The sequence below is a fragment of the Thermobia domestica genome, chromosome 16 (genome assembly GCF_964235325.1).
Source record: "Thermobia domestica chromosome 16, izTheDome1.hap1.1, whole genome shotgun sequence".
In the NCBI taxonomy this organism is placed as follows: domain Eukaryota; kingdom Metazoa; phylum Arthropoda; class Insecta; order Zygentoma; family Lepismatidae; genus Thermobia; species Thermobia domestica.
In genome coordinates, this window is record NC_137469.1 from 98,009,711 (window position 1) to 98,298,068 (window position 288,358).

General features: G+C 34.4%; 1 protein-coding gene and 1 long non-coding RNA gene across 3 annotated transcripts; one reads left to right on the forward strand and one right to left on the reverse strand.

The window, feature by feature from the left end:
- Nucleotides 1-31,917: 31,917 nt before the first annotated feature.
- LOC145673263 (uncharacterized) lies at nucleotides 31,918-222,141 on the reverse strand. Of its 2 annotated transcripts, none has more exons than XM_081742795.1 (4): nucleotides 221,934-222,141; nucleotides 62,434-62,497; nucleotides 41,847-42,019; nucleotides 31,918-35,479 (listed from the first exon to the last, which is right to left on the reverse strand). In XM_081742795.1, the coding sequence occupies exons 2-4, from the start codon at nucleotides 62,456-62,458 to the stop codon at nucleotides 33,104-33,106; spliced, it is 2,574 nt and encodes an 857-aa protein (XP_081598921.1). In that variant the 5' UTR covers nucleotides 62,459-62,497; nucleotides 221,934-222,141; the 3' UTR covers nucleotides 31,918-33,103. The 2 variants fall into 2 exon arrangements, with proteins under 2 accessions (XP_081598921.1, XP_081598920.1); XM_081742794.1 differs by lacking the exon at nucleotides 221,934-222,141 and adding an exon at nucleotides 117,682-117,912.
- LOC145672789 (uncharacterized) lies at nucleotides 76,125-94,502 on the forward strand. Its single transcript, XR_014128655.1, has 2 exons — nucleotides 76,125-76,238; nucleotides 94,281-94,502. It is a non-coding gene; the product is annotated as an uncharacterized LOC145672789 (long non-coding RNA).
- Nucleotides 222,142-288,358: the final 66,217 nt, after the last annotated feature.

The following is a 288,358-nucleotide window of genomic DNA, read 5'->3' on the forward strand; positions in this document are numbered from 1 at the left end:
AATCCCCTAACAGAATCTTCATATGGTATCGCGGGAGTTGGTCAAATATCCGTTCCACTTCTTTGTAAAACCTGTCTTTTATATCGTAATCCTTATCTTCTGTTGGGGCATGTACATTTAAAGCAATAACATCACACCACTGACCCTTAAGAGTAATAAAAGAGAGCCTATCATTAAAAAATTCAATCCGCTTAATTGCTGATATTATTCGTTTGTGAATAAAAACCCCTGTTCCTAATTGGTGGTTTTTATTTCCTTCCCCGTAAAAGAACGTAAAACTTCCGGAATTCACAGTTCCATTTCCTTCCCACCTAACTTCCTGAATTCCTACTAGGTCCATCCTGTATTTCTCTAACTCATTCGTTACTGATTTTAACGCGCCTGCCCTATAAAGACTTCTAAGATTCCATGTTCCAAAACTCATATCCATTTTCTTTTGCTGAGGTCGTGGCAAGTTGTTCGAGGCTTCCGTGAATATTTCTGAACAGGTGTTTTTTTTTTTTTTTTTAAACAGTATGAGGTTGTTAGCCTCACCCAAACCCCCAAGCTGGAGGACCAATCGTTGTCTGTCCGCGACTGCTTATTCAGTATATTCGCAGCTAACCTCTATATCTAGAGGCCTTCTCCTCGATCCGCAACATGAGGACGCGCCATGCTGTGGTGACAGGAACCCACATTACACGGGAATAAAACAACAAGATATATAAATAAATAATAAACCATACATACCTTACTGGAAGGCGGAATTAACAAACTAATTATTATCTAACTACATTATTAATACAACCTGTTTTGATGAATGGTATATCTACGGATGCTGGGTATCATTATCAACGTTAACAAAGTATAGCTTATCTGTTATACTTTGCATGCTATTACCTTATCTGTTATACAACTTGTAATTTGATATCATTACGCTTATCTGTAATTTAATTTTTATTTTGTTTTAGTTGTCTCGAATTTGAATATTGTGCAACATACAATTTACGTTATTCGTCAGAATGCTTTGTAGCGTAATATCAATTAAGAGGTCACCTTCGTGAACCATTTTCGTATTGAACATAGCTCTCAGGGGCTACGTACAATACGAACCTTTCATCTTACAGCATCGGGACCTGCGTATTTATTTTAATTTTTCCCAGGGTTTAATCCTGGGTGGTGACCGAATTCGGCTAATACTAGCATTATGTATATAGGCTATTATCTATTACGTCATCTCGACGCTAGATAACTCGCTAGATAATTCAGAAGGAGAAACTGGTGATGTTACACTCTCTCGCTCGCCCTGGAAATATCGATGTCCAAGATACTCCTTGCAGTAGGCGACCAATCACGAGAGAAGTGGATGATATTCTGGCACAAGTCAAGCAAGACCAGGGTGTAAACAGTCATGACATTGTCAATAACATTAACGTCCATCGTCAAAAAGTGTTCAACTATTCGGAGAAAAATGGCAACACACAGAAGCTCGACGTTTGAGTAGCACATAATCTGACTCAGAAACATTTGCTAGAACGCATTTCTATCTGGGAATTTCTACTGAAACGTAATGAACTTCAGACATTTCTCAAGCGATTGATCATGAGTGACGAAAAGCGGATAACCTGCGACAAAAATACACCAAAAAGATCATGGTCAAAACGAGAACAAGCTCCACAATGTACGGCGAAGCTCACACTAACGCCCAAGAAAGTTATGCTGTGCGTTTGGCTGAATTAGAAGGGCTTCGAACATCACGAGCAGATGCTGACACTTGAACGATACAATTGGACCTGTACTGTCGATAACTAGCGCTTATCAATTCAAGAGAAACGACCGGAAGTAATGAACAGGAAGTGTGTCGTATGCCATGGTTGACAACTCCAACTGCATACATCTTAAACGACACGTTAGAAATTGAGAAAACTTGGCTTGGAGGTTTAATGCACCCATCGAATAACCCGGATCTTGCACCATTAGACTATAATTTGTTCTTGTCTCTGCAGAACTCCCTTAATGGTGTTAAGTTCATTTCAAAAGACGCCTTTGAAAAGCACGTGTCACAATTTTTTTGGCCTGAAACAACAGAAATTATACAGCGACGGGATTATGGTATTGCTGGGAAAATGGCAGAAGGTAATCAAACAAAATGTTACATATATGTAGCTTCCTAATGCTATTTTCAGATTACAATAAATGTATTATCAATAGTTACCTCCAGAAACGTAATATTTTTCAGACAACCTGATACTACCGTCAGTATAACACACGCTCATTATTGCAAATTACACTGTGTATTGTGCTCTGCTGCTCTTTTGTTTCTCTGGCCTTAGTAATGGTGGTTAAATTTGGAGTATAGAATGTGGAAAGGTTGATGACCTTTCTAATTAAGAGGGAAAGTATTCTCCAAGAAGAGAACGTGTAGTAAAGTGGAAATATCCTTATTTAGATAAAAAAAAAAAATGCATTGTAATCAATTCAAGATACAATAAAATAACTGACGTATTAACTACTTAATCAATCAATGGAACAGATACTCAATTATTAAATACTAGTGCAGAGAAGCCAATAATATGATAAATATGGGATATATATAAAATAACCATAATGAGAATTTTATTCAGTTAACTAATATTGATATATTTAAAAATTTACATGATTAGGATCAAATAGAACCTATCTGAGTAGAGATCTCCTGAATCACAGGCAAGGGAGGCATTATTAAATGTTTAAACAATTAAGACAATACAAGAATAGGAAAACATTATTAACTTACTGTGCTGCTCGACTCTATCGTTATTACCTGACTAACTATATTATCTCTTTAAGTAAGTCTAAGCACAAAGTAAAGTATTCAAATCTAACTATGTTCTAAGATATGCAGAATCGTGTTTCTGTATGGATTTTGCTAGCTAACGACGATAGCTGGAGTAGTCTGGAGATCCAAAAGCAGAATGCCTTTACCGTTATAGTCTTATAACTAAATCCTTAGCTCTTAACTGTTTTTCTGCTCGTGGGCAGCTATCTTTAGGATTTGACCTGTGTGTAGTACCCCACTTGTTGTTTTGAAAATAACTTTACCTTCACAAATAAAGTGAAATGTGTGTTTTCTTTTCAATATGTTAAACAATTATTGGAAATTAAATCACGTACATTCCGAAAAATACCACCTTTATACGTTGCGTGTAATACGTAAGAAACAATTATGAATTTGTTAAAAGGTTTCTCTCCAGCCCTTGCATCAGTGTTGATTATCAGTTCAACATAGTTAGAAAAAGGAACGTTATCCTGAATCATGTAGTGAACAATCTTCATCCTGGTAGTACTGACGAACAAGCATTGCTATCTGTTTTATGCTATGCAACATGAAGACTGTACTTTTCAATTACAGGTGTTTCTAAAGTGTTAACATTTGTGTTGGGTTTCGGCCAGTGAGATGTGTATAGAAAGGAGACTGTCTTCAGTGTATCAGAACGTCCCGTTAGTGTAAGAATAACCCTGATTCATTTTGCTGTATATGCGGTGGGCAGACATTGAAGAGTCAAAGAAGTAGCCATATCCCTGTTGCCGAAAAAACATATGAGTTATATTTTAGATGCCGAGTAGGGATCAAGGTAAGCTATGAGCACTACATATCTGTTGCACTTCTTATTTTAGGGACTTGCGAAATTGGATGTAAGGAAGCAAAGTGGGTTAAAATTCGCCATCCCAATGATTTGTAGGGAGCCCAGAGACCACGTAAGTGAGTACATGTATTACTTTTATTTGACAGATGTAAAGGGTTCTCTTCAAAATCAAAATATTGCATCCAATTTGGAGTCAGCAAGACGTCCAGTGTCACATAGTGAAGAGCTACCTGTACCGAAAGCTCCCGAAAACTCTACATTTGATGTAGACGAAGGAAGTTCAGGTAATGAGAACGTCGACTTCGAGCCACCATCCCCTTAATGTTCACCACATATCATCACACAAGAACAGATGTGGTGCGGGATTTAAATCTATTGAAAACAAAAGTGCAAATTTTGGACTCTCGACTTCAAGAGTGAAATCTATTGAAAAAGCTGTCAAAATTAGCCCGTTTCGAATGTGACAGAGTAACTTTTCATTTTATCTTTTTGGAGACTGGAGGTATTGTGTTTTGTAACAATGTTATTGGTATTTCAGGAGTTTGGGAACGAATACAATCCAACAGAATGACAATTTTCATTGGTTGGTGTGAGGTAAGTCTAAAGGCAGTGCTGCTCCATATTGCTAATGCTTGTCCATCCGACCCAGTGGCGAATGCTGTTCACACAAAAGAAACATATTAGGTAATGCGTGACATATTGCATGTGCCGGTGCGCATGCAGTACATTCAACTGGCGAATCTGTGGAGACGTTAAGGCTATTGGAATCCTTATAGGCATTCAATAAGAGTATATCTAATTTTGTTGCTTTCTGTGTGAATAGGACCGCCGGGACGGAGTTAACAGTTACGTGCGAAAATTATGATGATCATGACAGAAATGTGTTCCAGGAATCAAAAATATATCACGTCAAAAACTTGTGAACATTGAAAATGTTTTTCTTCCCTCATTGCACATGAAATTAGGTTTAATAAAAATATCCGTCAAAACATTAAATCGAAATAGACTAGCTTTCAAGCACCTGAACACAAAATTCCCAAGCCTAAGTGACGCAAAAATTTAACGAAGGCGTGTCTATTGGCCCACAAATAAGAACTGTCACCCAAGATGAGTCTGAATGTACACTGTTGGACATAGAAAAGACAGTATGGTTAGCATTCAAGTTAGTATGTTCTAATTTCCTTGGTAATACTAAAGCATCAAATTATGAAATTATTGTTAACCCTTTCACTGTGGAAGGCGACGGAAAGAAATTTCCCTAACCTGCGAATGTCGATTATAGTCGACGTGTTAAAATTTGTCTGTATCTTGGTTTTGTTTTAGTTAACTATAGTCGCCAAAGTTTTTCTGTGTGATTTCTATTGTTTATCGAAAACAATAGAACACAAAAAATTGAACGGTACAACTTCGGCGACTATTCTCGACAAAGCCAAGATACGGACAAACAAATTTTAACCTGTCGACTATAGTCAACATTCGCATGTTAAGGAAATTTTCTTTCTGTCGACAAAAGTCGACTTCCTCTGTGAAAGGGTTAATGATTTGGAGCACTACTTTCAAACCAGATGTTCCTGAAATTAAATTTTTGAGATTCACATTTGAATTTCTTTCCAGAAAATTTGTAGGCTGTTAGTAATAAACATGAGGAACGGTTCCACCAGAACAACGCAACATTTGAAAAGCGGTTCAGTAGACGCTTAAAAAAAAATATGCTTGCAGAATATTGCTGTATCATATTGCTACATCAGAGAGACTCTTTCAGATAAATACAAGAGAAAAAGATCACAATTGTCTTCGTAGAAATCTGTATAGACTTTTGTTTGTGTATGAAAAATACTTGTCTATGTCTGCATAACAAAATATCATATGACTGCACACTATAAATGGTACGTATTAGAAGGAAACGGACTTCACTTATCGATTTAACACTTCTAACTTATGTAAAGTCACATGTTTTCAACTAAAGGACATCTTCGTAGAAATTAATATATACTTTTGTTTGTATACGTAAAGTGTGTGTCTCATGTCTGTGTAACAAAATGTTATGTGACTGTACAATAAAAATAATGTGAAGATATCAAAGGTTATAGTTTATTAATCAGTGTTGAACTTCCAACCTATCAAACTATTAATTGATTGGTAAATGTGAAACTTTTCTCAGTGTAAGGAAACTGACATTATTTTGTGAGAATGTTCTTTTGTTTTTCAGTTACATAAAACTATTTTGCAGACATGGAAATAACCAATATTCGATGTAGACACCCATTTCGCCCGTCCGGGAGCTGTACTGTATATTATAACCTTTGCGCAAATAATTTCTACAATCTTCAGACCAGACGTTGTGCCGCCCGTCAGAGGAGCATAACTGCGCGCGAATATCACCAAAGGAAATGTAGGAAAGTGAAATTCGATGGATTCGATGTTGCAGGCAAAGAAGCTGGACAAGATATTTTTCTTTTGCAATCCAGGCCTCTTCTCACGTTTTTATAAATCCAGTTGGTCCAGAAGACTTGCGCAATATTCACCAGTTGTTGTTTTACCATTTCCAAGGTAATCAATAAGAAGAATTCTTTTTGCATTCAAAAAAATACTGGCCACAACCTTTCCGACATATGAAATCAACTTCTTCCTTTATGATGCAGGATCACCATGTTCCAGCCTCTACTTGATTGCTATTTCTTTTCTAACATACAGTGGTAAATCCACAGTAAAAAATCGGTGCACGGAGCTCCTTCGTGGCTAAGCGGTTAGCGTACGCGCCTTTGGCGTGGGAGACCCGAGTTCGATTCCCGGCGGAAGCTCATGTGGTTCGGATTCCACGTTAATCAGTAGGTCCACGTCTTATATAGCCTCGATGCTGAAAGGGACATTAAACTCAAACTCAACTCAACTCAAATCGGTGCAAGAAATCAGTTGGATTCTTTCTAAAATGGTCCAAACATTGTTGAGAAATTCGTATTCGCATTTGTTTTTGGTCAATATTCAGTAGATGTGGCACTCAATTCTTAACGTAAAATGTACCGTACTCTTTTCTCTGATATGCCTGTGGCGTCAGTTACCTCATATACTTTTAATAGCCAATTATTTAGTACCATATTGTGCACTTTCTCAATGTTCCTATATATATGAAGGACTTCGGGTGAGATAGTGCTATGCCACACGTTGGCCACACGAAAATGAACTAAAGGTTACCTGTGGGCCTCCAACTGCAGCACTTTTAACTGTCAGTAAGAAGTTTCAAGAAATGTTAAGTGATAACAATACTAGGGTATTAAATGTGTGTTGTTCCTATAAATATGATCATAAACATTTCAACATAAACAACTTATGCTACGTAACGGAGCAACATGATGGAAGAGTGTTATATATATGAAGAAAGTTATATACAAGATTTACTTCGCAGTCGTGAAGAGGAATATGCTCCTCATGCTGATGAAGACGATTTGTTGGAAGAAAATTTGAGCAAGTAGAGTATTTTTAAATATAATATGACTTAGCACTGTGATTCTCAAATTCAACGTATGTTCCTTTTTGAAGCGGTACTATGTTAAAAATTAGCTACGTTATAAATCTTTCATTGGGACTCTTTCTAAAGTTATGAGGGCTATTTGCATGACTGAACAACGACAAATTAATTATGATAGATGTTACAAGTAAGTGTAATATAATATGTGGGCTTAGAACTATGTTAGTCAAATCAATGAATGTACAAGATTTGTTTCACATTGAATTGGTGTTTGTATCCATATCAGCGGCGGAGAAAATATGATTTAGATGATATGGTATCAGATATCGTTTTCACCAACGTGATATATCATTTGTAAATGTGCTTTTATCTTAATTTGATGGGAAAATCGTTGCTTGTACACACAAGGAGCTATGTTAGCCTTTGCTCTCCATTGAACTCAATTTTGTTAACCATCAAAATCTACAAGATAATCAAAATTTGCAGATAACCCTCTTAAAAAGTATTTCCTTCAACCTAGTTTAAATTTAATATGAGAAATACTTAGATCAAACCATTAAAATTACATATTTCAGAGTTAACCATGTTTCTCTTAAACTGAGTAACAGAATATTAGTTTCTTCGGAAAACGTTAGTATATGTTGTTTAACAAATCGTTTTAACTGGTACAACAAATTTGATATTACATTAGAAAGTTTAATATGAATAGGCTAATAAAGTTTTTTTATTGTTAAGTTTATGTTAAGGATATGTGAAAAATAACTCTGTAGTGTTCAGGGAAAACATTACTTTGGTTTGAATATGTTGCTGAGCTTATGTAGAATAGACACTGTAGTTTTATTCAACTTATTAAAAAAAAGTTTAGTGTTCATGATATTTTTCTTTATATTTATATCTCTTTAAACATTCGAATTTAAGAATCACTCAAGTATATACAAAGAAAAAGCATTAAAGTAATAATTGTTGAATATTCTGGAATCTTCATTATTCTTCTCAAAATGATTCTAATGTGGCATATCACTACCTTACACCGAGTCCATCTTTTAAATACAATATAGTGCTACTTTCAATATTCAATGGTAACCTTACTTTTTTTTAACATTTATCCAGTAACTTACTTCTAAATTCACTTTAACTTGAACTTTATTGGTAGAAGAAATGTGAGACTTTAATTTATTATTATTATTATCTGCCTATTGACAGGTACTCGGACTAAGAGGGGAACCCTCCTTAGAATAGGGTGTAGGAATGTTTTTTCCACGTTTCTCGATCTTCAGCTCCCTCCTTGACCACCTAATATCTTCCATTTTTCAAATTATCGATCAGTGATGTTCTTTTTCTTCCTACTTCTCGCTTTTCTTCCATCTTACTCTGTATGGTGGTATGAAGAAGACAATTTCTTCACAAGAAGTACCCAATCCAGCTGGTCTTTCTACGAATGATGCTGGATAAGAGCGTCCTCTTCTTTCCTATTCGTTTCAAAACATCTTCGCTTGTTACTCTCTCTGTCCATTTTATCTTTTCCATCTTCCTCCTACGTATTTCTTCTCTAACTTCCATAATGTCAAAGTCTCTGAACCATAAGTCCAATATTCCATGTATTACACTAGACCAATTTCTCCCTTAGTTCAATGTTAAGCCTGTTAATGCCTATTTTGCTACAGCAATTCTTGATCTGATCTCATGAGTGTGGTAAGTGTCTCGTATAAAAAATACTTTCCAAGTATTTGAAATGATCGAATTTTTCAAGCTCTCTTTGTTCTACTCTGATCCTTAAGGGCGTGTTTCCATGGGATATTCTCATGACTTTAGTCTTTTCGATATTGATTCCATTGAATATTGTTTTCCAGTATCAACTGTTCTATTCATCATCTCCTGTAGTCTTTCCTCCGTTCTAACTGTAATAACCGTGTCGTCCGCATAATTCACCTTGTTGATAATCTATCCTCAATTCCCTGTTGATGATCTTCCTTTATAATATCATTTTCGAAGAGGAAAATAAAACTGTTATTTACGAAATTAAATAATAATAATAATAATAATAATAATAATAATAATAATAATAATAATAATAATAATAATAATAATAATAATAATAATAATAATAATTTTCATTTATCTCGAAACCATTCAAATGTAACATAGCACTATTTTGTCCCGAACCCTTCATATATTTATATTATCAAAAGGTAAAATATAATATATATATAGTCAAATAATGAAAAATTGAAAGACGGTAAGGATGGCATAAAACTTCAAGCTTTTGAACAATTTCATGCTCAGTAAACAGTCCATTATGAAAAAATAAGCCTCTTTTGGATGTTTATTTCTGATTAATAAGGAAAGATCTGTTGTTTGACGTAATAATGAGCTGAAGTTGAAGTATAGGGATCCGTCGAAACGTAAAATTCGTTACACAAACCGTTTTCAAGTACAAACTATATGATAACTTACCAGAAAATAGTGAAAACATTATCACATGATTAAAGATATGTTATAAGCAGTTTCGCTAAATACTTCATCAGTAGGGGAAGGTTAACTAGTAGGAAAAGAAAAATGCCTTCTGAAGCGTCCAGTTTGGACGCTATATAGCACGAGTGGCTAACGTGTAGACTGGCAAGTCATGAGGGGTACCACACAGAGGTCTGTGTAATACTGACTGTATCGAATTGTTATTCCACTAGTGGGCTAATGTGTCGTACTGTCTGTATCGATCATGTTTTATGATTCCCTCTAGCAGGCCAATATGTCACATACTTCGTATCGATCATTATTATTGTTTTATGATTTCCTCTAATGAGCTAATGTGTCATACTGTCTGTATCCATCATTGTTATTGTTTTATGGTTTCCTCTAGCGGGCCAATGTGTCATCCTGCCTGTATCAATCATTGTTATTGTTTTCTGATTTCTTTTAGCGGCCAATGTGTCATACTGTCTGTATCGATCATTGTTATTGTTTTATGGTTTCCTTTAACGGCCAGTGTGGTCATACTGTCTGTATCGATCATTGTTATTGTTTTATGATTTCCTTTAACTGCCAGTGTGGTCATACTGTCTGTATCGATCATTGTTGTTGTTTTATGGTTTCCTTCTAGCGGGAAAATGTGTCACACTGTCTGTATCGATCATTCTTATTGTTTTATGGTTTCCTCTAGTGGGTCAATGTGTCATACTCGCTGTATAGATCATGTTTTACGATTCCCTCTAGCGGTTCAATGTGTCATCCTGTCTGTATCGATCACGGTTATTGTTGTATGATTTCCTCTAGCGGGTCGATAAGCAGGTAAGTAGAACTCCAATGATTTCTGAAATGACAAGCAGCTCTCGGTTCTAAAAAAGGTTATCTCCCTTTATATATGTATGTAGAAATTACAATATAGTGACAATGACAGAGTGAGTTCTATCCCTGGAGGAGTAAGGTTTATTCTCCAGTTCTACATTCGATCAACTGCGGATTAGAGTTTCATCCAGCCTGTGTGAAATGGGTACCTGGCAAATGAGAGTGGTTGAAGTGTCATACCAAGACAACCACTGAAGGCATGAAAATGTAGAACCTTACCTTCAACTTTCCTGTTCCAAATACAGGGTGTATCTTTTCCTTTACCTTATCCACCTAAAATATCTAAAATGGTTATATCCTTCATGAATTAAAGTAAGACATATAAAGACTATAACAAGCTCACATTAATTGAACTGATATCCTTTTAATTTTCAAAAATTAGTTAGAAAATCACATTTCAATTGTATTTTTTAAAGTTTTAACTCCACAGTTATGCACCGAGACTAGAGGAGACGGTGTTGATTAGAGAGATGATAATGGAACGATGAAAGTGGAAGGAAAGAGAGAGCACTGTGAAAACCCATGCACACATTTGTCCACCACAAAGCCCACTTAGTCAGAGCTGGAATCAATCCAGGAATCCCATGTGATAGAGATGAGCGCTCTACCTCTAAGCCACCACGACCCCAAATTGTAATTCTAAATCAAGAATTGTACAACCTAAAAAACAATTACCACACAAAGTTAATGATTGAATTCTATCTTTAGTACAAAGTTAAGTGCTTCTTGCATGGAGCAATATTGCAATGCATTCAATTGATTATCTTCCTGAAATTGTGGATACAACATCTAAAACTTATGGTCTTCATTAGTTGGAAACTTTTTCAAGGGGGAGTGCAGATCCTTCAGATAATCATAGGATCTCATCTTTACTGTAATGAGAACAATAATTTTACATTAGTTCACACGTAACAAGAGACATTGTGAATATTTGACGGATCCAGACTCCCCTGGAACAAGTTTATGCCTTAATGAAGAGCATAGGAAAGAAAGAGTGGTCAAAAATTCAGTAAATGATGTACTCCACGCAAACTAAGGTAACAATTTTAATTTCGTTTATACATTTTTTTCCTAATTTTTCTGATGTACATAAACAAACTCCTAGTGAATATACAGGGAACTAATCGTGCAATATTCTCGATCAAAATAAACTATTCTTAACAGGAAATTGATGAATGTAGATAGTATTAGAAATGACGATGAATGCCTCGTAAGGTCTTGGAAAGAAGCATTCTGGAGAGAAAGTATTTTTAACAAACATGGTAAATTCTACATGTCTTTGCAAAATAAGTAGATAATAATTATCTCTCATAGACTGAGTAAAATTAGGGATTAAATTAAATTTTAAAGCGAGTATCATCAACTTTTTCTTAATAAAACAAAGAAGAAGAAGAAGAAAATTTAACAAACAGAAACCTCTTTCTATAAGCTTTGTAACACTCCACATTGTTCATCTTCCGGTACATCGATCCTCCATTCCGTCGACCGAAGGCTATGTTATGACAATGGAACCGTTTGGCCCTGGCATGTAGACTGAGTCGCCACCACGAATGAAAACCGTGGAAAGATATTGTATTTTAGATCCAAGTTCGGTGATGAGGATGTAAATGCAATCATGAAGATTTCTTAATCACATCGCACGGGAATAGATAACCACCGTGACTGACGATATGAATGAATACAGTTATTGGAGGAACATTCAAATTCTCTGAAATTAAGTATAAGTAAAAAAAAAAACAAAATCTTGTTTTAGTTTGTTTATAAACAAACGAGTAATTAGACATCATACATAGGATTAACTGTAGAAAGGAGAATATAGTTGAGTAACGAGTAACAATATTACATATACATGAATTTCCTTATACATATTTTATAGTATGATAAATTGGTAGATATTTATTTATTTCATGTTTCCATATGAAATCGCAGACCAGATAAATTAACCTACTTGTAGTTTAAACTGCGTAGCATGTATTTTAAATATTATGTCTATGAATAGTGTTTATTTAATGATGCAGCACATATATTGGTCATGTTCCGATATTTCCTGATATTTACATATAGATAGATTACCAAGCGGTAGAAATCAGCACCGTGTTATTTATAATGATATTAAAATTCTTCTTTCAGCTTCCGTACATGTCCTGTTTCAGTTAGCATCTCAGGTTACAACATTTCAGCAAAAGACAATATTTCCACACGGGACATATTTATTCACTATATAATAATAGCATCATTTTATTTACTCTTTAATACATATATATTTAAATTATCATTATAATCTCGCATATTAAATCAAGCCTTCTGCATATGTTGTAAATATCCTTCCTCGTTGCCAAATAGACAAGACATGACTTCAAAATTGCACAGAGAAGAAACGTTCGAGTAGTCTGAATTTACAATATTTAGAAATAAGCAGTGCTGTGTTGCTATGCGCTTTGGTTATCATCTCACTAATCAGAAATATTATGCTGATAAAGTGTCCTAGGTCTTTCTGACAGTAAATATTAATGAACCCATGAAATATGTAGTAGGTTGAATATCATCCGGAGTAGCTTCCATATTGACCAAAAGATTATTGTAAAATACTAGAATTTGGTTAATAATTATTTCTTAATTTATGATGTTACATTTTCATTTATGTGGCGGCATAGCAAGGAGTAGAAGGACTTAAGCCCCCAGAAGTAACTCTTTAGTTAGCCATACACGTTATTTTCTCGCTCTCCATGATCACAAATAATATATTGTGTATTTTAATTAATAATTATCTAGAATAACTGCTATCAGAACTAATTAATTATTTACGGATATATATATTACCAGATTAAAATATCGTAGATCCTTAATTTCGTACACCTGTAATTCCAAATAACGTATTTTAATCAAATATTTTATGAAAAGGATTAACCTTTTTTATAATTTCTTACGTTTCTGTGTGAAGTATATTATCTCTTTTTTCTTTTTCAAATTAATTATCTTTCTTCTTCTTCTTGTTCCGAGAAAGAAAGCTATTTCGCCAATTGACACTTAACAATTATAAATTAAGCCATATCTTTAGCGGTACAGTTATATAATATACGCTATCGCATTTAAATTAAATATTAACAATGTAATTCGTAATATTGCTTGGTGCAGGTCTAGAACAGGTTAACATTTTAATAAAACATATAAATCCCAACTTTGTAGAAAATTGAACTTGTACGAAATGTAATCACAAACAATAAATAGCAAACAAGTAAACAAAATATCAACAGAACTGTTATGGACAGTTGTGGGGCATAACAGCTTCATACCTGTGTCTGTAGATGAGATTGTAGCAAGCTAAGACATTATATTCATCGCTTTCTTCAAATCCTTCGTATTACCATGCATACATTATATACATTTTATTACCTTTTCAGTGAACTTTAATTATCCAAAGATGCGTGTTAAACATTGCACCACTAAATTAAAATGTGTAAAAGAAACGAATATTTCAAATTTTATAGTGTTCAAGACTATTTCAACAAGGAAATATGTATTTAGAAAGAAAATTCTACCTATTGAACTACAATCATCTTCACAAGCAGCAATATCAATTTTGATTTGAAACTTTGAAGAAAATATTAGATTGCAGCTACGTATTAGCATTAGTTTCTGAGTAAGTAGGGCAACACAATACCAATGCTTTCTGGAGGTATGCAACGGTGCGCAATGTCAGCACTTCTTCTTCTTCTTCTTCTTCTTCTTCTTCTTCTTCTTATTATTATTATTATTATTATTATTATTATTATTATTATTATTATTATTATTATTATTATTATTATTATTATTATTATTATTATATTTTGTTTTTAAATGCAATTTCACTATCCTTTTATTTTATTTACTTATAAACTGAGTTTAAGGTGAACACTGATACCTTAGAGAACGCTTTTAGGCCTTCTCACTATCTTTAGTAGGGACATCAATTGGATTAGACACATCTTGTGAAGAAATGGATAGGTGCTGATTGCCACGGGTGCTGACTGCCACAGCCAATTATTGGTGCTGACTGCCACGACGGCGTGCTGACTGCCACGAGCCTGGGAGAAACTGTATTTGGAAAGAGAGGAATTAATCCCTCATACTAAATTTATGATTCGCAGCAAATCTATGTGGCATCTTATAAGTTACAAAGTTGCTCACTAAGTAGAACGACATACACTTGAATGTTTATAAAGGGATTGTCTTTTCTGTTATATGTACAATTTGCACATTTCATTGTTTATATTAATTGTTTTATTGTACTATTTAATGGATATGATGGTCTGAAGCCAGCTGACAAGGAAAGTTTGGGAGAAGCACTCGCCTGCAGAGAAATAGGCATGTCATTTGAAGGACCAATTCATGCTGATTACAACAGGTAATAAAACTGTACGTTGAGAGCTGTTCGAGATATTCAGCTTGGAAATTTATATGAGAAAATGAGTGGATGCACGTTTCAATGCGATAAGTATTCTCACCTATGGGGAAGCCTGATGGTTTGAAATTGCTATTGCTTGATCACTGGGGTCCATTCACAGACAAATTGTCCATTACAAGTTGCACGACGGATGGCAAAGACCTAGTGGTTGAGAAGATACCAAAGAATTGCACACGATTTGTGCAACCATTTGATGTGTTTTGATTCCGATCAATCAAAGATTATAGCAGGAGATTTGTACATAGTATGAATCTTCTTCAACTGGACGTTATAATGTACCAACGAAACAATCAAATAAAGTTCGTGTCCATACGAATCACTTCCGATCACCGCGATACATAGGATTGTTTCAGTTTGCGTTCTGCAATGCAGGTTACGAACAAATTATAGGCCTATAACTTTTGAATCACTTGTTGAATTTGCTTTTTGCTTTAGTTCTGCGAACTGTTCTCTTGACGGATGCAACACAATTGCACATATAAAATGTTCATGGTGCAAGGGAGTATTTTGCCTGCGTCATTTATTCATCAAACAGAAGAACAACAGTGATCAATTTTCATCTCTAACCTATGATTATTGTGAACAATGTAATGACTAATTATATCTAACAAACCCGTTAGTTATTGCGAAACACTTTTTTTCTGTTAATTCCGATAGCTTTCAATTCGTATGTCAATATTCGTTATATTATGTTGTACTTAACGCGTATAAATGCGTATATCCTCATTTTCTCATATAAACTTCCAAGTTCAATATCTCGAACTGCTCTCAACCGTACAGGAATGTTATTAGCTTGTTATAATCAGCATAAATTGGGACTTCAAATGGCATGCTTAGTTTCTCTGCAGGCGAGTGCTTTCTCCTGGACTTCCCTTGTGAGGTACAGTCAGCAGTGCTTTTTTGATGGAACTTTCAAGAGCTGCTCGAAACAATTTGCACAGCTGTACACAGTTCATGCTGATATAGGGAGTTCAAGTGAGAATACATAAATCGTTCCAATTTTGTACGCACCGCTCCCTGACAAAACTGAAAGTACACTCATGTCCAAAATTATTGTCGCATATCTATAACTGTCTTCTTGTAAGAATATAATTTGATAATTTTGCAGAGTACTTTTAATACTTATATTATGTGTATAATCAGGAAATTTATATTTGTGATAAATTTCATAGGAAAAGAATTATAAATACGAAAATCATAATGAGTAAAATAAAATGTAACTAAATTGACAAGAAAATTTTATTTTCGTTTTATTGTTCTTATTTACTGCTCTCTTGACATGATATTTACCATATACAGTGAAACCTCTCTAAAGCGGACAGCCGTGGGGAATCAAAAATTGTCCGCTATAGAGAGGTGTCCGCTTTAGAGAGGTTTCAATATTTTCTTACATAAATGAGCAAACAAGGAAATATGCAATTAGAAAAAATATTTTTGCATGAATATGCGAATGTTGCCAAAATTTTCTGTACCTGCATTATCCTCCGCCATCCAATACTTTGTGTCCGAGGCACAATATGGAAATATGATGTTACAATTTTCTGCATTTACACTTATCACTACTTACTACGTTTTCAGTATGTCGCTTTAATTTGTGGGTTAATTGTAATCCAGTAGTGTCTTTGTTGAAACAATATGCGTACCCGTGGGCAAAAATACCAAATTTGTCTTCTGCTTGGTTAGAGATTCCAGCAAGACAGTAGAATAACGTGTCACCCCTAACGGCGGGCAACTGTCAATCACTTTTGTGTCTGGAACAGCATGGGGGCAGTGGGATGTAAACAAAGGGCATCAGAATGTTGTTAAACAGAGACGCTTCGTCTTGGTTGTTGAGCAGACACATTGAGGAGGCAAAAAGTTGTCACAATTCTTCCTTGGTGACACATGTATGAATTACAAAAAGTGTATTTTTACTATACTTTTCAACTTGTTTCTAGAGAAAGTGTTCGTAATATGGTGGTAAATAATACCTATAAAAGACAGAAAAGACTGTCCGTGTCCGTACTAGAGAGTGTCCGCTTTAGAGAGGTTTGTTAATATGTTTTTTCCTATTACAGTGTTTGGGGATTACAAAATGTGTCCGTTACGGGAGGTGTCCGCCTTATAGAGGTGTCCGTTAGTAGAGGTTTCACTGTACTTGTCTTTGCCGACTATACACATACTAACATTATAAGAAATATCGGGCGAATTCGTTATCAAATTATATTACTAGAACAACATATTTATAATCATGTGACAATAATTTTGGACATGAGTGTACATACAGAGACCTGTTTACCTTTGTTAGGTGTTGGTCTGAACAACACGATCCTAAGGATCATCTACTTTCTTTCATGCTTCTTGGCGTCCGGTAATGTTACGTCTAGCAACTTTCTCTCAGGCTCGTGGCAGTCAGCACGCCATCGTGGCAGTCATCACCTTGATATTGGCAATTAGCGCCAGTCGTGGCAATCAGCACCAATAATTGGCTGTGGCAGTCAGCACCCCACCGAAGAAATTGTGTTTTCATACCGCCATAGAGGAAAAGATGGAAGGAAAGCGAGGAGTAGGAAGAAGAAGAGCACAAGTGATAGATGATTTGGAAAACAAAAGAAAATATTGGGAATTACAAGAGGAATCTGAAGCTCGAGAAACATGTAAGAAACATTTCCATGCCCGAGCATAAGAAAGAAAGAAATTAAAGTCTCATTAGTCCCAGGACCTGTCAACAGGCAGAATACTTAATAATAATAATAATAATAATAATAATAATAATAATAATAATAATAATAATAATAATAATAATAATAATAATAATAATAATAATAATAATACACTTTGTTTTCCAAAGAGAAAAAAAGCACTGCATATAATTATACAAGAAGAAAGAGCACTTGATACAATCTGAGAATGAACTAAAACCACAAAGCTATCAAAATCCCAATACTTTATACAAAAAAACACTTAACATAGTTTAAAGTTAACATATTAAAATACTTAAATTTATAAAATTTCTTTTCATTAACTAAAATTCTTTCCTAGTTTTGAACAGTACTTTTAGAATTAACAATTTATTTGTAGTAAAAGTTTGTGCTAGGGAACGTATAGGTAAGTTTCAAACACAATCTCGTCAAACTCAACACATATGATTCTATTCACCCGTACTAGGACCCTCCAGGTGCGGATCCAGTACGGACTTCTGGGGAAGGGGCGGTGTGTTGTAATACTGCTACTTAGAGCTACTTTTAAGAGCTCTAAACTCTGGGATGGGTTTTATGTATATATAAAATAAGGAAGTTTCCTCTTCTGGGGGGAGGCGATCGCCCCCCTGGATCCGCCCCTGGGACACTCAGACCTGTAGGAGGTCTGAATGAACCTTTTTTAAAGGCCTCTCTGTGTTTTACGTCCGGAAGGATTGACGCTCTCTATTTCCTAGCAGCCTTCACCTATAATAAATTTTCAGATATAGCTACCAGACTTTTGGTATATCATTTATTACTATGATTTACTTATTAATTGATTGATTTTTGGTGTGGTAAAATACAAAGATTATTAACTTCCGATAAATTAAATATTTAGGAAAGTTCGTATTGTGTCAAATGTTTTTTCTGTACAATGTGTTGTTCTTTATACTCCAATATTCTTCTAAGAGAAGATTACATTCTAAAAATGTTTTAACAAGTAGGATGATATGTATCTCTAATTAAATATGTACGGTTCAGGAAATCCACCAGAGGATTATAAACAAATATCTTTTTATGAAAGATATAAACCTACCAATCATAAATATAAGAGTCGCAAAACTATGGCTTTTCCATAAAAACTGTACAATAATTGTAAATTCCATACTATATAAACAATTTATTGTTCTTAAGAAGAATCTTCCTATCCGCCAACTAAACTTATAAATTATATGCAGATTTAGTTTAGTATTTTCAATTTTATTATTTCTTTTATAGGAATCAAGAAAAGTGTAAGTTTGTTTTGTTTTTTATATATTAATGAACGGAGGAAACAACCAATTTAAACTTATTTTAACCGATTTAAAGATCCTCTAGGTGCGAATTCAATAACACACAAAAAGTGAAAAAGTGAATGACTGGACTGAGGATCTCTGACATACCGTGCCGATGCATTAACCATTCGTAGGTTCGAGTCCTGATCCAGTTAATCAATCTTTCACTCTTTGTGTGTATTGTTCTATTTTTCTTTGAACGTTGATTTCCAAACGATGAGTTGCTTTTCCACCTACTCCAAGGAGTATTATTATAACAACCAATAGGAACAAGTGTCCGGAAGTGTATCGTTTTGGAGATAGAGGCTACCGAAAGTTTGTCGCATGGAACAAAAATGATCATAACTCGAGAACTAAATTTCGGATTAAGATCCGGTCAAAAGGAATATATGCATTATTCGTACCTGAGATGTAATTATTGTACGAATTAATTTAAAGCAGAGGCGGAGCAAAGGTAGCTCCAGAAGAAAAATAGGATACGTATCATATATCTGAAAAAAAAAATGCGACGAGAAATCGTCCATTATAACCAAAGAGGTAATTTCGGGTAGAAAGATGTTCAATACCTGAATCAAATGAGAGGGAAACATGAGTCTACGAAACTAAGAGATATGGATGGGATGAGAATTGTGACCACGGGAAATATTGATAAGGATTGCGAGCAACTACTAAGGAACTATTCTACGTTACAGGCCATTGGCGCGAAATGTTTTGTGTCCGATTGCCTATCAAAAAGTGATAAGAATACCGGTATACATTAACTGAAAATAAAATGTCTGAATCTGGTCCGGTCAAAGGAAATACGTATGAAGTTATTGTAGTTTTCCTCAGAGACAGAAAGTACGGTTTTCTCTCCTCGTTTTGCCGCAATAGTTCTCTTCTTTTTATCTAATGTATTATTGCAGGGTTTCTCAACCCGGAGGTCGCGACCCTTAGGGGTCGCGTGAGCGTCATGGGGGTTGGGAAGATGAGCGGAAGAGATAAATATAATTAGAATCTAATTCTCGAAAATATTTTTTAAATATTATTTTGAATTTTGTTGTGATATGCATATTTTTATTTTTTATACATACTGTTAACAATAACAAAAAATAGATCTAAACATTTTTCAAATATGCAGAGTTGTTTAAAAATCAATTTAAACGAAAGAGGTACGATATGAAACAAATGAGAACTGCATATTGAAATATCAAGAAAATACAAATGCAACAAAAGCTGCATATTGAAATACAATTAAAGTTATAAGTTAATGAGATATTTGAGCATGGTGTGATTTCAGTAGTGCGGCAATGTCCAGTTCAATCTTTGTGACGCATGTTATCAAATCATTTAAAATATTCAATAAGTTTTTGTTTTCTTTAACAACTGTCCAAGTTTTTAAAACCAAAATTAGAAATCACTTTATATTTTTATCATATGACTCAGAATTAAGGAAAGTATGAAGTTTTAAAATTTTGAAACGTCCTCCATTTTGAAACAGTATGACGGAACAGATTCAATATTTGTAATATGAATGAACTGACCAAATTTGGTTTTAATCCATTCGCTTTTAGGAAAGTTACTGTATCCACTATATACAAGAAATGAATTTTATAGTTATAGAAATAGATGAATATCGTGAGATCTCCGCAATAGGTTTAAAAATACCACACAAGCTTATTCCACACCAGAAATTATACGGGTTCCCTAGCAAGAGGGTGTGATAGGAATTAGGTTGAGAACCACCGTATAATTATATATGTATAAAATTTGGTTCTATAGAAACAAGACAAAAAAAGAAAAGACACTATAAATTCTGAAGTTATCCTCTGGATTTATCACTGTTTTCAAAACACTACGCAAACTACGTAATTAAAAACACTGAAAATCAATCACTATTGCATCTACAATATGTCTTCAAATTAAAGTTCTTAAAATACACTACAACTTACCTTAATTTGTAGAGTAATGGGTATATTTATACCTGATGATTACGTCAGAAATGTATGTTTAATTTATATCAACAATATTACTTTAATATTTCTATCCAATTCTTTTCCGTGGTTAAAAGAAAAATAAGTACATTGTTAATGTTTAGCTTAATAATTGATGTTAATTTTTATTATTAACACTAAAAAAAATCAAAGAAAATCGTGACGTACTTAATAATAAGTTTCCCGATTGCAAAGAAGAAATCAAATGAAGAATAGAAGAAGAAAAGCAAACACAAAATTGATGTGAATACTTGATTTTTATTTGTTTACATATTAACTGAAGGCTATCCCTCTAGTTTTCTTTATTGTAACAATATTTATATCTTCATATGGTATATATACATTAATTGGCTCAGATCACTTCATTTTATCATTATTTTTACTTAATAAGAGTAACTAAGGACAAAATAGAGATATGCAAATAAGAAAACTAGTTTGCTCCCAACACCACGTGCTGGCTGTAAACAAACTTCAGACTGACGTCGTCGACCATCGTCAACAATGGCTCCCTAATTCTACGTATATCCGTTTGCAAAAATTTAGGACTCATATTTAATGAATTTCTCAACTGGGATGACCATTTTCAGACAATGCAGAAAGGCATTTTGAATATTACGCAACCTGTACAGATTTCGCGAAGATTTCACAGCTACTTGTAAATTACGGCTCGTTCAAACACGAGTTTGGTCACTTTTTGATTATTGCGATACTTTTTACGGTCCAGAATTACCAAAGAAACTTGCTTACAAAATTCAACTAGTTCAAAATTCTACGTTAAGATATGTTTTCTGTATTAAGAAAAGATCTCATATACTTCCTGTTTTAAATGAGCATAATATTCTTTCAATGTTTCATAACAGATGTTTGTTTATATACAGGATCTTAACAACTGAGAAACCAGATTATTTGTTCAATAAGTTGACTAAACGTTCTAATACGCAATCATTCCACACATAATAAATTCAAATTTGATTTTCCTAATTATAAAACAAATATACGTTATGCATCCTTTTCAGTGTCAGAGCCAAGAGCTTGGAATATACTTGCTGGGAAATTTGTCTCTATTTCTAGCTTTGTAAAATTCAAAAATGCAGTGTGTCGTTTACTGATGCAGAAGCGGAAGCTTCAAAACGGAACACATGACCAATAAATTGAATTGTTTAGCCTTCTTTCCTTCAACTCCCTATTTTTTGGTTTTCTTCCTTATTACTATCTTTTATAATAGCTATGTTTTTTGCTTGTATTCGTTATCATTTATTAATTTGTATTCTGTTATTATGTGTATTTTTATTATTCATAGGGTTAGGTGGTAGAGCAGCCTTGACTGAACCTCGTCTTTAATAATAAGTTGTTATTATTATTATTAACAGTCGCCAAACAGCAAAGATCAACGAAGTTAGTCTACGTTACAGGGTAAGAGAAGCTAACACACCGCAGAAGGCATCAATCTCCATCGATTGATCATCACCTTTACTTTCTAGGACGCCTGGTCTCTAAGAGCTTCTTTATCCTAACCACTACCTAGGATACCTAGTCTCTGAGAGCTCCTTTATCCTTAACACTCTCTAGGACGCCTGGTCTCTAAGACTCCTTTACCCTTAACACTCTCTAGGACGCCTGATCTCTGAGAGCTCCTTTATCCTTAACACTCTCTAGGACGCCTGGTCTCTGAGAGCTCCTTTTTATTCTTAACACTCTCTAGGACGCTTGGTCTCTGAGAGCTCCTTTATTCTTAACACTCTCTAGGACGCCTGGTCTCTGAGAGCTCCTTTATCCTTAACACTCTCTAGGACGCCTGGTCTCTGAGAGTTCCTTTATTCTTAACACTCTCTAGGACGCTTGGTCTCTGAGAGCTCCTTTATCCTTAACACTCTCTAGGACGCCTGGTCTCTGAGAGCTCCTTTATTCTTAACACTCTCTAGGACGCCTGGTCTCTGAGAGCTCCTTTATCCTTAACACTCTCTAGGACGCCTGGTCTCTGAGAGCTCCTTTATTCTTAACACTCTCCAGGACGCTTGGTCTCTGAGAGCTCCTTTATCCTTAACACTCTCTAGGACGCCTGGTCTCTGAGAGTTCCTTTATTCTTAACACTCTCTAGGACGCTTGGTCTCTGAGAGCTCCTTTATCCTTAACACTCTCTAGGACGCCTGGTCTCTGAGAGCTCCTTTATTCTTAACACTCTCTAGGATACCTAGTCTCTGAGAGCTCCTTTATCCTTAACACTCAGTAGGACGCGTGGTCTCTGAGACTCCTTTACCCTTAACACTCTCTAGGACGCCTGATCTCTGAGAGCTCCTTTATCCTTAACACTCTCTAGGACGCCTGGTCTCTGAGAGCTCCTTTATCCTTAACACTCTCTAGGACGCCTGGTCTCTGAGAGTTCCTTTATTCTTAACACTCTCTAGGACGCTTGGTCTCTGAGAGCTCCTTTATCCTTAACACTCTCTAGGACGCCTGGTCTCTGAGAGCTCTTTTATCCTTAACACTCTCTAGGACGCTTGGTCTCTGAGAGCTCCTTTATCCTTAACACTCTCTAGGACGCTTGGTCTCTGAGAGCTCCTTTATCCTTAACACTCTCTAGGACGCCTGGTCTCTGAGAGTTCCTTTATTCTTAACACTCTCTAGGACGCTTGGTCTCTGAGAGCTCCTTTATCCTTAACACTCTCTAGGACGCCTGGTCTCTGAGAGCTCCTTTATTCTTAACACTCTCTAGGATACCTAGTCTCTGAGAGCTCCTTTATCCTTAACACTCAGTAGGACGCGTGGTCTCTGAGACTCCTTTACCCTTAACACTCTCTAGGACGCCTGATCTCTGAGAGCTCCTTTATCCTTAACACTCTCTAGGACGCCTGGTCTCTGAGAGCTCCTTTATCCTTAACACTCTCTAGGACGCCTGGTCTCTGAGAGCTCTTTTATCCTTAACACTCTCTAGGACGCTTGGTCTCTGAGAGCTCCTTTATCCTTAACACTCTCTAGGACGCTTGGTCTCTGAGAGCTCCTTTATCCTTAACACTCTCTAGGACGCCTGGTCTCTGAGAGTTCCTTTATTCTTAACACTCTCTAGGACGCTTGGTCTCTGAGAGCTCCTTTATCCTTAACACTCTCTAGGACGCCTGGTCTCTGAGAGCTCCTTTATTCTTAACACTCTCTAGGATACCTAGTCTCTGAGAGCTCCTTTATCCTTAACACTCAGTAGGACGCGTGGTCTCTGAGACTCCTTTACCCTTAACACTCTCTAGGACGCCTGATCTCTGAGAGCTCCTTTATCCTTAACACTCTCTAGGACGCCTGGTCTCTGAGAGCTCCTTTATTCTTAACACTCTCTAGGACGCCTGGTCTCTGAGAGCTCCTTTATCCTTAACACTCTCTAGGACGCCTGGTCTCTGAGAGCTCCTTTATTCTTAACACTCTCTAGGACGCTTGGTCTCTGAGAGCTCCTTTATTCTTAACACTCTCTGGACGCCTGGTCTCTGAGAGCTCCTTTATTCTTAACACTCTCTAGGACGCTTGGTCTCTGGGTTTTATCGCCCTCTCTAGGACACCTGCTCTCTATAAAATACCTACTTACATCTTGGTCGCAAAAGCCTTGGTTGCTGTCGCTCTAAGACACTTGATCATTGGGTTCCTACAAATTCACCAGCAAACCACCAAGATCTAAGAGGAACTTATATTTTATAGGTAATATTTATTACTACTATATATAAGAAGAGACTTTTGTAATAAAATGTGATTGGGAAAAGTCCAAATTCCCGTGTACCATCTTTTAACTCTATCCTAAAAGACAGAATTTTACAATATAGTTCTAAACACCGAGTAAAAGTGATGTTCTTACTGAATTGAAATGACAATAGCTATTTGATCTTTACTAACGCAGGAACTGCATATGGAAATTATAAAGTAACAAATAACAAAACGCATAAACATTTTATTATCTAAGTAACGTCTGCCTAAAATCATCAAATTGAATTTATACCAGATCTATAGCTATTGTGAAATTACTGTACTATGTAACATTACCTGATGAAGGTATTGTGTCTGATCAAGGTAATAATATATTGCCGAAACTGTAATACATATTAGTAATAATATGTTTGTTTCAATCACATTTTTATTTGATTTTAAGTTATTTTACTCATTATTTATGTGCCTTTGTTTCAATTTTTTTCACAGTTAAACGTTTTGGAGCGCCAACGTTTTGGTCATCATATCAATTGTTACGATATTAATTAATAGAGTTTTATATTAACTCTAAGGAAACATACCCTAGTGGTGTTCATCTCATACTAAAGTATTTGATGAAGTAATAATTGCTTAGAAAATTGTTACACATTTATCGATATTGGGTTACTTCAAAGATGAAATCAGATGTTAGGACATCAATTAATAGCTTTTTTTACTGTATCAAAGAAATAGTTTCATTTTGAATCTGTATTTTATCTACAAAAAAATTGACGGGTTAATAATACACATACACCCTCTCTCCCTATGGCCTATGGAACCCGGAGGTTCAATGCCGCATTCACAAAAGCTCTCCACTGACTTCTATCCTTAGCCAACTGGATCCAGTTTCTACTTTGTATTCCTATTTCTGTGAGATCCATCTTAATATTCTCGTCCCATCTGTGCCTGGGTCTTCCTAATGGTCGTTTTCTGACTGATCTTCCAGTCAAAACTTTGATACTTTCTTCCATCCTGACTACATGAGCTGCCCATCTAAGCCTCTTAGACTTGACTACACTAACAATGTTTGATAAATGTGATCAATTTGATTTTTTTTTCCATCTGGTGAGGTCCAAGTGTATTTATGAACGTTGCGATGTTGGAAAGAAAATATTAGCACCGTTGTTGCTTTCGGTGTGTTTATCTATTACTCAAAAATTCATGTGGGGACAATTCTAAAATATTAGTAGTGTTTAACGAAATAAATGAATGTTCAAAGATGAAATATATACCAGTCAATAGACTTTACTGAGTTAAAGAAAATAAATGGATGAATATAAATTCTCGTGCTAGTTTGGAGCAAAATGGACAAAAAATGAATTTTGTGAACCTAAAATTTGATGCAGTACAATAACTATGCAACCTATTAAGATGAAACTCATACACTGAAGTCTAGCCTCACAAAACTTTTAATTGCGTCACTAGGAAGATGACAGAATGTACTATAGCTAATGAAGTACTATACTACTACATATAGCCAAAGTTATGATTAACCATCTTAATTTTTTTTTTTTTTTTTTTAACTATTAAGTTGTGAAAAGGGTACACCTTAGCCTAGTGGTTAAAACATTGAACTCATGTTCGCATCTTCCCCGGTTCGATTCCCAGCCTTTGCTTCCCAATTTTCGGCGTCCACCCAGTGTCATGAGGCAAACTGAGGAGTCATGTGAACAAAAGGCGTGACGGCCATTAGGTCTAGAAAGCTCCTGAGACGCTTATTAGAGACAGAGCGACGCGTAGCGCACTGACCACGTGTTCATCGATAGGCTGGACGTAGCTCAGCCGGTCGCTAACAGATAGCGTTGGAGCGGCTCAGGCCCATAAAGGCTGTCATGCCAGTGATTAGTTAGTTATTAAGTTGTCAAAAGATGAGACGTATATCAAACCATAGATGACATGAAGGTAATCAAATTAATATGTTTGAAGGTAAATTATCATGCTCACTTTTCAAGAAAATTGACAAAAAGTAATTTTTATTAGGGATGGCCAGAACGGATCCGGTTCTAGAAGATCCGGAACCGGTTTTTTGGAATTCAGGCCTGGAACTGGTTTTGGGAATTCGGGTCTGGAACCGGTTTTTCGGATCCAAGTCTAGAACTGGTTCTCAAGATCCAGTTTCGGAACCGGGTTTTCAGATCCAGGTTTGGAACCGGTTCCGGAGCTGGTTCTGAAAACCGGATCTCCAAGATCCGGTTCCTCGCGGAACCGGAACTTTGTGGACATCGCTAATTTTTATGCCGTTACAAATTATGTCGTTCATTGCCAATAATAGTTAAGAGTTTTTTTTTTATTATTCTGCTGGAATAGAGTGGTTATTTATATATTATTTATATAAAGCAAATACATTGTTAAGCAGCAGCCTAATGATGATACATATGATCCTAACAGTAATCCACACATTACTTGGAAATTTTATACGGAACTATTATTTCCATATTCGAGGTTACTTAAAAAGAGAGAGAGAGAAAACAAAGTTCTTACTTTATTAATTAACAGAGCCTTATTTCATCAAGGAAGCACAAACATCGTGATCATATTTACCTTTCTTACTCAAAGTCTGGAAAAAGGATATTAATTCCATAGGAAATTGTCATTTCAAAATTCAGAGTTGTTATAAATGACTGTCACAGGAGCTAATGAACGAATGAATAATTACGTTTTTTCAAGACTGTCAGTTGTGATAAATTGGAGCATGTTGTAAGTGATAGAGTGGAGACATTTCTACATGACTGCTTCACCCTCTTCTAATACTATTATGCTGCCTCTTGCCACTCAGTCATCCTTAAAAACCATGACTATAATTTGTTGTTGTAAACCTTCTGGATATAGAGCACCGTTTCAAAGACACATAATTTGTTCATTTGATTCTTCTAAGTGCAGTAGCCAGCAAGTTGTTCTAGGGTAGGGCCTAGCTTTTCACATAGCAAAAGCAAACCAAATGTCTACTTTGAGAATTATTTGATTCCATTTATTTGACTTTGCGTTTATACAGGTATAAAACTACTTTTTTTTTTTAATAAAAAGAGAAAAAAACTCAAAGAAATAAGATCAAATTCAGACTCTGTTATGCAATAGTATCGTCATAAATTCGAAACTATGTATATCTAGTTAGCCAAATGGAAGTAACTATCTGGGGCATAATAAGTGGAGTATCTAAAGCATCCTTTCTTGTTACTCGATATCATCCATCTAACCATTATGACATCTCTAACTTCAATCTTATTGATGTTTCTCATCTTCAGGGCTGCTATTTTGGTTAGGCACATCATTCTCTGTTTAACTTTGCCTCATATATTTTCCTGTTAGTGTAATCGACAGATATCTCTTACCATATGATACTCAAGTTTTATATACATAAACTACAAACCATTATATAAAGTTCTATTCTAAAGCTCACTTCCTTCAGAACATTACTTCTTATTTCACTATCGCGCCAAGAATACTATCCTGACGACATTTCCTCTTAGCTTCAGATTTCTTTCTTGATTCTCACAATCTTCTTAGCACATGTTTCTCCATCTTACTTCTTGTTCCTTATCACATCTCTCCTTCCCAGTGTTCACCTTCCATTTTTTTAATTTAATTATAGCCTCTTTTCTTATTTATACACAGAACAATATATAACCTATAACAAGGTGTCTCCATCCTTAATTATATCCATACTTCCGTGTCATCACAATGTTAAATATGCAATAAGTGTCATGGTTTATTATATCTATATATGTATAATAGAACCTTACGACTAGAAAAAATCTTTGAATGAAATGGTAGAATGAAGAAAGTGTGAGGAAACGGGAAAACCCCGGGAAACCCATGCACACGGTGTTTGTCCACCACAAAGTCCACACGGCGTGAGCTGGGATCGAACCAGGGACCCCAAGCACCGGAGGTGAACGCCCCTACGATTAAAGTTGTACCTTTCATTTAGTGACTCAAGTAATGAAATCTTTCGTTTTAACGTCATACAAATATGCCCTTTAGGCTAAGGGAAACGGATGATTAAGGCAAGTGAATGATGATGAAAGAATTGGTGGATGAGAATGTGCTAGGAAACGAGAGTACCCCGAGAAAACCCACGGAAACGATATTTAAACCACAAACTTACTTAGCCCGAGATTGAACCAGGGACTCCCACGCACCAGAGGTTAGCGCTTTACCACTGAACCACCGTGCCTCTCTAATGACGTAAGAGCATAAATAATAATAATGAATTATGAAGGTATTACCTAATTGATTGTTTTACTATTTTTCCCTTTAATTCTGATAAATTTAAATATTTTTTTTTTCCTTTTAGTTGTATGTCTACGTTCCTTTTTTTAGATTGTTGCTAATTATATTAGATGAGTTATGATGACTTTGTCATCTATCAGACAGATAAGCAAAATAGTCAGCTGTAAACTATAATACTTTTAATGTTCTTTGGTAAATGTCTTTTCTCATTTGAGTGTATCAGGAGAATATAACATGCTAATAGGCATGTGTAATAATTATTTCATGTCCAAGACGACAAGTTTCATAAACGTCTATAAAATTACAGTTTTCTGGAACATGGTGGATAAGGTGATGGTTTGTACACCTAAAGTTCGTATTCGAACCTTACTCATTACATTTTGTATATTATTATTATTATTATTATTATTATTATTATTATTATTATTATTATTATTACAAGAATGAAATAAATATAATCAATTACTATTTGTCAATAATTCCTGGATTACTTTAAATTATTGCGAAAAATGTTAGTATGAGTTCGTTAGGCAGTTAAAAAAAAGTTTTTACAAATTTTATATAAATAGATGATAGATAGATAATGTAAATTTATAATTAGCTTTATAAGTTTAATCGAATTTTTATTAATTTTTCTTACTTTTTAAATTTTTCTTTAGTTCAACAGAACACTGAATTGCAAGTTTTTAAACTACAATGTCTACCTTTTAATAGTTTTTTAAAGTTAATTTACGCATGTTGATGTTTATTAGTGTGACATATTTATGATTTAGTATGTATTGATACTGTCTTGTCACTTTTACCTATTTATTTATTTTATTTGGACATTTTGATTTATAAAGTTAACCTTAACCAATTTTTAAAGTTTCGATGTTCGTTATGTTACTGTTTTTCATTTTGTCTTTTTTTCTAGACAAGAAATTTCTTCCAAGTAAATGTTCTTTTCTCTTAAATATTGTACTTCATTTCAGTAAAAAAAGAAAAACAATCTTTAAGCTTTACGTCTCACGGCTATGCCGACTAGTTTAAAGGAGACAATGATAATGAGAAATTAGTCAAATGGTGGAATAAAGAAAGTGGGAGGAAACGGGAGAACCCCGGGAAAATCCATGCATACGGTGTTTGTCCACCACAAGGTTCACTTGGCGCAAGCTGGGATCGAACCAAGGACCCCATGCATCAGAGGTGAACGCTCTACCACTAAGCCATCGCGACCCTAGTAAAAAAAAGTCATTGACGATGATGGAATAACGTAATAGAAAACTACACAAGCAAGTCTTTCACTACAAGATTCGCCTAGGTCAAGGTTTTATTGCCCAGTCATTGCTATTTCAACTATTAATTAGGTTTATTATTGTTTCTTTAAAAAATAAAGTAGATATATAGTCGATAGATCCAATTTCTGATATCGTACAAGATTATATGAAAAATATTTTTTTGGAAATATATTTGTTTCAATCAGATTTTTGTTGCTTGTATAAGTATATATATATATATATATATAGATAGATAGATAGATAGATAGATATAGATAGATAGATAGATAGATAGATAGATAGATAGATAGATAGATAGATAGATAGATATAGATATAGATATAGATATAGATATAGATATATGGTTTATTATTGCACATCAAATACATACTTGGATTTTTTGGAAGTATGTTGTTTTCAAAGAAAGAAAAATCTTCAGTTGGGAGACTAAAATGGAAATACTAGATAATTTCTGAAAGTTCTTTAATAACCTCTTTCAGGTCACCGTATGTTACAGAAATTATACACAGCTTCAAATACTATCTTCGGAATTGATTTTATTAACCAGGACTAAGCTTTCTCTTTCGCTATATGCAGACAGATAATACTTAAAAAAGAAATTTTTATATCGAAAATTCGTTACTAACTCGAATACACTATTAGTAAATGGAACAAATTGTCCTCCACCTATGTTGTGTTACCCTATTCAAAATAAAGTATTATGGTCGGATTTTCTTGACCTAAAATGCTTGAATGAGCGATCTAACTTAATTTCTCTGGTAGGTATAGGGAATACATAATTAAAATGGAAGTTAAATTTCTGTGCGTCGTACAGATTTATTCTTTTAGTACAAAATGTAATTTAGTCGAAATTTTTAAAGTTTATCGTATCAGGAGAACATAATATAATTACAAGCTTAATAACCATTTCATGACTTAGAAATAAAACGTATCACATATAGAGGGTAAAGTTCATAAGTACTAAACGGCATAGGTCTAAAAACATAGGCACAAACCCTAAAGACTAGGGCTTAAGCCGTTTAGGTCTTGTGGCGTTAAAGACTTGTGCCTGATCCATTCACTTACTTTGGTTCTAAAATTTTCCACACCATACTAAACTGTGACAGTGCAGTAGTTGCTACAATACTGTTACGAACGTAGTTAATTTCAACGGTAACAGCTTAATATTAAAACTGTTATTATTATTATTATTATTCTGCAAGTACACCTGAATTATATAAAATAACCTATTTCATTAAAATATTTTTTTTTTCAAAAAATTCTACATGCAGGTTATTTTAATTTATGAATTCCTTCAATAAAATTAAAGCTGACTTCACAAAGCCTCACAAAGAGGAAATATATTTTCACAAGAGACTGTATCTTCAGAAATACGCATCTCCTTATCAGAAAAAGGAAGTTCTGTACCTCATCTATGTCTTATTAACAGTAAATATTACCGAATTACCTTTAGAGGGAATATTACTCTCTTCATTGTGGTATAAATATACATTTCAATTGGGGGCCACGGTGGATCAATAGTAGGTTTATCTCTAGTACCTGTGGTCCGTGGTTTGATCCTAGCTCACAAGTAGATTTTATGGTGAACAAACACCGTGTACGTGGGTTCTCTCGTTTCCATCGAACCCGGAGCTATGTGCCACTAGATCAGCGGTAAGGGCTAATGCAATTGCATGTTTGCTTGCTGTCTTTTAATTAGAGATTAAGAGATGTCTTTATTCGTAAAGCTTACAATCAATCCCCTCAAACACTGTATGAAATTTGGACTTTTCAGTTCTCGAGTTAAGCTTAAAGTTAATTCGTAAAAGTTTGGTTTGTTTTTCTGTATAAAAAAATTTGAATACTTAATGGAAATAAATAAGTCAGTTTTTTTTTTGGAACATAACTTTATTTACTAAATAAAAATGGTACATTATTTTTTCTTCTTTTTTATTCATAAAAAAGATATCTAACATAATGTAAAATCAGTCCATTCACACACACACTTCAATCATCTTGACTTCAAACCTAAGCCAAGTATATTAGATTTGTTTTTAAATCCGAATTTTATATATATACATGTATAAAAAGAATTTGATTGCACATATTCACAACATAATACATGTTGATATACATATATATTTTTTTTCTTATTTTCATATGTACACATACATACATTATACACAATCAGTCACAACACATACCATAAACATTCACAAGTATACACTTTAAAAACAAAGCGTTCAATTAATGTTTTTAAAAAAACGTTCTGTAACTTAATTTGTTGAAAATACTGTTGCTGAATTATGACATGGAAATCTGTTGTCATTTTAAGAAAAAAGATTCAAAAATGTTACTTTTAGCTAATAGTATATATTGGTTGTTTATATATTTATGTTCTTCTGTGTTTGATATGCAAATAATATTTTTTTAAAATTATACATATATACATGCATTTAAAATGTTTTTCTTCTAAGCAGTAGAAAATAATGCATATTAAGTGTCGCTCTTTAAGTTTCCAAAATAGCCTTGATCATCATCTAGTAATTATCGATAGTATTTAATTTAAAGTGGAAAAATGATGCATCTCACGTTAGTAAATTGGTTAATGCTATAGTACTAATTAGCTAGAGGAAATCTGAAAACTTATATTTATCAGTACAAGCAAACAAATTGACACAGAGACTGGGTGATAAAATAATCCACTAAAATTAACTTATTACGCAGCATATTAAAATAATTTGTGTCTTTGTACATAGATATATTTCAAGTAAAGTATCGAGTAGTTATCAATATCTTAATATACCATATGTGAACCACTATTAACATCACAAATTTTCTCCTCTGTGATATCAATAGTCTCCTGTTTACTATGCACAGTAATAATTATAAAGATTATTAGAGCGACACAGGAAGAAAATCACAATTGTAACTTACAATTATATCCCTTGTACTGAATCATGATTACAAATGTCATAAGTACAGTGTTTGATTATTTATAAGCAAATTTTTATTTCTTTCCTTTTTTTAACGTGGGAACAAAATGGCAAATGAAGATAAAATTTTTTATCCTTTAGTTCTTTATGTGTGATTGTGAGTCTTTTGCGTTATTAGTTTTGCTGAAAAAACTATCACTGATTGGATCTATATTGTCATATTCGTACTGTGAATCATCATAATATGCGTAATCGTAGGCAGCTTCTGTTGTACCTTCCGTGCTTACAGGTGTGGTACTTTGTGGACGAGCAGATGGTGGTAAATTAGTGGGGTTGGGTTTAATAACACCTACAGCTGAATTCTTAATCACCTTTGCCGGAACTCGTGCGTTATTGTTGTTGTTGCCTTGAGGAGCGTTGAATCGATTGTTTACACCATTGAAGTTGTTTGGACCAAAACCATTGTTAGCTTGAGCTTTATTTACGTTATTATTAGGACTGGGAGTTGTAGGGAAACCATTAGCTTTTCCTTGGAAGTTGTTATTGAAAGTTGTTGGAGAAATGCTTGATCCTGTGTTACCGAAGTTGGTATTTTTCTTTGGTGGAGCAGTGTTAAATGATTGGGGAGGGAAATTGTTAGGTCTTGGAGGTGCATTATTATTATTATTATTGTTTGGTCTTGAGGGTGCATTATTGTTGTTTAATGTGAATGGTTTAGGACTGCTGGGTGCAAAATTTGTTCGGGGCGTTACGCTGAATCCTGACGGAGATGAACTGAAGGAAGTTGTTCTCTGTTGCTGTACGTTATTCTGTGGTGGGAAGTTGTTCCTTGGAGCGATATTGGGGGAATTATTTGGCGGGAAATTATTTCTTGGGGGTGCTGGGTTGTTTTGTGGGAAATTATTACGAGGAACTGGTGCTGCTCCATGTGTAGGGAAATTATTTGAAGTAAAATTGGATTTCACTTGAGTTTGGAAATTATTTCTTGGAGGAACGTTATTATTGGGGAAATTATTTCTGGTAGGAACATTGGTGGATGGAATTGGGAAATTATTATTATTTGTCTTTGAAGGTACATTGTTGTTCGGCTGCTGGTTGAAGTTATTGATTGGGAAATTATTTTGAAGTCTGCCATCAACATTTGGAGCTTTGTTCGCATTCTGGAAGCTGTTCAAATTGCTTGCTCTAAAGTTTGTGCTAGGAGCTGTTCTCAAAAATTCTTCCTTTTCCTTCGGGAAATTGTCCCTGTTGTTTTGTTGGAACGGTCTTTGGGTCGTAGTAAAGCTTGTAGTGTGCTTATTAACTGTACTTGAAGGGAAGTTTGTGCGTGCTCCCAAGGAAGATGAAGCAAAAGGAGGTTGAGTGGTTGGGAAACCTTGATTATTGCGATTTCCTCCACCAAAGAAGTTATTTCGGTTTTGTGTTGATGCGCCGCTTGGTCCAAAACTTGCTGAGGAGCTGAGTGTTGAAGGAGTTGGGTTAGTACTTTGGAAATTATTAAAATTATTGTTGGGTTTTCTTGTGTTCTGGAAACCATTATTATTGTTGGCATTCACAGGCCGTGCTTTGGTGCTCTGGAATCCATTATCGTTGAAAGGAATGTTATTTGGGCTAGCTGTAGATGGTGTAGGGAAGTTGTTTCTCTGGAAATTATTATTGTTTCGTTGAAAATTGTTATTGTTGTTGAAGTTGTTAGGTCTGATTGTTGTTATTGGTGGTGCTGGGGTTGTAGGGAAGTTGTTTCTTTGGAATGCATTAAAGTTCGTTGGTCTTCTTGTAGTGATTGCGGGAGTCGTTGGGAAAGTGTTGCTAGTCTTTTGATTGAACGTTGAAGGTCTTGACGTAGTAGCTGGAGCAGATGGAGGGAAATTGAAGTTGTTTCTTTGAGAGTTGGCTTTCTGGAAATTGTTATTATTTTTCGTGGTTTGAGGGGCTAAAGTGGTAGAGAACGTACTGCTCGCTGGAGTTTTTGGTTGGGTTCTCTGGAAGTTGTTATTATTGCTATTTCCTCCTACTCTGTTTGAAGCTCTGTTTGCAGGCAATTTTCTTACAGCAACCTTTGCCTTCTTCCTAGCAAAGTTTCTTGTATCTTTAACTTCATCTTCTTCCTCATCACTCACGTCTGGGAAGAAAGAACCACTGTTGCTACCTTTAAGAATATCTTGATTTCTAAGCCTCTGATCTCCAGTGTTACTGCGCTCAAAGAAATCGTCATCAGCGCTGTTACTAATCAGTTCTCCTCTTCTTCCTGACGACTGGAAACGTGATTTTCCAGCTGCTCTAGCCGGTGGTGGTCCAAGAAGAAGTGGCGCTGGCGATGATCCAGGCACTGGGATTGGTTTGAAAGAATCCAGCTTCGCTGGAGATGGACCATGGCCAATTCTGTACAGATCAAATGCTCTGGTATGATAATAGGTTGCAGCTTCACAGTCAATGTCAAACCAGTTCGCACAAATCAGATTCTCCTGATCAAACATTGTGTCGTTCGGACATAAAAAGCGGAAGTCTCTTATCTGGAAAAAGAAGAAAAGATATTACACGAAGTGTGAGAGTTAAGCTTATTCTAAGAGCTAAAGATGATTCCAAAGAAAGGTCAAGACAAGATAGCAATACCCATAACAAGAGGAATAAAAATAATATGACGTTTTCGACGTAACAGGCCGTTTACAAGTGAGCAAAAAGAATACAAATGAAATAGGATCAGAAAAAAAAAACTTCGTATGCAGTCAGCTTTAGCCATGTGCTCTGAGTATATTCTGTTCTTTGTCTGATTTCCATCTTGCGTATGTTATTCTCTCTCAGTTCCTACATTTTAAAAGGGGTATTTCTTCTAAGTTCTATAAAAGTTTACGGAGAAATTGGAATATGAAGATTGTTATGAATTGCATTTATTGTCAGATTTGTAAATTTCTCGTAAAAATGCTTTTCTGTCTTTTTTCTTTCATTCTTTTATAGAATCCAACATAAGATAAACCTTAAAATTGACTTTTTAAATCATAGTTAAAGATTTATATCGTTTTTCCACTGCTGCAATTTTATATATTTATTTATTTATTTTACTACCAGATACTTATTATTGAAAAATCACATTTAAAAACGATATTAGATTCAGTCTGTATTAACTAAAAAAAAGGAAAGAAAGTATAAAATAGATATTTAAAGCTTATAGTTAACAGATTCTACTTTGTAACAAGAATTTTAGGAATGATCCAAAAAATGGATCAAAAGATTGCGCCTTGGCCAAAAGAATGGATCTTGGCCAAGAATTTTACGAATGATAAAAAAAAGAAAGAAACAAACAAACAAAAGATTGCGATCTTGGCCAATAATTAGTTTTTGGATCAGGGGCTACAAAAATTTGGAACAGCTTCTAAATCGGGTTTTCATATTTCTTTTACGGAATAAGCACATTATACTGAGTTAAGTGATAGTTTGGGTTTGGCTACACTATATGTAGTTCTCCAGATATAAGGCGTACAAGAAAATGTTTGATTGAATTAAATATATTGAATTTTGTGGATCAGGGGCCACAAAATATTTGAACGGCCCCTAAATCGAGTTTTCATATTTTTTTCGGAATAAACATATTATACTGAGTAAATTGTTAGTTTTGGTTTGCCTATACTATATGTAGTTCTCAAAATATGGGGCGTACAAGAAAATGTTTGATTCTATGAAATATATTTAATTTTGTGGATCAGGGCTACAAAATTTTTGAACGGTCCCTAAATTGAGTTTTCGTATTTTGTTTACGGAATAAACATATTATACTGAGTAAATTATTAGTTTTGGTTTGGCTACACTATATGCATTTCTCAAAATATGGGTGTACAAGAAAATGTATGATTGAATTAAATATATTGAATTTTGTGGATCAGGGGTTACAAAATATTTGAACGGCCCCTAAATCGAGTTTTCATATTTTTTCGGAATAAACATATGATACTGAGTAAATTGTTAGTTTTGGTTTGCCTATACTACATGTAGTTCTCAAAATATGGGGCGTACAAGAAAATGTTTGATTCTATGAAATATATTTAATTTTGTGGATCAGGGCTACAAAATTTTTGAACGGTCCCTAGATCGAGTTTTCATATTTTTTTGCGGAATAAACGCATCATACTAAGTAAGTTCTTAGTTTTGGTTTGGCTACAGTATAGGTAGTTCTCAAAATATGGGATCGTACAAGAAAATGTTTGATTCTATGAAATATATTGAATTTTGTGGATCAGGGACCACAAAATTTTTGAACGGTCCTTAAATCGAGGTTTCGTATTTTTTACGAAATAGGCATATCATACTGAGTAAATTGTTAATTTTGGTTTGGCTACACTATGTATATAAGGCCTATATTCTCGAGATATAAGGCCTACAAGAAAATTTTTGCCTGAAATATATTGGATCTTTTGATCTAAAAATCACAACTACAGAACATCTCTCTGAAAAATCTATGAAACATATCTATTACTAAAAATGTAGGAAAGCTACTAATTGGTCACAAAAAGCTATTACATCTATGTTTCCTCTTCGTCAAGAGTGTACAAAGAAAGCTTATATAGGAACAATAAAACTGATATTATTGTATCTGTATATTTATCCATGAAGATTTCTACTCTTCCCTTTATCTATCACGATGTAGTTAAAAAGAAATTTGTGCAAAAAACTCACATATCAAGCAAGTCAATATTATATGTACAGAAAACAGCATTGACTTCTCAGAGTCAATGCTGAATACAAGAGTAATCTGTGCATTTAATATTGACTATTTTTTTTAGATATCTGAGTTCTTGACATCAGTTTCTGGAACACTGTGAAAGATGAAAGAAACAAACAATTGAGTTCTTAAAATTATATCACTGAATAAATATACATACGTAATAATATTATTTGTATTATTAAGTTAATTATAATGTGCTAGACAATTTTCTTATTAGACTTGCAATCTATGCTATGTATAAGTGTCGGAAGTCTTATAGAAAGGCTTTGTCCTTCCGTCCGTCTGTTGACAGGTATCAGATCAAAAACGATAAGATATATCGAGTAGCGGTTTTTGCAATCGATTTAGCGTTTCAAGAATAGGTTCTAACTCGTCCATTAACCTCCTGTTCAAACCGAAAGTGCTTCAAAAATTAGACATTTCCGGTATCAGTGTTTATAGTCATAGATTAAAAAATGGTAACAGATAGCGAGAAGTACATTTGAAAACGATTCAGTATCCCAAAGTAACATACCATGACTATTCACTACACCATACCGAAAACGAAGTTCGTTAAAATGTACTACTGCTTCGGTTTCAATACTGATTTTCACAGAGCAAAATCGGTAAAAGACATCTGAAAGCGGTTTCTGCAATTAGTTCTTTATCCCAAGAATGGATTCTATCTCCTTCATCAACCCCCTATTCAAACCGGAAGTAGTTCAAATTACCATTTCCGCTTTCAACATTTATTGCCATAGAAAAAATGGTAATAAGTAACGACAAGCAGTTTTCTGCAATCGATCCAGGGTGTCAAGAGAACATGTAATCACAACTACCAACACCGAAACCGAAAATGTTTGAAATTAACCATTTCTGTTTTCAACATTTATTTTCATTGAACAAAAGCGGTAAGGGACAGCGAGTAGGTCTAATGCCTTTTCGATATGAATTCAGCATCGGGGGAACAGGTTCTATCATTGATCTTAATCTATTCCAACCAGTAGTTAGAGATGTACTACTTAAGCTTGAGTATTGAATTTGCATAGTTTGGAAGTACACTGTGAAACGAAACTTACTTGTTGCATTATAGAAACACAAAATTACAACTAGAATTAATGAACATATTAGCGAGAGAAAAATATATCAGGTCTTCCTAAATATTTGAGGACAATCATCTATAAGCGTGCACAAGTGAGGACTCTTTACATTTATTTTTCTAATTCTTAAAAAGTGAAGGAAAAGCAAGCGCGGGAAAGAAAATTTTCAAAACCAATTTTCATTAAATTCTGAATAAGAAAATTTAGGGGATAAATGGATATCTAAGTGAGATAACATAATTTACGCAATAAAAGTAATTACAATAGTTGGACATTAGCATTAGTTTCATGTGAAGAATGGAAGTATATCTTCACGAAATATATTTTCCCGCCGCATATTTTTAAACTAGTCTACTGACACTGCTTACTTGCAAACTGAATATAAATACATTAACGTTCACTTTATATTTCCTAAGAATTATAATAATAAATAGTGTCTGATGAAGCCAAAGTGAATAGTTGGTGAAACTTACACGTTAATAATTTTTACCATAAACATATTGTTTTACTCAGCAAATAGTTTAAATCGAATAATAAATCAATTCAAGTTCGTAGATATCGATGCTTTCTCACCATGGCTTTGAGTTTATCTTACACTATCTGAATAGAAATGCCAACATTTGAAAATTTCAGAAATTCAAAAGTACTGTTACCAACTGTAGGCACAAATTCACTACATGTGCTACATATACGTATTATTCTTATGTTGAAATTACTGGAAAATTATCCCTGACAATGAAGTTCTGAAATCAGATTCGGATTTACCGCTGTAAATTCCTTTAAGGTCACTAATTTTCATTCCAGAAATAGAATCTTTGTAACATAGTATTTTTATTTATTTATTTATATTTTTATTCTTATTTATTTATTTATTCATTTATTTTTTAACTTTTTAGTTTTAGGCTAACTTAGTACCTATATTGAGAAAGTTATTTGAGGTTTTCATTTAAAAAAGATTGAAGTTGTGGGTGATCAAATCACGAGAAAACGGAAGAGCCGTTTGAAATGAATTTTTGGATATAGTTAGCAACTACCTCGAACTTGATTTCTATTACGGACTTCGATTAAAATGTATATCCTAAGAAAGGAGCGTAGGATCATAATTTATGCGAAGAATTGAATATCTCATGAGTAAGTCGAGTTAGAAAGATGAAGCTTGGTACATACTCATTAAAAATAAGGAAAACATGTTCCAGCATTTTTTTTTCAAAATTCATTTTAATGGGGGGAAGAGGGCATCTTTTATAATTTTTTTCCTATACATTTTGGAATGAATTTTGGAACAGAGTTAGTGCCTTCCTCGACCAAATTTTTTATTATGGTACTTTGATTAATGGACATATTCTAAGGGGAGTAGAAAGGGTTCAAAATTTATAGCAAAAGTGCATTAAGTCAAGAACTCGTTAAGTTAGGAAGATGAAATTTTGTATATGAACTCCTCATCAAAACTAAAGAGACACGTATCTCAGTGTTCTTGAAAATTTCCATTTTAAAGGGAGGAAAGGGGGATATTTTCTACAATTTCTTTCTTCATATTGAAATTGACGTTGTCTGTTATTTGTGATCACATCACAGGAAAGTAACTAAACTATTGAAATGAATGTTGGAACATGGTAGTACCTACCTCAAGCTGGGTTTTCATTATGTCCCTTTCAGTAAAAGGAGCATCATAAGAAAATAGAAGAGTTCAAATTCTAACAATAAAGTAGAGTATTTCATTGAAATGTGTATCCAAAGAGGGAGAAGGTTCGAATGTTTTTTCCTAACCTACTTTTTCTTGTGCAAAGAACGGAAATTTCAGCTTGTATTGCACACCGTTTGAAAAGACAAATGATATAATAAAAGTTATAAATAGCTCGAAATTTTATAGCTCCTTGAGTTGAAAACATGGACAGTCAACAAATGAGGATCTAAAAATATGATTTACAATAAATGTCTAAATGGAGACCGACAGAGGGCGTGATTGTGGAACAAGAGTGCTTGTTTTGTGTACATTTTTGTAAAGATTTTTTACTAGTATTTCATAGTTCTCTATTTCTTACATCTAAACAAATGTCAACACTACATAAATACAATTAATTAAGAAAATACTTAAATTCATTATAAATAGTGGAGACATACAAATAATTCTTTGAAACAAGATGACCAGAAAAAAATTGAAGATCACTTTTCTTTACAATTATAATTAAATAGTTCTTTACTTGTTATCAATCCAATTCAAGTTTATACTATTCAAACTATGTTAATGTTTTAAGCTATGTAACAATTGGTTCAATCCAACATTTAATATAATGTATTAAAGAAAAATGACAATTACATTTCAGAACTACTATTCGTACGCAAAATGTCTGATGCAAATGGCAACGATCTTCATCTTATAAACGATATAAAGATAATACTATAAAACATAAAACAAACTTGATTTATTGCTATTATAATCATCTGGACAATTTATCAAAATGTGATTTTTACTGTCGCTATGCAACTATTGTAATTTATTTATACGTAAACAACGTATGTATAAAACAATTTCACATTAGCACACTAGGACATAATGTGAAGATGAGTAAGTACGTAAATGTGTCAAGTAAAGGCATAACTAAATTTGTTTGTTAGGCATAACAATAAGGCTGTCTGAATAAATTAAAAAGAAAACTTTTAATTCTAACAAATAATCTTTTCAGTGTATTTAAAAATTGCTAAGTATTTACTTGTCAATTCTAAACATCATTTATAATGGATCTGACTTTACGTTTACCCTTAACTATATTATACTTTGTATTTTTGTCATTGATCAAAGAAGTTTATTTAGCTTCGAAATATTATGAAGATATTTTGCATTAGTTTGGTGATAAGTTTGTAATTTTTTATTTCACCCTAAATTATGTTTTGAATAGGGCTGCGTTTTTGTAAAGTACTGATCCACCATTGCAAAAGAATAAGTCTTTTACAAAGCTTTCTATAATCATATAATAGGTTAAAAAACGAAAGTTAAAATTCGGAATCAAGGAACAATTGGGAAACCTTGAACATAAACAATAATAAAATTCAATTTTATTTTAAATTCAGGTCCTTGAAACTTACGTCATTATCCGCCATTTTGACGCAAACATGAAACATTTGACAGTCTGCTTCGGGATCAGCATAGTAACCACCGACTATCTTATCTCTGCAGGAGAAACTGGTAATGGGCATATCATCTAAACTGTAGTTTGGTGGTCGTCTCTGGGCACTCGACACAACGAGTATCGTGACACCTATGAGAATGAAATAGAATTAATACACACACATCAACAATCTTTTGTTGAACATAATTATTGATAATGTTAAAGGTCGTATAAAATTATGTAAGTTTAAAAACAAAGACTAAATTTCCAAATGTTTATCATTTTCTCAATATGTGTAAATAAGTATCAATTCTACCCAAAAATAGTCTAAGACTAGAATATCAGTCATAGATTTATCAGATTATATTATAGATGTAATTTTTTATTACATAATATCACAGATTGTGCATGGAACAAAAGAACATTACAGCGATTTTTCACCTCTTACTATTAAAACCGGAATGAACATTATATGCAGCTAATCATATTTTACTCAAAAACCTGTCATGCCCGTCCCACTTTCTTCAAATACAGATTGATTTTTTTTAAAACTCACGGATTTCATTTGGGCCTAGAATTTCTAACTGAAGTCCGATTTCATGCGATTTGTGGCAAATGGTCAAGGAAGGATAGGAAATTTATAAGACTATGTTTACTTGTTTAAATTCTTCCAGGATAATATCGATCACGCCTCAAGAAAAACAGCAAATTTTCGTCAGTGTACCTTACAATTAGAATGAGGTTTTGGATTTTTGAAGTTAAACAGCAGAAAACAAATTAAGTGTTAGTGAGAATACAAATTAAGTGTTAGTGGTAACATCCACAAATCACATGTTGAATAGCTATAGCCGGTTTCTTGCCATAAACGACGGAGATATTTCTTGGGTGACTTAAGGAGTAGATAACTGACATCTTTCACAACACCCACCAGCGGGGTCCGATGCTTCCCTATCTCACTCAGAAGCGATTCTGTTTCTTCCAATTTATTCACTAGCGACCACATTATGTTCCTGTCAGGTGAAGAATGTGAGGCAAATTTGTTTCTGAATGTCCTTTGCATAGCAACAACAAACCGTTCCGTTCTTTCCTATTTCTTATTGACCTTGGCGAGGTTGCCATTTAACGAAGAAACTCAAATCTCCACAACGCACCACATCTCATTCAAATTGTAAGGTACATTGGCGAAAATTTGCTGATTTTTTGAGGCGTAATCGATATTACCCAGATGAATTTAAACTAGTAAACATAGTCCCATAAATCTCCCATCTTTCCTTCATCGTTTGCCATAAACTGCATGAAAATCGGTCTTCAGTTAGAAATTCTAGACCCAAATGAAATCCGTGAGTTTTTTTTAAAAAATCACTCTGTACGAAAGTTTCAAATCTTTTGAAAATCTAAACTAATCTTAAAGTGGGGTAAAATGTACTGTGTGAAAATGGAATACAATTTGTTAGGCTAGGTAGCCTGTCATACATATTTCTAGATGCTACTCTATTTCAGGGGCAAAAATTGTAAAATTTACGGAAGAAATATGTTACCTAATTGCACAATAGGATTGTATAAGTAATCAAAATATATTAGGATATAACTTCTCATATGTATAATAAGGTAGGAATATGAAATGGAAAGTGTGCTCGTTACCACGTACTATAAGGAAGACACGATGAAGTAAAGTGCTATGTGAAGGCAGTATTAAAGTGATGTCACAAAGCTGTGCCACACGCTAGACATGTGTTTTTTATGCCATATGAAGTGTTTTCCCACTATCCTTGTGTATGAGTATACCCACCGACGCTAATGCGCCTGCTTTCTGTGGACACATCTTCACACTACCGCGTGGTCCCTCTGCTGCGTTTCTGCCATGACTCGTTTAAATAACATTCGTGTTTTAAGTGGCCATCTAGCACAAGTTGGTGGGTATTTTAAAATTGAGTTGAGTTATATACTCAGCCCTCCTCAAATTAATCTGCACCCATTAATACTCCTTCCTTAAGAAAAACTTTCTAAAGTAGGAAGAGTGCATTTCGTACTGAGAGAAGTTAATGTTTCACGAATGTAAGTGTGGTTTCCTAAAGTAGGACAGTACCTGGTTTTCTAATTAACGGTGAAAATTTGTGAAGTTATGTCATGCGAATATTACACCTGTCCCCATTGTTTAAACATAATATGCACCTAGTAACTGATACAAGTCGAATATATTTTCAGAGTAGACAGATAAAAGGACCTTTTCGTAGTACAGAAAACAATAACAAGTTTTTCAGTTGTGTGTCTATTGACAATACTTCCGTAAAGTTTAAATAGTTGTGTGTTAGTGCGCCAGAAGTGACTTTGCAGCCAAAAATTAGTTGAACTATTTTATCTTTATCGAGTAATAGATAGACGAAACGTTGCAGGGTATAATGCTCTGCATTTAATGAGCAAAGTTACTAGAGGAGATTGATCAAACTAGCTATATGTTCGCGGGTGTTAAACGTAAAGCGATTGGCTGGATTATAATGACAATAATTACCAATAATGTTGTACACACTAAATTGCTTTATACTTCCAAAACGTAAGTGTGGACAAAATTAATTTAGATTTTTTCCTTAAAGTAAGGCGTTTTATTTGTTGTGAGATTCAGTCAATAATGTTTTAATCCAAAAGGCAATGGATCGTAATTATTTTTGGAAGTATACTAAACTTACTAAACTTTCACATCAATCAGTCTTATTAGAAACTACAGTAGTTGAAATCCTCGTTCTTCGCATGGAAAGAATAAAAAGTATGAAAAAGAAATTAAAAAGAAAGCCAGACTCCCCTGCCTGCTCTTCTTCTTAGGATATGTACTTTAATCAAAGAGAAATGATAAAAAATACAACTTGACCAAAGTGTTAATTACGTTCAAAAATACATTTCATACGGTTTAGCGTTTTTCTGGAGCAATGACGACATACAATATCGATTTTATTTAGAAATTGCCTTCTTCTGTATCAAATATAACATGTTCAATTATTTTAAATGAAAGGTCTAAATACCAAAGTTCATTTCTTGAAATCTAAGGAATTCCGAGATATGGACTTCTCAGTAAAGTACCCCTACCTCTCTTCTTTTAGACCAAATATCAAAAAACGCTAAAACATTTGTTTAATTTCTAAAGTAATTGAGAAGTGTTGCATAATAAAATGGTAATATTTCTAAATTATATAAATTATTTTCATAAATGTCAATATGGTTTTAGGAAAAATCGAGTGTCTTGAATGCTGTCACTGATATAGTGGTAGAAATTCAAGAATGTCCGATTAACAGTAAATTTGCAACATGATTTATTGATTTGAAGAGAGCATTTGATACAATCAAGCATAACATATTGCTGCAAAAGCTAGAGAATATAGAATTCAGAAGCATATGGATCTGTCTAATAGGTTACAATATATATTAGAAAATGAAAAAGAAAGAAATAGTGTAAAAAAAAAAAAGTGTTCTACAAGGGTCCATATTGGGACTGTTACTCTTCTACTTAATCTAAGTAAATGATGTACATCTACTTCAATTAATAGATAGAATAGCTTTATTTGCTAAAGACAGTAAAGCTTTATTCATTTTATGAAGCAGACACTATAGAGCAATTGATATAGGCGCTCGTATATTATATACATTAAGGAAGATATATCTACACTATATCATTGGTTTAAACTCTTTATCTTTAAATTTAGAAAAGTCAAATCATATATTTTCTCATAAGCCGTCGTCGAAGATAATTTTCCCCAATAAAATTGGTATTAAGAATTTGGAGGTGAAAACAAATCGAATGTATAACATACTTAAGGATAGCAAGGATCAACATCTGATTTAGAAATTGCACAGAGGTTTAGAAAAGAAGATAGCTCCTATGTGTCGCAGACATAGCAAGAAAGTTTACAAAGTTGCATATACAAAGTCATCTGATGTATTTGTGTATTGTCTGAGGATACACTGAGAAACCTAAAACACAATCACTCTTAATATTAGGAAAGAAAGCCATAAGAGCTGAATATGGTCGTTCAATGTACTATTCAAGCAAGAGTTTATTTATTAAATAAAATACAGTGTCATTTGATTTACTAACAAAACTTCATTCTGGTATGTATGTGCGTAATGTACTTACACGTAATGTACATAATAATTCACTTATAATAAAGAATAAAAATATCCATAGTTATAATGCAAGAAAAAAGAAGGAAATTAAAATTGATAATGTTAATTCAACAACTTATGGTATAGATTGTGTTAAGCATGATATCATTCAAACTTAACGATACATTACTCAAATATAGAAAGGAAATAAAATCAATCCCACTATTTAAAAAGAAATAAAAAATTCCTTTGAAATAAATATATTAAATAAAGCAAAACATAAGCTGTAATGAGAAACTAATATGTAGAAATATTGATACATAAAAACAAAAAATATCACAACATAGAAATATTCAGTCCAATGCTCGTTGAGACAACGTAATTATCAGTCTGTACTTTTCATATTTTTCGATACCTGTCAATATATTATATGAAAACTCCGGATTAACCAATTCCTTTTACAAAATAAACAAATATATAGTGTGGGAAATCTGGATGCTACCGATTTGTCTTTCAATAATTATTGTCTAATACAAAATTTAGGAAATTCATGTATCCAAATTCCGTTAGATAAGTTTACATTTTTTGTTATTATGTAATTGTAACCTAATAATGTATTTAACTTATAAATTTACCATTTTTGTTATGTAATTGTAACCTAATAATGGATTTAACTTGTTTTTTTATATTACAGCATTTGTTAGTTTCCACTGGCTGTTGAATGAATTTAATGCAATTGGAAGTCCAGTGAAATTATGTAGGTTATTGCGTATTCCTATCTTTAATGAATTCTTAATGATTATTTTAAAAGAAAAGTTTAAGTACCCAATGTTACGTCTCTCAGCTTAAAGGAATTCTAAGACATAGACATCTTAAAACATTTAAACATGTGTGTAATTATTTTAAATGAATAGTCAAGATATAAAATGTCATGTCTTAAAATTTAAGGGGTTCCGAGATATGAACATCTCAATATAATAATTGCAATCCCAATCTCTTTTTTCTTCTAGTCTCTTTTCTTCCTTGTTAGGTGAAATACCGAAAGCTACAAAAATCTGCTGCTACTTTTGATTTTTGTTTTAATTCTGATCCTCTTAGAGCGAAATTGGTAACAGGAAGCTATATATATATATATATATATATATATATTTACTGGAAGTCTACCATATTTCACAACATAAAGCGTAATTCACTCGTTTAGTTGATCAATTGCACCATTGCAATACTTTTACTATTCCACAAAGATTGGATAACAGAATATAAAAGGTGTTCCAACAAAACCGACGGAACTAATATGTCTAATAGAATAACATTTTTTTAAAAAGAATAATAACAAATATTTTTACTTCGTCATAAAGGGTAAATATTTCGATTTCAGAGTGCAAAGTTTGATTTACGCAACATGTTTTATAGTTGGCTTATACACTGTACTTATAAGTTCTTTTGAGTACCTCCTCTACCTGCCACATCTCCTACGAAACTACTGTCTTGCTTCATGAGAAATTCCCAGGTCGAAACCTCTCTGTCATAATTACGACCAGAACAGGCCAGCTAGGTCACGTAATCTTATTCCTTGCGAGTATTTCCTATGAAAGTTTCAGAAATCGAAGCCCTAGCAAACAAACCCTGAACAATTTGAGAACTCATGGAGGAAATTGAACACATTATCAGCAAAATGTTGAGAATGTATGTGGAAAAGTTATTTTAAATTTCATCGAAACAGTGAAGTTCTGCAGAGCAAGTCTTGGAGGACACAAATGAGATTTCGTCTTTTATTTTTAAATGGGAACATTTACCTGTTGTAATGATGTAAAAATAGTTGTCTTTTTGTAAATATACAGCATTTTCTTAAGCATATTAAATCCGTAGCTTTCAATGGGATACCCTTTATTATGACACATGGAGGAATCATGCTGTCAGAAGGAAAAGTATGCCCCCCCCCCCGAAAAAAAAATACTACGATTGAAATATACAAACCAAATAATAGAAGATACAGGAAAGAAACACTAGAACTAAATAGGTTAGGAATTAGATTTCTCGGTTTTCGGCATTGATGGCCATGTTAGCTCGTCACGTATTAGGAATGACGTCCCTCGATGATAACACTATAGCCGAAGAAAGGGAAGGAAGAAAGGATTGGGGAAGGAAGGAAACCTATATGTTAGGTACCATCTCGGTATTTGCCTGGGGTGAATGAGAAAAACCCAGAAAACCTCAATTAGGATGGCAGGCCTGAAAAAGCTTTTACACGTTTTCGACCAAGTGCTCCCTAAAATTAAATAAAACATCTGGCTCGAAATAAACTAGAATAGAGAGATGCATCAACCCAATCAAGAAATTGTTGGCTTAAGAAAGATATCGAATTACCTGCCGAAGAATAGTGAAAAAATTAACACACAATACTAAAGAAGTACATTCTAACAAGTAAAGGGTCCAAATGAATGAATCGAGTTGCGGGATGAGACATAGTGTGCCTGATAGAGGATGTGAAAATATGTGTATGTGCAAAGTTATAGCGGCTGAACGCGATAAGAAACGGAGGGGGAGGGGGTCAAAGTTGGTGGGAGAAGGGCTATGCTATATTATAGAAATTCATCAAATAAACTGTTAAATCGTAAAAATAATGAAAGATATACAATACAAACGGTGGTAGTTTCACATAGTGTCGAAAGAAGAATTGGCGGAGTAGATCATGAACCGCCGCCGCCATCTTGAAATCCGCCATTTTGAAATATGTGATATCTTTTGAAATAGAAAGATAGTCATGTAATATATCAATTAGGGCCAGAATGTTCTCAAAAATCAATTATGAACTTTAATGATCATTATCTGTACTTATTTGGAAGATTTAAGATCATCTTTATAGTTATTTACGAAAATCTAGGAGACTGATACTCGTATGTTGAAAGTTTGGATTATCATGAAAACATAAATAAGTTAAACATACCTACAAGCCAATAAAACTAAAAGTGAAATTTGATATCCACGTTGTATATTATTGCAGTATTATTTATGATATTACTTCCAATTTGCTGCATATAGTGCCGAACAGAACTGTTCCGATCTGGAAGAACCGCTTCCGCTTAACGTTTTTGTTTTTGTTTTGTTTTGTTCTTGCGCTTTTGGTCGAAAACAATGTTGAATTTATATAGTTATATTTTGTTAAATGACATACTTACTAATATAGATCCTAACACAATAAAATCTGATAGATTGGAATGCCGTTATTACGTACTGTACGTAAACCACAATATTTTTAACCACTTGCTATATTTTTCACTCAACTTTGTTCACCTTCGTAAGCCATAGCAACTTGGGACGAGCGTAGCATGTGATATCTAAATGAAAAGGACTACTGCAGTCAAATACGGCAATGAAGTTTTAGCGGAAAATAAGTTATCGGGTGAGGTGGCTTCCTCGAGTGTCTATCGTGTCGCATTATATTTGATTGGTTTGTTTCAAATATGAAGCCTTCGATTATTGTGACAATGTTAGCACAGGACACGATTATTGTCCTCCGACGATGGATCATCATTGCAAGTTCCGAATTCGCGAACTAACATTGTCACAATAATCGAAGACGAATCAATTACGAATCAAACTTTCAACTTACAAGTATCAGTCTCCTAGATTTTCGTAAATAACTATAAAGATGATCTTAAATCTTCCAAATAAGTACAGATAATGATCATTAAAGTTCATAATTGATTTTTGAGAACATTCTGGCCCTAATTGATATATTACATGACTACCTTTCTATTAAAAAAAAAAAAAAATAACATATTTCAAAATGGCGGATTTCAAGACGGCGGCGGAGGTTTGTAATCTACTCTGCCAATTCTCAATATGTGAAAATATTACTATTTGCATTGTGTATCTTTCATTACTTTTACGATTTAACAGTTTATTTGATGTATTTCTATAACATAGCATAGCCCTTCTCCCACCAACTTTGACTCCCTCCCCCTCCGTTTCTTATGGTGCTCAGCCGCTATAACTTTGCACATACACATACTTTCACATCCTCTATCAGGGGCACTATGTCTCATCCCTCAACTCGATTCATTTATTTGGACCCATTACTTGTAAGTACTTTCGCTAGGTTTCTCATCAGATAGGAGGGAAAGAAATAGGAAAAGAAAAAGTCATTCTAGTATGGAACTGCTTAAAATTTCTAAAACTTATTTCAGTAATACTGGTGGGTAATTAAAACAACTTTCCTTACCTCCACCACTTTAGCATCGCAGAGTGGGAAAACAAGTCGCCAATCTTGACAGGGATGGAAACTTTTTCAATATACAGTATCGTGTAAAATTTAAACCTTCATTTCAATTCGCTAGCACTTCATGTCGTTGAGAAGACATTGATTATTATTCATGTACTAAAAGTTTGACTTTAGTCGTATTTTTAAAATTGAATTTCTAGAAATAAAAGCTCATTGGTTATAATGTTAACTTCCATGATTCTATCGTTTCAGAGTCGGAAGAGATTGTGAATCAAACCTATACCGTTGAAATTCTACCATTTTTGTTTTTAAAGTAAGAATATCTGTTTAAAGGTTCGGATCCAGGATTTTCTCAGGGGGGATGCACCAATAACTACCAGTACATTTGAATTGAATTGGAATTTTTTAAATGCCTTTGGGCATCTATGGGTGAATTAGGAAATGCCCTGGAAAAGCTAAATGTCTGTTCTCGGTGAATCTTTTTCTTTCAACTTTTAGAAAATTGACTTACGCTATTGATTTTGCAAAACTTGCCTTTGTTTTAAGGCCAAACGGGAACATGGCAGCAGAAATTTTCGGAAGTGTTGCTATTTTCATTTCTAGCTTCTCACTTTAGGTAGTGTATATTTACAACGAAGGGCGGGGGGGGGGGGTGCACGTGCACTTTTGCACCCCCTAAATCCGGCCCTATCTGTTTATAAGAGGACCAAACGAGACACGGATTGTTTTCCTTATCATTTAAAGTTTCGTCATTATCATGTTAGTGCTCTGATACTTTTCCCAGATAAATTATATTTGCTTTTGGCAGATGTTCGGAGGGCGTATACCAATTGGTTGGTATCATGTCATTTATACATATATGTTGTGACAGACATTTCATATTATACCTGTGATTTTAACCGTAACATTAAGGCATAAAATTGAGATAAAGAGACTTCAAACAAAAGCCTAAATGATTTTTATTTTAATTTAACATTTATAAGCATTAATATCATGAAAAATGTCTTATCTTAGAAAAAACGCAATGAATAATTTTTTCACGTATTTACAGGTAAAACCTATTCCTAAAATAATTTAAATTTGTGAAAGTCTTCTAAATTCCGTGCTCTCTTCACATACTTTGTAATGACATTGTTGTCGATTTTGACCTCTTTCTGAAGTCATCAAAATAAAGATTTCAAACATTAATTGATAATTCGTGAACAAAGCCTGGATTTTATATATTTAATTTAAGGTATTTATAAACTTTAAATAGTTCTGTGTAGAGTCTTGAGTACATATTGTACTCCAGAATCATAACGAAGACATACCTGAAACACAATTTACACTTAACTCTCACTTTGCATTTTATGGATTTTAAATCCTTGTTTTTATATTTGAGCTCAGAAGTCCGGAACGATTCTCTGAAATCATCCGTTAGTTCGTTTCTCGAATCTGAAAGAAAAGACTTTTTCATTTGTATAATCGCTAATAGTTTCTTCTTGAATCTCAAAATCTTTTTCGTAAGACTTTTCAGAAAATGATTGCCAGGAAAGTGATGGCGTCGGATTTCTGTAACGCACAAGTTGTTCTGATCGATTTTCTGCTCAAAGGACAAACCATTCATGTAGACTATTATTCAAGTCTGTTGCAGTGCCTACGACAACAGATTTAGTTGAAGCGAACTGATAAACTGGAACGTAGTGTTATTTTTCTTCATGACAACGTGTCGTGCCATACTGTCATTCATTCCAGTAACTATGTCTATGGCTTTAATTTTTTCAAACATTCCACTATTCACTCGACTTGACACTTTCGAACTGTCGTTTATTCTCTGCCATAAAAATAGCTTTGAAGGGTAAACGTTTCCTCACAGACAAGGCAGTTATGTGTTTTATAAATTACTGGTTACACACTCAGAAAGTAACTTTGTTATATATATATAACGAATTAGAGAAAATGGAGTACCGCTAGAAAATGTGCATTCAATTAGAAGGGGACTATGTAGAAATGATATAAAATTTTTACTCGCTATCAAGTCGCTTTCCCTGTCAGGCCTGCAAAAATTCCAGCCAACCCTCGTAGAAATCAATTACTTATAGCAAAGATTATAAAGCTCATTCATGACATAAAACATTTTTATTTACTATAAAATGTAAATGGTATTATAATATTAAAATAACTTTAATTTTAAATTAAACAAAATAAAATTTATTTTTATTTATTCGAAATATAAAAAGTGAAGAGAAAATATAAAAGGCAATAGTAAAGGAATATAAATCTAATTAATTTTGAGACTTCGTAAATAGGAAATGTCCCCATGCCGTAAGCGTTGGTGGACCAGCGATGGGCAACTAACGACATCTCGCAAAAAATTGGCACCCTGCGGCGACGATCCGCGGTGGCCCCACTTCCGTTTTGAAAATTATACCACCAGCGGCAGAGACGCGACGAAACGCCAACTAACCACAAAATTACTCCCTCAAAATATACTAAATCGCCTATATGCGTGATTTTTTATTTTAAGATGAGGCTGAAAAACACTATAAAAAGTATCTCGGAGTGGGCGCGAACCACCAACCTTGTGATATTAGGCGCGTGTTCTTCCAATTTCCCCACGGAGGCGATGAAAAAAATCTCACTTGTAGAGAAATAAATCCTTGAGGTATTTTTTACTGGGCCAATCAGAGTGCTCCTTTAATCGTATATATATATTTGACAATAACCGTTTGGGATCAGATAAAATCTTTCCGCCATGTAATTTTATAACAAAATGACGTGCACGTGTTTACTTTATTTCATAGTTCTCCCATATTAACTTTCTAATGGTCGGCGATTGTTGCCATCTAAATTCATAAAATTACACGCACTCATCTCAAGATTTTCCACTTCATGATGTAGAGGCAGGGGTCACTCTTGACCTCCGGATCTCACTTTAGGAACAATTCGTCAGGGAAAAATAATATATAATAATGGCCACATGCACATGACTGGCGATAGTTCGTGTTTGTTCCTTCGCAATTCTCCTCGACGAATTGAATGGGTGCGGACCAAAATGAAATCCTCGCTGCTAAGTAGTGGTAACTTCAACACAGCGACTTTAGGTATATGTTTCAACTCGACGAAATCCTGAAGCCAGTGGTACACTAGCGGCAATCCTTCGTCGCGTCTCTATATCGATGATCGACGTTTACCGGCAAGTGGGCCACTAGGTGTTGGCGACGTTTACTTGGTCTGAGTTACAATTGATCTGAGCGTCTAGAATTTGTTTTTTCTAAATGGAATGAACAATCATTTGATAATTTCAATAAGGTGTGAAAATAATTTATTTCATAAAAAAGTGAAGCAATCCATTTTGTTATTAATGAATACACTAATTAACCCTACAATGCATAGTGGGACAGATACGGGTCATAATGGTAAAAAAACTGTGCTTTCCTACCTAACGGTATGTAGTTGTAGTGTATGTTGAACCAGATTGGGAACGTTCGAAGTTAGTTGTAATTCCACAGTTTCCACATAGATGGCACTATTAAGAGTACCAGTACTTTCGTTATTCATTTTTGTTTTCTCTTGCAAAACTACTTTTTCACAAATTTTTTATATAGAAAATCATGCATTGTAGGGTTAAATTTATTTCAAAATTACAATTTTACTTCCTCATTTTATTCAAAATGAGAATATAGAACTCATGAGAATTGGACCAGTTGATGGAAACTTGTAAATATATCGATAACTAATGGATAATAATACTAAATATATTACCATGACAACAATAGATATAATTGTGTGTTATTGGCTGTCACATGAGGGAAAATGATTAGGACTCCTAGAAGACGTCTCAGTTTAACCAGGACAACCGCTAATTTACATTATCAGTCCCACCAGGAATTATTCGGGACCCAAATTCGCCGGTTTCCTTCCTAAACATATGTTATTATCATTTATGTGATATTTAAAAAAGTAGCTTTTATTAGTCATTAGTACTAAATTGATGACTAACATACCCTCTGTCACTAATTTTCCGTGACTGTTGACTTATTTTTTAATTAATTCTGATATTTCAGTAAGAAGCGAGTGCATAACTGTAAATGTTCATAGGTTGTCCCAGATTATCTGGGATTTTGTTTTTAATTACTTAATCTAAAGAAAAAATATCAAACAATAAGATCTTGGAAGGTTCGAAATTTACCGTAAAAATATATCTATAAAATAAAATAAGAAAAATAAGAAAAATGGATTTTGCTAATTGGTTTTCGACTGTCGTTATATTTTAGATATCAAATTTCGTAGCTTTTATTTCTTTGTTGTAGTAAGTTGATTACGTTGCAGTAGTGCACTGATCCCTAATTAAGATCTTTTTTTTTTCTTTCTTGTAACAACACAATTATTAATAGATTCAAATATTTTAACCTCTTCATGATAATGGTAAAATGTCGGGTTCCGAGTTTCGAAATTAAGGAATTTCCAAAAAGAACTCAATATTCTGAAATATTGTGGGATGTTTGTGTAAATATTTATAAACTGGAGAAGGAAAAGTGCTGATGTAGTTTTGGTGCACCACATTTTGAAAGATTTACAAGTAAAATTGAATACTTTGCATGAAAAGACATAAACAAACTTCTACAGGCGACAGAATTAAATGCAAAGTAATATAGCTGTATTTTAGGTTTACAAGTGTAGAGTTACTAGTGTAAAATCATTACAAGTGCTTTACGACGGATAAAATATGCTATTTTTCAACGGCGATATAGTTTTGCACAGTGTAAAGAAGCTGTATTTTATATTTAAAAATGGAGCGGTACCAATATGAAACCATGACAAGTGCTATTGAAATTCCTTTACTTTTACTTCTTTTTCGTACTGTCACTTACGCGTATACGCACCATCACTGATGCGTTTATTCCCTTCGGACACACATCTATGCTGTGTGCGTGCTCACCAGCTTCGCCCTACCTGACGCGTTTAGGTAGCATTTGTGCTTTTTAGATTTGTGCTTTTTGCACTGTAATTTTCGACAGTGCAAAAGAATCATAAAGAATTGTAACGAAAATCATAAAAGAATTGTAACTTTTCAACAATTACTTTTGGTGGGCCCCTTGAATTTTATCTATACCAAGTGAGATATTTTCATGTCGCCCACTGTAAATCTTTTATGGGACAATAGGAATATATAGTGAAAGAATTATATTTTTTTCAGCAATTATTTCGATTGTGCGCCAAAAATAAACCTGCACGAAAGGAAACGTGACAAAGGATAATGCCTTAGTAAATCAACCGAAAATGAAATGGTTTCATGTACCTCTTAATATTGGGCCCAGTAATATCAAAATTATTACCAGCGAGGCAAATGTTGAAAGGAAAAAAAATCACACAAATTAAATAATGAATTTGAAATTCATACTGATCCGGCACAGAGGAATCCATCTTTAACCGATGTCGAATCAGAGGAAATATGATAGCACATTAGAGTTCGTCGGAGAGACCAGGAAATATGATCTTGTTTCTCCATGCCATTCTTACTGGTTGATAATTTTACTGAACTTTTATACAAGTTAACTATAAAGCATTATTATTATTATTATTATTATTATTATTATTATTATTATTATTATTATTATTATTATTATTATTATTATTATTATTATTATTATTATTATTATTAACATGGGTTTATAAATGGTATATCAGTTATTACAAATTTGGCATGCTTTGTTCATAGTTTGTTCTCTGTTATTCGAAGTGAAGCTAAGTACTTTATAAATACCATAGAATCTGTTCAAAACAATTTTTTAACCTGGTTACGATGGAAGTTTAAAGATTTCAAAGATATGAGTTTGTCCTGCATATCTAAAGATATCCATCTGTTGCCTCTAACTGATAGGCGGTATATTTTTGATTTGAGTTTTTTTCATAATATTCTTCATGGCGTATTTTTTTTTTTTTTATTATTAATGGTTTATGGATCATAAGAATTCCTTATCGTAATGTCAGAAATTTAGTACCTTTTGTTTCGAATGTTTCTACCTTGAAATGTTCAATTTATAAAACTATAGATACAGCCAACAAGTATTAGTATGTTCTAGATATTTTCCAAAGTAACTTTGCTAAAGTCCGTTCACAATTAATTAATTTCTAAAAGACCTATAATGCATTCCTAATTAACTTGTCAGGTGCCATTTGAAAGATCCTTTTATTTTTTTTTTAGGTTTTTTTATTCTCTCGTCTTTTATTTTCCTATCATCTTTTCTCATCTATGCTTAATTTCTTCTTTTCTATGGATACTGCACTTTTATCTTGGTCTTGAATTCTTTATTTGTCATATGTAATCTTCTTTTTTTTTTTTTTTAATGCTCATTTGATTGTCGTCATTATAATTACTAGCCTTATGAATCAGTATATTTTACTTGATGTGTTTAACTTAGAAATATTTATTTTCAATCTGTAATAGCAGTCTGAACTTTTTTCTTTCAATATTTTGTAAACTGTTTCAACTATACGGTAAATAATCCATTTTTGTATTTTATACTATATACTTATTCTATATGGTATACCTTTTCTATATGCATATTAATTATGCTTATTCTTTTACTATTGTTATTTTTGTATTTCCCAGTTTGTAACAGATACTGCATGTTTTTATGCTATTTTTTCTGAACTAATATTTTATCCATTTCACCTATTTTTGTATGATCAGTTGCATGTTATTAATTCTATTTGCATGCGCCCTATGCTTGTAAAAACACTTTTTTTTTTCTTTGGGGCACTTGTGGTTTTATTTTATTTTATTTTATTTTATTTTTTTTGCTTCCAATAAACATATTTCAAATTATTATTATTACTATTATTATTATTATTATTATTATTATTATTATTATTATTATTATTATTATTATTATTATTATTATTATTATTATTTAGTGAACTTTGGATGTTCATTAACGTCCCTAAAATTATGATAGTGTAATATTACTTAAAGTTGTAGATTTTAAGTTGTACTCTTTCTAGATAGCAAATGATGCTATTTCACGGGGCAGCAAATTATATTGGATCAGTTCTGAGAAAATGTAGTATTGAAAACAACACTGTTGTGAAAAAATTCAATCCAAGAATGCATTTACTACATACATAACACCAACAGACAGAAACAAAGCTTACATCCCACATCGCTAACATCGAAGGATATCAAGGAGCTCTTCCAGTTTGACGTTTGGTTGATTACAAAAGATAGCCACGTCATTCGTCAACATAGTTGTAATATCAGGTTAGCTTACCTTACATGCATCTTAGAAAGCTAACAATCATTCAGAACATAAGCGAATTATTTTATGTATTTTTACAGTAAAATAATGTATATATCTATTTAAGGGAATTATTCATTACATTGCCGTTATTAAATAGAGTGTTTGAGAGCAGCATAAAGAGAGCGTTCACCGGGCATCCAGAGGCTCCAGTCTACCCCTAAGTAACCATTCAATTCCTAATCCTATCATTGTTTACAATTCCAACATCATTTCACAATCCCGACTAGTAAGAAAACGACAAGAGTTGATTTAAATTTATTATTATACTAAAAGACGTGTTCTTTATCTCACCAATACAGATGAATAACTTAAATGTTTTAAAATATTCAGAGTTATTATGAATGTTATAATAAATTTTTCTGATATATTTAGACATTCAATACCTCCGTATGCGGAGGTTTGATGGTGAAAGAAGGAACACCAAAAATCACGCTTATGAGGCCATGTGCGTGAGTGTTGGGGGAAGAGAACTTGTTTGGCCTCCTATCAGCTTATCTGGAACAAACCATAGAAAGTTCATAGCTACTTTTCTGTTCCTTTAGCTACCTTTATCTTCCCATACTTTTTCCTACCTATCTGATGAAATATTTAGCGAAAACGTTGATAGTAGTGTGCTTTTAGTGTTTTGTGCTTGATTTTCTAATTTTTTTTTCTTTCTTTCTTTCTTTTCCTGATGGTACGCAACTCTATGCAGTATTTGCACCATTTATCTGAAATTTATTTTTCAAAATGTGATTTCTTCATCCATTTTTTTTCAATGCTTATATTTATGAAATGAATGCTTCAATTAAGATCGATTTGAAAACTGGAATAAGAATATATTAAATGTATTTAATATATAATACGATCAATAGATGTCAGCACCTGCTAATATCTTCCACTTGTTTAGCTTTTAATGCTTGCCTTCGCAGCCAATCAGAACGCATAGAGAAACAAATTAGTGCTGAATAACGGCACCTTGTTTTACAGAAAAGAAAGCTGTATTTAATTTGTTTTCTATGCCCGTTTTGACATTCGTTTCTATACTAATAAGTTACTTAGAACTACATTTCTTTCTTTCTTTTTTATAATTGTTTATTTAGAGCTGAATTAATATTTATGGGAAATTCTTACTTAATTTTGTTGTAGATGGGAACCTGTCACGTTAGTAATTGCCATCTATTTTAATATTGAAACGGGCCATAAAAGTTGTTTAAATTTTAAATTGCCCCCCCCCCCGCCCCCGACATCGATGCATTAATAGTCGCATTAATAATTAATAGTCTTTAATAATAACGGAAGTTTCACATGTTTAATCCTCTAATATATTTCTCGTTGCTTAAATTTACGCACTTGTGTGTGTGTATGTAAATAACATCATCTCTCTTTTTGAGTTATTGGAAAAATATTATTAAAGAGGGATTTTTACCAGAAATCAGAAAACTAAAAAGTAAAATTAAAACCTGTTGCTTTAAGTATTTTCCTGCTAGCGAAATACATTGTATATATGTGCAGACACATTACAGCAAATAAGATTAGCATCAGGCGAGAAAAATAGCTTTTAAATTATATTTTCCGGGTTTTTGCCAATATTTCTGAACAAAGGATTTTTCTAATGGGTTCAAAATTTCTGGAAATTTTACACAGCACAAGGAAGATAGGTATTTCAATGAAATAAGTATTTGATTTTAACATATTAACTATAATAATTCTGGCTCCATTATTTTAACACTTCCTTGCCATAAAGTGAGAACTTCATAAGATTGCTTAAGATAATTTAAATGCGTTTATATTAATTAATCTAACTAGGATTACATTTTAGTATCTTTTGTAGCCGTAACTCCATTCTATCACGGTGCTAACTTTAAAGGAGTGGTGCACATATATTTGCTGCCACAAATTTTCCCCATTCTAATACAAGAAATATAAGTACCCAAGAATCTTAACTGGAAACTAGTAAATATAAAATAGTTTTCATTTTAAAAGCATAATGTAGTAAAATATTCGAAAATTCCAATTTTTTCCAAGCTTGGAAAAAAAACTGTAAAAAACTTTTTTTTTAACCCAAAATTTCCGTATTTTTTTCAGGCCTTCGCAACACTACTCTCAACTACTATTATTATCCAAATACAATAATTTAAAAATGCGGCTAAAAAAAAAAAAAAAAAAAAAAAAAAAAAAAAAAAAAAAAAAAAAAAAAAACGCAACTCTGAAGTAAATGGGAATCACTGTAATTGAGTATACTTCACCGGAATACTCATGATGCGGCAACAGAATAACTGTTTTTCTCCATATATTAATTCATTTTTTCTATATATATCAATTTAAATTATGAAATTCGACTCGCATAGGACTTGTTTCTTAGTTCTGCCGGAGAGTCAAAGCTGAGTGTGATAGCTGATCACTTAAAACCAGCCTCAGAAACATGGTAACTAAACTTTGAAACGACCCACCAAGCGATAGAGAGTTAGTTAATTTGATTGTTTGGCTATCAACTGACGTCAGTTACACGAAAATAGCAATAAGAATTCTATTGGATTAGCAAGCAGACAAGTACTCTGACAGAAGACAAGTAGTAGATCATGTTAATGGTGCTAAGTATTTACGGCATCTACGGCATCTTTATTTTCTTGTTTTTACCTCATTGATACGGAATTATTCTTGATTTTTTAAAAATGAACTCGAGTTTTAATGATGTGATTTATTGATTTTCTCTTCGAGACTAACTAAATGTATCTTGCTTTTCAAAAGACCACTATAGGTGTTACCCACGAGACGAAACGATACGAGACAATCTTATTTCGAGACAAGACGAGAAAACCTTATTTCGAGACGAGACGAGAAAATCTTATTTCGAGACGAGAAAAAACTAAAATTGAGACTAGACGAGAAATAAGGTTGTTTCGCAATAAGGTAGCATAGACTGAGTTAGGTAGTATTCGTGCTTTTCAGTGGCCCCTAGCACAGGGTGGTTGGTGTTTTGCACAAGACCTCTTAAAATAAATCTGCCCCAGGGAATGCAAATGCACATTTCACAAAGGTAAGAGTGCACTTTTGCAGAACAAGTGATTTTGGGTATCTTTTAGTTTCTTTCCCAATGTAGCAATTATAAGATCTCCAATGTTACTTACTTAACAAAACATATGTGAGCAAGCGACAGCGAGCGAAGGAAGTTAGAAGCCCCGCAGGGCTCCTTTAGGTATGTTTCCTACGAATGTTCTGCACAAAGTGCACTCTTTACCCTCAAGCAAAAATAATTGAAGAAGGTACAAAAGGTGAATGCTGAGAGAACGAAGTATGGGTAACCAGGGCAAGAGTGAACACTTTTTGTAAATCAAAGAATTGCGGTGGAATGGTGACAAAGAAAAACGTAATATGTTCTCTATGTGAAAGCCTGTTATCTCTAATAGCATATACAATTTAATTGCGGCAAATCAAGCAGAGGGTACAGAGGAATAACATAGTTTTGACGAAGGAAAAATTTTGTACTCTTGCCCCATATGGTGGGGTAAGAATTAACAACGGTTGGGGCAACGATGTACAGTCGAATCAAAACATAGAAATGTAGGCATAAACACACACACACAAATACAATGAATCATAGATATATATGTACTGGTTACATGGAACTAAGGAAGTTATAAAATACCAAACAGATTAGTGTCAAATGGAACTGCCAACAAATGTTACAGTACTGTATATTATACATGTTATAATTACAAAATATGAAAATAGGATAAATCAGTTCAACATTCATCACGAAGCACAAAAATGTTACTTGCGGTGCACAGAGTGGTCACACACGTATACAGACTTCCTTTGATTAAGATTGGAACATTATTCGTGAGACCACTCGTTGCATATGATACAGCAAATTCTCATTTCACCGTTTGGTGTATCTGAAAACAATTCCCCTGAATTGGCTGGGCGTCATCATGAGTGTGGATGACTTTGATGCGAATTTCTAGCTTCTTTTGTGTTCCCGTGCGACATGACATATGCTCAACAATTCGGGCTGCGAAATTCTAAACGATAATGCAAACGTTTTGTTACTAGTCTATAGCCGCCAACTTCTGTCTTACGTTTGCAAATGTTTTTTTACGCATGTTACATGTTGGCTCCTGCATTTTCTTTATCCAACTTTAAAACAAGCGGCAAGTGTGAACGTTAACACTTGCCCCGTACACTCTTGCCCCACTTCAGGTATCTTCCAATAATTGCCTGCCATCTCCCGCCAGAGCACTTTTTTCTTTTGCTTACTAACTTATACAGCTTTTTCAGGAAATATTTCCAATCCTGCACCTTCAGCAGAAACTACATTATAAACTGTGACACTTGCCTACGAATCTTTTATTTCTTTCCTTTTGCAACAAACTTTCTACTCTGCTGCTGTTCACACTGCACGCACAAGGCTCCTCTCCTTTTCCGTTTTGACATGTGTCATGCCAAATTAATTTTCAACATTCGCTTGTTTACCGATGTTGCCACTTCTTCGTCAATAGAATTTTCACTCTTGTCCTGGTTACCCATATATAAATTCATGAGATCCCATGAATTTATATATGAATCCATATAATCAACCTGTGCGTTATATAAAAATAAAACGTAAAGAATAGCTATATTCAAATAGATTTGAAGAAATCAGTAAAATCACATTCAATTACTTCCCAAGAAAACAGAAAAATGACTCTTTATACAATCCAATGGGCTGAAAATCAAAGATTGCGCGGCTACTGAACACTCTTAAATCATGAAAACTCTAACAATAATCTTCTCTCTTTAAATTCCACATAGGAGGTTAGAAATATTATGTGGTTATAGAATAAATGACCATCTAAAATACTCCTACATACCAGTTTGGCTAAAAAGAACCTTTTTAACTTAAGCGTAGGAAGTAATTTCCATGACTGTGATTGCTCAACAATGGGCAGAGTACGTACTATTGAGTAATGTTAAACATGAAAAAAATAATTAATTACACCTACCTAAAACCAAGGGTAAAATCCGCATAGTGCTTGATTTTTGCTAACACCTCACTGTTGGCGAATTCTAAAAAATAAACAAGGAGAATTTTTCGTTAATTTAAAGATATTTCTAAGCAGAATATAAATCTATATCTAAAATAGAGCTAACAGGTGTAACATTCAATTTTAATACATTAGTCATTACTTGTAATTTTCAATTATCGATTTATCATATTTAAAATCAGACTACACCAAGGATCTTATAAAATAGAGAATCTGCCCATATGTATCTTCATCCTATAAAATAAATGAAGCCAAAAACACCCGAACATCGGCACGTCTGATTGGCTACTCTCGTTTCCGCCATCGTCTGATTGACTACTTGCGTTTCCGCCATGATTGTTGGCTCAAAACATTGCGATCCTATTGGACGGAGTGGGCAGAGTAGGGGTGGCGAAACTGTGACATATGGCTTCAAGATTTTGTTGTAAGGGTAGATCATCTATTTTATAAGATCCTTGGACTACACGGTGCAATTAATCGTCCTAACTTTTTCGTAATGATGATAATCATAGGTATTATTTTGGCTATATGGACATCTGGAACACTGACGATGAAGTTTAAACTATCAGAGGTTCTAATTTAGTCAGGACAGACATTTCCTTTCCCATTTTTTCTGATTTAATTAAGATAAACAACTTTATTGCTCTAACTTAGATTTGTTCTTTTTCCTTATAAAAAATTAAGTAATCTATGATGTTTGTTCAGGTGCAACAGACTTGCGCACACTTGAGATCCAAGATTGCGCACACTTTTCAGTTATACAGATCAAGATCCAAAAATCCAGGTTTGCGCAGTTTTTTTTTTACAACGTTGCCAAACTTAGATGTTTACAGGGTGTCCCAAGAGTAGGTATACAGTACAGTACTGATCAGGCTCATTGCATTTTATATCATTTTTTATTGTTATCTTTCAGATAGGCTTAGTTTCTTTATTATTTGTTTTTAATGCGTTTTTACTTACATCTTAAGTTAGAAAGAGCCGAAGCAAATAAACCCATAAACTAGAATGTTATACTTGATCAATGCAGGGGTGTATACGTATTTTTGGGCTACCGTGTATTATTATGAAAATGAAAAACTAACTTTGCGCTAACTAGATCAAAACAGCATAGTCAATGGGCCAAAAATTTACTTTACTTTCTCTGGCAAGTATGAACTACTATTTGAGACTCAGCATCCACGAAAACGGACTTTTCTCCTTTCGCCGTAATAACATCCTGGATCTCTGCCATCTGCTTAATAGGTTGGAAAGTGCATATGGGTCGAGTAGGGGCTAATTTATTTCGACAATTATACATTGCTTCTCTGCAACTCCTCATATCTTTATTAGGGATGGGAATGAACGAGTTTTCTTTGAAACTCCACTCGACTCAAAAGTCGAACTCAAAACACTGACTCGGCTCGGAACTCGAGTCGAGAAAATTACCTTTGACTCGACTCGTGCCCATCTCGAATCTTTATGGATAAATTGTACACAATCGTCATCTTTGAAAGCTCCTGCCTGATAATCTTATTAAATTTCTCACTAACATATTCTATTGCTTTTCTCTTACATGCTTCGTTTAGAATATGCTTCTGAAGTTACTATTGGACTTGCACATTTTACAAAATTATTGACCTGCTGTTAGATTTTGAAAACTGAGAAAGCAGAAAAATATTACAATTGAATCATTTAGAATAATTTTGATTCCTGATATCCTGAAATTTGTCTTTACAAATAAAAGTAGGTGGTGGTGTTTCCCTTCCAAGTGCGAATAACTTGTATTTCAGATTTAGCATCCAGAAATCTCATTTTCATTTCTTCATTAGATATTGTGCACAATTCTGTTTTTATCACCTGGCAACGTCGATTCCTGATCCTGTGCGCAATCCTGGCCAAAGATACTGTCAATCAACCTCTTATCTGGCATTTGCTGATAAAGAAGATAAGTGTGCGCAAGTCTGTGACTCCCGTTTGTTCTGAAGAAAGAATGTTTATTAAAACCACAATAACCATAACTATTTTTATAATATTATTAATGTTACACTGTTCAAACTGGACGCTGAATTTTATTGAATTCGCTTTTATAATAATAAGATCTTCTTAAGAATTTAGGCCATTCTCTTTTTTCCAACCAATATTAAAAACAAAGTTTGCCACACTAATTTTAAAACTGAATAATTATGACTCGGAATCTATTAGAAATATCTTTTTTTATTTCAAATTATAAAAGAATGCTGTATTTGTATTATCTCTAACCAAAATTCACTTTTTTTTGGATGGATCGTAAATTACGTTTTTGTTCGTTTATGAAACAAACATAATCAGAAATCACCGTTAAGGCGAGTCAAATGCTCCTGCTGAGACTATGTCATCAGGATTTTTGTTAAGAAAGAAAAAAATAAAAAAGACAAAGAAAAGAAAAACAAAAGCCGATCGTGAAGACAACAGCAGCGATGAAAGAAAGGGAGATGCATTGTGAAGAAGATGCAACCGCCTATAGGCAGGTAGGTGTGTTGTAAGTTTCACTAGATTGTCTCTCATCTCTGTAAAAGGACAAATGTTAAAGGTTAACAGGTCACACATAACACACACAGTGAAGTCAGGCAGAAAATGAAAGAAAGATGAAATGGAGGTTGTATCGTTAAATACAGATGTTGACTACAGTGACCTCATCGTATGGGAAAATTATTTCAGGTAGTGAAAGTTTTTTCGGTTTTTACTTTTTAAAGAATGCAGAAGTAAAAACCGTTTGGTACTTTACTGCTGCTTGTTTGCTTTGGAGTTTAACGTTGCTTCAAACATCAAGGCTAATATATCCCTACACACGCACATGGAACGTGAACCACATGAGCTTCCATTTGTGGGGTTGCCAACGAGGCGAGACACGACAGAATTTTCGAGACGGAACAGAGTTTTTCCAATAACTTTCCTAGCTGAGACTTACATTCACGACTCTTTAAAAAAAAAAAAAAAAAAAAAAAAAAAAAAAGACGAGACAGCGTCAATTTTTGTTCATAGGCCAGCTTATAACTACAGGATGGCCATGTTCAGGACATAAGCGGTCAATAAATTTTTAAAACTTACTTCGTAACAGTCAAAAAAGAAAAAAAGTTCCGATTTGGTTGTCGGGCGAGAAAGAGAACCAAATTCAAAATATTAATATTTCTAGGCCATTGTTTCCACAAGAGAAAGTGACTGTTTTTTTAAAGAACTAGAGACCATTCTGTTATCGCAGAGGTTTGTCCCCTTATTGACTTGACAGCAATTCCTTACATCGTTCATGAAGGGATTTATTTATGTTAGTCATTGCTTCTTTCTGAAATCAAGTGTTTCGTCGGAGAATTGTAAGAAGTTGTTCAAATGATATTACGCTGTGCTAATTGTTCAATGCATTTCAAATGCATTCGTTTCTACGCTGCTTATTAAAGAACTTAATATTTCATAAAATCACAATAGCAATCATGTACTTATAAATTATGAATGTAAAGTTATACGTCCCAGAAGTCATCTCAGCCTCTGTGTCTTACTATTCTGGCCAGGGCCTGGTCGTTGACAACTCTATCCACCAGGAATTGAATCGTGGTTTCTCGTGCCGCGCTTTCTATCTAATCATAAGGAAGCTCTTGGTACTTTACCATAACAAAGTGTAAACGTAACTAGAAGTCTTTTGATACTTTTTCTTTTAGTCAAGGGAGTCTGTTACTGTAGACTAGAGAGGGCCGAATGGAGCAGAATATATATATATTTTTTAAAGTTCGATTTATTCATTTATTTTTCTGTCTTAGATGGACATCACAATATAAATGAATTGAGACCTAAGTTTTTTAACTCTCAAAATATATTCTTTAACAAGTTAGTTACCAAGTCTGATCTGCAAGATAAGGCCGTTGTTGTCGGGCCGGATTTTTTTTTTTAATGCAGAGTTGCTTCCAAATTTCGTAACTCAGACTAATTCTCCTAACATGTTAAACAATAAAAATACATGCAAAATGGGGCAAAGATTAAGAAAATGTATGACTTCTGTACATTTACCGAACCTCGCTTCAGAAGGGTGGAGAGAAGGAAAATGATCTTCAAATATGCTTCTTATCTTGTTCTGGTCCATTTTGTGTTGTAAATTAACCATCAAGGGATTCGGCTATTTCGGTGTTAGGCTGGTTCGGTGTAAAAACTCCAATCTTTACAACGAAACGTCCGCTCTTCCTAACGAAAGTTATTCATTAGAAAAAAAAAAAAAATCATCCGGCTAGGCAGAGTATATATATATATATATATATATATATATATATATATACTCTGCCTAGCCGGATGAATTTGTTTTTTTCTAATGAATAACTTTCGTTAGGAAGAGCGGACGTTTCGTTGTAAAGATTGGAGTTTTTACACCGTACCAGCATTTTATTGGTGGTATAATGGAATTTTTGATAGACCATACTTCTGAGAAACCAAGTTGCCTCTCTTGTTAACACTTTTTCCGTTATAATTTTTAATGAATGATATATGTTCCTTAGCAGAGCATCTGGTTTCCTTATTTTTCCTTTACATATTAATCCTGATGTGTTATGTCCTTGAGAATCTTGTGAGCAGCCGCTGATTCATCAATCATCATGATGATTAGCTACTCCCTTTTCATGGCCTTGTCCTGTTTCCAAATCCACGTTGAGGGAGGACGCCTTTAAAAAAAAAAAAAATAAAAAAAAAAATAAAAAAGATAATGATAAGCTTCTTATAGAACCGTACGTCTGAGAACCGTAAATCGATTCTACATTTTAAGCTACATCTGGTTATCAACGGGATATTTGTGTTATATTTTCCTCAGCAGCAGAGATATCAAGCCCGAGAGTGGACGACGGTGGGATAGCCAACCAGTGTTTCTTTCAGACATAATGTTCCGGGAGGGCACACTTAGTATTTCGGGGGGAGCACTCCTGGTACTATTCTCCTTATTATTATATTATAAACGTATTATTTTGGTCTCCCCCGGGGAGCATTCTCAGAGCTCCGGGGGGGGGAGGCGCAATGCTCCCCCCAAAACATGTCTGGAAGAGACACTGTAGCCAACTGACAACATTGTCCGTACATATTGTAATTGGTTTTTTGCCAAGCATTGTCAACCAAGTCAATTGCCAGCGGTATTCCCTACTAAGAAAGTGAAATTCCGATTAGAAGCGAGAGGTCGAAACTGATGGATAAATGACGGCAAATTGATGGATGGCCAACATATACTTTAAACCAGGGACGCAAATAACCACTCGCCCGGGGCGAGTGGTTCATCGGTGGGGGCGAGTATTTAATATCATACCGAAGTAAGTAAATATATTTCTATTGTGAGATGTGGGCTAGTAGCTTTTTTCTTGGGCTAGTAAAATTTTGTTGCTTATTTTCATCCCTGCTTTAAAGTACGTTGGGCCAACGTTTTTTTTAACTTTATTTTTGCAATTACCCAACCATGTGGACTGAATATTAGTCTGAGTAGGGCCTATCAAGTGTACTGCTAGAGTTGTCGTAATATGCCTTATGCTACCGTGTAATACAATAGGTTCTGTAGCGTTTTATACTATGGCATCAACTGTAGGATCTCGTATTTCATATTAGAACATTCTATTTTCTAACACTTTTTCTTACGATGTAATGGCTTAGACTGCAGCATAGCGTACTGCGCAAGGAAAGGGTGGTACTTTTAGGAAGAGGCAAATTTTCAGAGAATTCAAAGAATTCTTTAGTACGTAAAAATTACAAAGATTTTATTTATTATGGAATACTCAACAATACAGTCAAAACTCGTTAATCCGGACCCCGATAAGACAAACTTCGGTTAATTTGGACAGACACATAAAAAAAGAGAAAGATTTTAAATGTAACTAGAAATGAACAATCGCATTCGACACGTAACTTCGTAACGGTTGAAACTACAGTGTACATATATAATATAGTTGACAGCAGTAACGACGCTAGACGGAGGCAATAAGACAAGGGCCTTTGCTGGCTTCATCCACCCCCAAACTGCCCTCAGACATGTATTGTAATGTGGGTCAAGTAATATAAAATATTATATTCGGCATACAAAAAATAGTCCCCACAATGTCTTTGCCGTCTGTATGCCTTCCCCAAGAAATTAAAGCTGTTGTCCTCAGTCGTCACTGTTTTGCAGTATTACAGCACAGTCAATAGTACATGCATTTAAGCCTATACTATTCAAATGCACCATAATATAGAGTTTACGTGTTTCAGTGCTATTAATAGACTTTTAATGCACTTTCTTATTGTCAACTTATACCCCCAATTTGTTTGGATTAGTGACGTTCTACTGCATTACGTTGCAGTAGTAGCAATTGACAGTGCTAGTATATTTAATGTCAGTATTGAAGTCTGTTAATTTGATCAAGCCTGTTAATAAACTCTTTTCATCATATTGAACTCAAGGGTGAATTGCTCCTTTCCTCCTAAATAACGGTTTTACGCGTATAATTAGTTTTTTTTTTTAAGGTATAATTTCGGAGGACAAAGCACCGGAGATACGAAAAATTAAATTGTGATTACCGGTACTGATATTCCAAAATTGTGTTCTGGTGCAGCTTCCTCACATTTTGATTCCCAACGGATAGAATTTTCTGAAAGAAAGCTTGCCTACGAATACTGACAGTGACAAACAACCATTTTACGGCTATGGGCAGCAAAATCTCTTTAATCTGGAAAATTTAATTGTATGTATACACGGTGTTTCTGTCGATCGATATTTCTCAAATATCAAAACACCAATATATATAAAAACATATTACATAGGTTCGCAGTAGCTCAGTGCTAGAATACACACCTCTGGCTCTTGGGTTCCTTGATTCGATTCCAGCTCCCGCCAAGTGAGTCTTGTGGTGAACAAATACCATGTGCATGGGTTTTCTCGGGGCTCTCCCGTTTCCTCCCAATTTAATCATTCCACCGTTATCCATATTATCATCAACGGTGCATAATCGTGGAACATTAAACTTAAAAAAAATTGGTTTTATGGGAATCGCAGACGTCCACCCAGAAATTTTTGGTCAGGCAACGTCAAAAGATTGTAGGTGATCCGGACCCTGTGACCGAGTGCGTGAGTGCGACCTCTGGTGCAGACAAAACGAAAATACGGAATTATTAGAAAAAGAATTACGAACTTTTCAGAAAGGGGTCCAGACCCAGTGGACACTCTGGGTGCACCGCTGATGGGAAGCTACAGTCTATAGCAATCTCCCGTTTCCGCCCAGTACAGCGACTGGTCAGTAATAGCTAAGCACTTTGTGTTGATAGTAAGGACAACACAACCTCTAAATACGACCCTGCTTCAGGAATTATAGAAATATTCTGTATATACCTACTGTATGGGAAGAACCTCACGTACATTCCCGTTCCATCTCAATGCATCCAACTACATACTTAACATAGCATATACAATATATTTTCCCACATTGTCTTAGGCGTTTTTTTTTTTTTTTTTTTCAAATGTGTATATTGAGGCTGAAGATTCATTACACAACCAACATGCAATATAAGACTCTTCTTCGTCATCTCTCTGGGAGAGAAAGAAAGGTGATTGCACCATTCGTTAAAAAAAAAAGCAATAAAATCGACCAAAATTACCAGTTGTTATGTGCATTGCATGCATGTTACTCTGTATGAAATGGAAAAGGAGAGGATATAACATATATTCTTCATCGCTGACAGCTGAGAGCGCCATTATCAAAGGTCAAGGATCTCAGAATGACCCCAAAACGTTGCCTTTGCATTTGACGAACAGAACGAATAATAATAAAAAGTCATGCTCTAAATATTTTCTTCAATGCTAAAAAGAAGAAGAAGAAGACGAAAATATGATGATACTTTCGTTGGCTCTTCTATGAAACGACCTTTCGATTTTATGAATACATCTTTTTCTCTGCCATTGTGGTCGTTTCTTTTATATAAAGATATAGATTTCTATTGTTCTTTAACTGTCCTTGACTGAATCTGTTGCTTTTAAAAGGCTTACCGTAAGTACGTTCAGTTATTCAGTAAAAGAATGTTAAATTCAGACAGAATTGTTATTGGCTCCGTTTTCAAACGTTTAGTGCGAAAACACGTCATCCATCAAAGGTCAACAAAGCAAAACAATGAATGCTATTAGCTGATCTTAACTTTAAACAAAATGAACAAAGGGAACGCACTGGCTACTTTGACTCTCAAGTAAAGAATATGATTTATTGTGTTTACGTTTAGTTTTACGAGGGCTGTTCAATAAACAATAAGACAACAGGTGGAGTTAGCTGAACCGTGATGAAGATAGAGGTTTACATTTGGAAGCAGAATGGAGCTTAAATCCCTCCCTCCCAGTCCGTTCTGTCGTTAACTTGTTTTCTTGGAGGTGAGTTACTGTGGTGGGGAACGGCCTTTGCGCATTAAATTCAAGCCCCGCCCCGGTGGTGGTTCGAAGTCCACGATAACAAGTCTACCTGAGTCTAAGTCTACTAAGTCTACCTAATGGATAACAATAAGAAAGATATAAAATGAGATCAGTACGGTACTGTATACCTACTTTTGGATCATTTTGTAAAAGTGTCTCGACTCGAAAAATGTATATTTCTTTATTGGAAAAACCGTGTCTCGACTCGAATTTTGTCAGAAAAATCCTGTCTCGACTCGTCTCGTGCGCATCCTTATCCCTTAAAACAAGAATTTTCAGAAACGGTAAGGCACGTGTCCGTTTAGTTTTAATGAGAACTTGGCATGCCGAGTTTCATATTCCTTACTTGAGGGGCTCGTGACATCCTCAATTTTTCGCATAGATTATGAACCCCTTTCCCCCATTAAGATATGCATTTTGATAAAAACCCATTTCGAGATAGTTAATAACTACATCCAAAGTATTATTTCAATCGGATCACCGATTTTCCTGTGATCGATCACACACAATGTCACTTCAGTTTTTAATATAATAACTGTAGACCCATACTTGTTCTCTCTAAAATCTTAGGATTAAGTTTAGGAATAAGATTTCTGGTCTTTCGACATCTATGGTCATGTTAACTCGTCACGAATATGAAGGATGACATCTTTCGGCGATCACACTATCTGAGGAAAGGGAAGGAAGGAAGGAAGCGGCCTGGAACCTAAATGTTACGTAGATTTACCATCCCGGCACTAAATGAGAAAAACCTCACTGAGGATGAACCTCTCTAGAAAAACCTAAATCCGAAAAACCGACATTTCGGTTTTCTCCAAAACTGGTTCGGTTTTTCACCAAAACCGGTTTCAGTTTTCTCCAAAAAGCGATTCGGTTTTTCACCGAAACTGGTTTCGGTGAAAACTTGAAAAACACATAAAACAATTTTCTCGAAACAGAATTGATTTCCGGAGAACAACGAAACTATTCTGGTTAGAAATAGAACAAATTTTAGAAAAGAAACGGAACCGGTTTTGAAGAAAACCGATAATCGGTTTCGTGGAAAACCGAACCAGTTTTGGAGAAAACCGATTACAGGTTTCGGTGGAAAAACCGAACCGGTTTCGAAGAAAACCAAAACCTGTTTCGGTGAAAACCAAACCGGTTTTGGAGAAAACCGAAAAACCGGTTTTCGTGCCCACTACTAGTCCTCACCCGGGAACCGATCCCAGAACCACTCTCTAAAACCTACTACTCGTTTGCAAATTGTCAGTACGCTAGGGACATCTATTGGTGTCAAGTAGGAAGGAGCGCAGCTAACTATTGTGAACGATTAAGAATTAGCGTGTCTGACAGACTAAGACGTCTAGCGTTTATAATAAATATTAAGAATATATGTAAATATTTTCGCCTAGATATTTATGCAACCCGTATCTCTTAAATGTTCTGAGACTTGCATCTTAGCGTTACTAACAGACTGGACTGTTTTTTTTTATTATCATAATGATTAGATAATAGTATAAGACTATTGGTTTCTATATAGAATTTGAGTATTGATTCTGCCGTTGCACGTGTTGGTATAGTCAGTGATAAAGGCTCTTTCTGTTTGGGTAAATGTATTTTGGGAATAACAGTAGAATGACTGAACTTACAGAAAATTATATTCTTTTATATTTCCTGAAAACAGTACTCAAGTTATCCTTCCATTCTGAAGTTATTTACGAAGCCAATTTGATCAAACGAAAAGAACTTTTGTCATTGACTGTACAGTCTGTCTCAAAATAAGTTTTAAATTATTCTTAAGAGTCTTCATCCCGGCGAAATTAAAATACAGCTAATTTTACACTAATTATATGATATCTTCAAATAGATAAAAGATAATTGAAATATGGAACAAGAGCGCCCTAGACAATATTTTTTTGCGTGAGGTATCGTTATCACAAGTCACCTAGTGGCTTTCCGTTTTCAGCCGTTTAGAAACGCGAAAATAAATGCTGATTTTCAAAATGGCTCGAAATCGAAAGCAGATAAGTGAGTCATGATAACGGTATCTCATATGGAAAAAGTGTCGTATAAAGTCTAGACACAAAAAATTACTTTTCATTCTGAAATTTCACAACTTACCGCCTGGAAAATACTGTAAGTAGCTTATACGTTACATACAGCTAGTATTTCCGTTGGTGTTGTGAAATTCCTTCTGGGTATGACATATGAACATCCATTGCATTTACCACTATCTTCTTTTGCTTAAAAATAAGGACATCTGTTGTCCAGTTTACTAATATGAAATATAATTTATCTAACAGTCAATGAGAAAAAAGTTCCTTGTAATGTTTTGTTTGCAAGGTATGTCAAAAGGTTATATGGATACGAATGGGTGACATGGATTCTGACTATTATTACATTTATTGTATACTACAAGGAGAAAGTGACAACGTCTAACATTGTGTAATATGGCACAAACACATGGTGCTGACATGTTAAAAAAAATAAGGAAATAAACCAAATCATATTGTGGTTTATTATAGTTAAGACAGTTAAGATTTTTTTTCTGGTCATTTAATATAGTAATTTTTAACACTAGCGCAATCTTTATCTAACCCTAAGAACCAGTCGTTTTTTCAGAAAAATTGTTCTGGGGGACACACTTAGCATTCCGGGGAAGCACTGCTGGTACTATTCTATTCGTTATTACATTATAGACGTATTATTTTAGTCTCCTCCGGGGGAGGCACTCTCAGAGCTCCGGGGGGCAGTGACCCCGTCAAAAAAATCATGTCTGGAAGAATACTGCTCCAAACGCCAAGATAGGCAATTTTTGATCCATGTAAATTTCGCTTAAGAAATGAGTTTTGTTTTCCAGAATAGGAGTCGCTTACAATCAGTACCTCGAAAGACGTATAGTTTTAGGGTTGATACCCATCCCGATTTTGTCGGGACATTCTTGACTTTTGAGTAAATGTCTCGCATTCCGACGTGGCCCTGTCGGGACTTTAAAATGCCTGTATTATTATTATTATTATTATTATTATTATTATTATTATTATTATTATTATTGGAAATTATTTCCACATTATCAGACAAAGGCTTTAATATACAAGGAAAGCTCACAACAATGCCAGGCAGGCAATAATATGCCTGGCAACATAAAGTCTAAACTCACTTTGGTAATTGGTTAAGATTGACTTTTGAAGACAAGGTGACCAGAAACACATATTTAAATGTGAGAAGTAGCAGCAAGTAGTCCTGAGGGAGTACCATCTGAAGCAATAATAACAACAAATGGTTCTGTTGTTACAACAAAAATTATATTAATCTATTGGGGTAATTATGTATTTCTATTTTAGGCCTGTCCTATATATATATAGGCTATGTACTATTCACATTGGCCATAATTTTACATTATATTTTATAGAGCATATATGATTTTAAATGTCTCACTTTCCCTTTATCGATTAAATATAACATTATGATTCGCTCTTCACTATAGAAAGACTTACATTATATTATTATAGAAAAAGAAACACTGGTATCCCTCCTCCCCCGAATAATGCATAAAGTGTCCTACATTTTGCTTTGGAAAGGTGGCAAAAAGCATGAAGTGTCCCGATATTTTGCTTTGAAAAGGTGGCAAAAAAGCATGGTGTCCCGACATTTTGCTTTGGAAAGGTGGCGACCATATAAAGTATACATGTTGTGCTGTCTAAAATATTGATAGTTGTATAGTTGTTGTCTATTCTGGCTAAACAATCTTATTTTGTTACGAGAAATATGTATGGGTCAAAAATGATTTATTTTGGCGTTCCGAGGGTTAAGGCCATTAATGTATATGAGATTTTTCAGCTTCGTTTCTTTCTTTCTTTCTCTTTTTCATTTCACATCCCACGATTATACATCGAGGCTAAAGAAGATGGTGATGATGTGATAGATGACATTCGAGGAACGAAGAATATGGGAGAAAGTCGAGAAAACCCACACACATTGAGGTGTTTATACAGCTCATTTACTACAGGCTGGGATCAAATCAGGATCTCCACTCACCATAGTTGTTCACTCCACCACTAAGCCACAGCGGGCCCCCTCAGCTTTCTTTGAAACGAATTAGAATTTCAATGGTTTGACTTGACTAATTCCTCTTGAAATCTATTTAAATTTCCTTTACTTTGTAAGAATTAAAATTAGTTACAATTTAAGTAATATTAAATTTTTATATATATTATTCCCCATATAAATCGATGGTATAAAAACAATTTCCTACATAAATCAATGGTATGAAAACAATTCAGAACATAAATCAATGGTATAAATAACAATTCCTCATATGAATCAATGGTATAAATAACAATTCACCACATAAATCAATGGTAGATATAAAAACAATTTCCTACATAAATCAATGATATAAACAACAATTCCCCATATGAACAATGGTATTAAAAACAAATATGCGTAGGCAATACCGATAAGCATTAATTATTTCTCGCAGATTCTTGCTTAAATATTGTTATAAAAATGCATGAAATGTAATTTTAAACTAGTTCCCCCTGCTCCAATATATATTGGAGTATATAGTTATAATTATTATTGCTGTAAATAATAATTATAACTTGTATTAATATTTTACTCTTTGTTGTGGTACTTCTGAACAGAGAATATTGATGCATAACTAAAATTTAAAAGCTGGAATGTAGGAAATGAAGAAAATAATTTAAAATGCTAATGCAAGAATAAGATTAAAGGTTAGTAATTTCATAAGCCACCAAAATGTAGAAAGTTGTTATTATTAATTAAATATTCTGCCTGTCGGCTGGTCCTGAGACTAATAGAAGAGAACCATTTTCCCTTCTTATAAAGTTTGCGTCTGGAAATGTTTCTTCCATATTTTCTGATCGTCAGGTCCCTTTTTTTTAGCTCAAAATATTCTTTTTTCTTCTAAATCATTGATCAATTGTGTTCTTCTTCCATCTTTTTCTCTATGCGTTATGAGGAAGAAATTTCTTCGCAATATGGCTTTCCTACGAAGGATGCTAGTTAAAAGCGTTCTCTTCTGTCTAACCCAGGGATGTCAAACATGCGGCCCGCGGGCCGCATTCGACCCGGAAGCCCGTGTTTTGCGGCCCGCCGGCCTATTTCACTGCTTGAGGTTTTTCACATATCGAAGTTTCCCAGTAATCCATATTTAGTTTTACTTTCTGGAAGAGAAAGATTGATGTGCACTTTTTAAGAAGAAATAATGTTTTTTTTTTTTTAATAAACTTTTTCTTAGCATCAATGAGAAAACCGATTGTTGCTGCACTTCTGTGATATATTTCTCCACTCAGTCTCCCCCCTTAGAGAAGAAAAATAATTTCAAGGACAAGGAGTGGACTGGTCGTCACAGAGGGCCAGAGTAAGTATATAATTCTGTAATTGTTCATTTGGCTATTTAGCAAAATGTTTTTGTTTCATGACTGTATGTAATTTTTCCATCTCTATTCGAATATTTTTAAATGATCTGATTAATAAAAAAATACATGACACGTAGGATTTAACTGTTGGCAGACAGCATAATTACTACATTTGTCAAAATGTATATCAGTTCGACAAAAAATACCCGTAAGATATTTTACTACTTACAATTTTTCTTATCGATATTAAATTTTGTAACATCGAAATTTAATGTATCACTTTCCTCTGAGGTCGCGAAATACTGTTGCAGAGAGGGTTGATGATATTGCTACTAATTTACGTGAGCAGTATTTGGCAAAAGTTGAAAGTTTCATGTCATATTCCTTTGCAGTCGATGAAAGTACAGATGTTTGTGGTATGGCACATTAACTGTGTTCATTTGGGCATTTGATAATGAGTTAAATACAATGGAGGAGTTACTGGTCATAGTTTCTCTTAAAAATACAACAACCGGCGAGGACATCTTTCATGAAGTAATTAGTCTCTTGGAAAAATACAATCTTCCGTTATCAAAACTTGTGTGTGTAGCAACAGACGGGGCTCCTTCCATGACAGGAAAACAGAACGGATTTGTTGCTATGTTACTGGCCAAACAGAAAGAAGAATCTCCAAGTAATAAGTTTCATCATGTCCACTGCATTATTCATCAATGAGTTTTGTGTTCAAAAGATATAAAAATGAATCACGTTTTGAAATTTGTGAAAAACGTTGTAAACTTTATTCGTTCTCGGGGGTTGAATCAACGTCAGTTTTCATCTTTACTTCGTGACATCGGAAGTGAATTTGAGAGTCTACCATACTATGCAGAGGTTCGTTGGCTTTCATGTTACAGTGTTTTAAAGCAGTTTTGGCTTCTTCGGGAAGAAATTAAAATGTTCTTGGAAATGAAAGGCGAATCACCTGACAAACTTTGTGATGATACGTGGGTACAGGATTTGGCCTTTATAGTGGACATAACAGGACATTTAAATTATTTAAATTTGAAGTTACAAGGGAAAAATCAGGTTGTAGTTTTCTCTTATGACAATATTAAGGCCTTTAAATTAAAACTCTTTGGGAAGGACAAATGAGCAATTGCAACTTAATTCATTTTCCTACCTGCCAGGATTTCAAGAAGTCTCACAGTGATTATGATTTCACCCGTTATGGTTTCCACATAAAGACATTAATCAATGACTTTGAGAATAGGTTTGAAGATTTCGAATCGTGTGAGAGTGATGTTTAGTGCTCCATTCTTCTTCGACGTTCAGAAGGCAGATAGTAGCATCCAAATGGAACTGATTGAAATTCAGTGCAATTCTGTGTTGAAAGACAAATATAATGAAATAGGAATCCCTAAGTTATTTTCTTACTTGCCATATCAATACCTTGCAATGTGTCAGTTTGTTGCGAGAATACTAACCATGTTTGGTTCCACCTTTCTCTGTGAACAACTATTTTCTCTTATGAACACAAACAAAACTCCTCATAGATCAAGACTTACAGCAGAGCATTTGTCTTCCATCCTGAAAATAGCATCTTCATAGAGTCATGTAGCTGACATTAAAACTCTTGTTTCCCGGAAAAGATGCCAATTCTCAAGGAAAAATCAGTAATGTAAGTATAATTCTGTAATTGTTCATTTGGCTATTTAGCAAAATGTTTTTGTTTCATGACTGTATGTAATTTTTCCATCTCTATTCGAATATTTTTAAATGATCTGATTAATAAAAAATTACATGACACGTAGGATTTAACTGTTGGCAGACAGCATAATTACTACATTTGTCAAAATGTATATCAGTTCGACAAAAAATACCCGTAAGATATTTTACTACTTACAATTTTTCTTATCGATATTAAATTTTGTAACATCGAAATTTAATGTATCACTTTCCTCTGAGGTGCGGCCCGTCGTTGATTTGGCTCGGGCTGAATTGGCCCCATGCGTAACTTGAGTTTGACATACCTGGTCTAACCCGTTTCAAATCATTTTTGTTTGTTACTCTCTCGTCCATTTTATATTCTTCGTCTTCTTCCATCACCACATTTGAAAGTTCCCTAAATACTTGTTCTCTAACTTTCGTAATGTTCAAAACTCCCCCCCCCCCAAAAAAAGCCATGTCATCCGTGTACCTCACCTTGTTCAAAATTTTGAAATTGAAAAAAATGGGAAGAGGTAATGGGATCTTCCTTCACAAGATGGTACAATTAAATTATTTTTTAAACTTTATAAGCACTAGTTACTTCATATTGTGCATAGTTTTTTTTTACAATCATAAATGACATTTTTAATTTAATGTCCTACGGTCATATCCCTTAGGCTAAAGGAAACAAGTGAGTAATGGATGTGAAAGATTACGAAATAATTGGTGGAAAAAATAAAATAAAATATTTAGTTTAAAGTCCCATGATTATGCACAGAGGCTAAGGGAGACAGTGATGATGAGAAATGAGAAGGAAACGGGAGAACCCCGAGAAAACTCACGCACACGATGTTCGTCCATCACAAAATTTACTTGGCGCGAGCTGGAATCGAACCAGGGACTGCACGCACCAGAGGTGAACGCTTTTTCACTGAGCCACTGCGGTCTCGAAATAATTGGTGGAATGAGAGTGTGTGAAGAAACGGGAGAGCCCACGGATACCCACCACAAACTTACATGGCCTGGAATTGAACCAGAGACTTCTTGCAAGAGGTGAGCGCTCCACCACTTCAACTCTCCTGCTCCCAAAAAATGGAAATCAAAGACAATAACGTTACAACTTACAACTAACCGTAAAAGCTGCAGAAAAGAAAACTATAGTTCGTAAATATATGGTTATGGGGAGACTTCTTCGCCGTTAAATACCTTGATTTATCTCGACAGATTTGCGCGTGAAAAACATAAAATATGGTTATTACCGATGCATTCCTTCACGTACATGTGCTTTGTAACAAACCAACGGAACTTAATAGTCCAAAAGTATTACACAGAAGGAGCTGCTAGTTTATTGCTGGTTACGCGTCACATGTTAAGAAAATAAATACAGTATTCCATTCCATTGACAATCATGATCCATTCCTGAAAATAAGATGGAAGCCTGCTGTCATAATTACATGCAGAAACATTTAAAGAGTTATATGAACACGGTTCCTTATTGTCTTTCAAGTATTACGTCTGTAACGAAGAAACTAGTCGTAACGAAAATGACTGTGTGAGCAGCATTTTAAAATGATAAATAATAATAGTAGTAGTACGAGTAATAAAAAATGAAACCTTCACTTGAAATTTTTCTTTTGATCTCCGGGGTCACATGACTTGACTCTTCCTCTTTTGAACTTTGACATTCTCCAACAACAAGGATCCTCCCTTCAGCATGTAAACTGTCTTGTGCCATCCGCGTTTCTCTTGTTATTTACATATTTAATACTGTACATAACGTTCCTCGTCTTATATAGGCCTTCCTGCAAACACTAAGACACACGCATGGCTTCTGAAAATATCTTCTTTCCCGTTTAACATATATTTATAATTCGTGTTCAATACTGTTCACTTAGCTTCCTTCATTTCCTCTTTGCTTGGCAGATAATAATGATAAATATTCGTATACAATTATGATAATCTTTAAATACTATAATAAGCACTACTTTCACCGTTTACAACTTTTAATTACAATAATTTAAAAGTTACTTTTTCATAGTTATCTTTTTCTTTCTTTGTTTTTTTTCTCTGTTTGTATGCCATGCTATTTTCGTTTCTTTGTATGTGTCCGTGTGTGTAAATTACGACATGACTACTTAATACAAGAAAATACAGATTTTTTCCTCTTTTTAAACTGTTGATAGCTTTTTTTAAAAAATACTAAGCGACCACCAGAGCGTTGTTAGATATTCTCCATTAATGTGTTTTGAGTAGTTATGATTTCATTGCTGGCTCAGAAAGGGATGGGGTGGGAGGGGAAATTTTCTTCGGGGAATTCTTACCGCGGCAAATCTCCAATCGTGCTCAAGGGTTACCAGCATTTTCGCTGTACTCCCTGTATATTGAAATTTCCCCTGGCGAAAAATCGTCTGAAATTATGTGGTGAAACACTATAGTTATGAAACACTGCCAGTGCTACTTACCGTTAGGTTCGACTATAGATTTAATTGGCTCTCAAGACAAATTTTCTGTCAGGTTCTTCCGTCACCCCACCCCCCCTTCAACTAGTCATCAGAACTCTTCCCAACTCCAATTTTCTGAAAAGAGTTATTCAAAAGTCGCTATAGTCCTGTATTATCAATAAATTAAAGCGTAGGGGTCTATTATTGTAACCAAAGGGTATTAGAAAGATGAAAAGTGCATATTTTTTAAATCTAATTTTATTTATTTTTTATCTTTAGAAAGGTTATGATTATTTTGTCCTGTCGGAAATTTCAAACTTTAAAAGAATTTCAACTGAATGAAGAAAAAAAATTTTTTTTTTTTTTTGCACGGATCCTCTGGCATTTATTAGAATTGTCCCCCTTTTGAGAGGTCCTGGTACTACTATGATAATAATGCTGCTGCTGCTGATAATGATGATGATTACTATTATTATTATTTCTAGTTTAACGTTCCAAACTTATGTCTGTAGGCTAAAGAAGACAGATGATTAATGAGAGTGAAAGAATATGACGTCATATCAACCCCAGCTTCCAATCCTTTTCAGCGTACGCGACATTTGTCCTTACCATGCCAACCTTATATAAAAATCCTCAATACAGTATCGTTATTTGGAATAAAATAACTCGATATAGATTGGATACAATTAACATCTCACTAATATGGTATATCTATACTGTTGGTTTTCATTACATATTTAGACCTATTACTGAATGTTGTGTTATGGTAGTAACAACCCTGGAATAATGTAAAGGCAAGATAGTCTTAATAAAATGAAGTTTAGTATTGAGAAACAGCTGAGTTAAACTTTTAATGATAAAATTAAATTTAATTTAGCTCAGAAATGTTCATTATTTAATGACTACAAATATAACAACAACAGAATATTCCTAATTTTCTTTGTTGTATTTCAGTTTCACTGTACGGGGAGTTGAGGACAAAATATATCTTATTCCCAAGCACTCTGTACATATAAAATACAGTGTTCACTCATAAATCATGATAATTTTGGTTGTCTGACGTTTATCTGAAAAAAAAAAATTGAGAATATTCACCTTGTCCCTAGTGTAACATACTTTATTATCTAATTATGTTGCATATTTTTCAGGGACTCTCCCACATACATAAACCTTTTAAATGAAGGTTATATATTTCACATGAAATATGTCATTTTAATGAGAATACTTTGGTCGTACCTAAAATAAAATCTGAGCACTTCTTTCAGGATTTTACAAAGTTATTATCTATTACACTTTGCCTGACACCAGTGACGTAGATTTCTGTATATCATTTGGGAAGAAAAAAAATCTTCCAGTGTTACGTCTCACGATTATGCCGGGTAGGCTAAAGGAAACGGTGATGGTGAGAAATGAATGAAATGATGGGATGAAGAAAGTGGGAGGAAACGGGAGGACACCGAGAAAACCCACGCACACGGTGTTTGTCCATCACAAAGCTCACTTGGCACAAGCTGGAATCGAATGAAGGATCCCAATCACCAGAGTTGAACGCTCTACCACTGAGGCACAGCGGACCCTCATTTGGGAAGAGGTACATAAAGTATGTGTATTTCTTTGTCAGATATCGTCTACAAGAAACCACTGAGGATTTCTGAGAATTGGCGCCCGTGCATGGGATCAATATAATAGAAATACAAATTTGAAAACTTTTCGTGTAACTTAGTGGACTTTAATTGGTGCGCTTGTTCTAAGTTTGATATCCAGGAATGGTTCAAAATTATTTCCGGGATCACTTTGCATCAGGCCAGAAACCAGCCACAGAGATTTGGGGGGCATGAATATATTGGGGGGGGGGCAAGTCATTAAAAATTATGTTACAAATATCTAAACTGTGTTTTTTGTATTAATAATAGCATTTTGTGTTGAGGTCTTGAGGGGCCACGAAAAGTTTAGGAGGGTCAGGCCTCCCCTAGCTCCCTCTGGTTGCGGGCCTGCTGTGCATCATGAGAACAACTGAGAAACTGAATAAACATCTAAAACTTTAGATCCAGAAAACCACAAATAATGGCGTTCAAAACTATTCGTCACTCAGCTGAGTGTATGCTATTGGTTTGCTAGCAGGCCCCAGATGATGAACCGCAGCTGGTATATTTATTAAGTATGTCAGTTCGAATTTCGAAATTTATGACAATTCGCGCTCTGAGTTCCGGGTTTGTTAGTCCGGTTGCCGGGAGTCCGGTTCCGGGTCTGTTCCGAGTTCCAGCTCCACCTGAATGCCGGTGAGTTCCGGTAAACCCCCTACCTCTTATGTGAAACTTATAAGCATATGTTTGGCGGCATTTGTTGATGGAGGGAATACAACTGCCACAATTCCCGTGAGCAGTTCGTCGTTGTTAGTTTAAAATAGTAACTGGTATTGCTTTTGTCCTCCTTGCTGAGAATGTCTTGACCCTTACAAAGATGGCACTGATAGATACAGTCAAAACACAATAGAAAAGAGTTGGTTTATCCCTTCTTCGTGAGAAGAGGACACAGGACGTTCAGCCACATGACGTTTTGTCCAGTGAATTAGGATTATGATTAGAAATTAGATTTCTGGGTTTTCGGCAGCTATGGCCATGTTAGGCTGTCATGTACGAGGGATGACGTACCTCGGCGATCACACTGTCAGGGAAATTGGAGAGGAAGAAAGATACCATCCCAGAATTTGCCTGCAGTGAATGAGGAAAACTGAAGAAACTCTCACTCAAAATGGTTGGCCTGAAATACCTGTTATACTTTTTCGACTGAGTGTTCCCACCGGGGATCGAACCTAGGACTGCTTGCACCAAAAGCGAGAGCGTTAATGACTAAGCTACGTGGGGCAACGTCCATTGAATTGTTATATATAATTTGTTTGGTTGCAGTTGATGTTTTTGAGTGATGGAGTTTATATCCTTGCGTCAGTGACTTCCAAGAGTCTTGTTATGCTGCTTCTTGTTGTGGAGAGACATGGCCGAAGCAAATGGTTCTAGGTCTGATTGAGCTTCTTGGTGGAATTTCAGGGCACTGGCGTCTTTCGTGTATTTCACAGTTGGTGATGGTGAATTCGCTCTTCTTTTCCTCTTCTTCAGGTTTCTATCTGGGTTGTGCTTGTTGTGTATGTATTTCTTGGTTTGTACTAGAGACCTGCACGGGCCGGACTTGGGTGGGCCGACTCTGTTATTTCTTTGGGCCGGACCGGGCTTGGGCTGGTCGGCACTGATTTCTTTTCAGGTCGGGCCAGGCTGGGGCCTATTAATTGCAATTCTTTAATCATTATTGACTTTCGTTAAACGATAATTGGAATAAAGCCAAACGTTGAAGAAGTGTGCCCGTGAAAAATGTTACAAAATGAAACTTAAAATTTATCGGGCTTGGGCCAAGTATTTAAAAAAAACTTATCGGGCCGGGCCGGCTCGGGCCGAAAATCTCCAAAACTTTTCGGGCTCGGGCTGGGCCGGGCCTAGGTACATTCGGGCTGGATTGGGCTCGGACCGAAAAATTCGGCTCTTGCAGGTCTCTACTTTGTATTTCTTGCAGTGGTAGTAGGTAGAAAATATGTATGTATAAATGCTAATTCATGAATATTTGTAGGACATATATTTGTAGTTTCAGATATATAATTAACAGAAACGTTTTCGTTGATGTTTGTGTTGTGTCGGTAGTTATTATGTTGGGGGAGGGAGGTTGTGATTCGTAGTCTATGTTTCGTATGTGCATTCTGTTTTGTTCGAAGGATGTAGTATGAGGATTGTTTGTCAAGGATAGATGTAGGAGGTTCTGGCCATAAGTTGTGCCAGGTGTGGTTAGGTTTGGCTTGGTGTGCTTTATGAGGAAGTAGGTGAATCATTCGAGTTTCTGGTGTTATCTTCTATGGCTTCTATTTGATCACTTTTTATGCTTCCTCTTTCATCAAGTGCTGGGTTAATGCTTCTTTTGGGAAGTGGGTAGGAATCTCTTCAACTGGCTGGGGATGAATTTCCATGTAAGTAGTTCTTCCTTATGGTGGTTGTTGTGTTCTTCTTTGTGTTTGTGTGATATGGTTTGTGTTCATCTTCTTATCCTGTGTGATATTGGGGTATCAGTGTCTTGTTTGAGGCGCACATTTGTTGACCTTTTTGGTGGTCCTGGACAGGGCCGGTGGATTCGCCTCTCGGGCTGTAAAATCTTGCGGAATGAGTTACAATGTAACGTTACTCGTGTCGGTTGTCGTAGTTTCCGACGGGTCTCCTGGGGTATTTGCTGGTTCCTGTTCTATGTCTCTTTATTTTACAAGTAGCACAGTTCTTGCTTCGTGGATCAGAATATATGTTCGTGTGTGTGTTACCTGATGATGTAAATTTAACAGGGGATGATAGGAGAACAAGAGAAAGAAAAGCAGAGGTTTTATTAAACACTTGCAGGGACATGGGTTTAGAAGTAAATGCAGAAAAAACTAACTACATAGAAGTTCGTCGGGATCGTAATACGCCAAATTATGGAAACATTAAAATATCAAACAATAGTTTTGATAAAGTTGATATTTTCAAATATCTAGGACCAATATTAACAGACGAAAACCATATTCACGAAGAAATTAAATGTCGACTGAAAGCAGGGAATTCGTGCTATTATTCAGTCCAAAATCTCTTGTCGTCGCGAATTCTGTCGAGAGATTTGAAGCTTAAAAAAAATAACATGATAATCATGACTGTTGTTCTGTGTTGTTGCGAAACATGGTGGCTTATTCTGAGGGAAGAACATAGACTGAAAGTAGTTGAGAACAAGATCCTGAAACGAATATTCGGACTCAGGAGGAACGGAAATGGGGAATGGTGGAAAATTCATAACGAGGAACTACATAATTTATACGGTTTATCAAACATTATTTGGGTCACCAAGTCTAGGAGGCTCAGGTGAGCAGGTCATGCAGCCAGGATGGACGAAAGTAGGAACGCTTTCATTCTTAAATGGAATACAATTGGAAAACTACCATTAGAAAGATCTAGGCGTAGATGGGAAGACAATATTAAGATGGATCTCGCAGAAATAGAAATACAAAGTGGAAACTGGATCCAGTTGGCTAAGGATAGAAGTCAGTGGAGGGCTTTTGTGTACGCGACATTGAACCTCCAGGTTCCGTAGGCCATAGAGTTAGTTTAGTTAGTTTGCGTTACCTCGACTGTAACACATTTGTAAGTTGGTACGTTCTTCTTCTGTGTGAAAGTATTGTCAACAGTTCTTGCATGATAGTTCCCGATTCTCGATTCTTTTACTTCGTGGTCCTTGTGCTTCATTGTCTGAGAATAACCAGAGTAATTAACAGAGTGAGCACTTTTGCAATTAATGCGGTGTGATGGAACATCGCAGGTTTTCTTATCACACTGGTAAGTCCAATGAGTTACGGGACACTTAACATAATGTGCGGTTCTTGTTGTTCACGCCGTCGGGCTAATGTCAGCCTGAAAGCATCCTCAAATTGGGCTTTTGGCAAATGAGTCAGAGCTTCTCTTACGATATTTAAACGTATACAATTGACGATTTAACTCAATGTGGCAGTTTATTTATCAAGTAAATTAAAAATTTATTTATATTACTTTTTTCTCCTTGCCAAACCAATTCATTGATAAGAATACGTGAATAAAGGTTCCGAATTGTTAAACGTAGAAAACCCATCTATCTCTAGCCTATATAATTAAGAGTGAAGTTGACGTTTCTATTATACCATCACGGAGAAAAGTATTGAACCATTTGAAATAAAATTTAAACATAGCACTTGGCTCGAGTTAGGTTTGTATCATGTCACATTATTAAAAATACGCATCCTAAAGTGGGTGCAAAGGGGTCCAAAATAGTTTATCTCACGAGGTCAAGTTAGGGACATAAAACTCGGCATATGAATTTCGCATTAAAAATATGTGGATACGAGCTCCAGTCTTTTCTAAAATTACCGTTCTACTAAAGGTTGAAGGGGGCATTTTCTTTAAATTTTTTGAATTTGTATGTCGCCTTTCCACGAGACAACGGCTAAACAGTTTGCAATGAATTTTTCAAAATAGCATTTGGCTCAGACCGTTTTTTTTTTAAAAAAAAACATAATAACTTCGATTAAAAAACGCATTCTAAGGAAGAAAAGAGGTTCAAATATTTCTTTCAAATATTTCTCATTAAACTTAGTACTTGGCTCGTGCCAAAGAGGTCAGTGGGACGTGTGTCAAAATGTTTGAGTGAGTCAGTGGTTCGTGGGTCAACATGACGTGACTCACTGCACCCCACCACCCACAGTAATCCATTCTGACCCACTGACTCATCATGATCCACTCTGACTCACCGATCTGCTTTGGTCAGTGCATTGTAGAGAGCATCTTCTGAACAGTGGTGAATTTGTCTACGTTTTACTTTCAAAGCCCTCCTTTTTCATTTCTGTCTATTTACTTACCTAAAATGAGTATATCTAAATGAAAAAAGAATTTCAGGCACTTTTGGATATTGATATTTGTAATTGTAATAATAGCAATAAAACATACTACTTGGCTTTCGAGACACAATCGAATATCAATGCATTGTTTTTTTTTTTCTTCTTTCTTTACGTTGGCCTCCTTAACCTTGGTTTGAGACTTACAAATTTCATCGTATTTTCCACTGAAAAGTATTTGTAATTCAACAAGGAATATATGATAATTAAATTGAAATTCATCATAATATAGTCGATGACAAACACTTTACTATTTTATATCGCAAAGGTCAGATCATCCACCGATAATGTAACAGAGCGAGCGACTGACCATAGAAATTCAAACTTCGAATAGGAACAATTTCACAACCTTGTTTTATTATAATTATAGGTGTAAACTCTTTAATCAGTGAAGAGGAAGTCGTGGATCATAGGTCAGAGCTGATGACGATGGGTTTTGGTGGGTGGTGGATCAGAGTGGGTCACGGTTGGTGGTGTGTCGTGGGTCAAGTTTTCATGGACCTACACCACCTTTGGAGGTTCTAATAATTTTACTTTAATTGAAAAACGCGTTCTAAGAGGCGATACGTATTTTAAGGAAGGAAATTGGCTTCAAATATATATATTTCAAATATATTTATTAAACTGTTTCTTCCCGTGTACATTCAGCTAATTAGTAGCCAAAATCCAATGAATTTATGAGGCCTATCTTTCCCAGAAAAAATACCAGATACAGATTTTTAACCCGTTTAAGCTATCATGTGACTGAACTCCTAGTGTTAGTACTATAGAACAAGTGTAACACGATAAATCAGTTATTAGAATTAGGTTTTATGTCAAACATTACAACATAAAGCACGGAAAAAAAATAGCTTCGGTGTTACCTTTTCTGTTATGAACTTCGAAGACTTTTGGGACAATACCTGCTATTAGGGATCATAAATCAATTCCAGCATTCCAAGCAAGCAATTCATATGTTACGTTATCACTGTATAAAGAACTTCCGGAAATATTCCGTAAAAGAAAAAAAATTAACAGTGAGTTTAAATACTGAGAAAAGAAAGTTACTTTTGTATGATAAGCTATGCCTATAAGTCAAGGTTTGCATATTTAATGAATCATCTTTTTTCCCCCCTTTTTTAAGGTACTGTTTTGTTTTCGTACACGGATGAATCGTTTGCATATTTCTTTCGTTGCGCCTTTTTTCTTCGGTTACGTGCCCTTCGGCGCCTTTTTTGGTGTTATTGTAATTATGATGGCTTGAAATTATACCAAAGAAGCCTTGTTCGTGCTCAGAAGCTGTGAAAAAAGACCATTCTCTTCTTCGTTCATCTTAATTTCTTTTCTTTACAGGAAAGGTTAAAGGAGGAAATATCATACACAATGTTACGCAACTCTTGTTTGATTCTGTTAAGTAAGTGTGCATTCAGCGAAGAAAGAAAAGAAAGAAAATACTGATTCTGTGGAAACGATAGATTAAATTTGAATTAAATTTAAAGTAAGATTTGCAGTGATAAATAAATATCCATACCAATTTTCAGCATCATGATAATAATAATATTTTTATGAAATGCAGTACATTTATGTTATTATTGACAATTTTAGATAACATACAACAGTCCGTGTATTTGTGTCACGAACACTTGGGTATTTATCCAGTAATGATATGGCTTAACCCTTAAGAGATCCGGGGTTTTTGGGCTATTTTTGAGACTTTCAGTCAAGCAGCTACTGCATCGTCACTATTTATCCTAGGATCATGGTTCATACCTCATTCTCTTCAGAATGGAGCTGGCTTTCAAATGATACCACTTGCATGCTTATACCATATACCAGGAGCGGGAAAAATGATGTCAAAGGGAAATTTTCGGAGGGAATTTTTTTCTCTCGCACTTTGGGCCCCCCTGGAGCGACCCTGTGTGAACGTAGCCATCTAAAAAAATCTGATAAATAGTACTTGGTATACTGAATGTGCGTGCCAAATTTCAAGTTTCTATCTTGAATACCAAGGGCGGGAGAAATTTTATCAGGAATTCCCACCATGCCCCAAATTACCCTAAAACACCATGATCTCAGGTAAAAAATTTCCTGAGACATCCCTAATTACCCTAGGGTCATGTTTCGCCCATCATTCTCTTCAGAATAGAACTGCCTTTCAGGTGGTATGATTCACGTGTCTCCATCATGTATCTAAGGCGGGAAAATGAGGATAAACTGTTTTTTTGGGTCTAAATATCCTTTTTTCAACTTTTAGCCCCCCTGGACCCCCTGTTTTAACGCAGAGATCTGAAAAAATCTGGTAAATACTACTCGGTGAGCTGAATGTTTATGCACAATTCCAATTTTCCAGGTGCAAAAGTAAGCCCGCCAAAAAAAATATACCGACAATGTCCCATATTCCCGTATACAGAGGGAAATTTTTAAACATTCCCTGAGACATCCCTAATTACCCTAGGGTCATGTTTCGCCCATTATTCTCTTCAGAATAGAACTGCCTTTCAGGTGGTACCATTCACTTGTCTCCATCATGTATCTAAGGCGGGAAAATGAGGAAAAACGGGATTTTTGGGTAAAAATATCCCTTTTTCAAATTTTTGACCCTCTGGATCCCCCCCTGTTTTAACGCAGAAATCTGAAAAAAAATCTGGTAAATACTACTCGGTGGACTGCATGTCTGTGCAAACTTTCAACCTCTACGTGCAAAAATAAGCCCGCCAAAAATACTTTACATAAACCTCCCCAAAAAGTATTACACGAAAATATAAATTTTAGACTTATGACGTCATCACCTCCTATGTCTCGACACAGGAAGGTGTGAAACCATCCGTAATGTCTTCTGCAATGCCTCTGGACTTGAAAAACAAGAAAAAAAAACCGGAAGAAAAAGCTCAAATAGGAGAGTTATAACGCAATATACCATGAAACACTCCGTATGGTACAAATTGTACCATAGGATCCCCAAAGGGTTAATAAATGTATTTTCAAACAAAGGAATTAGAACTTTAGTCATAGCATTCTTTTCAACGAACTGAATTTTCTACGTTCGTTACTGAATTTTCAGTGTGTGTGTGTGTGTGTGTGTGTTACTTTATTTTATTTTATTTTATTTTTTTTTTTTTTTTCAATTTTGAACCCTCCATTCGATAGAGTATCAAAAAGAAGCGATGGAAATTTTTGCGTCACTCTTACCGTTTCCGAGATATTGGCCCAAAAAAGTTCCGATTTCGAGAGATTTAAGGAGCCATATGAAGCATTCTCAAATCTCTGGATTATGGATTATCTAAACGGTCGCCTCTTTCTTGTAATCTTTCAGTATTTTCCTCACCTGGACTTCGTTTCTAGATATGCAGATTCTTGTATAACGTTGAATATAGATGCTAATTAGTATTTATTACTTCACTATTTGATTGAAAGGTGAATAATAACTCAAATATATTATAATAATTGTTTAATATTCATTATTACTGGGTTGACAGAAAGTGAACCTGAACCATGACAACAAGACAGTTTAATACACAACTAGGCGAACAAGTGAATGTTGGTTGTGTGAATCAAGGATTTTATAAAATAGAGGATCTGCCCTTACAACAAAATCTTGAAGCCATACGTCACAGTTTCGCCATCCCTACTCTGACCACTCCACCCAATAAGATCGCAATGTTTTGAGCCAACAATCATGGCGGAAACGAAAGTAGCCAATCAGATCGTGGCGGAAACGATAGTAGCCAATCAGGCGTGCTGATGCTCGGTTGTTTTTTGGCTTCATTTATTTCATACGATGAAGATATATACGGGCAGATCCTCTATTTTATAACATCCTTGGTGTGAATAAGGTATTAATTTCCAATATTAACATATAATTGTTACCAAACAGTGAATATTTGAGAACTAGTTACTTCTAAATTTTACTGTCATGAACTGAGCAAATTCCAGAAAACACAAAACATCATTTAGACAGATGCTTTGTATTTCGACTATTAGTACGGTTAAGTTTGCCCTTGTTTTAAATTTAAGCTGTCATATTTATTGTTCTTTCATATACAAATAAATATATTTTCTGTTGAATTGAGAAAATCACTTATAAGCAGTAAATATATTCTTACCAGGAGCACTTTTCTGTAGATATTAACGTAATTATATCTCGTTGCTAAGCAACGATTTTCTTCTTTTTTTATATCTCAAGAAATCTTAAAGTATTCATAGTTGCTAACACCACTGAGAAATTGAATTTCTTTCGTAGATAAAAATAACCTGTTTATATTTCAGTATTTTAACCAAGGATGTTATAAAATAGAGGATGTACCCATTCGTATCTTCATCATATGAACTCAATGAAGCCAAAAAACAACCGAACATCGTCTGAGCCGGAACGTCTGATTGGCTACTCACGTTTCCACCATATTTGTTGGCTCGAAACATTGCGATCTTAGTGACGTATGGCTTCACGATTTTGTTGTATGGGCAGATCCTCTATTTTACATCCTTGATTTTAGCTAAATGTCTGCTCCAAAGATATTTTAAGCTTAATTACATTAATAAATATGTTGATTTTTATATTAAGACATTTTCTTTTATGCAGTAAAATATAGTTCAATTAATTATAAATGAGTAAACGTAAAAATGTAAAACAATAAAAATTTAAAATAACAAAAACTAAACATTTTGGTACCAAATAGTAACCAGTGTCCACTGGTTATATATGCATTTTCAGTATATATATGCGGTGACAACGAAGTGACAGCTCAATATAGCTAATTCAATAGATCCCCTAATGCGAAGGTTCCTAATATGTAAGTGTATTATCTATTGAATTTAATCAAATAAATTTAATATACAATTTCATATAAATTTCGAAAAAAAAATCTTTTTAAGCTCGTTCTGGCAATGCTCTTCAGCTTTCTCAACTGATTTATATTTCCTTTTTCCTAAATCGAGGCATTTGATTGATTTTAAAGTGTAAATAGTGTGTTAATGCACGTATACGATTCACTCCGAAACTTTTTAGTGCACATAAGACAATTCATTTTATTCAGACAATCTTGTTACGGAAATGTACACTAAACAAATTATATCTTACTAGAGGTATTCGATATTTCGATATATTGGTCGACCGAACGATATTTTTAAATATCGAAACAATAGTGTCGAAAATATTACTAATCGATATATATCTATATTTCGATACTTTTCATGTTTCGTTATTTTCCATATTTCGACATTTAGTATTCAGGTATTTTTCGATATTTTTGAACCTTTGTTTATAGTTTAATATTTTTATATTTCGATATTTGATGTTTTAATATTTTTCAATATTTCGATATTTTGATATTTCGATACATCGATCTAGTTCCAATAGTTTGTCGACATTGATTTTGGGATATCGCGCAGCACTATACCGTACTAAGATTGTACTGAAAATATGTATTGTTTTCACACATCCCTATTTTAGTCGTTTGATATCATGCGTTGTATATGCTGTAATTTAAGAGTTCACTTCTGTATTGTATTGTATCTGTAGCGTATCTGTATAGATTAGGAATGCAAATAAGCAACAAAATTTTACTAGCCCAAGAAATTTTACTAGCTCACATCCCACAATAGAAATCATTTACTTATCTTTGATATTTTAATAGTGATATTAACATCTCGCCCGCACCGATGAACCACTCGCCCCGAGCGACTGGGCGAGTGGTTATTTGCATCCCTGGTATAGGTTATCGATAACTAGCTAGCTCTGTGAGTTAAGGAAGTATAAGGTTCATCAGCGCAGAAACAAATCTCGCCTTAAAATTCTTTCATGTATGAATCCAACCTAATTAATATTTATTGTTAACAATCTCCCAAATATCATGCTTTACATTACCCATCACATTATTATATCTTTACTGGACTCTACTGCAGAAACAGGGACTCCAAGGTTAAAAGTTATGTTATCTTTTCATCTTCTTTTTACCTCTAGTATCATCCTCATTCTGAGCGAAAACGTGTATTATAGACTACTCAATATAAGTTAATATAAAATTAACTATTACTTAGATGTGGATACTTATGGCTATAACCGGTACCTATAAAAGCGGGGTTCAATCAAAAGAAAATTTAGATGTCAACGGACAGCCATTTGTGTATCTTGTCATGGTAAGTAGGTGGCTATTTGAAATCTGACAAGCCAGCACTACACGTGCCAGGAATACTAATTTTAAGTGATTAAAGCAGTTGTATTTAGCTCAGTGGTAGAGTGGTACATTCATGATAAAAATGTCGTGGGTTCAAATCCTGGACAGGAAAATTTTTCTTATTTAAATCTTGAAGGGGAAATCTTTCTATGCTTCCTCTACCTCGTTATCCTCGACAGAAACGTTAGGTTGCTCCAATAAATATAATAAAATAGACGAAAAGATAGGGAAGTTATATCCTTATATTGGCAATTTTAATTATATTTGTTCCCAGGACGTTATAAGAGCTCAGATTTATATATTTCTTCTTACTTGTTTTGTAAATGTAATATGGCAGTTTAGTGAATCAAATAGATCTTGTAAACGTTTCTCTTCCCCCTATGGCCAGTGCCGGATCTAGAAGAGAAAACTGTGGGGGGTGGGGGAAGCAGCCAAAATCTAGACTATGATAGATATATCATGAGTTTACTATAAACTTACAAAAATATATAAATAACAACTTAAATTATTTTTGTTACCCAAAAAACGCCTCCCGGCTCCGGGCTAGATCCACCACTGCCTATGTCATCTCTGGAGATGAATATTCCGATAAATAGATTTCAGAGGCGATTTAAAAACAAGTCTACACTGTCACCGGTGCTTAGTTTAACGTATAAAAAAAAGAAAAGAAAAAACGAGAAACTAAGAATCCAAATCTTTTTAGAGGTGATATTGCACTGATGTTAGAAATCTAGACCGAAACTACAGAGATTTGCTCCTTAATTCTCTTGCCAACGTAAAAACTCTATTACTTGTCCTTACGGAACCTACGGTACCAGTTCAATGAATACATCGTGGTCACATAATTTACAGGCACAAATTAGCTTGTATTTAATGGTAAGTTGCAACGTCGATACATTTTTGCTTACGAGAATACTTTAAAAATAAAATTTAATGTAAAAAATTCTTTAAAAATGAAACAATTTGTACTAAAAGTAAAAAATAATGTTTTGAAGAAAATTACTCTTCAGAAATATTTTTATTTATGCATAACTAAAATGAAAAATATGAGGAACACTGTCATAGATTTTAAATTCATTGTAAATGAGACCCTTCTCCATGCTTTTAATTTTACTTACGCATGAAAAGAAACATTTTTAAGAAGTAGTTTTCTCATAAACAGTATTAAGTTTTACTTTTTTGTTTGCTTTTACGATTAGCTTTGTTTTTTGTTAAAAAAAAATATGCTTTTAAAAGAGTTTTTACTTTATACCTTTTTGTAATAATTATGTTGGAAATTTGTTTCTTTAGTTGTGTACCTAGTGTTTGTATTTGAAGGCTGCCAACACTGTTATAAGAAGAGAACGAAGATAATGTGGAGTGGAAGATGATATTGGTTGGATGCGCACACATGAACATTCAGCATTTATTCATTGTTTTGTGTTTTTAGAGATTTAAGAGAGTCTGTAAAACAAATAGTTTTGTTCCAGTTCAATATAGTATGTGTGTTCAATACAGTTCATTAGTAGTGTTTTTCATAAAATCATAAAATTATTGGTATAGAACTCATTATGTTTCAATGTGGTGATAATTAAATATATTTTATAGTTACATTTTATTTTCATACGGTCCGCCTTCGTACGGTCTAATTAAAATTTATCTTGTTAAAAATATATTATACATAGAAATATATGGAAGTAACAATATAATATTGTCATCCGACTTCTGTCGCTGTGCAAAATGTTATGATTTTGTAATATCTGAAAATGGGTTAAATAACAATTGCAAGAGTTGAAGAATAGGAATGTAGTAAGAAAGATTGCTCTCGTCTTTTCGATGTTAAATGTTACGAGCACAGGATGACATTTCGTCCTGATCTACAAACTACCAAAATACTTTCAAATGATGAGGGTTGCATATTGTTGAAGGAGATGCACACAATGCTTAAAAAAAAAAAAAAAAAAATCTTACGAGCTCAAAACGACCCCTAAAACATTAAAAAGTTTTTGAACATTTGAAGGAGATCTGGAAAATTAAAACAAGATTTAGAATTTACCAGCGAAAATGGCAGGTTTCTAGAGCTTGTGGTTTTCGTGACCTGATTGTCGAAAGGAATTAACCATGAACATATAAACATAATACTGGCCACAAACATATAGACTAATGTTGGTCACAAACATATAAACGTAATGCTGGCCACAAACATAAATGTACCATTTTAATATACAGGTATTTCTATATGCTGGGACGGATTTATTTTATTTTAATATTCTACATTGTTATATGCTACAACAGAAGCTCTATTGCTATATACAATGCTGAAAGGTCTCTTTAATGTGAACTTCCCAAACATAACCTTATATATTTTAAACTCATTCCTCATAGATAGGACGTGACTTTCTCATCTTAAACGACTTGATCTTATTATGTGTATGTTACTTGCTGACGACTACATGATGTGAAGTTACACACGTAATTTTTCTACTCATCAGTTACCCTAGTACGTACTCTTTTACGCAAATAAACTATAACAGTTGCGTCCATATAATTTATCAATTTTCAATTGTTTGAAATATTAATGCCATTGTATTAGTCGATAAGGCGGCTGCTACCAAGCAACCGGATTCGGATGTCATGCCCGATGTGGACGAGATAAATTCTCGTTCTATCTTTATATACATTGCGATTCAAGGTTCATAAGACTTTTTTTTTAAATACTTAGTTCACGCGTGATACTGATTTCATCACCCCATCCTCGTATTTGGATTTTGAAAATGAGGAGGAGATGGCAAGGTGGCTCAGTGATAAAGCATTCACCTCAGGTGCGGAGAGGCTCTTTTCCATCGCAAGCTGTGTCAGTTTCTAATAGACAACATCATTTCCGTGGATTTTCTCTTGGTACTACCGTTTCCTCACATTCTCATTCCATCAAAACTTCCACAATCAGTCAGTTACAAGTTAGACAACATTCATTTTCTTCAGCTTGCAGGTCATATCTGTGGGCAGAAGATTAAAGTATCTGCTTCCATTTGAGTTCTCTGAAGCTGTAGAGATTTGCATTCACACAGCCAATGAAACTAGTGATCTGATCTAAATGAAGAGTATATCTTTTTCATCTTTACATATATGAAAATTATCGTATATTTATGTAAATATCGCCATCGTAGAGGAAGCAGATTTCATTATGTTATTACAGCTCTTAAGCAATTATCACCAGTAACTTCAAAATATGCATTATATTCGTACACGGTATGCATAGAATAAGAAAATATTAGTTGAAAAATTAGAAGAAAACATCCAGGGATTTATATTATGAAAAAATGAAATGAAATCTTTAAGTTTGACGTACCATGGTTATGCCGGCTAGGCTAAAGGAGACCGTGATGATAAGAAATGAAGGAAATTGTGGAATCAAGAAAGTGGGAGGAAACGGGAGAACCCCGAGAAAACCCACACATGTGGTGTTTGTCCATCACAAAGTTCACTTGGCGCGAGCTGAGATCGAACCAAGGACCTCATGCACTCAAGGTAGGATTATTATTATTATTATTATTGCATGGGGACTGATATCAGACAATTTTACTCAACAGATATCAGCCATACATTTCAGACTGAATTTTTGAAGAGAATCTGGACACCAGAAGGCTTACCTTCTGCTCCATATCTGCTTGGAACCATTTACTTGAAGTAGCCCAGATTCCCTCTAAAACTGATTAAGTAAGATTAAATTTACGACTGATATCTATGTGATTCACGATGTACTCAATCCTATGTAGAAGAGGCGGAACTCTTTGGCATTTAACCTTGACCTATACTATTTTCTGAACACAATACATTTGTCCTAAATATACCTATTTCACGCACCTTGCAAAACTAAAACATGTAATAGATTAACAACATAATTAGTTAAGTCCATTGATTATACTTTGCGTAAATTAATGACAAAAAGGGCGCTAATACTCTGAAAGTAGATCACTAAGGTGAGAAATATTGCGTTATTATTGAAAAGCAGTTCACCTTCAAAACTTGCCTATATCATCTGCCAATGTAATTGAAATGTGAGCTATACTCATCATGTGTATCCTATCGAGCGTGGCGTGGGTGAGTTATGTTCTTCCGTTCCCACGATCTTTTAATAGTACTTTGGCAAAAGAAAGAAATATATATAGGCGAAAAAATGTAACCTCTCAGTAACCTGACTGCAACAACCTTCAAAGTTTGCATGTAATGAAATAATTTTTGCTTAAAAAAAAAAAAAAAAGTCTTCCAAATCAAGTAATATTTTCTTCTTTACACATAATTTTTCTGTGTGCAAATAGAGTGCCTTTCACTTTCGATGCGAAGTCGTGACGAAAGAATACCTCCCCCCGTTTCTCCCGCGCACCTTATCCTTCCTCAAAAAAAGTCAAATCAATTCATAGCCCGTTTTACAGCATCTTCGTCACCGTAGTCTTAAGTTAAAAATGTTCTCTTCGCATTTAGCGGATCTTCCATACTTTCACTGTGTGCCAATGGTTACTTCACGACCAAATACCTCGCATCGTACATTACACTAAATAGTCAACTTGTTTTTCTTTCTTGTTTTTAAGAAACCGTGAGGATACAATGAAAACATGGAGATCTTACTATTATTCAATGTTTCAATTTTTTTTATAATTATTGCTTGTCACCATTTACCTCACACGCCGCTAGAGTGTAAATTGGGTAGCTTGGGCAATATCTTTCACTGTTTTTAATTTGTGCAAAAAATACGTGCAGAACGAAAAGTTGTATTCATTTAGAATGTGTCGCTCAGCTGGATTCCGTTTATTTACTTTGAGAGAAGAAACAATTTACACAGCTGAAATTTTGCTCTAAAGGTACAACTTGCTCAATATCGTAGCAGCTTAATCAAATAATATCAAACTGTATGTCATATATGATATCGCATACGACGGACATCCAATCAGTGGCGGATCTAAAGATATACCACATTGACTTGACACCTAATCTTCCGTTCCAGGCGCTGCTATCGGCTGAAAGAATTCCACTCCCTTTCTCTCGCTTAGCAACAGCTGAACCCTTATTGGCTCAACGCGTGGGTGTGTCGAGGGTTGAGCTTTAGTTCGCATTTTTGCCACGGATCAAGACATTTTGGCAGCACTATAGAAGGTAAAAATTGGGGAGAAGCAGCCACAACCTAGACTATGATAGGTATAGTACATCATGAGTGTACAATATTTCATGAATCCTGCAGAAGTTTTCAACTTAACTCTCTTCTGATGGACATTATGGCTATGTTGCACGTTGGCATCCTGGATTATAAGTATTGTTTCTACACATTGCACAACAGGAAAAACTGCACCTGAAACTATATCTAATGTTTCAAAAATTTTCTAACAAAGAATAAGAGGCAACTCTTATTATAAACTTTCAAAAATATTTAAATAATAGATTCAATTATTTTTATCTCTCAAAAAACTGAGGGGATAGGCCCTCCCAGTCCCTGGCTAGAACCGCCACTGCATCCAATCACCACATATTTTAGCCTTATAATTCCTTACTTATATATTATTATACCTTAGCCTATATTAGTGATAGTGTGCCCAATGACCTCTAATAGCGTCAGGCAGGGAAGTGATAGTGTACCCACTGATCTCTAATAGCGTCAGGCAGGGAAGTGATAGTGTACCCATTGACCTCTAATAGCGTCAGGCAGGGAAGTGATAGTGTACCCACTGACCTCTAATAGCGCCAGGCAGGGAAGTGATAGTGTACCCACTGACCTCTAATAACGTCAGGCAGGGAAGTGATAGTGTACCCACTGACCTCTAATAGCGTCAGGCAGGGAAGTGATAGTGTACCCACTGACCTCTAATAGCGTCAGGCAGGGAAGTGATAGTGTACCCACTGACCTCTAATAGCGTCAGGCAGGGAAGTGATAGTGTACCCACTGACCTCTAATAGCGTCAGGCAGGGAAGTGATAGTGTACCCACTGACCTCTAATAGCGTCAGGCAGGGAAGTGATAGTGTACCCACTGACCTCTAATAGCGTCAGGCAGGGAAGTGATAGTGTACCCACTGACCTCTAATAGCGTCAGGCAGGGAAGTGATACTGTACGCAGCGACGTGTATTAGCATGATTATTTACTATTAGGAATTAGCATGGCGCACTGATACAATTTCTGCTTGTTATAAGGAATTCTCATTGTGTCGTTTTACCTTCCTAGAACCAACATTGCTAAACTCTTAAGCAAAGTTATATAATATTTCGAAGATAGTGTGACGCACAAACTGTCTTGTTTTTCTTTTATAATTAGGATATACTGCACTTAACTTCCTCGTCTTGTAGGCGAGAAAATGTTGTGGGAAAGGGCTATAATGGGATCTCGTATAATGTTTTGTACACTTTGTCAGAAAACTGATGGTGGCAAAAATTGTTCCCAATCTTTTCTTAAGTTGATTTTAAATAACCGAGCAAATAATCCTTACAAAATCCAAAAGATTCCATGTGATCTGTTTGCGAAAAGAGGTTGAAGCCCCCCCAACAGAGGGCTACTATATTAACTGATATATCTGAGCTCAAGGCCTAATAAAGCGTGTTTTAACTTACACGCCTGTTTTACCTTGGGAGCCGCGTGATGTGATGCGTAGACAACTCACGTTGTAAAATGTGTGGTGGGTAAAACCCTCTAGTTGGTTCGTGAAAATTTTACTTGTTCATGTTTTTAGTTATTAATATTGACATGTTTTACATTGGAACTTTTTATTACATATATATTTCGTAATAAAATGCCATGACATTGAGGGAGAAAAATTCTCTAATGTGGTATTCAATGTGCTATCTTTAGAGCCAACTAGGTTACAGAAAAAGGGGGATATTCTTTAACTGGACACAAAGCCTAGATGTGGTTCGTTAATACGTTTTTTTTTTCTTTGTGATGGCTATAAGTTTCATCATTTTGGTACAGGATGCAAATTCGATTTTCACGTTTGTGTTGTATAGATTACAGAAAGCGAACAAAGTGAATGAATATAAGGGAGAAATTGGAAAATTCTAAAATATCCACCGTCACATCGTTGTCTGCTACAAGTTTATATGTCCTAGGGTTGAACAAGTACTCTTCACATTAGAAATGAGCGCAATGGCGTAACTAAAAGCTTGGGGGTCCTCTTGCAGATAATGTGGAGTGGGGCCCCCTTCTCTACGTCCTACATCACAATTTGGCGCCCCCTATTGGTTTGAGGCCCCCGCAATGCGGGGTTTGCGTGGACCTTATTTACGTCCCTGAGTGAGCGTACTCTCTCCGTAAACGCATTAATGTGGTGTTGATTCTACTTTGAACTCGTAGGTTCACCTTTTACGTAGCCTTGGAGCTAAAAATGACCGCTAAACTTCAACAAATAAACAGGAGAAAAAGAGCATCACGTCACCATGCAATTAAAAGAGAAACACTTCAGTCTGGGTTACCCTATAAAACGGGATCCCCAAGAAGGTTGAGAAGTTATGATCATATAAAGAAAGTAAAACCGACTTCAACAAAAGCACTAAAAACCAGAAAATAATAATAATAAAGCCCTTAAAACTGAAAAAAAAAAATCATTCCTATTATTTATAAAGAAAATTTTGAAGTTAGTGCCAAGCCAAACAAATTAATGCCTCATAAAATTATAATCGAAACTAATTTTATATTAGATATTAATTTGTTTGGTTTGGCATTGACTTCAAATTTATTTATTTATAATAGAAATGGATTGCCTTTAGCGCTTTCGTTAAAGACAGTTAATATATATTTCTTTAAAACTTATTTTCTGGTTTTTAGTGCGTTTTGAGATCAGTCATTTTTCTTTAAATTTATTTAATTCTTCCACTTCTTTGTTACCCCACTAGTTTAGTTAGATACTTAAAGTAAAGGTAGAGCATTAACTTCCTAGAAAGTGGGTCAGTCTAAGAAACATGCGTAAAACAAACAAACAAACAAACACACACACACACACACACACACACACATATATATATATATATATATATATATATATATATATATATATATATATATATATATATATATATATATATATATATATATATATATATATATATATATATATATATATATACAAAAGGAATAATCAAATTCGGTGCAACAATGTCGAAGTTAGGCGTAAACATACACACGATTATGGTATGAACACTGTCAGCCATTGGTAAATTTCATGGTGTAACTCTGAAGGGTATGATTAGATCCTTATGAAATTTATGTGGGACCATTGGGAAAGTATGCTTTTTCGAAAACTAAAAATTATCAAAATCAATGAACTTATATCCAGAGATGCGTGAGTCGACCCACGACCAACTGTGATAAACTCTGACCAGTTGGTGGGTCAGAGTGAGTAATGGTTGGTCACGGTGGGTGGTGGGTCGCAGTGGATTACGTCCTGTTGATCCATGACCCACTGACCCACTCCATCTGCTTAGACTCAACACTAGACACATAGACTATATATATATATATATATATATATATATATATATATATATATATATATATATATATATATATATGAATTCATCCTTATGAACTTTTGAAATATAGGATAATGTTGGGTAATGTGGTCATAAAAATTAAAATAGCAAAATTTCTTACAGATGTTAAAATATAATTTGACAACAAATGTTATAGAAACGTACACTGATACCTTATCTATAGTCTCAGAGAGTTTACTTTCAAAAATACAGTATGTATATATATATATATATATATATATATATATATATATATATATATATATATATATATATATATATATATATATATATATATATATATATAAAAGCAGTCCGAATTGATTTGATTTGATTTGATTTGATTTGATTTGATTTTGGGTTTTAGCGTTTCTTTCAGCAGCGAAGCCATATGAGACGTAGACCTACAGCTTAACGTGAGAATTCCTAATCAAATGAGCTCCTTCCGGGAATCGATCCCAGGTTTCCCATGCCGAAGACGTGTATGCTAACCGCTGAGCTACGAGGGAGCTACGAGCGGAATTGAGAATCTTATCCTTTTTTAAGTGGGTTAAATATAGAAAGATTTTGTTGTACCTTATAAAACGATATCAGAAATCTGTAACATGAATTTTTAATGAATTAAACATTTATGACATTGCTTCTTCGTGGGAAATTGACTAATGCGTGTGTTTTCTGTGTGCGTAACAGTACCAAGTTGCATCCCCGGTGACAGGAATTTATTTCGAGGGGGATCCAGAGCTTTTTGGGGGGCAGGTTTAAATTCAATATGAGGATAAATCATATTATAATTTGTAAAATCACTTCTAAAATTAGAATAAATTGACAGAAAGGTTTGGAACTTCGGGGGTGAGGAGTCCGGACCGTGAAGTCGCACCCACTGGGAACGCCCTGCCCGGTTAAGATATTTAGCTCGGAGAAACTAATGGTTTGAATGTCACTACAAAGGGTGGATGTTGTATTATACAGGGACATACGCAGGGGGAGAGTTCCGAATCTCCCTTGAAATTACGATTTTTCTGTAAATTTATTCTAATTTCAAGGGTGATTTTACAACTTTTAATATAATTTATCTTCATATTAAAATTTGGACCCCTCCCTATAGTTTTGGATCTTTCCCGAAATAAATTCCTACGTACGTGCCTGGTAATAATTATATGAGCGACTCGAGTGAACATAATGGTATGTTACATTTTCTAACTTTCATGTAAAATGGGAAAGAAACTTAATCATACCCTGCAATTCAATGTAATGACACATACAAAACAAGCTTTCCTGCCATCTGTAGGTATACTTCCGAAAATTAAACTACCTACTTACTCTTCTGTGGTCCGATCAAACCTATTCCGCCTAAGAAATCAATTTCATCGGAAGTGGTCCTTACCATCATGTTTGCCCAAGCTGCTCATATATCCTTAGTGCTGTAAAATGGTGTTTATTCCATACAATCAATTAAATAACTACACCACTGCTCTTTGAGACAACTTGAGTTGAGTTGATTTTGAGTTTATCGTCTCTTTCAGGAGCGAAGCTATATAAGACGGGACCTACTGATTAACGTGGAATCGAACCCGGGTCTCCCACGCCAAAGATGTGTACGCTAACCGCTCTTGAGACAATTTATACCACTGAAATTTTCGAAGTGATTTTACAATATATTCCTAGACTATTAGTAAGATTGAGGGATGATGTAAAATACTGCGGACATGTCGTCACTAAGTTATAAGTTTTCACTTCACTTCATTATTACTGAATTTTATTGATGTATCACTGTTTGGAGTTATTTTCAAATAACCTTCAATAAGCTTTTTTCTTCTTAAATAACAGTAATAAGAGAATTTAGTAGGAGGAAAAGAAACGAAACGGCCTTCACGGAGATCAGGAATTGAAAGGCAGTATGCGCTATGGCAGATGGTTAATGAGAACCATCTTCTCAACTACTAAAACACCCAAATTACTTCCGGGAGATCAGTTTTTTTTTTTAAAGGGAACCCATTGCTTCTACGTGACTGAATAGTCGAACCAAACAGGATTTCTCATTTCGCTTCAGCTATTGAGAATAAAATAAAATAAAAACAAATATAAACAAGAAACAATAGTGTCAATTACGAACAACAGCCGCAAAGGGCGTTTTTTTTTTCGGTCTAAGAAAAGTTGAAGAGCAAATACAAATTTTGAAGTGATAACTACCGCAAATTTATTTATAATTACGAGAAAAGTCAGGTTTCTTTATGGGAGATGAATGAGCGTTAAGAAAAGTAGCCGCGAAGTTCAATAAGACAAATTTATAATTATTAAGCAAAATGTTAGTGAAAAAATGGGTTTCATGTGCAAATCGCTAATATAATGGGTTTACGGTAATTAGTATTGTAGCATTTTCTCAGTTTAACATCCAACGATTATGTCCTTTAGGCTAAAGGGGGGGCGATAATTAAGCGAATTGAATTATAATGGAAGAATTGGGAGAATAAGAATGTGGGAGGAAAAGGAGTACGCCGAGAAAACCCACGGAGGACACGGTGTTGTCCATCACAAACTTACTTGATCGGGAATCGAACCAGGGACCCCACACACCAGAGATAAGTGCTCTGTAACTGAGCCACCGTGTCCCATTTCATATTATTGATCTGCCCACAATACCCAAAATGACCGTAAAGCTTTTCAAAATCTCAGAAGTATGCGGGGATAGAGTACATTACTGCAACATGTAATCAACTGCAATCTGCTGTGAATTAGGACAAGTCCAACGTTGCATGTTAGTACTAATAGTATACAAGTAAGTTGCTAACTCTGCAAATACTGTATATCGGTTAGATACTATAAATATGTAAAATACTATTTCTCAAAACTACTAGTCTTGTAATATGTATTTTACAAGTTGTAAAATTTTGTGACGTAGAAATACTAGAATAATATTATAAGTCAACTCTAAATATTAATGTTGATACCTCTAATTTGTCATGATTTTATGATATACAGTATACCTACAATTATAAAATACTTGATTTTGAGAAGTTTTATACTAATATTACTCAAGAATAATATTTTTGAGAATTAGATTCCAAAATGTTAGGAGATCGTTGAATGTTCAATATCAGTTTCTTTCAACTAATTATTTTCATTGGGAAAATATCATTTGGAGGAAAGTATGTCATTTTGATTGTAAGTAATAAAATTAAATACTGTATAAAACAATAAAGCACATATCCTTATTAAATTACGTATAATACTATGTTATTTAATATAAATACAAGGGGGGATCAAAAAGTACAGTGAATGTAGTTGCACAGTGCCATCTATCGATATTCCATCCATTTTAACAAGTAAGCCCGTAGCCTAAACCTTAAGCACCAAGGATCTTATATAACATCCTTGTTTAGTACAGTGTCGAGTTTGAACGAGTTGTGACATGTTAGCTGGCTTCCAGAGGCAGAAGAGTGTCTGTCGTGCGCCAACATTAAGTTTTATTCTAAGCCGCAAAAGAGTGCCAAAGAAGCTCACGAAATGTCAAGATCAGTGTATGGCAATGAGATAGTGGCATCAAAGACTGTTTACAGGTGGTATGAACGATTCAAAAGCGGCAAGGAGTAGTTTGAAAACGAACAACGATCGAGACGTCCTTTGACGTCAGAAACAGATAAAAACGTGCAAAAAGTGATACAAATTATTTGTTCAAACAGGCGAATGATTATTAGTGAGCTTTCCGAAGAACTAAACATTCCGTATAGGTTTGTAAAAAAAGCATTTTAACCGCCGATTCAATGAGCAAATGGTTCCCTTCTTCACCACAAAAACGAGCCACGCCACACCTTGCTTTTGATCTTTGAGTTTTTGGCCGAAAAATATTCCTGTCTATCCATATTCGCTGTGCTCTCCAGATATAGCACCATGTGACTTTTGGCTATTCCCAAAAATTAAAACCGTGCTTAAAGGAAAAGGTTTTGACACCATTCCTGACATTGAGAAGGCCGGACATTACAGCTAAACACCCTTCCAAAAGAAATCTTCCAGAAGTGCTTTCAGTCATAAATTCATCATTGAGATAAGTTCATCGCTAGCCAAGGACAGTACTTTGAAGGAGATTAAATCAAATTCCGTCATTAGCACTTTGTTTCTAATAAAATTATTCACCGTATTTTTAAACATATCTTCGTATATTAATATGGAAGAGCAAATTAATATGTTTTGGCATGTATTCCCAAATACTGAGCACACCTCCCAAATCCATGGAAAAACTGCGGGCGGCCATGCGTTTCAACATTCCCCCGCAGTAACTTTAATTTATAAAATAAAAAATGTTCTGACTAAATGAAGCAAAGAAATTATAAGAAAATTAACAACGTAGGACCTCATGGCACAGTTTTACGCCGCTAATTTCTTCTCCTGTGCAGGGTTTTCAAAAGGAAGTGGATTAATTGATGACGGACTAGAGGGAAAGATGTCCTATTGCAAAGAGAAGACAAAATATTGGAATTGGGAGCTTATTGTATGTACCATTGAAATGTTTACAAGTCCAAACAGAAAAGGAATAAGCTACTGAAAACACACACATATAAAATATATAATAGTTGCTTCATTAACGGATGACCAAAGGTGTAACTTTCTCAATGTGACGTAACAAAGCTGAGGAACCAAAGATGTTTACTTGGTTGAGAGTAAGACTTCGAGCGAAGTACGTACTACTATTTGTTGGTCGAGTCTCTGAATATAATTAAGCAGGCAAACTAGATCATGCAACTTCCGGCGTACCATCTCTACGTTGTTGTTTTTTTCATTTGTTTATTTGTATAGGTTTATTTTCTTAATTTTCTTTTTGTTTCCAAAGCAAACTTCTTTTTTTCCTTTCTTTTTAAACAGAGAAAGTAGTTACGAAACGAAATACACAAGCAGTGGGTGATTAAAATGAATGAACGAATGAATGGACAAAATACGGCGGACCAAGTAACAAGAGAGATAAGTTGAAACTGCATTTCTTATATTATGTAGTTCAGGAGAGCTAAGAAAAGGAAAAAACTCATGGAAGTCGTCCATATCCTGAGAAGTTTTCCTTCTGCCTCAATTAAAGATCCGTTGTGTGTTCGTCTACGTTAATTCCATGTGATTTTCTCACGCTTTTTTCTTCTTTCTTTGCGGATTATGTAATATGAAGTAAGAAAAAAGAGAAAACACATCATCTTCCGGTAATGCCTGCAAACGTAATTCAGGACAATTTTTTGTTTCTTCTTTTCTATCTCTTGCTATTGTTAAGTTAAATATAGTCCTCTTTATTCCTTTATCGTGTGAAAACCCAAAACAAATGAATAACTATATATGTATATTTTGTTAGCATTTAGTATTTGAGATGGTTCAGTGATACTTTAATTGTTCCTTTTGGTTAAAATGTCAGACGTGTATATAAAAGTACAACGAATGTTTATCACAAAACATTGGCTTGTTTCATCTCTGTGTTGTATGGTTCGTGTGTGAAAAACAAAAGAATATTACAAAACAGTTAGTATTTAAAAGATGTCTCGGTTTTTCTTTCTCTGTTAATTAAAATTGCTTACACCATCATGGTAAATGATTACTATATTACTGAAATGATAAAGGCAGTTAGTTTTTATTCCGTTCCCGGTCCTACTATGAATTGTTGTTTACAACTTTATGCTTCAATGCGTATTACATTGAAAAGAATGTGGACACAGTCTTGTGTCTGGAGTTGTATAGATATAACACAAAATATTGCGTGAGTGTGTGTGTTTATGTATGTTCGTCTGTCATCAAATTTTAGCACAGAAAGGACTCATTTAGAACCACAGGCACCGATCATGGAGGGCATGGGCCCTTCAATGCTCATGTAGGACCCCGCATTGTATTTATGAATACATAATATTTGGCATACTTTGAATTCAGTTTGTCTTAAAATACGTATATATGGCTTCTGCATCTGAATGCTAACTCCCACAAAGTTACAGAGAAATCAGCGCCCCTGTTTAGAGCTATCAAATTTTGTGCACAAATCTTCACCAAACTAATTGTATACGAAGGCGTTATTTTTTTTTTTTTTAAATTTTCGTATTGATATTTTTTTCGTAAGTACTGGATTTAGAGGTGGAGACAATGTTACCCGGTTTTGGGAACCTGAAGAAAATTAACAACCGATTCGAGTGAATCGGCTAAATGACACCACTGCACGTAGGTAGGGTGTTAACTGAGTATAGTTTGTCATGTGTAGATTAGACACAATTGATTGGTTTGTATTTATTTATTTATTTATTTATTTATTTTGTCAACAGCGTCACTAGGGTCTATATACGCAATACCGTCAATTTAAAGTGGGATTTGAACCATTATAATGCGTTCGACTTTTGCACTGGAAATCGAACCAGGGAGTCCGTGCACCAAAGGCACAGATATTAACTACTAGACCAACGAGGAGGACCCAGGTTAAGTTCACACATAAGTTTGACAATGTATAGTCTTGTCAAAAAACTGTTCATCCACATGACTTTGAAAAATTCTGTATCCTTATTCAAAGAAGGAATTAATTGGTCTATTGATATCATTACTCCAAGTATTACGATTTCCTCCCTACGATTGTAAGAATATAGAATTGAAAAAGAGGGCCAGGATTTTTTTTGAAACAAGATTGTATCTAGTAAAGTACCTGTCTTCTGCTAATGGAAAAGGAAGATGCTATCCTATGTTCTAAGAAATAAAACGAAAATCGGGGAATCGAATAAAAAATGGCCTTTCCAGACAAGAGATCCTCAGTGTGAAGCTCATCTAATAGTGCAAATAACACACGTTCCAACGCAGTGGCGGATCTAGTGCAGAGCCGGGGGTCTAGGCCCCCAGTTTTATGAGTAACAAAAATAATTTAAGCTATTATTTATATATTTTTGAAAGTTTATAGTAAACTTATGATAAACTTATCATAGTCCGGGTTCTGGCTGCCCCCCCAATTTTTATCTTCTAGATCCGCCTCTGCACCCTTCTTAACGTTTGGTCAGTTCTACTAGGTCTTCAGAAGCTACCTCTTCCTATTTTCCTTCTACTTTCCAGTACAAGAAGGTATAAGTAAGTTCACATTTCAAGGTAGCAGAACCTTCCTATAACTTCTTACATGCATTAAGACTTGCAGGCGTTAAATTTCACCAAGTCAATGCTTTCTGTTTCGTAATCCCTCGAAAGGAGGAAACAAAAATTGTTTATGTGTTCGGAAGTGTTATACCACACAAATTTTATTTACTGTATTTATCACAGAGGGATGGAGTTTAATCAAATTCATTCTTGTTTTCCGATCAAAGAGGAGCCTAGCCTAATCCTGACGAGGAACGGACATGAACGTGTCATCAGGACATTCAAATCAAACCTAGTGTATTCGATAAACGTAACAAAGATATGTTCATGTACAAAAAACAGGTGCCATGGTCAACGGAGTAGGTCCCTAGGGCCCATTAACCCTGTTAGTATAAAGAAAATAGTAGACACACAGTGAAATAGCTATTACATCAACACTCTTCATTGGAATTCCTTCAGCATGAAACAAGCTTTCCAGAAGTGCTACGTATTAGAGCCCATAACGTACTTGAAGAGGGAAAATTTTGAGAATATCGGGAAAATCCCCTTCAGAAATCCCTTCCATCAACTTTGGACCCCTTTGGAGTGGCCCCGGGTAAAAGCACACAATCCAAACGTATCTCAAAAAATGCTATAGGAGATAAGAAATGTGTGTACCAAGATTTGTATTGATAGACTTAATAGATATGAGGATAAAACTTGTATACCAATACACGCTTTCCCCTCATACCTATTCTGTCTATCAATACAAAACTCGGTTCACAAATTTCTTAACCTTTATAGTATTTTCCGAGATTATTTGGAGTGTGTGCTTTTACCTGGAACCACTACAGTGGGGTCCAAAGGGTTCCAGTTAAAACTTTGAAAGCGTACCTACTTTCTGGCTATATGATCTGCCCACCTGAGCTTCTTAGATTTAATGATCCTAACAATGTTTGCTAAATAGTATAAACTATACAGTTGCTCGTTATGAAGTTTCCGCCATTTTCTACTTCCGTTCCTCTTGGATCCGAATATTCGCCTCAAAATTTTATTTCTGAAATATAACTAGCTATTTTTAATCCTCTATAAAAATTATAGTATTATATATTCATATTGAAAACAGTATATTATAAACAGTATATTGAAAACAGTATATTATAAAGCATTTATTAAGATATTACATTGTTTGCTTCGTTTACTTCAATCGTTGAGCACTCACAATGAAAACAAAAATGGCGGCCCGCTCATCTGCTTATGAGCCAACACAAATCATCGTGCTGGATCTTACGAGCGGCCAGCAGGAACTCCAAATCTCACTTCATGTGATTTTTTCTTGCGGTGCTATACTAAGGAGAAAGTGCACAAGTTCAAACCCCGCACAGTGGATGAATTGGAGTCACGGATTCACGAAATTATTGCCAACATCCCAACTGCCTTCCTTCAAGAAGTATCAAGTGTATTCTTGGCCGTTTGAGGAAGCTGATTAACAACACAAGCGCCCTCGTTGAGATTTAACATTCTTTTATTTTATTATTTAACAAAGGACATGTGTACATGTTTTGCTGATAAATAAGAATCAATATTACAGAATTTATTACAGTTTCTTAATACCTAGTTACTTTTTACCCAAGCTGTATATCGATTCACTTTGTAATTGATTGGAGTTTAACATCCGCTTTCATTCTGAGGCTATATGAGACAGTACCCACCGTTTAAAATAGTATCAGAACCACTACTAAAAATTGTATCCCAGGAAGGTACCATCATCGGGATCTAACCCGGGACTATGTGCCTAGAAAACACGCGTGTTAACCACTTGGCCACGAAGAGATGCCCATCACTAGTGTAAATAATTATGGCAAACGGTGTTTATGTATTGTAATCCTAATTTGATTCATTTGAAGTGCAATATTTTGTTCAATAACAAAAGTTTTCCTTTCCCAATAAAACCTCCAGTGCTAATGAAACAAGAAGCAAAAGGAATACATCAGCCTATTTTATACGAACTACAAAAGGTACGGGCTACTGTACTGAACTTTCTCGCTTTCACTTCTTAAATTGAATCCCATCATGCTTTAGTTATTTACGGAAATATATATTTACGAAATATGAACAATATTATAATAATAAGCGTTTTTGGGAAACTTAAAGAAATCTTACTCTCAAGAGCTCTTTGTGGAGTGGAAAATGAAAATATAAGGAGTACACTGGAACACTATTTGCTAAAGAACATGTTGTTCAAAAGAGAGATATGCAACGCAGTTGAATGTATCTGTGCAAAATTAGATATCCAGCGGGAGCCCACGTGGTTCGGATTGCATGTTAAACTGTAAGTTTGCGTCTCATATAGCCTTGCTGCTGGAAGGAGGCTAAACTCTAATCCATCTGTTAATTTATCTTTGCGCCGGAGAGCTCTTTTGGGCAACTTCTGGAAAAAGAGGGTAAGCCACCCCGGGAGTATGCCTGGATGAAATACCGGCCGCTATTAGATAAAATTTTGTTTACTACGTACTTTATGCAGGATGGGACGAGCATAACATTCTCACCGGGAATAGAGCTAGGATCTCTCACAAAAGGCAAGAACATAAGACTGAAACAGGTTCATACAATTGTGAAAAATGTTATTCCAAAATTAAGCGTATAGTACCTTTGTTCACGATACATGTGAAATTTGAAAGTATTACTTTGTTATTTGAATAAAATGTACCACTTAGAAATGCAGCCAGGAATTCATATTGTAGAAGGAAATTTTATTTGTTCTCAAGCATAATCATATTATAAAGAACAATTGTCACACACCCGGAACAAATCCGCGTCAGATTACATGCACTTACATGTAAAGTACAGATGGTACACGAATGCATTTTTGATGTGTGAAATAGTGAAAATAAATGCATGCAACCTGCGAACTATTATGAATTAATCACAAGTATCTGGAGCATTAGAAAGAACTGTATTAACTTCCTCATATTTGGTTCTCTGCATATGTTTTGCATAAAGCAGTTCAAGTTAAAATCAAAATACTAGTTACCTATAAGAATCTGAGGTCGTGCCCCGTTTTGGTAATGAGGCGAATGATCCATTTGTGGTGGACAGAAAAGCGTAAAAAAGGGGTCTAAGGCGAAGTGTTCGGAGCAGAACACAGTTAAATAAATTTTACAAATTTTATGGTAAACAAATAGTGTTCCAATTATTGGTTATTTCACAGTAATTTTTTATATTATTCCCTTCAACTAACAGTTAACTATTTAAAAAAGTATTTTAACATTTATGGCGAAATTCTGGCAGTTGAGGCGCTAAATTTTCACCTTAAATTTTCAAGTATTCACTATAAGAATATGAACTTTATGTTTCATCAATAAATTTATGATCAATATCTTGTGTTAAGTGTTCAGTTACAAGTTACTGCTAAGACTTTTAACAGATATTATGCATAAACACAAAAGTTTACTGATCACATTTCTATGAAATTAAGATATTTTCTATGAAATATACAAACCCAGAAGATAACGGAGGAAAATTTTGACAATAACGACTCAAAATTCATATATTTTGTACGTAATATGCGATAGGGATATCGTAGGAAGTATCCCGGTGATAAGGACATAAAATTAAAGTACTTTCTTTGTAATACAAAGTTTTGCGATTACCCAGGAATAATTCCGGAGATAACAGAGGCTGCGATGGTTCGGTAATACAGCTTTCACCTCTAGTGCGTGGGGTCCTGGTTTGATAGTGGTGGACAAACACCGTGTGCGTCAGTTTACTCGGAATTTTTCCCGTTTCCACCTTCTTTCTTTGTTCAACAATTGAATTTATTCTCATCAACACCGTCTCCTTTAGCATCAACGACATTATCATGGGACGTAAAGCTGAAATGTTTCATTTCATTTTCAATTTCAGTGACAGTGCCATAAAATGTAAGTATCGTCTACGTAATATTCAAAGTTAGATCATATTACAGGAAGAATTATAATAATAACCTCATAAAATCCAAGTATTTTCTACGAAATACACAAAGATGGTAACGAAGGAAGAATTCCCTTGTTCTGCTAGTTTCTAATTTCCTTAAATATTTTCCTTTCGTTGAATAGAAAATCCCTCAAATTATGTCCTTACATTTTTCTAACATTCTTTAAAATTAAGTTGAATGTATAATGCATCTACAGTAGTCTCAGGTTCGATTCCCGGTGAGGACAGCGCTAAGCAAACATGATACAATGACAGAAGCCGGTGATCTAACCACATATTAACAAACTGATTTCCAACCTTTTCTGACCGACGAAGCATTTTGCAGAATGCTCACGTAATCGTGATACACTTCTTTGATTTACTATTAACAATAGTAATAATTAAGTAATGATAATGTAAGTCTGTAAGTTTCTCTCAAGTAATGACTTTATGTAGTGCTCAGCATTGCTGCTGCTGCTGTAAGCGTTGATTGGTATTATCTCAAAATTGATTTTTTTAAAAAAACTAATTAGGATGATTTTTAAATTCTAAAATTTCGCGATACACTGTGGGACAACATACTGTTTGCGATTTAGGCTCCTCCTTGGCGCTACAGCCAACGGTGTGTTGTTGCCGTCTAGATGACGCAGTTCATGAAATAAAAATAAAATCTTTGAGTTTATGTCTCACGATTATGCCTGTTAGACTAAGGGAGGCGATGATTAAAGCAAGTGAATGATGATGGAAGAATTTGGTGGAATGAAAAAAGTGGGAGGAAGCGGGAGTACCCCGAGAAAGTCCACGAGCATGATGTTGTCTAGCACAAACTTACTTGACAAGGGATCGAACCAGGGACCCCACGCACCAGAGTAAGCGCTCTACCACTGAGCCAATGTGCCCCCATGACGCAGTTCAATTAGGTAATCAGAGGTTAGCATTCAACTTCCACCAGCATCACTTCTGGCGTTGGAGGCTTTTGACCACGGAGACAAACTTGAGCTTATAATTGCTTCTTTTATATATATGAAGTGGCTAAGGAAAAGGGAAAACAGTACTTAAATTACAGGAAGTTGAAGGAAGAAATTTGTTTGCTTGTTTGAGGAGCACCTGTTGTGAAACTTGAACCTAAAGTTAAGATGATGTTAGAAAATGAGAGGAAAAGGTTAGAACTATGTGAAATGAAAATTTTCTAATATTATTAGCATTTAAGGAAAAAAAAATAATGTCCAAAGATGAGGCATCAGCACAAAATTATATGCGTAAGTGCAAAAACCTCATGTGTAATTTTCGAAAAAATGGAGAGAAAAAATTAATTTGTACACGTAAAATTTGATGGTGTACGACATGCGTACCACTGATTCAGGTGGAACTGATGTTGAAGTGAACTGATTTTTAATACTAGCTAAATGGCAGTGCATACAATGATTATTAAGGTATAGCCTAAAATTGTCTTTTACTTTTAAATTTTAATTTGCAATGTTGTGGAGGTAAGACATATTAATCAATAGACGATATCTAGCTGAATAAGATAACACATTTGACGGTAGATTCTTATACATAGTTTTTGAGAAAATAGTTAAAAAATACATGTTACTCGTTGTGAATTAATTATCAGTTTTTATTTCAGTGGAATAATTTCTTGTACTGTATATGTAGCAAAATGCACTGTTAACCAGCACATTATTGTTTGTGGTTTCCTGACGATAAGACACATCTCTTTACGCACATACTACTTGTAAATCTTTATTATAAAAAGAAAATATCTCAGTCTGTGAGTAACACTCATTCTTAATGGTTACCATAAAAAGACACATAAACAGATCGATAGGTGTTACTGAGTAGAACAAGTAAAATAAAATATTTTGTAAACTTAAAAATTGAAGCTGAATGAAAACAATGCCACCTTTATTAAGGTGATACTGATCTTGAAGCAATCTCATATATGAACGTTGTATGGTTAATGAAATATAACGCAAAATTATGATTTTAATCCTAAATTTTACTTTCAACTAGCTGAATATGCACATCCTTCGCATGGGAGGCTGTATTTGGAAGTCAACGCTTGTGGGAGTATCACCATTCATTTCAGCGACCGCAAAAACTATGGATTTGACAGTAATATCGGTCATTTTGGATTATTTTTACATGTCTCGGTATTCCCCGGCCCGCAGCCGAATAGGATAAATTTGGAAGTTAATGCGATTGGAGTTTCACCATTGATCTCAGCGACCATGAAAATTATGAATTCGACACTAATATCGGTCATTTTCTAGTACTTTTACATGTCTCGGCAAACGCCCCCTGAGGCCCCCCTGGTTCGAATTTCGACAAAAACGCTTCTCCTTGGTCTGGGGCCTGGACCAAGGTATCCGTGACCAAAATTTGTTAACTTTCGGTAACTTGTCTGGTTCCCAGGCCGGGCTTGGTCTAGGGCCTGAACCTTGGTACCCTTGATCAAAATTTGGTAACTCTCAGTCCACTCGTCTGGTTCCAAGGCCGCACACAGACAGACAGACAAACAAACACACAAACAAACTCTTTATTTTATTTATATTAGATTGAATTAAAATATTCTAGAAAGATTGGTAGATCATATAGAATTTAACAAAATCACAAGCTTAAAGGTAAATACGAATGCGTAGTTTACGAGAAAATCGACAAAAACGAAATTTTATCGCTCTAAAAGGCAAGTCGTTCGTGCCAATAATAATTAATGGTTCTGCTAAAACTGATGGCATACTGTATATCGAAGAAAATACGCTGTTAACTATCAGATCGTATCTTTTAACACTGACACACACACACACATACACACTTCTAGCTTGAACAAACATCTGCTAACAGTTTCGAACACAATACAGTACTTTAATATCCAGTAACATTTGATTATACTAATTCGATGTTCACCTACGTTAAGGTATATATTCCAAAAACTAGAAACCATGGATAAACATGTACGCAGTAATCACTCATAGTCAACGTCTTGCGAATAAAATCAGAAAAATAAACACACTGCTGAACAAGACTGCACGTATTTAATATAAAAACACATTTACACGTGACGTTTCGATCTTCTAGCCAAGATCCTCATATGAGTGTACGTCTGATGAGGATCTTGGCTAGAAGATCGAAACGTCACGTGTAAATGTGTTTTTATATTAAATAAGTGCAGTCTTGTTCAGCAGTGTGTTTATTTTTCAGTAATCAGAATTTCGTAATTTAAGTAGTTAGAATTCGATAATATCCACCATTTTGATTAATTCAAAAGTATATAATTTAACCCCTTAATATGCCGTGCCATATATGGCACATACCCTTTTTTCACTTTAGCTTTTTTGTGATTTATCAAAGGCATCAAATGACTGTTTTGTCTGCTGGGTGAGATATTGACGTGTATGAATAAGAGATTTTGGTGTTATCTGGCATGTTCTTTGTGAGTTGTAAGTGTGTCATATATGGCACTTACTTATTTCTTGTCGGAATTAAGTGAAAAATCTAAAATGCAAGTTTTAATTCATTTTTCAAGTTCCCATATGAGGATTTCCAATACTGATTATTTTTTTCCGCTAAAAGAAAAAATATCATGCCGAAAGAGGTTAAAATGCAATATGCATAGCCTATATTTAGAATATGAGAACATCTCGTCTCGGCCTCGATGCTGACGCCCCAATTAAAACTCAATGAAACTAATAGGACTTCTAGAAACTCTTAAACGCTCCTTTCCGCAATTTGAAATTTTCCGTTAAAAGTTTTATTTTGACTTCCGTTGTTCGTGTAACACAGTCTCCGTCTAATGAAGGGACTTTGATGTGTGTTCTATCCCTAATTTAATGAGACCATGAAATATTTAAGTTTAACATACATTTCTGTTTAATATGGGGTCCGTTGAAGGCATGTTTCATTGTAGTAGTTTTAGTATTTTGAATTTCCCTTAGTACTGCTTTGTCTATTGTATAACATCTGACCTGTTTGTACATAGCGATGTAAGTTGCAGAACTTTATAGTTGATCTTAGATTTGAAAATAAATATGTGAGATTGGATATTAGGTATTGGAATTTTGAACAAATGATAGGTGTGACTATATTTCGTATACATCATTTTAACAATCGCTTACTTAAACGAACACCCCATTAGGAAATCCCTGAAAATACATATTTTGAATATATATATATATATATATATATATATATATATATATATATATATATATATATATATATATATATATATATATATATATAAAACAGGGACTATAGGTGTACAAACTTTAAACGACATTAACAAAAAAGAATAACATATCGCCTGGGAGGTATAAATATCTTAGGAAGAAAGCTTCTGTAACGGAACAGGAATTACATATGGTATATTCAGATTTATAGGGTGATCTACTATAAAAGTAAGTAATTATAGTAGATGAATAAAAAACATTTAATGAATTCATTATTTGAATAACGAATATTTAAAGAATTTATTATTTGAATAACGATTATTTAAAAAATTCATTATTTGAATAAAAATATTTAAGGAATTCATTATTTGAATAACGAATATTTAAAGAATTCATTATTTGAATAACGATTATTTAAAGAATTCATTATTTGAATAAAAATATTTAAGGAATTCATTATTTGAATAACGAATATTTAAAGAATTCATTATTTGAATAAAAATATTTAAGGAATTCATTATTTGAATAACGAATATTTAAAAAATTCATTATTTGAATAACGAATATTTAAAGAATTCATTATTTGAATAACGAATATTTAAAGAATTCATTATTTGAATAAAGAATATTTAAAGAATTTATTATTTGAATAACGAATATTTAAAGAATTCTTTATTTGAATAACAAATATTTAAAGAATTTATTATTTGAATAAAGAATATTTGAAGAATTCATTATTTGAATAGCGAATATTCGAAGAATCTATTATTTAAATATTCGAATAATTCATTATTTGAATATTTGAATAATGAATTATTCGAATTTTAACAGCACCAGTCAACACCAAAAATTGCATTCCCCTTCGGGAATCGAACTCGGGAAGACAAGTATGAGACTTTTGCTTACTCGAGAGCACAGAAGGAAGTATCGCAGATATTTCACAAAAATTTCGTATAATTAAGAATGAATAAGTTTTGAACTAAATCCAGCCACTCAAACAAATTTCCAAAGAGAATATGTATACAACAATAACCTACTTACATGAGCATGTATTGTTTCCTCTCAAAATAAGTCCGTTACAAAGCCCAACATTAACCACTAAAAACACGCAACCTTTCGCACACGTTCAAACCAAATGTTCAATAAGTGCTTACCACACAAGCACAGGTGTTGTACAAAGTGTGATGTTTGGTAAGAACCTTTTTTCGCCTTTCTATCTTCAAAGGAGTTTCTAGCTTTACCGATACCCCTCTTTTGTGTCCCCCCACTACAACTAAAATCTCATCAACTGCCCCCACCACCACCACCAATATTAGCCCTCCCTTCCTGGTACAGTACTATTGAGAAAAACAAAGTTAGCATCCTTTCTGCATCAAAAACACTTTCACCTTCGCTGGATGGATCTTCCTTCACAAGCGACTTCTCCGATCATTGGCTACAATAGGGCAAGAGAAATGACCGACTTTGTACGTTTAAGGCACCAGGCGTTTTGTTTATGCAGACGTCCTTGGTCGAAAGAATCTTTCTTCCCTGATTGCCCTTTACTTACGGTATTAAAGAAGAAGACAGTGTCATCTGCGTGGGAAGTGGACAATGTAGGCTAATATCATTGTTTAAATAATCACTCATTTGTTTGTTCAGAGATGCGTGATTCAGCAATTGTAATCAAGATGGAATTTATTCACCTTGTATTAAACGAACTCGCCCTTCCAATTTACCATATTTAAATTTTACAATAATATTAGCGTTTGCCGAAAATAAAAAGATCCGAAGGTAAGAACCATATACCGGTACTTATCAATAGATCTCATGAAGCTGGACAAAATGATTTAGGTAAGAGGAAATACTCATGCGTACTTTTCGAGAAAAACGAACTTTTTGTGAACTTTAAAAGTGATGAAGTACAAGACTATTGAGACATTGGCTATTGACTAAATTGCTTGTTTGTTATTGGCTATATTATTGGATATATTAACCAATATTGGTTATGGGCTAAATTGCATATTGCTTATTCGTTATTGCTTATATTATTGGATATATTGGCCAATATTGGTTATTGATATATGGTTATTGAGACATATTGGTTATTTGTTATTGGCTATATTGGCTATATTATTGCATATATTGCCGAATATTAGTTATTGGCTATACGGTTAGTTGGAAAGGGATCACCATAAACCACTCTAATTATGGTACCATCCCGTCATTTAACTAAACAACTAAACAAATAATGTTGCTCACGAGCTGAAACATTACTTGTTTCATTTCGAATTCCGACTTGAATATGAGACGAGATGTATTCTTTTAAATTAGAGACGAGATGAGAAACATTACAATTTTCATTAACAACACTAGTTCACTCAAGTTTTAGTTCTCAAACAGTGTTTTGGTCTTACATAATGCATAGTATAAAACTATAAATACATAAAGTGATACTAGGAATGCCAAGAAGAACATTTACCAAGGTTTAAAGATACGCAAGTCTTTATATACAATATACTGCTATTGTTTAAATACGTATCCTCATAATCTCACCCTTTGTGTACATCTCGTTTTGTGACGAGAAAAGATTTCATAACGTGTAGATGAATTTAAGAACAATTAGGAGATGCATTTTGTGCATATATTTACAAAACCAGGCCAAGAGGAGAAAAGCTTTTTGAGAATGGATACGAAATGAAACTAAATTCTTCGAGAATCGAGGCGACACAAGACATCTATAACAATTTATGAGACAAGATAACAAAAACTTTTCTCGTTTTGTGAGCAACACTAATATATGTTACATATACGAGGCTAGTATCAAAAGTTAGATCTTCAAAGCGCTGGGAACACAGTGAAACTGTTCGTGGGTCTATTGGTAACAGTGTGGTGTTTGTTATTTCCCCCACTCCCAAACCGAATCTGCGTACATCTTGCTGGGACGCTCAGTTTTGGCTTGGCAGCCGTTTGTAATTGAGCTTCCGCTTGGCGCTACCGCCAAGTGCGAAGTTCTCGTATTAATTCGATTTTTGAACGCAATACGCATAAAACGAATTGAAATTCATCGCTAATTGACGGAAGTGTTCGGTGTGTCGTACATGGATGCCAGAAACGTCCGCAAGTGGTGTAGGGAGTTTTCAGCTTATCGTACTGAGATTCACGACGAAGAAGGGAATGGAAGACTATCAATTTCCGACAAAACAGTCGAGAAAGTTGAGCAAACCAATGACTACCTATTTCCTAAGCTGAAAAAAAAAAAACATTTTTCGGAACGCGCTTCAGCAACGACAACCAAGTGAAAGATAACAACGCTTCTTTAAACACATGGTGGTGGGTTGGCATGACATGCGCATACGAAAACTCCCACAGCGTCAACAAAAATGCATCGACCAAAATCACGACTATGAAAAAAAAAAAAAATACATAAATGTACGAGTTTTAAAATGACATAAACATTATTGAAAATAAACTTTACTTTTGGGATTATCCTCGTATGAAGTTATGATCTTTATTTTCAGCGCATTGTTCTGAGTTCAATTCCTGGCAAAAATACTTCTCCCGGATACAAATCTAAATAATATTTCGCATTTCACTTCAAACAGCAGATGTCGTTTCATATAGCACTGATGCTGAAGAGGTACCCTTAAGTCTAATCAATCAATTAAAAATAATTAATAAAAAGTCTTCAATATTGTCTCAGTGTGTGGTCAAATCACAAATAAAATTTCAACGCTAGTTCCCATATGGTAAGACTTCAATGTCTTTTGGAGAAATTCCTGATGTTCACAGGACCCCAAACTGTGCTTTGAGCTTATTAGATTTTCTCCTAAAGAGCAGACTAGTCCCATCCTCAAGTGAAAGATGAAAACGTCCTACGCCTTTCAGGTCAAGGACCAAACTAACCAACCATTGTGCAAAAGAACTTCGAGAGAAATAGTCAGAATCGTGACCAGTGATCGTCACTTTTGTCTTGGAAGGGGTCGCCGCCGAAAGCTGTATGGGTGGATGGAATGGAATGCAACCTATATTGATAACCTCTATATACTCACTCCTACTCAACCTAACGCATCTTCTTTCATTTCTTTCTTATTTTTTCGTAGATGGCAAACAAATGGCAAAGGTCGTTGCGGTCGACTAATGCAAAATATTTCTTTCCTTCTTCGGTGTGAGTTCATATTATGAAATCACCATAATTTCGTGCTAATGAAATTGGTGACACAGTTTTTATTTACTATTAATGTCCTGTATTCTTTTTCATTTGTTACCCCCCCCCCCAAAAAAAAATAGTTTCGTTTCACGTTTTGAAATTACGATATGCGAATTCAACATTGAAACCAAAGTAATATACCTATAACTTCCGATTACAATAGAACGATAAGGTCAGTGATGACCCTGTTCGTCGGACACTGAAACCATATTAAAATGATTTCTCGATGTCTCTTACAATTAGGGGTAAAAGTGGATTCGAAAAGGCACATGGACGCATGACGTCACGCATTCCTCCGGGTCTATTTTTGCTCATTGTAATTTTTAGGAAGTGGATGGACGCCATAGATATTTTTGGAAGTAGGGGAACGACGTTCTCTCGCGTTCCCTCACTTTTACCCCTGCTTACAATTATTGCTATATAGCAAGCAATATTAAAACTGAAACCTCTACTAGGTTTTACATTCACCAGTTTCAGTAGAAGATTAAGAGCGGGAATGAAATCTATTTTTGAGATCTTGGATCCATGTCAAGAAAAAAAGTTACCGAACCGGAAATGGTAATAGATTATCACCACTTTCGGTTGCAATAGAGAAATAAACTACAGTGGCTCTCAACTGATGTGTCGCGACACACTGGCGTGTCACGCAGTCCCCTAACGTCTGTGCGAAATTTTAGAGCTTAAAAATCACGAAGAATTTAATAATAATTAGCTAAAATCAAGACAGACTGTACCAGTCAACACCTCCAGCGGTAGCAATAATGCTCAGTGATATAGAGAGTCATTGTAAAAACTCATTGGTTTTACTATTATAATAGATATTATTATTATTATTATTATTATTATTATTATTATTATTATTATTATTATTATTATTATTATTATTATTATTATTATTTATAATAAAAATATCAAACAAGCGATGTCTTGGATGTCCAGTAAAGACGTCAGTTAATAAAGGTTGGGAATCACTGAACTAGAAGATGAAACCAATTCTTGTGATACTGAATCCATATTTTAAAACTGCTTCTCACTGTTTCTTACTATTCTTCTTTTTTTGTTTTATGGAGATCATATATTGAAACCGGAAGTAGTACTAAATATCTATCACTTCCGGTTTTAGTAGACAGATAAGGATAGATATTGAATCTATTCCTAGGATGCTGAATAGATTACAAAAGACGCTTCTAGTTATCTCTTCTCATTTCTGCTATTATATCTGTAGACAGAAGGACGTAACTGTTTTATAAGCCTTCCCTTCCATATCTACGCACAACATAGTCTGGCAGTCTAAAAAGAAATAAAGGAGGAAAAAGAGAGAGAGAGAGAAAGAAAGATTGGCATTTCTATATAGAATTTGATTTCCGAAGATAATTACTTTAAAATTTTTCATGTAAGGGAGAGAGAATGAATTCATCAGTTAAAATCTTTTCCTTTTTTTCTTTTCAGTTGCCCTATGACACATAGGTCTCTTTCTAAATCTAAAACAATAGCATACTATGCCTCCTTACTACCAGAGGTATTATTGTTCTAAATGGTCTCCATAATCGTTCGTGGCCAAATTGCTAACTCGCTTACTTTCTGTTAGCGTGGTCACAGGTTCGATTCCCTGTGGGAACACTTAAGTCTTCTATACATATTTCGAATTCCTCTTTAAAGAGTAGTTTCCGAACTTCAGGATAAATGAAACTTCTACCTCTAATCAAGCAATGTAAAAATTTCCGTTCAAGAGCAACACTAATACAACAAAAAGCAATAAGATAATATTCATTATTTTATTGATCAAGTGCTACCGTATGGTTTTTCTAAATGTTGCAAAATACGCCATACAGTTTTGCGTAAGAGCACATTAATATAATATTGATGATTCCCAATCACTTATTGATTTTCTATTATATTACATGAATATTTAAGATTACCCTCAAGTGAAGATTTCGTACACAGTCGTGAAAATACTTAATAAAATTTACGAAAACGTACAAGTTCGAAAACTGAACCTTGTGGAACTCCTTCAGTATTGAGCATTACATCGTTCTGAAAAAGACTAACTTTGATCTCTAAAATTCTTAATACTTACCAAACAAAAGGAAACAAAAGAAAATGAGAGAGAGAGGAAAAAAAAGTCAAATAAATCAAGGAAACGTTAACGAAAGAGCTGTCATATTGGACCAACTCCACTTATATAAATAGAAAGAGCTCAATAATTGAAAGTTGGTTCTGTTTAGTTTGTTATCAGAAACAGTCCTGTTATTGTAATTCAGAATCCGAACCTAACATAACTCAACCTAATACACTGGAAACATGTTCAATAAATATATATGCAGAAGATCCGTTTTTTTTAATTTTCTACAGAAATAATACTAACATAAGGTAATTTTCCTGTTTAGGAAAAAGTGTCAACTGCAGTAGACTTTCGACTATCTGGCTCTCACACTATTCGGCCTAGTTCCAAAAAAGGAAAAGAAAATAACTGGTAATAAAATGAGGAATGATTTTCTTGAACGATCTGCCGGACTTCTGGTGACGCCTTCATAAAAACGCTACTTTGCCAATGGAGAGAAGTCATCTATCAAGGATTTTTCTAAAATTAAAAACTGTAAGTTTTGAGTATTTTAGACCTACCTTTCCATATTCGGTCATCATTTATCGACGAATAGTAAAGCAAACTTAAATATTTTTTTTTTAAGTATTAGGCCTATGTTTTAGGTTAGTTAAATTCTATGCATGTACAGTATCAATAGTTTTGTTTCCTACAGTGAAGTTAAATATAAAATTTATCTTAAAATGTGTCCTACAATATTTTTATTTTTGGACTTCCTTTTTCTGTAATATTTTTTTAACTGACAATAAGAACATAATAAGGTCAGAAATAAAAGAAAGAGTGGGTTTTGGTATTAAAAGTATGTTTTTAATGGTATGGGTGGGTCAAGAAGTGAAAAATTTCAGAACTCTCGCCTGTCCAGTTTTCATGTTATTTGGCCTACCTAAATAATCTTGAATCTACTATATTTTGTCTGTCATAGACAAGATCGCCGATTTCTCTGTAACTTTGTGTGGCCCATTCATAAAAAATATATAAAAATACATAACAATAAAAATACATATAAAAATATATATTCATAAAAATATATGGGGGCACACACGAGCTTTTGGAGGCGGGCCCCCTCGGCCCCCAGCATCGGCGCCCATGGTCATAGAACTGTAAATATTCAAAAATTATCAATTCTACAGTAAGCGTACATTGGTACATGGAAGAAAAAAAGAAGGTATCTTCGATCACTATTACGCTTTCCAACATTTCAAAATTTAAAATTAGGTATAATTGAATGCTTTGTATGAGTAGCTCGAAAACTACAAAGAAACGTTACTGGTTTCTATGTGCTGTATCTGATAACAAAACTGCTATTCATGCAGATTTTTTTATTAAAAAATCAGAAGAACTTTCTTTCTTTCATATGTTAACTCATTAAAAATAATTTCTCTTCCATCCGTAGACCAGGAAGGATGGCTTGTTGGCATTTGCCAATGGAGGAAACGAGAATCTCCCACCCGCACCTTCACTTTCACTGCTTGCAAACGTCTTCTCTACAGCCGTCAGCTTGTATTATGTTAAAACACTCCCATAAAGTAAAGGCTTCATTTTTCAAAGATGATGAAGAAGAAGAATGATGAATAGGCAGGAGAAAAGAGAGAAAGAGATGATGCGATGAGTAATGAGAAGAAAGGAACTGCACTTCAGGAATGACAAGGTTGGCTTTGTATAGTGGAGAAAGCAAATTGGATCAGACACTGTCAAAGGCCTTTGGCAAGTCGACTAAAACAAACAAGCTGTCTACCTATCAATGTTTAGTTGCAGATTTAAATCTATTAAGCAAAATTTTTTAGAAATGATAAATTGTTGTTGTATTTAAACTTTTACTCTCCACGTGTTTGTCTATTTATTACTTCCACTTACAATATTCGTTCAGAAACAGACGCATATAGAATCAACAGTTACATGTATCTAGGTAGATATTCAAATGAAATACAGGTGTATATATATTTTATTTAAACTGAATCTATGATTAGTCATATTTTTTTTTTACATCAGATAATGGCGTTATACAGGACCGAATTAGCACACTCTTATAAAATACAAAAGTGTGTACTCTACTGAGTTATGCTTCAGAATCCCCTTCCCCCCCAAAAAAGAATGTAATGTAATTTCAAATATAATTCTACTTACTGAATTTTAACATACTGTTGTCCATTCGATTTTAACACATGAAGGAAACATTATAATTTGATCAATCTTTTAGACTTTGTTGCAAGCTACAATGATCAAATTGTCGTTGATAATGGATATAGTACTGAGTCGTACCTACAGCGTCTTCTCATATGTGCAATGCACATGTATACGACGGGCTCATTCGAAAAGGGAAAACATATTATTATCTCTAATACAGATAGCCCACATGGAAAATATCTAGCACAACTAATTAATGTTGGAGAAGGCACGGTGGTTCAGTGGTAGAGCGCCTACCTCTGGTGCATGGATCCGTGGTTCGATCCCCGACCAATTAAGTTTATAGTGGACAACATTGTGTCTGAGGGTTTTCTCGGACTACTCCCGTTTCCTTCCACTTTCCACCAATTCTTCCATCATTATTCAATTGCTTTAATCATCGCCTCCCTTAACCTAAAGGGCATAATTGTGGGACGTTAAACTGAAATATTTCATTTTTCATTTTATAATTGAATAGAAAATAAAGTACGAAAGAGAACAGCCAAAAGAAGAAACGTCCTGTTTACTCAACTAAATATGGAGCTGTGTGCTTGATGTTTTGTTTCTCGATTACTTTAATTGCACCAATTTAATCTTCCGAGAGAGACTATATAAAAGTTTGAGCAATACTTTTGCGTTAGGCGCCTATTATTACTACAGCAATATCCCTGAGATCAATGTTACGTAAGGAAGATTGGGTGATTGTTTTATCATTAAATTGCTGGATATAAATGCAGAAAGAATCTCAAGAGTCCTGACTGTAACAATCTCTCTGCAGTTGATTGTCAGCATTTGAAAAGAACTTTTGAATAGATCCATCGAAGAAAGAGATGATATTATCAAAACATTATTCAGTCTGTGAAGGAGTATTTTTTTATTGACGTTCCAATGATGGGAGTGCTTCTGTCTATATAGATAGAAGAACGATTGCATGTTTTTTTTTTTTTTTTTTTTTAAGTTGCGCCGCCGTGGTGTTTTGTGATGAGAAAATGCGAACACCTTTTGACCTCTTCGGCAAAAGTTGTTGAAGAGGTCGTCTTCCATTCAAGCGTGGGATCTTGGCATTTTCGTTTCAACTTCAAGAGAACAAAATTTGCAATGTTCTTTTGTTTTTATTAATCCTTCTTCTTCACATGATAACTCTATACTTGTTATTATTGCTCTTTGGATTACTTTGTTTGTTTTGATTTTGCTAAAAAAATCTTTATTATTTTGCAATTATAATTTATCTCGAGAAGGTATTGGTAGATGCTGATGCTGATGCTGATATAGATACTGAAAGGTAATTCTACTGAATAACTTCTTTGCAGACTGTGGTAACACAACTTTCCTCCTATTACTTAACGGCGTGCTGAATACACGTCTCACCGTTCCGTTGCTTTTAAGCCCATTGATTTATATGAGGAATCATTTATCTGTTTTCTTGGCAATATGATGTGGAATTTTAGTAGTTCGATTTTAATTATTTCTTCTTCAAATCTATTTAAACATCTCATAAATTCACTAATCACTCTATCTTACCTTTTCTTTCCAAAATATTATTCGAACACTTCTTTTTATTTGTTTAAAGCATCGTTTCCGATAGTCTTTCATTTGATACGTTATCATCCATTAAATTTTCAACGTCCTTCTAAGCATCACACATCCAAAGATTCCTTTCTCCAGTTTTCCTCTTCTGCTAGAATTTATGCCTTACGCCCAATTTCCAAATCAGAAGTACCAAGATTTGTGGAGATGTAGATATGTAGGGGCCACGGCTCAGTGGTAGAGCGTTTACCTCTGGTACATGGGTCTTTGGTTCGATCCCAGTTCACGCCAATGGTAAACAAAGGCAATGTGCGTGGGTTTTCTTGGAGTACTCCCGTTTCCTCTCATCTCACCATCTCCTTCATTTCTTATCATCTTCGCTCTCTTTAGCCTAGCCAGCATAATCGTAGAACGTAAAACTTAAAGATTTCATTTCATTTCATGTAAATATGTAACCTAATGCGCGATTCGTGCAACATGTACTTTCATTGAGATCGAAATCCGATCTTCTACATCAAAGCCAAGAACGCTATCTATTTAGTCTTCAGCTAGTAGAGAACTGGTTAGAATTATTATATTGATCCTGCTATCAGTACGAGAGACTCAGAGTCAACTCAAGATGAAAGTGCATGTGGTCCGATTTTGACATTAAACTATAGGCTCTGTGCTTCATATAACTTGTTTGCTTTAAAACAGGTAGCAGTGTCACAGTGTACATAACGTGAAAGAGTTCGAATTGTTACAGTGTACACCACGTGAAGGAGTTCGGATTGTCACAGTATACACCACGTGAAGGAGTTTGGATTGTCACAGTATACACTACGTGAAGGAGTTCGGATTGTCACAGTGTATACCACGTGAAGGAGTTCAGATTATTACATTATATGCCACGTGAAGGAGTTCGGATTGTCACAGTATACACCACGTGCAGGAGTTCAGTTTGTCACAGTATACACTACGTGAAGGAGTTCGTATTGTCAGAACGTATACCACGTGAAGGAGTTCAGATTATTACAGTATATGCCACGTGAAGGAGTTCAGATTATTACATTATATGCCACGTGAAGGAGTTCGGATTGTAACAGTGTATACCACGTGAAGGAGTTCGTATTGTTCCAGTGTACATCATGTGAAGGAGTTCGGGTTGTCACAATGTATGCCACGTGAAGGAGTTTAGATTGTCACAGTGTACACCACTTAAGGAGTTCGGATTATCATAGTTTACGCCATGTGGAGGAGTTTAAATTATCATAGTGTATAAAATTTGGAAATTGAAGCTTGAGCTTTTGCATTTCTCCTCACCCTTCACTCTTCTCTCAAAACTTTCAGTATGAAGGAAAAAAAAACGTTTGAAAGTAGAAAAAATTAAGACTTTAGATTTGTCGAGTAGAACGTTATTTAGTTTCATTTCGACGTTGTATTCCCATGGACAATTAGTATTTTGTATCCTGGGCGTTATACTAACCCGCTAACCTAAACGACATTGTGGGTAGTCTATCAACAACAATGATATCCATAATTCCTCCCATAGCATTACATGGGGAACGAAGTTTTGATTGTCCATACCTTGGGATCAATTAGATGGATCCCATCGATAAACAAAGTCAATTTCTAACTTTTTGACTTTCTATATCCTGGCAATAATTGATGATGATTTACCAAAGTAGTTCTTGAGTTTTTGTGTCTTCCAGACGGATACACAGAGTGTAAGTATTTAAGAAGTTATTGGTAAACCAAATTTCTTAATAAAATAAAGTAAAATTTATAGATTTACGTCCCACTCTTATGCTCTGTAGGCTAAAGGTGACGGATGATTAATGAAAGCGAATGATGAAATGAATGGTGGAATAAGAAAGTAACCTCCGGCACCTCTTGTACCAGAGATCAACACTCTATCATTACTCAATGCTTAAAAGGGATACTGAACTCCAAAGAAAATAAACTTTAAGTTGGCAAAAAATTAACCCTCTTCCCACTTTTTTCCTGTACATTTTTTTTTCTGTACGTGAATGTTCATTAATGACAAACAGTCTCGAAGCTCAGGAAAGGGACAATAAACTCCCACCAGTTAATCAATCAGATATTAATATTTTCTTCTGACAAGATGATGTAAGTTTTTTCAACTACTGTATTTCAGTAATTATGCTAACCACTTGTAAATATGCTAATCTAAGCATATTAGAATATGAAGTATCTTGTTACTTATTCATTTATGTACGATATCTTTATTATGAAAGAAGATTTAATGATTCTACCAGTGTGCTGGATATTTTAAATTACTTAAAACCTATAATTATATGTTAAGATTACATCAACCAATATGTTCACACTAAGCATAAAAACATCATAGATGCTATTACATAAGAGAAATAAGAAACAGTCATAAAGACTACCATGCCTTCAGCAATATAATAGCTAATAGAATTTTAGCGTATTTCAGTGTGTGCATATACAATCTGTATATTTTGGTTTTCTATAGTGAGTGAACTTCACTGCTATTTGTAACTGGCGTATTGCATTATATTTCATTAGTAAGTTGAGCTCATTCGTGGCTAAGCGGTTAGTATACACACCTTTGGCGTGGGAGACCGGGTTCGATTCTTCGGTGGGAGCTCATGTGGTTCGAATTCCACGTTAATCAGTAGGTCCACGTCTCATATAGCCTCGCTGCTGAATGGGACATTAAAGTCAAAATCAACTCAACTCAATTCATTAGTAAGTTAACCTAATTGGTGTTCTTTCGTTAGGAATTTGGCCTATCTGCCTAACCATTAGATCTAGATGAAGAAGTCCAATTAAATAATATATTACTGCACGTTCTAAGTAGTATATTTTATGGTTATGATGTTACATTAATCGTACATGCAAGAGTTCACACTGAGAACAACTAAACCAATATAATTTAGCAGTGATAAACAATTAATCTATAGTACATACTTAGAAGAAACCTGCATTACCATTGCCCTATACGAATGAGAAGTAGCCTCTTTCCGAAACCAAGTTATAAATAATCTCGTTCCACTAACTCATTGTTATTATACGGAAGTTTCCCTAATTTGTAAAAAATTAGGAAAATGAACATCCAGAGGAGAAGGTGCGTTAGCGATGATGGGCAAATTATGATCGCTATTAGTTCTTGTATTGCAACTTTCACTTCGATATCGAAAGCCTATTTAAACTACTTTTAGGAAAGAACTTATTTCCAGAACTTACGCTGATAAAGCTATTTATTTCTAATAGTGACTACTCATTTTAATACGAACGAGTAAGCATTTGAGGCTATGTTTTACTGTTACAAACTAACGTAATAGATTTTCCATATTTTGGGACGCATCTAAATTGAAGCTTGCGAACGTGAAATAAAAGCAAGGATAGCAATTACGAAACAAACCTTTCAGAGGAAGAGAAGTCTTATTTTATCGAACCTTGAATAGAGTTGAGAAAAAGACTCATAAAATGCTTCATACTGTATGGAACAGAAACATGAACATTACGCAAAAGCGATGAAAAACGGTTGAAAGTTTTCGAAATGTGGGTGTGGAGAAGAATGGAGAGAATTACCTGGGTTGAGAGGAGAACGAATTAGAAGGGATGCGGAAGAAAATAATTTTCGATATTATTGAGAAGATGAAGAGAAACTAGTTGAGACATTAGCTAAGAAGTAACTGTATCATGAAAGACATGCTAGAGTGTATAGTGGCAGGAAAGAGAGGGGGCGATGGAGACTACATGGACGATATTAAAAGAGAATAATCGTGCGTGAAGACAAAGATGTTAAGTGGAAATAGCAGAGCATGGAAGTTTCTCAGTTACGGCAACTGTCCTCCCAATAATGACAGAATACCTATGATGATTATGATCACAGTTTTTATCACAATTCATTAGCTACTTGTATACACTTCCAAAGAAACAGAATACCCGGCATGGACATTTAATACATATAACATTACAAGAAATTTCAAGCTTATAGTCATTAATAAACGTGTCTCTCTATTCACTTAAATCAAGCAGTTGGCGAAAAGTTGTCTCCCTTCAAGCCACATTCCAAAGTATCACACGTGTCATCATGATTATGTCATTATAGCTGTATTTAGGATGTCACTAATGACCTCAATTGGTTGAATAATTGTTCTTCCGGGATGATCTAATCATCAACAAATAGAAATTATAAAGCTAGAGATATCTGGAATCTTCTTTATCACAAGAATTTCTCTTACATAATTGCATTGGGTTATATGGTATAATGAAGTTTTATAATTTGTTTTAAAAGAAAGTTTTGTGTTTATTCATATCATATGAAGCTACAATTTATTTGTCATTTTCTCCTTAATGTTTGTATGTACAGATTCCTTGAGTGGTACACAAGAAAGTATGAGAATGGGAGAAACTTCTATGTTTATTGAAAAAAGACATCTTCCATGATAATATACATTCATATAAAAATACTGCAGCAGGTGAATCTCTGTGTGTGTATGTGTGTTTCATAATTTATTTAAAAAAAAAAAAAAAAAAAAAAACAACATATTCACAAATATTGAAAACTAACATGCATTGAAAGGATAAGAACACCAGAGTTGATAATTTCGATTTGTACAAAAACGAATATATATCCAAAGCTCATTCCACATTTTTGTGGGTTAAAATACCTGGAAGTTCATTGCTTCAGAAACAACAGCAAAATCCAATCCACAAGAAATAGTTTCTAAGATCCAATTATTTTTGCATTAGCCTTTGATCCTCTGATCTGATTTTTTTCTCCACTGACTTCTCACGACATTAAAACAAGTTTGTTCAAACTTAAATTAAATCTCTGGATTTTTTCCATTTAGTCCAATTTTCAAAAATTATACGGTAAGTGAACTAACCTAACTTTAAGAAACAAGTAAATAAAATGCATTATGTTTTATTACACTTGCGCAATTTATAGTGGTACCCATCCTCCCCAAAAGAGTTCCTGCTCTGATCTGTTCATTATTGTGTATTCTAAGCTGTGACGTACGGAAGAGAGGTTTCGGTGTTTAACCGCCCTCTGGAGGAAAAATAAACATTTACTACAGTATATATATATATATATATATATATATATATATATATATATATATATATATATATATAAAATCACGCTTGTCCCAAAAGGAAATAATAAAATTGAGTGCTTGAACCCTCCCGTGACGAAATTCTGTCTACATCACTGATTCTAAGCCTACTAAATAAATATTATTGCTTAAGTACTGAAATATAGTCCTATCGTTAGCGCGTAGGTTGTCCCACACCCACCCGTATGGTTCCGGTTTCGATTCCCGACAAGGGAATAATTCTTTTTCGGTATTGAAGCTTCGGAAGTAGAGAACTGGTATGGAAGAGTATAATGGGAGTGCAGGGATGTCCACATACTCATGATCCATGTCGAACCTTTCTAATTCCTTCTTCTGTATTCGGGTTACCTACCAGATAAGAGTTGATTAAGTCCCGTGAAAGTGATGTGCCGTTTCGAAAAGTACATCTGTTTCTACCGGAAGAGCTCTATCTTGTCCGGTATCTTGTCACGACAATCCTTGTTCGTCTGGTGTCATGGTCAACCTAATTCTGTACCCTCCTCCCATAAACAAACCTACAACTTTTAAATTACTTAATGGTTTTTATTTGCAATACATCCTCCCTAAATGCACCCTTGGTTAGGACATCTTTTTCTTCCATTATTACCTACAATTTCCCTTGGATCGCAGAAAATGGATAGGGCAATAATGAACGAATCGTGAAGATTTACTTCTGACGAAACTGACAAATTTGAGTAATAAACTCATATTATTGTTAGTAGATAGCATAAAAGAACATAATAAAATATTGCTTCCACATCGAAACACATGCGACCTTGTAGCAAATTTCTTACTTGGACACTGCCTTGCAATTCAAGTACAGTTCTCATTCAGACTTTTGTTTAAAAATGTACGGATGAATTCGTCCACAAGATCGATTGTAAGACTATTCAGTTATTATATAAGTGTTTATTTGCTAGCTGATTTAAGTGTTGCAGCTATTTTTCTCAACTTTGTAAAACTTTAATGATACAAGTGCGTCAGACTCTCCTCTTTGTGGACATCTCTATTAAAATAAGAGCTAGTGTGCTGACCACATATCGTGCAACTAAAAGTATTTGGGAGTACATTGCCCTTTGTCAGTTGTAAAGCTGAATCATTGTTACTCATGTGGTTGATTTCAAGGAAGAAGTAGGATTTAGCCGGTAAATTCGATATATATATATATATATATATATATATATATATATATATATATATATATATATATATATATATATATATATATATATATATATGGTATCGGCAACCGCCCTCTTGAAACAAATATAATACTACATTTCGGCACAGGACTAGCTTTTTACAGACTCGATACATAAAAACGTATTTGGATATAAAATTATTATATTCAAGTAATTGTAAATTCTTATGATATAAATACAATAAAACTCCTTATTATATCATGTACACTCATGTCCAAAATTATTGTCGCATGTCTATAAATATGTTGTTATAATAATATAATTTGATAATGAATCAACCCGGTACTTCTTATAATGTTAGTATGTATATAATCGACAAAGACATGTATGTGGCAAATTTCATGTCAAAAGAGCAGTAAATAAGAAAAATAAAACGAAACTAAAACTTTCTTGTTCATTTAGCAACATTTTGTTTTACTCATTACAATTTTTGTATTTATAATTCTTTTCCTATGAAATTTCCCTCAAACATTCATTCCCCGATTATACACATAGTATCAGTACTAAAAGTACCCTGCAAAATCATTATCAAATAATATTCTTACAAGAAGACAGTTATAGATATGCGACAATCATTTTGGACATGAGTGTACATATGAAATACAAATAAAAAGAAAATGTGTTAAAACGTACATTGCAATTAATTTCAGACTTTTTTCATGTCGTTTTTCATACTTGGGATAAAGATAGTCTAAACTATTGTAGATTTTACATATAAACACAGGAATTCCTCTCGATATAGACGCCCACGTATTTAATAGATGAACAAAGTGAAAATCAAAAGAAACATAGATCATAAGTCAAAAATAGGGAATTGGATTAAACATCAAAATTTTAAGTGGGTATTTTGATGTATTTTTTTGTTTCTTCTTTACTCATGCAGACTATTTATTTACTTTTTAAAGCTATAATTTATGCATCTATTTTTTTCTGAACTATTGTTCTGAAACAAATTTCCACTGTTCTACTTTCGCGAATACTTTTCCCGTTTCTTTTCATAGCAAGGAATTGAATACAACTCTTCTTACTCACATTTTTTTCAAACTTAAAAAAGAAATATTCTTCTTAGCTCAAGGATATGTGATGGACATATAGAGAAAAGAAGATCGAAGCAACATATATATTGTTCATTGAATATTCAAAACATGTAGCAAAAATAAATACAATTCTTTATTTCTTTTTGTCTATGTTAAGTTCCAACTACGGAAATATTTTACACTTCTTTTACAGTGAAAGGGATCCAAGTGTAAATCATTCTACAGGTTGTAAAAGACTCACATTTATGCTTTACTTTTTTTTGGTAAACTCCCTCTGTATATATTTACACTTTCTTTGATTTCAAGACCATCATTTTCAAACCATATCTATCCTTTCTTTCTCGAATGCTATTGTTGAGGTGAAAAAAGAGGAAGTAATTGCATCTTCAAACAAACTGTATAGATTGTTCATTGTTGCAATTTATTTTTAGAAAGTGAAAAGATGGCCCTTTCTATATACATTACATAAATATTACTACCTTTTATGAAATGTAACAACAATTCTTTGTATGTTTCATGCGGTATTGGGATTAGTTTTACAATGCATTAAAAAAAAGAGCATGAATTGAACTATATTTTCCCTCATAGACAATTCTATCCACTATCCATTACAATATGTGTCTCTACAACAAAAACACGACAAACGCATATACAACTCGCCCTATATGTTCAAGAAATTGATCAATAATTAAATAGGGTTTTGGTTATGTTTTAGAAAATGACATTGTTTCTTTTTAAGTAAAGGGAAAATTATACAGTAGAGTGACAATTATTCGTATCTCAATAATCCTATGTTTTGTGCAACCAGATTTAGGCCAAAAGATCTGAGTGCTAACAAACGGTAATTCCTTTCCCATTGATACTTATGCACGTTTACTTATTTATTTACATATACATAACTCTCCTTGACTAGTTCCGTCGAGTTCTTAATGTTTCTACGATATTTGTTCCATTTTTATATTTTAAGACTACTGTACAGGGGGAAAAGAAGGCAAGTGAGTTTTTTAATAATTTTACGCAATTGTCCTGTTCTCCACTGACTTACCTCCTTCTTCTCCTCTACACGAAATCTTCAGCATTAAATTTCTTAGTGACTAACCTTTTTATTATGGGATTTAGTCCATGCAAACTACACCTTTCAGGCTACATAATTCTGCTGTTAACTTATTTTCGATAATTTCTTGACTTACCTTCTTTTTCCCCTGTGGTCTTCATTTTATATTACAGTAAAGTTTTAGTCTGTATGTTTGATTGAAATAATGAGTGTCAAAAATAAAAGAGAAACAAAATTAATACGTAGGCACTCCGTAGAGTATATTAAAAGAATCATTACGAAAAAAATAATCCTTCTGAATATGGTATGAGTTAGATAGGTGTAGAAAGCTGGTGTAGGAATAAGGACAAAATAGAGCAGTTTTAACGTAAACAATCTCTGGGAAATTAAGTACTCAGTTTGAAAACAGCGCACAGTTAAACATAGTACTAGTACTACTAATAACGTCATGTTATGAATCCGTCGAAAGAATAAGATGATTTAAAAATAAATACATTATAGCTTATTTGTACTGTATATTGTACACAATTTGTAAAATTGAAAATGTTTGGTGATATCATATGAAAATAACAAAAAGTAATATTATGTGAAAATGTAACAACAACAAAGTTGTGTCAATTACGAATCAACGAGAAGAGAAAGAGAGAGAGAACTCGCGGTTTTGATAATCGGTTTTCAATTTATCGTGGTTTATAATGTAAATGTAAATGTTTTTCATATTTTTGATAATGTAAATGTTTTTCATATTTTTTATAATGTAAATGTTTCTCACATTTTTATAATATGAATGTTTTTTCATATTTTTCTTATAATGTGGACATTTTTTTTACATTTTTAATAATGTGAATGTTTTTCCACATTTGTAATAAATATAATATTAACACTCAAAAGAAATTAAATCTATTCTCATTTTAAATTTCTCCTCGCATGCTAAAATTTTAAGCATAAAATCATCTAAATGTTATGGACAATTTGAAATAAGGAAACACGAAAAAACATATTGAATAATGAACAAGAAGAATTTTTGTATTACGTTAATATTATAGCATCTTTATATTTAAATTTAGCATGCAAAATACACAGAATAAACATGTATTACTTGGGAATAAATTTTAAAATATAAAAGTAGTTGAATTAAACATGAACTTGATGTATATGAATAGTTAAGTATTTTAAAATCTTCATTGTGGGTAAAATTTTAAATGTCCTTTCTATTAGAACTATTAAAAAGAAAGAAACTTTGTTTCACAAAACAAAACAATCTTTTACATCAGCACTTATAAACCTTCAGAAGAATCAACATGTAATTGTTGCTTTTGAAAATAAAGTTTAATAAAAAAATATAACAAGAATGATAACTATTTTTAAAAGATCCCGTGCATATGATAATTTCTAAATTTTTCTCACACATGTTTCACACTCAAAAGCAAAAGAAGTATTGTAGAAAGGGGAAAAATAACGTATGACATTAACAAAATGTTTTGTTTTTTTTTTAATAAAAGAAAAGTAAGCGAAAAATCTCTGAGCACTTTCAGACGCCTCTCTGCAACGCAGAAGTACTTGTGTTATTTTGTAAACAAAAAAATGTTCATTAAGAATAGATGAATTTTAGCTGTTGTGTATAATCTTATTGTCTTTTACGAACACACGTTGTGACAAGTTATTACAACAAAATGCACTTTCACTTTTTTGTTTCATTAATTATTTTTTTTTGTTTGTGTTTTCGTCATTTAATGATCACTTCAAAGATTTACCAGAAGCGACGACGAATGCATTACAACAAAATGGTGGTTGATGCTTTAACAGTATAATTATCTTGTACCTATTGTTATTTTCAAATGTATTTAGTTGTTATTCTAAGCGTAAAGAGAAGCAAAAGGCAGCTATGGCGATATTTTTAAGCAGATGGAAAACAAAAGGATTAGATTACTTCTAATTAAATTTATTAACTACCAACAAGCTGTTATGAAATGCCATTTTGTAATACTCTATTACAAGAAAGAAAGAAAGAAAGAAAAAAGATCGTCTTGTATTTGCTATGGCTTGTTAAAAATATGCCTTGTTAAATCATAGGACTCCCGTGGAAAATGTTAAGTCTTCATCGTCAACATCCAAATGACTCTTATGAGCAAACATTAAATTGGAATTTTGCAACATTAAAATTTTTCATCATAGTTTTTTTTTAAAAGTCTTGCATACCTGGTAAGAGTAATTTTCTATTTTCTTCATTTAACATGTAAAATGTAGGTAAAATGTATCTTTGTTCATCTGCTATTGTTTGCTGAAGTTATAAAACAGATTAAAATTGCTTCAAACTTTCTTAAGTTCTTGCTGAAATTGTGTTACATACAATTTTTCTTATAATTCTACTCATTAAAGGAAAACTTCATTTGAATAGCAGGTACATATGGAATACTTCTAAAACGCATTTTTAGTGTAAAGTTTGATATCCTATGCACACCTCTCTCTCTATTCTTTATTATGTTATCACCTGACTTTATGGTAGACTTCAATATAACTTCAAACTATTCAGCTACTTGACGAACGTCTTACTAATACAGTTATCGGGACTGATGTATCCAGAATTTTATATCAGATGGTGTACAAGTATGCTATAAGTTATTAAAAAATGAGTAAACTTATAAACAGTATCGTGCGTAATAGATAAGCGTACTTTGTCATATTTCGGACATTATCACACATTCCGAGGAGAGTTTGATTTTTCTGAGCAGTAGTGCTGTTAAGGCTTTATTCTCACCCAATCCTCGAAGACTGGAATTGAATACATTGATACTGATCCCTTACATAATATATATAAGTAAATATGTTTATTTGAGAGCTTCATTTCCGCTATCTCTCTCTCCCTGCATTTATGTCTCTAAGATCTTTATTTCACCTCTGCCACTTCGGTTCTCCCGATATATACCTGGGTACATTTTTGATACTTGTTAGGGAGTTTCGAGCTAATATCCATTTTACAAAACTGGAGTCCAATTGAATGGCTGAATGAACGAAAGCAGGTTTTGGCACAACAAAATACAAACTACTTCCTATTCAAGTTAGAAATTGTAATAGAGTATTTAGAATTATCGAGTAGGTAGTATATTATTATGTTTCAGTGTATCAAAGTAAAAATACAATTAATCGATTGATAGTTAAGGTCTAAAGGTTCTGGAGTATTATTGTTTATTATCATTTTTGGTCACTCCTCATATAGCCTTGGTAATTCCAATAGATTTTACAAATCAGAGATTTCATTTTACCTTTCCTTTCTTTTCTACGGGTACACAAAGGACTCACCCATGCTAGGGGTCCATCGGGTCCGAACCGTCTCCGAAAACTTCATAACTTTACACAAGGGCGCCGATCCTGGGGGCCGGGGGCCCAAAGGCTCATGTGGGCCCCTCCATGGGGGGACCAAAATGGTAAGTTAAAGTTTTCCTTTCCTATTTTTATTCCTTTCCTCCTATTTTTATATGTCATTCATTTTCCCCTCCTACTAATGCGTATCTCCCTTTAGCAAATCTATTTTATTGATAAACCCCTCCCTGACCTGAAAGTATTGTGCTACAGTACGTAAATATGAAAATTACATCACGCATAATACTCTTCCTCTCGCTAAAGGAGCTAATTCATGCATTGTTTCTGTTGTTTTTGGAGTTTCGCGCGTAAAAGAATAAAGACCATTTAAAAACCAAAGGAAAGAAAGAATGAATGAAAAGGACCATTTAAAAAGCAAAGAAAAAGGAAAGAATGAATGAATGAAAAAAGAAAAATGGAAGCATAATATTCTGTTGGTTAAGGATCATTCGTGTTTTGTTATAATTTAAGAAAAGAAAAGATATACAAGAACAATAAGCTACAAAAGAACTCACAAAAGTAGTTATTAAATATATCCGTCAAACTTTTGTTTCGATTTAAATATCTAAATTCCTATTCCAAAAATTGTAAATGAACCAAATTTTGTTGCTAAAATATTTGACGAAATCGCGCTGAATTGGCAACACTGTTTAGAAAAGAAGAAAAAACTATATTTGTTCAATAAATCGGTGACGCAGCGCAAGAGTGAGTAATTGTCGGTAGAGTAGTATTGTGATTATAAACAATAGATTCGCCTCCTGACTCGTTTGGACTACTCGAAGTCGAAGAAATCAACGATTGTGAAATGCAAGCTGTTCAATCATCATTGTAGAAGCTCAACTTCTAACAGAAAATACAGTGCTAACAGAACATACACTGTGATTGTGAATGAAGTTATAAAAATTTTCTGTAAAGCGATGGAGAAAAGGAAGCAGAAAATGTTATACAACTATTTCATTAAGAAGACAAAACATGTAAGTACATAATACTGTATATATCTGGGGAAGGGTGTTCAATTTTGGGAAGTGAAAAATTAGTCTGCTTGTCCCTACATAATCTAATGACTGTTACAAGCCGCGGCGCAAATCTGTCTTCAACTTTGGGGGGTACGGTTAAGACAGTTCCCATCACTGGCGTATTTCAAGAGGAGCTTCCGAGCTTAAGCCCCCCGAAATTTTACTTACTATTTGAAAGTAAATGAAATATCTTGCAGAATTTTCACATTTCCAGCAAAAAGTTACCAAAGTCCCCCCGAAACAAAATCGTAAATACGTTAATCTTCAACATCTGAATGGGCCCTCCCAAATATACAGAGAAATCGGCGCCCTTGACTCGACATATATTTGTATAGTTTCTTTTTGTAAAAAAAAAAAAAAAAAAAAAAAACTACGCTTGTTTAGCAGAGAAATGATTGGTGTAGCATAAAAGATTTGATCTTATATTTCATCTATACTTTTTCCTTTCTTGTAAAAACAATCTAGTTCTATATATATTATTTGTAGAATATACTCCACTTACGCAATACTTAACAATTACTTATCGTCTTTTCGGGTGCAAAATAACACCGGTTTAATATTACATAGGGGTGGTGTGTCGTAAAATTGAACCTCCCTGAACTGTGGAGCTCTTACAATAACAATTTTTGGGTTCGCACCTATGGTACACAATACTATTATTTCAAAAATTGCATTAGCATTATTTTTCATATGAAAGTGTATTATCTTCGCGTACACTAAAAGCAATAGACCGTAATAAGCTTTATGACCGTAATTAAGTTTTGTTTTGTTTTTGAAACGTTATCACTTATTATGTGTTATTAGAAACAATTTTTAACAAAACTAGAGGTTAAATGCTATAACCAGCTAGTAACTAGCTTGAATCCAAAAATCATAAAATAAATCTTGTATAAAGTTTGCCGTTTAGGATTAAAAAAAAAAAAAAAAAAAGATAATGAAATTAATGGTGAAGCATAGACGGGAGGATGTGGAAGTTGAATAGGGAGTATCTAGTACAAATTTCACGTGACATGATCTGTATTTGAACATAAGGGACATATCGTATATTCTGAAAAAAATGGTAGGCTCACATATCAGACTTTACTTATAAAGTTACAGAATATTGATTAACCTTTTGGATTTGCAAATTAAGTTATATATCTTAGCTAAGAAATAAAAGGAAAATGCTAGCTTAAGAATCTTAAAACTTATCCAAAATATTTACTATATGATGTTATGGAAAATGTAATTTCTAGTTTAATGATGACCGTTTATGCTCAGCTGATTAATGAAAGTGAATGATTATGAATTAGTGAGATAAGAATCTGGGAGGAAACAATGTTGTCTACCACAAATTCATGTGATCTAGGATCAAACCAGGGACCCCTTGAACCAGAGATGGGCACTCTACCATTCAGCCACTTGGCTTCTCCTTATGATGTTACAGAGTACCCAGTACATAATTTAAGTTTATGTGGCCTTTCTTTCAAACTACATTGGTTAAAAGTGCAAGTTGTTGCTAAAAGTACCATACCTCCATTCAGTTGAACCGACTCACGCTAAAAGAGAAGAAACACTTCAGTCAATATGACTGGTAGTAAGACTTACAACCTTCCTAATGCAAGACAAATACAGTACTACTATTCTCGTCAAACGATACAAGCTATCTTCAAGCCAACAGATCTGGAGATAATTTTTTGCTGTAATTAAACTGAAATATACATATTTTATCTGTTAGTTGCAAGTATAATTATACATTTTGATAGTTATTAGTATAGACAACCAATTATCGGATATTAAGCAACACATGATTCTTCTTAAATTGAAGTTACAAGGAAGATGTCACAAAATCATATAATACTAGAATTTTTCAATGATTTTCTGAGTTATCGTGTATTAAACGTCCTTGATAGTCATTTAAAAATGATATGATTATACTTGTAATAGGCCTATAGTTGATACATTTATTTGAAACACACAATCAAAAACTAGGAAATATTCTTATTTATTTTTAACTTTTCGTGCAGAAGTTTTGCTTATCCAATTGCATCACGGAAGACAAAAATATTCATGAATTGTGCGGCAGTCATTATTTCTGATTTCTCGAGTCACATTTTTGGTGTTTCTCTCTCCCTCGTTTTTTTTTAAAACTCCCTAATGATTATGCATTTTTGCTCCTTCTTGTATACTTTATTTGTCTATCCTATAACGAGTTACCGGTTCTGTAAATTTGCCCAGATAACAGCTGCAACAACAAACAAAACAACCTTCGAAAAAGACAACTCGCTTGGTGATGATCAAGTGTCGCGTCACGAGAATAGTGGAGATAGGAACAAACCCTGAGGGACACCAGTTGGCCTACTAACCCACCGCAACAACAAGAAGCAAATACCAGTACCTAACAATCCTTCCCACAGAAAACTATCTTCACTTTTCCGCCTTCTGGCTACTAAAATAGATAATTATTAATTCCTCCTTCCACTAAAGACTGTCTTCTGTTTTCACTCTCGTATAGTGTAATCACAAATACTTAAGAAAAGAAAAGAAAAAAGGTTGTAACAGCATTGAAATGATTGTTTAACCATTACGACGATGTTACTTAACATATATGCCATCATTTGCTCTTTGCCTTAAGGGCGCAGATTGAGGAAAGTGGTAAATATCGTTCACTCTTACTTATTATCGCTTCTAGATGCTTAATCTTTTTATGTCTATTTTTGTTCTCACAGTAAAGTGTGTGGTTTCTCTAAATATATAATTGCTGTAAATGATCAGAGTCTTGTTAATAAATCATAATCTACAGATTGTAACGGACATGTCTTACATCTTTCTTTTTTTAGTTCTTCCGTATCCAATAACGATTGGTTTTGTAATCAAATTGAAGATTATTTTGCCATCGAATCAAGATCCTTCCATTATATAGGCTGCTTCTACTTTTTAAATACTACCTTGCTTTTGCAAATTCGTTTTTTTGATGGATTACACTTTCTACTACATACTAAAACTAATTCCGTGAAATGGATAAATGACGTGATTTTGCTGCAAACCTGTGTTTCGTGATAAAATGGGTCTTGTTTTGAGATAAACTTCCGTTCTAAAAGGGTTAGCGATGGTTCATATTAGTTATTTAACGATAAACAAAGATTTCGGTTAGGTATTCAACGGTAAACAGCTCGGGTTCGATTTTTACTGAAAGCAGGTACAGTGCCAATTAAAGGTAGTGTAAAATGGATACCTGGGGAAAGCTGAGGGATAAAAAAAAAAGGATGGACCTGATGCTGATTACATCAACTTCATTACGCCGAAGTTGATGGTATATGGTGCCTTACCTCCACTCAACCCAGTCCAGCCCTTAATTTTCCTATGACTTGTCTCAAATGGAGGGCTTCCTATACTATAATAGTAGAAATGATAGTATTTTCATTATTTTGGTATTATAAATTGTTCAGATTTTGCATTGAACGTCTGGCTATACACAGAAGTTGATTCAGATCTCTCAATTTGCAGGAGTATACTGGAAAGTTAGGGAGGGATGTTTGCAACGTGTAATTAGAAAGAGTGTTTCAGAATATTTGAAGGATATTGTGGAGAATGTAGATGTGAATGTGGAGGTGAATGTGGATAAACAACTGAAACATGTACAATTTTGTTCTTTATGCATTCATAGTATAAGTTCCTCGTTACCAAGAGGGTGTTGATCAGAAGTAGAAAGATTCTGGGTGCAAATCGGCGGCCAGGTATTTAACTTGAGATTTCTTCAGTTTTTTCTCCACTTTCACCAGGGATATACCCTTCCTTCCACTTTCTTTCACGTTGTTGTTGTTTATTGATAATAATTTCAATGAAAATTAGTCTAATAAGGTAATCTTGCTATCTGGAGGTTTGGTAAATAAACAAAGGTTTTCGATAAGTTATGCGTGGTCGCAGGTTTAAATTTCAATGAGTCAAACGCCTCGAATACACTAAGTAGTGGTTTAGTACTATATCTGCTTGAACAGCATGTCTTATCCTTCATGACCTCGACTTTGCAGGACACAAAGAAAATAAGATACTCAAATCACACTCTTGAATTTCGTTGATTTTACTTCTTTTAAGTATGAAATAAAAGAATAAATTGGAATAAATTGTGCATATAAACATGAATTTGAATTGTGCATATAAATCTGATATGTATTTAGTTGACAATTAAAATACAGTTTTCTTTGTGATAATTGCAAGTTACATATACATGAGCTTCGTTGTGGTTATATGGATAAGGCACGTGTCTTGGGCACGAGAATCTGAGTTCGATTCCCGGTAGGAGCTCGTGTGATTTGGATGTCATGTTAAGCTGTAAGTTCACGTCTCATATGCTAAAATCTAATCCTACCCAAATGACATATTGCATAATGTTGAGACTCTTTAAATTTTATTTTGTTTATTTTGAAAAATTGGATTTATTTATATAAGCAAAATTGAAAAAAAAAAACACTTAAAATATCTTATGCAACGTAGTCAATAAACAGTGTTCATTGAATCTGTAAAAATACAGCAAAAAATTTTACAAAGAGAATTATTCCACACAAGTGTAACGCTGAACAAATATTACCGTAACTGAATATTTAGTATATTCAGAAGCAAGTGCATCAGAGATTTGAAAAATGAAATGAAATTCTAATTTTACGTCCCACGAGTATGCTGTGTAGGCTAAAGAGGCTAAAGAAGACGGTAATTAGTGAAAATAAATGATCATTAAATCATTGGTAGAATGATAATGTAGGAGGAACAGGAGAATCCATTGATAGAACGTTGTCCTCCGCAAACTCATTTAAGTTAAAACTCTACCCCTGAACCATTGTGCTTCCATCCAAAAATTTGAAGCACCGATAATCGTCATAACATACTCTTACTTTTTTGATACGTAAAGACCATAAAATCTAAATTTTGAATCGAATTCATTTTTAGTTGTAACATTTTCTTTATCGTGATGGGTATTCGAAAGTAAAAATTTATGTACAAAAGCATTTCACACTTGACTAACGAGGAACATGTTGTCGAAACTATGCGTAGGACTACCTACAGATGAAAGAAAGAAGTTTGTAATAAGAAAGAGGAAATGTAGGTAACAAATAAAGATCATTAGGCCTTATATTCTAAGTGAATGGATGTGTTAGCATTCTACACATTCTATCTTAATTCACATACCAACACAAATCAAAGTGTCGCACATAACACAAGAAACGCTTCAAAGAGAGATTCATTTAACACATGTCCTTGCTTCATTTCTAACGAGAACATTCGCAATTCTTTATCAGGGCGTTTATGAATGGTGTTCCAGTAAGTTACGTATTCGTTGGACATCCACACAGAACCTGCCGCTAGCGGTGATTGCATCTGGTTGTCTAATGATCTGCGGCTTCCAGTAGCGATGCGTGGCACATCTAGATCATTAAGATCAGCTGGACCAGAAGAGAACTGGTTCCCAGAGCCCTTTCACCTGTTTCTACATTCCAGGTCAATTTATTCTTGTACCTAGTGGGGGAGAGATGTAGCAACAAGCAGAACCATCCTTTTCCATGTTGGGCGTCTTCTTGAATTACAACTGTCCTAGGGGTATACAATATGTATAGTATACATTTGATACCTGCCTGCATAACTGGACATGCGTTGTTCACTTGATTTGTTGATCAATCAATTTTGACCCTCAGACTTTGTGAAAGTCGCAATTGATTTTTTCTAAAGCCATATTCACGAATTTCAATTAAATAAAGCCTTCGTAATTCAATAGTAACGCGCTGATGACTTTCAGCTCTGTAGCTTCTGGCTTCATTATTTATGTCTATTTTAAAAGCTTTTTAATCACCTTTCTTGCAATTCTGCTCTAAACTATTTAATGAGGGCATTAGGTACTTAAAAGTCCTATTGCCCTTCCTATAACTTTTCAATATTATCTTCATGTCAGTGAAAAAAAAAAACGCTTATGGAATTAATAAATGTACACTCATGACCAAAATTATTGTCGCATGTCTATAAATATGTTGTTGTACGAATATAATTTGATAACGAATTCGCTCGGTATTTCTTATAATGTTAGTATGTGTATAAATGGCAAATCCATGTATGTGGCAAATTTCATTTCAAAAGAGCAGAAAATAAGAACAATAAAACGAAAGTAAAATTTTCTTGTCCACGTAGCAACATTTTGTTTTACTCATTCTAATTTTCGTATTTATAATTCTTTTCCTATGAAATTTACCACAAATATACATTTCCCGATTATACACATAGTACCAGTATTAAAAGTACCCTGCAAAATCATTATCAATTTATATTTGCACAGTTATAGATATGCAACAATCCTTTTTGACATGAGTGTACAAGTACCACTTACATCATTTGTGCAGAATGAACATGTTTAACCGGTGACTATTTCTATTTAAGAAATCAGTTATACTCAAGCTACATTGCTTTACAATGGTAACTTTTCCTTAAGATTCGAGTTTTGTCTATTATGAAATGTCCAGTTCAATAAAATTTACTGAATGTTATTAGGAAATTCTACTTTTAAATTTTTCATTCTTCATGAATATATTTGTATATTCTGATGTTCAAAATAAAAAGAAATTAACCTAAATTCCAATTTTATTTTGCAAAGATCAATAATGGTAGCATCACATCTCATAATATAGTCCATAAATTACAATATTTGTAGTTCGATTCACGAAATCTTCAAATTAATAATCAAAATTATTTTGATTTAACTTCATTTGATTTTCAGTTTAACGAGGTTCTATGAGACGTGGACCTACAGCTTACAGCTTAACATGGAATCCGAACCACATGAGCTCCCACCGGGAATCAAACCTGGGTCTCCCACGCCAAAGACGCGTACACTAATAGCTTAGACACGAGAGAACTCCTAAATTATTAAATATATATATATATATATATATATATATATATATATATATATATATATATATATATATATATATATATATATATAAACATTCTTCTTCTGCTCCTACCTCCAATGATAACTTGAATATTAATTAACACACGTACAAAAGTTAATTATCTCCTAACGTAAGTTATTATTGTCATCCATTAGATGATAAATTAAGACGGTGACATATTAAATGTTATTAATATCTGTGAAGCAATGAGTTCAAGGTATAGGCGCTGTTTTTATCATATTGATGTAAAGTTATTATTTTTTAAAACAGTTGAATGCCATTTGTATATAGGTAATTTATCAATTGTTTTAAAAATTTTCCATTTGTTAGATGCCGCGTAGCAGGCCAAAGTCCGGATAATAACGCTAGTAACAGTAGCCATTCTAAAGTTTCTTTTTGAAATAGTTTGTGTTGTAAAATATAACTTGTAAAATTACACCAGCACTGATCGTTTTATTTTAAACTAGCAGAATTGCCTGGTTTCGCACGGGAAGAATAATATTTGTGCAAAAATCTTTCCTAATACAACTCTTTTGAAGTAACTCTATTCCTTTCTCAACAATATTAATTACATTAGAGATCATCTCACGGGCCGTAGTTTGCCCATCACTGCTATATATATATATATTCTTACTAACGACTTATTTCAAAATAACTTTTCACGAAAACTTTTCACAAAACGTGCTTCCGTGCTGCATGAATTCTGGTCTCCCATTGCTAACTGAGGTTAACACAAATCTTTAGCAAAGAAACTCTTCGTATTTTTGTTTCATTGTTGTTGTTATTTACTGTTGTTGTTGGTGTTAGATAATTAACAAGGTGATGAATACACAGGCTACTTTTTTCAAACTTTTTTTTAGATCTTTTATCTTTTTTTAAAATCTATCATCACATCTTTTTTACTGCTTCTGCTGCACATCAGTTACTTTTTATCATTACCTCAATCTCGTACGTACATTTCTCATCGAAGCACGTCCCACAAGTCTTCATATTTTCTTCAGTCAGATGCAATGTTGTGTCTTATTATTATATTTTTTTCTTTTTCATTTTTTCCACCATCATTATGCGCGAATGAGCGTGTGGCACATAATACATAACACATGGTGCATTTCCCGCTATGTAGTAGCGTGATACAAATGATTGTTTCATGTCACTTAAAATATGCAATTCTGGCACTCTTGATGCAGTATTTCTTGTCAGGGAAAAGTAGTTTTAGTGAAGATAAAATGTGAAGAAAACAGTATATATATATATATATATATATATATATATATATATATATATATATATATATATATATATATATATAGAGAGAGAGAGAGAGAGAGAGAGAGTTTTCTCCTTTTTTTTTAGAATTGTAATGAGAAGATTATGGAGAAGCTTAGTTTAGAAATGAATACTCATCTTGCGAAATACATCGTTATGTAATTAACTTATATTGTTTTCTGACACGATAGGTGTTGATTCATGATTTATAACGAGAAACGTGGTACTTGTTAACATTATTTAAAAAAAACAGTTAATGAATTCTATAATATTGTTAGAGTTTAGCGGAAATAATTTTGTCCAAACATGAGACCATATACTAAAAGATAGATCTTATTAGATGAACAAAATGATATGCTGTGAGTATAAAACCTCATGCGTTGTGTACGAGAAACTGAAGAGAAACGAATCTCTACATATAGTGCTTAAAAATTAATATTGTACAATTAATATGCTATTAACTGATACCGAAGCATACCAACATCAAGTTCTTTCTTATAACACTAGCAGAATACCCGCTCTTCGCACAGGGAAAATGAGTTTCATTTTGGACATAAAGAGGTAAATTTGGATTTAAACGGCATCGAAAGTGTCACTGTTCAATCTCAGCGACGCCGAAAACTATGGATTCGATACTAAATCGATCATTTTTAAATATCTCTCCGTCCCCATCCGTAAGTTGCACCGTCAAAGTGAAATGATATATATAAAAAAAATCCAGGCCCGAATCTCATCTACGTAGCAAATTTGATTAAGATCAAGAGTTATTAAGTCACATACATAGTGACTTTCAGTTTTATATTTGTAGATTTGCAAGACGACAGTTCATGGTATAGTTAATGAGATATAGCCTAAAATCATCATTAACTCTCACATTTTAATTTCTGTTAAACTAAAATATTGTCGATATATATATCTATATATATAAAAGAGAACGTACAAATCCTTTGTCCGCTCATCACGCTAATACGGCTGAACCAATTTCTTTTATTTTTGGGGGGTTATTAGGATTTGGACCCTAGATGGTTTTTATCATATCACTTTAATTTTCAATTACCAGTGTCTTGAGATAATTGACCATTCAGGTGTCCATTACGTACAAATCCTTTGTTAGTTCATCATAGGTATAAAAATAAACGTATTTATATGCAACCCGCATGACCGTGTCACTCGGCGGTTAACATACATGACAGGCGTTATAATGGTTTTTATCATATCACTTGAAAGCGAAAAAGTAAAAATTATCTAAGTAACAAAGTTTATTGCGTTCGGGGGTGACCGCAGCGAAGCGGGGCGGGTTAACATAAATGACAGGCGATATAATGTTAACATTTACTGCAATCTTCTATGGTTTTTATCATATCACTTGAAAGCGAAAAAGTAAAAATTATCTAAGTAACAAAGTTTATTGCGTTCCGGGGTGACCGCAGCGAAGCGGGGTGAACGCTGCTAGTATATATATAAACCGGATGTTCTAAAAATTACTCTCACGCACAACAGAGCGCTATTCTTCAGGCCAAAATAAAGCGAAAGTGCTATAGGTATAATGGTATACTCTCCGGAGCCTCCATCAGCTGCTATGGGAAATCAAAATTTCACAATGTGGCAACGTTGCATGTTGCTCTATGAATCCATTAGGCAGTTACATCGATTGTTACGCTAATAAATGCTGTTAATGTTAACATATATCAACTTTAACTGCTACTTGGAAAGAATCGATGTAACTATTTGATGGATTGGTAGATCTATGCTATGATTCTTTATCCGCAAGATTGCCACATAGAACAATTCGTGTCTATACTACATATAGTGCTCTGTACTACATGGGCGCCATTTTTAGAATACTGTACCATATATATATATATATATCTGTGTGTCGATAAATCACATCAAAACGAAGAAAATAGCATGACTGGGTATAAATTCTTATGCGTAGCTTTCGAGGAAATCGAGAAAACCAGATTTTTGTAGCGCTGGAAAATATGCCATTCTTTGTGAATAATAATTGACAGTTCTTTACTTTGCTTGAAAAAAAATTGTTTATTTATGTACTGTATAATAGCACAATACATTATTAACTAGCAGCTTGTATCTATTGTTACCATTAGGTCTTTTTCCTAATGGTTACACATGAACTATATTACGCACGTATCCATTACTAGCAAATATTGATGAAAGAACACGAATAGATTGATAAATGCACCGTAAAATTCATTTCACTAAAAATGTTAAGGGATTGCTAACTTCTAGTGTTTATCCACTGTCGGTAAATTACTGTGGTGAATGATGCGTTTAGTATTAGTTGAAATTGAAACGTACAAAATTATAGCTATTGTTGATCGTTAATATTGGGTCTTGGGATAAAGAGTTAAAGAAAGACTACTAAAATGTTCTGTGTGGTGTATTTTTGTTTAATTTACATATTTCTATGAGCATGATTTTCTTAATCCTATATTTAGATACACGTTTTAATTTTATATCCTGTTAAAAAAATATATATTCTAATTTTGAGGTTTTGCATCTCCAACCACTTTTCTTAATGAAACATTTTATATTTATGTTATTATTTTAAACGTTTCATTGATATAAGCTGTACATTTTATATTTATTTAAATATTATTTCCTAAAAGGAAATGAAGAATAATTATTAACATTAGTGAGTCCAAATAATGATATAATATTTTAATATGTATATTTACTTATCAAGTTTCTTAGCGTTTTATTTATTTACTGTATATTTACTTGACATTTATTACAAATTTACGTAGCACGATCTTACGGCACCACCTATCACGTTTCTTATTACAAATTTGCTATTCATATTTATTTTGTCGCTTCAGTATAACATATTTAACAGCACAATAATTCAAACTCTTTTGGTCTCATAGTTAAAAATTTCATACTGTCAAACTGATTATATATTACCAAAGTTCAATATATGTATATATAATGTTAGCTTTGTAACTTCCTACACATGACATTACATTTATTATTATTGTTGTTGAAAGAAAATTATTGTAATATCATAGTTTCTTTCCCATTTACTACTTCTGGAGTTGAACCATATTATTTCCAAAATGATTGTGCATATTCTATATTATTTTGCAACAAGAAAGGGGGAAAAATACGTAACTTTCTCCTCCTGTATACATATCTGGGATTTGAGTTTGTATTCTTTGTTGCATCACGCATGCACTTTTGTAGCTGTTGTTCATGAGAATGAAAAAATCAGAATAAGGTGTCGACCACGGATCACGACTGCAATATCCGGCGTAGGATGACAAGTTGTAGAAGAATGTTTTACGTTGCACAGAAGGACGGATTATTAAACGAACTTTCTCATCTATCTCACTTTCTTCTTCTTCTTCTTCTTTTGAAATGTTATTTCTCATTCAACCGAGTTGGGAAGGGCGAAAAAGAAGCTTCCAGGATTCTCAGAGAAACAGATAGCTGTGACATGTAAGAACATGACTTTCTAAGTAAATCTGTTGAATCATACAAGGAAGTTTTTTTTTTAGACAAATGTTAAGAAAAGAGAGAGAACTTACTGCGTGTAACCTATATAAATTATATACATATATACAAATAATTTAGAAAAAATCATCTTGTCAATTATTAGAATATCTTCTTCTTCTTGCCATCGTTTATTTATTACTTTAAAAAAATCCCTTACATCATTTATCAAGCTTTGCGTGCCTACCGATTTTCCTCGGAATGTCAAAGGGGGATCAAGATGTTTGTTACGCGTGAACAAAATGCCATCATGAGGATGTGCATGAGAGGAGAAATAGTAACACGCGAGTCATGACTTTAGTATTTCGTTTCAAAACAAAGACTAACCAAAAAACTTTCAACATGCTTAGTCCTGTCAAAATCTTAATCATGTTTCCTGTCGGTTAGATGATTTACTCTCATTCTTAAAGTGACGTCCTAAATTTTTGATACGCTTATAAGGTAAAAAAAATAGCCATTTTATAGACGGGGGAGACCCTTAGTGAGTATGTGATTTATTTCCCATAATAAGTTATAAGTGCTTTGGTGCTGAAAGGGACGTTAAACTCCAAACTGTTTTACCTAGGGGTAAAAGTGGATCTGAAAAGGTAGGGGGACGCATGACGACACTTTTCCCGTACTTATCTTTGCCCATTGTAATTTTTAGGAAGTGGAAGGACGCCATAGATATTTTCTGGAAACGGCATTTCTCCACGTTCCTCCTCACTTTTACCCCTGGCTCTACCAAGTAACCCGGTTAAATAGTTTCCTTCTAAATCTTTTAGACGAGCGTACTCGTCTTGTGAAAGAAATGAGATTAGTTTGTGTTTCTTCGACCTTATGTAAAGATGGGTTGCCACGTTAGAAGAACTTGTAGCTGTCATTAAAAAAATCTTGAAACCCTACCATATTTCACCGCGTACACATAGTCTTGAAAGGGTCATAAAACATTTTTTCCATCTTGCAAGGAGTCGAACAGTGTCCAACTTTCTGGGACGTCTTGCTTGCTACCTGCTATCGCCCTCCCGCTGACATAAAGGAAAAACCAGTTTCGCCGCTTCCGAAACAACGGATCCTTTTGGACAGGGAGGGGGAATGCGCCAAAATACACGTTTTTAATGAGGAGGTTAATTGTTTGTCCACTAGACTGCAGTGCTGCATGGGTGGTGATACCTTTCTTGTTTACAAGAAGTTGTAAAATCTAAACAGTAGATAAAAGATCAGGTAGCAAGGTCTTTTTTTATGGCAGCTATAAGATTCATGTAAAGTGGAAACGTGGCTTAACGCTAAAGTTAAAAAGACGGTATATCTATTATTAACAAGGACTTCAAACCATAATTGGAGCTTGGATCAGATACAGTTGGCGGGTAAACTGACCATCATCCAAAATCATTTCTTACAATATAGGTCGTTTTCCGTTACATTACGCGCAATTCTCTTAAAACCAACATTTGTTTTATGCTCAGCACGATTTTTGCCAATCAATAAGCTTCTGTATAATTATACGGGATAGTATGCTCTCTGCTGACAATATGGAGATTCCCTTAGCGTATAATCCTGACTATATGGGTAGCTCACGCACTTTCGGTGTGGGAGACCTGAGTTCGATTTTGACGTAGGAGCTCATGTAGTTCAGATCTCACGTTAAGTTATAGGTTCACGCCTCATACAGCCTTGGCACGGAACAGAAACGCTAAAGTTCAAACCAAGCAATAAACCCTTAGTAAAACTTATATAAAAACTTAACTAGTTATTGCTGAAGTGTAGGTTCAATTTTTTTTAGTACCGAGATTATATGAGACATGGGCTTCCAGTTTAAGGTAAATTTCGAACCAACGTAATGTGTTCAATGCTTTTACCCCGAAAATCGAACCCGGAACCTCGTACAGTAGAGGCACGTGCGATAGCTACGAGATCAGCTGGGAAAGAAAACAATATTTAATGTTTATAATTATTGTTACGTATATTTTTAAAGATCATACAGATTGGTTTTAGAACTTATGTATGTTTTTGATTGACAATCGTTAATTTACACTTCTCGCTAATCGCAAAGCTTGTGTATGGATACTTGTAATTATAATTATGGTTGTAATTATAATGAAATTGGCATTCTTTAACAGTGAATTTGTATATTCCTTTATATTGTATTATGAAACGTGGAAAATGAGCCTCGCATACACAAGTTAGGGCTAATAACGTCACTTTCAAGGTTAAGTCAGTAGTTTGCTACGAGTTCAATCCCTCTATTCAAATTTATTTTAGGGGATAATTTATTTGTTGTGGTTTCCGAATCTAACAAAGAAGGGGGATAGAAGTTTTGTGTTTATAAATAGTGAGTAAACATGCTTTTGTCACAGGTGATAGAAAATACATCAAACTATCGCGTTTTCTACCTGATACTTTTTGTCGTTTCTTCAGTACTTTTCCTTATGGTATAATTCTGCACTGTGTGCATTGAAATGCTTTAGAAATAAAACATAACACACAAACAGATTTACCAAAGAGACTTTCTTGATTATTATTTGTACTTTTAGTAATTATTTTTTAAAAAAATATGTTTCTTAGATAAAATTTGTACCACTTGTATCATGTACTCGATGAACAGAACTGTTCAAAGAAAGTTGTGTTGGTCTTGGTATTACTCATACTATGTCTGGAGTGATACATTATTTTTTTAAATGTTATAGTGGTTTAAGGATAACTTGAGCGCCAACACACTAAGTTATTTCCCATATCACTCATGGCGTATGTTACTCATACTTTCACGAAGGAGCTCTAACATGACTGGAGTATGTTTTATTATTATTATTATTATTATTATTATTATTATTATTATTATTATTATTATTATTATTATTATTATTATTATTCCTTTCCAGCTCAAGGATATGTGATCCTCACCCTAGTGTTTAAAGTGCGAACCGAACCATGACTTCGAGACCACTTATGTCCAAACACGGGACCACGCGTGAGAAATTACGCGGGTTAATACTTGCTAGGACTAAACGGGTGAAGGTCTATGTGAGTTATGAAATGTCTGTCTTATTGTAAAGATACTTAATTTATGAAGAAAGTCCGAGAATTTATACCGTTTAGTTACCGTTTACCTAACGTTATTAGTCTAGCCTAGTAGGTTCAAATAGGCAGTTCATGTAGCGAGTTCGGAAGAAAGTGGAAACACTTTCAAAATTTTAACTGGAAACCTAAACGAAACAAAAAAAAACCATAATGTTAAGAAGACCTAGGCGTAGATGGGAGGACAATATTAAGATAGATCTCGTAGAAATAGGAATACAAAATAGACTGGATCCAGTTGGATAAGGACAAAAGTCAGTGGAGAGCTTTTGTGAATGTCGCATTGAACCTACGGGTTCCGTAGGCCATAGAGCTAACTAGTTAGTTATCAAACTTCCACGAGAAACCTGTAGCCAAAGAGATAAATAAGGGTTGAGAAACAGAAATGGAGAACCACACGTGGCCACTTGTTGAACCACATTTGCATATGATATTATGTTCCCGAGTTTAGAGCGTTATTTATCAAAATCCTGTAATAGCCTCTAGCAGAAGTATCCACTCCCAAGGGTTTAGACGCAATCCGTCCATTACCATTCTCTCCTTTTAAAAAAGAATAGAAGAGACCGAAATTGGTCGTGCTAAATCAAGAGAGCTTATTTTATAGACTAAATTTTATTCAATTAAGGGTTATTAAAATCATCATAATGGTACAATTAAAGTTTGATAGTGCCATTTTTAATGCCCCCCCCCAAATAAAAAATCTCATGAGCGCAATCTGCACCCCACAACCCACCTGTGACCACTCCTAGCTTGTGGTTGTGTAAACGTGTGTGAACGTTATGTAACCTAGGAGTATATTGTAGATACAGAGACGGACTGTCATCCAATAATCCATTTTTCGGTATATGGAGTGTCAAGATGCATGAAAATCCGTTGAAATCTCGATTTAGAGTTTTTTTCATGATAATAAGACTCTCTTGTCTATCGTCGTTCGAATGTAAACAGATAAAACAGTATTGAGAACATGCATAGGGCATAGGGAGGTGTCGGTTTGATACAAGATACTGTCTATAACATCCCAAGTCGGAAGATATTCATATCCAAAGCGAGTGGTGTGGCAACAGTCCTTTCGGTTGATTGTGCGTGGGGAGAACTTTCTTTCGTGCAAGGTGTGAATTCAAGATTTCTTCCTATCGCTTTCAGCGACGCATCATGACTAGATAGTGAAAGTGACAAATACCTCTCCATCTTGAAGACATCACCTCTACGCCCTTCGTGTTTATATAGCTACATGTAGCCAACTTGCTAAAAAATACTGTTGTAGCTTGTCTGCTTGCATCATTTAGCATAATGAACTCAACATATATAACACCCAGTTTGGAAGATCTACGACAAAGTCGGTCGCTTTTGTCTTGTCAGAGAGAAGAATGTCCTAGGAATTTTTGTATGCGAGAGAAAGCAAAAATAATTATGGACATTTTTTCTTCTAACTGTGATTGGAAAAGAATTTTAAACAAAAGGAAGTTTGTATTTCACAACTGCTATCGACAGTTAAAATTTAAGCACTGCTTAATTTTCTAGTTCTTTCGAACAAGGAAAAGTTGAAGTATATTAGGATTAGGATCAGAAATTAGATTTTTGGACTTTCGACATCTACGACCATGTTAGCCCTTCAAATATGAGAGATGACGTCACTTGGTGATCACACCATCTGAGAAAAGGCAAGGAACAAAGATTGGGAAAGGAAGGAAGCAGCCTGGGACATGTATGTTAGGCATCATCTCGGTATTTCCCTGGTGGGAATGAGGAAAATCTCACTCAGGATGACTAGCCTGAAAAAGTTTTTACACTTTTTCGACCGACTGGGAATCGAACCCGGGACCGCTCGCATTAAAGGCGACAGCGTTAGTGATTACGTTAAAATAAGTGCAATTGGTAATTTATCACATATTCGCAAAATAGCAAACTCATTGATTCAACCATTACCGAAACTGTTTCAGTCTAGGAAGTTGAAATGCTAATTTTAAACTGTAGACAAGGCGAACAGTGCTTTTTTTTCCTTAAGGAAAATCGGTGAAGGGGTGTGTGAAGGGGAGGGAGCAAAATCAAAGTGTGAGAGGAGTGCACTAAAACATTGTTTCTTAAAGGGCACTCTGTACACAAGAGTAAATTTAATCGCAGATTAATCTTTCTTACCTCCGGAGGGAAGAGCAGTTGGCCATCTCCGTGCCCCCATAAGTATGCCTCATAGAAACAATAAAAACGTAGTTTATGTGCCATGGTGGTTAAGAAGTAATGAATTAATTTACTCTTAAAAAAAAGCGCATATAAAAATTTTTCGAGACTGAATTGTTACGTGAACCGCCTTTCCAGAGCAAGACCACGGGTTCAATTTGAAAGGAATAAATTGATTGCAGTCGACATCTACAAAATTATAAATCAATTCTATGTCAACAGATTGAACGTATAAATTATGTCGTTAATGTAAAGAAAACGTCGCTTGTATAGTTAGGTCGAAAATCTTTGTAACATTCATTAAAACCGTAACAATATGACACAGTACACCACGAAGGATTTTGGTTTATAACAGTGCACACAACGTTAACCCTTTCACTGTGGAAGGCGACGGAAAAAAAATTCCCTAACCTGCGTATGTCGATTATAGTCGACGTGTTAAAATTTGTCTGTATCTTGGGTTCGTCGATTGTAGTCGCCAAAGGTTTTCTGTGTGATTTCTATTGTTTATCGAAAACAATAGAACACAAACAAAAATGAACGGTACAACTTTGGCGACTACTCTCGACAAAGCCAAGATACGGACAAACAAAGTTTAACACGTCGACTATCGTCGACATTCGCATGTTAAGGAAATTTGGTTCTGTCGACAAAAGTCGACTTCCTCTGTGAAAGGGTTAAAATTTAATGTTTACATAAATTTTTGAGAATAGAAAATATTTATGTCCCGACAAGTAGAAAGTCATTTTAGTTTCATTTTAGCGTTGTATCCCACTGATAGGTTAATATTTTGCATCCTGAGTATTATACTAACCCTCTAGTTTCAACAGCACTGCGGATAATCTATTAGGTAAAGATGCTATCCATAATTACTCCCATAGGAATACATGAGAAACCGTTTTTTGTGATTGTCCATATCTTGAGATCAACTGGATGCATCTCGACCATCGACGAACTACTTTCCTATCTTTTGACCTTTTACACCTTGGTCAAAATTGATGATGATCCATCAAGTAATTCTTGAAATTCTGTGCTTGCCAGACGGATACAAAAATTAAATCAATATATATATAAAGAAGCTTTTAGTAAACCAAATTCTTTAAAAATCAACCATTTTCTTATTAGACTAATTTTTTGAAAAATGGTGAAGGAGTGTCACCCATTCAGGGTAAGTCGTAGGAGGTCCAAGACTACTGTTTGTGCAAGAAAAGATGGCTTCTGACAGTTGGGTAGAGCAAGCGGAGTATTGGAGGCGCTGTTGCCAGAGGCTCCGCAACAGAGACAGCAGCTCTGGCGACAAGCTTAAGACGTTTAACAAGCCGTCTCAACTACCGGCAACAACGCTGTCAGTGACCTTCGTTGCCTAGCAACAGCGTGAAAGAATACTGCTGTGATTGGCGAACAAGCCTCCCTCTCGTTTTGTTTACAGCACGTGCAGCTATCTGTCAGAGGACACCTTTCAGTAACTAGATAATATGCAGAGGTAAGGATCTATATCTTTTAGACTTCAGCGCATACTTGAGGCGACGGAGCCAACTTTGCACTCTGGCCGCCTTTACCCCATCAGGCATTTTATCCACTTATTTTACAGATGTTAGGTGAACCAATGAGCCGAATTGTAACGGAGGCAGAATGGAGGATAAAATCGCGCCGCCCACCGGGAATCGAACCCCGACTGACGATCGTTGGTGAGTAGATGCTTCAACGACTTTTTTTTTTTTTTTTTTTTTAAAGAAATTCTTACCAACTGTGACACATGTCCATTTCCATGATCTTCTGATTAATCTTGTTTAGTTTTTTGCTTAACCCAATAAACTAAGGGGTACGAATACAGAAACGTCTTAGACAGCTAGCACTTGAGAGGAACTCGATCTCCCCATGGATTTTACCTAACTATCGTCAGGTTAACGGCTCGGACCGCTCAACTACACCACACCAACACCACACCAGTTTGACTATACTTTTAAGCAGTTTGGTTTATCGAAACTCATTTATATATTTAGTCTTTCAGTCCGTAATGTCCATTCGTTCGGGAGACACAAAATCTCATTAACTACTCGATGGATCACCATCATTTTTGGCCAGGATGTAGAGGGCCCAGGAAATCTTAGGAATCCAGATCGTTGATTGAAGTGATCCATCCAGTTGATCCCAAGACATAGACAATCAAAAACAGATTTCCTGTGCATTCCTATGGGATTACATATGGATATCATCCTTGTTTTGTATACTACCCGCAGTGCTGTTAAGATTAGAGGGTTGGTATAATCCTCAGGATACCAATGGAATACAACGCTAAAACGAAACTAAGTAAGTTTCAACCAAACTCCTTTGCGTGGTATACACTGTAACATTTCTACTTCTTAAGTAGAAGTTTAAATAAATACAAAACAGATATTCAAATGACACGTTCAGTCCAACACTACGATGAATATGTAGATTTCATAAGCAATTAAGTTAATTAAGAACTAGACAAGTAACTTTAAGTTATTATCTAGGTACGAAGCATTTGACAGTAAGAGGTAACTAAGCAGCCTTGTAGGTAGAACAGTAAGACAGGATCGGTCGAGATATTACTTTTGGAGGCATTTTACATTTATACATACATACATACTAGCAACAAACTACTGAAAGTTACAGGATGGTTGGAATTGTTCATAGAAGTGGATGAGCATCCCCTGGTCCGCCCTTATCTATGGATCTGTAACTAAGGAAGAAAAAAAGTACGTATTTTAAGTTCCATATGTCATACTTTTATTTTCCACAAAATGTGGAAACACTGTAGAAAGGAAATTAGGGTAACGAACTATCGTGTTTTCTTCAGACTCGTATGCAAATGAGCAAAGAGGATTTCCTCAATGTTTTCCGTGTTTACAGAACGTGCATGCTGCTTGAGGAAAGGGGAAAAAATAAGAAATTCTTGCACAGACTGATGAAAGTTTGTTTCTATTTACTTCTCTTATGTCTTTGTTTGTTTGTTTACATTTTTTTCTGCCTCAGCTTCTTCTGCAGGAGGTAGGATAAGAAATCTTCATTTGCAAATGCAATTTAAAGTTTTTTCCACTTTCCTTCTTTAAAGAATATATTCGCTTTGCATTCGCTAGTGCGACTTGTTTTATTTATCTATTTTCAACACAATATTAACTGAAGTAAAAGTTAGTCAATTATATGGATTGATGAATGCTGTACAATTTATCGTTCCTCTCAGCAACGAGGCTATATAGACTTAAACCTACAGTTTAACGTAAGATCCGAATCACATAAGTCCAGGCCTCCTGCGCCGAAGATGCGTACGTTGACTAGTCATTTATAGTCAGCAAAAATTACTTAGGCTACACTTTAAATAGTCGCACTGAAACCTTGAAGAACCTTTGACGATAACATGGGGCCGAGTTGGCTCAGTGGTACAGCATTCGCCTAAGGCCACATCCTTTCTTCTCCACTTTTCCAGACAGTTTGTCTGGAAGAATATTATCCCTCACACGAGAAGGTCTTAATGCCATAAATACTGAGAATGCTCAGAAGTATGTATAATTAATAGACTAATAGACGTACAATATTCAAAAAATGATGCACAAATATTTCCATTATATCTTGGTAATATGGTCAGGTATGAAGTACGAATTATGGACATTTCTGGTATGTTAAAATTGAGGGGGACAACTAGAATGCTGAAAAATGCAACTAAATTTATGTCAAAATTGTGAATAAATGGGAATCTCTTTAAATTAAGAATTAGCGGAATCCTTCGTTTACCTCTAGCAATACAATTTATTATAATTTTCTGTAATCACTGATAGGACACTTGCTACGACTTCAAAAGTTTTCATTCAATATGATCCTTAGGTTATCTTCTTTGCATTGACATAAAAATTATGCCTTTACAATTCATTAATTGGATCTTTCTTTACCTTCCTTGATTTCCTCCCACCATACATACTTTCTACCACATCACTCGGTGTACAAGTTCTCCAACAGTGTTCTAATATATATTTTAATTATTTCCAACTGTATTCTTTTCTTCTTATTATTTAGAGTGCTAATCTGTGCTTTATTGTTCCAAGTTTACGTTCATATCAAAATTCAAATTTAGAAAACCCGAGTATTTTTTGTCGTCTTTTCGTAATGTTCACGTTTCTCTTTCGTACAATGCAACATTCTTCATCTGAGTCTCTTTTGTGACTCTTTACTCCCTGACTCACGTGGCGTGGTTCTCTTAAATCGTCTTAAATAATTTTCACCATTTATCCCATTTCTTTCTATTTAATCTTCACATTTCACATTTTCGTTAATAGTACTACCTAGGTGTTGAAAAATAGGCACCTACTTTCTACTTTTTCCCCCTCAGACGTCTATAATTGTCACATCTTCAATCATCCCAGCCACCATTGCTTTAATCATATTTATATTTGTTTTGATTTCATATTATTTTTAGAGACTTTCCTTATGTTTTCTAGTGTTATGTAAATTTTAGATTCAGATTCCGCAGAAACAACCGTTTTATCTTAAAATAAATATATTTGTCCTTCTACCTCTTATAATCAATGTGTTTCTTTATTCAAATTCTTTTTTATTACTCTCCCCAATAGTACATAATATATGTTACTAAGAGCGATAATTTTTGTCGAAAACTTCTTCCAGTTTCACCATCCTATATCATTTCTTGTATTCCAACTTCAAATGCTTGATTCATTTGTAAGTTTTTTTTTTCGAATCTTTTATCTTTTATCCTACGTTTCTTTAGTGTCTTTATCCAAATTACCAAGGCACAGTAGTTACAATCTCTTCAAAATCAACGAACACTACATATGCTTTCACCTATTTTACTTGATGGTGCTAATTGCATCTTTATGCTATATCTCCTCCCAAATCAAAATTGTTCAGCTTCGTTATTCTTCGTCCATACAAACTTTTTCATATTCAAATCTCAATTTTTTTTCTACGTGCGACATGAAACTAAAATACTAGCAGAAATATATTATAGCTAAATCTATACACATTGCCCAGTTCACATCAGCCACCGTAAACGACAAATTCATTGTGCATGTAGTGCCAGTAGAGTATAATGTCCTAGTAGAATTTGTACAGCAAAACCATCATATTTAAGTATAATCAATTGTGAATCTGCAACCTCAGAACGATGCCAGGGAACCTATTGCACAGCTAACGGGTCAGGCTATTCGAGAATGCGTTTCCAATGCGTTACTCCAGCAGCAGACGCGACCTAGGTGGCTACTCGTTAATTTTACTTTCGCCAGTTATAAATCATACTGTGATCCAGTCAGGGTTTCCAGGTATTTTTTGCCAGGTCCAGGTCTATAAGAGCAGAGTTCCAATACTCTGCAATAAGCATCTTCGAAGCAGCTGTTTCTTGCTAAAATCCCCTTGCCTGGCAACACGTCTTTCCTTTTCTTCTTCGTTTAGGCATCTTTTAAGCAGCAGGCGGTCTATTGTTCCGAAACGTACCTAATACGCTCGAGCTGACGTTTTCTCCGCGTTTCAATTGCTTTCGCGTTTGCAGCGCATTGTGATTAGCCATCCACATTTAAACACATGGTCAGCGTATTCCAAGCGTACGCATGAGCAATAAAAACGCGTTGCGAACGCTTGAAATAGCCGCCTACTAAGTGTCTTTGAGCGTAGGCATAGTCGTATACTGAGATTATGAGAGAGCCGGTGGTTGTTCCGTTGAACTGGCGCTAATATGAAGCATGACATCTCAATGATCTATCGGTAGTATCTATACACAATGAGAAAAGAAGGAATCTCATTGCCAACGTGCTTCCGGAAAGCTCCAGGACAAGAAAAAGATCACACGGTCTGCCATAACTGACAGAACGACGACCGCCAATGAAATCAGAGCTACCATGGTTCTCTATATGAGCAGGCAAACACTAAACAATCGATTTGAAGATTTATCAACGATCCCGAGTTCTTTTGCACGATTACTCCTGATGCTTGCTCATCACCAAGAATGTTTTCAGCTATATCAGTGGATACTGCAGTGACAACGCAATTGGTAGGTAATGGTATTTAGCGATGAGAATAGCTTTTTGTCTAATCGTTAGACACAGTGATGGCCCTGTGAGCATATGTAAACTTACGGGTAAGCAAGAAAATGCAGTGTGTTCATATTTCTCATATAGGACCTACACACAACTTTCTGGTATTTGGTAAGAGACGGGACATTAAAAAAAAAGCTACATATTCGCTTTTGTCTAAGGGAATAGCACTAATACGTACATCTTCGTGGCATTGTCAATCTTATTACCCAAGCTTATGTGGACACTTATCTTCAGCCGCGTGAAGCACGTTACATCGCAATACCGCTAGGGAGCACACCACCCTCTACCAGAACATGCCATCTACCCTGCACTGAGAAAAAAAATGTAGGTGGCGTACTTAAAAAGATAGATTGCATGCGTAATTCCTGTAGTTTTTGGACTTAACGTACAGCAGACGTATAACTGAAAACGCATCTTTTATAATACTTTCTGTATAAGTGTTCCATCTATACGTACTTTCTGTATGAAACAATGTAGGCGATCAGGATCTCACATACAAATGGACGTATATAACATATAGCTGACTGATTTCTATAGTAAGCAAGAGGATACCGTATATTTGTACAATATACCGCTGTCCGGAGAACGGATTTTTCTCTGTGTGGCTTACTAAATTTTCTGACCAAAACAACTGTGCACCAACGAGCTCGGCAGCGATCATTGCCGACAGAATGTATTTGAAGAGGTACTTGCGTGGCTATTCAAAATAGTTACACGTGCTATTAAGACGAATACTGTGTGTTTTTGAACACAACATGTTCAGGATATTCTATGTTGGGAACAGACCATCTATCATCGCCTTCTCCTTGTGTATAACTTTGGTTCTAATTAAAGCACCTAATGCTCCAGTAAAGGGCCAAGGGTTTTGGTCAACTAACCCCGTGAATTCCTACTCAGTGTTATAAAACTCATTTCTTCAAGTGTAGTCGATAATTCTCAAGTATTTTTGATTTTTTACTTAATAACCCTCTGAAAGAAGTCTCATGGTGACTTTTTTCTTTTGGTTACACATTCTGAACATTTATTTTTTTCCTTTTTCTCTCAATAAACTCAATACGTGATATATTATTTAAATTTCGTTCTTCATTTCGCTATACCTTTCAGAACTTGTCTCTCGGCATCGCAATTCATTTTGCCATTCTCATTTACTTCGTCTTCCGTTGTAATGCTTAATATACTGTTTGTTTTTGCTGGCATACAGCTTCTCCCTCAAGCTGCAACTCGCTCATTAAAGGCTCGTTTCCATCTTTAGTTTCTAGACTGTCGTAGTAATCTCCTGTGCTTCCTTCCTACCTACGTATTATCACTTTCTATTCTTTCTATTTGGAATTTACCTTTATATATATTATTCAAATATCTCTATCATTTTAAATTTCACTCATCACCTTTGCATCTATAGTATATTTCCTTATCTTTGTAGGTTTCCCTTCCTAATTCACATATCAACTTTCTATACATACTTTTCACTTCTCCAGTTCTTCTTCCTCATAGAATCGCTTCTCCAGTCGTTTGGTTGAGCGATGACAAAAGTGTGTGGCTGTACCCGAACCCCACTACAGTAACTACGAAGTGTTATTTTCTTTTTTCCTCTTTAAAAGTGGCACACATCAGTTGGACATTTTAATCACACTAACTTAATATTTAACAACAGATATAACATTAATTTCTTCTGTATTTTGTTCGCTTCTTCCATGTAGATCTAAATAGTCTCAGCATTAATCTCCTACATAAAATATTGGGAGGAGGGTCATCCTCCTATCATGCAAATAATTTTGTGCTACGAACACACGTTTATATACAACTTTAACAGTAGCACACTTTTTGCCTTTGATAACTTTCTATTCATTGTAAAGTTACTTAATTCCATATTACGTATTACGTATTGTCACGAACCGCATTTGAACATATTGTTAACTTCATTCAGCTACTGCTACTCACATCAACTGAAAACTCAGTAGGTGCTTGTGTCAAGAACCTATTATGGCGCATGTTTTATTACATCAGCGTAGGGATGATCTGTGAAAGTATCGAATAACTGGCGAATGGCATACTATAGTTTAATTGTAATTACAGATCAGTGGTAAATACATGCTGCAATGATATAGTTAATAAACTGCATAGCAGAGACCGCACAATTTATTACATAATTGGCTAAGAATCGACGATGTCACCGTTGACTGAATCGGAAGCAAAATCTTTACACCTACATTTCATAGTGTGACTGTTCTCTCTTTTAAACGTAAATGATTTCCAGGTACAGTTCAGTTATATTCCAATAGAGCTGATGACTACAGTTTAAAATATTAGCTAGGCAAGTGGAAAAAGAATTAGGAAGTGTTAGGAATAATATGAGGAAAGAAGAAGAATTTAATATACAATTAAGAAGAGAAAGACAAACTGGTTGGGATATTGGCTTAGAAGGGACTCTATTATGTGTGGCATGCTAGAAGGTAAGGTGGTAGGAAAAAAGAGATAATGGCCAAAAAGGCTACATACAAAAATGGTTGTGTTAATTCAATACAATGACTGAGTTACTCTGTATCAGCTTTTGGTACACACTTGTGCTACTTCAAACTCAATTTGATTTTGGAATAAATTGTTAAGATGGTAGTCGTTACATGATCTGACATGATCTTTAAAGGTTGAATACACCGAGAATAAGAGTAAGGACTTAGAAAACAGATGGCTGACCACTGATGATTAATATAATTATTAATGTTAGTGTTTTAGTGTGTGTATATATAAGAATATTACCGTAGCGTTATTTCTATTTCCTTGTTTCTTCCTTCATTCACCTAGCTCTGTAACATCGCCACGGTATTATTTTCACACCTCTCAACATCATATCTGTATCAAATCGGTAACACCAGGCCTGTGTTACCGGCAACACCAGACCCTTGGCATTAAAATAACACGCTAAAGTGATTATCATCACTGCCCTGTGTTAAAATTGAGTTGTTTTAACACTTTTATTTCTTGGTGTGCTTATTAATCATAATTACTTTATAAACCATATTTCTCATGCCACACAACGAAGGATTGTCAGCAATTATTTACTCATTTTTTTTAGTGACTGGTTATAACAAAGTACTGTATGTAAGAAAGTAAATATATGCTGTCAATGTTTCTATTTACTTTCAGTTTAAAGATGAATTAACTAGATGTATAAAGAGGTCATCTGACCGTTGGACTCTTCTTGCCAACACAGGTGGTACTTGTAATCTAAGTTCATTAGAAAATGGGAGATTATGACCTTTTGCCGCCCATTAAAAACGTCGTTCCGGCACGCCTCGTGTTTTTGTACAGTTTTTTCTACCTTACAGCTTAACTACCTATTATTTACCATGAATTACCTACCTACCTACTATAGTAACAAAGAGAGATGTAAATTATCTGATAATCAGCTCATTTTGAATGGAGTTAACCAACTAAGTCTTTAGATTAAGTGACACTTCTAATATGTATTGGTATGTATATACACCTTTAGTAATAATATACCGTACTATATAATCGCTCTTCATATAGACAATGTACTTAATATCATAAGATGGGCTTTGCTTTTTAGTTTGCGCTATTCAAAGACATCAATCCAGAAATAAACTAATGATAATATAATATGATTTTAATAAAAGAGTTCTTTTTAAAAGAAATAATATGTGTAAAATTACCGTACTTCTGAGTACATATATAATATGCGGAAGAATTTTCTTTCTTGGTAGAGCTCCTTCGTGGCTAAGCGGTTAGCCTACGCGCCTATGGCGTGGGAGACCCGGGTTCGATTCCCGGCGGGAGCTCATGTGGTTCGGATTCCACGTTAATCAGTAGGTCCACGTCTCATATAGCCTCGCTGCTGACCGGGACGTTAAACTCAAAATCGACTTAACTCTTTCTTGGTAGGTCGTACATTTATGCAAACTCTATTTACGTAAAGTATGCATTTTATTGCATTAATCGATTTAGAATAGTAAAGCCAGTCGACTAATATTAGTTATATTAGTCCTGGCTACCGTTTGGCTTTTATGAGAGAATTTACACTTACGTACATTCTTTATTTGATTGTTGAAAGTGGAGGACACGGTGGTTCAGTGGTAGAGCGCTTACCTCTGGTGCGTGGGGTCCCTGATTCGATCCCAGACCAAGTAAGCTTGTGGTGGACAACATCGTGTCAGTGGGTTTTCTCGGGGGTAATCCAGTTTCCTTTCACATTCTCACTTCATCATTTTTTCTATCATCATTTACTTGTCTTATTTATTTCTTCCTTAGCCTAAAGGGCATAACTATAGGACGTTAAACTGAAAGTTTTATTATTAAAGTTGAGCGTCCTTGTCCACCACCATGGTTGCCTACAGTTTATAAAGGTTGAATCACAATCACAGTAACATGTTCAATGCTCTCTCATATCAGAAAATACCAAGGTACGCGCACTAGCCATTAGATTAACGGGAAGGAATATGCAAGGTGTTGGGAAACAACGCCAAAAATCTTTGGGAAATGAATCCCCATACAATATCAAAAAATCATATAGAGCAACATGGGTGCACAAAGGTGTCCTTTCGGAGATATAGTTGGCCGAAAACTGGTCGCAACAATAAAATAAAGGGTCACCCATAATTCGAGAACGAAGGTCAGTTAAAATAATATACTGTAGTACTTATTTTTAGTCTATCATTAACGAGTTAAAGGATTTAGAAGGGGTACAGCGACAGGGCTAATCTCGAAGCATAGAAGGAAATTGATAAGCTCTTGCAGAAACGAGAAATGATAGATTAAGAACTGTGAACTGACACATGATCCACACTGACTCTTACCTTAATGGAATCTTTATGGTCATAAAATAATCATTAAAATGTTTAACCCGACCTTCAATCGACATTTTGTCTTCAACTTATGACCCTTTTAAGTCATTCAGATCAATTATTGATGGGCTATGGCTCCAAAATGACGATTTTTATACCAATGTTGCTATATATACATGACAATTGCAAAGTGTATATTTTTCGAGAAAGCATATGCACTAAACGTGTTCATATCAGTGCGGTATATTCTCACCAATACCAGTCAGTAACACCGGTCATAAATGAGTTTATATAAGCGTAATGAAAGGTTTGAAAGAAACGGAATGTTGTTAACAGAACTTGTAATGGTCGAAATTTATATTCACATGAACTTGAAAATGACCTAAGATTTCCACTAAACGGTTTTAGAAAATAGAAGTCTTCAACATGCAGCGAGCAGTCCCAAAAATATGAATAATGAATTAGACGTCAATTATCACCAATGTTTCGTATTTATTTCATTCAGTTCGGTACAATATACGTTTGATTAGTAGTGTAGGTAGTGTCAATAGTAGGGATCTAGAGTGTTAGAATTATCAGTAGTAGAAAATATCAAAGGCCTATTCAAAGGTTGTCTCTTCAATTTACACAGATGTCGTTGGTGTCTGGGCTTGCTTTGATTTCAATCTTGCAATTCTATCTATACCGTCTTCACTGTTAGAGTAATCGTAATGTAAACAAAGTGCAATTGTATCTCTCCGCTATTCTCATTGAAAAATCTGTAGATTTACAGATAAATCTGTAGATCTGCCAATGTGATCGGTCTTTCACGTAGTAATTTCTATGAAAGACTGAAGTTGGTGGCGAGATTTCATAATGGTAATACACGACTATTGGAATTTTTCATTTACCTTCTTAATGATGTAGGAAGATAATACTTTCTACCATTCCCATCTTTGGCTCTTTATATTTAGGAATGCCGGTAAATGGAAAGCGAATTTAATGGCTTATTAGATATTCTAAAATTAGATCTATTTTCTGTGGATGTATCTCTCCCATGTTGTATTTCGCCTGCTGTAATCGGACAAATACCAACCGACCACGGTATATTTTGATTCTCGCTAATTAAGGAGAAAGTAACAGTTAGTTAATTAACAATAGAGAGAGTATTCTTACATTATGCGCATCTTCCACATTTCCAGTGATATTTCCAGTATATAATTTGGATACCTTTTGAACATTATAAATCGCACTTGGATAAAAGCCGGACAGCAAAGACCACACAAGATCAATGCTAAGATATAAAATGTGTGCAGATATAAAAGAGCCTCGATGCATGCAACTCAGAAGTCCATACAGACTTCTTTATGAGTGTCATCTTCTCTCATGACATTAAACATAAAGATACACAATGCCCGTGACCTTTTCTAAACTCTCACATAGATATACTGTACTGCATAACTGCAATACGTGAAAGTAACAGCTAAAAATGTCAAAAGCCAGCGAGTTTTAAGCACGTCACGAAACAAATTTCTCTCTAGTCAACAAAGAAATAGATTGTAACTAGCAAATACTTTTATTTTTGTTTTTTACAAGTGTATTTCTTAAAAAAAAAATCACTTTATGACATTACGATTCACGAATGAGTTTAGATAACCAAATGGCATTTGTACTTGTATATAATATGGTTATTTTCCTTCGGTATTATTTTTAATTTTATAAACCAAACTTCACTATTGTTTAATTAAATTAGCGTCATGATTACTTCATATTACGTGGCTAAAGAAACGAAAATTAGATATTTTCAGTGGGAATCCATCTCTTTGACGTAACACAATTAATTTCTTTCTATTTACCTATGCAGTCCATATAAATAAAAGAAAATAAATAATTTTCGTTTCAGTCATAAGTTCTCCCCACTGTACAGTGGTCCAGACACCCTCCAAACCTGGCAAAAACCTGAAAATTCGAAATTATCACAAATATGAAAGACCTTACAGATTTAATAAGGAAAGACATAAGGTGTGAAGAAATAGGCAGATTTTCGTGTAGCTCGTAAGGGTTGGGCCTACAGTTCGTACCAATATGAAATATTAAAGTCGTGGAAGAAGGCCATGTACCCAACCAGGTAGCGGACGCAAAGTTCATGATGTGAAAACAAAATAATGTTTTGTTGTTTGGCGTCAATAATGATTGTGCAGGACATTTTTATACATTCGTCGTTCGTGACATACACGTAGAACTCTATGCTTTCATATACCAGTCAATATGTGGATAAATAAAATTAGATCGAAAACCACAATTGGTATACTTGATATTGAATTGCATGTAGAGTTTTATTGTGAGTCCAGCCGAGTCCAGTTCTATATGTTCTGGATGTGATAGTAGGGAATGTTATCTGTTAGATAAAAAGACCAAGTGTTACCCGTTTTTGCCCGATTTGGTTTGAAAGGCATATTCGTATGTGAGTAGGGTAATATTGTTGCGAGCACTATTTAGGCTAATGACAGTTTCTCTTTGTCATTCCAGAATTGTCATACGAAACAACACGAAGGAGGCTGCTACAAGTCTTGCAGAACGTGGAAGGAAACAAAGAGACAAAAAGGCAACATCTGATTAATTTCCTTGAGAAAGAAACGTCCACCAAATTGAATACTACAATACAATACATGGTGCCGTCAATTAACTTACAATAACCTCAAAATTAGGACCAATTTAAAATTATCATATGTGAGCTTCCTGGAAAATAAGCATGGTCAATGAGGCTTTTTTTTTTTTTTTAATGGTTCTTCACCTTAGCGCTAGACCGATTTAAAAGAAAAACGTACATTCCCATATTCGTATACACTCGTTCCTTAGTAAATTTAAGGAAAAATAAACACAGGACTATAAGAGTGTTGGTTAAGCATATACCATATACTCCTGTATACGCTCTATTATATTTCCTGAATAATATTATATATCCTGAATTCAACATTATCACTAGGGATAATAATCTTAAACTGCTAGAATGACATTTTTGGATTGACTTCCACTTATAATAAAAGAATACTAAGCATTTTTTAAAGAAGGAAAAAGAAAGTGAAGTTGATGACCACGATTTTTTCAACAAAACAGTACATCAAAGTGTCAGTCAACTTGGTATTTAGAGTTGTCAAAGAAGATGAATACTGTAGTTCTTTCAACTAATGCGTAATGCAACTTTTAAAAAAATCTTACTTAACTATTTTCCTCAGCATTAAGGATTGCACCTCGTATTTTTCTGTAACGTATAAGCGCAATTGCAATGTGACAATTTTTCTCTAATATTTTTAAGATACAACTAATTGTATCAAATTAATACTTGCAAACAAAACAAGGTTTATTATGAAAAAAATATTTGTTGCAGAGATAAGGAAAACAACCGGTAAATGGAAAAAGTGACATAAAGCGAATAGTTGTTATATACCTTCGAGGCCAAGTAATTAAGGAATGTGCTTCTTATGTGAGTGATTCTGGGTTCGATCGCGATAGGTGGACTAAACCCGAATGTAATAGTGCGAGTGGCATTATAAAGCAGTAGGTGCCCGTCTTATTTGCTTTAGCGGTGGAAAGAAACGTTAAATCTGACAATCAATCAATTGAAATAAAATTAAATTTTTAGTTTAACATTCTTTCTTTTTAGCTAAATGAGATTTATCCTTTCTAATAAATAAAGAATGTGGATGTGGGTTTGTCAACAGATTTTTGCATAAAAAGACTTCACCTGGAGCCACCAAATTTTAGGATTAGAATTAAAAATTAGATTTCTGTATTTTCGGCATCTATGGCCATGCTAGCCCGTCACGTATAAATGAGGAGGCGATCACACTATCCGAGGAAAGGGAAGGAAGGAAGCAGCCTGGGACCAGTATGTTAGGTACCATCCCGACATTTGCCTGGTGGGAATGAGGAAAACCTCACTCAGAATGGCTGGCCTGAAAAAGCTTTTCCACTTTTTCGACCGAGTATCACCACCGGAAATCGAACCCGGGAACGCTCGCAGCAAAAATGAGAGTGTTAGCGACTACGAAACGCTGGGTCACACCCCTAAATTTTGTATACAGATAGATCTTCACTAAATCTAATCGTTTATGAAGCCAGTTTCTCTATTTTCGACTCAAATGGGGAATTGGGAAGAGCTTAAAAAAGTATTAAATATTTCCTCTAAAAGTTAGACGAACCAAACTACTCTACTATGTTGCAGGATTGCATACTGTTCAATCAGTCCTAAGAAGGGGGATGCTTTTGCTAGAAATAAGTACAAATTGAATTGAATTGAATTAGAGTTTAGCGTCCCGTTCAGCAACGAGGCTAGAGTTGAGTGTAGTTGAGTTTGGGTTTAATGTCCCTGTCAGCAGCGAGGCTATATGAGACGGGACACGGGGCCTACTGATTAACGCGGAATCCAAACCACATGAACTCCTGCAGGGAATCGAACCCGGGTCTCCCACGCCAAAGGCGCGTACGCTAACCACTTAGCCACGAAGGAGCTAACGAGTCTATATGAGACGTGGACCCATAGCTGAACGTGAGGTCCGAACCACATGAGTTCCCAGCAGAAAATAAATACAAATTATCGGTTATGGAAAGATAATATTGTAGTTAGAATTTAAACTAGAAATAAAAATCACTGAAACAAAGCAATGTTTATTTTAAAATAATAATTGTGTAACAGTTTCGCCAACTAGCTGAACATCTTAGACTCATCAGACATTGTCTATAGTGTAAGAGACATTGTCTATAGTGTAAGAGACAGTGTCTGATGAAGCCAATAAACATTGCTTTGTTCAATGATTTTTATTTCTAGTTTAAGTTTAAGATAGCAAAGCTGATATGAACCAGTTAGTAACTAGAATTTATACTAATGCATTTAGAAAGTATGTGAAATCAAAAGTTTGCTTTCTATGCATATTAAATTTTTAATAATCCAATGTAAATCTCGGTCCCATACAACATGAAGCATCGATACTCTACTGTACTTAACAACAAAAATCTATTAGGCTTTTTGGTAGCTTTTTGGCTGATACCTCTTTAATTTGTTTTTGTGGCCGTTACATAACACTCCAATTCTAGTTTATTTTTCACTTTAATTATATCCGGTAAGAAACAATATAGAAAGGGGAGAAAAAAGGAACTTCTATGGTGGTCCTCGCTTAAGGAGAAAGAACCCAGAAATGAAGAGGAAAGCGCAGCTTCCATTAACCCTAAAAGAAAACAGTGTTCCCACGAATATTCTCTAAATGAAGAAGACATTTAAAAGAAACGCTAGAAGCACCCACTACTAGTTACGACTTTACAACACTGAATGTAAAATAAGAAGAGAAGAAAGAAGAAAGTTTGGAATTATACGAGTTTTCGTAATCACTTTTTCTTTCTTTCTTTTTTTTTTTTAAAAAAAAAGGTGAAAGTTATTAAAGATCATTAAATGACAGTGAATAACATGAATTGGTACTTGCAGAATAGGAAACACTTTTTCCTTTTGTTAATCTTGTATTACTTACGGGACGATTTCATTGCTTCCGCAGATACATCAACTTGGTGGTGAAAACATATTGATTAGTCGTTATACCTTTTTAAACATTGTGGCAGTACATTTCGTCACGTTCCTATATACCACAAAACTACATTTAAAGAACATGTTTTTAGGGTTGTGATATATTCTGTAACACCTGCACGATTATACACTGCACCGGTCGTTGATGGTAGTAAAAGAATTTCTCCAGATTACAGGAAGATGTAGCGCATAATTTGATTACCTTCCATTTTGTTGTGGTAGTACTAGTAGTGCTGCTTGAGAAGAGATAAGGTCAATAAAATTACGCGGTTTCGCTCAACAAGAGACGCCAAAGCTTCTACCATTTTTCATTTTCTCTGTGACAGTCCAGTCATGATTCTTGTTTTCATTTCTCTCTCTCTCTCTCTCGTTGCAGTTAACCACTATCACTATTTCAGTACTGTACTTTCCTTCTTTCACTCGGGGAACAGGAAATTAAATTTAAATATAATTAAAAATTTTCACACGGTTTTTAAAGGGAAGCATTAATAGTATGGTGAAATTTAAGGGAACTCTTGATTTGGGTTTAGTAGTAGTTATAGTAATTCTAATTTTAATAGTATAACTCACACAAAAAATTGAACTATCTTCTCTTAAAAAAATAACTGTAGCAAAAACAATATTAAAATTTGAAAAAGAAAATGTCCTATAAAGAATACAAGAAGTATTATTGGTACAGATTGAGAATAGGCCAGCATAAAATAAATTGAAATTTTACGGGTAAAATCTATTACCACACAAAGAAAGAGTAACATCGGAAGAACTCACTCATGCAAGCTGCAAATCTGTTTTATAATAAAGTAGAAATTTCTCATCTTGATTAGCGTATAACGAGTTATTATCCAAAGACGAGACATTTACCAATCAATATAGATTTCGAAAAAGAGCTAAACAAAAAGATATGTGTAAGGGTACAAATTCTCGTATGTAGTTTTCGAGAAAATTATCGTTTTTAGAGACTAATAAAATAAATGATGGCCCAATAGCTACGTTACCTGTTAAAATGAAATTGATACTGAAGTATACTCTTATCATTTTTTCACTATTCATCTTTGCAAAACGACAGTGCATAATAGGATTAATGAAATATAGCACAAGATTATGATTTAAGTCTTAAATTTTAATTGTACTACCGTTTTGCTAGTGTCATAATTAAAAAAAAAAACCTTCATAAGAATATACATCAATATCAGTTTGTGTGTGTGAGTTTTTATTGCACTGGTATGCATTACTGCACCAGAGTGTAATATTGCACTAGATTGTATTATTGCACTGGATTGTATTATGGTATTAAAATGTATTATTGAACTGAATTGTATTTTGCACTAGAGTGTATTACTGCACTGGAATGTATTATTGCACTAGAATGTATTATTGTACTGGATTGTATTACTGTATAATTGCACTGGAGTGTATTTTGCACTAGAGTGTATTATTGTTCCAGAATGTATTATTGTACTGGAATGTATTATTGCACTGGAGTGTATTTTGCACTAGAGTGTATTATTGTTCCAGAATGTATTATTGTACTGGAATGTATTATTGCACTGGAGTGTATTTTGCACTAGAGTGTATTATTGTTCCAGAATGTATTATTGTACTGGAATGTATTATTGCACTGGAGTCTATTTTGCACTAGAGTGTATTATTGCTTCAGAATGTATTATTGTACTGGGTTGTATTATTGCACTGGAGTGTGTTATTGTTCTAGAATGTATTATTGTACTGGAATATATTATTGTATTAGAGTGTATTATTGCTCTAGAATGTATTATTGCACTGGAATGTATTATTGCATTAGAGTGTATTATTGCACTAGAATGTATTAATGCACTGGATTGTATTATTGCATTAGAATGTATTTTTGCACTAGATTGTATTTTCCACTAGAGTGTAACATTGCTCTAGAATACTCTAGAAATCAAAAAGCCTTTTTTTTAAAAAAAATCGATTTAAGCATTCTAAGAAGTAGGTGAGCGTAACCATAATCTCTCTTAACCCCCTATTGAAACCGAAAGTGGCAGAAATCAAATGCTTCCGTTTTAACGTTGATCGCTATGAAGTTAATAAACCTCTGTACTAAAACCGGAAGTGATAAAAATCTACTGCCACTTCCGTTTTAATATTGAGAAAATAGCACAGAATTCAAAACCAAACTCCTTCTCGCTGTGTACACGTTACCCTGCTATTGCTTATATGCTCGAATTGACTATAAGTTTGAGTTCGAGTGGTTTTTTTTTTACGATTTTATGTAACATAGAGGTTATGAAGAACAAGAACGTGGGCTCAGAACAACGACCTGAGCTTGAGTTGCGGGTGCAAAGACCATCATGCAAAGACCTCACAGTAGAAGCCGCCCCTACCACGCTATGTTACCTTCATGAGAGCTGGATGAGAGGAACATGCCACCGTTCACGACTTGAACTGACTATATAGTTGCCTTCACAACAGTTATGAGCGTTAAACCCAAGTGTTTGGTTAAAATTGAATGTGTTATTATTTAAATATTAGATGCAGGTATTCTTACTAATATTTTGTGAGAGGGGCAAATTACATCACTGTTGACGTCCTGATTAAACTTTTACCAATCAATCTTATTAGCACTGCTTTTAAAGTATTGTAAGATTTTTATTTGGAAGTATCAAGTTGTAAGCTTATTGAACTTCATAAATACAATTAGTCCATAGATAATTTTGCACATGAGTGAAAAGTATTTGAATATGAATTAAATTTAAATGTGATATACAACTAAAATGGCTGTTGTTCTCATGGGAAGAATAACATTTATAAAGAATATTGGAAAGTCTCCACACTTTGGATTCCTATTTTAATTAGAGTAAAATGATAAGAAAAAAAAAGCTCAATCCATGTTCAAAAATTCATTTCAGACATTTCAAATGTTTCCTTACATTAAGCGTATTATGAATACGAAATTCGAAAATTAAAACATTATTGAAAATGTTTCCTTTCTCTCCTTAAAAACGAAATTTTCGAAAGTGTTGAGGCGCATGTATCAGTTATTTTTAATAAGAAGGTTATACATCCAATTTCATCTTCCAAACTTCAGAGTATAGTAAAATACTCTATTAAAAAAGTTCCAAACTTTCACCTCCTTGCTTACGGTAGGCATTTTAATTACAATGGTATAATAAAAGCCCAGCTAAAGATAAGCGCAAACTATGCTGAAAAGTTCATTTCAAACGGTTTAACAAGTTTTTTTTGTGATGACGTAACAGACAACGTCGATTCCATTTTTATATAGATTTTAAGAGTTAAGAGACTTATACCTAGGGTTGATTGACGGTGAAAGCATATGTGGTTCGGATCTTATGTTAAACTGTATAGGTCCTCGCCCCAAACAGCCTCGGTGTTGAACGGGACACCAATTCAACCAACCAATCAATCAAGAAGTTAGAATTTTCGTCACCGGCACCCTCTCTCTGGTAAACGAACCAAAGGCAGACGTCTAACTGTCCGATGACACGAGAGCCCTTGTATTAACAAACACTTTAATATTTTCTTTGTTTCATGAGAATCACTGCTTTCACTTCTTACATTACCCAAAAAATAACCATTTTACATGGCTTCCTGTTAACAATCCATGTATTAAGTATACACGTTATGCATAATTAGTACGATTGAGCTTCTGTACCGTGCCTCTTACAAGAATACCCGAATACGTAATATACGTCGCTGTGGTGCTGTCACACGACACATACTTCTTTCTTTTTCTTTTTTTTAATATAAAGGAAGTTAATTTGACATGTTAGAAAGTTCACTCCTCTGGGCCATCCATCGCTTTAGTCAACCAAGAGAACTGGATAAGTACCAACGACCAAGCTCGCTCACTATTTTTTTCTTTCTTCATTTTGGCTCCAAGGTGAAGATGAAACATATTGGTACCCAACTTTCATTTTTTTCCCTTCTGTATCTTCTTCCTCCTTTTGACTCTTCCTGGTTCCCTTTTCACAGTGTATTAAACTTTTTCTGTATCACAGAGACCTAAATACTATGTATACTGTTTTCTCATAACGCACATATACAAGTGGATATAGCCAGAGAACAATATACATCTACGTACAGCTCATCTCAGCACATGTCATGATGGCCGGAAGGAACGAAGACAAAGTGTGATGAAATCTCAACAAAGAAAGTTGCTTCATCATTTAGTTTAGGAACTGGTAATTTCTTCCTCATTTACACATATTTTTTATCTCATATATTGTTGTAAGTTATGCTGTTAAGACCTCCCTCAAAAAGATTTTTAGTCAAGATTAAACTACAAAATACAACTTGTTGCTTTAGGATACATATTATTAGTTTATGGTTATTTATGCATTTGAAATGCATATTGGAGCTGCATGGTATTAATTCTACGTATGTAAACTCAAAGTAACCTCATTTCCTAAGCTTGACGTCTAGATAAAAAAAAAAAAAAAAAAAAAACTTTTCGCTTCCGAAGTAGTAGAAAATCAAGTTTTTGTATAAAAATTTATAACATACTAACTAAATGTTCGTTGTTTGAACAGGATAAATATGGATTATGGAAAATATTTGAAAGATGAGTTTAAGCAAAAAAATTGAACCTACCTTTTCAGAAGAATATGTACTCTTCTTCTCCTAGAATACGCATTTCAATCAAAGCAAAATAGGGTAATAAAAATCCAGCTCAACCCAAGAATTATAGTTGAAATATTATCTGAGTAAAACCAATAGTGTAGCAGAGAAACATACATATATTCTGTTGATAATATTTAAGGAATGGCTTCTTCATTGAGTGGTCTTATAGAAAAAGTCTCTCACACACTCTCTTTCACACACCAGAAGAGAATATTTCCATTCCATAAGATCAATAAAATCAATAAGATGTTAGAAAACTTGAGGAAGGTCTGTGAAGAATATGGGATGAAAATAAATGTTAGAAAGACACAAGTCATGGTGATTGGAACCAAGAGGTCGGTACCAAATATAGAAGTAGGAGGGGAGAAAATAGAACAGGTGACTAGTTTTCGATACGTGGGTAGTATTATTAATGATGATATGAAGTGTGAACGTCAAATAAGAACAAGAATCGGAATGGCGAAAGAATCCTTTGGGAGAAAGAAAGTACTATTTTGTGGTCCCTTGAATAAAGAGTTGAGAAAAACACTCAAAAAGTCTTCGTGTGGAGTACTGTGCTGTATGGGTCAGAAACATGGACATTACACAAAGATGATGAAAAACGACTGGAAGCTTTCGAGATGTAGGTGTGAAAAGAATGGAGAGAAGAAAACGAATGAGAAGGTGTTAGAAATGGTAGGGGAGAAAAAATAATTTAAATATTATTAGAAAGAGGAAGAGAAATTGGTTGGGACATTGGCTAAGAAGGAACTGTATCAAGAGGGATGTTTAAGAATGTATGGTGGCAGGAAAGAGAGAGAAAGGGTGAAGGAGACTACAATTAATGGACAATATCGAAACAGAAATCATACGTGAAGACGAAGAGGTTAGCGGAAGACCGTGGAACATGTAAGCTTCTCACAAGTAAACCTTACGTTTGGGTGAATCGAGTTGCTGACTGACACACATATGAGAAAGTAGTACTAAATATGGTCAGTATTTCAGTGAAGTTGTAGGTGCGAAGCTCCAGGGGTTTAGGAGATACAGCTACCAGAACATCACATGGAAGTACATAATAGTCTTCATACAGTTGGAGGTAAAAGCCCTGTAAGACCTCTTGTAACGACAAAAGGCGAATAACAAATATATGGGTACATATTAGGACTAGGGGGAAGTCATATAGTAAGGGTATACCTGACGGCGGCCATCTTGAAATCCACCATTTTGAATTAAGGTTAAGTTTTTTAAATAGGAATAGGGTCACGTGATACATGATTTAAGACGCAAATTTAATCAGAAGAACAATGGTGACATTAATTTTGATTTACGCGCAATTGGTAAAAAGTTACAGGGAAATTAAATATTGTTGCAGCATATGTATTAGTCCTTTACCCCACCTAGTAAATTTTGTGTTAATGATAATAATTGAATAAAAAGCAGGTGGATAAATATTAGGTGTATGGTAAGAGTTGCCTTGACTGCGGCCATGTTCAAATCCGCCATTTTGAATCACACAAAAGTTTTTACCAAAACGCATAACAGTGACACCTTATTAATAGCAAATTTTACCATAAATTCTACGGTATAACCATTTTTGCTTTATCATTAACCAGCACAAGATTAAATGGGAATAGAGTAATGCAATAGATGACTTCGGGCTAGAAGTTAGTCAGAAATACAATGGTGGCGTTACAATGTTAGTTGTTTGATGAGCAAAAATGGTTATACCGTTGGATTTATGGTAAAATTTGCTATTAATAAGGTGTAAATATTATTCGTTTTGTTTAAAACTTTTGTCTGATTCAAAATGGCGGATTTGAACATGGCTGCCATCAAGGCAACTCTTACCATAGACCTAATATTTTTCCACCTGCTTTTTATTTAATTATTATCATTAACACAAAATTTACAAGGTGGGGTAAAGGACTAATACATATGCTGCAACAATATTTAATTTCCCTGTAACTTTTTACCAATTGCGAGTAAATCAAAACTAATGTCACCATTGTTCTCCTGATTAAATTTGCGTCTTAAATCATGTATCACATGACCCTATTCCTATTTTAAAAACTTAACCTTAATTCAAAATGGTGGATTTCAAGATGGCCGCCGTCAGGTATACCCTTACTATATGACTTCCCCTTACTATATGTACCCATATGTTTGTTATTCGCCTCTTGTCGTTACAAGAGGTCTTACAGGGCTTTTACCTCCAACTGTATGAAGACATTTCTGTACTTCCATGTGATGTTCTGGTAGCTGTATCTCCTAAACCCCTGGAGCTTCGCACCTATAACTTCACTGAAATACTGACCACATTTAGTACTACTTTCTCATATATGTCTCAGTCAGCAACTCGATTCACCCAAACGTAAGGTTTACTTGTCAGTTGCAGCAAGTGACTTACCAACAATGGTAGAAAACCTATAATGATGATGATGAAAGTTGTTAGTTAAAATCACTGGACACGTAAAAAGTTACTTTTCTTAAAGTAATATCTACCTCGCCTCTTGACTAACAAACTCTAATAGTTTCGTCATTTTGGCGGTTAGAAAGAATTGTCATAATGAATAAGTAAGTGAAAATATGATGTAAATATAACGAACAGTCTTAACGTTTATTTAATAAAGCAAACAATGCCAATATTTATGTTTCATTTTTGAAAATTTCAGCCCATTCTACAATTTCAGTTCATTTTTTTTCCTTCACATAATAGTCTTACACAAAATTGCAAAATATTTTGACCTGTACTTCGCAATTCAACGAAAAGCCCTAAGATCTACACGGAAATACAACTTCCATTCTTGCTTCACGAACTCGATCACTAATCGTTACGCCAATCGCATTTTCACATGATCTTTGACCACCTTCTTACAAGTTACCTTAAGGGTGGACATGACCAGTTGATTCCATTGCTGACAGATACAGAATTTCTCTCTATGGACATGCAACTTAAGTGGGTACAAGTGCTTGTAATAACCATGTAAAACAAACGAGCGTTGAAATATTAGGGTCGTTACACATATGTGAAAAAAAAAGAAGAGAGTAGGGTAATATAAAACTTTCATTTTTAAAAAAGATTTTGGACGCAGGGCAAATTTTACAGATAAATATCAACATAACCAGCTACTTTCCTCTTTGGTATGTGCCTAGATAATATGTCAGGAAGTGAGTTTATTTCTTAAAACTTGTACCCTTTTATCTTTCGCGTCAATGACAATTTGTGTAACCATCGTCTCGACATTTTTATGTTGAAATTAGATACAGCTCCTGGTTCGCTGAGCAAAAACACTTTTTAATTAGACCTTTAGATAATATTTGTTCATAGGGTTGTGAACATATCGATCGATTGATATTTTCAAATATTGAATTATTGATATCAAAAAAGTATCACTGATTCATGTACCGAGGTTTTTCAATATTTTGATATTCTATATGTTTTAACGTTCAATATTTTTCGATATTTCGAATTCGATGTTTTAGGTTTAATATTTAATATTTTGATATTCAATGTCTTTTGATATTCGATATTTTTCAATATTTCAATACTTTCCAATATGAGGATATATTGTTTTAATATTCTGATCTGAAGTTGAGTATTTTAATATTTTTTAGATATGTAATGTTTCAGTTGTTTAATATGTTACACTATTATAAAAATTTGACATTTCGATACATTTTTTGATATTACAAAATATTTGATATTCTAATATTTTCCAAAAACTTGCTTTCAATATCTCGATATTTTTCAATACATTTTTTTGATACTTTGATGTTGAATATTACTACATTTTGACATTAAAAATTTTAATTTTCCATAGAAATAACATCTATAGTTTGAGTTGTGTCGTCATACCAAAAATTATAAATATCTGTTTAACGGTCTTTATGAGATAGTGTCATAAACCCTCAGTTGGTTCAGTTTATCAGTTCAGTTACTATCTGTTAGGCGTTATTCGTAACTTCTTTATTTGTTAACTGACTCAGCAAGAATTATGTTATTATACTCACACGTTTTTCTTTGTTTAACGTAATACGTAAATCCCTGAGTAAGCTTTATTCTTCTTGACACATTTTTTTTTTCAAACCGACATTTACGCTCAATATTCTATACAAAAATTTAAGGAGTTATTTTTAACAATTCATTCGCGGAAAAAGTTCAGTTTTCTTTTCCCAAAATGCTTCTGTAATCGGAGACAACAATAGGGAATTGCAAATGCCTGTGCAATCACTGAAAGTGTTTCCTCAATCAATGTGTATGACATATTTGTTTAAAGTGTATCAACTACTCTGGTGCCGTGTTCATATCACACTACTACTATCAACTACACATCACACTACTACTACTACTACACCACTACTACTATATCATATTTAGGGCTCCCAGACGTCTCGATTTAGTTGGCACACTCCCAGAGTTACATCATCGGTCCCCCAAAATTGATCAAAATTCCAAATGCTCCGGTTTTACTCTAAAACATAAGTAAATGTCATTTGTGCAATATATAAAAAATATCACTTTTATTAGCCATCGATATTCAATTAGGAGTGTCTGTGACTCACTTTTTGTGAGTGTTGACTGTTGAAACGAGCGTTAGCGAGTTTTCCAACGTTCGACTCAAATGACATTACTGTGCCTGTTCATTTGTTCCACGATAATGCTCGTAAAACTTATTTAATTTTAACAGAACTTTGTGTGTGCCTTCCTTCAACATGAAGAAATAACCCTGTTGTTTGGGATTGCAATTCATCAAGTAGCGTTATAAGAATGATGGTAAAGTCATCCCATGTTGCATGTTTGCACATGCACATTCCTAAATCGAATACCTAAAAGTTATTCGATTACTACGAAACTTAGTATATATTATATTTGTGGCATTGTCAATATCTCCACAACTAACGGTTAAAACTTGAAAAGAAAGAAAGAATAAACTCACTCCTCCTCAATTTCAAAATTGTGTTTCACAACAATTTTCGTTTAAAGAATGTTCGACTTTGGTGAAATATGTCGTGAATTTTCCTTGAAGCTTCCTAATCATCGCCTTTTCAGGCAATTAAAATCAGTAAAGAATAAAGTAGCAGGTTTACTCCTATATCCCCCCGGCCACAATTTCTGTCAGACATCCACCATAAACTTTCTCAAGTTCATTCGGTTCTGATATAATGTAATGTACACTTTCTTTGCCTCTTTTTCTGCAATCTCCTCTGCTTGGGGTTAAAATCAATCAAAAATGAGCTGTGAATTTAGCCCTCCAATGTGATATAGAATTCCTCCTACGATTAAGACATATGATCCAAAATATATATATATATATATTAGGTTTCACAATCATTTTCACTACTTGTATTGAAGATCAATAGGAAACGAGAGAGTAAACCTTTCCTCTCCAGGTTTAAAATAATAAGCCCAATGACGACTTACAGCAGGGAATTCGTGTTACTATTCGGTTCAAAATCTCTTATCGCCGCGAATTCTATCGAGGAATTTGAAGCTTAAAATATACAAAACGATAATCATGCCTGTTGTTCTGTATGGTTGCGAAACATGGTCACTTACTCTGAGGGTAGAACATAGACTGAAAGTATTTGAGAACAAGGTCCTGAGACGAATATTCGGACCCAAGAGGAACGGGAATGGGGAATGGCGGAAACTTCATAACGAGGAACTACATAATTTATATGGTTTACCCAACATTGTTAGGGTCGTCAAGTCTAGGAGGCTTAGGTGGGCGGGTCATGTACTAGAATGGAAGAAAGTATAAACGCTTTCAAAGTCTTGACTGGAAGACCAATCGGAAAACGACCATTAGGAAGACCTAGGCACAGATGGGAGGACAATATTAAGATGGATCTCGCAGAGATTGGAATACAAAGTAGAAACTGGATGCAGTTAGCTAAGGATAGAAGTCAGTGGAGAGCTTTTGTGAACGCGGCATTGAACCTCCGGATTCCATAGGCCATAGAGTTAGTTAGTTTTAATGACGACTTACATGAATATTGTTAGATTTTAATACAATATGATGTATGCGTTTATTGAGGTTTTCACATAATTCCCACTCTTGAAATCAATTAAATACGAGGACTCACTTAACTCCCTCCCCACGAAGATTTAATTGAAAAATCTACGATAACTTTCATGTAGAGATGTAATTTCGTTGAATAATGATCATTTTTTTTTCTGAGGACTTCCACTCGTTTCAATTGCTTTCAGTTGAAATGGATCAACAATGAGGGAGTTCGTTCTCCTCAATATTATATATTACCTTGAATATATATTAAAAACCTTCAGAGTGTTATAGCTTATAGAACATTCTGTGTGCTTTGTCGAAGATTAGAAATTTATTCCATTACTTTAGGATTGAAATTAGTGAGAAAGAGGATTGGTCGTTTCAACAACGCATAGCATCACCTGTTTAATTGATTATTATATGTGAATAAATGCAATTCATAACTATGATTATACTGTAAATTTTCATAGTATGTTCCGGTTTTTTAGTCTAAAAATCCGTGAACACTAATCATATTAGTTTTAAAAATTCGTTGATTATAACTCAATATTCACAACCTTAGACGACTCTAATTCCTTACTTAAACATTACATATTTTCTATAATCTTCTACCCATAATCTACTTCCACATCGAATAAACATTGATACTACATAATCATCGCAGTACCTTGTAACATATTCGTTACACTCAAATCTATAATAGTATATTCTATTCATAATAAAACATCAATCGTAATTCCCTTCTTGCTCTTCTACTTCTGGCAGCTATACATACCAATAACACTGTCAACCTAGTAAACCATCTACAATTACAATCAATCACTTATCTATAACTACTTTTTCTTCTATTCCGTGCTCGTGGGTTTTCTCGGGGTTTTCCCGTTTCCTCCCACCTTCTTCATTCCACCATTTCACTCATTTCTCATTATCACCGTCTCCTTTAGCCTAACCGGCATAACCGTGGGACGTAAAACTAAAGATTTCATTTCATTTTTTTCTTCTATTATTTTCTTTTCAAAAAATTGATTTACTATCTGTCCATCTTTGTTCTTTCAGACTCTTTCATCTTCATCCTGTTTTTCTTGTTTCACGTGTCTCCTAAATCAGTCTTCTTCCGGTACTTCTACCGCCCCTTCTATGCCAACCTTACAAATTGATTCTGGTAGTTAGGTTGAATAATAATACTCCAAGTACACTTACTACCTTCTGGCTACTGAAACTATCATTCCATCCACTCGAAGCTAGATATCTTCACCATTTTCATTCTTGCTTTTGTGCTTTTGTTCACACTTCCTATATTCATTTGGTAGGAATAGTCGTATCATTCAATCTAGTTGAAACTTGCATATGCACTTTTCGCTCACAATACACTTCTAAAATCTAATAATTGCTTGGTAAAATACCGTGATGCGAATCTAACCGTGCACTCATTTCAGTTCCATGCACTCAATTTCTGAATACATAACATATAATGGTGATGATGAAGATATTATTATTATTACAGCAAAATACCACCAATTACCGAAAACAAACACTCACACTTTTGAATAAATCCTTCTTTTTAAAAAAATCATCCATCAAGCAATATGAAAGAAACAAGTGATGGTAATAAATAAATTTTTCATGATAAACAAGGAAACATATTTTAAAGTTTGAAATTTACCACTTACAAACACATTTTCCCTTTCCAGTTTCTTACAAAAAATATCATGGTTTAAAACTAAAACACATTAAAAAAAAAAAAAGATTTTACATACATAACAACATCATATAGCTATTTGAGAAAAAACTAAAGTGTAATTCTCCCGCACTATCACGCTTCTGAGGTCACTATTGGGGTCAAATTTTCTGGCATGATTTTTATTTATTTTTTTTAAAGGAAAGACAAAAGACTTCATCATAGACATCATTAGCGTGGGATTAAAGTCACGAAGCAAAAAAAAAAAACGAAAAGTGATCTATAATCCTTCTGTCGGGTCGTCTCACTTTTATCTCGAAAAATGCAAAGAATTGTATACAAACAGCATTATTAATATTGTTTTATATGCATTTTCTTTAAATGCTGTTTTAATGTATTACTTTCATAAATGAAAAGGAGTTCAATTCTAACTAAGGGTTATGATAAATGTCTGTATTAAGGGAAACCATTTTTCTTACATAAATATTCGGCAAAGTGTCAATTTTTCGTGAAAGAAAATTTAATGGTGATCTTCATCTTATGGAAATAATATAAGTCATTTATATTATTGCTGTATAATAACATTCTTTGATCTACTTTTTATCCCATGAAGAAGAACATTTTTATTATTACTGTCGATAGCAACATTATATATGTTTTCCTAATAATTCTTAATTTATTTTCGAGTTATTATATGCAAACGCATAACTTTTTTGGAGGGATGGAGAGAGAAGGAGCGAAAGAAAGCGATGAATGATAGTCAGCAGACATAATGCTAAACTTAACAATACTTCTCTCGGAGATACTTTCAATGAACACTGGTGTTATGTGCTCAAATATTTGCCAATTTCTAGGAACTAAGAGTAAAAATGAAATAAAAAGAAAACTTTGATTAAAAGGTGTATTCTAGAGAGTAGCGTGTTTCAAAATTTATGTCAAATGTAGATTATGTTATGAATTTTTTTATGATTACACTTCCCTTGAAATGCGTATCCTAAGGGGTAAAGGAACTGAAATATTTTCCATAAAATTATTCTCTCCGTGCGAAGAGCGATGTTTAAGCTAGTATTTCATAAAAGAAGCAATTATGTCTTCGCTACAACTTAAAATAATCCAGATAAAGATAAAGTGTATTTAGAGAAAAAGGATAATTTGACACAAACTTTTAGATATCCAATCCAAACTATATATAAAACTACATGAACTGACATAAAATAAAGGGGTAATTCCGGTTGAGGTGGAAAGTTGAAATTTAGCATGATCGCAGCTTTCAAGTACTAATCTACAGGAAAATTGCTAAAAGTTAATATCTTTAATTTTTAAGGGGTCTAAAGAGGGGATGAAGAAATTCTCCATGTTATTTAAATGGGCCCTTTTTTAGACTTATAATATTATATTTTAGGTACTTGGAAGTAGAACAAAAACTTGAAATTCGATATGCTTGTACGTTTCCGTTAGCGTTACCTAAGTAAATCACCAAAAATAAAAATTTTCAACCTTAGGTTTTATGGGTAACTGAAAAATCTTCCCAATGTTATTTACATCGGACATTTTCTACACCCCAAAATATTTAGACACTTCCAATAGGATTAGAATGATGAAATTTGTCACAATTGTAGACTTTCGGGACTAACCCACAAGAAAATTGCCAAAAGTGAATATTGCTGGTTCTTAAGGGGTTTAAAGGAGGATGAAGTAATTCCCATGTTATTTAAATGGGTGTTTTCTTGTGATACAAAATCTTATATTTTAGATTGTTGAAATACGAAAAGAAACTTGAAATTTGGTAGAATTGTAGGCTTTAGAGGTTCAAGGCCGTAGGCCGAGCAAACGCGGAGGTCTGGGGGCAGAGCATCCAGCTAGTCAAAGGCTAGTTTTTATATATTGCTATTAATCATGCTACCATGACTTTTTCATTAGTAAAACTTAATTCTTGGATTTTTAATGATTCAAATTACAAAATAGCTATTCTATGTTCTATCTAGAATATTGTTTAATTTTAATGTGACTCGTTAAACAAGAATACCTTTCTGTTACTGATACAAAAACAACTGATGTCATATACTTAATACTTAAATCTACGTAGTGAGCCTTTTTAGCCCTGTTTATAATTCCTACAAAGCAGTGGTTTTTCACTTTTGGATATCCATGGACTTCCAGAGGAAGTGAAAAACGCCGCCTAAGGAAGCAGGAAAGAAGTGAAGGTTCTTATGGGTATCTTTTAGTATTTACATAAATTGTATTTAATGAAAAAAAATATTCGAATAGAATACTTATAGCTAGCAGACATTAGATTTACATAATCAGCTGGATCAATCAAATAATTTTACGTAGGTTGGGATACAATGTTGTAAATCGAAAATGATATGACAGTTAGTCATCGACTTACGACCGGTTGTAGATATTAGGTTAGGTGGTTATTATTGTCAACGACCTATAATAATAATAAGTAAAATAATGAAAGTAATAACATATTATTATTATTATTATTATTATTATTATTATTATTTCACTAATATAAAAAACTACTCATATTAAGATTATAGAAATGCAAATACTTTACTGTAACGAATCTAAATCGTTGGTCGACGATTGTTCAAAAGAATATTTTATACTGTATTGGATAATAGGGTACGATCTGACCGACTTAAAGATTTATCCCTGAATGTTTTGAGGGATCATATGTTTTTCACTTCACGTTATTTTCACTGTGTACACCTATAGTATGTCATTTCCATCAATACTTCACAATCCAATACGTTATTAATAGCTTTACATGTGTCAGTATTAATTTCTCTCAATATTTCACAATTTAATATTCGTATTAATAACTCTTCAATATGTCAATATTAATTTCTCTCAATATTTTATAATCAAGTATGTTATTAATAACCTCACAATATGTCAATATTCATTTTCCAATATATCATAATCGAATACGTTATTAATAACTACAATATATCAGTATTCATCCCTTTCAATATTTCATAACCCAGTATGATATTAATAACCTCACAATACGTGAATGGTCATTTATTTCTCTCAATATTTCATAACCCAGTATGTTAATAATAACTCTACAATATGTAGATAGTCATTTCTCTCAATATTTCATAATTCAGTATGATTTTAATAACCTTACAATAGGTGAATGGTCATCTCGCTAATTATTTCATAACACAATATGTTATTAATAAGCTTACAATATGTGAAAGGTCATTTCTCTCAATATTTCAGAATCCAGTATGTTATTAATAACCTTACAATATGCAAATAGTCATTTGTCTCAATATTTCGTAATCTAGTACGTTATTAATAACCTTACAACATGTGAATGGTCATTGCTCTCAATATTTCATAACCCAGTATGTTATTAATAACCCTACAATATGAAAATAGTCGTTTGTCTCAATATTTCATAATCCAGTATGCTATTAGTAACCTTACAATATTTGTCAGTATTCATTACTCTCAATATTTTCATTACTAGCCCTATAATATGCATTTATTTTTCTCTGAAGTACGAAATTGTTTGACAATATTCATAAACATTACGACATTATCGCGAGGCTCATTTCTCTCATGACAAGCTAGCTTGTGCGGGAAGTGTTGATACAAGAAACAACCACGAGAGAAGCAAATAATACCAAACAAGGACAAAAAAACAAAACAGAGAACAAACAAGCAAACAAAATCCTTTCTCGTTCTATTCTTTTTTTCCCCTAATCTATCGTGTATTGTATCTGAGAGTTGAATAGGAAACCTACGCGATGATGTTTCCAACGAACCATAACGGCGCTCGGAAAACTATGAAAGGAACAAGTGCTGGTTGTCAAAGAAGTGAGTAAAGGGAAAAAAATGATTTGGGTTTTTTCTCATATGAGCCTCTGTGAGAAGCTTACATTTCCACATTACGCGCTACTCATGTATATAGAAAACATTCTTTTTTTTTCTTCGTATGTTGCCTTGATTGGCGCTGTTTCACTTTCAACTGTTTCTCTTCTTCTTTCAAACCACAGCGTCTGGATAATTGCTGAACTCATTCTCACAAAGGTCAAGAAGAAACGAGTCATATTTTCTTTCTTTTTCTTTCTTCTTCTGATAAACATCATCGTTTTGCCATACATCCACACAAAATATGCTCTCTAGATGGTAATATCGTTTCTTAAGTTCTCAATCTAAAGTTTTTACCCTTTGGGGCCAAGCGTCCTGTTCCTCCACTTCGTACCTTCCACCTTCTTATCAATCGTGTAAACTGGAATTCTTGTTGGAGATGTTTATACAAAGGTACCAAACTAACTCAGGAAAAAGTAAAGAAACAAAAAAAAAAAAAAAAAACGAAGAACTGAAAGCAATTATGTTGTAATTGTTTCAACGCGTTTTTTATCATTTATTTCTCTTAAAAGCCTTGTACCAACAACAATGATCAAGATAACCTTTGCTGTTCTATTGCAACACTAAATGATGTGTTCTCCATTGTCTTTGACGATGGGTTAAAAAAAAGTATGCTGTTTTAACGCCAACAGTTTTGTCATTTTTCTCATATTAATAATTTCGAAAGATACAGTGGAGCCAGGTGTAATGATTGCTGTTAGACAATTATTACGAACACTCAGGTAATCTGAAGGAGTTAATGTTTGGTGTATCAAAATGTATTAAAGCATTTTCAATTAAAGGTAAAAAAAAAAAAAAAAAACTCTTCCCTCTTCTGTTAGGAAAAAGCCCATGGTAGTGTATAGCTCTACACTTCTATGACTTCAGCACTTTGAAAGGTAATATTGTCAACACCATGTTCCAGTCGCCTTTACCCTCAAGCTTTCCCACCTACATAGCACGATGTCATTCTCGGAATGTCCACATAACGTCCATTTTTTCTAAGTGAACACCCTATGGAAATCCAGGCGCCCATTTGTACAGGAAACTTGAGTTCCTGTGAACATATCTGGGCTTTTGGGCTAGGAATCACAGGAGAATGAAACAAGAAGTACATTTTAAAATTCGAGACGAGAGGAGGAATATGACGATTCTCGTCTCAGTTTCGAGACGAGACGACAAATTTGAGGTATCTCGTTGGTAACAGTAGTTCATTCAAGTCTCAGATCTCAAACACTATCTCAAACATGATTAATAGAATATAAAACATAAATTGACAAAGTGATTGTACGAACACACGGAAGACCATTTATCAACATTTGAAGATACACAATATACTACAATTAGAAATATAGTTTAAAGGCCCAAAAAGCCAATGGTGGTGTATAGTTAAAGTTCCACACTTCTATGACCTCAGCACTTTGAAAGGTCATACTGTCAACACCATGTTTCAGTTGCCTTCATCCCCACACTTTTCCACCCAAATAACATAGATATCAGCCCCGGAATGTTGCGTAAACATTAGGTGAAAATATTAGAGATTATTAATTCTTATTATAAAATCAAAATCCCTCAGTCTGTCAGTCACGCTACCCCCTAATAGTTTACAATCAGGGCAATAGTTGTCGCCAGCTGTGATGCCTCCTACCTGGCGCCAAGAGATGTCGTTGGCATGCAGGCAATGTGCAAACGTGCTGAATGCTCGAAAGAAGACAACTAGTGTATAATTATAATCTAGGGATCGCCAAAATTTTCCGGAATCGGAAATTTCAATTTCCGGATTTCGTAAAAATTCTGAAATTCGATTTTAAATTCTGGAATTCAGAAAAATTCCGGAATTCGGAATTGATCATCCTTATGATAATCCTTGACGTGACAGCTTATGAACAGCTCTTCCCGTGTGAAATGTAGTGAAAATATTATTTCTTATCACTGTCATTATTCTGATTTTCCTAGAAAATAGTGCGTTACCTTTTACTTCAAATAACTAAGCAACTGCATCTCGATGTATATCAAAAAATCTTCACCCCATCGTCAGTTAAATCCAAAATATTTCCCCAGAAACCCAACGTGAAGATTTAGTTACTGAAGTTCTGGAGATTCCTTTTGGTGACAAATAATTCATTCAGTAGTTTTGGTTAGTTCCACATTATACTGTATCTTATTCGAATTCAAATTCTGAAAGTTTTTGGAAGAGTAAATAAAAGAAAATGATTATTTAAACACATAGGAGAAGATCAATTTACTATAAACTGTTAGGTTTCTAATTAATGACTTATAGCTTGATTAATTTGGACTACCAATGGTTGATTGGCAATCAGAGAATGAGAACCTAGCTCAAGTGGTAGAGCGTTGGCTTCGCATTCGGGAGGTCGCGGGTTCCATTCCCGCTGCCGACCATCCTGACTGAGGTTTTCCAGGGTTTCCCTCAGTCCTACCAGGCAAATGCCGAGATGGTACCTACTAAACAACATGCCCTGGTCGATACCTTCCAAATCATCTCCACTGTTTAGTTGTTAGATATCCAGTGTAAAATCGCCTCTGAGCTGTATCTGGTGATTGTTAAATAAATAAATAAAAAATAAAGTTGAATAAGATTTCGAAACCTCTGCCGAGCTAGGAAATTCATATGGGTGCAGGGACAAATCTAGAGAGAAGATTTGAAGGTTATTTATTTATTTCAGTTAGTCATCTACAACCATTTCAGTTAGTCAGTCAGTCTACTTAAGACCGATTTTGGTTCTGACCGCCCGGTCGTAAGTTGGTGGTAACCTACAATACAGTACAGTGTAAAATAAAATTTTGATCAATCATCGGTCGTTGTTAACAGTTAGTTGCTTTAATTATGCAGATACTTAATTTATTTCTAAAATCGCAATACAAACATATAATGTTGTCATGAACAAAATTGTTTACATTTCTTTAATTTCAGTGTAACAGAAGATTTTCTATATTTGTGATAGACCTGTTATATTATTATTATTATTATTATTATTATTATTATTATTATTATTATTATTATTATTATTATTATTATTATTATTATTATTATTATTATTATAGGATGCTGATAATAACCACGTAACCTAACTTTGAAGCCGATCGTTAAGCGCGGATGGATGAAATTGATGTGTATGGACTATTATATTATTTTTATATCTTAGAAATTAGCAACTGAACAATATGAATGAGACCCCACCATGGTGAAATTAAAATAACGCTAATTTTACAGTAATTATGTGATGTCTTCAAATAGATAACAGATAATCGAAAAGTGGAACAAGAGCTCTCTAGATAATATTATTTTACATCAGATACCGTTATCACAACTCACTTATTTGTTTTCGATTTCCAGCCACTCAGAAAATCGGCATTTATTTTCACGTTTCTAAATGACTGCAAACGGAAAGCTACTAGGTGACTCGTGATAACGGTACCTCATGCAAAATAATATTGTCTAGGACGCTTTTGTTCCACATTTCGATTATCTTTTATCTATTTGAAGATATCACATAATTACTGTAAAATTAGCTAATTTCGCAATGATTAGATCTCTTAATAAGCAGTTTCATCCAACTTTTATTGTATTAGTTACAATTATTCGCATTATAAAGAAATAGAAATCGACAATTGGTTCATTGATTTATCCTGTACAGATAAATTGTTCAAAGAAGCAGTCATCGTTTGATTGCAAACTGGATTTTTTTTCGTGGCTCATTAGCCTTATCAACATGTAAATCAAAGTTGGTCGCTACACGGCCCAAAATAGAGTTTGTTGCAAACTGAACTGATCACAAGCCGGACAGAATTGAAAGATGTATTTTTTAACATATTATTTTGATAAACATACTTGTATTTCCATTCTTATTGCTAAATTCAGAAAATAATATTAAACAAAATTTCAAACAAATAAAGAACCGTTAAAAACCAATTGAGAACGGAATATAAGAGTAATGAAATGGTGAAAAACTAAATATTGAAATACAATATTCAAAATGAAGGCTAGTGTGAAACTCGAGCCTAGTATGACTTCACTACGCTTCGCAAACGGTAAGCAGTAATAAATAAAAAGCTTATTAAAAGCCGGAAATAACGTATGGAGATTGCTGGTAAGAAGATGTAATAAAAGGGATTCGTGAGAAATAGACTGAAAATAAAAAATTGATATAAAAGTTTGCGAATTGCTTAAAATATTAGAAAAGCGATAACTATTATTAACGTATTTGGAACTGTTTTGGGTTGGCAACATAAGTGAATGACGGCTTGAATCATCATCATCATCATCATAGGTATTTTGCCATTATTGGTAGGTCAGTTGTCGTAGCTGAGAAGCTTCCATGCTCCACGGTCTTCCGCTAATCTCTTCGTCTTCAAGTACGACTTGTCTGTTTTGATATCGTCCATTAATTGTAGTCTCCTTGGTCCACTCCCTCTCTTTTCTTCCATCATACCCTCTAGCACGTTCCTCATGATACCAATGTTCCAACCAGTTTCTCTTCCTCTTCTTATCAATATCTAAAATTATTATTTTCTCCCCCACCATTTCTAAAACCCTCTCATTCGTTTTCCGCTCGACTCAGCTAATTCTGTCCATTCTTCTCCACACTCACATATATATCGAGTTTCCAGTAGTTTTTAATGATCTTTGGGCAATGTCCATGTTTCTGACCCATACAGTATAATACTCCACACGAAGCATTTTATGATTCTTTCTCTCAACTCGCACAAAATAGTATTTTCTTCTTTTTAAAGTCTTCTTTCGCCATTCCTATCCTTGCTTTTATTTCACGTTCACATTTCATATCACTACTAATTATACTACCCAGGTATCGAAAACAAAATCATCTGTTTATTTTCTCCCCTCCTTCTTCTATATTTGACACCAACCGCTTCGTTCCAATCACCATGGCTTTTGTCTTTCTCACATTTATTTTCATTCACATTGTTTGAAGGTACTTTAAAAAAAATCTATTGAAGTAAGAACACTATAATTATACAATACAACCTTAGCACCATTTCATTTTCTTTCAATTTATCATTGAAAGAAGGAAAAAAAAAAGTCAGATCATTTACTACGTTAGAATAACAGTGTGTGTATGTGTATGTATGTGTATAAATCCGTTAGATAGATACACGGGAATGAACGTGTTGATAAAAAGAATCCAAATTGTTGGAATGACCTCATGCGTTTTCAAGGAGAACAGACATTTTTTTTTATAACAGGATACAAACAGGGAAACCGACAGAAGAAAGTGAAGATGGCCTTCTCCCGTCGATGCGAGCGTTCTCTGGTGTCAGGGCTGTGAAAAGCGATGTTAATCGATTCAGACATCCTTTGACCTAGCCGTCGTGCAGACCCAATTAACAAGATAACTAATGCCAGGAAAAAAAGAAAGGAAAACATTCTGGAGTATACATATATGAAACACTACCGTATTCTTTCATATTATAATTTTAATGTGAAAAATGGCATAATTTCTTTCTTTATTGTCAACAAACAATAATTAAAATTTTATGTACTGTATATCTTGTTAACGATATGCAGAATACACTACACGTTACGCAAGTGGAAATTTACATGAGTTAAGCTATTAAATGAGGACAATTGTATGGAATCATCCTTGCATTGCATAAAAATTTAAGAGAAAAAATATGGAGGTGGATTTAGGGCAAAGCTTCAGTCAAAAGTTAGACCCACGTAATTGATACTATGAGCGGAGATTACGTTGCCACATAAGGTAAGAATGTGCAACATTATGACCAAATATTTGATTAGGAGGATTCGCCTAATTTTCATTTCACAGTCCTAACCTTCATCAGCTGTCACTCACAGATATAAATCATATCCATGCAGGGGTAAAAGTGGATCTGAAAAGTTAGGGGAACACATTGCATCACGCCATCCCCCATGCCTATTTTTGCCCATTGTAATCTTTTAGGAAGTGTAGGACACCATAGATATTTTTTTGGAAGTGGAGTAATGGCGTCCCCTCGCGTTCCCCCTAACTTTTAGCCCCTGTATCACAATTAGGAATTCCAGTTTGGCCTATTCCCATTTGATCTAACGATCTTATCAAGAAGGAAATACCCAGTATGTGTGTATTGTTTTATACCTGAACCACTGATTGGAAAAAGGGAATAAGTACAATTTTTTGCGATTTTAACCTGAGATAGCAGATGTGTTCCTTTGAGATAGTTACATCGTTGAGTAGAAAATAAGAATGTTTGGGCAACTCTATATGACCAATGTAGAAGACAAAATATCTCGCTGATTAGAAAAAGGGAATAACTACGTTTCTTATTTCATTCTTCCAATCACTATAGGATACCACCACAACTGTGAGACTGTGTGTATGTAGACAACCATTAGAGCCCTCTGCTGACGTTACGATACTTCGCATTGTCTTTGCATTGCACAATATATAGAGAAATATTTGGCCCAATCAGTTACAGATTTACGTGTTTTCAGTGATACAAGTGGTGATCATACAATACCAAAACTGGAATCATACAATGACATTAATGCTTTTCAGTCTGATCGTGTCATAACGCTTTACCACTGTACAGCAATATTTGCCTGTCAGAGGTCACAGTTTTTAACATGTGACCGAAATTTTGTTATAATCAAACGAGAACTCAAACGACACAATCGCATTTATTTACCAGCACAGTATAACCACATGATTACGAATGCAAGAAATACTGATACTCCATTTCAGGTTTACGAAGTTGTCAATGAAGAAATCTTAGATTTTAAACATTGGTGGTAACCGTTTTACAAGAAATCTTCAGGTAGCATTGTGGACAAAACAGTGAAATTCCAAGTAAGTAAATAGAGACACTGTTTATAAAGCAGAATCTCTAGGTTATGTGCAAGCTCATAAGTTTATCAATGAAGTAAGAACTGATATTTTTCGATTACTCAAAAGTAATGTCACAAACGTTCCACTGCCAACGTCAAAGGCATACGATTGGCAAGTCCCGATCAATCAGAAAAAGATAAACGATTCTTCACAAATCATCAAATGCATACCTGACCAATACAAAAAGTTTTATAGGGTGATTTGTTCATGGAAAACGACTGACCAAGAAACTGCAGAAGACGAAGATGCAGACGGATAGGACCCTATGTAAAGTCATTCTATTTTGACAACGTATTTTGCTACGTATTTTTTCAGCTGTCTATTGTATTACTTTTCTTGCTGTACGAATAACATGTGCTTTACAAAAAAAAAAAAAAAAAAAAAAAAAACGAACGGTGACAATAACAGTGTTAGAAGCCTAACATAGTGAAGTTCGGATACATATATCCAAGATTAACATACAACATTGTATTCAGCATGTATATTTTCATAGCTTTCTATCATAAACTGCACATTACATGCCATACACACAATTACAATTGCGTCCAACTCTAATTGATTGGAAAAAGGGAATATTTTTTCCATTTTTAAGCTTATTTAACCCATTGCAGTGCTGCAATACAAGATTCTCCTTCTTGTCTTAGTGTCTGTTAGTTCTTTTGCTACAAGTAATCAATTATACACTTTTTGCAACAAGTAAAAACAACGCCTCGGGAAGGTTTTTTAGCGTTTTTGAAAACTTAGGTCTGATGCACTTATTCCCTTTTTCCAATCAGTGATTCACCTATACACACTTATACAACAAATAACAGTGAAAGGCTTATTGACACAATAAATAAATAAATAAATAAACATGCCAATTACAACGATTAACTATGTAATATATACACGTTATTTCAAACACAAAGAATTGCATATATTTGTATTAAAGAAGTCATTATAAGGATTATTTGGTAGAATGAACAACTAAGTCGTATCTGCAAGTGAATATACAGTATGTAAGTTAACAGTGCGAATATTTGTAAGTCTAATACACACACAGCACTTCAGCAACAACCATGCCTGTAGTCACTCTTTGCCACAAACTTTGCGACATCACTGTGAAGATATAAGTTTTGTGATTTCCGCAGCTTAGATTTTGAATGTACGAGATATCCTAATCTGCCACACGTTCAGAAAAGTGTAAATTATAGGTGATAGTACATTTAATAAGTAAATGAACATAGTACAAAATTGAATATTAAAATTTGCAGAATAGCGTCATAGAACATAAAAAGTGTTATGAAATAAAGCAGGAATACAAAGTAGAAACTGGATTCAATTACCTAAGAACAGAAGTCAATGGAGAGCTTTTGTGAAAGTGGCATTGAACCTCTGGGTTCCATAGGCCATAGAGTTAGTTTGTCACGAAATAAAGAGCGGTAGGTGTTTTGAACATATTGTTTTTACCTGAGAATTTGTCGTGCGAGTGTTGTGATGTCTTAATGTTACTATATCATAGGTACTTTTGAGCAGCACATTAGAGCAGATAAAGCTTTGATTGGAAATTTTAGGTAGTTGTGGTTTGAAACGGATTCAGATATTACACAAATGGCTGTTATCTCATTGATAAGATTGTTAGGTATAAAGAGAATTAGGTTGAATGTGAATTCGCATTTTGCCTAAAATGGTAGATGTGATTTTTATCTGTGAGTGACAGCTGATTAGACGTTAGGCGAAATGGGAGGACACCGACTGGAAGAAGTCCGAAAACAAAAAAACAGTTTACTTGATAACATTTTGAAAGTAATAAATGTCCTATTTTCAAATATTCTGATATTGTTTGATTCAATTGAGTTATTTCTAAAACAAGAAAAAGTTATATAAGAAGTGTCATGAAGATCCATGATTGCATGGAAGCTTTTTAAATGAAACTTGAAATAATTTTCCAAATAATTCAGTGCAGACATATTGTACGGTTCCCAACTAACTCATCAATGGCAGATAAAATATATTACTTCCAAATTTAAAGTCCTTCCTTTCATCTTCGCCAAAATAAGAAAAAACATATTTGATAGTTTCTGATCATCACTATACGTATAGTAATTGTTACCTATAAAAACAATCAAGTTAGTTTTTTCAAAGTTGAAAAAAAAACTCTAATCGAATATTCCATGTAGAGTATTATACTCTTTAGGACAGAAATATGAAGACTAAGCAAAAGTGTTTAAAGTCACTAGAACGCTTTACAATGTGAATGTAGATATGAATGGAAAAATATATATACATCTAGAACGGAAAATCAGTATGAAAATGACAAAAATAGGGAGAAATGATAGAAATAGTAGGGAAGAAAAGAATATTCGAAGTATTCAAAAAGATAGGAAAACTGATTAGGATACTGATTGCGAAAAAAAATGTATTTTGAGGGACTCGATAGTGGGTACGGTGGGAATTCTAGTAATAGTACTGAAGAAAATAGGAATATTAGAGGAAATTAAAAAAAAGAAAGAGAAACTAGTTACGACAATATCTGAGACATGACAGTGGGTATGGTGGAAAGGTTAGGAATATTAGGGAAGAAAAGAATAGTACTAGATATAATTAAAAAGGGAGAAAAACCTGGCTAAGGGACCGTTTGAGAGGAAATTGTATTTCTAGGTGCGTGCTAATAGACATAGTGAGAGCATGGTGAATAGCATGGAAGAAAATAATATTGGAGGCAATTAAAATAAAAGAAAAGATGGCTAGGGGAATCTTTGGAAAGAAATTGTATTTTTAGGAACTTGACAGTACAGTGGAAATACTAGGAACAATAGTAGGGAAGAAATTAATTATATTAAATATAATTAAAAGAGAGAGAAACTGGTTAGGGCAATCTGAGAATAAATGTATTCTGAAGGACATGATAGAAGGTATGGTGGGAGCAAAAGAGACAGAGGGGGAAAATGCCACAATGGGAGCTGGAAACCATATGAAAAAAAATTATAGCTCTCTTATATCAATTATACTCTGAAACGTGACGACAAACAAATAGATGGTCATAGCTATACTATAAGACCTGATAATTATACATAGCATATCTTAGAAGTTTCAAAAGGAAAGAAAAACTCGAACGATTTTGCTGTCAACTCATGAATCAATATCATATTTCAACTCTTTCAGAGAAATGCTTAATTTGATTGGGTGAGTTTGATTCATAGTTCGACATATAAACGATATAGAAAATTTTTGCTGGATTTCATTTATTAGTTGTTCCCTTTACACTGTTACAGTGTTCGTCTGCTTGTTTGTTTAGAGTTTAATGTCTATCTTCAGCACCCAACTTACATAACACACACACACACACACACACACATATATATATATATATATATATATATATATATATATATATATATATATATATATATATATATATATATATATATATATATATATATACACCTACACACATACACACACATACACCTACACACACACACACACACACACATTATTTATATATATAGTTCGAACCGAACTGTTCAGATCAAATGTAGAACTTCCGTATCAAAGGCCAGAATGTTAGTAATCCAATCACAAAGAAACTCTTAACATTTGTCAGTTGTAATTTGTGGAGAATAAAAAGTTTAACCTTGGCATAACATTTGCCAGTTCTATTTTACATCTCTTAGATGGAGAGCAGAAAATTTAGATTTCACATAACGTTTATCAGTTGTATTTTATATCTCTTAGATGGTGAGCACAAAGCTTAACCTTGACATAACGTTTTCTAGTTCTATTTTACATCTCTTAGATGGAGAACATAAAGCTTAATCTTGACATAACGTTTACCAGTTCTATTTTGCACTTTTTAGATGGCGAGCAGAAAGCTTAACCTTGACATAACGTTTATCAGTTATATTTTACATTTCTTACTGTTAGATGGCGAGCAGAAAGCTTAACCTTGACATAACGTTTATCAGTTATATTTTACATTTCTTACTGTTAGATGGCGAGCAGAAAGCTTAACCTTGACATAACGTTTATCAGTTATATTTTACATTTCTTACTGTTAGATGGCGAGCAGAAAGCTTAACCTTGACATAACGTTTATCAGTTATATTTTACATTTCTTACTGTTAGATGGCGAGCAGAAAGCTTAACCTTGACATAACGTTTATCAGTTATATTTTACATTTCTTACTGTTAGATGGCGAGCAGAAAGCTTAACCTTGACATAACGTTTATCAGTTATATTTTACATTTCTTACTGTTAGATGGCGAGCAGAAAGCTTAACCTTGACATAACGTTTATCAGTTATATTTTACATTTCTTACTGTTAGATGGCGAGCAGAAAGCTTAACCTTGACAAAACTTTTAGTTTGTATATTTTGTTTTAAAAAAAACACCCATTATAAGGGGAGTTAAATAACACCATTTTAAAATGATCGGAAACACATCAAGGTTCCCTACCAGCAAATCCTTGTGGTCATTGAAATGTTAGTAGCAAGTCAATTGCCGCAAAATGAGAAGCTGCAACACGTATTACGATCTAAACTATCATATTGACCTTGAAGCTTCTTGTAACACATGATCATGGGATATTCAGGCTCGTAGTGGAAACTTCCAGGACAATAGAAATCACGGAATTTTTTTTTCATGGATTTCAATGGGAGTATCGTCACTGGTTAACATTTGCATATTCAAAACTCTTCCTGTGATTATTCCGGAATGGGAATTGTCCCTCCGCAATTGCCCAGAAAATATCATCTCCGGAGCATAAGCGAAAAACTGGTTATCCACTGTCAAAATTGTCACATTCCATGTACACCCTGAAATCCGGTACTAACCTCTTTTGGATGTCCAAGGGACATATTTGTGTTATGTAGCTGTTACCAAATTTTTATGCAATACTTTAATGTGGTCTTTTTATCCTTTTCCTTCGATTTCCTTCCATCGCACCTTCTATCCCAGCTCTTAGCATACATTTTCTTAAACACTATATTAATTATTTTATTTTCTTTCTTCCTAATAACTCAATTTTATTGTTTCCTCCTATTTATTCCTAACACTTCCTTATTTACTTTCTGTTTTACCTAGTTAACCTTCTCCATTCTTCTTTACATGTACATTTTGAAAGCCTCATCTGTTTTCATATATATATATATATATATATATATATATATATATATATATATATATATATATATATATATATATATATATATATATATTTCATCATTTCATTCACATCTTCACGAATAACACTACATACATTCCGAAAGTCGGTGCCACGGGCGCTCCATGACCTGAATGTATTTGCTTGGATCTATGCTTTTAGATTTGTGAACGAAAGACACATACCTGAACCACCCACACCCAAGTTATACAGAAATCGGTGCCACTGGTCGACGCTAGAGACCCGAATTCGATTCCAGGTGGAAACTTATCTTTTACGGATCCCGCATGAGGCTGCAAACCCATGTCTTATTTACCTTTAGTGCTGGAAAGGAACGAAAGCAAAATAAACGAAAAAATAAGTAAAATAGTCCGGAAACTAGTAATCTTTTCTAATTCCCATCCCTTAACTTTATACTTGTCATCAGTGTTTCATTCTGGTATACTGCCGAGAGGGTTTTGACCCTCTCCCTGAAGTTGGCCAATTAGCCCCCTTTCCCCCAATTAGTCTCATAGCTAACATAAATTGAGATCACACGTAATTCTTGGGCGGGGCACGTCTTATAATGGCCAAATACAGCCTCCTAATACCTTGATTTTACCCCTCCCCCGAAGAAAACTTTCTAGAAGAAACCTTGAGTGTTACTATTTGGTTTGCCCCAGCCAAGATTACTTATGTGTTTTTATGAACGTCTTAAAGAGATGAGAGCTCCATGCAGTCGGATCTCGTAAGAGTCATCGTCATTTACTTCCTTGTTAAAGCATGAGAGTTGAGAATCCAGGATACATGAAATTTAGTTTTAAGTGAGTTTTGAAAAGAATACCTATATGTGCTATGTATTGTATTTAATGCGTAATACACTGAACTTTCTGGCACTACAATATACGAAGACTATGGTCCTCCAGAAGATGTATGTTCAACTAGGCAATGCATGATTAGCGAATTAATTCCCAGTGGTCTTATTTCCAGCTTTCTTGACTGGAGTGTGGTACCTCTTAGTCTGTGGCTATTTGAGAATGCGTTTTCGAATTATTACCCCCTAGAGCGAACGCGACCAAGGTGGTTATTTGGCAATTTTACTTTCACCAGAGTTATAAATCATACTGTGAGTCAGTCAGGGTTTCCAGGTCTTTTTTTTTTTTTTTTGCCAAGTCCAGGTCTAAAATAGCAGAGTTCCAGTACACTGCACAAAGCATCTTCAAAGCAGCTGTTTCTTGCTAAAATCCCCTTGCCTGGCAACACGTCTATCCTTTTCCCCCTTCCTTTTGACATCTTTCAAACAGCAGGTGGGCTATTGTTCCGAAACGCACCAAATACGCTCGAGCTAATGTTTTCTCCACGTTTTTATTGCTTTCGCGTTTGTGATTAGCCATCCACATTTAAATACATGGACAGCGTATTACAAGCGTACGCATGAGCAATAAAAACGCTTTGCAAACGCTACAAATAGCCGCGGACTTGTTCTTGGTAGCTATTAAATTGCCTCATGTTGCTTGGTCAACCAAAAATTCTATGTCCACATCGGGAATCCAACCCGAGACCACATGTACAAAAATATGATTCTGTTATTATTCGCAGTGACATAGGGGCACTTACCATAGACAATTATAATGTTATTGTTAATAGTGGTATTATTATTATTATTATTATTATTATTATTATTATTATTATTATTATTATTATTATTATTATTATTATTATTATTGCATATAAAGTTAGTGTGCTGACTACTGAATAAAACTACTTGAAGCGTTGTATAATCAAATATTCCCGCATAAAGTTATGAGGGTATTTCCAAAAGTTTCCGACCTGACCCGGAAGTACGCGCCACTGATAAAGTGTTCATGATATACAGTGCCAGCTATGGAAGGAATATTGTGTCAGTTTCTAAGTCACTGTTAATTGAGCTCACACTCAGCATGGCAATGCTCCAGTCCACACGGCTCTTGTTATTAAGACAGCAGTGAAAAACAGTGGTTTCGAAGAGTTTCAGCACCCATCCTACAGCCCAGATCTAGCACTGTAGCTTTGGTTATAACAGTCATGTGAACGAGAGGATTGATATGTAGTATGTAAGCTCAACGCACAGTGTCCGATTCAAATGACTGCTTCCAACGAATTGTCGCAATAGGCGTAATAGCTATATAGGCGGAACTAATACATTATTTCTACCGTACATACAGGTATCACTATATGCCACGAAGGGCTTATTGTCAGAGTCAGTGGTAGTGTTTGTAGTTTGAGAGCAATTTCCCTAAAATAGGGAAATTTCGTAGGTGAATTAAGTAAAAAGGGGAAGAGGGATTTTTTTAAAAATAAAACGTGAAAATCCTGGGAAATTCTCAGGGTGAGTGATTGATCAATATAAATGCTTAATTTTTCTCCGTTCTTCAGAAATAAACCAAATCAATAGCATTAGTTCTTTGTGTGTGTGTGTGTAAGTGTTCAGAGTAGCATAATTTGCATCCATTGTTTGCTAGGTGCATTTGTGTGTATTTTTTGTTTTAAAAAAGTAAAAAAGAAGAAGAAGCAAGAAGCAAATGAGTAAACTGTGACTGACACTTCCTTTAATATAACTAAATTAATCTTATCACATAACGATTATCATAGGAATTAGATACTCAACAAACTGTCGAAAATTTGAGTAGAAAAGAGAAAATTTTGTGTCAGTTAAAAGGAAAATACTCTCTAGAAAACCTACGAACACTGGTTAGTGCTTGATATTTCACTGTCAGATAGAGAAACTATTGGAACGGTAATCCCTAGATTGGCAATGGATCCACGAGACAATGAAACGCTGACAATACTTCCGGATATGTCTAACAGTAAAACTTTTAAACAATATGTCCTCAAGATACAAATTTTGCATACTGATAACTTGAGTGCAGCACCAATGATAAAATATTCTAACATCTTATGGAGAAAGCACGTACAGTAACGAAAATAATTCTTACAAACCTTGTCGTTACTGCAGGGTCACCATTAAAAACTAATAACTGTGTTATGAAATAAAGCGACATTTTAAAAAATATCACTAATAATTTTTTATTGATGACATGCGTTTTTATTAACTTTTAACAAACTTTGTAGACCTATATGATACGATGTAATCGTTGTACTGCATCTGGCTGTTATTCTGAATACAAGTTCTTGTCAATTTACCTGGCGTAGTTAAGCGTGACTACTAAGCCAGTAGGGAACGGGTAGAATAACTAGTTTCTTTCCTGTATGGTTCAAAAGTGTGTACGGGAGACCTCGAAATTAAGTACCAGAGTAAAGAGATAGTTTGAGAATTAGGATTAGTACTACAACTGAATAAGAGTCCCCTTGCTGCTGCAATGACTAGCGCACGTGCCTTTGGTGCACCAATTACAAAGTGTGTTTTCCGGTTTGAAGAACATTGAGCGTACTACTAGAAAATCTCAGATTCTACGTTTTAAAAATATGCTTCCTCTTATATACAGGGTCTGTCCAAAAAGTATCGGGACTACATTCATGAAAAAAAAAAAAAGCTGCAGAGTATGTACAATGGGTTAAAGTTCTTCAAAGTAACATCCTTTTGCGTCCCTACAGTTACCAGTGCTTCTGCTTCTGTAAGTCTACAACCGGAATCCCATTCAGACACTGTGTCAAAAGTGCTTACACTCTTCCCACCGTTGTCTGAGGGCGCCCATTCAAGCTCCGTTTCGTCCAAGGGAAGAGGAAGAAGTCGGGCGGAGCCAAATCTGAATTGTAGAGAGACAGAAGCAGCGTTACCGTGTTGTGTTTCGTTAGCAACTCATCACTGGTTATCACATTGTTTTTAAAAAATCAGGCTTAAACTCCACACGTCCCAACAGTTCATAACAAATCGACTCATAGCTTTCCTTTTCTTGCCTAAACAAATCCTTTGAAACTGGTATGAGACACACTTTCCTAGTCTAACACCTTGAATCCTGACACCATCACTAAACAACTGGTCACACCAAGTACGAACCAGAGTCTCCGAAGGATCATAAACAACTAAGCCAGGTTGCGTCGTATACCTAATATCTATAACTAACGTTCCTACCCCTACAACCCTCCCCCACATGCACATCCATTTCTCTTAGCTGAAAAAATCAGTTCCGATACTTTTTGGACATACTCTGTAATCCCACTGCTGACAAAAGACGTAAGTAGAAATCAATCAACTAATCAACAGTACTACTGCATAACTATAAAGAGAAATTTGTACACTTCGATAAACATTCCTTTGATATAAGATACTCTTGCCTTTCTATAGTATTGACAAGAAAGTTCTTTAACAGAAGCTGTAGGCGTTCAAGATACGTGAAAATTATTCAATTCTATTCCCCTTTTGTTATTTATAGTATTTTTTTAAAATATAAAACTCGAAAACGGGATAAAAATTCGGAGCTCGGAGTAATAAGAATTTTGACAGGGCGCTTGTGAGTAATCCTTGTGGAAGGGACCAGTAAATTGGAGTTCCACCACTGTCAAAGAAACCTTTCTTTCTTAATTTAATGCCCCACGATAATGTTCTATACGCATAAGAGACAGAATATTAATAGGGCCACTGAATGAGAATAGGCGGAATGAGAATGTGGGAGGAAGCCGGAGATATCCACTACGAACTCACGTGACCGAACAAGCATCATTCGCTCCAGAAGTGACAATTCTACCACTGAACCATCGTGCTCCTAACCGAAGACGCGATTTGGATTTCTTGGTGTTATTTGCAGCCCCACATTTTGATGCTGATTCCATCCACTTATTTAGTTTCAGATGTTTTTCTTTCAATTGATTGATTGATTTTAACGTCCCTTTCAACAGCAAGGCTATAAGAGACAGGACCTAGTGATTTACGTGGAATCCGAATCACATGAGCTCCAGCCGAGAATCGAACCCGGGTCTCCCACGAGTACGCTAACCGCTTAGCCACGAAGGAGCTCTGTTTTCTTTCAGTTATTGTCGTCATCTAACTTCGAACCTGAGATCTTTCACAGAGGAAAAAAAAATAATACATTTCTATGTTAGTAGTAAAGATATACGGAACGAATCCTCCTACCATAATTATGCCTTTAGCTGTGCACATAGTTTATATTTGTAGACTCCCCTTCATTTTCTTTTTTAACCCGCATAGAAATCATTTTCCTTTCTATAGATATAAACTGTTGTCTTTTTTTGTTTTTCCCACGATAAAATATGCTAAAGAAAAGAAGATGATGAAAAAGATTTATCTGACAAAAGACAGACGTGCATCTCCTGACCGTGTGACTTTTGTGAGGCACTCAGGAGATGAAATAAGATTACATAAGCGGTGAAAGTCTTCGTTCGCACTGTTTGTGGTGACACAAAAGTACTCATTCATGAATTCCCTCTACACAAAACTCAATGAAGTTCGTCTCCCAAGTTCCTTTCCTTTTTTTCTTCTTTTATTATGTCAGTTTATTATTATTGTTTTGAATTGTGCAAGGGGTGATTGGTATAATGGATTATAAATCAAACCAAGAATATTTACTTATTCATAGTATTCCATATGGTGTTTGTATTCTGTAAGTGTTTACGAAAGTGTTTTTATTTTGATAGGTAAAAAAATATCACATAAAATATGTTTTTAGAAACATGTGGTGAAATTTAATACTCCAACACTTATATCATACTTCTTCTATGGTGCTAGTAATTATGTTTCTTTGTTTCTGCGGGAAAAAAGTACTGATATCAGTTTCTCAATAAATTAATATATATAGTAAGAATATATATATATATATATATATATATATATATATATATATATATATATATATATATATATATATATATATATATATATATATATTAATGTTTGATACGCACGTTCACTAATTACAGTTCAAAGTATTGTCTAAATTGATAATGGGGAGCCTATTGTAGTATTTCCTTTGTTCGTTTTCGTTCTTATGTATATGAAGGGCAAAAATCAATGCAAGATTTATATGGTACGTCTTACGTGTACGTAATAAATTAACTTGCAGCAGTGTAGTCTCGTCTCCGTCTCACGAGATCAAAAGAGATTACTTTAGTAAGGCCCATGGTTAGCGACTTACTTACTTACTTAATTGTTTAGTTACTTAGTTGCTTGGTTAGTTATTTAGTCACTTATTTAGTAGGTTAGTTACTTTATACTTAGTTACTTAGTTAATTATCTACTTATTTACAACTTAGCTCCTTAGTTAGCTAATTACTTAATTTCTTAACTTAGTAAGTTGTTTAGTTGCTTTATCAGTTTATTAGTCACTTTGTTGGTTAGTTATTGAGTTACGTAATTAGTTAGTTTTTTTTTACTTGGTTGTTTAGTAAGTTAGTGGTTTAGTTAGTTGCTAAGTTGGTTTCCTGGTTCTTATATTGTTATGAATTCGGTAACTTACTTAGTTACTTCGTTAGGAAATTAACGTTCCTCTTAGCACCGAGGTTATATGAGACATGGTTCTGCAGTTTAACGTGAAATTCGAATCACATGAGTCCCACCATGAATTAAAATCCGGGCTCGGTACACTAACCATACAACCACAAGGAAGCTGTTTCTTGTTTAGCAAAGAGTAGTATCTGAGAGGTGACTTTCTTCAAAAGTTATGAACACTTAAAAAAAAGCGCAGTGGAACAGGTTAAAAATTGTCTCATTGAACTTCTGGAAATAACCTTTGTATGTAAGATAATACCTCTTCAGATTGATTTTTCTACGTCAATATTTGACATCGATTTTAAAAATTAGAGAGATGAGATTCTTGTTTAAAAAATTAGCACAATATGCTACACCAGTGACTTGGGTAACACCAAATCAACATGATTAGTGGCAAGCCATTTGCCGGAGATAGAGAAGCTTTCATGTTCTGCAGCCGTCAGATAAAAGCTTCGTCTTGAGGCAGCTATTATTCCTTTTAATAACTGTTTATCAATTCTCCTTTCCTTCTTTTCCTTCCATCTATCATGCTCCTTAAGGTACAGTTCCTTCTCAGACAAAGTCTCTTCCTATGTTTAATTATATCTAATAGTTTTTTCTTCCCTACTATTCCTAATCCTCTCAACACTACAACCATTTCCGTTCTTCTCAACTAACTTTCTCTATTCTTTTCCACACCCATATTGAGAAAGTTTCTGACTGTTGTTTGTTACTTAGTCAGTGTCAGTGTTATGCCTCGAACAGTACATTATTCCATACAAAACATTTGATGATTTTTTTTGTAAACTATATTCAAAGTCCCACACAATATACTTTTTTTCCTTCAAAGTGCTTTTACATTATTAGTATCCTTGTATGATTCCCATTTTAGATTTAGATTTAATCTATAACTATAGATAAAAATCTGACCAAGATAAATATCTTATATTAATAACTTGTACATTCTTATGCAACACCGTAAGGTTGTAAAGAATCAGACTTGCTATCAACGTGCGCTCAGAACGACGACCTGGGTTTAAATCCGGTGAAGTTGGCAGATGTACAGACTAGAATGCAGTATCCACACTCAAAGATAATATATATATCATTGTGAATACATATTATCTGTGTATCCGATGAAGATTATAGTATATAGCCTAAGCTGTACAAAATCATTAATGTAAGATTTTATGATTGGTAAGATTTTGGATTTTTTTTTTTTTTTTACATATATATTATCTTTGCTTTTATTTCATGCTCGAACTTTATATCACACGAATATCATTACCTAGATGCGTCTTTGACTTTATCCTCTCCTACTTCTATCTTTTGGTATAGATCCCATTTGCAACATCTAACAAAGGAAGTATTTAAAGTTGTATGCGGGGATCTGCATGTATTATACATCGTTGGAAAAGTCACACCTCACATGTGAAATATTTCGCTTGACTGGAGCCTGTAGGGGATATGGCAACCACTTGAAGATCAGAATAAGGCACACTCCGAAGCACCAGAAAACTTAGACAAAATAGGAAGCTTTGATATAATTGTTTTGGGACGTGGTAGCAAATGTCCACACTCAGGAGTAAGGATGGTACCGACACCGAGACAAGTTTCGATCTCGTCTCTAATTTGAGACCAAAATGTGCTTTTCCAAATCGAGACGAGACCGAGATGGAGCCCAGGCTCGTCTCGATACATATATGTCCATTCTGTACTTTTGTCCGCCATATTGGATCCGTCGTATTGCATTTTGCACTTTTAACATTGGATTCTTACTCCGCGACCACAAAACCCTCTACCTACCCTTCAGATCCATTGCAGTGTTTTGCATTTTGTCCGTCATTTTGGATCTATCATTTTGAATTTTATACTTTTGTTATCTAATTTATATATAGTGACGTCGAATATCTTTATATACCTGATTTCAGATCCATAGCTTTTTTTTTTTTTTTTGAAATTGAGTCCGCCATGTTGGATCCGCCGTTTTGATTTGTAAACATTTGATGTGAGATTCATATTCAGCTACCTCTTAAATCTATATATACCACGTCTCAAAACAATACATCATAGCTTCCTATTTTGTCCAAGTTTTCTGGCGTTTCTGAGCGTGCCTTGTTCTGATCTTCAAATGGTCCTCTCGCCCCCTACAAGCCCCATTCAAGCGACATATTTCACATGTGAGGTGTACTCGGTGTGACTTTTTCAACTTATAACAAATGTATATTAAAAATCAAAATAGCCTAAGCAGAAAGATACATCGTTTTAACACCCATTCATACATGAAACCTCTTCATTATTGAGGTCTAAAAGCAACAATTGATCAACTAAGATTTTTTTATATTATTCTTGTTTATTTTTAAAACAGAAAAATTGTCTCTCCAGCCACATTTTGACATAATAAAACTGTGGATTTTGACCTAGAAATCATATCACATGACATTTGCATAAAATCTCCATTTGATAAAGAAAATCAAATCACGTAGAGAATAAACTGTGGCGTCATTTTAGGTTTCTCCAAGGGCAAAATTCTCCACTGAGATAAGAATTTTGGTTTTTTTTTTATTAATATATTTGTATTCAATTTATTAGAAAGCATGCGTTTCTCAACCTCAAGTGGAGCACTTGTCCTCTCTTGCCTTCTTCAAATGATACCCCTGGGAGTAATTATAAAGAAGTGCACTTTACATACTAAAATGTATCTGTTTTGTGCAGAATAAATTACTGTCAGAATAATTTCAAAAATTTGTACTGCAATCTGAAAGAAAAATTGTTCAGTTGTTTTTCAACTGGTTTGTGGTAAGATACCGTTAATGTTCAGCGAGTCTATCATAATATGGTAATAGGTAAAAACAGTTAAAGAGCTAATAGTATTTTCAATACATTTTCCATTAACATTACTGCCATTCAAAAACAAAACACTTGATAGCAGAAAAGTTGATTTTTAAAAAATGATTTTCTGTTTACCCAAACGCTGCAAACTTACAGGTTCGATCAGGCTTGTACCTATAATAAGGTTGCCAATATTATATGATACAGCCTTATTTCTGGACATAACTGGCGTCTATGGCCTTAAGCCTGTCACGTATGAAGGATGATATCCCTCGGAGAGTATAGTATCCGAGGATATGAGCAAGGAAGGAAAGAAGTGGCCTGGAACCTGTGAGTTAGATACGATCCCGGCATTTGCCTGGTATGAATGAGGAAAACCTGGAGAGAACCGAGTGCCTTCACCGGGAATTATACCCGAGAGCGCTCCCACCAATGCCGAAAGCATTAGCGATTACACTATGCGGCGCTACATCTTCCCCTCTCCCCCATGATACAAGAATTAGTAGATTAAATGAGCTTTTTCTTAGCTTGCAGAGATACATTTTTAACTTTTACCGACTGTGATGTCCCTCAAGAGCCACCACTGATTATTACTAACACTTTGAGATTCTGCTACAAATTTGTTTTACAGTGAAACACAAGAAGAAATTTCGGGAAGAAGTTGCTGCAGATTCTAACTGCATTGCCTGGTGGGACAGAGAGGACCAGGAAAAAGTCAGAATGGATCACAGTGGACCTCCGCTACCACATTTTTTCTCTTAAATATACTGTATATATGATGATTACATGGTAGATCGTACCCGTGAACTTCTAACTTGGTATTTTAAATTGACTTAACATATTAATGACCAGTGATGGGCAAACTATGGTCTGTGGGTCAGCTGTAGCCCTCTTAAAAGTTCTATACGGTTTGCGACATGATTCCTAGCCTGATGAATGAAAAACATAGGGTTAACACAGGTCATTTTTTTTTTTTTACCTAGACATGTTCTCGTTTTTGGGTCCTAAAAATTGTCCCAGCAAGTTTACAGGAAAATGGATAAATGTCTGTTTTTTCGAGAGGGTTCAGACAATTGCTCTAACTTGTACTAGGCATACTGTTGATTTTACTAAATGTAACATTGGCCCTCCCTATTTTTTTTTGACCCCTGCTTAAAAAGTTTGCCCATCACTGAATTAGACCTATAATTACACCGATTTGGAATTATCGAGAGGAATCACAGTACACCAATAGACAAACTAGAGTTTTCTTAAAAGCTATAATAACTGTAATGGGGTTTGTTTGGATGTATACTATAATCACAAGCTGTCTGCCTTCGCTAATAAACTATTTGTGAGACCACAATTGATTTGAGAAAGTACATTATTAAGTTTACTATAATGAGTAGAAAGGGAAACATGTACGTATATCAATAGAACAAAAGTAATATAAAAGTCAATCAATATTATTACTAGAGTCACGATTTTCTTACAATAAATGTATTGAGCTTCAATTGCAAAATTACCAATGAATGGAATGCAAATGAGAGATGAGTTTCAGATTTATTTTTCTAAAATATAAATTTACATCTCATTATATTTAGACATAATTCCATGCAGTATAAACCAAAACATCATGGCAGTTAGAAGCTACAAAATATGAGACAGACAAGATGTCTTTTAATTGAATGATCTGTGGTCAGTACATTTATAGACCAGATTTTAATTGATAAATTTAGCGTCCTTTTTAACACCCGGTGGTACATGGGATAGGATCTACTGTTTAAAGTGGGTTCCCAAATATTACTTGCGTTCATATTCGAAACAAGTACTCCCACCGGCATTGAATCCAGAACCATGAGTACAGAAATCACTTAGCTATGGCGAAATACTTTCTACTCAGGAGCTCACTACTTTTCAAGTCAAATATACCAGTAAGTGGATGGGTCAGGCATGACATATTTCAGCCAGTACTTTCTACGCCATTTGTTTCCGATGGATTCCAAAGAAATGTACTACATATAGAACTTACGATACAATTGATGAATCAACCATGGCGACTTCCAGCTTCATTTGTTTCCGATGGATTCTAAAGAAATATGCTACATATGAAAATTAGGATACAATTTATGGGTCAAGCATGCTGTAGTCGTACTTACAGCATAATTACTTTGTTGTGAATTCCAAATAAATGTGCTATATATGGAAATTACGATACAACAGATGGGTCAAGCATGACATATTTTCAACATAATTGGGTTCTGGTGAGTACCAAAGAAATGTGCTACATATAGAAATGACTTTCAGCATCATTTTCCTCCGGTGGGTATCAAAGAAATGTGCTACATGTAAAATTTGCAATACAACTGATGGGTCAAGCATGACATACTTCCAGCATAATTTGTTTTCAGTGGATTCCAAAGAAATGTGCTACATGTAGAATACAATTGATGGGTCAAGAGTGGCATTCTTTCCTCATCATTTGTTTACAATGGATTCCTAAGAAATGTCTGCACATAGAAATTACGATAAAATTGATGAGTAAAGCATACCGTACTCGTACTTCCAGCATTATTTGCTTCCGGCGAATTCCAAATAAATGCACTACATATAGAAATTACGATACAATTGATAGGTCAAGCATTATGTACTTGACCTTTAGCATTATATATTTTTGTTGGATTAGCTTTATATGGAACATAAAATGATTATGTTTTGCTTTAATCTATAAACATTATAATGAAATAGGATTTTTCTTTTTCTTTTTTTAATTTCCCAAACAATAAACTTTAAAGGATAAATGAATCGAAAGCAAGGGAAGTAGGTAATGCATTTGCATCAAAATAAATCGAAACACACACTGGCCTATCCTTAAGTTAGCGACGTATATTATGAAAACAAAGTGTGACTTTTGGGACCTTGCATTTTCCTTGACAGCGAAGTTGACTAAATTCCTTGAGTTATTCACTGCCTCGAGATCCACCAGGAAACAAACCGGAGACCAGATATTGCCCTCGCTGCAAGTCTAGTGGTTAGGACGTGTGCCTCTTGGTGCAAGTGGTCCCGGGTTCTTTTCCCGCTGGGAGAATACAAAATTCAAAGTTCACAATCATTCACCTTTATTAATGATAATTGTGGAACGTTAAACTTAGAAACCGAGTTAGATAGAAGAAAAGGACGCGCACAGTACATTTTAGGTAACATACAAAGTAAAACTCAAATCCATAAAGTAGCTTGGAGGAGTGTTTTTCTGTATAGTTAAATAGTTCCCATGCCTCCAGAAGTAAAATTTTGATTACACACACACTACTTAAGAAGACACTCAACTTACGTTAGCTCTCACAGCACCTAAAATTTAATATCTATAGCTTGGAAGACAACTTCCTTGGAGACAGGAAATCACAAATTAAACTCAAGCAATGCCCTCCAGCAATTGTGAGTTGTAATGACCTTAATGTTTTGTAAACGATATATTTGAAACAAGGAAGAACAAAATGTTAGTATATTTCTTTATGACATATAATCTAATAACTCAATCAACTGTTACATCATACTAAATACTCGACTGGAAAGGAAACTGTCACTAAGCTCAATCAACCACTATTAAGCTCATGTTACTTCGTCATATCCTGTCGTCATTTAGTTTCATCGTGAAATTCATCTCTGAATTCCATTTCATTCCAGTAATCAAAACTGGCTTAGGATTTTCAGAAAATGTCTCCAGAATAATTATGTCCATGAAGAGCAAACACAAAAGAAGGAACAAATAGTTTACCCGATCTTTCACAGTTCACAACAAATATCTAGAGCCAGCAAATATTCTACAAGTGGGTATGTATATTGCAAATAACCCTCTATTCATACACACAAATTTAATAAATCTCTAACGGGCGTTGAGTCAAAAAAAAAAAAAAAAACTTTGATAATGGTTGTTCACAGGAAATTAAAAAAACATTTTATAAAGAAAATAGTATGAAATTGATTTTACTTTCTGCTTTAATAGAAGGCTCAAAAAGGATATTGAAAGATAAATGTAACTCTCTGGTATATTTTTCCATAATTTTACAAAATAGTTTCCACTGTTTATAGTAAAAGTTTAAGAGGCAATACGTGGCAATGAAACATACTTCTTCAAGATAACCGTACATTAATATAATAAATCAATAACGGAAGTTGACTTTATTTTTAATTTCATTTAGCATGAAGACTATCAGACTGACTTTTAATGAAATATTTGCCAATATCCTTGTTGAAATCCACGAGTGGTTACAGGCTACATTTAATCACTCTTACATTCTATAGTCAATATTAGAACACAGAACTAGTCAATATTAGAACACAGAACAAGATAAGTGGAATGAAAAATTAAATAACCCCATTAGTTTAATTCTTTAGAGTTATGATTGTCTAACATTATTATGGAATGAGATGAATTAATCGGCTTTGGTATGATAGAAAGTAATTTCGTTGTATCTCGACTTTCTACACATCTATGTCTGAGAGTTCTGCCCGAATGCAGGCTCTAGTTCATTTACTTTGACGTAACTAGTTGGAATCACAAAGCCAGCACAGAATGGGCAATTATTTCCCTTGAATTTCAGCTAGAATTTAAGGGTTAGAGTAGATGCATGAGTTGATAATTACGATTTAATATACCAGTATCATTAATGCTTCATTATACAAGGTGAAACTTGCATATGTCAATATTAATATTCCTCCTACAAAAATCCTTGTAACTTCTTTTGAAGTCACCACCAATCCTACTATCTAATGCTGTTTATGCACCAGTGGTAACTCTTCAGAGAAATTGTGTTCAGGTGCTTCATTTGGAGAGGGGTACGAGGGTAATTGTCCCTGACTTTAAAAAATACATACTTTTTTAATAAATTGTATACTAATATACTAATAAAAAACGTGAAACTCCTATATCGGAGGTCAATCTTGCTCTCCTTGGGAAAATCTGAAATGACGTTACTGGTCGCGTTGGTAAAATTTTATCGGTACTAGCTGAGGCAAAAAATTATATACAGCTTCAGAATGTGTCAGAAAACTGTATACAAGAAAAAAAGTACATTACGTAAGCTTTCTTCCCTTAGTTTGAAGCAAAAATAATAATAAAAAACTTTCTCGATGCAACTTTCCTCCGCCACAGTTGTAGGCACTTCAAACCTCTCAATAACGGTAACCGATGGGACATGTCATAAATGAGAAATGTTATTATAGATAGGTTACACAAATTTTGATGACTTATAGACGTGTAGTAATAGTACGCAGTGTATACAGTAAATACATTAGTTATGAAAGTAAATATAGGCTAATATCGAAACTATACTCAGTGTTCGACTTACTGGTGGAATTCCCTTCTGTAAAGAAGTAAAAATATCGCTGGAAAGGGAGTTATATCGACATGTACTGCAAAATATAATGAACCTACTTGTGTGATACAGTTCTTTTCAAGTACAAGTAATACATGTATACAAATCCCTTAATTCGCTTACTAACTGTATTAATAAAAAAGTAATCCAGAACTAACCAATCACGGTGATTAATGAATTAAAAAGAAAAAAAAACCTACAATAGCGAACTGGCGTGAAATCTTTCGGATATTAGTTTCTGGCCAAAATTTGCTTGTAACTTCTGGATCAGTTGAATGGCTCAATTGAGGATTTATTTTGAAACTGCATAAAGCATATTTTGCGCTAAATACACCTAAATTGAGAAAAAAAAATTGTCCGTTATGATGAGGTTACTAAATCATTTGGGATAAAAGAAGACTGCCCGTGTCTGTATCTAAAAGTATCCGTAAATAAGATGGTTCTATCCCCATCAGACGTGCACCCTGAAATTTTTGTTGGGAGTGGTCCATTTAGGGGGGGAAGGAGGAGGTCCAATTACTACAAGACACTACGTAATTGTACACCCGAAAATATGGTAAGGAAATACTGCCACCTATATATTCAGAAGAAAAAAAACAGTAGAACTAGATTGTTTTTGTACGTAAAGAAAGAGTACAGATGAAGAATAAGATCAAATCTTTATGTTATGTTACATCAATAATTTCTCTGTTAAACAAGTATAGTTCTATTAAGAAAACGGATAAATGTATATCGAGTTACAAGTCTGACCCGGTGGTCTCCCCGTCCGTGCGCCCCTGTAATATATATATTTTTGCCGAGACGAAATAAAAGTTTGTCTATACTATGAAGGTATTCATTAAAGGATATATATATATATATATATATATATATATATATATAGAGAGAGAGAGAGAGAGTTTTACTGTATCTATACATTAAAAGATATTTGATCTAAAAGCCTTTAATTCAATACCAATTTAGGTCCATAGTTGCACCCTGATAGGAGATTACGATCAATAACAAAATACTACTAACAAATATATTGTTATTGCATAATCATATATTTGAAAAAAGCATTGATAATGGTTATTCACAGGAAATTAAAGGAACATTTCTTAAGGGAAATAAAATATCATTGAATTGATTTAGCTTGTTGCTTTGACAAAAGGTTCTTTAAAAAAAAAAAAGTATACTAAAAGATAAATGTAACTCTTTTTGTAGGTTGTTTCTCGAAGCCAGTTAGCAGAAATTTTAAAAGCCTACTCTGAGAAGTAAGTTATTGTTCTGTGATGTTTCACATGTCAGTAGAGTTTCTTTTTTTGTGTGCAAATTTCTCAAGGAAATACTTTCGTTTTCTTTCATTCTTTAATCATATTTCCTTCTATAAGCGTACGTATTTGTAAAGTTAAGATTCTTAGACGATTGGTTTAATAATTGGTAACCTATGGGTAATATTTGAGAACGTAAATTGTTGAAGAAGGAAAATTAGCAATATTGTTTTATTTTTCTGGTATAAGTAGTTTCCGTAATTTCCATTCAATTTCCTAATACCGATGGTTAATTTTGATTAGGATTCATTTTCTTTTAAATTAAGGTTTAGAGTTCATTTTCTTATGAATTCAAAAATTGTGATTTGGACTCATTCGTTTTAAGAGGCGTAATCACTGGGAAATTAAAATAACGCTAATTTTTACAGTAATTATGTGATATCTTCAAATAGATAAAAGATAATCGAAAGGTGGAACAAGAGCTCCCTAGACAATATTATTTTGCATGAAGTACCGTTATTATGAGTCACCTAGTAGCTTTCCGTTTACAGCCATTTAAAAAGGCGAAAATAAGTGCCGATTTTCTAAATAGCTGAAAATTGATAGCAAATAAGTGAGTCGTGATAACGGTATCACATGCAAAATAATATTGTCTACGGAGCTCTTGTTCCACTTGTCGATTATCTTTTATCTAATTGAAGATATTACATTATTACTATAAAATTAACGGTATTTTAATTTCGCTGTGATAGTGTCTGTTAATAAGAACACATTTATTTTGATTAGATTGTACTCGTTTCGATTTTTTTTTAAGTTCAGCTTATCTTTTCAGTACCGAGGCCGTACGAGACGTTGACCTACAGTTTGTGGAGGTTTAACTACTGTAATGCGTTAAACTTTTCCACTGGGAATCAAATTCCGTACAATCAAAGACGTACGCTCTAGCCACTCGACTAAACAGGGAGTGGATCATTTTATATTAGAGTTCACTGATTTTGTTTAGAATTTGGATTAGGGTTTATTCGTTTTCGGTCAGATTTCTTCACCTTAATTAGGATCTATTTGAATTAAGCTTGAATTTTTGTATTTTTCAGCTTTAATCAACATCGGCATTTGCCATGTCCGTTTGAAATCATGATTTGTATGTATATTGGATATCCAAGTATTTTGTAAGTAATTTTCTGGGATTACTATTCCAATGCTCTGCAAGACGAAATATGATTGAATTCGTCTCAGGATTAAAGTGTAACACGTTGGACCATTATTGATTTCTAAGAACTCGAGAAAATAAATAGTAATTCAGTAACATTTTAAGGTTACAAATACATAGTGAGCAAAATATATAGAATTTTGAATTATTTTATAAGTGCGAAGCATTAGATTTAATATTGTTAAAATTTTCTATATGCGTATACCAGGGCGCAAAATTTCCAGTCGCTAGATCGCCATTGGCGACTAAAAATTTAGAGCTGGTGACCAGTGTTCAGTAGGGACGGTTTCTGCCTAAACTCACAGTGCTGAGCAGTTTGTTTCACACGAAAATAATTGTCACTGACTGAGAGAAAACACGGAATGTAAAGTCTCCACAACGGACATGGAATGTATTTCTTTGTCAAACCAAAGGCTCTTGGGGGGAGGGGGGAGAGAACCTCTCATAATTTGTACGTGAGAGATACTGGCGACCATCATTTTTGAATTGACGAGTGCGTCTGACTTCGAAATTTTGCGCCTTGCCGTATACTATAGGAAATGGAATCTTTTAATTGTTGTTTCTATTATCTCATTTATTCCTTTTTATCGCATAGTACAAAAGATCAAATCAACGAAGATGTAAGTCTCCTTTGTACCCAAATGGATAACACGTATGGTCTTTGGTTCAATTCTCACTGGAGGTGCTTGACTCGGATAAAAACTTGAGTGGTGATTCAGATCCTATTTTGAAAAGTATTTCCCGTTTCATAGAACGTCGATACTGAGAAAGAGAGGTTTAGCTCCAGTCAAGAAATGAATCAATAAATTTACAAGTAAATGTTACTTTTAGATAACAATTACTTAGCTCTCCAATTCACTATTGTAAAATAAATAATGAATTTAATCCAGAGCAACATCTATGAGCAAACAATTCAGCTGAAGCGGATTTCAGTTGAGACAACAATTATTTATAAAATGAATAGATATTTTGGACTTTTAGGCACACATTTCATGCTTCTAATCTTAAATATATTTTCTAAATGAAGAATTAGCAAAATTTTATTTTTAGCTCGCAAACCGTATCTGGTATCAATTGCAACTTGCCTTTATGCAAAGAAAGCTTCACTTAACAATTTATAGTAAAATTATTCAGCGCATGACTGTCAAACGTACTGCCATAATATCAATGTTAAATAATAAAGAAACATAATATATTATCATTATTCAGATATCAATCACTACTTTTTTAATACTAATATTCTGTAATGGCAACTCATTTCCCAAGTTTTATTGTAATTTTACCGTACTTGTACTCTATTCCTAGGAAAGAATTGCAGAATACAACGATCAGAACTTTTCTTCTACTTGAAACGTCGTTCCGTCTGGTATTGAGAAACCAGGAAGAATGGCTGTCTTGCAAAGAACACGTAAGTACTTCATCTCATTCTGATTATTTGGGTATACATTCGTCAAACAATCTTGAGAACTCATTTTTAGAAGAAAATGAAACGGTAAGACTTGATGGAAAAAGGCATGATCACAATATTTGTACTTTAAGACTTGGGAAATGAACTAGAGAAATACCTCACACAGATTTATCTAAGAGAATCATGAATCTCAAAATCTCAATATAATCTATTTCGAATCATCGAACAATGGAAAAGCTTGAAGGATCAGTGGAAAAAACATGAAAATCTATAGCCTTTCATTAACGGAATAACTTATTCGATCCTGGGAAATCAAATTAAATCTTTAAGGTCCCGTGATTGTTCCTGTTTAGAAGTTAGAGGGCGAATAATTATCGTAAGTGTTCATGATAAGATAATTGAAGAAATAATTCTAAGAACACAATTCTACTAACGTAGCTAATATGATTTAGGATCGAATTTTGACATTACAGATCAACTCTCTTTCAGTGAGCCGCTCTTACTAATTTTCTCTATCGGTTCTAGACTTTGTGACAGATTATAAAAGCTTGATTCAGCATCACTAGATGAATGTCGTAATAGTACGTAAGAATATTTTCAGCTTCTACTGTAGCTTCAAATAATATACTTAATAAGGTCTATTCGAAGTAGTACAAATATGCACTCTAAGAAAGCACGGTATCTCAGTGGTTATTTCTGAAGTGAAGGGTCTCTGATTCAATCCCAGGTCATCTGAGTTTGTAACGGACAATATCGTTTCCGTGGATTTTCTCTAGGTTCCTTTGTTTAATCCCATATTCTGAATCCCATGGTCGTTCATAATATTTACGTCCATTAATCATCCGTCTGTTTTAGCCTACAGGACACAATCGTGGGACATTAAAGATTTTATTTCTATTTTCCCATTCTGATATTTATTAAAAAGTCTTATAGTATCATGCCGTATTAACTTATGATTCACATTATTGAATTTGATATAGTAAATGAAATTAATGCAAAATTATTTTGATTTTGAATCCAAATTTAATTGTATTGTATTATTTTGTAGAAAGGTATTGTACAGGTCTTGTAGAATATTTTAGTGTTTAAAAAAAATAGATAAATATGTTTAGTAGAATTGATGTATCTTCTGTGGGATTCCTTTTCATAAAGTAAGTTCCTTAATAACGTTGAAAACTGATAAACGTTTAAAATAAAGTTTACCTTAAAGTGAATCAATGTTTATTCAGTATTAGTTTATAAGAAATAGGTATACTGGAATCAAGACTGGTGTAACCTTAGGTCAATTTGAGCTCTAATGATTGGGAAAGAACTAACTTCGGACAGAACTGCGAGCAAATTGGGTTCTAAAAGAACAGGTAAGCAGTCAAACTTTTACTAAGGACAATATTGTTGGAACTTTCGCTTAGCAGCAAAATCACTGACACAAGTTTATTATGGTAATTATTCCTTCAACTTTCATGTAACTAGGACTCTATAGAATAAACCCGCCTGAAAGTGTACTAGATAGATATTGTTTTAATTTTAATACTTACTATTATTATAATTTTTAGAGTTTAACGCCCCACGAGTATGTGCTGAGGCTAAGGGAGACGGTGAGGATGAGATGAATGATGATAATGGGGGAATGAATGAAGTGGGAGGAAACGGGAGAACCCTAAGAAACCCAACGCACACGATGTTTGTCCACCACAAAGATCACCTCACTAGAGTTTGGATCGAACCACGGACTCCACGCACCAGAGGTGAACTCTCTATTACTGAGCCATCGCGACCCCAATTTGTTTTTCAACCAATAGTTATGAAAAGCGTTGGTAAGATTACAAAAATAATTATTGGTCCACTTAATTCACAAACAGTAGATTTATTCAATGTTTTTTTAGGACAAGTTTGACCCAATTTTTGTTTTACTTGGATTTTGGAGAATAGTAATTCATTCTAAAGTCTGCAAGAAGATTACAATTGGCAGATTTTTGTTAAACTTCCTTTACAAATATAGGAATCAATCCAAAAATTTAACTACGAGAATTTTGCGTTCGTACATGCTCAACATAAATTCCGGAAAATAAGAGTTTGTTAAAAAAAAATATTTAGGTAATTATTGGTCCATTCTTTGCTAAGTGTGAACTCTAGGGAATAGAGATTCACTCAAAATGTTTAGGGATAGGGATGCGCACGAGACAAGATTTGTGGCTGTCTCGTCTCGAAAATGTACTGTAAAAGTGATGTCTCGACTCGAAAAATGTATATTTCTCTATTGGAAGAGCCGTATCTCGACTCGAATTTTGACAGGAAAATCCTGTCTCGACTCGTCTCGTGTGTATCCCTATTTAGGACTAAATTTGGACAGATTTCTGTTCAAAAGTTTTCTAGGACAATTTATAGTGGTTCAATCTTCTTTGAAAGTACATTAGGGACAATATTGTTCAAATTTTGTTCAACTTGGGCTGGAGACATAATGACTCTATTAAAAAGTGTATCATGTGTAATCAAAGTCCAGATTTCGCGCAATTTGGTTCTAAATACAAGCAATCATGTTACAAATTTTGCTATTCTACCAAAAATGGGGAGCTAATCTCCTGGGTTACTTACCAAATGGATATCGCCTAACAAGATACGACTAGAACTGGAAAAGCACGTCCAATATTTGGAATAACACTGCAGCAAAATACTTGCCAAAGTCACCTAATCAATGAGCCTAGTCTTTTCCGGGTGACGGCAATCAAGCACAAAGAGAATATGAACTCAGGTATATTGTTCCCTTCGGATGTGTTGTTACGTCTGTTTGGCACTGACTGTGAAAGTGTTGTGGGAGACAGGTATAAAAAAAAGATTAAAAAGATTTGAAAATGGGGATACGTACATTTGAGGAGGAAGGGGGAGAAATTGAAGGAGTATGGAGGTGGGTGGGTGGGGAAGAAAGCGAAGGAGGACGTGTGGATAAATAACGTTCCCTTTTCTTGACGAACGAAGGAGAAATTACTGAGGATGGAGGGGGAACCGAGTGGTCTGGAAACGTGAAGAGGCTTCTCCACAACAGAGAGTCTTCTTTGTGTCTTCCTTTAGCGAGATGGCTGCAAACCTTCCTGCTGAGGACGGAATTGCAAACTGCTGATAGGAAGTTCCGGAACTAGTTCCGCCATAAGCATTCTTTTTATCCCACTATTACATCTACTATAACGTTTACAAAACAAACTTTATTACTAGTATTATATCATGCGAAAACATTTGGGAATAGGTTACGTATTTGATAAGTATATGCAGGTTACGCAAACTTCATATGGAAGTATTACACGTAAAATCATAGAGAAAAAGGGAATACAAATAGCTTTTTACCTAGCACTCAGTCTTTTGATTTAAATGTAATTAAAATTTAGTACATCTTATTAGAAATTCTTATAATGTTCTTAATATGCATGTTGCTCAGGAAAAAGAAAGTTTATTTTAGAACATAAACTAGTGGTAATAAGAATGACAAGGAATTCCTGATCGATTCATAGTACTCCTGTATAACGGATACCAATGGAATACGATTGTTTGTCCGTAAATACGAGGTATCTGCTACAGAAATTTAGATTACTCTCAGCTCATATGATAATTATCTGACGAATACAATAGCCATAATGTAAATATAGGTGAATATGGAAGAATTGTACTGTGTTCTAATTATTGAGGGGGATGAAGTGGATATCCATCTTCGTAAAGAAACAAAAGTATTGCTTGGGAATATGATTGTATGCGCCGAAAAATATATTACAGGTGTGGTAATTTTCTAAGACATGTCATCTCCCTTTTAAAAAATCCCTATATTCGCATAATTCTGACCATTTATTGTGAAAAGAAATCTCAGATAACTGATTTTGGCGTATCAATAAGATCAAATCCCGTTTGATATTCACCTAAATCGAATTATGAATGAGACTTCCAGAAATCTCTGGTCTGTAATGAGACCTGGAAGTGAATTCAAGTACACTAATATTCTTAAAATACTATATGCTGCAAATGTAGTGCCAAATTGGAATACGCGCACATAATATGGAATTCTAGTGCGCAAAAATATGCACACCAATTAGAAGCAAGTCAATCAGAATTTGTATGCAATTTAGCACATAAAGACACGGGGATATATCCTCGATATAAAAAAAAACATCTTTAACTCTTACCAAGCTATTCAATGTATTCTTTTGAAACAAGTAAAGCTAATTTCCTTCTGTTTTTTTTTTTTCATAAACTTATACATAATGAGACAGATTCGCCAGTATTATTGTCCGAAATGTCCCTTCATGTTCCGAACAGGAAAATGGGCTCACGGCTACAAACATTTTTCATGAACCACCACAGTGTACTAATGCGTAAAGTACCGTATATCGCATATTAGGAGAATGTGCACAATATATAATAGTGTTCAAATAAAATGCCCTACAATAGATATATTTGATGTACACTCATGTCCAAAATTATTATCGCATATCTATAAATATGTTGTTATAGGAATATAATTTGATAACGAATTCGCTCGCTATTTCTTAAAATGTTATTATGTGTATAATCGGCAAAGACATGTATGTGGAAAATTTCATGTCCAAAGAGCGGTAAATAAGAACAATAAAACGAAAATAAAACTGTCTTGTCCATTTAGCGACATTTTGTTTTACTCATTCTAATTTTCGTATTTATAATTCTTTTCCTATGAAATTTACCACAAATATACATTTCCCGATTATACACATAGTATCAGTGTTAAAAGTACCCTGCAAAATCAGTATCAAATTATATTCTTACAAGAAGACAGTTATAGATATGCGACCATCACACGGAGAAAAATGCATAATCCAGTCGGCATGTAAATGCTGCTTTTACCACGTTGCGCGCGCCAGCACATTAAGTAATGTTGTTTCATCAGTAGTACGATCCACACCACCGTCCAGAGAAAATTTTGTATTGTGGGACCACCATTTCAAATCTAGAATTAACGCCATACCCATTCCGACGGTGGTAACTTAGGTATATAATGTTGTTACTACCTTCCTACGAGTGTCCCCTCTTGGTTCTTTCTAAATCTGTGACTCCCTACCTTACGAGAGTAATAGTTTTTAACACGAAATCAATCATGTGAATAAAATTATCCAATCACAACGAGTCTAGTTCGACGCCGAACTCCAGACTTGGCATGGTGTTCCCACCTGCTGTACTTTTATACATGAAATTGCATTACTTAAGGAGCCCACCCGCGTAAATGCGATGTATCCACACAGAAATCCTAGTCCTTTTTTTCTCAGTGCATTTTGGACATGAGTGTACATATAGAAAATGCTTTGACTACATAGTTTAGGGTGTGGAACAAATATTGTGTAATGTAGCCATTTATACATACTGCTGAACACTTTCAATGGGTACACATCAGTTGTGTTCAATATACAATAAATACATAAATAAAGAAAGAAGCACGAAGTCCCAAAAAGATTCATTTTGGAACTATTCTTTGTGGTGGTTTAGCAGATCATTGACTTATAACAAAGGCACTTTATGAGGAAGAAGTTTTCTATCTACTGTATTGTATCATGGATTTACTTTCAAATTGCGGTAAGTATTTCCTGTGCAAAATACATAATAACTGATAATTCTCCAGAGATTACTCGAAACATTGGGAGAAAGAAGACTGAGAGTGTCCTTACTGAGAGGGTCCGTAAAAGAGAGGGTTTTTGTCGTATAGCAATACATGTATTTTGGCCGAGATAAAGGAATGTGTCCATTATTGACAAATATCCACTAAGGAATAGAAATTGACATGTTGGGAAAAAGGAGTGAATTAATTCATACAAATGGTGCGTCCGTGCATAAGGGAATCAAGTCCACTTTTTTTTTTTTTTTTTGAACATAACTTTAAGATTTCTGTCTAAAGCTTCTTTCTAAATTTAAAATTCATGTTCAAGTGCTGTAAATAGTACTTCTGACGTAAAAACGAGTATTAACTTCTTCATGTACAGTACAAAGTACTTCAGCGTACTGTACAAATTTTATTCATCTTTTTCCTCACAACTTTCGACTTGATTCTCTTATGTTCTGAATTTCCGAAATACCAGTATTGATTAGGGATCGTTTTATTACTTTTCTAATGTTGACAATTAACTGGATATTTTCTCAAAATCAAACAATTCGATAATGTACCTTGTTAATCTTATCAATAATTTTCCTCTTTAGAGTGATTTTAAGAGTAGGTTAGAAAGGTAGCAGATTCTCATGTCTTCATTTCATGTATCTGCGATATTGGTCAAAATAAGCCGCACCTTTTTTTTTTTATCTAAATTTCAACTGAAAGAAATTAAAATACGGCTTAAATTTACACCCTTAGAAGAAAAAGGTTTTTACAAGATTTCAGTATAATGTGTACCGTTTAAAATGATGCTGATTGCTAAATTAGAATCATAGTTTCTTATGCTTACCGGTATGTTTCGCACGAGTGTACATCACATTGAGATCTTGTGGGCTCCAATGATTTAATTTATTAAAAGTTACTTATATTTCCAAAGTAATAGATAGTGTTGTTTTCCTTTATGAACAATATAAAGTCTTCAAATTTATATATATATATATATATATATATATATATATATATATATATATATATATATATATATCACTTACCTCAACTTGAATAAACAAGAAATGATATTTTACTGGAGAGTTTCTTAACTTCTTTGATATCACGACTCTCTTTTATCACGATCCCCTTTTATCACATCCTCTTGTCAGTGATACCCACAAGTAATTTCCGGTTTGTAATAAGTTTTTGTATTATTGCTACTTATCGCTTATGAAAGCTAATGAAACCTCATCAGAGTTAGATTTCGCACTAGCCTTCATTCTCAACCTACTTTCAATATGCAATTCTTGTTGCATTTGTACTTTTCTTTAGCTCCCTTGTTGTTAGCATACGCGCCTTTGGCTTCTGGGAGACCTGGGTTCGATTCCGGGCGGGAGCTTATATGGTTCGAATTCCACGTTAGGATCCAGGTCCACGTCCCATATAGCTTCGCTGCTGAAAGGGACGCTAAACTCAAAATACAATGAAATGAAATTATATCAAATAATATAAAACGAAATCAAATGATATCAAATAAAATAAAATCAAATTAAATTTATTTTTCTTGTATTTGAAAGTGCAGTTTTGCACCAGTTTCATTTCTGTTTCATTCTAATTGTTTTCTAAAGGATTCTCTATTTGTTTAAAATTTTGTTTGTTACTCTTTGTTGCATCTAACAGTAAGAATGGAAATAAAAATATATCTTTCAATTAAAAAAAAACTTTAAAAATATTTCCCCGCTACTATCCTAATTACATTTATCTTTTTCACCTCTCTTCGCGACCCCCTAGGGGTCCCAACATCCAGGTTGAGAAACCCCAATTTATTAGTAAGAAAAGGAAAACCATGTATTCAAAATCTGTAACGTATTTCTCGCATTTATATATAAGTAAACGAGCATAACATGATCAAATTAGAAGTGCACAGCTTTACATTAACACACTTTTGCCTTATTTCGGGAATCGCTCCTATTTCCTCTAAAAACAAAAATAATGTAGTTTCAAATATATATTTCTACTTACCCATTGTGTTGCTTTTGTTCACTCTGTTTTAATACATGAGGAAATCTTTACGGTATATTTTAATAGAGCTTCCTCTCAATCTCGAAAAGCATACTTCCTATAATCTCTAATGTAGATTCTATCACATCCGAAATGTATACACGATAAATTAATTCGTATAAGACGAGGAAGAGGGAGTCAAATATGCTCCTCTTATGATACATGCCGCCTCAGGTTCTATCGTTCTTGGCCTAGGCATTAAACCCATCCTGTAAGTACAGAAGCAACAAAGTTACTATCTAGGTATTTTTAAATATTGTAAAAGTTTATAAACAATTGTAAAAAGACAGCACAATAGAAAAGGAGGCAGTTGATATTCGGGCAATGTCATTTTTTAATTCTTGTTCTTGAATTTAAAGGTGTAACTAATTCCTGTGCTGGTCAGATATTGCAACCTTCTGAAAAAAATATATGTATGACATGAAAAATTATCTATAAATACTCTTAAAACAACCATCATAGAGTTCACAGAAATACTATATTTCGCTTTAGAAAACCAAGTTTTGAAATTCACACTGTGACAAATTTATACATTTAGTGAAATATTCCTATATTTTTAACAATGAAGTTACAAGTAGTAATAGTGTCACTCTTAGGGATATGTGTGTTACTGTTGGAAATATGTGTGTCACTATTAGGACTGTGTGTTACAGTTAGGACTATGTGAGTGTCATTATTAAGATCGTGTGTGTCACTTAGGACAAATGTCACTATGTGTGTTACTGTTGGATTTTGTATATCACTGTTAAGTGTGTGTGTTACTGTTAGAACTAGGTACGTCACTGTTAGGATTATGTGTGTTACCGTTAGGACTATGTGGGTCACTATTAGGACTATGTGTGTTATTGGTAAGACTAAGTGTGTCACGGTTAGGACTAGGTGTATCACTGTTAGGGCTATGTGTGTCACTGTTAGGACTATGAGTGTCACTGTTAGGACAATGTGTGTCGTTGTTAGGGCTATATGTGTCACTGATAGGACTGTGAGAGTCACTGTTAGGACTATATGTGTTACTGTTAGGATCATGTGTGTCACTGCTAGGACTCTAGTGTCACTATTAGGACTATGTGTGTCACCGTTAGGACTATCTGTGTTACTGTTAGGAGTATGTGTCTCACTATTAAGACTGTGTCACTATTAGAACTATTTCTGTCACTGTTAGGACTATGAACGTCACTATTAGGAATAGTGTGTTACTGTTAGGACTAAGTGTGTCACTGTTAAAACTAGATGTGTCACTGTTAGGACTATGTATGTCACTGTGAGGGTTACGTACGTCACTGTTAGGACTATGAGTGTCATTCTTAGGACTATGTGTCATTGTTAGAACTATTTCTGTCACTATCAGGACTGCGGGAGTCACTGCTAGGACTATTTGTGTTACTGTTAGCACAATGTGTGTCTCTGTTAGGTCTATGTGTGTTACTCTTAGGACTATGCGTGTTACTGTTAGGACTATGTGTGTCACTGTTAAGACTGTGTCACTGTTAGAACAAGGTGTCACTGTTAGGACTATGAACGTCACTATTAGGAATAGTGTGATACTGTTAAGACTAAGTGTGTCACTGTTAAAACTAGATGTGTCACTGTTAGGACTATGTATGCCACTGTTAGGACTATGAGTGTCATTATTAGGACTATGTGTCATTGTTAGGACTATTTCTGTCAGTGTTAGGACTGTGGGAGTCACTGTTAAGACTATCTGTGTTACTGTTAGCATTATGTGTGTTACTGTTAGGTCTATATGTGTTACTGTTAGGACTATGTGTGTCACTGTTAGGACTCTGAGTGTCACTATTAGGATGATCTGTGTCACTGTTAGGATTATGTGTGTCACTGTTAGGATTATGTGTGTCACTGTTAGGACTATGTGTGTCATTGATAGGGCTATATGTGTCAGTTATAACTGTGGGAGTCACTGTTATGACTATTTGTGTTACTGTTAGGACTATGTGTGTCATTGTTAGGACTATCCATGTCACTGTTAGAGTTATGTGTGTTAGTGTTAGGATTATTTGTGTCAATGTTAGGTTTCTGAGTGTCACTATTAGGACGATTTGTGTCACTGATAGGACTATGTGTAACTGCTAGGATTATTTGTGTTACTGTTAGGACTATGTGTGTCACTGTTAAGACTATGTGTGTTACTGTTAGGACTATGTATGTCACTATCAGGACAATGGAAGTCACTGTTAGGACTATTTGTGATACTGTTAGGACTATGTGTGTCTCTGTTAGGACTGTGTGTGTTACTGTTAGGATTATGTATGCCATTGTTAGGGTTATGTATGTTACTGTTAGGTCTATGTGTGTCACTGTTAGGACTCTGAGTGTCACTATTAGGACGATTTGTGTCACTATTAGGAGTATTTGTGTCACTGTTAAGACTTTGTGTCACTGCTAAGACTATTTGTGTCACTGTTAGGACTATTTGTGTCACTGTTAGGACAGTGAGACACTATTAGAAATATTGTGTCACTGTTGGGACTATATGTGTCACTATTAAGACTATATATGCCACTATTAGGACTATGTATGTCACTATTAGATAAAAGATAAAAAAATATATAGAATCTCCCACTTACCAGTGTATTTTTACATGTAATGTACATAAATAAATTGACTGTCCAGAAGAAGAAAAACTATTAACTAAAATTGGCAACAAAAATATTGGGGATTATCAGTGCGGATTTAAGCGAAATTGATCGACCGTAAACCAGATATTTATTGTTCGCCAGATACTCGAAAATAACTGGGACAATGGAAATCAGGTACAATAATTACTTATTAATTTCAGAAAGACTTACGAGTCGGTTAGGAGGGAAACATTGTAGAATATTCTTACGAATTTGATATACCGTAAAAGCTAGTTAGATTAATACTGTTGCATCCCTATCAATTTAGCTATTTTAAAAAAATTGTTAATACGCTAATAAAAATATAATTGAAAGTATAGAGAGCAGTAACCATTAGTAAGTTGGTAATAAACAGAAATAGGTTGTAAGTTTGTCATTTGCTATTACTAACATACATTCGGATATTGGGACCCAAAAAGGACAGAAACTAAGAATGATAACAACTTTATAACGAGGAATTAGATAATTTATACGGTATATCTAACATTGTTAGGGCAATTAAGTGTTTAGGAAACTAAAATGAGTAGGTGATGTAACGGAATAGAAAAAAGTATTAATAGACAGAATGGAAAAAAGTAGGAACTGTTTCAAAATTTTAACTGGAACCCAATCAGAAGAAAAACCAATAAGAAAATCTAGGCGCAGATGTTTATTTAGTGGATCTCGCAAAAATAGGAATACAAAGTAGAAACTGGATCCAGTTGGATAATGATAGAAGTGAATGGAGATTTTTTTTGAATCTCCGGATTCCATAGATCGTATAGTTAATTTACTTCATTGGCAACAAATAATAGTCTATACAATACATTTTAGTGGCACAAAAATTCGTTTTTCAGTGTTTTCATGAAAACTACACATGAAAATTACTCCATAACCATCTCATTTTGTCTACATCGTTATGATCTATCGATTGATATATGGAGCATTCAGAGCATCAAGTCATGAAAAAAGTGATATAAATTTGTACGGTACGCTATAGAAGAGTTAACCCTGGTTTTACATTATTAATATTATTGTTATTATTCTGCCTGTTGGCAGATCCAGCGAATAAAGAGGTATCCATCTTCAGTTTCCTCTTTTAACTCTCAATATTTTCTTCTGTTCTTCAAATCATCGATCAGTTGTGTTCTCCCTATCCTCACTCCCCTTCCATCTTTCCCTCTGTGCAGGTATGAAGAAGATAATTTCTTCACAAGATGTGTCCAACCCAATTAGCCTTTCTACGAAGGATGCTGGCTAAAAGTATCCTCTTCTCTCTTACCCATTTTAAAACATTTTCGTTTGTTACTCTCTCCGCCCACTTCATCTTCTCCATCCTCCTTCAACACCACATTTTCAAGAGCTCTAAATATTTCTTCTCTAACTTCCGTAATGTTCAAGGTTTTCAACCATACAGCCCTGTAATTCATGTATAGCACTAGACTAGCTTGTACCTCAGTGTTAGTCCAAAATGAAGTCTGCTAGTTAAGAGTGATCTTTTCTTGTTGAATACCTCTTTCGCTATGACAATTCTTGACCTTATCTCTTTGGTGCAGTGAGCACCCCACCTCTTGTAAGTGCTTCCTAGATATTTGGAATTATCGACCTCTTCAAGTTCTCTTTGTACTACTCTGACCCGTAAGGGCACATTTTCACGGGATATTCTCATGACTTTCGATTTATCGATGTTAATTATCATTCCAGGTCACTTGCTGCAACTGAGAAGCTACCATGCTTCACAGCCTTCCGCTAACCTCTTCGTCTTCATGCAAGACTTCTCTGTTTTGATATCGTCAATTAATTGTAATATTCTTTATCCCCTGATTCTCTTTCCTGCCACCATACCTACTAAAACGTTCCTCATAATACAGTTCCTTTTTAGCCAATGTTCCCAAAACTTCTTTCCTATTCTTAATTACTAGGTTTACCGAAATTATTTTTTCTTTTCTTTTTTTTAAAAAAAAAACTGCACATAATGCTTTACATTCACATATAGTATTTTCTTCAATTCGATGACATATATCGATTGCTATATATTTCATGTGTCGACATTTTTTTTTTGTTAAACGTTATTAGTATTGGCGTATTCCCTAAAAGAAAGATATTTTTTTCAGTCCTCTCGTTAAATATTCTCAAATAGGAATATAACATTGTAAACTAAACCTTTGATAAAATTTCTATGTTGCTTGAAAGGAAGGAAGAAACAAGAATTTTAGGAATGATCCAAAAAAAATGGATCAAAAGATTGCGATCTTGCCGAATAATTAGTTTTTGGATTAAGGACCACAAAGTTTTTGAACGGCCCCTTACTCGAGGTTTTTGTATTCTTTTAAGGAATACGCACATCATACTGAGTTAAGTGATAGTTTACGTTTGGCTACACTATATGTAGTTCTCCAGATATAAAGCTTAGAAGAAAATTTTTGCCTGAAATATATTGTATCTTTTGATCCAAAAAGGAGCAAATAAAATAGAAAGCTAATATTCAATAATTTTGACTTTTTAGAGAGATTTTTACGGTAGATTGGAAAGGTAGAAGATTCCTATTTCTTTATCTTAAACTTTAAAAAAGAAAGACGTGAAGAAAGAAAGAAAATCATATTCTCATTGACAAAGCATAAAGATTCCCCAAAATATATTTTGCTATACAAAACCAAGTATCAAATCAAGAAAAAGTAAATTTTTATGAAGCTAAAATATATGTCGTTTGTTACTGCTAATTTTTGATAACTACTAATAACTGATCATTTTTGTTCTGCTGTAACAAATTGATTATGTACTATTTACATATGTGCTATAGACCTCTATGTTAAAAAGAAATACACAGTTAAATAGCATATTGTAACTATTGCTGTTTTGTCTCCTCTTAATAGTCACATACACATTCTTAACAGCGACACACACTTCTAGCAGTGATACACATATATCCAACAGCGATACACACACTTCTAACAGCGACGTACATACTTCTAACAGCGATACACACACTTCCAACAGCGATACACATACTTCTAACAGCGATACACACACTTCTAACAGCGATATACATACTTCTAACAGCGATATACATAATTCTAACAGCGATACACATGCTTCCAACAGCGATATACATAATACTAACAGCGATACAGATACTTCCAACAGTGATACACATACTTCCAACAGAAATATACATACTTCCAACAGCGATATACATAAATCTAACAGCGATACACATACTTCCAACAGCGATATACATAAATCTAACAGTGATACACACACTTCCAACAGTGATATACATACTTCCAACAGCGATACACATAATTCTAACAGTGATGCAAATATTACCTGTAAAATCTTCACTGATATTTCTGATAAAATTTCAGCAACAAGACCAACCTTAATGAACAGACAACCCTTTCTCAACTTTTCTTAAAGGAACAAGTAATACCAAATCATGAATTGAGGACCGTTTTAACAAACCTCAACAAACGTCGTTTACAAAATTTTAAAGGAGAGAAGACTTCAAAAATTTAATACTGGTCATCCATGTAGATAGAAATTGATGAAGGAGGAAAAAAGCTACAAACTACAAATTTTTACAAAACAACACTCCACTTTTTCATGCGTGTTTTTTCTTTATTTTATTAAGCTAGGTGTTATACATTCTAATCATTTAAATTCAATGGGCTCTTATCTACACTTTGTAGATAATATCACAAGAAGAAGTTAACCGTGTATTAGTAAATTTATATTTTTCTTTTAACACATGAACAGAAATTTCCACAGGAACGAAATATATTTCCCACATCTTAAACCTATTATGAAACTCATACATTGAAAAAGCAATAGTACGTAATACAATGCTAAGAGTTTTAATGCTGGGTGAAAACAATACAGGAACACATTCCTCTTTAATGTAAAGGTTCTTCATAATACAGAATTTTGTCTTCAGTATCACTAGGATTCCCTTGTACAATTTTTGAATAGAACTCTTTACTTTCCTCTGAATCATTGTTAAAATAAGGTTTCAACTTCTTCATGTCATTAGATTTAGTTTTGCTTACACGATTCACTGATGGAAGTTGAAGTACTTCAAATGTTATTGAAGCAATTCTCTTTCGTCTATCGGTGAAACAATTTATTTTGAAAAAGTCCCTAGTGCATTGTGCCCTAGTCCCAGGTCTTCTTACATAATGCAGTATTCTTGCCTCTAATATCTTAAAAGGTAATTTGGTTTCATTAAATGTTTGGAGATTGATTTCATATCATATTAGCTATACCAGTCTTTACCCCAAACCTTGACCTCTCTAAACTTTCCCAAAATGTCCTAATGTTCTGAGGTCAGAGTGATAGTTTCCTGTTTTCTTAGTTCTTTTTCAATAAGGTTAAAATCCCTGTCAGGAGGCAAAAAGCTATGCCCACATATTGGGAAATAATCTTGAAAACTGGAGAAATCGAGTTTTGTGAAAATTTACTATATTCAGGCGCCTTTTACAACGGTAAATTTTCAGTTTCATTGTATTTTCTCTTAGCCATTTGTGAGGCTCATATTAAAGTACCAGAATCCGTTAAAAAAAAAACACCTTCTGAAAAATTGCCTTTGTTGAATTTTGTTAAAACTATTCTCAATTGTAAAATATAAACAAGATCATTACAACATTTTCCAAGAAAATGATTTCGATTTTCGATCATCAGTTATTATTAATTATTATTATTATTATTATTATTATTATTATTTATTCTGCCTTTTGGGCAGGTCTTGGGACTAATGAGGATTTTTGTCAATTTTAGATTTGGCCTGAAAATGTTTCTTCCACTTTTGTCGATCTTCAGCTTCCTTTTTTAATTCCCAATATTTTCTCTTATCTTTCAAATTATCGATCAGCTGTGTCCTTCTTCTTCCTTTTCCTCGCTTCCCTTCCATCTTTCCTTCTATGGCAGTGTGAAGAAGACAACTTCTTCCTAAGATGTGCCCAATCCAATTGGCCTTTCTACGAAGGATGGTGGTCAGAAGTGTCCTCTTCTCTCATCCGTTTTAAAACATCTTCGTTTGTTGCTCTCTCCGTCCATTTTATCCCCTCCATCTTTCTCCAACATCACATTTCGAAGCTCTCTAAATATTTCTTCTCTAACTTCCGTAATGTTCAAGTCTCTGAACCATACAGTCCAATGCTCCATATATAGCACTTGACCAACTTCTTCTTAAGTCCAGTATTGAGCCTGCTAGTTAAGAGTGATCTTTTCTTGTTGAATGCTTCCTTAGCTATGGCAATTCTGACCTGGTCTCTTTGGTGCAGTAAGCGTCTCTCTTCAAAATACTTCCCAGATACTTGAAATTATCGACCTCCTCAAGTTCTCCTTGTTCTACATCATCAGTTAGGCATACTTATTTGAAATTATAGGGCAAAACAAATGTCCAAATGGACAAACGGATATTGAAAGACATACTTTTCCTATTTTGACAAGCAAAAGTTCCATCTATCGAAATCTAGATTTATTTATTTATTATTTCATCATCACAAGTCTTTCTTCACTTTTATGGACAGTCGAAAGTAAAAACTAATAATTCAACTTATAACAGGAATTGATATTCAATTGTTTTACTTGTTTAAGGCGAGAAAGAATATCTCTATTTAATTTGAAATTGTCATTTACCACAATTGCTGTAAAACAATATGTGCTTTGTACTCTTATGAGTGTTAATATATAAAGAATACTGAAGGGTGTCTAAATGCTAAACATGTTAATTTGTTTATTCATTGTCCTCACTAATTAATCTGGCTTTGACTGCAGTTTAGAACTATCAACAATAAAACATTGTCTTTTTAACAAGGTATCACTTAATACTCACCCGATAACACTTACAAAATATTTATAAGAAGACTAAAGGTTTCGAGATAAATGATATCCATTATTCCATATAGAACGACATCGTGTTGCTCTACATTTTTTTATATCATCACAATTATTTTTGAAAGTCTATTTCTTTTACATGAAAATTATCCGAAAAAGTGATACTTACTTATGCAAACATTTTACACATTAGAAAGTAACATTAACTAGATATTTGTGAACACTCAGGTGAGATCAGTATACCAAAAAATTAACATAATATAGTAAGTTGTTTACAGCTCTTGTGACCCATAGTGAAATACAAATAGGCTATCTAAATAGTGAGCAAACATATTTATAAATGTGTTTATTTAAGTTTTGCAACACCTTTTAGTATTTGAAAATACTGTTGTATGTAATAAGATACAACTGACACTTACTTCATTTTTCTCTTTCTGTTAGGCAACGAAGTGCAGTGTGTATGGTACAGTACAATAATATTGAGAAGACATGTATTCCTGACCTAGTATTCGATTGAGAATACAATATTTTGTCAAATGAATAAGTTATATTATTATTATTATTGTCTATGAATATTCAGGTACAAATATTAGGAATTGCAACTCACCCGAAAATATTCGAATGTATATTTTTATTAAACGGATCCTATCAAAGCTAAACAAGGTGAGTGCAGAAACTATCGGAATTAAGATTTTCTTTCGGGAGCAAATTAACACGTTCACCGCCACTATATATTTTGACCTTTCTCATCTGTGCGCCACGGGCAACAATCCGCCACTAATACTTTGTTTTCGTCTTTGTTTTAACCCCATAAATGTATAGTTTTCTTTGTGTATGGTTTTGCATACACCCGGCTTGGATATTAAATTTTGACTTCTACCCCATATGTATGTAATAGCATACACACCTATAGAGCGAACGTGAAAAAGTGCAATATATATTTGTGCGTATGGATAACCAAGGAGCCGTGTGTATGGAAATCCATACACATGGCAGCCAACGTATTAAGTAGCGGTCACACACAAGCAGAGATAGATAGACAAGAGATTTTATTATTTTTACCACCCTTCTGCAACTGCCAATTATTAGTTTCCCTATTTTGCTCTTTACAATTCTACTGGATTCTCCAAGTTTCATTGCTCGATACCCTAACACCATTCTTTCTTCAGACATTCCTCAAGTTTAAGGTATTTAATCCACGTAACTGCGATCAAATGTACAATACAAAACAGGTAATTATGCCCTTGCTTAAACTTGCTAATTTTAAAGATTATAATTTTAGTTGTATGTCACGTGTCATACGGAAAAATCATTAATATTTACTTACAAGTAGTATGAGTAACATTGGTAGGTGCAAGTGTGTCACTGTTAGGAGAATTTGTATAACCCTTAGCAGAAAACAAACAGCAGATACACTCTGGTACTTAGCTGTATTTTATTTTGCGTGTCCAGTATATAAATAAATAAATATATAATCTGTATCATCACCAACAATTTATTATCATTGATAACGAAAGACATAATTTCTAGCGCCATAAAAATTCGTCTTTCTCATTTTTCTCGAGTAGTCTCACATAGCGTAGTCACTAACGCTGTCGCTTTCGGTGCGACCGATCCCGGGTTCGATTGCCGGTGGAGAAACTCGGACGAAAAAGTATAAAAAACTTTTTCAGATCAGCCATCCTGAATGAGGTTTTTCTCACTCACACCAGGCAAATGCCGGGGTGGTATCTTAACATACAGGTTCCAGGCTGCTTCCTGTATGTCCCGAAAGCCCATATCCCGAAAGCCCAGAAATCTAAATCCCTAATCCCAGAATGTCCATAAATATTGATATAAAAATTACCAATACCTAGTGTTATTTAAAAAAAAATAGTTATTGCTATGATTAAAATACCTCTCGCATACGCCCTAAGCATTTCTGGTTAAAAAAAAAATACCTGTATCAACGAACTTGGTTCCTAACATCTAACCCTCTACATTTTGACCAAAATTCATGATCCATTAAATAGTTTTTTTTTTGTTTTTTTTTTGTCTCCCAGACGGACGGATAGAAAAAGTAAATAGAAGTTTTGGCAAACCAAAGTCCTTAAAAATACAGAAAATCCTTTTAAATATACAAAAGCTTTAAAATACGTGTTTTAAAAAAATCTTGAACTGCAAATGAAAAATGAAAATTTCCAATTTCTTGTCCCAGAATTATGCTCTGTAGGCTAAAGTAGACGGAATGATTATGAAAGAAATTAATGGAGTGAGAATTGGGATATTCGTCAGAAACTTCATGGGCACACTGTTGTCTACCGGAAGCTCTCATGATCTGAAATAGAACCTTTCATTTACGGGTGAATGCTCTGTCACTGAGCCATTCATTGTATTTAATACAACCATATCACAAACCAATATTTGAGGCCTATATGTGTTTACGTGTCATTTACTACTTTTATTTGCCTATTTCCAGAAATTTGAATTGGCAAGCCTATTGCTAGTTCGTGTGTAATACAAGGATTACCACAAGCGTCATCGCAACTATTTAAAAAAACAATGAAAATGGGATCGAAGCAAGGAATACTGAAATAAGCAAATGTGATACTACTTTTAAACGTTACACGTAAGAAATTGGGTAAACGTATATATCCCGATCAGAAAATAGCACAAGAGAAATGAAAATAATGAATTGTTCGTTTCATTTGTGTTTTATCACAAATTACAACATTATGAATTAACATCACAATTGTCCTTAAAGCCCAGAAAAGCATAGCCGTTGTATTTAGAGTCCTTTGAAATAGTCTCCCAAAGGATTCACTAAATGACAGGGTAACGCCACTTGGCCGAACTGTGAATCCACTGTATTATTCCCGCACTTTCCTGCAACGACGCCTGCATCGAACAATTGTGAACCTCCTTTCTTCATGTCAACGCGACAGCCCATACGGTAGCGTGTATGCAGAATCTTCTCCCGCGATGTGAATAAGAAGTACTCAAACATCCATCATATTCCCAAGATTTCTCACCTTAGAATTTCTCCTCGTACCGAAACTAAAGCAATCATTGTCTGGAACACGCGAAAACATTGCCACAGAAGATTCGCTCATAGTGAGGACACGGGTCTGTGCCTTCAACATCGTTGCCAGTGTGTGATAGATAATTTTCAAGACTACTTTGAAGATGCCACTGGTATATGATTGTGGTCTTGACGCATAATTGTATTTGTACTTATAATCGTTCGTAATGTTGTAATTTGAGATAAAACACGTTTGAAATGTACGTGTTCCATGTACACCAATTTCATGTACTCATTCGTTTTCTCATGCTATAACCTGATGGAGATGTGTGTATTTATCTAACTCAATACATGTAACGTTTACATGTGTACTAATCTTCCATTTACGTGTTTCAGAATTTCTTGCTTCCTTACCACTTCCGTTAAAAAAAGAAGTTGTTATGACGTTCGTAATAAAAGCCAAGTTACAGCAGAAGCCTATATTGTTTAAACAGTTATGCAGGATTTCTTTTTAATAGTAACAAACGGCAAAACCCTCAGTGTCCGCGTCACTCTAATTCTAATAATACACATTTACGATAATAGATATTGAAACCTATGCTATCGAGTGTTAAACTGTGCAGGAAAAATTTGTCGATTTTAAGCTATCGTGAGGATTTAATTGCAACAAAAAAAACTATTGTTTCAATTGAAATATTTAAAAATAAGACAACAGTCGTAGAGCATTAATATGGCATGGAGTTGGTAGGCAAACTAAAAATAAAATAAATTTGTTAAATATGAGCAATTAGAGCTTTCAATTAAGTATGATTTTTAACCTAGCGGCCAACAGGTCGGGGAACAACTAGTCTTATTAAATTATCACTGCAAAATGTAACAAGAAGAATGCAGTATGTGTTATGAAGGTGGTCTGGTAAGAAAAAAATTCTTTTGTGGGAGGTCGTCACAGTTGCCATTTAAGTTTCGTGTAAAAAGAAGATGCCATGCATAATGTCGATTGACTGAAAAAAAGTATGGAGAAAGTCTCTGTTTCTCTCTGCTGGTATAGTACACAACACAACTGACTTCCTTTGCCTCAATTTAACTTCCCTTTCATTTTTTTCTAGTCAATGGGTGAAGACATAATAAACTTGGCTTTATGTGAATCTTTGCTGGTAGGTGTCTACTAGACAATACAACCGGAAGAACATGTTCGTGCTTTATACTCGTGGGGCGGGTTGCTCATAGCAACATCCTAAAGATAATGCGTTCTCCATTAAACCAGATTAGAACGTTCAAAAAATGTTGTATTCTGCATATTTCTTATAGGTCACTAAAAATGTAAGTAGGATACCGCTTTTACATTAAAGAGATTGGACAATACCAGCTATTGTTTTTCGTTTCAAATGTTTTCATACAAGGTTTGCAATAAAGTATCAGAATTGATGCTAGTACTCTGTTCGACTTAGAGAGTATTGCGAACTGGTGTTCAGTAAATAAACTTGGAGTAAACATAAACAAATGTAACGTATTATCGTTCAGCAGAGACACAAATGCCCTTAAATATGATTATGAGCTTAGTAATACTTCTATAAGCATCATCATCATCATCATAGGTATTCTGCCTTTATTGGCAGGTCACTTGCCGCAGCTGAGAAGCTTCCATGCTCCACGGTCCTCCGCTAACCTTTTCGTCTTCGCGTATGATCTTTCTGTTTTAATATCATCCATTAATTGTAGTCTCCTTCGCCCCTTCCCTCTTTTTCCCGCCACCATACCCTCTAGGACGTCCCTCATGATACAATCTCTTCTTAGGCAATGTCCCAACCAGCTTCTCTTCCTCTTCCTAATAATATCTAAAAGTGTTCTTTTCTCACCCACCATTTCTAACACTCTCTCATTCGTTTTCCGCTCTACCGAACTAATTCTTTCCATTCTTCTCCACACCCACATTTCGAAGGCTTCCATTCGATTTTCGTCACCTTTACGTAATGTCCACGTTTCCGCCCCATACAGTACAACACTCCACACGAAGCATTTTATGAGTCTTTTTCTCAACTCTTTATTCAAGGTCCCATAAAACAGACTTTTCTTCCTCCTAAAGGCTTCTTTCGCCATTCCTATTCTTGCTTTTATTTCACGTTCGCACTTCATGTTATTACTAAGAATACTACCCAGGTATCGAAAACTATTCACTTGTTCTATTTTCTCCCCTCCTACTTTTACATTTGACACAGACCCCTTCGTTCCAATCACCATGGCTTTTGTCTTTCTAACATTTATTTTCATCCCATATTCTTCAAAGCTCTTTCTAATTTTTTCTAACATCTTTTTCTATAAGCAAATCTAATAAAATTTAATATCTAGGCGTTACATTTGACTCGAAATTAACTTTCATTCAACACATCAAAAATGTGACTCATGATACTTTTAAATTATTAGGATGCATAATTAGAAGTGGTAGGAACTTCAGTAATATTGCAACACTCTTGAAAATGTATTACTCATATGTACGCTCCTAGTTGGAATATGCTGTTGTAATTTGGAACCGTCGCAACAAAAGTATCGCCAACAAATTGAAAAAGCTCAATCAAAATTTCTTAAGTATTTGTTATACAAAATTACTGGAATTTATCCTTCATTTGAAAACCATAATATACTGGTAGACAATTTTAATATTTACTCATTAGAACAAAGGCGTAATAGTATCGATCTGATATTCTCCCCCAAAAAATAGTTCAAAATAAATTCTATTGTTCAAACTTTATATCTTCATTATACTTCCATGTTCCTTCAGTTAGAATTAGAACTAATATGCAGGTCTCTTTTATTTCAAAAAGCCGGGGCAAACGGAGAACATGTTCTGTCTATAACAAATTATGTCAAAAACATGATAAAATGATATATGCACAAAGTTCTGTAAGGCACTAAAGAAACTGTTGTAAAAATATATTGTAATATTTCAACACTGTAATTGTTGATAAATAAATCAATAACCAATAGATAATAGATAATTTTTTATCATGTGAGAATTAATGCTTTGATATTCTTCTTTTGCAGGACATGGGAACATTTAGTAGAGACAGCATCTGTGCTTTTCTAAACATTGGTAATCGAAGTCACCCTGTTCCTCATTGTCATGGCTTCTTAGAGCATATGTGCACTCCACTTCATTTTCTTACCTTTTTGTTCATATTGATAGCACCAAATTTCGTCCCATGTGGCGATCCGATTTAATAAACTGTGTGCATCACTCGACTCTGTGATTTTTTTGCTCTTCAAAGAATGAGGCACAAATCTTTTTTTCCCGGAGATCTTCCAGGATCTGCCGGACCGTATCACTGTTGGTCTGAAGCACATTTTCCATCATGCTTACGACCACGTAATGAACTGACTGCAGTATGTGGTGAAAACGCTGCACATTAACATCTAAAGAATGGGTGACGGACGTTTACTTCTGGAATCAGCAAAATGCTCTTTACTTCCATCCTGAAATCGGACATGCTCTTCAAACACACAACCATAAGAAACGGCATTCTTCAGGTAAACAGTTCTGATAATCTTCCAAGTCTCTGTTGTTGATTTCATTCCCAACCATGAATTGCATACAGAGTTGGGTAGTTCCATGTCATGAAATTTTAGAATTAAAAAATAATGAAGCACTTAATAATTATTTACAATCAATTTTGAGATAAATTGTAGAAGTCAATATCTTTGGGGGCCAGTGGCGTATAAGAGAAGTTCGTGAAGCGGAGTTGAGGCACCCAAGTTCATATACTTTAACTTGTTTATATACATATCTTAATATCGCAACTGCTTATTTTTTGTATAATATCTTGCTCAAGGGGGAGGGTTTAAACCCGGAACCTTTCCTTGGGTACAGTACTGCCAACGGCAGCATCAATGCTCAATATTACATGCAGCCACCACTTTATATATATATTTATAGGCTTACATTATTAATTTATATTATTATTAATAATAAATCAAACAAGTCTGCCATGATGTGGGCGTTCAGTAAAGTTTACCGTCAGCCAAAAAAGGTTGGGAACCATTGCCGTAACCTAAAACAAAACTTCAGTTCGCTCTTTGTTCCATGTAAGAATCCATTATAATGGGAACCAGGATGTCTTCTATGACTGATGTTTTTGAAGGGTACAGATGGTTTCTTGACCAAATCTTTACCTGAATGTTTTCCTATAATTTTTTTATGTTCAATCAGACCCCGTATGTTTGCATGACTACCACATGAACCTTTACTTGTGAGTCATATTTTGCGAACTTGAAGCTTAACACCACTTTCGAATAGGATGAAGTAAAATACGTTCATCCTTTGACAGCATTTCTTCCCTGTTACTTATCTTGCAAGTATGTCGCTTGAATAAATTATACACCTAGGCAATTCTCTTTCCTTCTGGTGTTATACATTTTACTTGTAAATTTTCCGAATATTGGTAAACCTGTTCTTCAAAGATACCTAAGTTGATTTATATATTATCATACTACTATTGCGCTTTATAAAGTAATTTGTATCTGGACAAATTCTATAGTAAACCATAGGTTGAATTCGGCATTGCATTCATTAGAAGAATATAGTTCAGTAGAAATTTATAAGTAGTAGTTGGTTATGCGTGTAACACAGAGAACTATAATGTTATACCAATTTACTTTAGGAGAAAGAATTGAAGAGCGAAGCACCACACATATAGCTTGTTAAATCAGTTAAATCGGAATGTCATGGGATAATATTGGCAAGGGCGCCGATCCTGGGGACCAAGGGGGCCCGGGACCCCAAAACTCATGTGGGCCCCCATGTATTTTTATAAATGTATATTTTATATGTATTTTTTATTCTTATATGTATTGTTGGGACAGGTTGTATACAAGGGCGAATTAATATACGAATATATATATATATATATATATATATATATATATATATATATATATATATATATATATATATTCTGTATTTAGATATACCTAATCTCTAGTAACTTAACATCAGAAAATCACAAAAATATATCTGTAGGATATAATGTACACTCATGTCCAAAATTATTGTCGCATCTCTATAAATATGTTGTTTTAGGAATATAATTTGATAACAAATTCGCCCTGTATTTCTTATAATGTTAGTATGTGTATAATCGGCAAAGACATGTATGTGGAAAATTTCATGTCAAAAGAGCAGTAAATAAGAACAATAAAACGAAAATAAAACTTTCTTGTCCACTTAGCAACATTTCGTTTTACTCATTCTTCTTTTTCTATGAAATTTACCACAAACATACATTTCCCGATTACACACATAGTATCAGTATTAAAAGTACCCTTCGAAATCATTATCAAATTATATTCTTTCAAGAAAACAGTTATAGATATGCGACAATCATTTTGGACATGACTGTACATTTGATGCTAATTTTACAATCAATCTAACGTTATTATCTAAAGTAATTGTCATTTACAATAAATTAGAGAGAAACAAAATGTATTCGGTAGGCATTTGCATGTACCATACATGCACAATTTTCTTACATGAGTACATTAGTATACGGAAAAATTATCTTGAAATTATGTTAAATAATAAGGAAAGGTGTAAGTTATGATATAAATTCATGGTGATCACGCAAACATAACCGACAGTTACTTTCTTCAGCAGATTCCAATTGTATAAAGACGTGAAGATTGCCAGGTGCACTTGCATGATAAGGAATGAAGAACCAAGAAATGCAGGAAGAAAGAAACCCCATTATCAAACGGAAAAAATAGAACTTTCTTCGAGAGTTGAAACAGTCAACTAGAAATTATCGGAAAGTGCAAAGCAAGAAATATACTTTTGCACAAATGGCGATAATCACTATTCTTATCTCCTTGTAAATACCTCAATATTCTGTTTTGATAAAACGAAATTGGAAAAAATACATGTATAAATTTATGTACGTATATCTATGGATTTAACGCAAAATATCAAACGGGAAATGAATTTGTGACTAGCATTATCTTCTCTTGAATTAAAGGGATATTTACATAATTTCACACATCTTTTTTACATTTCACTGTGGCGTGTATGTTGTGTGAGAGCTTCGTTTCGAGATTTTGTCTTCTGGTTCTGTTGGAGAGAAATGATAATAGCCTGAAGCGACGACTCCTCAACTTGTAGTACTAACATACTGTACAGCTTAAAAAGAGAAAGAAAACGACTTGTGCGGAAGTTTTATTTTTTTTAGAAGAGAGTGTTTGGAAAGTGGACTCATGTGACAAATTATATTACTTATCATCTTTTTAAAACTTACAATTAAGGAAGAGATTATGTGCGTGTGTTGCTAGATTGGCACGCATACACTGACACAAACGATATATTCGAGTGGAAAGCGTGCCAGCACTTCCAAGAATGTAATGACAAAGAAAATGATCTGTATGCCAACTACTTCACGAAAAATTGTCGTGATTTCATTTCTACATTTCTCATTTTGGAAGGGTAATGATATTCTTTTCTGTCAATGCTGTTCGGCAAAAGAATGTACAAATAAAATAAAGTGACGTGAATTCTTTAATCTAACGTCCCGCACTTCTTGTGTACAGTAGCAGGATTTTCTAAACTTCCTTAGATCACGTCAACCTTTACATGCCACCTAATCCGTGCAATGTCGAAGTATTCAAACTTAAAAAGGGTCGAAATTCTATTTTGTGGTATTTTTTTAATGTCGTTTACTATCTTTAAATTTAAATGTATCTTACATTTAAAATAACACTAGTTGTATTAATTTTAAATATAAAGATACACAATCTTTATAATATTGTTGACTAGCTGAAAATACCTATTCTTCTCATGGGAGCTTTATTTGGAAGTCAACTCCTGTGGAAGTATTACCATTCATCTCAGCGACTGCCAAAACTATGAATTTGACAATAACATTGGTCATTTTCTAATTTTTCTTTACATGTCCCGGTAAACGTCTCCCCTGAGACCGCCTGGTTCGATTTAAAAACAAAACAAAACAAAACAAAAAAAAACGCTTCGTCTTGGTCTGGGGCCTGGACCCAGGTACCTGTGACTAAAATTTTGGTAACTCTTGGTCCACACAGGCAAACAAACTTTTTGTTTTATTTATATTAGATTTAGATAAATTGACGACATAATAATAACGAGTAAGAGGTCGTCCACATATTACGTAACGCCGCAAAGGGGGAGAGGGTGTTGGCTTTGCGTTACGAAGCGTGACAAGGGGAGAGAAGGGGGTTTAGGTCTTCGTTACGTAACACATGTTTTTTGCTGTAACTTTTATTTGTATTCTCAGATTTATATGCAATCTTTTAAACAAATAATTTTATTCAGTTCTTTTCTTTTTATAAATAAACTAGCAGAATACCTGTTCTTCGCAAGGGGAAAATACCTTTTATTTCGGGCATAAAGGGCACCAAAACTGACAAAACCAAACTATTTTGGGTCTCCAAAACCTGTGAATTCGAAGCTAATATAAGTCATTTTCGATTATTTTTACATGTCACCATCCTCCCCTTAGGAGTACTAATGGAGGCTGAATTTGGATTTAGACAGCACCGAAAGTGCCACTGTTCATCTTCTCGACCCCAAAAGCTATGGATTCGACACTAATATCGGTAATTTTCGATCATTTTTATACATCTCTCCCTCTCCCAAGTTGCGGGGCTAAATTTTAATTTAAACGGCATTGAAGGGATTCAAAGGGATTCATACAGAAGGGATTCAAAGACGCAACTAGGCACCAGCATGATTGGTGACGAACCCTGCATTTATTAAAATACAATAAAACTGTGTTTTGTGACTACCGCAGCATTGGATTTACGGCACACGTTTTTCTGGAGTTAGTTGATAGTGATCGTAATCACCGCTTGTAAATACCCTCGTGTTCCCACTCGTATTGCTATTTCTGAGAATATTAACTAAAAACCTTTGATTTCAATCATTATCACTCGTTTCTTCTAAGGGATTTCGCATGTGAAAAAGACGAAAGTTTTTTTCGTGAAATAATATTTTCCGCGACGGAACGATAAACGATTTGGAGATCAAAATAAGAAATGAAAAACCTAATTCGTAGGATATTTTGATTTTTTTGATTTGAATATTTCTGAAGAAATCGAGTATATTCGCATTCTCGCACTGATTTAGGACAAGAAGAATTTGAAAAGGGTAAAACTGAAGCCCAAAGAAGATGCTCGAAAGCTTATCACAAACCAGATGTCACCACTCCTTCACGTGTGCAGTCACTTTGAATACGTGGTCGACGAGTAAGAGAACTCTGCATGGTCGACCCTGGCGAACTTCAAATGCACGAAGCATCCTGGATCCCTGAAAAAGACGTTGATGTCAATTCGTTAGATCCTGTTTCACCTGCAGCTTTGGAGAATATTTCCTCCTTGTCATCATTGGTAACTTAAAAGGATGGGTGGGGTCCTTGGGAAATGACAGTGTGTAGTTTTGAAGAATTAGGACTGGTAAAAATCTTATGGGGTTAAAATATTATTACGGTTCTACTATTTTCTAATAGGTACTTTGATTTATTAGCGAAAAACACTACAAATATATTAAGAATACGAGCATTTTGTAATTAAAAAAGTCTACCATTAGATATAGTTTTTTATTGTAATAACCCCCAAAATAAGCAAAATTGGTGAAAAAACAAAAATCAAAAAGTGTTACGTAACGAAAGGAGGAGAAGTTCGGCCTTGCGTTACGAAGTGTGACAAGGGGGAGGGAGGGGGTAAAAATTGGTCAAAAATAGCGTTACGTAATATGTGGATAGCCTCTAATAAGAAATTACAACCTTAAACATATTTGACAGAAACATATTTGAGAAGATGAAACATTTTTCTTACGAGCGAAAAGTTCAGAATCGCGGGACATCAAACTGAAAGACTTCAAAGTAAAAAATACCCAGTGGCGTCGGAACCGAGAGGCAAGGGGGCAGCTTCCCCCCCTTCCTCCTGAAATTTTCATGGAGGGCAAGATACTCGTTTTGCCTCTCCACTTTCAGACTGTAAAAACGTCACATAAAAGTGATTATATGAACTAAATTTTGTTTCTTTATGGTAATGTGAAAAAATCTCTATTCCAGATTCATCTTTCTCTTTGAAACATGAGAACGGGCGCTTTTTCTTACCCCATATTAGACAGAAAGATTTGGGAAAAAGAATTGAAAATTTTCCTTCTTTCCATTGGTGTACATTCTCAAAACACTAAATTCTTTAAGAATTGTTGTTTAAGTAATCGTAAGTCTGCAATATGAAACAAGTTGTTGAGCGAGATTTTAAAGTTTAAAAAAGATAATAGTTTAAATGCGTAACAGGACATTTAAATATATTTTCTATAAATTTAAATTATTCTTGCAAACAATATGCAGAGTGTAGTAAGTTTTATAGTGAGGAAATATGTATCCCTTGTGAGCACTAACGAATGACAGTATTTAGGACATTCTTACTTGAAGAGGGGACAGGGCGGGGACACGTTCACAAACGTCAGCAATTACACTTCCGACAGGGATGTATGTATGGGTGGGTCCTGGGGGTCCGGATTTCCTCCGAAATCCCGACTGTTCTGTATATTGAACAAAAAGAAACAAGAAGGTGGAATCAGAAATTGCCATTGTATACATATATACAGTGCAGATGGTTTTAAAAGAATATCGTAACATTTAGGAATTAAATAGTATAGTATACTTGTTTGTAGTTGAGTTAGTGCACCAACCGTGTTGGTGTAATAATACTGTTTGTTTTGGTGTTCCTCTTTCATGAATTTTGTTTTCTCCATGTTTGTGTGCCAGTTTTATGCAAATGCAGTATAATGCTTTGAAGCTCAGAGTGTCCTATATCTAACAATTTATTTTCTTCATATTACCCCAGAAGTAAAATTGGATCTGAGGAGGTAGGGGGTGGTAGAAAGCGGCATGACGTCATGACGTCCCCTCCCTATCTGTGTCCATCGTAATTATTTAGAAGCGGGGGGACGCCGTACATATTTTTGTAGGTGGGGAGACGGCGTCCCCTCGAGTTTCCCCTCACTTTTACCCCTCAAAAGATACACTAAATCAACATTTTTAAAAAATGCGACAGCTTCTAAATTTTAAAACAGGGTAGAAATATTTTCTTTATGTTTAATTTCTTGGATTTAAAATCAAAATATAAGTATTTCTCTAAATAGTTTTCTGTTGGCTGTGAACCCAGTGATTATAGAATATTGCAAGAATTATTATTATTAGTTTATCAGCCCCACAAATTCAATAACGAGCAGCCGTGCCGCAGTGGTAGCGTTACGGCTCCGTATTCGGGAGGTCCGGGGTTCGATCCCGAGGCCAGCCATCGTGACAGGTTATTTCACGGTTTCCTCAGACAAACGCTGGGATGGTACGTTCTTTAAGGACCGTGACTTCCTCTTCTAATTACTTCTTCCTTTCCGTCCTCTGTTCCTTTTTTCGGGTTGTGAGCTTGCCGAGGGAAGTCATCCCTCAGTCACGTGAAGAGCTGATATAGCCAAACTTGCTGAAGAGCCCATAAAATTCAAATCCTATCCCATCCACAAAGTCGATGGTCTAATTACTAGTTGGTGAACCTTTGCAACAATTTTTCAGCGCACAATTATATTTACAGAGTTGAAATTTTGGTTCATGTGATATTTGTGTTTGGAATCTTTTATCGTTGCTTAACCAGCACAACAGAAAGCAAAATGAACACTGCTTAAGTTCTCGGAAGGAGCACTCAGTTTACACATTAACGATTGCTTGAATTCCCTAACTGCCCTAATCACATAACGTTCACTTAGGCCATGTAGGAGAGAGTGCTGAAACCTGTAAATCAGTCTGACATTGAAACAAAAGAGTTAACTTGCGTTACTAAATCGTTTGCTGTTTATGTAGGGATGCAAGGACATGCATATGTTACACATGTGTTCCTTACTTTATTTCTTACTTTATTCCTTACTTTATGTCTAACCGAAAAGGAACACTCCTTGACACATGGTTAACATCCTCAACAAAGAAAGTATCGTAAAATTCAAGTATTTTTGCTGTTTATGAAAGAACTTCACCAACAACCAGTGCCAACATTGGTACAGAAAGTTAACAACAAAATGCATCTCAGAATTCTCTGCAATGTGCCTCACTTGAAGTACAGGATTCCACGAGCACTTTCAAGCAACAAATTGAGCAAAGCGTCAGGCAAATTGCGACAAATTCCCCCAACACTCCCACACAGGACTTGCCTAAAGAACTTGATGAAAGATCTTGTGTAACCGATCAAGGGAAAAAGTTCGAAATCCCTGTTTTAGAAAATAAAACTCAGCCGACTAAGGACTTCAATTTTTCACGAACTGCACGCCGATCTTGCCGCAAGGAATGGTTTCATACATTCCCTTGTTATATTATGATACAGCCAGAAATTATGTTTTGTGTTTTGATTGTATAAGGCATATCATTTGACAGGTAAAATGCTGATGCAAGAAGCTGAATTGACTTTTCTCGCCATAGGATTCAAGAACTGGAAAAAGGCCACAGACAAAAATTCAGGGCACATTAGAAAAGCAGACTCCATTGTCCGAATAATGTCCTGTAGACATTTCCAACACACTTAAAAATATGCATATAAAATGGTAAAAATCGCAGTTACAGTCATTTTTTGTAAGTAGTACAATTTTTACTATTTTATATGTTTTAACTGTGATTTAAGTGGTTGAAAATATGCACCATACCAGAATCCAGCACAAAACTGGCACTTGATATCAATCTTAAAGATGTAAACCAAAATGTTTCTCGTAGATGGAAATTTTACCCTCACGAAACTGTTTACAGCTGCATTTTATTATTATTATTATTATTATTATTATTATTATTATTATTATTATTATTATTATTATTATTATTTAACCATGTTACATTACGAACATATATTCGTATTATCTTACTTATGTCACTTCCCACGTCAATTTTCAAGACAGTAGTTCAAAATCAGTTTGCCCCAGCTGAAAAATACTTTCGACGCCACTGAAAATACCTTGCAATAGATAAACGAAGATACTATTCTGGTTCCTTTCTTTCCTTCCGTTTCCGTACTAGTGTTGCGATCACGTAAAGACAGTTTATAAAGTCATAGACTAACAATATAGACTTTAAATTTTCCAATCCAAAACTTAAACTAAAAGTTTTCAGTTAACACCAAACGATAACTGGATGCACAATGCTTCCTCTATAAACGCCTTTATTCATGAATTACACGGCTATTATTGCTTTACATGTTAACTTCGTTACGCAAGGTAAGACTACAGGGTAAATTGGGGAGAATCGAAACTTACTATTATACTGAACATTTAATATACCTTCACACTAGGATCCTCTAAGTTGCTCACGTGAGCTGCATCTGCTAGCTTTACATTGTTTTAAATGTACGCCTTCACACACGTGCTTCAGTGCAAGTGAGCCGCGGCTCTGAGCTGCTATGATCACTCCGCCAGTAACCAGCTCGAGCTGGCTGCTGGCGGGAAAGAAAATAACACGCAGTCCTATGAGAGCCCTTCACTCGTGAGCATGAACTCAGTTGCAATGAAGAAAAGTGTACATATTTGAAAATTTTCTCATTTTGGTATTACTCTGATGAAACGCACACTTTATACTATTATACAAACAAAGATATAGACACACTGAAGTAATTGGAAAATTTTCTTTCATCTTTTCTCAGTTTAGGAAACAGACTGTTACAACGATAACTTGTATTTATGTTGTTTATTTCATTTAATATGTAAGGCAAAATTGCTTTAACATATGCACTTGCAATACAATAGAAAAAGAAGAAAATGATATAGGCTTAATGTAATGAATAATCTTATTTTGTAGATGTTATATTTTTAAGTCGGCAGATATCAATGTTTGTTGACTCGTTGTTTCACTTCCTTCTCTCTTTGCTTTGATTTAGGACAGGGATGCATGCAAATAATCACCGCTCGGGGCGAGTGGTTCATCAGTGCGGGCGAGTATTTAGTATCATACCGAAGATAAGTAAATAATTTCTATTGTGGAATGTGGGGTAGTAGCTTTTTTCTTGGGCTAGTAAAATTTTGTTGCTTATTTGCATCCCTGATTTAGGGGCAAGAAAATAGTTATTTCCAATACCAATGAGAGTGAGTGATTTCCACTCACACTTGACAGCTACAGTTGTTAAGACGGTTACTATGATAACAGTTCCGTTGCCAGACTTATATATCTATGCTTGTTATAATTATGATGCAAGAGGACGTCATGTTATTATACAGAAGTGTACTGAATCGCTGTGAAACAAATAACAAGTATTCTGAAATATAGAGTATTTAAATGATTGCAAATAGTGTGTAATCAACGTACACTTATCGCAGTAAGTAGCAGTCATATTTTTATATATGAGTTATACTAAAAATAAAACCGAACCCAGGCAAATTAAAACGTTCGTTATACTGTAAAATGAACATTCTTTCAGTCTTGATCGATTTATAGGATGATCCTATCTGTTCTATATCTTCTTTTCTTTTATTATTGCAATTTATTGTTAAGATTAACCTGTTGCTTCTTCTGATTTTAACATGGCTGCCATTTTGATATCGCGGCTCAAAAGTATTCAATGCCTTCACAATACAGGTTCACATTGTTATATGGAAACCAGAGGGATGTAACTCCAAAAATCGGATTTTCGTTTTTCTATTAAATATCTATATAATTTTGAAAGGCCCACTTGGCGACAAATCGACGTAACTCTATCTCTTCTCCTTGCCATTAAAAGGCAGTAACGTATCTCCCATTTACGAACTGATCTTAGAGCCAGAGGAGCGTAACATCTAATATGTTCTTCTGTCTCAAATGAAGTCATTCAATTTTCAGGCTCAAAGAGACGTATTGGCTCATATGTTTCTCTGACTCGAAAACTCAGATGAATTTTCAAAAATACGTTTCAGTGAGTAACATTGCTTTAAGCTGGGGTAAGTAATTTTTATACTGAAAGCACACTGTTGTTTCGTAATTTTAAAAAGAAGTAAATAAAATATTAAATAATTATTACCTAAGCAAGATTCACTTTTTACGTGCAAATTACATTTTTGTCAAGTAGTAGTCCGCGACAATGCAAGTTATTTTTAGACAATCTTTTGTTGTCGACTTTTGATTCTTTAGTAGCTTTTTTTAGCTCTTTAGGAAGAATGGCAAAAAATAAGAGAGTAGTGAATGAAGTGTGGCTGCTGACTAACACGCCGTCCTGCACAGTTCTTTTATGCATTGCAAAGTAATTTCGAGTTCAAGAAGAGTTCTCGAGTTATTCAAATTGAATAACACCGAGAAAACGGGAGAAGAAAACTTTGAGTCGGTACACAAAATAATCAAGATCTTTTGAGTTCGTGTTCGAGTAATAATTATGTGCCTATTGCTGATCCGGGATCGTTACCATCAACAACAGAATTGAATAACGCCAAGAAAATGGGTGAAGAAAACACTGAATCTAATGGTATATTAAATAAAGATCATTTGAGTTAATGTTCAAGTTATGAATATGTACCTAGTGCGGGCCCTGAATCTTTATCATCAACATCAGGTGATGACAGCCTTAGATCCAAGAGGAAAAGAAGGGCAACTAATTCAAAGGAGAGAATACTATTGTGCTGCCAAAATGTCTTGAGCCGTGGCGAAAATGCGAACTAAAGCTCACACCCCGACACACCCACGGGTGAGCCAATAAAGGTTCAGAAGTTGCTAAGCGAGAGCGCCTTAGCGAAAGAGAGTGGAATTCCTTCAGTCGATAGCAGCGCCTGAAACGGAATACTAGGTGTCAAGTCAATGTGGTATATCTATAGGAGGAACAGTAAGAGAGATTACGAAACTAGGTTAACCATAATTTCATTTACTTGATATTGCTGTCAAGCCCCTCTTCTTTGAAATTTTGGTATTATTTTAAATATAGAGTTACAGGTACTACAATTTTACGCAAAATTGTATACACATGTAAAATTTATTCATTCTGAATTTGGGCGTTCGAAACGCCTTCAACCCTTTTCGAAATGAATTTCTGAGTACACGTAAAAAAAACGTAAAAGAAAACGTAAAAAAAAGTAGTAGTAAACGAAAAAAAGAGCAATGTAGAGGAGTCGCTAAAATTAATTCTCTTTGAACGAGGGCGATTACGAAACATCACCTACTAATTGAAATCCAGATTATTCTCCAATAAAGTAAATTCCAATAAACTTTCTTGTTATTGTTCGTCCCTCAATGCATACTCATCTCATTGTTAATTATCCCATATCGGACTCCCGAAGAAAACTCATCGAAACAACTTATTGACCGTGCCAATAGCGACTACTCTCAGTCATGACTCCGTTTTCTTTCATTCAGAAATAGAAAAGAAAGAGAAGAAAGTAGAAGGGTAAAAGAAGGAGGTAGAAAAAGAAGAAAGAAAAAGAAATAGGGTATTTTAATAAGAAACAGATTACTGGATAATTCCGGAAATATAGTAAAAGGTCGGGAAAGTCGTTGAAAGATGAATCATTCTAAATGTTATTAACGACTAATCAATTTTGGAATGCTTCGGAATAGACACATGTTCCCTCATACCACCCAGACCTAGCTCCAGGCACCACGATCGTGGGGTTGCCCAGACCTAGACCTGGAAACGAGAAAAGTGAAATCATTCTTTGTACTGTTATTCCAACCGGTGATTGATAACCATCCAGCATCTGAACTCTGTTCTCTAGGATCGACCACACATATGAATTAGCCAAGAAAGAAAGAAAAAAAAATCAAACTTATAAACTCAATATAAATTTATGTATCGTATCAATAAGAGTCTCAACTTTCTGGAAGAAAAATGTATTTAGGCTCATCCTGCTATTTCCGTTTCACTCCTAGAGCCGATTTAAACCATTAGTAGCGGTCCTTCATGACCTAGGTTATTTACCTTAACACATATATTAAAACATGACACATATATTACAGATGTTAATATGACAAATGATATCACTAAAATTACTTAAATTAAATCTATCATGCATTCACACGCTCACTCACTCAGGACAGTGTATATATGTTTAAAGGAAACCAACTAACTACAAGGGTACAAATAGTTTAATAGTTTAACTCTATGTAATATACATAGAGTTATATTTTAGTAAATTTTTATATATTCAATCATCTTGACAAATGGAAAAAGAAAAAAATAATTACATGTATTATATCTTAGGCATGCTAAAACAAAATTATGATTTGCGACATACGCAAAGAGACACTTATTTCACTTAAAAAAAAATATATATGGACAAAGAGGAAAGAAAAGAAAAAAAACTTTTAGATGTATTAGGACTTATGAGTCTCTACCTCACATTGAGAAATAAAATATTAATAATTCTGAGCGTTCAAATCACAAATCACGCACTACTCGTAGTGTCCAAAACATTTCGCTCCATATAACTTAGTTTGTGTTTATATATATATCTATATATATATAACTATTGGTTTATAAAAACCATTCATTGACTATATTTAGTTTGTAACTCTTAGCAGTTTATATCTGCACTCGCACACTGCGACGTTTATACCCATGTAGGGATTTCGAAAAATCACTTTCGCCAGAGAATGTTTCTCCTCTTAGACAGTCCATTTCCAAACTTATTAATTGAATAATTTCAAGTTATTTGTTCAACACTGGGACACGTCATGAGACCTTTCCTTAGGATCACTTTCGTATATATGTATACATGGTTCGGATTTAAAACGATCTTCCACAGGAGTAAGGAGTATGATGGTTTAAATTGAGGATAGAAAAAAAAACTGGTCAAGTCACAGGATACATATGCAGGTGAGAAGGATTCAAGGTGCACTTTCCACAATGGTTTTAGGTTGGTAGTTCAGGGATAATATTCATCATGATGTGGGTTACGTTTAGACCTGCCGTTACTTTTTAATACATGCCATTAAATAATTACATAGGTTATCATTTACATCTATTCAGAAGAAAAGGAAAATTACTTGAGTGCACGGCGGTATTCTTGACAAAATCTACATTCTTATATTTGTCGGAAAACTTACTGGTAAACTATAGCAACCAATACACGTTTGGGGGGGGACAGACACGAGCGCTCTCACATATATTCATATAATACATTTAATATCATACTTTTACTTTAAAATCATATTCACATACTAAGTACATATACATTTCGACGTATTCATTTCTCTCTCTCTCTATATATATATATTTATAATAAATGCGCACACATTTAAATTAATCACCCCAACAATAATTTTTGAAAAGGTTGCAAGTACAAGAAAACAAATGACTTCCGACATTACATATGAAAAAGAAAATTGATTTTTTACCTGATACCGCGCGTCTATAAATTTCAACTTTTATATAATCAATTCGTGCTTAAATAATAAAAAAAAAAACTTTGTGAGGCAGGCACGTAACACAGAACATTCCTAAAGATATAACTAGATAACCTAAAATACAATTTCTGGGCCCAGATCAACTACAAGATAATCGAAAACCAAAACAGAAAAGGAAAGTGACCAATGGATTAAAAAAAAAAACTTAAGGGGACGACGGTGAAAGAACGTAATTGAAGTGTCGTCAAATATGAAGTCTTTGTTCATTTCGGCGATAGGTCAAAATGTGATGGAGGACCCAATCACTATCTACTTTATCCATGAATCGTGTCTTGCAACGTCTCAGCTGGTAATTTCAGATCAGAGTTGTACGTTAAATAAATCGTAAGCAACAAGTTCAAAATCGGGGGGGGGGAGGTTGAAAAATTAAAAAAAAATCTCGAAGTAAGAAGGAAGAAAGAGACAAGAGAGAGAAAGCGGCGCCAACGAAAGGAGAAAGATTAAAGTACTACTCACTACACAGAAGAGTGATCGAATTTAAATATATAACAACTCATAGCCAAAAATATTCACATATGCCGAAAGAGGGTAGTTTACTTAAATACGTAAACTAGGAGGGAGGCCCTGCTGCCAAGGATGCAAGTTCTGTGTCCATCAGATCCCAATCCCACAAGAGTTTGTTTGTAAGATTGAAATCCGAGCCCCGTATCCGGCCCAGACCAGCAGGATAAAAGGAGAGGGGGAAGGGACCAGGTAACTGCGTCAACAATTTTGAAATCTCTAAGTAAGGGAAAAAAAATATTCGACCCCTCAGAAGAACTAAGAAGGTTCAAGGACAGTAATGAAACTAGAGTAATAGCTAAGATATCCCTAATTAGTGATTTGCCAAAATAAAAAAAATTAAATAAACTGAATTTTGGATCGGTGATTTCTATGGCCAAACCTCACCGATAGCTCCCCTTCGCAGAATGCGCTAAATTCTGAGGCATCGATTAATTTCCATCACTATCTAGTTTGGAAACTAAGAAAAGAAAACGAAAATATTCAAGGGGGGAGAGGTCGATGCCCGGGTACGGTATAATAAATTTTAATAACTAATTGTTTTGATTCTGTAACCCTGTCAGAGCTGTCGCCTCCATGAACATTGTAAGCTAGCCCGAGTAGGTGACGTGAAGAAAAAAAAATCTCACGGAGCAGGATATTCTATTTTTAAAACCGACGAGAAAATATAATTCACTACAGCCCTGTTGTATAACTACTACTGTCTTTTCATAATTTATTATTCAATATGTCTAGTCAGCGATTATATGATGCTACCCATTCTATCAGATGGTATTACTATGGTTGATTATTACTATAACCCATTAAACTACAAAGTATTACCATAGTCCGACTATATATCGCCCTCCGGTCCGCGTGATATTATGGTGCAGGGGTCAGAACCCGAGATGTTTGTAGCTACACGTATCTATTCAATATATATATATATCCACACGTGGCGAAGTATTCACTGGGCTACTATATATATTTAACTATATGGGTGTCCTATCTTCTATATTCATTTACTACAATATTCATACACTTTCATATTCATATTCATATTAATATTCATATAATATTCATATCATTATTCTTTTCATTTACTACGACGCTATATTTTACAAACACCCTGTCTCCTCTATCTACGCCCAGCCTATATACACATTTCATCATAACACTTTAAAATGTATAGTCACTACAAACATTTCCCATTCCGATCACCGCACGACAACCTCACTCGAACTCAAGACTCTTTCACCACACACACAATACTATGTAATACCTGGTAGCTTTATTAAGAACGAAAAAAAATCCTACGTATGTTCACTGAAAATAGAATTATCCGCGATAATATTTAATGTTTATGAAATTCTGCAGCAACAATGAAATTCTGCAGCCACGAAGAAAAATGAACATTTAATATAATTTCAAAGCGAAGAACTAGCATCATATCGGCCGACTTCTGTTAAAAAATTACGTATTGTTTATTTACTTAAATATTTCGATTTCTAGACTAAGCAGAATGTTGTAATTTTCAGGATATATTAATTTTAGGTCACTTAACCTAACTGTACATCCATATGGGCTGTGAATTATACCTTCTAGGTTTTATTTCGAAAAGAAAGGTCAATTCCATGAAAACTAAATCACTAAGAACATCGACATACGAATGGCGGTTAGTACTGACTTTTGACACTAGGGGCTAGCGACGATATAATCAACCCTTGAACCACTGAATGTGACCTTGTACACGGAATTATTGTACTATATTACGTTCACTTTTAAATATTGTGTATGAGTTCATTTAATGACGGAATAATAAAAAAAATTATCGCATAGCAAATACTACACTGTCCATATTTAATTATCTCACACACTCTTTCATCACTTAACTACCACAATTACTACTACTAGAAAATGTTTACTACATTACAAATATACACATACTACTTAAACTACAAGACACATCATGCCAATACACCCCAATCATCACTATCATTAATACATGTTATACTAATAAATATACACAGACAACATTCAGATTTTACCATTTTAAATCGGCTCGAAAGGAAAAGGAAAGAAAGGAACAGGGCCAACTGGCCCTTGTATTTACTAAATCACATTCTAAAAATCAACCTGTTTAATCAATGCCCTCGAGGGGACATATCAAAGTGTTGACTAACAATAGGACCCCTGCCCTGAAGGGGCAGGAACCCGGAACAAACTACATGTTCAACTCATTCCGCTGGAAGCCGTACTCCCAATTTGGGAGTCAGATAGGAGCCCTTACTGTAAATTTACACGTGCATTATTCTACCTATCTTAACTACAACGAAATTAAATACCGCCATATATGTTAAAAAAAATCACTCGCTACCTACATAAACAAATCTATATATGGACAGGTCTTATAACCCTCAATTAGCAGGAAAATTGGAAGGTGAAAATATCAGGGGAAACACTGATCTTCAGAACCGGTTTTAGGAAAAGAAAAACGGAAATCACACTACTTCTGTATCCTGTCCATAGCGATCGGTAGATGAAATCATGGCGTCACTATATTGCACTTACTATTTCAGCTTTTTAGTCCAGTTTTGTTCTGAAAATTTAATAGTTCTATGGCTCCTTGAGACCTCCAGCGATTTTACACGTTAATAAAATCCAAATGTTACCTTTATTTGCAGCTTTTCTCAGCTTCTTTTGACTTTCTGAGCTGGGAAGATCTTAGTCCGGCGTCTTCAGTGAAATTCTTGCAGGGAATGGAAATAATTGCGCCCTAATATCATAGCGTGGGTGTATCATCCAATCAAAACAAAGCATTTTTGGGCGGTGGGGCTTTGAAACGAATAAAATTTGCTAAAATCTGGATTAAACTAGATTTTAGAAGGACCTAGGTATCTAAAAGAGAGGTGAAGGGTGGTCCTGAAAATTCTGTCGAATTTTAGATTGGTTATTTGATCTGAAAAGTTCCGTCCAATAGTGGACCTATGTTTTCAGATAGCACTGACACCGTAAGAATTGTAATAATCCATTTACACATCCATATACAAGACTTATAACTAATTTAAAATATAAATAAAGGTATTGATTCCCAAAACTATAATTCCCAACAAATTTTTTACAGCTTTCCATGTTAATTTGAAATAGAATAACAAACAATATTACGAATTATATGAACAGCCAGAAATTTTTTGTTAAACGTCGAGTACAGTCGGTGCAAAAAATTTCGGGCACCCTCCTATTAAAAACATAATCTCATTAGACTGTAATGGCATATTACATAGAGTTACAGGTACTACAATTTTACGCAAAATTGTATACACATGTAAAATTTATTCATTCTGAATTTGGGCGTTCGAAACGCCTTCAACCCTTTTCGAAATGAATTTCTGAGTACACGTCTGACTGCTGTCATTACGAAAGTGTTACAAAACTGACTCTCTTATTGAAATTCTTGAAGATTGTTTCGAATAAAAGTAATGGAAAAATATTCAGGCTGTAGATACAGTACGTGGCTGTACTGTGTTTCTGCACATGAAAGGAAACAGGAAAGCTCATGCAACAAAATCAAGAACACGGCTTCTAGTTTGAAGCACTCTATTACCAAAACCACGACTCTGCGAACTGATGAGGCAATCGATCCGAAAGAAGTCAGCAATGATTCCAATGATTCTAGTCATTCTTTATATCTGAAACCACTTTCTGGTTTCTCTTATACGTAGAATCACAACTCACGCACCATTTCTTCACACCATGAATAAGGAATGGAATACAGTAGATTAGAAATTGTAATCAGTTGAATACCTAAATTTGTTTTTATTAAGCGTAGGATATATGGAAGAGTTGATGACGATGGGTTTCGGTGGGTGGTGGGTCAGAGTGGGTCATGATGGGTCAAAGTAGGTCAAGTGGGTCGTGAGTCACGATGAGTAGTGGGTCAGTGGGTCTTGGGTGAAATTTTCCTTGACCCACGCCATTTCGGCAGCGCGTGCATCGCTGTGGTAGTGATGATGATGGTGATAGTGATTAAATATTATTTTAGTGTTTAGTGGTCATATTTTAACATTTAGATGTTAATGTTTAGTGTTTCTAGTTAGAGCTCGTAATAAGAAAACTGAAGACTATTATAATTATAATTTGCTAAGCGTATGTCCACAGAAACAATTCCTTTAAAACAATCTGCTCAGAGTCAGAGGAATGTGTCTCATTTCAATAGTGTGTAGCACAAAACTGAATTACTATTTTGATTAGCTATCCTGTCATTTGTGTAGTGTTGAAACCAATTTTGTAATGCCTTGATTACTATTCAATAATATTTTTACCATCTTATTATTTTTTTAAAATGTTTCTTTTAAAATCACTTATTTTCCTCTCTACTGTAAACCTATGAAAATGGAGTTACGTTTCTCTGGTTCTCATGCGACGATATAAGCGGCTCACAAGATCTAGTGTGAAGGTGACCTTAGTTAGATGAAGGGAATAATGGGAACATTTTTATTCATGGTGCATGTGTTAGTGTAATACAGATTTGATTTTTACGCTACTGTAACCGGCTTGACTATTCTGGGAAGCTCCCTTGTGATTATGCGGATAGTGTACGCGTTTTTGACGCGGGAGACCCGGGTTCGATTCTAACTAGTAAGATTTTTGTAAACTTCAGAATGTAATTGGATAATGCATAACTGTTGTCCATAAATGTTCTTTTTTCAAAAAAAAAAAAAAAAAAAAAAAAAAAAAGTAGATGAAGAGTAGAACACTGAAGAGCGAGGCACCGGGTGGTAACCCGGTTCACCCTGTGTAAAGGCTACTATTGTGCTGCCAAAATGTCTTGAGCTGTGGCAAAAATGCGAACTAAAGCTCACCCTCGCGTTGAGCCAATAAGGGTTCAGCTGTTGCTAAGCGAGAGAAAGCGAGTGGAATTCCTTCGGACGATAGCGGCGCTTGCAACGGAAGACTAGAGATCAAGTCAATGTTGTATAATAATACTTATTATGTAACGCTAAAACAGGGTTTCAGATCTAAGAATTAGGTTAACTATTGTTGTCTACGAGACTCAAAAAATTTCTCGACTGGTCTCAGAAACGAGACAAGAATTGATACGCATCTCGTCTCAAATTTGAAAAGATACTTCTCGTCTCATTTTCGAGACGAGACGAGAAATGTTTCGTCTCGTGGGCGGACTAAACCTCTGTCTGGTAGGTTAAAAGAGGCAGATAATAAATGCAAGCGAATAATAATGAAAGTTTGGTGGAATGAAAAAAGTAGAATAAAATGAAAAAAACTCACAAGCACAGTATTTTTATTTATTTGTTAAATTTAGCATCTCTTGTCAGTATTGTCAGTCTTGTATTATGTGAAACGTGGACTCATTGTTTAAGGTGGATTTATACATATTTCTGGGCCTTTTGCAGCATCTATTGCCTTAAGCCCATCAAGAGGGATAATGTCTGAATGAGGAAGGGAGAAGCATATTTTTCGGGGAAGCGGAAAGGAGTCAGCCTTGGTCCTGTATATTAGGTCCCATCCCAGCATTTGACTTGGTACAAATAAGGAAAATCCAGGATAAACCTCATTCAGAATGGTTGGATTGAAAAATGTATTACATCTTTTCGACCGAGTGTCCCCACCGGGAATCGAATTCAAGACCACTTGCATCTAAGGCGAGAGTGTTAGAGACTACGCTAAGCGAGGTCAACAATTTTTAATACTTTTCCATCGGAAATCAAGCCCAGGACTATATGCATTAAACGCGTACACTCTAACCACTAGACCACTTTGGAGGGTACACAGTCACGGTATTTTTTGTCAGGAAACTAATCTGACCTGGACTGAACAGATGAAAGTAGATGCTGTATCACTAAGCCAGCGTGTCTCTTTATTCAGCAATGGCTTCCAAACGATCTGATACAAACATTTTGAAACATATGCACAAGGAACGCTGTATGGGATTGGGGCTATTACAACGTTTAAAGAAACCAATCGCATAGCTCTCCTTCCAAAGAATAAATACAGCGTTTAGATTATTTAGCCAATGTTCTACGAGATTCTAGATGCTAATATACACGTACATAATGCCTGAACATAAAGACTAATACTATTTCAATAACAACTCACTACAACTACAGATAAACATTATGCGATTCATTAATAAAAAAACAATGAACAGAATAAAAGAACATTTAACCAGAGAAAGTGATGTCCGTTAGAACAACTGCTTCTATTCCTGTCTATTCCAGGAATGATGCAGTCTCCAACTACTTCATACAAAGAATTGCGAAAACAGAGTTTAGACAAAATGGCAGGATGCTTTCTTCCTTGAGAAAGTAGACCGATCTTTGACTTCACTTGAATAATCCCGTCAGGGTTTCTGGACTATAATAAAATTACACGACAGAAAGAAGTGTATTATTAAATGTATAAAAGTAACCAAGTTTTTATGGAACAAGAGTGCACAGCTTAATTATATCATTTCTCTGCTAAGAGCTCTAGGAACAGTGGTGGATCTACGCGGAGAGCATTAGAAGTGGCTACATTTTATAAGTCTATTTATAAAATATTGCACTACTTGATTCTGATTTGGGGGCCGCGGTGGCTCAGTGGCAGAGCGTTCACTTCTGGTGCTTGGGGTCCCGGGTTCGATCCAAGGTCCCGCCAAGTGAACTTTGTGGTGGACAAACACCGTGTGCGTGGGTTTTCTTGGGGTTCTCCCGTTTCCTCCCACTTTCTTCATTCCACCATTTCATTCATTACTCATCATCACCGTCTCCTTTAGCCTAACCGGCATATTCGTGGAACGTAAAACTCAAAGATTTCATTTCATTTTTTGTTTCTGATTTGGTACAAAACTCCACATTTCAAACCTACACTAATCATCGAGAATGCGATCCTTCCCTTGCAACTGACACTTCTGGATCCACTAATGTCTACGAGTAGTGGTGTTACAATTCTGATTTATGCCACGTATATGTAACAGTAAACGTGAAGGTAGTTGAGTTCAACTGGCCTAGCCTCTTGTGATTTCCCCTCTGAGATTGCATTCAAGATTTTATCCATAAATCTTCTGTCATGAAACACACCAAAAATTAAAAAAAAAAAAAAAATCATAGCTACAAAGACCACGAATGATCAACAAATGTTAGAAAACAAATGAGAGGAACTAAGGTGATTACCTAATTGATATCTGTCGTCTCTGATGGAAGAGTATATCGATCATTTGTTAAACATAGAAAAAATAAATTTTTGGCCATCAAAGTATTTTCTTATTTAAAAAAGGGTTCTCTTTTTAAGGACAATAACAAAAATTTGTGGGTTTTAGTGCCTTTTATGGTTTTCTTATTCAACTACTACCGTATCTATTTTTTCCTGTAGTAGGCTCGGCGTGGGAGCCTGGATTCGATTTCCGATGGGAGCTCATGTGGTTCGAATCCTACGTTAAACTGTAGATCTACGTTTCATATAGCCTAAGTGCTGAAAGGGACGCTAAACTCAAAATCAAATCAAAAGAAGTTACCAAAATCTTTTCGCCTCACGAGAAGTCCGGGAAAGGTGCAATATAATAACATTTAAAACATATCTATTATTGGAGTATATCGTGTAATGACTTGCGTATCATTAAACGTTGGTAAATGATCTACATTGCGTTTGTACAACCACTTTATCAATTTATAGTTTATATTATGAATAATGTAACAATAAAACAGTGTTTGAGATCTAAAATTTTATTGTGCTGCCAAAATGACTTGAGCCGTGGCAAAAATACGAACTAAAGCTCACACCCTGACACACCCACGCGTTGAGCCAATAAGGGTTCAGCAACTGCTAAGCAAGAGAGCCTTAGCGAAAGAGAGTGGAATTCCTTCAGCCGATAGCAGCGCCTGAAACGGAAGACTGGGTGTAAAGTCACTGTGGCATATTTCTAGCGATGTGTTGTTCCCCATGGGATTTGTCAAATTTCACGATCTCATTTCGGTCTTAAAAGGTGCTTCTGGTCTCGTCTCAAATTTAAAAAGGTAACTTCGGTCTCAACTCTCGTCTCGTGAATAATACTAAAACGAAATATAGTAGTTATAATAATAATAATAATAATAATAATAATAATAATAATAATAATAATAATAATAATAATAAAATTTGTTTTAGTGTAGCGAACAGCTTGTTGGCAAAAATCATGGCAAAAATAGAGTATATTGTGTGATATCAGAACACTATATTACGGTGGAATAATAATAGTAATAATAATAAATAAGAAAACAGTTAAAAGAGGAGCACTAATATAAAACACAATGTAGATAAAAGTCAGTTATGCAAAAGTAATTCCTTGTCAACGCTGTACAAATTGTCAAGCTCTCTATTTATCTGAAACAACGAAAAGCTAATAACAGCAGTCTTAAAAAATTACGTTTTAGCTTAATGTTTCTAAACATCATTGCTTAAAGTCTATCAATCAGATCTCATAAAATTTTTACTTGCTTAATACATTAAGTCTCAAATTTATGTACTTAAAGAATCTGTCAATCTTTCTAAAAATTTCTCATTTCCAATTCAGAGGAACTCAATTATTATTATTATTATTATTATTATTATTATTATTATTATTATTATTATTATTATTATTATTATTATTATTATTATTATTATTATATGTAAATTTAATAGGGGATGATAGGAGAACAGTAGAAATAAATGCAGAGATCTTATTAAACGCTTGCAGGGACATGGGTTTAGAAGTAAATGCAGAGAAAACTAAATACATGGAAGTGCGTCGGGACCGTAATACGGCAAATTGTGGAGGCGTTAAAATATTAAATAATGCTTTTGATAAAATGGATACTTTCAAATATTTAGGATCAATATTAACAGACGAAAATCATATTCACGAAGAAATTAAATGTCGACTAAAAGCAGGGAATTCGTGTTACTACTCGGTTCAAAATCTCTTGTCGTCGCGAATTCTGTCGAGGAATTTGAAGCTTAAAATATATAAAACGATAATCATGTCTGTTGTTCTGTATGGTTGCGAAACATGGTCGCTTACTCTGAGGGAAGAACATAGACTGAAAGTATTTGAGAACAGGATCCTGAGAAGAATATTCGGACCCAAGAGGAACGAGAATGGGGAATGGCGGAAGCTTCATAACGAGGACCTACATAGTTTATACGGTTTACCCAACATTGTTAGGGTCGTGAAGTCTAGGAGGCTTAGGTGGGCAGGTCATGTAGCTAGAATGGAAGAAAGTAGAAACGCTTTCAAAGTCTTGACTGGTAGACCCATAGGAAAACAACCATTAGGGAGACCTAGGCGCAGATAGGAGGACAATATTAAGATGGATCTCGCAGAGATAGGAATACAAAGTAGAAACTGGATGCAATTAGCTAAGGATAGAAGTCAGTGGAGAGCTTTTGTGAACGCGGCACTGAACCTCCGGGTTCCATAGGCCATAGAGTTAGTTAGTTAGTTAGTAATAATAATAATAATAATAATAATAATAATAATAATAATAATAATAATAATAATAATAACAACAACAACAATAACAATAATATGTCATAAAGAACAAAGAATAATACGTTATGAACGAAAGAGTTTTACAGACTTTACTTGTAAATGTTTCTTAGTTTAACATTAAAAAAAACTGCATTCAGATTATCTACAGTACATAATTATTTTGTTTATCAGATTACAAACCGTGATTGTAATTTTTTTCTTTCATCTTTTTAGTCTCAATGAAAAAATAAAAAGAAGTCCATAAAGGAAGAAAATTAAAGCAGAAAAACAAATTGTTAGGTTCGTATAGTGCATTAGAGAATTTCCACTGTTAGGTCATATTTGTTGCTAGCGGTAAATTATAGTACGAATTGACAGAGCAATGGGAATCCGGAAGAATTGCGTCCGTACCCCCGTGGAAGCGTCCTTCCTTGCTTTCTTCCGTCGTTCGGGGCCACGATGTCAACGGCAAAAGCAACTATCGTGAAGATTCTTAATAGCAGACGCTTATCTCACAAGCATTGTTTAGTGATCTTACCACGTAAAAGCAATGAAAAGTCTTAAACGAAGGGCAATGCTTTTTAAATTTTTTTTTTTTTTTTTTGCTAAAAGTGCTCGGTTTCTTTATAACTCCTTTTTTTTTATCTAATAGCAGTGTTATCATCTTGGAGGTTTTACACTAAATTTGGAGGAAAAGTGTTTCGAGGGAGATTTAGGAGGAACTAAGTTTTAGGAGGAATTCTTGTGTGGAAATTTTAAGAGCATTTTTACAATATCTTTATTAGACGGCTTGGTTAAGGATACATATTACTTTCCTTTATTCCACATCAGCTATAAGGTTTAGCTTATAGCTTAAAATAGCATATTTAGATGCACTTTTCTTAAGTATAGATTGGCCCCGCGTCGTAGTGTAGTCGGTAACACTCTCGCCTTTGATGCGAGCAGTCGTGGGTTCGATTCACGGTGGGGCACTCAGTCGAAACAGTGTAAAAACCTTTTTTAAGGTCAGCTTTTCTGAATGAGGTTTTCCTCGGTTTTTCTCATTCACACCAGGCTAATGCCGGGATGGTATACTTAACTTACAGGTCCCAGCCCGCTTCCTTCCTCCTCTTTCCTCGGATAGTGTGCTCACCGAGGGAAGTCATCCCTCATACGTGTCGAGCTAAATGACCATAGATGCCGAAAGTCCAGAAATCTAAATCCCTAAAAGAACTTCGGTATAGAATGGGTCACATATTGTAGGTATCTTTTTAGTAGTGCAAAGCCTTCAAATGGTGGAGCTCAAACATAGAAAGTTGACAGTTACGTAGAATAAACTTCGTTCATATTGCCCATCACAGAATTAAGATTCTTCACTTATATTATCGTGGTTACAAGTATTAAAAAAAAACTCCAAATTATTCGAATGCCCATGTGTTTCCTATTTATTTATTTATTGAAAATAATCCTTTAAACTAATGATGACCAATCCCTATTGAGTTGACGGTTAATGAGGGCCGAAAACTAAATGAAAACCAATTTTGGGAACCAGGCAAACTAAAAATAAATAGATAAATAAAAATAGACATATATTTATGACCATTCAAGAACACATTGCCATTCTTTAAATATTAGAACGAAATTGTTTAATGCATTACAGAACAAGAATTGCTTTTGATGAGAATAACGAAGGTTGTCATTAAAAAAAAGGAGGGAAACTAGAAAGAAAGATCACAAATTTATTATTTTTCCTGTAGGCCGAATAAAACATACTCGCATTCCCGCAGAATATAATTTAACCATCACTGCTGTAAACTAATCTAGGCACTTGGAGTCTACACACACACTTAACTCCGACAGTTTTTACGTAGATTATTATGATTCAAACGCTTTGACATTGGCCAACTTTTTAAACTTACAACTTTCAGACATAAGGTAATGGTAACAATAATCCTTTGAGACGTAGCTTCTCCGACACAGGATCTTTCAGTGCGATATCGTAAATTTTTGCATAAAAATTCAAGTTATCAATTATTACCTACCATTAATTAACCATTAAAATTAATCATTGCTTACCATTAATTAATCTCAAACATACTTGGTGCAGTAATTATACGACAACAGTGTTGCCAGGGGCCGCGTTTCTATCAAAAACACAAATTTTACGGATTTGCATTAAATAGCCTTTTTATATGGCAACACTGCATCAACCTTGGCACATTTTTGCACCAATGGATAAATACTGATGCATATTGCACTTATATACAGGAATTCACCCGCAGGAAATAAGTTTTCTGCAACTGAATATTGATTTTCTTCAGCTTGCAGGTTTTGTATTTTACACTTACGGTAATTTCTTTCGTTACTACACAGAAACGTGACAAGTTCCAGCATTGGTCATGCTCTCAAAAAATATCTACATGGAACATGATTACATTTGTTTCAAGTCTCAGGTCTTTATCATTCTTAGATCAAAAGATATACGCAATCAAACTTTGGGTTGTGCAACTTTACGGACACACTATACAAATAATTAAAACTTTTAATTAAGTACTTGTTTAACCTACAGCGTACAGCGAGTCGAAGGTTTGGCAGAAACAACTAATTTTAAAGTTTAAAAAGAGGTTTCAATTAAACTTAGGGTGATTTTGAGATACAATTTAGGAGTAAATATCCTTTCGGATTAGTATCACTGCCAACCAGATAAAAGAACTGTATTTCTCGTCTGAGAACGTACAATCATTTAAAAAGACATATATTTAAAGTTGGATAGACAAACCTTGGATGTTTCGTTGGTAATTAAAACTAATGTGAACATGTATCATTGTTATCAGTTCCATCATCACTGCCTTGGATTAATTGTCTGAAGTCCATTACGTTTTCTTTTTTTCAAGTACACTTCTTACTTAATTGTTTCAGTATACAAAAGAAGCCCTGTGTTATTTTCATTACTAAATAAATATTATTCTACAAAAGGGTGTACGATCAAAATTACACGGCTTAATGTATTAGCATATTGTTTTCCTACAGCATAGGCGGATGTCCGACGTCCAATATATACACTGGTGTGCAAAACTTAAGGACGATATACATAAACCAAAAACATAAACTATTGTATAGTTGATGGAAACGAATGAACGCCCAGCAGCACGTTGCTAGAGATCTTCTGTACGTATACAGGGAGCAAGAAGTTGTATGGTATGACTTCTGCGCGACCGTACCTCTGAATGGGGGTTTGGGTACAAAACCTCGCGGCGACAACCTCGTGGACCAAAACCTCGCCTCCCAAAACCCCGCGGCCCAAAATCTCGCCTGACCAAAACCTCGTTGTAATGAACTCGCGACACAGAATCTCGCCTGGTCTAAATTAAGCGAGACGTAGTGTCGCCTGGAAAGAAATGTTGTCAGGATAAAACCTCTTCACGACGATTTCTTCAATGTTGAATGTTCTATATATTACTATATGTATATATTTAGTAATAACACATAATTACATTAAAATAATGACAAGAAAAATTCTAATGCATGCTTTGGAAATCTATATATATATATATAAATTAAATGACTATGTTTGTTACATTATACCTCTTGAACCATCCTACCGATCTCAATCAAATTTTCAACATACGGTAGATGTGGTTCGAGCCTAGGATGTCTTTTATAATTTCACTTTGTCGGCAAAACAAAAGGGAGGGGAAGGGGGAGAGCCGTAGCTAGATATTTCGGCGCCCGGGGCGAAGTAGAATTCGGCGCCCCTACTCTCACCACACCAAGCTCTTCCTTCCTTTTTTCTTTTTACTTATAAGAAAAGCAGCAGATATTGTTATACTACACTGAATTTTTATTAAGCTGCAGGCGAGATTTTGGCCCACGAGGTTTTGGCGGCGAGGTTTTGGCCACGCGATGTTTTGGGTGGCGGGGTTTTGTCCCGCGAGTTTTGGCCACGCGAGGTTTTGGGCGGCGAGGTTTTGGCCACGCGATTTTTTGGCCCGGCGAGATTTTGTCCCGCGAGGTTTTGGGCGGCGAGGTTTTGGCCACGCGAGATTTTGGGCGGCGAGGTTTTGGCCACGCGAGGTTTTGGCCGGCGAGATTTTCGGCGGCGATGTTTCGGCCGCGAGATTTTGTCCGTATCCCCTGAATGGGTAATGAAAGGACGAGATAGTGTGTATCAGGCAGAAATCTGTTAGGGTGTACGCGTATTTTGCTGGTGTTACTCACAACAATAACACGGAGACAACGTATGGAAGACTTCACACTGGGAAGAATCATCGGAAAACTGGAAGAAGGACAAAGTGTGTCGGGTGTCGCCCAGAAGTTCGGTCTTGTCCTCAGCACTATTTCATCTGCATGGAGAACGTTTCGAACCTCAGACAATGTTGTGCGAAGGCAGAGATGGAGTGGGTCAGTGGGTCGGTGGGTCACGTTTTCTGAGTGGGTCAGTGGGTCGTGGGTCAAAGCATGTGACTCACTGTGACCCACCACCCACCGTGACCCACTGCGACCCAACACCCACCATGGCTCACTGTGACCCACCACCCACCATGACCCACTGCGACCCACCACCCACCGTGACCCACTGCGACCCACCGACTCAGTATGATCTACCGACTCACTCTGCTCACTGTATTGTAGACAATATCTTCTGAAGACTGGTAAATTTGTCTTTGTTTTACTTTCAAGACCTTCATTTCCCTTCCTTTCCCATTTGTTTCTCTCTACTTACCTGAGGTGAGTATATCTAACCAAGTGAAAAAATGAACTTCAGGCACTTTTGGATACTGATATTTTTAATTGTAATAGTAGCAATAGGATTTATATTCTAATGTTTAGATAGAAATATTGGGATTCTATTAGGATGCTATTCCACAAACTGAACATATTAAAATTAGATAAGCTTTACTTTTATATGATAAAATGCTTAATGTACAGAATCCTCAAGAAGATGTAATTATATTTTCACCACAATTTGTTTTTTAAACAAACACTCAGTTAGTACATGTGAAAGGACAAACAAACAACTTGAAAAATCAAGACCACGGTTATATTATGGTACCAAAAGTACCAGGTACCAACGTATTAAGGCCTGAAAGGCCCTACTACTAAGTGTCAGAGAATTACAAACTATAAGCAAATTTAAAAAAAAAAAAAAAAAAAAAAAACAGCTGAAAGAATATTTCAAGTTTGGAACAATACCATGTAAATGTGTCATTATTATTATTATTATTATTATTATTATTATTATTATTATTATTATTATTATTATTATTATTATTATTATTATTACTAACTTATTAAGTATTTATAACCTCATGTAATTTTATGTTAGCTACATATATTAAGCATTTACCCACCATCTTATAATACAGGATGTCTCAAAAGTCCCCTGACATAGGGTAACTCTGTTATTATCAGCGTTACAATCAAATGTAAGAGGAAAAAACATATCCAAATATGATGTTTTCAATTTAAAGTGAATTATTATTATTATTATTTTTTAAATCGGACGAACCGTTTGGGATGTACACTCATTATACGCCTAATGTTAAATGAAAATGTAACATTTCCATTTAGCTGGTCCCACAACATAGGTGAATGAAGTTACTGTTAGAAATGGGGGCTGGCCATCGACATGTTAGCCATGTTCATTCATTCGTGTTATGGCTCCAGGTAAATGGCAACGTTGCATTCTCATTTAGCATTGGGTTCATAAAGAGTGTACAACCCAAACGGCTTGTCCGATTTAAAAAAAAAAAAAAATCCCTCACTGTAGATTACAAACATCATAATTTGAGACGGTTCCACTTTTTACACTTTGTTGTACTTCTGATAATAACAGAGTTACCCTAAGTCAGGGGACGTTTGAGACATCCCGTATGTTAAAAAAAATCTAAGAGGGAGAACCATAAATAGCAGATGCTCGGTCCCTCCCTGAATTATTTATAAATATTGTTAAGTAATTGTTTTATAATCATATACATATTAATAAATTCTAATTCTAAGCTACAGCTAATATTTATAAGAATTTCATAACAGAAAAAAGACTGGTTTAGATCTGATAAAATGTTTCGCACGTGGACGATCTATGAGTAAAGTTTCAAGATTCTGTATTCAGCGCTATGAATGCCCTCTCAATTCCGAATTATTAAGTCAGGATACCAAAACATACTACACCGTTGCCAAAGTTTGCAGGTCCAATATTGCCATCTCATCAAGGTGCTCATTACGGGGGTAAGCCAATTAATTCCGTGGGTGCACATTGTACATGGTGTAACACAAAGGAACGGCAAAATTTGAGAGGTGGATTCCTTATGGGTAGAGACCAGCAAAAAAGTTTATATGACCATAAGTCAGAAAATGTATCGTTAAGAGTTACGGCCATTGAGCCATCTGACGCTGTGAAATAGTCACATTCCGAAATGAAAATGAAAATGAAATCTTTCAGTTTTACGTCCCATGGTTATGCCGGGTCGCCCCTTAATATGACTTAATTTAAACCTCAATAACTCACCCCCAATTAAGGCAGGAAGATAATTTTGGTATTAATGTGTTCCTGAAGGGTAAAGCTTTCCGCTTATATGTATTTTATGTATGTGGGGATACCACGGCGGACGGGGGAGGGAAATTGCCTGTTTTTTTTCTTTTGCATCACCTACTTAGCATCCCCTGTCCATCATGATCGCCTCCACATACATGAAATACATATCAGTCGAAAGCTTCATTCTTCAGGAACATATTGATACCAAAATTACCTTTCTAGCTTAATTAGGGGCTGAGCTATTGAGGTTTAAATAGAGCCACATTAAGGGGCGACCAGAATGTGACTATTTCACAGCATAAGACGGCTCAATGGCCGTAACTCTGTAATGATGCATTTCCTGACATATGGCCATATAAACTTTTTTATTTGTCTACCCATAAAGAATCCACCCCTCAAATTTTGCCGTACCTTCTTGTTAGATTTTGTATATGCAAGAATTTCTCCTCTGGCTATATCTGGCAATACATGTATGTACATATTTTCGCAGTCCATTCACGGTTACGTAAAATAACAGCTAGAAAAAACTGCATTACTATTCCTACAAGCACTTTGAATATAATATAAATTATTCTGGGTTACTATACAAAAAGACCACTTTTACATTTCGTATGAGAAATTTCGCTTGTTCTTTACCACAGATTCAAAACCTCTTCTTTTCTCCCCTTTTCCTCTTTATATGGTGTCTTAAACATTGGATTTATTAGCACGCAAGTGGAGATGATTCAACTCGCATTCTCATTATTGGGAAATTTCAAAAGACTGAATGAGCATACGGTACATCATTTGTTCTGGTTTTACTTGTGATGGTATAATTAGTGGCTTAATTGGGCCAGTATTCGTCTTATTTCCCCCTTACATTCCATTCCTTTTTCTCTCTGGGATAAGTTTTCTCATTGTGAAGACGTAATGCAAATTGTGTGTGTGCCTTCGAAAAGCTATAAAATGCTGTAACATTTTCTTGTGTTTTATGTTCTCCTTCTATTGAAGAAGTTATTACATAATAACTTCCGTGTGATTTTTCTTTTACACAAAATCGGAAAGTGCAATTTGGGTCTTCCTCTTGTCTATCGTAAGAGTTAATATAATCAAACTGTTACGAAGTCATTTAAAGCGTGAAAGTCTTCTTTCTGAAATGAAGGTTTAACAGCCAAGGTAAATTCTGTAATAAAACTCAAAGCTTTCAATAATAAATCAACTCTATAGCCAGCAGCAAGGGCCGTTACATTAATTTGCGGGGTCTGGGTTGAAAATAAAAGTAAATTGCCGGGCCAATAATGTAGTGAGACGGTGACGATGATAATGAATAAAATATAATAAAAAAAAGTGGAAGGAAACGGGAGAACACTGATAAAACTCTGAATAATTTGTTTGCCCGCAACAGAGCTCACTTGGTGCGAGCGAGCTGGGATCGAACTAAGGTCAACATGCACCTGAGATGCGCGTTCTATCATTGGGCTGCTGCAGCTCAATTCACTTTTCAACAAAGTTTAACTTTTTTTTCTGTAGAAGTCACGGAAATTAGTGTTTTTAAATAATTCCGATCCGTTAAGTCTAAAAATTAAGTCCAATTATTCCCAACATGTCAGTTTTTATCTACAAGATGCCCCCAAAATGAAATTATATATATATATATATATATATATATATATATATATATATATATATATATATATATATATATACACATTTGGTGTTCAGGAAAAATTATTTTAAAGCAAAGTATTGTGTTAAGTACAACATTTAAGTGGAAATTAAGTACATACATCATTTAACGATACTGTCAGTTTTTTAGTGGTTGATTAAAAAATCAAAACCACAATAAAAATAAAATTTTAAATATACTTGTATCTTATACTTTTCACAATACAGCTATTTATTTAAGGTGAGGAACGGTATAGTGATGTAACTCTTAGAGCTTACGAAATAATTTTAAAAAATTGGTAAGTGTTATTTTTATGTTATACAGAGAGTTCCACAAGTCACACAAACAAAGAGTTTAACAATTGTCGACTAAATTGCAAGCAGGAGATTGCAGAATGAGTTTTGAGCTTGGTTTCTTTAAACAAATGCAATGAGTGTTACAAATGATACAAATATGAAGAGCATCATACTTACAAACCTATTACTAAACAAATAGATATTTTACAAGTACATTACTATATATAATATAGATATAATACAGGTAACACTACGAAGATGGAAAAAAGTGCAGCTGAACATATTTACTGATTTAAACACAACATCACCATGAAATATTTACTAGCATTTAAGTATAAAAGAGATTATATAACGAATGGTATCATAGTTGTAAATTAACGGATTCTACTGTGTCTGATATTTTGAAGATTTTCTAGATGTGAATTGAGTTTTCCTCTTCTGCACTGTTTTGGGTTCTCTCTGAAGTAACCAACAATAGTCCCCCATCATGCCAGGATCCCATCTATTTTCGTAACGTTATTCTATTTGTGAGATCTCTTGATGAAACAATTTATCTTATTCGTCACTCACTGCTCCTAAGTTCTCGGGGAAGAAATTAAGGTGTGAGTGTAGAAAGTGAAATTTTAAGAACATTCTACAGCCAATACTTCATACAGGATGAAGCAAAAGTCTAACACCACTGAGAAAAGATGACGAATCTTCAGATATGGGTAATTGGGGTTGGGGCTCACTAAATGGTGACATTTGACATAATGGCGACCATCTTGAAATTCACTACTTTGAATTCATGCCCAATATTTCAAATTGGAAGGGGCATGCGACACGTGATTTTATACTAAAATTTCACCAGAAATACGAGTCTGAAATTATTATTATTATTTACCTAACTTTAATCATCATATAGCACCAACTAAATTAGCATCATTTAGTAATGATACGCACACCTACTATGAAATATTATTATTATGTACTTGGCAAGTGATCGTATATGTATTTAGTGTTTATATATAGAACTATCCACTAGGAGACTGGGCTGAAATACGTGATGAAATTTTTCTTAACCCTATATACAACTGAAACAATTTTATTTTGTTTTATCATTTCTTTCTTTATTTTTAACTATACTCTTTTTCTTTCTATGAAATTTAGTGTGGCTGAACGCCTACGATTTGCATGACTTAAATAGTAATGCTGTGAAATCAGAAAATACTATCCATGCAAGTTAAAAATATATATTTTTGTATCTTTCTTTCTCGTTTTAGTTGTACTTCCATGATTTTATCCTTGAAAATATAGATTGTGACGTTTTATGCTTAACCCCTTTCTACATTATTTTTTTCTTTTAGCGAAAAATAATCAGTATTGGAAATCCTCATATGGGAACTTGAAAAATGAATTAAAACTTGAATTTTAGATTTTTCACTTAATTCCGACGAGAAATAAGTAAGTGCCACATATGACACATTTACAACTTACAAAGAACATGCCAGATGACACCAAAATCTCTTATTCATACACGTCAATATCTCACACAGCAGACAAAACAGACATATGATGCCTTTGATAAATCATACAAAAGATAAAGTGAAAAAAAGGGTATGTGCCATATATGGCACTGCATGCGGAAAGGGGTTAATTTTGCAAACGATGTCAAATTTTGCAACGGTACACGCGTTGTTTTAAAAACAGTATTTAATCATTTTTGTTTTAAATGATTATGTTCACTCTTATGTTGTAACGTGAGCTGTTACAATTCTGTATCGAAAGAAAATTAGCTTTTATAGATAATAAATTGTTTTCATTTTTCTTTTTATTATTTTTGTTTTTTTTTTTAATTGGCAAATTTGAATCTTTAAAGCAGTGCTAGCAAAATGTGGCCCGCGAATAAAGATAAAACAAATGTGATTTGTGCTTTCTCTTAATTCCATCCATAAAACGAGGAGTGTAGTTGACAATCGTAATATACTGTACCTCAGTCGAGACTTGATTTTTAAACTATAAAATTAAGCTCTTTAAGCTTTCGTTTACGAAGTCCATTCTGCAAGCTAAGGCTGTTGCTACGGGCCGATTTTTAGAAAACATGCAGATTTTATAGAGTTACTTTAAAATATAAGTGCTTAGGACCTAATTGTGAAACACATGAAACAAGAAGGAGAATATTTACAATAAAACAGAGATTCAGAAAACTTATACGTTACGCACATTCAGTGAACCGTCGCCTCAAAAGATCTGATTCGTAATGCGTCTCAAATCGGTCGTCACTGCTATTAAGAACAGCTGTTAAATTCTGTGACAAAATTAAAATATTAGTAAACTAGCAGCGTTCACCCCGCTTCGCTGCGGTCACCCCGGAACGCAATAAACTTTGTTACTTAGATAATTTTTACTTTTTCGCTTTCAAATTGCAGTAAATGTTAACATTATATCGCCTGTCATTTATGTTAACCCGCCGAGTGACACGGTCATGCGGGTTGCATATAAATACGTTTATTTTTATACCTATGATGAACTAACAAAGGATTTGTACGTTATGGACACTTGAATGGTCAATTATCTCAAGACACTGGTAATTAAAAATTAAAGTGATATGATAAAAACCATCTAGGGTCCAAATCCTAATAACCCCCCAAAAATGAAAGAAATTGGTTCAGCCGTATTAGCGTGATGAGCTAACAAAGGATTTGTGCGTTCTCTTTTATATAATAGATATATGTGTAACGTTTAATGTAAGAAAATATTCTATTCATATGGCTTGAAATGTATCAATAGCTAAATTTTAAAGAAATATGTTTCTTCAAAAATGAAGTTTTCGTGCTGTTTATGATAAATGGACCAGGAGTATGTCTTGAATAATTACTGATTATTGATCAACAAGTAGTAATAGGAAAATAAAGATAGTCCTAACATGGTGACATTTCATAATCAAATGGAAAAATTATCGTTGAAATAAAATTATACTTGCTAAGGATATTACCATCATGGTAACATTCAGGAAATGAGTACATATGCACTGCTGAACCGATACTTCCAATACAGCTGAACCGATTCTGTAAACAATCATTGTTTTTAAAATTAAGGCTAGTGAGAATTGTTTTCAAAACTTTACATTTTAAGTAGCCTCACAAGGGTATAGTTGTTATATCAAGAGCATCTAGTAAATGTTATCATTAGGGTTAAGATATTTGGTGAAAAAGGTACTAAAATTCTTAAGTAGAATGATGGAAAAAGCGCCGTTGTTGGTGGAAATTAGGTGGATAAAAGATAATCTCAATTAATAATCACACTACTCGCAAACACAACTTTAATATTTTTGTACCAAATTCTATACGTCTAGTATTTAGTCACTTGAAAAATGTTTTTAATTGCAAAATGTAAATGAATATCAAAATTTGATCTTCGATTCATTAACATTTCAATCATAGAAGGATGAAATATGGTACAAATGAATTGAATTTGGCAACATTGATCTCAATGTTGAAAAATGTTACACTTTATTGGTTTACCAGAAATATTTTATGTTGTGGGAAGGAAACACCACAATATCTACAAACACTAAGGGAACATACTTTGTTTCACGGCAAGCTATAGTTTCGTCACATTAGTTGAACTCCATCTCCCAAGTAGTCAAGGTTTTTTGCCAAACTACTTTCAACTCGTGAGTTTCGCTAATCCGTGCAGGCTATCTTTTGCAGCTTGACCTATGTTTCACTGTTTCTCGTCGGAAATGCACAACTTCGTTATGCAGTCGATAGGATGTTTATAATCACTTGATACAGTTCCTTAATAATGTCTTCTTCAGCAATAAGCTTCTGAACATTGTTCGCAGACTCTGCCTGGGACAAAAGCTTCAACAATTCTTTCAACGGATGTAAAAATGAAACTGTGTATCTGCATTCTCCGAGTCTTTCGTACGTACCTCTTTTTATGTAAACACATTGTACTATACTGGATATAGAACGTTAAATGTAGAATATAAGTGCTATTAGAGAGTGTGTATGGAGAACTTACAAACAAGTGAAAATAGTTTCATCCAGTTTTCTCTACGCAACAAAGTTCTCTGCTCTGCTCTCCATGATTACATTTGCTATGAATGATTTATTAAATTGACAAACGTTCTTTTATTTTACCAAAGACAACTTGTGGTTTTACTCGCTTTAGAAGGGAGTAGTAATTTCATAGTTTCAATAAGTTTTTGTATTCACATTAGAATTTACATTCTTCACAATCTAAGAGGGGCCGGGGAACTTTTTCATTCTTGCACGTCATAGCTTCCCGAGCTTATGTTTCGATATCTTTTCTACCGCGTTGTGACACAGTATTTTAAACAAAACTACATACATTATTAGATAATGAAAGAGCACACATACTCGTATACTGTGTGTATTTGTGTGTTTGTATTAATAATAAAGACTTCGGCGTTCGCCACATAGATTAAAATATTTTAACTTCATGACAAGAAGTGTATTTGCCAACTTTGATGTTATTGTTAATACATCTTAAGTATATTTTAACCCATGTATATTTTGTTTTACATATGGCAATGGAATGATCCCGAATTTTTGGATATGTAACGTTAAGAATGATTCATTAACTCTTCTAAATAAAAACAAAATGAAACTAATTTTCAAATTACTGAAAATGGCAAATTAAGAACTTAAGAGGCTTCGTCACGCTGGAATTAAATTACCGCTAATTTTACAGTAGTTGTGTGATATCTTCAAATAGATTAAAGATAATCGAAAAGTGGAACAAGAGCTCCTTAGACAATATTATTTTACATGAGATACCGTTATCACCACTCACTTATCTGCATTCAATTTCCTGTATTTAGATTATCGACATTTATTTTCGCGTTTCTAAATGGCTGCAAACGGAAAGCTACTAGGTGACTCGTGATAACGGTACCTGATGCAAAATAATATTGTCTGGGGCGCTCTTGTTCCACATTTCGATTATCTTTTACCTATTTGAAGATATTGCATAATTACTGTAAAATTAGCGGTGTTTTAATTTCGTAGTGATTAGGCCTCTTAACTGTCTTGATTTAAATCTTATATTAAAAATCAGCTTATATCAACCCACTTAGTTGATTTCATTATATATTACAATATTTTTTCTAGTTCAATTGTAAATGATTGTGTAAATAATCTCTTTTTAAAAAAAGCAAGAAAGTTAGAATAGCAAGAGTAGTAATAATAATGAGTTAACTTAGTGATAATTACAGATAGCTTAACAATGGTTTAATTTACTAGTACAATTAACTTCTTAACTTTTATAACCATTTATACAATCACATCCACGTCATTACATTACAGAATTTTTAACAATTATTTTCTTTATCGGAACTCCTCATCCTAATAGCTGGAAACTTCTTAACATAAACGCTACACAACTTTTTATCATTACAATGTTGTAAATAGTACACTAAAAGCTTTTCTTTTGTACTGATTATTCCATTACTGGCACTACACAACAGGTCATTATCAGCCAATCAACTACTGCTACTATTTAAGTGAACATAATTCACCTAACGACATTTCTGCTTCCTTTTTTCATTTTAAAATTCAAGAGTTTACATAACCCCTCCCAAGCATAACTAAAATTTCCTATATATTTAAAAACTAAAATAATTATTTCACTCAACAATAAAATTAAATACTGTTAGTAATCTGTATCACAATTCTGCAGATTCCCTAACGCCATTAGGTTAATACATATTAGCAGAAAAATGAAACATCCTCAGAATAAGTGGGAATTTTCGTCTCGACGCTTCTTCAAATTGTTTCGAAGCCTTTTCTTGCCCCGGTGATCTTTCCTCTTCCCCTTGTATGTCACTGACTTATTTTAGACAACTTATGGTTAAAGTTCGGAACAACCATTCTATAGAGTAGATTTAGTGTCCTGGATAGCATCCTTTCTTGTGTGAATATTTTCGTTAATTTATTGGTGGTTGTGGTCAAAATGGCTTTGATGGACACTTGCGTTATTTGTGGTTCTTTCTCACAACTTCTGGACACGCTATACAAGGTTGTTTGTTGCTAGACTTTATTGGTAGATCGTTCAGCTGATTTTGCCTGTGCTGTGCATTGTTACATAGAAAAGTTGGTTTGTTTACAAAGATCACTTCCTTGGCAAGAAACGGACAGACGTGTGTTACATCTAAAACACATTTTATTTGCAACCAGGCAAATATCATTCCCATGGCTGAGTAAACAATGTTTACATCGCTTGGCAGAGATTTAGGACTATTTATAACATTGAAAACATTCATAAATTTGTTTTTCTGTGCTAAAACAATCCTTTTGAGGCAACACACATCTCTCACTAAGTAACGGATGATAATATCCCGCTTTTCAAGTTCAGACTTAAACCAAGATAAGTTTCCAATAGGTGCTTCTCGTGGTGAATTTCTTACTTCTGCCGAGATCTGAAACTTGTGATTCGTCGTAGTCTTTCCTTGTCGGTTTTCGGTACCTCGTCGCCAATTGTAATAATCTTAAAAACGAAGGCCAGCAACTTAATTTACTAATAGTGGTAATTATGAAGTTACCTTATTGATAATTCCAGATAGCCAAACAACGGTTTATTAGGACTATTAATTTCTTACACATTACACTAGCCAACAAAATTTTAGTTTTTTTTTCTGTAACTGGCATGAAAACAGTTAATCTTAATGTTTTCATGTGTGCTGATAACAAAAATGTTAATGAAAATGCAAGATTAGCTCTCGTTTTGAAGTTATGATAACTTACGTTATTGCTTATATTAGCTTATGCATGTATTTACCTTGTTGTTATCCCTAGGAGGAAAGTAACTGAAGGCGCAATTGCTTTGCCTAGCGTTTGTAGTTTTCTGCTGGTGATTCCCTGATTAGTGTCTAGCACAGGGTTGCCACACCCCAGACTCGTGATGATGCCAAACACGGGTCTGAATAATGCTAGATTTTTGTAAATTATGCCAGATTTTCAAATTATCTTTCCTAATTAATTTTAAAGACCCGCCCCCTACTTATCTTCATTATTTTAACGAAGTGTTTTAACTGTATTCGAGTACAAAGTTAATATGACGCTGTCAGGAATGATAATGAAATAAATTGGTAAATGACACATTATAGGGGAGGAAGGTCGAATTTATATTTTATGAATGGATAACATTTTAAGAAACATATACACAACATGCCGCTTCCGTCACAGCCCTGAAGCATTTCTTTTAGTATATTACTAGCTATCCCCTGAAGCTCATATCCCTCCCCTCTCAAGTTGTAAATTGAAAGGGACAGAAACATCCCAGATAACCACACATTCAGGTTTCAATTGACAGTAATAAAACTATGGGTAAGTAAATATGTTTTGTAGAGTCACGTTTTGCTATTTTTGAACATTTCTCTGAATTCAACAACAAATTACAACCACGGAAATATTGACTGGTTTTATTGCTCCAACCATCGCTTCAACTAAGAAGAATAATTCCTGACAGTCCTTGGACCATCTAAATGTTCGTTCTTTTTCCGTTCACCAGAGGGAAGAATGCAATTATGCTAGATTTGGCAAAGATGCTAAAGTCAAGATGCTAGATGCTAAATGGATGTGAATTATGCTAGATCTAGCACCAAGATGCTAGATATGGCTTCACTGGTCTAGCAGTAATCGGCTAACATTGACGCACTCCACTTTTCCTTGTGTCTTATTTCCATGTTTGAAATTTGCTAGTGGAAGCACTCCCCGTGCTCTTCGCTTACAGCATCACAGTTATAGGGAACGAAGACCAAGTGGAAATCTAAGAAATGAATGCTCATCTTTGTACAGTTTGTGTATCTAGGGACCCACAAAAATCCCCTTTTATTTTAGACTTACTAATACGTGGAAATTTCTCGCGCAAATAGAGAAATGCTTCCACAATTTTGTCCATGGCCTTAACAAACTGTTTCATTAGGCCCAATTTTACATGAAGAGTAGGGAGAATTATGGCCTTGAATTCGACAAGTGCTTCGTAGATAACATTTTAAGGTCTTGATTCAAGTGATTGACACTTAGGCCAATCTTTCTTTTTAAAATGAAGTAATTTGGCGCGGCTATCTCAGAGGCACAAGAAGCAACAGAACTTGGTGTAGCCCTATTGTAGCCCAAGTAATATGCCTATGACTTTGAAATCTCCGAAAATCTGACACTTAAACTGGTCATAGTTCAATCGCAATAACAATTGTTTCATGTTATCATATGTTTCTTTCATGTAAGGTGCACACCCAATTGTAATCGATGGTAACACGTTGGCATTATGCAGTAGGACATACTTGAGACTTATTTTGGAGGATCCTATGAAAAACTTCCACTCATCACTTTTATAGTCAATGCCCACAGCTGCCATTAGTCCCTCTACATCACAAAAAAATCCATTTTCTTCACTTTCGAAAAATGGAAAGAATGGCATATGGCGGTCACGGAAAGCATTCACATCAAGATAATTCCACTGTTCTAGTCTTGACACCAACAGTTCAGCTTTACCTTTCGGCAATTCCAAATCACTCACCAGGGCATTAAGTTCAAACTGTGTTATTTTGTGATTCTCTGTTCGCTCAACGTTACACACAAATCAGGATCTTTCAAAGAACTGAGTTTTAAAGGTGATGGTGTAGCACTAGTTTCACTACAACTCTCCTCACTATCACAATCAGGTGGGACAGGAATAGGCAGTCCGTCTCCATGAGTTACTGGTCACATGGCCAAGGATATGTTAGGATATGTCAAGGAAAGCTTTTTCTTCTTGGAAATACCATGTGTTAATGGAGTTGTCATACAAAAGTAACAATCATCCACATGGTTTGATGGTTGTCGCCAGATCATGGGCATAGCAAAGCCCATGGAAGATATTTCACGATTCAGCCACGAATGAAGAATTGAGACACAAGATATGCAACATACATGAGGAGCCCAGAACTTGTCCTGGTCCCCGATTTCACAGCCAAAGTACAGTCTGTACCCTTTCCCAATATATGGCACTATTGGACTCCTTTGCGATTTCAATGTAGCCGATCCGCAAATGTGCAAAAATTGTCAACACTGTTGACGCATCTGTAAGGCATATTGAATCACAGCAATTACAAAGACCACTTCAGTAACACGTTCTTTAAGCACACGAATACAACACAGCTTGTAAAAAGCTGAAACTACGCTTAAATGAAACATATTGCGCTCCTCGCTTCTTCTTACTCTTCCCCTTTCCTTCCCCCTTTTTGTTACGAGCCCGGGCTAAATATAGCGACAAAATATATTCAGCTATTATTGTCTGCAGGAAACTTAATCACTCCGTTTATCATCAGCGTAATTTTGGAGCCTATATGGGAAGGAATTGACAATGAATGCTAATAAAATATAATAATTGTAATTAAATGCATCCCCCCTTTAATATGGAAACGAGAGCTATTTCGACTTTTACATTGTCATTTTCGTTATCAGCGTGGTCAATATAGTTAAGAAACATTTATTTAATTCCAGTTACATTTTCACTGTTGGCTAGTGTTATTACCATTCATACTATCACATCCGCATCATTACATCACAAAATTTTCAACCATTGTTTCCTTTATCGGAATTCTTCATCTTAATAACTGGAAACTTCTTAACATGAACGCTACACAACTTTTCATCGTTACAATATCCTAAACAGTAAAGTAAGAATTGTTTACTCTTTTCCTGATTATATCATTACAGGCACTACCAAAATAGTCATTATCAGCTAAACAACCACCGCCACTATTTAAGTGAACTCAATTCACCTAACATATTGTATATTGATTTTTTTACACAATGTAGTATTTTTGCTTGAAAGCTGGCCGTAGCACTGAAAATAATTTTTATTACTATTATTCTGTCTTTGTTTTCTTAGTTTAACGCGCCATGATCATACACCGAGGATAAGAGAGATGGTGATGATGATAGTGAACGAAATAGTGGAATGAAGAAGATAGGATCAAACAGAAAAATCTCAAGAAAGCCCACTTGGCACAAGTACGGTCGAACCAGGAACCCCACGCACAAGTAGTAGACGCTATACCACTTATTCACCGCCCCGTATTATTATTATTATTATTATTATTATTATTATTATTATTATTATTATTATTATTATTATTATTATTATTATTATTATTATTACCGGTATTATTATTATTTCTAAATCTGGTCATCTTCATCTATAATATACGTAATTACTATAAAATTGAGGCATATCAAAGCAAAATTCTCCGTTGCAAGGGCAACTGTATATATAGTACTTCACACCGTGTTATAGATGTTACTATATCATAGTATTACTAACATAACATACATCGACCTATATACGAAGAACAAGACAATTTGAGGTTAACGCTAATCATTTCTGTGGTAAAAAACGAATCCATGTTCTAATTGCTACATTGTTCAGTACCTTAACTACGTGTGAGAAGAACACATAAATCTAATCTTTTTCAATAGTACACAAGAAACAACGAGTGAACAGTATGTGAAGATACAACTAGGTTATACAGACGTTCACTTATAACCTAATGATTTCAAGGTCTATGATTTTCATAGACCTTTTGTTTTCTGATGTTAGAGAAAAAAAAGTCCCAGGAAGACATTTTCCTTTCACCTAACAAATCAGTTATTAATATTATTACTCAAAAAATATATTCAAGGAATTTAGAGCTATTGAAGATTCCTAATAGGTGATGGTAACTTACGGAAAGTTTTTGCAACACATTTTAGTTTTAAAACGACTTGTTCATTTCATTAACTCTTTTTTGCACGAATTAATTTTGGTTGAGTGTAAAATAATTTTCTTCTTTCTTTCTTTATGCATTACGTAGATAAATGTAAATACGTAATATCCAACAATATGACTTTTTATGTTTTACATGTGGGGTACCAAGTTAAAGAAGGGAGGTCATGCTTGTATTACACCAGTGAAAATAGAGCTTAGTGTCAATATCAGCAGAAATCATCTGGTATGGAAGGTTGTGAAGCAATGATTATTTTATGTTAAGAGTACAAAATAAGTTTTGTGAAAAATTTTATAAGTAACAAACGTGTACGTTTTGTGCTTTCTATATGCTTTTTGACGCTCTCTGACACTCTCTGTCCGACCTATGCCACTAGACGAAAACTGTGTGGTAGAAAGCTTAACTCCATTGGTGCCACATGGCATCGGCGTGCGCTATTCGCTAATATACACATTTTAAGAATATCATTATTATTGTTATTGTTATTGATTCACTATGATGCCAATTGGCATCAAAATGCATTTTAGGGTTAACGGTGTTGAATATCTGCGTTATATGGGGAATTACGTTTCTTTTTTCCTTTGTAAATGAACTATAATTTTTATTAATTTTATTTTTACAGATTTCTTATTGAAATCTGTAAAGTGCCCCTAAATTTTAACGTTTAATAAATGAATTTCGTTTCACATTATGAGACTACGGTAGATTTCTAAACTTGAGAATATACTAAAACTGAAAGTAATAACATTTCGGGGCTTCAAGATTCGCCTAATACCTCCTAGCTATGCAAACGTCAATCAAAACGATGACACAGACCTAATTTTCTTATCAGGCGAAAGGGCCGCGGTGGCTCAGTGGTAGAGCGTTCACCTCTGGTGCTAGGGGTCTCGGGTTCAAACCCTGCTCTCGCCAAGCGAACTTTGTGGTGGACAAACACCGTGTGCGTGGGTTTTCTCGGGATTCTCCCGTTTCTTCCCACTTTCTTCATTCCACCATTTTATTCATTACTCATCATCACCGTCTCCTTTAGCCTGACCGGCATAACCGTGGGACGTAAAACTCAATAATTTCATTTCATTTTTATTAGGCGAAAGTTGAGTTTTTCTTAAACCTTGGTTTAGCACGCATATGTTGGTAGTCCTGCACCTTACTCATAATTTATAGTATATAAAAGACACAAAAATTAACCAATCCTTGACACTGTGCACTATTGGGACATGAACGATACGGTTCGGTTGGATCAGACCCACTGCAGCTTCAGATGAAAAAGGTCATTAAAACAATCAGTTTTAAGGAGAGCGTTTATGTTTTAATATTTTAGGTTTCATATAATAAACTCTGCTTCTTTCAAAACAGGAAAGGTATCTAACTAAAAAGAATAAGAAAGCAGGAACTTCGAAAGATTCATAAAAGTTATGTATAATTCGAGGGTAGTTCAACACTAAGATAACGCCAACATGTCACTTTCATCTTGTTATTTGATTCCCAAGATGTTACTTTCTTACAATTAATGCACATGTCTGAGTAAAACAATCTCGAACAAAAACAGTTGAACTAAGGGCATGAGGGTTTTACCTTTACAATACATCAGCTTCAGAAAAGAATTCGATACTGCGGTATGTCCAAACAAGTAATTGGGTAGCATTCGTCATTTTCTGCTCCGATCCCCAATCAATTGCTGCAATATCTTGCTCCAGCCGAGTTTGCTTCTGATAGTACACATTCAATACGTGTCGTTTGCTCGCACGCTTTTTGGGGTAAAACTGAGGGATGAGTGACTGGTGTGAAATAAGTCTTCTGTATGTGAAATACCGACAGGATGCCAGTGCCTCACTATCATGCGATGCATAAAGGTGTAATTGGAAAAATTATCCCACTTTTGCGAGTTCTTCAGGATTCATAGTAGATGCACCAATTGACCAAGCGCCATTTTGCGATTTTCGAGATTTTTACATCAGTGAGTAGGAAACAATGTAACTAATGTAAAAAATGGTTTGAAACCCTACATATTTGTTTAAATTTCCAGAAAAGCTATTCGACGAAGCGCCAAGTACTGGATCGTAATAGGAACGTTTCTATTTCCTTCAATATCTCACAAGAAAAGAGAGGGAGATCATATATCGAAGTGGAAGATGACTTGTACACCAATCGAAAGCACTAATGACGCCCATTACGAAATTGTAATAAAAATTTTCCGAATGCATATACTGTGCGAGTTATATGAATATACAGGGTGTCCAGAAAATCCATTTAAATCTTTAGAAATCGCAAACAGTGAACCAGATGCGAAAACAGGAAAACACGTGTTCGATTATTTTAAAAGTACAAGGTATCGAAGTAAAAAGTGTTGTCCCAGGGCCACCCGCAAGGTCCCAGGAGGAGTCCAACTGAAAAATTGCAAATGGTGAGAGGGTCAAGTAGCATATCGCTGGAAACCTGTTGGGAAACGAAACGAAAGAAGACGGAACAAGTCTCGGCTCTCGAGAATTATCCTGTGCAAAATGGCCATCGGTCAAAATGTCAGCAAAAACGTCATTGTAGTCTATGGCCACCTTAAAAAAAACTGAAACGTAAGACAGATGTCAAAACAGGAAAACACATGTGTAATCATTTCAAAAGTACAATGATTGAAAGTAAAAATATTTGTCCCAAGTCCTCCATAGGGTCCCAGACGGAGTCCTACTCAAAAGTTTCAAATGGCAATGGGGCTCAAGAAGGATATCGTTTGAAAGCTGTTGTTAAATGAAAGCAGATGGAACAAGTGTGGACGCTCTACAATAACACTGTGCAAGCACCTTGCATTTCAGTTCTTCTTTCTGTAGTCTGGTTTTAGTTTGTTTTCACTTTAATTCTTATTCAACGGAAAGAAAGGAAATGTCCCTACTGTGAGATTCTGCTCTTTGAGTCCAGTAATATCTAAATAAATAAAGAAAAGAAAAGAAAATTAAGAAATAAAGAAACGAAAAGAAATAACATTTGACTTATTTGAATATAGAACTGATTAGCTAACATATAATGTACAATAGTGGTACTTATGCTCGTTGTCTGGATTATCAAGTATAAAATGATTTAAAAAAATCTTGCACCAGGAACAGCGAATACGTGCAATCGTGTCATAATGACAACAAGTACCGATTGCTAAATGGAAAGCGAATGTGCTTGGAGAATCGAAATGAGGATGTACATTTTGACCAGCCACCATTTTGCACAAGATAGTTTTAGAGAGTCAAGACTTGTTCCGTCTTCTTTCAGTTCTCAACAGGTTTCCAACGATATGGTACTTGACCTCCCTTGCCATTTGAAAATTTTGAGTAGGACCCCATCTGGAACCCTGTGGAGGACCC

Bases quoted from the DNA above. Each gene is read 5' to 3' on its own strand.
- LOC145673263 (XM_081742795.1), bottom strand. From the start codon at position 62,458: ATGCGGATTTTACCCTTGGTTTTAG. The intron at 42,020-62,433 runs GTAGGTGTAATT...TCATTCTCATAG, and splicing joins GATTTTACCCTTGGTTTTAG to GTGTCACGATACTCGTTGTG. The intron at 35,480-41,846 runs GTAAGTTTCAAG...TTCTTTTTCCAG, and splicing joins TCAAAATGGCGGATAATGAC to ATAAGAGACTTCCGCTTTTT.